Below are 288,358 nucleotides of genomic sequence, written 5' to 3' on the forward strand. Positions count from 1 at the left end.
CTCTGTCCCTACAACAAATCTGGCTAAGTGCCTGTCTCAAGATGTGCTCATTAAATATGTTGACAATGTAGTAGACAGTCAGTCATGAGCAGAGTAGGAACAATAGGGCAGGTACAGAAGGTCACCAGGGCAGAAAGCCCCAGGTACCTAGCAATGGGCAGAACTGAGAAAACAAGGACCTCACGCCCAGGGTGCCCTTTCTTCCCCTGGCATGTTGCTGGTCATGCAGTTTGGACTCTCCCCTGACCTATCCTACACTGGCGTGTTGCTAGTCATGTGGAATATCCCCTTCAGAGGAACAAGGGGGCCAAGGAATAGCCTCATGTGACTCCAATACAAGCCCTTTGAGAACCAGTCCCTTAAGCAATAGGCCCTCAGGTCAGTGCGGTTCTGACCCACATCAAATAATCTTAGGAATGAACAACACCTAGTGTTCATTGACCACAGAAACAGAGTTTTGGACAAAATAGAGGTAACATCATGTGTTTCAGCTCAAGGCCCAGAAAAGCATCAAAACCAGATGAAGCAATGCCATAGCTGACATCAGCACCAGCTTTGGAGACTAATGACCCCTCTAGCCTACTCCTGACCAATCAGTAGAGACCATAACCCTGAAAGGAGCCACCTGAAAATCTGATGAATATTCCATTGAGACCTTCTCCTAGGGCCTTCCTTATGATACCTGCCATTAGAGAGCAAACAAAAACCCTCAGGAGGAGGACCCAGCTGGCATTCTTACTGTGTTGGGAGTGTCTCTTGACTCCTGAAACTTCCTCCAACCCCCTCTTTCACAGGCATGCTCTCTCTCTCTGGAGCATGTACACACTCTTCCATGGGCTTGCCTTTACTCTCCTTTTCCTAAACTCCAAGCTTCTTTTGCCTCTGTGACTTGTTTCCTGAGCCCACACAGCCCAGCTGGCTCACTTCTCCTACCTCTGTGACTTTCTAAATAAACTTTTGCTTGTATTTGAGTCTTGGCTATGAATTCTTTCTCAGTCAACATTCAAGTACTGAGGTTGCTGGACTGAAGTGCAGTAACATTCTGGTGCTGTTTTGCCACCAATGACAGCAAAAATAATCCTATTAAGAGCTTCTTTTTTACCTCCTAAGAAGAATTTTATTTTATTAGAGAATGTTTAAAATTTCACAAAACATTTGAAGTTTGAGAACAATTATGTAAATATCAGCCTCTCTGCAATTTTAGTTAAATTACATTTCTATTTTTCTAGGCTATTAAGATCCTATGTTAAGATGTCTAGATTAATTCTGCTACTTGAATTCAACTGGGTTCAGTTGAATTTCTAAAAATAGCTCAATTGATATTATACTTGTATTACAGCTAAATAAGAGCATAAAGACTACAACCAGTGGGTAAAGGTTAAGGGGTTCAATAAAAGGAAAAACTATACAATACTCAGAGCTTTCCAAAACCAAAATCAACATCCTTATACAATAATAAGCAATTGCCATTGTAATTTTTCAAAGATAGTTTGGATGGCTAATTCAATTTGAATTCTCTAAAGAGAATTTAAGTATTGAGTCTATAAAAATGTTTAGAGCTTTTTTTTTTAACTTTAAAATTTTTATTTATTTATTTATTTCTAGAGAGAAGGGAAGGGAAGGAGAGAGGGAGAGAAACATCAATGTGTGGTTGTGTCTCATGTGCCCCCTGCTGGTGACCTGGCCCACAATTCCAGGCATGTGCCCTGACCAGGAATTGAACCAGCAACCTTTTGGTTCGCAGGCCTATACTCAATCCACTGAGCCACACCAGTCAGGGCTGTTTTTACTTTTTATTAAATGTATTGGGGTGACATTGGTTAATGAAATTATATACGTTTCAAGTCTACAATTCTGTGCTACATTTAAATCGGCTCAAGGTTCTTAACCCCCCATTCAGGAGCAAGGCCAAGCAGGCTCTGTAAAACATCCCTCTGATCCTGCCCCCGTATTTCAGGGTGCTGCCACTAGGTCCCAGAATTCCACCCTCTCATGCAAACCCATTCACCCTGTCTTGGAATCCTCAGTCTCTTACGTGCCTTATATCTAGTTGGTATTTCTCTGTTTGGCATTTTCTTTCTTTCCTTTTTTCCCCCTTCAGTTTGACTACTTGACTTACTTCTCAGAGTCATCTCTGAACATTGTCTCCTTGCTGTTGATGCCATGCTTTAAAGACAGAATTATCCAATCCAGGCTCCCAGAAACCTGCCTGGGTCTGGCACCTGAAGCTCTACGTCTCTGGGAGTATATATAAGATGAAACACACTGACCTGTATGGTACTTTCAACTGAAGTTTTCTACAATTCCTGTAAAGTGTGAAGTATAGTGTTCAGATTACTTGTAAATGCATTTGAAAAGGAATTTACTAAAGAAATCAGCTCTTGAATATGCCTTCATCTAGAAAAGACTGGCCTAAAATACAGATGTCATAATATTATATGGTTACATTTCACAGAGTCCCAGTTTGGATTCCAAAGAAAAGCAAAAATCACCCTATTACACACATATGATTTTGGCTAATTCTCATCTAGAGCAAATAGAAATTTATAAACATTGGCGAAGAAATGTCAGACTCTAGAAAGTACTAGTAGTTTATAAACAGTTATAGAGCAGTTGTCTTCTAACTCTGGTTAGTTGTCAGACTTACCATCTGCTAGCTTGTCTAATTTCTAATTCCTTGCGGAGGGAAGTCAGACAAGGGATGAGGGGCAGCAACCTTACTGGTGGACACAGCAGGGATCTGTGGGACTAGAGGGCAAATACTGGGAATTATATCCTCAACTTGGTGAGTGACCAGAAAAAAAAAAGATTTGAAATAAATTAGCAATGGCATCTGAGGAGTGTGTTAAATATAGTCAGAAACTGGAAAAAAATAAAACCAAGAACCAAGAGTGGGAAAAGAAATCAGCCTCACAGTCTGCAGAAGATTCTGGAGAAGCAGTCGCCATCACCATGGTGGCCTTCAGTCTGATCTCAGAGCACAGCTACTCAGCTAGGTCTGATGGGAAGGCAAACTTTTAGTTCTGGGGGAATTTTTAATTCTTTTTTTTTTTTTTTTAATAAAACCTCTTGCATAAAATGCACGTAAGGAAGTTTGACTGTCACTGAGAAGGATCTGCGTAAAGTCATTCTTTTTTACTGTCACTGACAGGGATCCACATAAAGTCATTCTTTTCTGCATCACAAGGCAGTCCCCTCCTTTACCACTCACTGCCCTTCAGCAGAGAATATTGTTCCGTTTCTCTGCGGGAGCAAGGTGACTACTTGTATAGCAGCAACATTTGTGACAAAACCCCCACCACAGTGATTCCATGGTTTTTTCCTCAAGGTAACAAAGCATGACTGATATTTCAAGACACCTGGAAGTTTTATTAAATTCTAGTTAACATTATATTCTGTGGCATTGTTTTATAACATGGCTTTTATAAATAGATCCCTTTTTGGCTCTGCTCTTTTCCACTGCCACATTATATTGTCTTATAGAATGAAATAAGCAGCTGCTGCATTTTTATTCTTTTTGTGTTTTATATAAAAAAGAGTATTTTTAGTAGCCAACCTTTCCAACAGGTCAAATACATAATTCTCCATCTGTAGAAATAAATTATGTGATGGGTACAAGTCATTTTAGCCAGTGTTTCTCACAGGCTGACAATTGACATTGATTGTGAGTGCTTTAAAATAGCCTTTGCTGTGTGTCTATGGGTTTTCATTTGTAGGAACAGTTTTCTTTGTTACCATAAAAAGGTCCTCACTGGGGCCACCACTTGTGAGCCTGTGCTGTTTTGGAAGGCGTGTCAGTAGGACAAAGTTCCACACCCTTTCTGATTAGACTCTTCTAATCAGAGGGTGCTAAAATACAAGCAAAAAAAGGTGTTTTCCCCAACTTTGTGTTGTTTGTTTTCAAAATCATTTGCTAGTTTGTACACCATCAGGAAGATTGCTTATAGCATCCATTAGAGACTGACTTCCAAATCTTCCACCTATTTAAAATTTAAATGGGAATGATTCAAGTATCTTTTTTAAAAAAAAATAAAAACCTTATTAAAACTCTGTATAATTCAGGTTTACCTAATTGTTTTGTGAGTTCCTTTCTTAATAGTAATGTAAGAAATTTTCTGATAACTTCATGTTAATCTACAAATTCTTGCATGTTTCACAATCATAATCATACAGATTTCCAATTTTGTATTTACAAATAAATAACAAAGATATCACGATAAAGTGAGTAGTTATGATGTTCCAAGAACCGTACTAAGTACACACACACACACATATATATATATAAACTTATTCCATCTTCATATTATTGATATGAGAATATTATTTGTGCATTCAAAGGAGGAGACTGTGGCTTTCATAGCACAGGCATCTTACCCAGGTTTATACATCTGTTCAGTCGCTTTGGTGATTTAGGTGGGATTTGAATCCAGTTCCTCCTAGACGGATTGTCATTATAAATTTCACTGTTGTTTGTATTCAATTATGTTGATGTGTCATAACTTACCAGTTTCTTGCTATTAGATATTTAGGTTTTATCAAGATTTTAAATTATGTTTAGTGCTATAAGGAATACCTTGGTACATTTAGCATCTGGTTTTTCTCAAATTATTAATTATCCAATGGTATGATCTTTGGGTCAAAGCATATACATAATTTTATGGTTTTTCTAATGAATTGCCACAGTGCTTTTGAAAAAAGTTGCATGGACTTAAAAATGCAAAGAGGAGTCAAAAATAAGAGATCAAAAGGAATAAAGGAGAAAATGAAAAGACGAAGAAGAGTTGCAATTCTCTTTGAAACAAGCTGAAGACCATAACTGGCACTTGAAATATTGCTTTCTTTCATAAATATATCTTTTTCAAATTATAACATCTATTTAATGGGCACTGTTCCCTTACTAAAATTAGAGGAACATTCAGATTGAAGCCATCTTAGAGAGACAGGGAATAACATAAATGTAAATGGTCCCAAAATAAGATATTTTCAGAAATGTGTTGCCACTTGGCTAGGTGGAGAAGTGAATGTGCCTCAAGAATAACACAGAAATAACAACAGCAAAACCAGAAATTCGCCCTTGGAAGAATAAGCTCGGGCATCAAAACAGTCGGAATCCAAGCCGAGTCGGGCTCAGCTGGCGGGATACGCAGGTGGTCTGGAAGGCTGGGAGGGCCCGGGCCACGAAGCCCAGGTCAACAAGGTTGAGCACTTTCTTTTTACTGCTCTTTGAGCAGCTACTACAAGCTTCTTGAGATTCGGTCAGACTTTCTTACCAGATCATGTCATCTTTAAATGCTCTTACCAGAGTCATTGTAAAGGATAGATGTGTTTGTGGGGGTGTGTATGTGTTTGGACAGAAAGAAAATTTAGAAAGACTAAACTGTTTTTACATTCTCCACTATCAAAGAGAACTCTGTTACTTTTTATTGCTACTGCAGTAAATTACCACACACACAGTGGCACAAGCAACAGGGGCTTGTCTTGTAATTCAGTAAAGCAGAAGCCCAATATAGGTCTCACCGGGCTAACATCACGGTGGCACTGAGGCTGTGGTTTTTGTGGAGGTGCTAGAGAAGAATTAATTTCCTTACCTTTTCTAGTTTCTGGAAGCCACATACAGTAGGTCCTGGCATAACATCATTTCATTCCATCTTGTTTCATTATAACGTTGATGAGGAAAACTGACTGACTCCCAGCCAGGTCCCTGTCTACATGGGCTTTCTTCATGCCCCTCTGGTTTCCTCCAACGTCCCAAAGATGTGCACACTTGTCCCCCCCGTCTGAGTGAGTGCGATGTCTGCGTGAGTGGCCCTGAGACGGAGGGGCGTCCTCTCACGGGTGGGCTCCTGCCTGTCGCCCTGAGCTACGGGGAGAGGGTCCGGCTACTCATGTGACCCGGAACTGGAATAAGCAGGATGGGAAATAATTATCTTGTTTTTATAAATCTTTCTCCAATGCATGTATAGCTCACTTTTATTTCAATGTTTGATATTAGAAGTGTTTTAGGTTATTACTTAAAAATTTGGTAATGCATTTGTGACCAGAAATACGCCATAGAAACAGCTGTTTATATCAATTAGCCTAGGGTTAAACTAGGTTCATATACATTTCTCTTAAAGTGGCAGTTTCCAAGAACCTATTGAAGATGTTAAGCAAGGACTTTTGATGTGGATTCCTTGACTTGTGCCTCTCTCCATCTTCAGAGCTGGCTTTGTTTATTGGTCTGGTCATTCTTTGTAGCAACATCTGTTTGTGACTGACTATAGGCAGGAAAATTGCCAGCTTTTACATATTCATGTGATTAGTTTGGGCTCACCTGGGACTCCTGAAGGCTCTGTCTCAAAGTCCTTGCCTTTAATCACATCCCAAAGCTCCTTTGCCATGTAAGAAAATACATTCACAGGTTCTGGGATTTTGGACAGGGACATTTTAGGGAGAGAGGTGTGGAGGGCTTACTCTGTTTATAATATGAACTTAAAAACTAACGAGGAAATTGTCCACGTGATAAATTACTCTTAATTTGAGGTTAACATGGTACAGACTGTGATATTAAGTATGTTAGAGATATGCAAAAACCTTTAACATATGTGAGATCTGAAGTCAGACTTTATGAATTTGATTCATAGCTCAGTCTCTCATTAGCTGTATGACCTTGTATGAATTATTTTACCTGCATGTTCCTTGGTTTTCTCATTTTTTAAATATAAGTAAAATGAGTACTTTCCTCAAGATATTTTGAATAAATGCAATAGTGCATAACAAGTGTTCAGTAGGTGTGAGTTTAAAATTTTTCATAGAACAGATTAAGTTACCATAAGTTAACTGCTAAAAAAAAGAGGGAGATGAAAATATAACCATATGTATTGTTTCTGCTAAATCATTTTGCATAATTTTGAATATTAATATAATACACCTATTTAATGAAATATTATAGTAAATGTAAGTGTGTGACTTTAAGACAGAGCAACACTTGGGACACAGAAATCTTAATCATGCTAGTAACAGGCTTACAGTTCATAAACAAAGGCAGCTGTTAAACTGCCTTTAATAATGTGATACTGGGCGTTAAACTGACGGACATCCTGGGCCGACTGTCCTCAGCAGGGCAAACTCCTCTTTGAGTTGGAGAGTAACGACTTATTTTTAATCATTTTATTAATTTAAGGAATGAGTATTTATAGGACATCCACTCTACATTGGAGACCTAAAACTGGTGACAATAGTGACCTTGAGAAGAAGGAAGTGCTCACAGAAAACTTTGCAGCAGGAATTGAAAGCACAAGGACGTGATGTGTCCTCTGGTGACACTAGACACACTGTTCTTCGAGGCAGATGGTCGACATCCCCACTGGAGCTCCCGTGCACGATAAACCTGATGAAAAGTCCATTCATGACAGACAATAGTGCAATAATTTATAGAAATAGTTTTATTCAGAATAATTCTTTATAGAAAGCATTGGATGCAAACAAAAACTGAAATTACGAGGTACACCCAGGATACAGAAGTGAATAAACAGAATTTCTGCCCCTAAGTTGCAGCGTCAGGGAGAAAAGTAACAAATACTTACATGCACAAATGATAAAAAATAAGCTATTTGGCTTAGGTCTTTGGAGAAAAATTATAAAAGTGGAAAGATTTGATAGATTTAATATTCAGGGAGGCTTTTATTATATGTCGTGTCAGGATCTGGGCATTTTTCACACTGGATCTTATTTCATTATCACAAAGTTATTTGAGTTTAGAATTATCCTCACTTGAAAGATAAGAAAAATAGAATGCCAGGAGGTTAAGTAGCATGGCCAAGGTCATTTGCAAATATGGGGCTGGGCTCCAAACCTCCACCTGACTCCATAGTTCATGGGTTTTCTATATCCCATGTGGGTGTGGCTTATTGTGACATGTATGTGATCAGGGGTGTGTGTGTATGTGTATGCATGTGGTGGTAGTGTTACCAAACAGGGCCTAGGGGAGTGTACAATATACTATTATCAAAAGGACCCCCCACTAGGTTCTCTGTGCCCACCACCAGAGGAAAGAGGTCTCTCGATCCCAGATATTTGTGAAAAGGAAATAGTGATTTAAAGCTATACAGACTTAGAGTAGTGACTTAATGTCTTCACTAAAATATTGAAGTCCTTCAGGATACCCACAGACACACACAGTCCTTCCTTCTCCCTCTGCCCTAATCTGGGGACTGTATCTCAGGAGAAGATGTAGAAGTCTGTGATTCAGGCTACCGGCATCATCAGCTGTGTCACCACCAGGATCTCCAGTTAATCCCAAGGAATGCGGCACCTTCTCATGGTCCACCAGCAAGAGTCCATTCACCCCTTTTCTTCCAGGAAAAGTCTCTCCTGCTTCCCTAGCCATGTGGTAAAAGAGGGCACCTCAAAGCCATGTGGTTTTTACTCTCACCAAAGCTGCGGGTCCCCACTCTGCCAAAGCCACTTGGTTCTCTCCTCACATGGCTGCCGAGTCTGGGTTTAAATCCCCACACCAATCTTCCTCTGTACCCCCATTTCCGACTTCTCCTACAATCAGTGACACCTGCCAGCATTCTTGTATTGTTCCAAGTTTACTGAGCTGCCATTGTAAGTCTGGGCAGATGTGGCCACATGGCATGGAGCCAGTCATTCCAAGCTCTCATGCAGGTGCTGTAACTAGGAGGAGTTGCCTCCCGGTTACATCTTGGGTGGAAGTCACTTTCATCCTTCTGGATCAAGGCATGGCTACAGCTGCTTAACATATCTATGCAACCAGTTAAAGGTTATAGATATGTTAAATGGCCATGCCAGAGGTTAGCCGCAAAGCTGTGGCTGTACAGAACAGCTCTGCATGTTCCTGCTCCATGTGTCCCTTTCCCCAACTCATACCTGTGGTGGTGGTGGGGAAATCCTATATATCTTTTTAATATTTCCTGGACACCTTGAGTTCTGGACCCCATTCCAGATCCCTATTTGGGGTCCCCCTCTGGGCTGTACCCTGTTATAGTAGCAGCAAGAACCGTTTGAGGGAAAAAGTGACATTTAAGCTAATCTTTCTGGTTATTCAGATGACTGGTGTGTCTTCAATCAAGGTTTGAAGGCAAGACAGACAAGAGAGTGCTGGAGAATTTTGACTTTGTTTTCTTTGATAACAAAAGAGCTTTTCCACCAAAGCAAAAGAAAACCCAGCTCTCCTGCTCCTCTGGTGGCGTTAGGTTACTGGGCTGAGCATTCTGTGGAGCTTTTCATTGAGATGCATCCTGAGTTGATGCCTGAATTTTGAGTGGAGTCATTAAGCAAATAAAGAAGGCTAAGAACTCTGGATATTAATTTTTTATAAAAGCATTTCAAATGCATATGGAAAAGTCATTGCTATTATGTAGTGTGAGTAGTCTTGAATTGAATGCTACTCTACATTTAGGCCAATAAGTTAACAAACTGGTGTTCAGGTTGTATCTACAACTGAGGTAGAGGCCACTGGAAGACACAGGATATGATGCAAGAAACTTCAAAAAACATTGAGACTGGTGAAAATAGTGTCCCTGAGAAGAAAGAGGGGCTCACAGAAAAATTCTCTTAAAATATAAATAAAGCTAGTACTTTCCTCAACATACTTTGAATAAGCATTTACTATAGTGTATAACAAGGGCTCAGTAAGCCTGAGTTAATGCATTTTCATAGAACAGGTTGTTACCATAAGTTACCTGTGTTAAAAAAAAGAGGGAGCTGGAAATATAACCATACACAAATGACAAAAAAGAAGAATCAATATTAATATTCAAGTTTTAAAGTCTGATACTATATATTTTCCTTAACTAGTCAAATAACTCGTGTAAGTGCTGAAAATGATCTGTTCATCACAGAAATTATTCACTGATTCCTTTTTGTTTCTCTTTATTTTTTTCTGTCTTGAGGACAACTATTTTAAGATTCTCCCTATGCTTGTAAATGTGTGCCTCTAACAATACCCAATATTTCCTTTTAGTTATGCTCCTTAGTTATAGCCACACAATGCAAATTAGATTTAAGTTAGCAGTTACTGACACCTAATGAGAATGAGATATCTTGCTAGGAACCAGAATACAAAGACTGTTAAGACCCCAACATGCACTTCACTGAAGAAATGAACAGTTACTGGAGGTAGCAGGCAAACAAACAAATAACGATGGAATCGTGCTGGAAATACAATGACCTCAGAGCAACATTTTAAACACACTTTCATAAATAAGATCATAATACAGAAAAAGTAATGAATTATTCATAGCCTCCTATCTGATTTCTTTAGGTCAGCCTAATTCCTTCTATAATCATTGTAATAGTTACCTTTTTATCTATTCATGGTACACATAATTCATAGCACTATTATTCTATAATTGCTAGTTCTCATATAAAACCTGAAAGTGCATTTTTATCTTAACTTTACTAAGGAAGAAATTGGAAAACCAGAAACCTGTCCAAAAGGTATAAACTGGTAAAGTGTAGGACAAGGACTTTAAATTCACAGCTGCTGCTGTACATATCTCACTGCTTCCAGACTTGGATACACATCTTTCTCTGCTTATTACAATTATCCTTGTTATTAATAGTTTTGAGTACTTAGTGTCCCTAAATACTTCGCATGTATTAACCCATGGCACCCCCATTGATAGGTAACAAAACTAAAGCTGAGAAAAAAATTTTTTTAATTGCCTAAGATAACAGAGTTCACCGGAGTGGAGGCAGGATTTTAGCTTCAGCAGTATGACTCTAAAATTTAGGGAGTTTGTCTCAGAAGGAATTGTCACTGTTACAGTACATGATGAATTCTGAAATTCTGCAGGTCTAGGGAGACACCGGTCACAGGTCAGTTTCAGCACCAGCCTCCACCCTGACGGGGACCCAGAGGCTCCTTGATAAAGTGTAACACTGAAAATATGATATCTGACCATCAGTCAGCATCACTCCGTCATGTACTGACTCTCAAACTGCTGTTTTAGGTCTAGCGATTCTTCTGTAGTGAAATAAACCAAATGTTGGTGGGAAAACTGGGCAACGGTAGTTTTCAGAAGTGGAATAATGCTTTGCTGATGGCACAAAGGTTGCTTTTCTATGGAGTATGACCTGCTCTGTAGATTGCATTCGGAATTATGAGATTTGATGAAAAGAGATGGTGTGGAGAATGCAGGAAAGATAACAAAGAGAAAACAGAATATCTCAGAATGGCTAATCCTACCAAAGTAGACCATGACCACCACAATCTGCTTAAGGAGAAGGTGAGAACAGACAAGGTGAAGATGAGACTGAGAAGGAAAAAAGAAACAGATGAAGAGTATTAGGAATTTGGGTGGTTTTTAAAATTTCATTGAACAAAAGAGATCAAAGCATGTTTGAATTCTGCCAGTTACCTCTGTGTTGTGCCTGGTACCCTTTCCTATTCATGGGCCAAGTGTTCTGTGAGATGTAAATATAATAAACAACTTATACGGAAGGCACAAAGTGGTGTTGGCACCCAGGCCAGGATCTAACCCCAACCTGGGGTTCTTTGGTAAAACTAGTTCTGTGAATGAAGTTCAAACAATAGGCCAACTGTTCACTTATTGAACCATTAACTGTTAGGAAAGAATGACTCCAAATCTTGGGCAGTTACTGGTCTGGCTCTGTCAGAGGGGAAAAAACAAACAAACAGAGAAAAGAGATGTAACAAAGAAGACAGTAACCTGCTTTAAGGGCCCAGCCACCAACACGAAATAAAAAAATGGAAGTGAGGGCAGAGAGCATGGGATGAGGTCCTGCACCCATGTTCCTCCCAGGCCCACAAGAGAACAGTGAGAGAACAAGGTACTAAGGGGCACACAGCCTGTTCAGGGGCGCCCAATGTGATGCAGGTTTGTTGAGTCTCCAGGAGTCATAAAACTGAGCCTATAGTTGTACTTGGGGCTAAGCTTTATTACAGCAAAAAATAAAAAGCAAAATCAGCAAAAGGAAGAGGAACATGGGGTGAAGTCCAGAGGAAACCAGGCCCAAGCTTCCAAGAGTCTTCTTCCAGCAAAGTTATACGAGATACACATACTTCCTCCAGCAATGGTCTGACGGTCTTCGTGAAATGTGGCCTACGCATTAGAGACTCAGTGTCCTAGGTTTTTACTGGGGTTTGGTCACATTCCTCACTAGCACTTGTCAAAGTTCCAGATTCCCGGAAGAAACAAAAGCAGTACTCTGTATAAAGCTTTGTTGTTTGCATAAAAGTTCAGTCACTATGAGCTGGTTAGGGTGGTGGGAAGCCTGAAATCTAAGTTCCCAAGTGTCAGTTAATGGCCAACACTTTGCAAGCAGCCCTAATACCAACAGCAGTCTGAGACTTCTTCTCTAAACACATCTATATCCTCAATCTTGTACATATAATAACCACATCTACTAATAAATTTGGGCTAAGAAGTATATTATACCCTACTTAATCAAATTAAAAGTACTGTTAAGGTGAAAGAAGAAAAGGAATGAGAAGAGAAGCAGACCAAGACGGAGAAGCACCTCCCCTACGGAAAACCTACTCTGTTAGTTTGAAACTAGTGACAAGTGAGGAATAACTAAAACTACAAGAAAAAAAAAGGCACAGAATCTTCCCTTCCAGTCACCATTCCAAGGACAGTCAAGCCTTGTAAATTCATGGATTCCTTATTTGCAAATCACCTACCAATTTTTTTTTGTAACCCCCCAAATCAATACTTGCTGAATGTTCAGCCATTTGTAGGTGTGCACAGAGCAATGAGAAACTTGTTTTGCATGATGCCCACGTTCCCAGCAGATGTCAAACAAGGAGTAGCTCTACCTTACTGTTTCAACTCATAGTATACTCAAATATTCTTTTTGTGGTCTACCTAGTACCATGTTTTTTGCATGTTTCTGCTTTTTCTTGGGGGATTCACCATTTACAATGGCCCCCCAGGATCAGAAGGCTGTGATTTGCCTTATAGAAAACATATGTGTGTTAAATGAGCTTCAACAGAAATAGATCAGAGACTCACAATGACCTAATTGGGAACAATGGCTCAATATTTACTAATTCAGTGCATGTGTGGCATCTTTATAGAACAAAACCACTGGAAAAAAAGACTCAACCGTTATGTGTGATGGACAGCTATAGTGACCTGCAGGGAGGGCTACGTACCTGGATGACTCCCCTAAACCCTGAGACAAAGGAAAACTCAGAACCAAAGGTAATAGGTTAAGTCAGGGGCTGAATGGGAAATAGAAGCAGAGCCTCTGTTAATCCAAAGACCCAAACAAATAGGCCATGCTAAGTGTGGCACAGGACCTGGGGGCTCTCAGGTCTATGGCTGGGCTAGAAAACAACAGGAAAATCACAAAACAAAACCAAACCATGCCCGAGAGTCCTGATGAAGTTTCCAGGTCATAGCTGTTTTACTAGTCACATAATACGTCCTCGGAGAATGTGGCTCCCTGTTGCCTGCTGACCTAATTCAGAGCACTCTCCAAGTTACAAACAAATAGAAGTTAAAGGGTAGGGGCAACGACTACCAAAAAAAAATAAATAAATAAATAAATAAAGCCTACACAGCTGTAACACATTACTGCACATATTGTTTCCATCTGCTTTGGAAAACCACATTCACCCCGCCCCTGAAATATCCCCATCAGAGATTTAAAATAAGTAATTAATTGCTTTCTCACCACCACCATAAAAGAAACAAGACAAAAAGACAGCTATTTAAAACACTTGAAGTCTGAATTTGTTTACTAATCAAAATACAAAAAAAGTAGCAACAGAAGAAAAAGGGGGGGGAAAAAAAAGGGAAAAAAAAAAAAAAAAGGGGGGGGAAAAAAAAAAAAAAAAAAAAAAAAACCTCTGGACAAAAGCATTTGTCAAAACCAACCTGAAACTGAATTTCAGAAATCACCTTGTCAAAAGGCATAGAAGATGGCTTTGAAAAACCTGTCACAATTAACATCACTCCAAGTGAAGCAATACCTTGGGTTTGGATGTTTGCATCTCCCAGTTTTGACACAGTTATCGGCAAGCTGCAGAAAGGACCTCAGCAGCACAAGCTACTCACGAGGACTTCTTGTACATTTTATTGCCTAATAAAATGTCTGATGAGAACATTTTACTGTCACACATTTTCATATTTGAGCTGTGGCAAACACATTCCTGACGGCAGGATAATTGATATGAATAAGGGAAAGCATTTTAGAGGAACTTTTAATGTTCAGATTGAGATTTGCATCTGTCCTTGATTTGGGCATCCCCCGCCCCAAACTTTTTCTCCTAATTATCTTTTGTGGTCTTCACTCACTGACTACTGTCCATGAGTATCTTTACAATAGTAGCATTATTAAAGCATGTAATGACCCTGCCATGACACAAAACAAATAATGCACATGGGAGATAAATGCAAGCACGTGTAACTGCTAATCTTGCCTTTTAAATGCATTTGAACTTGACTTATTAAAATGCCCCTTACAGAATGCCTGGCAGCTTTGCAAAATATAGGAGGCAAGACACCATCTCAGGAAAGCAGATTCTTTGACAATAAATCACTTGAAGGACTGCAATGTGGTAGGAACTGATTAATAACAATGCAGAACCACATAGTGAAGTAACTTCTTAAACCCTATAAACAAGTCACCACTTCTAAAAACTCTGTAAATCAGAGCACGGTGGCATCTGATCTGACCCACGAGAGATTTTTAGATTAGATAAAAACAATAAATAATAATTTAATATAAAGAACATAGATTTGGAAACACAGTAGTATGATGTCTTCCACTCTGAAGCAACTATCTTTTCATCCTGCTGATGCAAGAAGGCTTTTCAGTTTCATATACCTTCAGAGACATATCTTAGGAACTAAATGTCACCACTGCCTTGTACACTGAAGCATTTTTACTCATCCTGTCCACTGTCAAATGATAGGTTCCCAGCCAACACAGAACACACAAAACAGAATGATCTCAGACCAGAAGCTGCTTCCACCCTTCTCTGATGGGGAAACCACACAGCTACTTTTCAGGTGTGACCTCAGAAACACAGGTCTCTAAGATAATATATGGAAAACCACTCAAGTCCCATCTATGTTAATGTCAGACAAACTGTTAGTTACTGTGTGACTGACTAATCTTTATGTTGTATAATTCATAGATCTCAAAAAAGGGAGATAGGGATACATTGAAAAAAATAAACAAATTTCTTTAAGCAAGGGTTACTATATGTATATAAATATTTTCAATATGTTGAATGTTTAGGTAAAACTGAAAGCTACAATGATCAAGTATAAAAACTCAACATTTGGGCTTCATATTGTATTTTATTAATTTTCTGTGCAGAAAATATGTATAATTTGACATCTTACAATTGTATAAATATTTCAATGTTTTAATGAACACAATTATAAAATTTGACAATACCAAAGAAACAAAAGAACAAAAATAAAAATGAAATCCCAAATTCAGTGTATTAAATTTGGCGATTAGAATTCTATAATTTTAATTGTAAATCCTGTTAAAATGAAAGTTATGAGTGTGTTGACATGCTTGGGATTAGACCACTTTCAAAGTTTTTCAAAGTAACATTTTAAAAAATACTTGCTTAATATCTTCACATGAAAGACTAGCGTGATCACTTGATTTTCCATTAGAATAAAAATAATACAAATTCATTCTCAAAATTCTGGAGAAAATTCTTGATTATTACTGCCAAAGAAGCACAATTAGTTTATAGTAAAAGAAATTTGCATCATATTTGTCTCATCTTTATTTGTTTGACTTTTCAACACTATCCATGTTCCCAAAAGAATGGTTTTCTACAAATGTACTATGACTTCACAGCAATAGAATTACATAAGGAAACAAATGTACTTATTCTCTCTACTAGCACTGGGGCTGAGTCAGCACTTCTTCAGCACTGTTCCGTGAGCCAGATGATAACCAAATGCCACCCCCGGATCCCTGAGCGTCTCACGTGTTGATGGAGGACTGCACTTCCCCCAATGGCAAAGCCACCACAGTGGAATGCTTATTATGAAAGTTGGAGAGTGTCTTTACACATTATTGAAGAATGTCTTTTTCATTCAGGCAATTTTTCTTCCAACCCACTGTAAACCTGCTTTCTCTCTATATCTCTCTCTTGTTCTCCTACACATACATACATGATTTAAACATAAATATCTACAAAACAATGTGAATTTTGATGAAAATACATAGTGTAAAGTATCTTTGGTAAGAGTAATAAAAAGATACATTTATTTTTTTCCGCCTAGGAAATAAATAGCTATGATGCAGTGCTTTTGTCTTTTCTAGAATTATTTCTAGTTCTACAATACAGGCCTTAGTTTGTAACTCAGTAGGATGTCTCATAAACAGCTGCTTTTCACTCCAACAAATCTAAAACAAGCAGGGTGAGTTGTATTGCTTTCCAGCAATCCCTAGCTCGATTGTCATAGATCAATACCGCTATTTCTAGACACCTTGGGCCTGACCAAAATTAGTTTAAGAGGCATTCAGAAAGCAGTTACATTGGACGTAACAGGTAATGTTGTTTATCAGAATCTCAGAACGAATTAGTGGTGTTGATTTGTTTGTGGGTACTTCTGTACTCGCCCAGGAAACACAATTAAACACTAACTCTTTTGGTTACAATAGACTGTGACTTAAATGCCTTTGTTTTTACTTTTTTTCAAAAATGTTTTATTTTTACGACGTTTGCAAAAACCTACTTAAGATTTTCCCAGGAAATTTTTCTTTCTTTATCACTCTTTTCCTCCTCTCCCTACATTCTTGCTCTACCACATCTGTGTAAGTTGGGCACAGGTTGATCACATTTCCATTTTTATGTGTGTGGTCTAATGCTTTGCAGGGGTAAAGGCTGGCAATCTGATTCCTACCCCAGGGTCCTGTTCTCTCCACACACTGGAGGCAGCTGGACGAGACCATGACACTTGCACAACCGCCAGCAACTGTTTCCACTTTTCAAAGCAATTTCTACTTTTCCCAAATCTAAATTTTAATCAAATTTTGTGGAACAGAGAAGAAAATGTAGTTTCCTGCTCTAGCCACTTGGTAAGCAGAAGATTGTCACTTTTAAGTAAACATGTAATTACACCTGGTGGGCACCTAGTTATGGAGTTAAAGATGCCAAGCTGACTCGAGAGCTGACATTCCCTGAACCAGAGAGTCCCTGGGAGCATGCAGAGTAAACTGCACAGCACATCTGCCACCCAGGTCCCATTCCAGCACGTGTGGGGTGAGGTATTTGACATTGCTTTAGGGCTCAGCTGGAGACAAAAACCTGGAAGATTTAACTGCTTTCTCCCCAGCCAATGTGTGGGCTGCCATATATTTTTTAGTAGGCAAGTAAGGCTCCCGTTTGATGCACTGAAGACTTCTCACCAGTAAAATAAAAGACACAATCATCCTAAATTGATAACTAGGCTCAAATGAATGTGCTGGTACAGGTGCGCAGATACCCTGTTAGGATGCAACTGAGGGTACCTCTTTCCCAGTATCTGCATTGTTAAGAAGCTTTCATTCCCTGAGTGGAAGGATCCGAGCTGAAAAATATGTCCTTGCAATGACAAAATGTTAATGGGTGGTGTGCGAGGCTGAATCAGTGCGTGGTGACTTCCCCCTTTTTATTGCTATATATATCAGAGCATTTACGGAGCACTGGTTTCATCCAAAGGTCGCTTGTCTCTGGCTCAACCAGCAGCTCATCGAAGCTCTAATTCTCAAAGATTAGCATTCCAACCAAAGCTTCTGCTATAATTCTGGTGGCAAAATCAGGAGAGGTTCTCTAAGAAACAAACCAAACCCCATACTGTTTTACATTTCCCCAAACCAGGCAATAGCCAGTTTTGCCACATATTTGAGCATCTATTAAGTTTTGAAAAGAAAAGCATTATCATGTCCTAACGTTTTAAGTCATTTTTCTTTCTTTGACTTCCCTTTTTTCTCTTAGTTTTGCTCCCTTGATGCAGGCATTCCTTGGCCTTACTAATTCTTAAATTGTAGTTTAACTCTCTGCATTAAGATTGCTAGTGATTTTGCTACAATGTAAAATAAATGAAGAAATCTATTTCTAGATTCTGTATGCAAAAATGTAAAGTTTTGTATAAGGAAAAATTAAAATTCTGTGTATTTATGTTAAAAATTATTAGTCTCTATTCTACAGCAACATTTATTAATTCGCTACTAATTTCATTATTATTCACATAGCCTTTTTTCTCTTCTCTCTTAATGGACCCTTCTTTGCTAAGTATCAGAAGTCTGTTGTTTCTTTTCGCTGGAGAACTAGCTAGCTAGCTTTTGCAACTCTGTCCTTTGAGAACTGCAGAATGGAATAGAGTAGCTAGGACAATGGAGGGGAGATTCAGACAGAAGGAAACAGTCAGTTCTCATTGTCTATAGTGGCTGAAGTAAATGGAGATCTCATTATGCTTGATTTCACTTATTTCCTGTCTTGCTAGCTTACAAAAAGAAGACTCTTTTCTCCTGAACAAGAGGCCTGTTATGGTCATGTAAGTAAGAAACAACAGTCATTTGTTTAAATATCAACAGATTCCTCAGTTGTCAGAAAGCTGATGAAGCATTAAAAGTTATGACTTTGTCTATGAAGCTAAATTTAAAAATACAATATTAGTATTTCCTAGAAACTATATATTGTTACAAATTTCTAATACAGAGTCCTAGAGAACAAAATCTCTTTAGCACAACTGTCGTGTTTTAAAACTGATACAAGAAAATGGATTTTAGTAGGGAAAATATGTGACTGACAAATTTAGAATCAGAAGATATACATATAGGGAAGATATACCTATAAGGAAGAGTGTGATTTTCTGCTATGAATCTAGAATTAACATTCAGTACCTATTTCCCACCTAGCACTACAGTTTATATGGAGATCAAATGAATGGTACTAGACATGTTTTATTAGATGTGTATTTCATGGGGAAGTGGAAAGAGCCTTTCAGTAGCAAAGACTGGAAAGCTGAGCTTGTTTTTACTCTGTGACAAACTCAGTGGATGAATTGAAGCAAGTTGCCATCTTCCTTTGGATCTCAGTTTCCTCACCTGCAAAGTAACAGTACTCCCAACTTTGGCATTATATGAGAGTGTTCTCCATAGCATAAGAAAAGGGACTGTTTGTCATGAGAAGCAGGTGAGAATGAATCTTATCGGTTTCGTTAGAAAGCTCGCTGTTCAGCTGAGTTAACCATCCTTATGGGAACACAATTATCTATTTTTTTCTCTCTAATATAAAGAATATCCTTTAACACTGGCATTAACTATTGATGACAACGCCTAGCCTTTGCCTCTAGCAAGCCTCTTTAACAATGCCTTATAATTTAAATCAAGAACCTGCTGTGCCAGCTCCAGGAAAACACTAATTTGGGGGGGGGGTGGTGGTATAAATAGCATGGATATATGGAGTAGAACAATTCAGACTATGCTTTTGTATTTCTTTTATTTCTTTATTTTAAGAACCTATACTATCAAAATCACCCAAGTGGAATTTAAAGTCACAGAATGAAAAATCATCAATCACATCATTTTTAAATCAAAAGAAAAACCTCACAAAAACTAAGGCCCAAATTTATGTACGTGGGGTATATGTGTGTGTGTGTGTGTGTGTGTGCATGAAACTGTTTTTTATTATTACTGCTATGTAAAATCACAGCCTTGCTCTGCATAAATCAAAAGACCCAAGAAGATTAAAAACTGATGAAAGAGTCTATCAGATTCTTTGGGGGGATACAAAGAAAATTTCCTTTTCTTTGTCCACTGAGTTAATTTCTCAGTATAATCTAGAAAAATTGATAGTTTATTCCAAAAATGAAAGAAAAGAAAGGTAGACTTTAAAAATACTTATAATGATGATCATTTTGTTCAGAGGTCCTTAAAAATTTTTGAGATTGTTTGTGGGACCCCCAAGATTGTCTGTGTATTTTGTATGTATGCCATAAATTTCTTTTTAATCATGTCCTCAAAAAGATTTTCTAAAAATGACTAATTGAGCACTGATCTCATCCAAATGAGAAATCCCAGAGTGAGGAGCAATTTGCCGCAGTCACATCCTTAACCAGTGACACTGACAACCCCAGAACACAAACCGCCAGGGCTGTCCACACCTGTACACACTCAAATAAATGGTGTTTCTGCAACTTGCATTATCCGGTGAAGAAACTCTGCCTGCTTTATTTTTTTTTTGTGAAGGGAAAGTAAACTTACAGAGATTTAGAGGACAGCATTTCAATTCTAACATTTATTGCCACTAAAATTAGTGTTTTAAGATCTGTGTGACAAGAATTAGCTAGAGAGACAGGATCTCTCAAAACAAAACAAAACTCTCATATACATGCACGATGAAGCCCTATTTACAGAAGCACAAATTACTCGTGTTGACACAGTGTTTGAATATCAGCTGGAATTTAAGATAGGCAGAGTCTCATCTAGAGACTTTGATGAGTAAAGTCTGCTCATCTAGAATGGCAGAGACCTACTTACTTGGAAAGATTACTCTTCTTCTGAGAAATCTTCCACTTGGTTTACTGAAATTAGCTGTATTAATATAATCACTTAAATAAATTATGATCAAAAGAGTCAGTATTGCACATCGAGCCTTGGCTAAGTTTCTTGTTAGTAGTTCTTCCTGCTATGTGTTAATATGAAAACTATTTGGAATTGAGAAAGTGTTACCAAGATGTGCTGTCTATTAAATATGTCTTCAGAGCTAAATCTTCAGGAACATTGCACATTTCCCATGTCTTTTTCTGATTATCCTCCTTCAGAAGGGAGAAGAATTCCAAAGAGAGAAAGAAGTATCTGTAAGTAATATATTTATGGGCATTCAATGCCGGATGCTTTAATAAGCTCGATTGCTATTGGTAAATCCCTGCAAAAGATGACAGGAGCATCTAATATGGTATCATGCAGATTTAAACAAAGGCCACGCCAATCATGCTGCTGATTTCAGCAATGTGTTGTATTTGATAGCCACTGGTAGACGTCTACAAAGCAAAATCACTAAGCTGTAAAAAATGCCTTAATTCTTAAGGTAATAAAGTGAATTAATTTTTTCCTGTGAGCCAGGACTATAATGGCCAGGGAACATGATAGGTTAACATTGAGAAATGCCAACAATGACTTGAAACTCAGTAACTTCTCTATTAAGAACCTGATCACAAGGTAGTGCAGTAATAATATGCTTGATTCTGAACTTAGAAATGAATAGCTAATGAAGTACTTCATCTTGGGTAGAAAGTAAAATACAGATTTTCTGTTAGACATGTGAGTAAGTACACTTTCAATGTCTCCAACATCTTCTTTCTGTCTGAGTGACCACAGACAGACACTGAGCTTTGGTCTCCAAGTACAAATTAAACTAAGTACCTTAAGAAGCTAAAAACTAAGACAAAGTATGCTGGATAAAAACATAAATAAAAATAATAGAGATCACAATGCTGAAGAGTCTATATATCCCTTTATAATTTACGGTAATGATATTTCTTCATTACTATGCAACAATAATTGATTAAATAAATTGAGGGTGAACATGATTGATTAAATCATTGTGCTTAATGCATGCCAAGGGAGGAAAGACTTCCCTAGACAAAGGGGGGAAGAAAGAGAGAAATATATAAAAATAGATACTATATCAAGGACTGTAAAAGATTCATTCAACATGAAGTCTACAGACATCAAATAGAGGTATTAGTATCAGTAGTGAGCAAGATTAGATATTGACACAAAGTACCCGTATCAATACAGAGTCCTGTGCTGTATCTTCAAACATCTAATACAGTTGCCTGGAGCTTTTCTAAATCAACTCTGTTTATACTTAGGTAGAAAATGTAACCTCAGTTTCAATGAATTTTTAATTTTGTTCAATCTTGCATTTGTTCAACCAAAAACAATTTACAGAGGACCAGGGCTATCAGCCTCACGGTGAGCAAGTGTAGCTCCTCACTGGGGAGTTCCTGAATCTGCCATAAAAATCAACAGTGCACATCTAATGGTTTTAATTCTAGTGCTGAAAAGTGAATAATCACATCAAAGGGCCTCTTTGGTTTCCAGATTAAACATGTAATGTGACCTGTCATCTGGCCACTTTTCTGCATTTCCACTTTAAATAATCATAAATAAGGAAGCCTTGCTACTCTTTGGAATGACACGGCTGTTTGAACTTCAAAGTCTTAGAAATTGCACTCATTCCTTCTTTCGAGTCCTGGTTTACGGCGAAAATTCTCAGCTGAAAGATTCTTTATTGTATTCAAATCTTGTCCCATATGAGTTGCTTTGGTTACTCAGTTTATGAAGAGTCTTAGAAATGGATCTGGGTCCACAGCAAAAAACACCAACTGTTTTCCTGGGAAGGAGAGGAAGAAAATGGAAAATCAGGTGGAAAATTTGGCAGAACATGACAAGAAGTATGCTTTATGAGCATGTGTAAGGTACTTAAGAAAATTAATTTCTTGCTACTTAAATAATTTAAAATAATTTTGTCCTATTGAAAATAATTGTTCAATTCCTTCCAAGTGTAAATGATCACCCAAAAGATATTTTATTCACCTCTTCCTTTTCATACTAGAATTCAGGATAATTCAAAGAATGTAACTATGAGCACACAGTTGCTTATTACCAGACGAAGAGAGAAGAGTCTGCCTTAGCCTTTTCATTACGTCACATTAGTGACACCAGAGACTAAACCCAGAGCAACAGTTGACAGATGACTGTCCACACGGGATCACGTCAATATTCTCCTATTGCTGTTTTATAAACACTTTCCCCTGAAGAGACCATGAATTTGCTTGAGTCATGATGAACATAAGAAGAGAAAGAGAAGCTATTACCAACTTGAAAGCATAATTTTAAGTGACTAATTTACATCCATATTGAGATAAAAAGCTTATTAATCTGGATACATGTTCTTTTCCATTTATACATGGCAATAATTGTAACAAATGCCGAGCAGGTTTTATTATTTGCTAACATAAAATTTTAGTAGGTAAATTATACACATAGACTAAATAAATAGATTAAATCCCAGGAAATGACAAATATTTTATAATAATCTTCCTCCAAGTTTGTTGATTTGTTGGAATTCTTCCTAGGATATCAAAATGATTAACAATTCATATATCTTAGACAAATTACAGTTATGTCCCCACTGTCTGAAAATAATTGGTGCTGAAAAAAAGATAGGGAATCCATTTAAATTTATAACAAATACTGAAAAACGGTTTATTAAAACATTTCATCTTGAAAAATAAATCAAAGAACTATGAAAATAAAACACCCCTTGGCAGTTATGATTGAGTAATGAGGACTAGGTTTACCCTCTGGCATTAAAAAACTAGAAAAAATATATAAGACAAGTATTTTCAGACACTGGACAATAGGCAGAAGAGAACAGTGATCCCAAAGAAAGAGGAAAAACCAGGTGAGCTGGCAACTGTCTCTGCTTACTGCCTGGAGACAAGCAACTGGCTGCCGCACTGATTAGTGGTCTCACTGAGTTGAGAAGACAAAGAATAAAATTTGTGGGGCCCAAAGCAGCTAGAATTTGCAGAGAAAATTATAGTAGGGGAGAGACATCTATAGAAAGAAGCCCTGGAGAGCTAGAGAGGAGTGACCTTAAGTCTTGGGCTGAGTCCTGATTTGCTCATGTGAGAAAAAAGTCACATGAATCTCAGTGAGGAACTATCAGGGAGCAATAAGTCAAACAAAGTGCAGAGTTTACACGAGGTTGTGAATAAGTCATATTCCCACAAGCCAGAATGATAAGAGTTATATATAATCCATGGGCAATGGGTAGTGTTCCAGAAAGGTACCACCTCACTTGTGAAAGGTAGAGCAGATATTGGTATAATCAGCTCAAGACTGAAGGCTGCTTTAGACCTGTACTAACAAAGCTTAAAAGCAGGCCTTGAAAAAAATCAAACTAAATCCAAGTAACAAAACATGCCAGGAACAAATCCAACAATATTGAAAAGAATAAATCAAAATCTGGCATTTTACATTTAAACTTCATAGTGTACAGCATTCAATAAAAAATTACTGGGAATGTATAAAGCAAGAAGCTGTGAACTATAACTAGGAGTGTTATGGGCTGAATTGTATCCACACCCCACACCCTGCAATTCAAAGGTTGAATCTCTAACCCCCAGTACCTCAGAATGTAGCTGTATTTAGAGATAGGACCTTTATCCATGTGATTAAGTTAAACAAGGCTGTCCAAGATGACTAGTGTCTTTGTAAGAAGAGGAAATGTGGATATACAAACAGACATGAGAGGCACACATGCACAGAAAAAAGACCGTATAAAGAGGCAATAAGAGGGTGGTCATCCAAAAGCTGAGAAGCAAGGTCTCAGGGGAAATCAACCCTGCTGGCATCTTGATCTTAAACTCCCAGCCTCCAGAACATGAGAAAATACATTTTTACTATTGAATCTACTCAGTCTGTGGGATACTGTTATAGAAGTCCTAGCAAACTAATAAAAGGAGAAAGATTGGTCAATAGAAAAAGGCCCAAAATGACAGAAATGAAAGAATTATCAGACATGGTCATTGAAACAATGAGAAACATGCTTCATATGTTCTAAGATAAGCATCCACATGATGAAAAGAGAAAGATTTTTAAAGGTTTACATAGAAATTCTAATGATTAAATGCAATATTTAAAATGAGAAATATACTGTGAGTTAACAGATTAGGTACTGAAAAAGAAAACATAAGTAAATAAATATGAAGACAGCACTAGAACCTATCAAAATGAAAGTATACAGAAAAAAATTAAAAAACAATAAAATAAAAAAGTAAAGCCCCAGTAACCTAGGGGGCAATATCAACTGGTCTAAAATATATGTAATGGTATTCTCAATGATGACAGATGACAGAAGGGAAAAAGAAAAAAAATTAGATATAATTGACAAAATTTCCCCCCAAATTTAATGAAAATAAACACATGTATCCAAGACCCCACTGAACTCCAAGGGCAATACACACAAAAAAACCCACATAAGGCAACTAATAGTAGGACTCAAAGCCAGTGACAAACAGAAAGACATAAAAGCAGCCAGAGGGGAAAAAGACACATTACAAAAAATTAGCAGAAGGCGAAAGATGGACCTGTCACAATTATCCCACTCAGAAGGTAATGAAGTGATATCTTCAAAGTGCTGAAAAACAAAAGGAATTATCACCAATTCTATACCAAGCAAAGTTTTTTAAAAAAATGAATTTGAAGATGTTTGCATTCTATTTTTGGTGGACAAAACACATAGCATACATTTATTTAGCACAACCTTGTGGAGTACACAGGGTGAGGCCGTGGAAGAAACCTTTTCTCCTCCTGGTTCACATCTGAGGACTGATTCATCAGCTGCTCTCATGTCTTTATCTCCATATTAGTTGGGTACCACATTTAACATTTATTAATTTTCTCCTTCAGTGGAGGCATCAATTCTCCAGGTTCTTTCTGTTCCTTAACAATGCCCAGCCCTTCAAAAAGCTCCCCTATCCCGTACAGCTGAAGGTAACTTGGCCTGGCAATTGGGGTATGTTTTCAACCCTTGTGGAACTTCTTCATCCTCCAATATATCAAATGTCTCATTTTCCACACCAGTACTATTCAGTATTTCCAGAATTTGCTTGCCGAATCCATATTTAGCTTCCTGTTTGTTTTCTTTCATAAAGAGCATCACAGAAGCTTTATCTGTCAGTACTTTGAGACTTTCCCCTAATTTGGGAACTTTGTGACAAATTGCATCTAGTGCTTCAGAGGCTTCCAGCTCCTTCACTATGTCAAGTGAAGTCCTATGAGCTGTCAGAAACATAGAGCTGTGGATAGGTGGGCCATCGGGCTAGGTTTTGAGGCCCTGACAAACTTCTTCATTGGAGGAGATATTGAAACTGCTAAACTGAACATTCCGTTCATCAAAAATTTCTATCACCTGCTTGCTGAAACCACAGCGAGGCTTCTGTGGAGTCCCTTTGCTAAGTAAACGTTGTGCAGGGGCAGCGTGAGTGAATTTTGTTTAGTGAAGGTTGAGGTCTTCTTTGGGGTGCTCATTACCACTGCATGGGAAGGAGCCCACGGATGCTGAAATCTTTTGGTCAACTCTGGGGCATGTGCACATGTAAATGATCATTTTTTGAGAATTCTTGAAAACCAGAAAGGTGGGGACAGAACTAATTTAATATTTTTCATATATTTTGGGAAGACTTTCAGCTTCTGACTTCACAAATTAAACTTGGAGTGGCCATCATGCCATTCAATGGATCACACTGTGGAGCCCGTGGTACCGGACAATGGACCACGTGGGCACTTGGCTCTGAGGCACAGCAGTTCCTCCAACTGCTGGGGCTGAGCCGACCTCCACCATCACTGCCGACACCACCACCACCACCGCCGCCGCCCCCCAAACCCCCACAGCCCAGATAGCTCTATATAGCAAAGCAAAATCACATCAAACAAAAATAACTTTCCAAAGTGAAGATGGAATACAAACTTTTTGAAGAAAAGGTGAGAAAATTAATTGCCAGCAAACTGGCACTATAAAATATATTGAAGGAAGTTCTTTAGGAAGGAAAAGGAAATTAGAGAGAAATTTGAATCTACCCTAAAAGAATAAAAAGTATCAAAATAGTGAATCTGTAAATAAATAGTAATGTATATGTTGTCTCATTTTAATCTCTTAAAAATAATTTATGCTTAAAGCAAAAGCAATAACAATATACTAGGAGGTGTATAGTATATTGGGAAGCAAGATGAGTAATAACAAAAGCCAAGGAAATGCAGGGATACTGAAAGTACATGAAGTGGTACCTTCCAGTGGTAATATTTCACTGTGGTTCTGATTAGCATTTCTCTGATTAGTAATGTTGAGCACATTCATGGAACTGTTGGCATGTCTATATGGAAAAATATATTTGCAAATGATACCTTGGGCAAGGGTTTGATCTACAAAATATATAAATAACTCACACAACTCCAATCCAGGACAACAAACAATCCAATTAAAAAAAATGGGCAATAGACCTCAACAGACATTTCTCCAAGGACATACAGAAGGCCCATAGACATATGAAAAGATGCTCAACATCACTAGCCATCAGAGATACCCAAATTAAAACCACAATGAGATATTACCTCAGACTTGTCAGAATAGCCATCATTAATAAATCAACAAACAACAAGTGCCGTAAAGGTTGTAGAGAAAAGGGAACCCTAGTGCACTGTTGGTGGGCATGCAGACTGGTGCAGCCACTGTGGAAAACAGTACAGAATTTCCTCAGAAAGCTAAATATGGAACTACCTTTTAACACAGTATTCCACTGCTGGGAATATACCCTAAGAATCTTGAAACACCAATTCAAAATAACCTATGCACCCCAATGTTCATAGCAGCGCAATTTACAATAGCCAACTGCTGGAAACAGCCTAAGTGCCCATCAGTAAATGAATCAAAAACTGTTGTACATTTACGCAATGGAATACTATGCAGCGGAAAGAAAGAAGGAACTCCTGCCTTTCCTGACAGCATAGATGGAACTGGAAACTATTACGCTCAGTGAAATAAGCCAATTGGTAAAATACAAATACCATATGGGCTCACTTAGAAGAGGAATCTAACGAACAAAATAAAGTAACAGACAAAATAGAACCACAGGCATAGAAACATGGAAGAGATTGACAGTGACCAGAGAGGAGGAGAGGAGGAGAGGAGGAGAGGAGGAGAGGAGTGGGGAGGGGGATAACGGTGGAAAGTAGGGCAAGAGACTAGTCAAAGAACATGTAGGAATATGACCCATGCACATGGACAACAGTGTGGGAATTAACTGTGGAAGCAGGAGTAGGATGGGCGGTAAAGGGCAAAGAGGAAAAAAATGGGACAACTGTAACAGAATAAGAATAAAAAGTGAAAAAAAAATAAAGCAACTGAATTTATGTCTTCTCTATTTCTATCTCCATATATTCTTTATTAATAGTTCATTTTTATTGTATCTTTCCATTGCCCTTTAACCCCCCTATACCCTCTTCTACCTACCGTCTTCCCCCCTCAATCATCACATTGTATATTTATATATAAGAGGTTAACCAAAATAATACATCTGAAATGAACCCTTCTATTTTAATGGCACCTTTTTCTAGTTAATGAAGTCGAAAAATGAAACTAGATCACCTTCTTGCACCACATACAAGAATAAATTCAAAATGGATTAAAGACAAATACTAGACCCTAAACCAGAAAAATTCTAGAAGAAAACAAAGCTGCAAATCTCGGGCATTTCTCATAGCAGTATTTAATAGGATAAATCTCTCCAGTCAAGGGAAACAAGAAAAAGTAAACAAATGTGACTACATCAAACAAAAGTTTCTGCACAACAAAGGAAAACATTAACAAAATGAAAAGACAACCCACAGAATGGGAAAACATATTTGCTGATACATCTGGTAAGGAGTTCATATCCACGATTTATAAAGAACTTAACAAAACTCAATACCAAAAAAAAAAAAACCACAACCCAGTTTAAAAAGTAGGCAAAGGACTACTTCTCTAAACAGATACTTCTCTAAAGAGGACATACAGATGGCCAACAGACATATGAAAAGATGCTCCACATCACTAATCATCAGAGAGATGCAAATTCAAATCATAATGAGATATCATCTTGTGCCTGTCAGAATGGCTATCATCAATAAATCAACGAACAATAAATGCTGGAGAAAGGAGAACCCTTTTGCACTGTTGGTGGGAATGCAGATTGGGGAAGCCACAATGGAGAGCAGTATGGAAATACCTCAAAAGTTAAAAAAGAATCTGCCTTTTGTCCCAGCAATCCCACTTCTGGGAATATACCTGAGGGAACTCAAAACACTAATTGAAAAAAATTTGTGTGTCCCCATGTTCATAGCAGTGTTATATACAAACAATAAGATTCGGAAGCAGCCCAAGTGTCCATCAATATATGAGTGATAAAACAACTATGGGATATTTACACAGTGAAATACTACTCAGCTGTAAAAAAAATTTGCAACAGTATGAATGAACCTGGAGAACATTATGCTAAGTGTAATAAACCAGTCAGAAAAAGACAAATAGCATATGATTTCACTCATATGTGGAGTCTAATGAATAAACTGAACTCACAAGCAACATAGAGACAGGCCCATAGGGAGAGAGCAGGATGACAGCTAAGGGGACAGGGAATTTAGGGAGTGGAGGGATTGAGCAAAAAGGAAAAAGGATGTATGGACCTGGACACCAGTGTGGTGATTCTTGGGTGGTAGGGGGTGTAAAGGGGGTAAATAGTAATGAAAAAAATTCAGAAATAAAACAAAATAAACAAAAAATGTCGATTGCTTCTTTTCCAAACTATGCTACATAAAAATCCTTCTAAAATAATGCATTTCAGGTGACAGAGCAGAACAAATACAGAAAGTGAAAGGGTTGTACACAATGTGAGCAGTAGGTGGTGCACATTTGCTCATCTTTAACCAGCTTGCTGTTTCAGGAAAATGAAAAACCAGATAAACAGACAAAATCCTTCTCAATCAGGAACAGTACAACAAATGAGAATTCTTAATAAGTAACTAAACAGGCCAATTAATCCAGTCTAATTAATTTCCTGTAAATGATCCTTTACTGTTTTGAGACTTGATTTCACAATGAAGAGGGGGGTGGGGAAGGAGGAAGAAACCAAAACTTTCAAAGTTTTCGCCAGTATATTACAAAAACTAATAAGAGAATGCTTGTCAGAGGTCAGTTAAATGTCTCTAACAAGGAATGAATTGTCTGTGGTGCACAGCAAGACCCAGGTGAGCATGACAAGATGCTCACACAGAAGGTGGATGATATCGGGAAAAGATGGGAAAGCAGACATGCAAACTGGGTTGACTTTTTTTTCGTTCCACAGGTCTGCTTCCACTGGGGCCCTGTATGTTACAAAGGACCTCTACTTTCTAAGTAGTGCTTCCCTCTTCAACCCCAAACTACGTTCTCAAGGGAAGGGGATACCAAAATAGTTTCACACATGGCTGAAATCTGAATTACTTGAGTACATATTCCTGTTTAAATTTTGTTTCTGGGGCTCCACACCATGCTTCCCAAAACAAAACCTCTGAAGGTGGAGCCAAGGGCCGTGAAGTATCAGTGATTCTTTCGAGACATCTGGATCCATGAATTCATGAATGGAGATTAAAAAAGTCACTTCATCTCAGAAGCTCTCTCATTCATTTACAATCAGACATCATTTTTATATTTATCAAATATAGTTTTTAAATTATGAATCAATCAAGTATATACTAATAATTATAATGATAACTCAATCCAGAAGAAAAGTTAACAGTAGCACTTTAGGGTAACAGGAAATTTAAAAAATTAAATAATCAATTTATGTACATTCTTACTGGAAAAATGTTTAGGTCAGAAACAAAAATATAGTTAGTTCAAATATAAAAATATATTGAACACTGATGAAATTTTGCAGATTAATCAGGATAGAAATGAAAGTTCAAGTAGAACAAAATAATTGTATATAATTCCAACTGCTAATGAAAGCTTATTTGTGTATTTATAATATATGAGGTTGATACCAAGAAACTGATGTTCAGATTCCAGTAGACACATTTTAAATAATACGTTAATTTTAAAATGCCAACATCTGCAACTATTTAACCTCATGATGAACCTATTTCAATGTCAAATTTGAAATGTGAGAGTGGGTATATAGTTTTCAAAATGCTTTTACATTTTTGTATACTATTGCCTTGCACTATAATAAGTTTATAGAAGGCAAGTGGGTTGTCTGTTTTATGCCCTGAAGTGAACTTTCTTTCAGTAGTAATCTCTTCAGATAGTAGACACATAGTCCATAATGTTAAATTACTTTAGAATTACCGCTTTCATGAAAAAAAAAGGAGAAAAATATTCCTGACTAGAGAAGACAAAAAACTTCAAGTTTCAAAAAATTGTATTCATTCTGGTACACCAGAAAAAAAGTACAAAAACCAATTTTTAAGGGCATGTAATGTTAAAATTATTTGTAGAGCTCCCGTTTGCCAATGGGATTTTGAAAACTTTTCTAGTGATCACCTGATACATGCTGTGAGGATGAAAAACACTCATTTTTATATGGGCCTATGCAAACTTAAAAGGAGGAAGAAGAGTCTTGTTCGTAGATAATTATACACTACTGCTGAGCCAAATTTTAATAACTTGGCACTGCACACCAGTAAAGTAGTCTCTGACTCGCTTCCTCCTTTAATAGTGATAATTGGCTGTTGAAGTAGCTTTCTAATTTGTAAACCAATTACTAATTTATCTTTAAAAACTTCACATAATAACTTGGTAATATTTCCATTTGGTCATTCACCACATGTCAAATTTTCTGAAGGGTACTTACCCTCTGTTAAATTTTGCTATTTCATCAAACAGAAGCTTCCACTGAGGGCGTCCAATATAAAGTCTTGAATTCAGTGCTTGATATTTTTCTCCAATTATTTTCTGCCACAAAGAAAGCATTATATTTTATATGACATGAAGTTGGCAAATTCTTTATTTGTCTAACATCATTTTTGCTGGTGCTGTGGCTTCCTACCAAATTGCTGTGATATACAGAATATAAGTATCAAATGGCAACCTATTAAGTATAGTCAGAACATCATTTCCTTCCTCTTTTCCTTTGAAATCCATTCTCTTCTTAAATGCCATTATTACAAATGGCTGATTTGCCTCATTTTAAAGCAACTGCAGTGTTGAGGAGTGCAGTCTAATTACTTGCTCTCAAAAAGGCCTCGGTACATAAACTTCACTGCATTGTTTCTGCATTGCAATTACAGTTGTCACATTTGACACATTATATGGATAAGTTACTACAAATTGTAATCATAAATTTGGGGAAATAATCTCAGACAAGAACACCTAACACAGAAGAGCTACAAATCTTGGTTCTACAAGCAAATAACTCTAAAGAACTGTTGTTTGTGAGGAACAGAACATGAGACCTGGAGATGGAGTGAAGTGAGAAAAGAGAAAGTGTCTGAGTCTCGGGCAGACACACTGAGGACCAAATACAATCAATCTGCGCCCTGAACCTTAATTACAGCAATACCATGAGGCACAATGACACTGACTTGCTTCATTAGAGTAGTAAAATAAAATATATTTATATCCCAAGTAGGGAAGAATTCTAACTAGGAAAAATAGGGTTAGATTATTTTTAAAGTAACTGACAAGCACTCATATTTTGTATTCAAAGTTATTACAGAAAATGATGGTAGAAAATATGAAAATAAAACTTGTGAAAACATTCATGCCCAGCTTCATACACTTAGGCAGCTCTTCAATGTTGTCTAAAATATCAGTTTCTTCAGCTATAATTTGGCAATAGGAATATCCTCTAACTCTTGAATCTGTTGGAATTACATGCTTATGTATATGCTTGCTTAGTGCAGTGCCTAGCACGGTGAATTCCTAATGCATGATAGCTATTACTATTTTTTTGTTTCCCTTGGAGATAAACAAGGTTTACTGTGGATGACCTTAATTTTTCTTTCATATAAAACCTCCTCTCAGTGTTCATAGTCACAAGACTGTTCACTTATGGTCTGATCTCTCTAGGTAAAGAACTTGAGACAACAGTGAAGAGGATGATAAAAGTGATAATATGGTCAAATTCAAGGACAAGCCCTGAGTTTTCTGGACATGTTCCAAGAAGCCTTGCTGTGGGAAACCTCTTCAAACCACCTGCAGAAATTTTCTTCCAGCACGGCCCTTACAGTAAATTTCCTATTACCCAGAGGCTTGTCTAATTTACAGTAACACCCAGCCACATACCTGTATTCCATCTGTTTGACTGAGGTACAGCTGGATGTTGACATAGTCTGGTCTGTTCTCCTGCCAAAACTGAGAGGACATAAAAGTAAACAGACATTAAAGTTATTTCTGTATACTCAGACTTCCTCCTATTCTAACACGTGATTCTAGAATTTGTTAAGATGCATGTTGCCTAATCACAGTCATTATCTACAAGCAAATATGTATATATATATATATATATATATATATGTATATGTATGTATGTTTGTATGTATAGTGTGAAAGTAATGCTTTAAAAAAATTTATATATAGGATTCAAGTAGATGTTTTAGGAATGCAAAGGAAATCATTTTGCAGACAGGGAGTGATCAGTGATTCATCGCCATCTGTCACCCTTTTCCATGGAAAGGGAACTTGGGAACTAACTGAAAGACCTCTGTCTATTGCCATGACTGCCTGGGCCAGAGATTTCTAGCAAGTTACTCAATTTCTTTTGGCTTCAGTTTCTTCACCAAGACAACAATATGGTTGAATATTATCTTGCAGGTCTCTTCCAGATCTAAAATTATACATTTTCCGACAGGTGGCAACCATGAATATTAAAATCCTCATGAAATATAGTTTACCTTAAAAGTGGTGAGATGATTATCAGTACCCATAATATTCTTAAAATATCATCGCTAATCATATCCCATCTAATAAATGCCTCAGGTCATATCCAAATACTAAATTCATTTTAAGGCCCTTTCTGAACTGAATGAGGATGCACAGATTTTAACTGGGGAGAACTGAGGGACTTCTAGGTCCAGCAATGGGTGACATCTCATGGAATACACACTCTGTGTTGATTCTTTTCTTAAAAGCCTCCCAGGATGCTGTTCTATGACTCCTACCTCGATAACTGATGTTCGGTTACCCAAACAGTCCCCAGAAAGAACTATACACATTCAAATAATGTTCTTAATAATTTCAATGTCTCCATCTCAACTTATCTCTCACAGGAGATAAGTAATAAAACATCCTAAAGGGACAATTTTCTTCAAGTCCAGGCAGCAAATACATGAATCAACAGTCTTGCAAAGAGATAGGACTACAGTGTCATGCACAAAGATTATGTATTTCATTTTTATTTCTCCTGCCTGTCATTCTTTTTTTTGTTTTCCTCGCAAATTGAAAATAATAGAATGTAACTCTTGAAAGGAATTTTACAGATCACTTACAGAAATTATAGCAATCATTTATTATGTACTTTCAATATGACAGATTCTTTATTTTTTAAAAGATTTTATTTCTTTATTTTTAGAGAGGGGAAGGGAGGAAGAAACAGAGGGAGAGAAACAGCAATGTGTGGTTGCCCCTCATACCACCCCCCACACCGGGGACCTGGTCCACAACCCAGGCATGTACCCCAGACTGGGAATTGAACTGGTGACCCTGTGATTCACGGGCTAGCACTCGATCTATTGAGCCACACTAGCCAGGGCCAATATGATAGATCCTTTAGCTATGTTAAAGATAAATCTCACATCAGGCTTAAGTGCTGTTATCTTCGTTTACACATTAGAAGTGTAAACAGGGTTTACAAAGGTTAAGTGATTTTATCCAAGGTCTTAGAGTCAGTATGAGGTAGAAACTACAAATGCCTGATGTAGACCTGGTTCCTCTTTTGATTTTCTCAATGTGATTTCTAAAGGTGAAGTGACTTGAAGCAAGTCACAGTTATTAGCAGAGGTACCAGATTGTCACCTGACACCTAGTGCTGTACTCTTTTCTTAACTCACCAGATTGGACAATATACCTGGCCAAGAAAGACCACTCAGGGTGTGACTTTTGTAACCATTTCAGAAAGTATGACTGGAAGACTGAGTGGCTAGGGCAGCTAGACAGTTAGGTTTTAGATTCTACAATGATATGAAAAAGCTCACTTTTGGAAGATGAAAAGATGTATATTTTCTTACTTTTAGGTTAAAATATCTAATTTAATTTTTGAGTTAAAATAATCTTCTAAATAACTGAGAATAAAAACTCTAAATATTGATATTGCAATTATATTTAGTAATTAATCACATAAGCAAAATACAGAATGCCATCCAATATGTCTCAAAGGTATCTGGATTAGCAATTCATCTCAGAAAGTATGGGCTAGTTTATTCAAAATACTAAATTTTTTATTTTTCAATTAAAGTTGACATTCAATATTATTTTATATACATTTCAGGTATACAGCATGATAGTCAGACACGAGCTTAAAAACATATGCACACCCACACTAATTTCAACATTATTTACACTAGCCAAGAAACAGAAGCGTCCTAAGTGTTCATAGGTAGACAACTGGATAAAAAAGACGTGACAGACATATGCAATAGGAATATTAATCGGCCATGAAAATGAAATCTTACTACTTCTGACAACATTTATAACTCTAGATGGTATTATGTTAAGTGAAATAGGTAAGACAAAGAAAGACAAGTATCATGTGATTTCATTTATGTGTGGAATCTAAAGAACAAAATAGATGAACAAAACAGAAAGAGACTCATAGATACTGAGATCAGTCTAATGGAATAAATTTCTCTCACATTCTTTGATACAAATGCAAGCCGTTTTAGTCTCTTGTGGGAGAGTTTTGTCAGTATAATTTAAAATTTTAAGTTTAGTCACAACCTCCAACTCAGAAAGTCTAGTCTCTGGCACTGGCCCAGAAAAAAATACTCACAAATTGGAGAGTGGTGATTTTGCACTTCCTGACAATTTTTTCTCCCTTAGCTTCAAAGACAGAACTCTCTTTCTGTTTTGCTACTATCTCACTCATCGCCTTGACCAGTCTCTTTTTTTTAGCCATTACTCATCTTTTGCTCTTCTAGCAACCGCAGTATCCCAGGGCTTGGTATTTTCACACACCAAGTATCCCAGGGCATGGCATTTTCATCTTTCCCAAGATGATCTATAGTCAGATCAGTCTTGTTCGCATCCTTTCAGTAGCTACTCATTCCTCTATTTTCCCTCCTGATTCAGCAGGTCCCTGGAGGGTTCCAGGAAACTAATTTTTTTTTGTTGTGGTAAAAAATACATAATATAAACCTACCATTTTAACCATGTTTAAGTATACAATTCAGTGGCATTGAATACATTCATATGGATGGGCAACCATTAACACCATCCAACTCCAGAACTTTTTATCTTCTCAAACTGAAACTCTATCCATTAACCAGTAAGTCCCAATTTTCTCTCCCTCTCAGACTGGGGCAACCGGCCTTTTATGAAATTGACTGCTCTAGGTATCTCATTATTAAGTAGAATCAGGTAATAATTGCCCTTCTATGTGTGAACGAATTCACTCAGCACAATGTTTTCAAGGGTCACCCATGTTGCAACATGCCACAGAGTATCATTCTTTTAAGCTGAATAATATTCCATTGTATGTATATGCTGCATTTTCTTTACCCATTCATCCATCCACAGACATCTGCATTGTTTCCATCTTCTGGCTATTGTGAAAAACACTGTGACCATTGGAGTACAAACATCTGTTCAAGCCACTGCTTTCAATTATTACGGGGGCATTTCCAGAACTCATCTCTTTTTGCACAAAATCCAAAGGCCTTATGTAATCTGCCCTCCCCCCACCTTCCAAAACACACACACACACAACCTCTCTGATTGTTTTTCCCACAATTTCCCCCCTTGCTTACCCTGATTTGCCCAACAGCTCTCTTTTATCTTCCTCCAATCTAGTACTATTGCATCAGAGCACTTGCCTGTAAAGTCGGGTCTCTCTGCCTTAAAAAATTTCCCTCAAGATATTTGCCTTGTTCACTTTACTGGGGGTCTCTGCTCAGATACCACTTTTGGCGGGCATTTCCAAATACACAATATACATTAGTATGTCCTCCATCACTTACTATTTGCTGCTTCTCCCCACTTTCTATTTCTTCTTTGTTCTAATCAGAACCAGACATCCCATTTATTCATTGGTTTAGTGTCTATTTTCTCTACTTAGAATGTAAATCACATGAAATCAGAAACTTGTTTTTTTTTTTAATCTCCAATTTAGCTCTATGTCCTAGAACAGTTTCTAATGTATAGAAGGTAGCAACTATTTGGTGAGTGATAGAATGCCTGACTAAATATCTGAACAAAATGGCAGGTATGATACTCACTGTAGTACTCTTTGTAATAAAAATGTAATTATCCATCATGAGGGAATGGTTCAGTAAACTAGATACATTCATACTATGAAATACTCTATAGAGGTAAAAAGAATGAGGTAACTCTGTATGTACCATTACCAACAATGTTCAAGACATAGCTTTAAGAAAGCAACTTTCAGAACAATACAAGCAGTATGCAAGAATCTATAGAACACTCCTGGTTACCTCTTATTATGTGGATTGGGTGGGGAAAGTAGTAAGGGAAGATTTTGCTTTATTTGAATTATTTAAAAAGTTTACATCAAAGATGAAAAAAAGACATGTATGACTTGTACAACTTAAAAATATATAGACATATTCATAGAGAAATAAATGGTTGCAAGTAGGGCAGATGAAGAATGCCTGCTTTCATCTTTATAAGAAATAAAACAGAATTTGGGCTTTTTGAAATTCTGCATAGTGTGCCAAAGGTCTTATGATAGTCCATTTGGAATATTAAAGGTGGGCGTAAGAGAGAAGAGCTATTAGAACAAAAGATGGAAAGCGTAGTATCAATTGTCTGCTGATGTTTCCCTTTATCTGCCTTCCCTCACCACCCCAAATGCATGCATTTGCAAACATCATGTTCATGTATATGTATACATCATTAGAACATGCGTGCATTTCTATGTTAAAATATTCTGTTAGAACATATAAATCAGCATTTCCATGTTAAAACACATAATCACAGATAATCACAGACTTATAAAGATGTGTACCAATTAACAAATGTTATCTCCATTTTTTGAAATTTAAAGGATCTTTCCTCCTTACTATTTATCTGTATAATTTTGGATTCGTTTTTCTATAGAAAACATTAGTACTTTAGTAATTTGAAAGACTATAATTGTTCTTAAATTTATAAACTGTCAAGTTGAAAACAAACCTAATTTTACCTTATTATGCAACACACAGAGTAAGTCTGCAAACCAGCGGAAGGACCGGATATCTCTACACACCCAGACAAAATGCAGTCTTCTGAGCTTGTACGGTCTCCAGTCATCCCTTTAAAATTAAAATAACATGATAATGATGAGGATGAAATAAAATGTTAAGAGTTCCTGTACCTTTGAAAATCTGCTTTTCATGACTAAGGAACCAATAGAAAAACCAGTCATTTACATTCAAGCATCTGACATAGCCCTTACTATAACTCTCGAATGCATTTAAAACATAATGCTCTCCATGAATTCAGTGTTCATACTTGCAAATATTATCTGCATGTCACTAATTTCCAGTCGAAAGCAATAAACCAAAGTCCTGGATAAGAATAATCTGAGCCCTGCATCTCAGAGAAAAGTCCTCTCCTTTCAATGAATTCTGCCCCTCGGCAGGGATCCAGTCGTCATCATTCTCGCCTTGGCTTCCAGGCAAAACAAGCCAAGACCATTCCAGAAATTGGTTGTTTATCCCCTTCTTAACATCATTAAAGAAGGGGATTTCACAACCACCTACTATGTAATATATTCCAGTAAATCATGATTCCAAGTCGGATTCCTATTTATAATTAGGAAGTAAGCTTGCGGTCAAGAAAATATTCTTTCTTTTTCTGAACTTTAGGTGCCCAAATAACGCAATATGTTCTCCAGAAACATAATTTCTGGCATGCAATATGGTTATTTTTCTAAGAACCTACCAAAATTCCCAAATTTATATCAAGTATCTAAAACCGAAATAAAATATCATTCAAACACATTGCTTCACTATGATTTCTTTTTTTGGTTTTCCATAAAACAGTCTTTTAATAAAAATTGTATCTTGAAAAGTGAATGTAATAAGTTTGAGAATAATTTCCTACTGTCATTTTGCTTGTGTGTTCATGGCAATTAATATTAATCAATTAATTTTAGCTTCTATTCCTAGGACAAAAATAACTGAAGAAGTATTTCCTGGTTAAGCAGTCTTACCTCTGAAATTTCTATTCTCCTGTCTGTTGCAATTTGCTGAGTAATAGAACAAAGAAGGAGTGAAGGGCTCATTTGTCATTTCCTCAGAAAAGCTCTCCCTGACTGTACTTTACCTTTATTTACTTTACTGCTCTGTACCTTTATTTCTATAGCCCATGAATACCTCTTCTCATCATAGTTCTAATATTTTCTGAAGTAATGTTGCTTATGAGTTTTTTCACTGGTTTACTTTTACCTCCCCCATTTGAATGTAAGGTTTTAAGGGCAGGGGTTCAATTTCATTCATTGTTGGATTAGCAGTGTTTACCTATGAAATAGATCGACACACAGTTGCTCACGAATACTTGTTGACTGGTAGATAAGTAATGCACTTAACACTGATGAAGAAGTAGAGAAATGAGAGCTGGTGAACAACTTGAACAGAGGACAGAGGCAGAGGAGCACATAAGTGTGATACTGACATGTTTTACGAGAGCACGCTGAAAGCCAAAGACCATGTATTGAGAATCACTGAATTATCCCCTTCATCAATCAGTAAATGAAGTTCCTTCAATAGCAAGTAGAAGAATTTTACAAGGAATTACTTCATGCTAAAAAGGAGAAGTCCCAAATATTGGCAGTTCTTTATTTGGACTAATAAAATGGATCAAAATGACATACAGCAGGGTGTTGAGTATTGATGCAAACGGAGTTACTCCAATGCCTCCGGCCACACAGAGGCTAACCTCGTAGTTCAGTGACTCCTCAAATGGACTTCCGAACGGACCATCAACATACAGCCTGTAGAAAGGAAGACAAATGTGGGAAAGATGACAATAAATTAGAGTGATTTTCTGTAATATGCAGTGTGGGGGCAACTTTGCCCACAAAGTTCCCCCCGTCCGCCATGGATGGAAGTGAAACTATCAAGACATGATCTGCTTGGAGAGGAAAGGTGGCCAACCCTCAAAAGGGACTGGCCAACAGCCCCCTCCTCAAAGGGATTTTATTGGGTTCATTTGCACAAAAATACAGGTAAGGATCAAACAATAGATAGCATTCAAAGAACTATGAGGGCTTATTCTCAGTCAGGGTCAGATAGCTAAAGAGCCACAAAACTTTGAGGAATAAAGTTCTTGCTTGGACCCTTATCATTTAAATGACAGCATTCTAAACAAAGCAGGTTTCACAGGATTTTACATATTCTTTCTTAGGCCTGATCACCCTGGGGAACCCACCCTTTCCAGCACAGGGCTGTACCACCTTCCCCATCATAGGTTTTCAGGCTTAAGTAGATTAGAGCCAGGAAGTGCTTCTCCCAGAGGACATGGGGCCTTGGGCTGTGTCAGAATAGCCCAGGGGTGAGGGTCCATCACTCCCTCTTTGTTTCAACCCCCCAAGTCCTTCCATGATGGCCTCCCAAGTGATCGTGTCTGGTTTAGGTTGCCCCTCCTCTGAGGAGTCATACCCGTCATAGACTAACCGACCAAGCACTGGGGGCAGGGGACAAGCTTTGTCTCCTTAGTGGCTCACATTCCAGAGGTCGCTCACTCAACCTTAGCCATAGGGGGCAGTTACAACTCCTGAAACCAGGCAGAGTGTTTCCCAACAATGCAGCAGACATACTGCATCCAATTACTAGGTTTTGTGATAGTTCTGGTCTTACTTTACTGTTTTCATTGTGACAAGCCTAAAAAAATAAGAAAGTGTTGTTTATGAACTGTCAACATTAAAACAATACATCTGTTTCTAAGCATGCCTTTTTGAGAGAAACATTAATTATATAAGAAAATGCATATAGGACTGTGACAGCTGACAAGTTAAAGCCCTGATAATATTATATTACTATATTTAACTAAATTAAAATACCAACTGCTTTATTGTGTCTATATTCAATAACTAATATTATCTTTAATGGCAAAGTCAGTAGCAGAAATAGTTACCAAACTATTTACTATGTGAACAAAAAAGTACTAGGAAGAAAGAAGTTTCTCCTCTTGCCCCAGTTAGCTTTTTTTTTTTTTAAAAAATATTTTATTTATTTATTTTTAGAGAGAGGGAAAGAGAAGAAGAAAGAGTGGGAGAGAAACATCAATGTGTGGTTGCCTCTCATGTGTCCCCCACTGAGGACCTGGCCTGCAACCCAGGTATATGCCCTGACTGGGAATCAAACCAGTGACCCTTTGCTTTATAGGCCGGTGCTCAATCCACTGAGCTATGCCAGCCAGGGTTTCCAGTTAGCTTTTATTAGTATATAAACAGATGAAGAACAATCTAAAGGAATCTGAGTTACTCTACTTGTGATTATATATTCGATTTGTGTTTATATATTCAACTGTGTGTATTATGAGTGTGTGTGAGTGAATCCTTTTTAACTGCAAAACAACTTACCAATTGTTCACTCAGCACACATCCTCCCATTCTTTCCTAGTGACAAAACATTAATTCCATTTTTGGGAGGCAAAATACCCAGAAAAACACTACATTTCCCAAGGTTAACTGTTTTGGCTGCATGACTGTTTTGGTTAAAGTGGTATATGTATAAGCACAATTGGAAAAACTGGAAGGCTCCTTGAAAGAAGTGGTTTTAGTTGAAAGTTGCATCTCTTTATGCCTCTCCCTTTCTTTCCTTTGTGGTGGTGCTTAAAATGTTGACTTGATGGTCTAAATACTTATCTTTTATGATTATTAATTATCATAACTGTCAATTACCATAGCCTCCAGGCTACCTACTTTTAGATACTTTTATGTTAAAAAATTAACACGTGTGTATAAGGCACTGGAATTTTAAAGCTTTTTTCTACTGTAAAAAACATAACTTTGCTGCCCTGGTCAGTGTGGCTCAGTTGTTTGGAGTGTTGTCCTATAAACAGAAAGGTTACGGGTTCAATTCCCAGTCAGGGCACATGCCTAAGTGGTGGGTTTGGTCCCACTTGGGGCATGTATGAGAGGCAACTGATCAATGTTTCTCTCACATCAATGTTTCCCTCTCTGAAATCAATAAGCATGTCCTCAGTTAAGGATAAAAAAATTTACTGAAAAAAACAGTAACAGTCTTAAAAAGTACATTTATGTTGTCAGTCTTATGATATGCCTGTCTTTTATTGTCTAGAGTGACTGCAACAGATCACTTAAGATTAGGCATTTGTGGGCTTACCAGTTAAGTGTTTGGTATATGTCTGCTAAATGAATTAATGAATAGATAGTCTTTTGACCTCTGAGGTCTATGGCACGTAGTCTGTGTTATATACTATTAATCATTGCTAAAATCTGATTTCCTTTCCTCCTGGGTCCACAGTAGACTACACTTCCTGAGCTTTTTGTAAGTTATACTGAACCTTATGTCTAATTCTGACCAGTGAGCTGGGCTGTGTGAGTGGCAGCGATACCTGTTACTACTGGAATGAGGCAAGGAAAACTCTTCCCCTCCCATGGGAACTAAAGCCATGAGTTGAACCAGAAGACAAAGCCAATTAAATCCTTGACTTAACACTTGAAGGAAGCTTCCTAGAGGGTGACTAGACTCACAGAAGATACTTTATGAGTAAGAAATGTGTTTTGTCACATTTTCAGCAATATTTCAAGGTTAACTAGTCACTGTGGCAGAGCTCAGACACTCGTGACTACTACATGTTCAGCACCTTCTTAAGTCCTGGAAACTTGCAAGAATAGTGCTTTGAAAAATACCGTATATATTAAAAAAGCTACTTTTTGCACCTCAAGAAAAAATAATCAAAGTTTAGATGCTTAAGGTAGTATTATAAACATCAAAATTCAGAAAAAACAGAGATCACATATTCACATATTCATATTAGCGTATTAAGCTAATACGTTTAATTCTTATTACATCTATTCCATGCACACTTTAAAGCTTATTTACTCAACGAACAAAAAATATATTTAAAAGTTAATGATACAATATATTGGATTCTTGATAGAAATCTCAAAGTACCAGTGGCTCAAAAACAACAGATGTAAATAGATTCTACCACTTCTCACTATATAAGCAAATTTGGAACATGAACATTCAGCAACAAGATCAGGATTAAAAATAAGTACTTCCAATTGCAAAAATAAGATTATTGTAAATGAAACTATTTTGAATCCACTAGACTTAGTGCAATCTTCTTTTAATTAGGCACTCATTTCTTCATTCAACAAATGACTTTCTGTACTTGCAATGTGCCTGATACTATTCAAAGTGTCTGGGATATAGAAGTGAACAAGACAGAAAAAGAGTCCCTGATCTCATGGATTTTTTATTTTAATGGGAAAGGGACTAGCCCATACATAAAGATATAAAAGGACAAATGCTATAATTCCACATAGTGATAAATGTTTTTTTTTAAATAGGTAAAATAATTATTGAAGCTGGGTGATTTAGTACATAAAAATTCGTTATACTATTCTGTTTACTTTTGAATATGCTTGAAATGTTGCATAGGCAGTTTAAAGGGATAGTCAGAGCAGGCCTCTCTGTGTATGTGCCATTTGAACAGAGATCTAAATCAAGTGAAAGAGCTAGGTATGAAAGCATCTGAGAGAAGAATCATCCCAGCAAGATATAAAAGCATCTGAGAAAGGTAACCGGAAGTACAAATACACAAAACATTTTGGCTTAAGTATATATGTACGCAAGCTAAACCCTTCCCAGGAACTTTCAACTCATTTTCTCTGTTCAATCTCTTATAACTGTGTTTATGAATTTTTCTTTGTAAGGACTGATGCTCTTTGGACCATTGCATGCAGGTTCCTGTTCGTTAACAAATATTTTAGCACCTGTCCTGCAAAAGGCACTCTTCAGGTGCCGGATATTATAGCACTGGACAAAGACAAAAATCCCTGTGCTCGTAGAGGACTTCTCTTTGATTATCTAACACATCACCCACTTGCATATACCCATCGAGTGCCTTCTATATGTGAAGTTTTGGAGATAGAAAAGCACAACTCCTGTCCTCAGCAATTTTGGTGCTGCTCACTTCTCTACTCATGCCTGCTTCCAAAAAAAGGAAACACTGACACATGACATTGTAGCAAAGGATAAGAGAGAGGAGCCATTCATCAATTACCTTTCCTACTTGTCTGTTTTCCAGCCTGCATGCCCACACGCACAGCCTCCTGATACCCCTCCATCTACTCTTTGGAGGTGCAGAATAACTTTGGGCAAGACAAGAACTCAGGGTTCTAGCCACTTACTGGGGTTAGGATTATTAGCATGTTACTTGTCCTCTACAAATCTGATTTCCTACATATCTAAAAGGAACAATACAATATAACACAGAAAAAAGGTTTCAAGAATTGTAGAGGGCCACAATGACGGAAATGTTTGTTTCTTAATGGCATCAATGAGCACCGACCGTCCACTGTTGAGCCATTGGAGAGGTCCAGCAGTAAGATAAGAAATGGGCTAATTTTGGCATGAGATGAAAAATATAGATAAGAATGTGATATAAAGAACCTTAGAGAATCAGCTGTTTTTTCACTGGAAATGCTTTTTGTACAATGTGAAATAGAATTCAATTTTTTTTGAAAGAAGGGATAGAAAAATGAAACTACTGATGATTGATTATTTGGCAACACCTGGGTTTTTGAGGGAAGCAGAAAGAGGAACTACTTAAATCATTTTTTACATATTTAACTTGATTAATGTGCAGAGTCCATTGCCTTTAATTTATGAGCAGTGATTTTTCTTCCTATCTTAATACTTTGTCTTTAAAGGAATGCTCTAGCACTACTATTGTTGTAGCTGTGACAAGATCACAGAAGTTAAAGGCAACTACTCAAAGTCTTTCAGCAACATAGTGGAGGTAAGATTAACCTGACATATTTTTAAAGTTTAGTTAATGACTAATGAAAAGTTAAGTGTGTGTGTGTGTGTGTGTGTGTGTGTGTGTGTTTTGGTACACAAATGTCTCTGATTGCATTTTTTCATTACTATCCACCCCCCTCATACCCTCTTCTACCTCCACCCACCGACCTTCTTCCTGCAATCACCTCACCGTTGTCACTGTCCATGAGCTCTTTTTCTATTTTATCTCTTCACCCCCACCTTCCTCCCCCAGGGCTGTCAGCCTGCTCTCTGTGAGTCAGTTTGTTCATTAGATTCCACACATGAGTGAAAACATATGGTACTTGACTTCTCTGAATGGCTTATTTCACTTGGCATAATGTTCTCCAGGTATATCCATGCTATTATAAAGGGTAAAATTTTCTTCTTTTTTTATAGCCATACACACAAGAATAAACTCAAAATGGATTAAAGACTTAAATGTGAGACATGAAACATAAAAATCCTAGAAGAAAACATAGGCAGTCATACTCAGACATTTCTTGTAGGAAGATTTCTTTTTGATATATCTTCTCAAGCAAGGGAAACACAAGAAAACAATAAACGAATGGGACTTCATCAAACAAAACTGTTTTACGAAGCAAAGGAAACCATCAACAAAATGAAAAGACAACCTACAGAATGGTTGTCTTTTCACCGGTACAGAACATACTCACCAAAACATCTGAAAAGGGGTTACTGTCTAAAACATAAAGAACTTACAAAACTCAACACCAAAAAAATCAAACAACCCAACTTCAAAATGGACAAAGGACCTGAATAAACACATCTCCAAAGAGGATGTACAGATGGCCAATGGACATATTAAAATATGCTCAACATCACTAATTGCCAAAGAAATGCAAATTAAAACCACAACGTGATATCTCCTCACGCCTGTCAGAAGGCTCTCATCAATAATTAATGCAGAAGTGCTGGCTAGGACGTGGAGAGAGGGGAACCTTGTGCACTGTGGGTGGGAGTGCAGACTGGTCAGCCACTGTGGAAAGCAGTGTGGAGATGCCTCAAAACATTAAAAACAGAACTGCATTATGATATGGCACTTCCACTTCTGGGAATTCATCTGAGGAAATCTAAAACATGAATTCAAAAGAGCATGTACACTCCTAGGTTCACTGCAGTGTTATTTACAATAGCCAAGATATGGAAGCAGCTCAAGTGTCCACCAGTAGATGAGTGAGTAAAACAGGTATGGAACAGTGACCTAATGGAACATTGCTCAGCCATAACAAAAAGTTTCTTTATGAAGATTGTAGAACTAAGAAAATTCAAAGAAAAGGAGGAATGCTATTCCCTGGCCTGTTCAGAAATATATAAACTTATAGGTGAGATCACATGGCATTTGCCTTTCACTACCTGGCTTATTTCACCTAGCATATGATCTCACCTATAAGTGGAAACTAATCAACAAAACAAAGAAGCAAGCAAAATATAACTAGACACAATGAAATAAAGAACAAAATGACAGTAACCAGAGGGAAGGGGGAAGGGAGATAATGGGGAAAAAATGGGGAAGGGTCATCAAGGAGCACGTATAAAGGATCCATGGACAAAGCCAAAGAGGGGGTAGGGTGGGAGGTGGGGGGAGGTGGGGCAGGGGGGAGTGGTAGTGGGAAAACAGGGACAACTGTACTTGAACATCAATAACAAAAATTAAAAATAAATTTAAAAAAATATATATATAAACATTTTTTGAAATATTGGTTTTTCTTTGAAATTAGAATCTATTAAGTGTTAGTAGATTTAGTGAGTAACATTGATCAGCTGATACGACAGTTATATCAGATCTTTTCTCAGTGGAGCAATTTATCGGCTATAAAATAATTCCACTATATTAAAAGATAAAAAGTACAACCAAAACTTCTCAAAATCTTATTTCCCAACACTTCCAACCACATCCCCCAAACACACTGATATCATAATAAATTAAAATAGAACTTATGTAGATAATCTGAGGCGAGAACTAGTCAGAATTCATAAATATTTAAAAGAAAAACATTTTAATTAAAAAATAGGTATTCTTTTAGTAGTATTTCCCAAAAGGGATTTCAAAGAACAATAATATAAGGGGGAGAAAGAATATTTCATGATCAACTAAATTTGGAAAATGTGTTAAGAAAAGGCTTATTTTATTCGTTTCTTTTTGGAAAATATCTTTAATTCAAAACTCTAAGTCTGTAGCATGCCGAAGTGCCTTAATAATCTCCAAGCAGGGGATACACTTTGTAAATATATTTCATCACGAATTTCTTTCCTCCACAAAATGTCCTTTAAGGTTGTAGAGAATAGAGAACAATTTAGGAAATGGAGACCTAGAATCAAGAAAAAGAAAAGGTATTCTTTAACGGACTATTTCTTTTGTGAGGTTTCACAAAGGATCACTTCACTTACAGCAGATGTTGCAAAAATTATTTTAAAGATAAAATAAATGGAGGAAATTAACATATAATAGCAGGAGATCTTCTATGAGTAAGGCCCACTACCACCTACTGCAGAAAAAAAAACAACAGTGATGAATAATTGCAATGTTTGTACTCAAGTAGGTTATAAAGATGAAAGTTGCTTAGTATATTTTCAAGATCCATCTACATTGTCACAAACCTTGAGAAAATCATGCTAAGTGAAACAAGTCAGAGAAGGTAAAAAACCGTATGACTTAACTCATAAGTGGGATATAAAACTGAAAGCAACAAATGAACAAATAAGACAAATAGGCAAACAAAAAACTCATAGACAGACAGCAGTGTGGTGGTTACCAGATGGAAAGAGGGGTTGGGTGGGTAGGTAGTAAAGGGTAAACGGGGGTCAAATATACGGTGATGGAAGGAGATTTCACTCTAGGTGGCAAACACACAATGCATAGTGATACATTATAGAATTGTACATTTGAAACTTCCATAATTTTATTAACAAATGTCACTCAAACAAATTTAATAAAAAAGAGGAAAAATAATAAAGAATATATTTTAAGTCATCTCAAAAATGTATATTTAACCTTGAACTTTAAGTTTCTCAAGGAGAAGAGGATTGTTTCTTACTAATCTCTATATCCCTGCAGCCCATCCATGTGCTTATCAATTAAAAAGGTTACTTAATCAAGAGAACATTAAGGGTTAAAAGAACAAGAAGAGAGTGGCAAGGATAAACACACACAGTATAAAATAGAGGGCAATTTGAGAAATAAGTTAGGTGTATTATATATCCACTTTACATATACACAATGCTTTGCACTTTTCACACCTGTCATAAGCTTAACACTTTATAAGGTAGGTATAGTATTATTGCCCCCATTTAACAAATGAGGAACCTAATGTCCCAAGAGGTGCCATGATCCATCTGAAGCTCCACCCCTCTTAGATGGAATAATATGTGCTCTTCTGACAGACTCTGGTTTATAGGTGAGAATTACCAGAAAGTAGCTGCTTGCACACAAGCAGGAAAAGAAGAGCTTCTTGCTGCACAGCTGTTCTGCGTGGCAACCTTGTGCTCAATCATGCAGGTGATAAAAGAGAAAAGGATGTACACAGACACCTTGCTGAAGACGGTCTTTGCAGGGATGGGGAAAAAAGAACCCATCATTCTTAGCAAAAGCTACATGGGGTCGAGTGCTAGAATTGTTCAGTGGTGTCTAGGTGTTATAGCTACACACTTACAACTTTTTAAAAAGCTACTTTTATTATGGAGAATCCAGCAGGGGCAGGGCTTAGGAGGTAGCTTTGTTGTTACGGTTCTGAAATTCTCTATCCCCAACTTCTCTGTGACCACGAAAATATCATTTAATCACATACTTTGATAAATGCAAGTTTCTTAGAAATTAATATTCACATTGTAAAGGAATAGAATTTACTCAATAAATATACTTAAAAAATAAAAGAAAAATGTGCTAGCCTAAGATATAAAAGATAAAGATCTTGTGATTATTAGCCATATCCAATGAAGTTTTAAATTATGACAAGTCTCTGGAGAAGTGAAGTTTCTATAGGGAATAGCTACATTTGAACTAGACAGCCGAAGGATTATTTTTTGGACCAAAATACATTTATAGGATAAATCTTTTTGTTTCTAGAAAGATAACTACCACGTAAAACCATTTTCCTGACCTCTCCTGACCACATTAGTGCTATGTGATTGGCACAGTGCTGCATGCTCCATTTATAATGGAGGGCGAGGTGCTGCTATTCCACTCTGTTGATGGAGAAGCTGAGGTGCTAGAAGTTTGAATGTTTGCTCGAGGCCACATATCTAATAGGTGGCTTATGCCACCACCAGAATAAACTCTGTTTTTGTTTATACTGAAACACACCAAAACTGTCTTCCCCAAACAGGGGTTTGTTTTAATTCTTTCATTCAGAGAAATGATCAATTGAAACTTCTATCAGTGATCAGTAACTCTATGCCTACAAATATTTTTACCCTAAAGTCCACTTTACCGGAAACAATTATTCTTCAGCTAGATTATCTCTTTTATACGCTTTACCTTCTTTAACTTTCAGCCTTTCTGGATCTTCACTTTGTGTGACTCTTGAAAACAGCTTATCATTCTATTTTCTCATTCCAGTCTGCAAGTCGTTTCCTCTGAACGGAAGGATTTAGTTCAATTACATTGCATCACTTACCAAAATACCATCTTGTACTATCCGTCCACCTTTTCTTATTTCTTACCCTCCCCATCCCTCTCTTGACTACTCTGGCTTTAGTCTTGGTCTCCGTTTTAGTTTTCTATAAAGAAACTCTGGTGTTTCCTATGGCGAGTTTATTTTATTATGTTGCTTGGGACTTACTGGTAACCCAGAATTTGGACTATTATTTCTTTAAATATTCTATCTTCTACATATACTTTCTCCTTTTTCCCTTCCTTTTGGATCTTTAATGTAAAGAAATGCAGAAATTTCTCGCTCCATCTACCATCTCTCTCAGCCTTTCCTCCATATTTTTCATATCTTAGTCCCTCTGTGCTGCATTCTGGATAACTAATTCAGTTCTACTTGACCATTCATAAATTCTCTCTACAGCTGTGTTAATCTGCTAAATTTATGATATCATATCTTTTATTCTTAGAATCTTACTGGTTCTTCTTTTCAAAAATGCTTTGAGAAATTTGATTGTCCCATGTGTCCTAATCATCTTAACGCTTTTATTTCTTCAGATGTATTAAACATTTATTTTATAATATTTGAATATATGATTTCTACTACCATGTGCTCATGGTGTTTTTGTTTCCACATTTTAAAAAAATATGAGCTCATGTTCCTTGGTGCGTTGTGTACAGGAATCCTTTGAGAATTAAAATGTGTTCTCCAAAAGAGGATTTTCATCTTCTTCCAGGCAAAACGGGAGAACACCATAAATCTGAAATCACTTTGAACTAAATTACAGACTCTGGGTTTATTGGGCTACATACATATTATCAATTCACTGTTCCAACCCAAGTGAGATTGAGCTTTTGTTTACTAAATATCAGGGGAGATTTTTAAAAAAAAATCTCAGAGCCAAGGGCAAAATAAGTCAATTACCCCTACTATCTCCTCCTGCAGAGCAAACTGTTTAATCTCTCCTTTATCCAGTGGTGACGTTTCACGTAGGCAACTAGCAGGGGTCTCTGACCTGCTCTCTGGCTGTCCTCAGAGTCCAGGACTTATCTCTGTCAAACACACGTGTGACCCATTGAGACCAGCCTTATTATTTGGGGGGAAAACTAGATTTGTTGTTAAGAGAAAACATATACTCAGACGCTCACTTCATTCACTCATCTAGGTAGAAAATTCCTTATGCTTTATGACTCCAAGTAATTTCCTTCACATCCTACCTAACATTCCAAACATGCATTAAGAATTACAAATGTGTGTTTGTTTCTGTTCTGTTTGTTGGTTGCCAGATGGGAGGGGAGTGGGGAGCTAGATGAAAAAGGTGAAGGAATTAAGAACTACAAATTGTCGGTTACAAAGTATTCATGGGAGGTGAAGTACAGCATAAGGAATATAGTCAATAACACTGTAATAACTATTTATAGTGCCAGATGGACACTAAGCTTATTTGGAGGATCGCTTTGTAAGTTATATAAAAGTCTCAGCACTACGCCGTACCTCTAAAAGTAATATAATATTGCATGTAAACTGTAATTAAATGATAAAAATTAAATTTTTAATGTGTGTTAGGGAAAATTTTTAGATTTTCCGTACCAATAAGGTGATTACTGAGCACATAGTATAGTATATTGTATTTATTTTTCACTCTTAAACACACACACACATGTTGTAGATGGATATCCGGTGCTGTACTTAGTAATGGCAAAAATGGCAAAATGTTTTTGCCTTTTGTTTTTTTTGTGCTGACTAATGTAGGCTTGATCTGCTAACATGCAACTTGAAACTTTCGTTGATATGCACTATTTCAACAAATATAAAAGAAAAGCTATTGAACTCTTCAAAGTGTTCCAACACTAGGTGGTTAACTGGATACATGAATTATAAACTGACCAACCCCTAGTGAATTTTTAAGTGTAACATCTAGCCAAAGTTCACACCCCACTCCAACATATATTTAAACACAGCTGCAAACCTTACTGAAATAGCTCTCTGAAAGTCTGTCGAGAACACACAGTATTCGGTTAAGCACACTTTAAGACTGAATTTAGATCTACAGACTTCTGCACTACAATAAGCCTTTCCAACAGAAAGTGCTATTTTAATAATTGTATTTAATTTAAACTATTGTTTATTTAGATGGTAGTGAATCCTTTTATTCTCTGTGACTTATTATATGCCTTTAGGCTCAAATATTTTACTTTTTTCCCCTCAAACAAATCATTCCATCCTTTTCCTAGCTCTCCTGCTTTTTCTAAATGGAAACTTATCCTCCTACTGGAAGGTGAACAGGAAGTCTTTATCTTCATTGCTGGCTAACCTTAGCTTTCATAAACTTTCTTTTAAAAAAATTTTATTTATTTATTTTTTAGAAAGAGGAAAAGAAGGGAGAGGGTGAGAAACATCAATGTGTGCTTGCCTCTTGAGCGCCCCCTGCTGGGGACCTGGCCCATAACTCAGGCATGTACCCTGATTGGGAATTGAACCAGCAAACTTTGGTTCACAGGCCAGCACTCAATCCAGTGTGCCACACCAGCCAGGGAAACTTTCACAAACTTTCAAGCCCCAAATTTCTTTGCACTATATTTTGTTTCTGCCATTTTCCCCCATTAGTCTAGAGAGTTCAACTTAATTAAGAAATAGTCCATGGCCTCTATCATCATTACACATCTTATAATCACAGACAAAAAGAGAAAGAGAAGAGGAAGAAACTGAAAAAGTAGAACGGAACAAACAAAAATACAAAAGAATGTCACAGGATGTACCTTAATGTAAACAAACTAAAATTTTCAGTTCATAGGAAAGGTGTTTGTTCAAGATGTTCCTTTGTAATCAAAGATGAGTGGCTAGGAGAAGAGACACTTCTTTATTCTACTCTCCTGTTTTCTGCTTGGCACACTACGTACTTCTCTCTTCCCCGGTGACAGATGAGGTAAAATTTGACCATGAAGAGAATAAAAAGCCCTTCTTTAGCCTTTGACTGATGTGTTATACCCTCATCAAAGTGTGGTTCTCGGACCAACATCATCAATTTTATCTGAGAACTTGTGAGGAAGTCAGAATTGTCGGTCCAGCCTCAGACCTACTGAATTAGTCTGTGTTTTATGAAGATTTCTAGGTGAGTCATATGCACATCAAATTCCGAGAAGCGGTGCTCTTGTGAATCTTTCCAGATAACTCCACTATTGTCAGTAATAAAATCAGAATTCCTCTCTGTTTTCATTTTGTATTCTGTGAATATTATTTTTGTTGAGACTCTATTAAAAAATAATGATTTAGTGGTTTTGAGAGCTGGAGAATGTTTGCTACCTGAACATGAATCTTCTCCCATATTGTATGAACAACAAAAACTGCAAATAAAATCCCACATAATATATGCCCTCAGCATTACTAGGAGATAAAGAATAGCTACTGTAGAAAAGTGATCAGTAAATACCAACAGGAAAAAAAGTGGTTAAAGGAATGTCCAAAATAAAACACAGTTTAGACTAATTAAATGTAAGCAGATGTTTGGGTTGGGACTCTGAAAAGTTTCTTGAAAGGGAGGCCAACTCAGCTTGCATGGACCTTTTAGGGTTTTGCTTTTCTTCCTTCTGCCTAGAATAAGGACATGATGCTGAAGCTGAAGGTGTCATCTTGAGATCATGGGAATGAAAGGAGACCTGCAGACACCTCGGATATAACATCTTGACCCTGCACCGATACCAGTGCCACTTACTTAGGTACGTTTTGTTACAGGAGAAAAATAAGCCCCATCATTTTTAGCTATGTTTCTGTTTCACGCAGCGGAATGCCACTACACTTGATAAGCTTTTAACATAATACCTAGACACAGGAAGCATTTGATGCTTGATATTACTAATAATAAAGTGTTGCAATGTGCATCCAATTAGTACTGATTTAAATGTATATTTTCGGAAAAATTATATGTCTTTATCTGATTAGCTTTGACTTTTAGAAAAGTTCTAATTGTGTGTGTGTGTGTGTGTGTGTGTGTGTTTTATCTTCAATCCAGGATATTTCTTCATCGATTTTAGAGACTGGAACATCAATGCGGGAGAGAAGCACTGATTGGTTGCCTCTCATATGTGCCTGGACTAGGGACCAGACCTGCAGCCTAGGTATTGCCCTGACCAGGAATCAAACCTGAAACCTTTCAGCTGCAAGGCAATGCTCTATCTACCTGAGCCACACTGGCTAGGGCAAAAGTTCTAATTTTTTAAAATCAAAACTGTATTAGACGAAATTCAAGGAGTTCATCATCACCAAGCCCTTATTATATGAAATGTTAAAGGGACTTACCTAAGAAAAAGAAGATAAAAAAGATGAACAGTGAAAGGACAGCAAACTCACAGTAACAACCACACCTAAAACAAAAGCAAACTAAGAGGACAGCTAGATCAGGAGCGGAACCATAGAAATGAAGATCACATGGAGGGTTAGCAACAGGGGAGTGGGAGAAGGAGAAGGGGGGAGAAGGTACAGAAAATAAGTAGCATAGACAGTAGATAGAAAATAGATGGGGGGAGGGTAGGAATAGTAGGGGAAATACAGAATCTAAAGAATTTGAGACATGTGTTCATGAACTAAAGCGGGAAATGGTGGGGGAGGGGTGTGCAGGGTGGAGGGGAATGGAGGGGGGAATAGAACAAATGTAATGGCATAATCAATAAAAAAGTTAAAAAAAAAAACTGTATTAGACCATGACCTTTAAAACCTAAAAGGCTGTGTAGTACCAACAGAAACTCTTCACTGAACATTTAATTTAATCCAGGGCCTACACTAAATGTTCTATATACATTTTCACTTCTAATCCACTCAACTATCACAGAAAGATAAAACCTCCCTTCTACTGAAGTGTGAACTAAAAATCAAATATGTTAAGTAATTTTCTCAAAGCCACCCTTCTATTAAGGGGACAGACTATTATTAAATTTCTGGTACATTCAACTCCAGAGCTCATGTCCTTAATGATCACATATTAATCATTACAGTCAATTATACACTATTTTGGTTAGAAATAACACATCTAAGTAAAAAAAAAATTCGAGACGGGCACATTGTGTCAAGAAACTCCTGGAAAATTCTGCTTTGGAGGCTGGAAGGGTTAAAGATCATCCTTCACAATAATTCTTTCTTCATCTTGGGGAAAGATGAATGTAATTAACTGTTTCAACAGAGAAGATGGCATTTCAGTTTTAAACTATTCCATTCCCAGAAGATAGTCATAACAGTAAACACAGTCAGAAAAGGTGAGGGTAGTTCACAAGTCTGAGATAGACTTAAAAATGTTTCTATCCTTCACTAATGGTCCTCAAATGTTAGTATGTAGCAGAATGTCCTGGAAGGCTTGTTAAAACACAGAGTGCCAGGTTCCAACCTAGAATTTTCTGACAGTTTGTCTGATGTGAGTCTAAGCATCTGTATTTCTAAAAATACCCCATGTGCCACTGACGTTTTTGATAGAGCAGATAAGGAGGACAGGGAGAGAGCTGGTAGAGGTGGTGATTTTAAATATGGTGATCAGAATAAGCCCTTAACATCTGAGTTAAGACTTGGTGGGAGGTGGTAATAGTCCACATTATTTGGACTCTAGGAACAAGCTACAAAAAAAAAAAAAAACTTCCACCAGCAGAAGGCTAAGAAATCTCTGTAATTAATGTGTGATTATGCAGTCTCATAAATAAAAGCAACATTGTTTGAAATAAAACACTTTAATTGGTGTTTGTTTCTTGGAGTCATTAAATCAAGGTCTTACACACAGAAGCCCTTAATTAAGGTCTGCTGGGAGAAAAACTCTTTAGTGAGGAATTACTACAAAACAGGCATATTATCAAAATTGTACTATCGTAACCATTATAAATTTATACATTTAATATAAGACTGGCTTGTAACTGCTACTTGAATATTCACTTAAGCTACAGAGTAAATAAACTGTTTCTGAAATCATAGTTTAACTCTGATAGTATCTTACTCTTCTAGAGTTCAGAATATTGTTGAGGAGCTATAAATCACTTTATGCAAAAAGGAGGTTGTTTCTTTCCGAGAATATTAAAATGGGGTTTTATGATTTTTCACAAAGGAAAAACTTGAGGCTACTTTCTCCCACAAGTCATAGACAGTCCTTGAGTCCAAACAAAGAGACAAACAATAAAACTAAAAAAACTAGAAACAACTGGTACCTGAGAAAATGTATGACAGCTGAGAATGTAGGAGGGACAGAACAAGGAAAGCAAAGAGTTCTCAGAGGCACTACTAGGCGGAATATCACATGTGCTTAACTTATCTCTTAGAAAGTGTTTACTTCTTCAGCTGCCTGACCTTGGTGCTACAGGCTCATCGTGGCTTTAGCCTTGAACCAGTTCTCACCTGAGGCCACAATGAGTTATTCTGCCACTTAGCACAGAGGCATCTTTACTGTATGCCTACCAGCCTTGCACTAAGCATGTCTTCACTTATCATAATCTAAGCCAGAGTCTTCAGTTTCCGCAGTGTTTCAGTTTTGAAGTGTTTTTTTTTTCTTTTTGGCAGTTCACCTTGTTTTTGCCATTCTGTTTTTTAATTCAACAGTTGTTTATTTTCATAGCTGTAATCTAATAATTACATGATAAAAATACCCCCCAAACCAAATTATGTAGCAATGAACGAAAATATGCGAGACAATTTCTACATTCAGCATATATGGCAGAAAAAGTAAAGTTAAAATGCTACGTAAAAAATGTCTTTAAAATACTAATTCCTTGTCTTTAAAAAAATTACTGGGTCCACCATGAAGATAGAAGAATGTAAGGCTGTAAGTAAATAATAGTTGTGTTTAGGCTATTGAAGCACAGGTTTTCCTCAAGGTGACATATGTCCGTCCTGCTGCACGGCTGCTTGCACTCTGCTGGGTTTTGACCCTTCTTTAAGTCATGGTCTGGATCATGTTCCTTGTTTTCTTCTCCTTCCTTATTGGGAACTGCCCTGCCTGCTTTCAGGAGCTGTACCCCCCCTCCATGACTAAGGCTGAGTGAATGACCTTTGGACCATAAGCCACCAAGTAGACAAAGCTTATCTCACTGGCAGGAGCACCGCTTCTGCTCCTTTTTCCACAACTGGCCCCCCAATGCTTGATCAGTTAGCCAATGACGGGTAAGATTCCCCAAGGAGGGAATGACCTAAGCCAGGCATGATCATGTGGAGGCCCCAGGGAAGGACTTGGGGGGCTATGGAGAAAGGGGGTGATAGACTCTTGCTCCCCAGCTTTGACAAAGCCTGATTCCCCTGAGTTCGAGGAGTCTCTGAAAATTCCTTGACTATCTTGCCTCCTCTGCCTGAATTAAGCCTGAAACAATGACAGAGGGTGGTGCAGCCCTGTGCTGGAAAGGGTGGGCTCCCCAGGTGATCAGGCCTGAGAAAGAATATGTAAAATCCTGTGAAGCCTGCTTTGCTAAGAATGCTTAGTTAAATGATACAGGCACAAGCAGGAAATGAGTTTGTTTCCCAAAGTTTTGTAGCCTTTTAGCTGATAGATCCTGACTCAGAAGAAGCCCTAGTAGTTCTTTGTATGCTATCTACTGTTTGATCCTTACTGCCTGACAGTGATTAATGAGCTGCACCTGTATTCCTGGGCAAATTAAACCCAATAAAAACCTGTCTGGGCAAGGGTCAGCATGCTCTCCCCTTGAGAGAGTGGCCAGGCTGCTCCGAGGTGCTCTCCCCTTGAGGGAGTAGCTGTGCCGTCCCTTTTCCTCCACAGGACTCAGTAGTCTGTGTGAATTTGTCTCATGTCTCATCCATGACGCTGTGGGCACTGCAGCCTGGTGAACGGGTCACTTCCTCATTTATCATAATCATCATCTTCTTCAATCGCTTCTCCAGCAAAATACAATACTTATCTTGGGATTATACGCATCAAAAGTGATCAATTGCAGAGTCGGCACCAAGGGGAGCAGCATCACCCAGATCTGCACTCTTAGGAACTTCAGAAGGGGCAAAAATATATATTTTTAAAAAAGAATCGCTGCCAACTATTTGGGTCACAGTATGAACTGTCCCACTTTCCTTGTGTTTCTGTTTCTCTTTAACAATTTCAAAGAGACGTTTTACTCTTTCTTCCAATCTATCTGGTACTGATCCCAAGCCCTAATTTCTAGTCCATCAAGAGCGATCAGAACCATCTGGTTCTGACTTCATCCTATATTTCTTTGTCAACACTTCATTTGTGAATGTTCATTGGTTCAAAATGAAGTTCTAAAACAAAACTCACAGGCTGGCCAGCATCTCAGAACTTCATTTGAATATGTTTCAAGTGTTTCAGCATAGGGTCATCATGTTCCTCACCATATCATCGAGCAAGTCAACACTCTTAAGAAAAAGTCAACCAAACTTTAAGAATCCTCTCGGGATCTTATTTTCCTTCATCCTTTTTCTCATCTTCAATCATTTTCAGCTTCTCCAAAATTTCATCTCCCTCACTGGGTTTCCACTGACATTCTTCTTCCGCAGGTTCATAAATTGTATTAATGATCTCAAATAGCTTGTCGAATAAAGGCTGATAGAAACAGCATACTTTCTTTCAAGATCGTGAACTTCCTCATAGAACTTAGCTTCTATCTGTGCACCTGAAACTTGAAGATTCTTGAGAGCACTCACTCATCTGTTAAGTACTCCAGGCAAGCTTTCATTGTATCCTGTCAGTGTTTCTACCAGACCACCAAGTCATTCTTGGAGGGCTGAAAGAATCTGAGGGTTTTGTGCCATCTAAACAGTCAATCAGCTGATGCACTTGGAATTTTGTTTCTTCACTAGTTTCTTCTACTTCCTCAACATCAACCAAATCTTGACCAAGTTCAGACTGTTCTTTGCTGTCAGTGCCTGCCATGTTGTAAGAACTCCAAACACCGATGGCTAGCACAGGGAGCCAGGAGACCAGAGCTGCACAGTCAGTGACTCAGGGCAGAGGCAGAAGCAGGAGGCACTTTTGCAATTCTGATGGTAGGGATTTTACTTGGGAACCCAAGCCCAGAGACTGGGACCTACTACCTAATGACAGATCAGCTTCATTCTGACACCTTGCTTTCCTAGATTTACAAATATCAAAAGAATTGGGAGTCCTTGTTACTGTACTCCACATGTATATACGCATACACACAGAGTTTTTCAGCCATGGCATGTGAAGGCGATCTCTCAATGAACCACCCGCTTCCATGGTTCCTTAGGCTGTTATATCTTTTGTTCCATCTACACAGTGTCTTCCTCTGGTGTCATACATAGCACTTGCCAAGATTTTACTCAAGGGAAAATTCAACTTTATATAAATAAGCCACACAGGAAGGTACTATTCTTTCCTCCCATTGATTTTAATGCATTTCTTAAGAATTTCTACTGTGTCCATCTTATCACACTGCTATAATTGATTTCTTCATTTAATTTGGATTCTGCTTTTCTCCCACTTGACTTTAGACCCCTCAAACCATACAATATGCCCTAATCATTTTTATATTCTCAGTAATCCTAATTGATTCTGGTGCACCGTAATTATTCAGTAAATATTCAAAGAATAAATGAATAAATGAATGAGAGGCAGTACAGACAATGAAGTACACTTCCAGGGCCAAAGAGACCTCATTATGAGACCCAGTTCTTCCCTGTGATTTTAGGTAAGGCACTTAAACCCCTTCTATTCCAGCTCCCTAATCTGAAAAATTTGAGAATTTGAGCAATAGTACTACCTACCTCCTAGGGAGATGGTGAAGACTAAATGAAATAATGCATATAAAGGACTTAACTGAATTCCTGGCATGTAAAAGCATTCTTTAAGTGTTATTATTTTTTATTATAAGTGGAAATAATTTAGCTCCAATATATTGTAGACATGCAGACTGAACAAAAATTATTGAAGAGAGGTGGTTATTTAGAAAAAGAGGAACTCAAAATTCGCACTGAGAATGGAAAAAAAGATAAGCTGGAGAGTAAATGACATCTGGAAGGTTATCTGAGGCTTTGCAGTATAAGTATATTGCCCAATATCACTGTTTGAAGCCTATTTTAAGCAGACTGTTGGAAATGAGATTGAGTTGAGACACTGCTTTATTGCCTGAATGATCCAGGTCTGGTACCAAACCAAGCCAAACAAGAACAGTTCTGAATTTGTCTTAAATAATATTCCCTTCTCTAACCAGTTCTGTCATTAAGCATACAGACAACTTGATCTTTATGAAAACCAAACAGATATATGAGCATTTTATTCTTGTATTTTCACAATATTTTTATACACATTGTGGTTAAACTTTCCAGAGTGATTATTCCATCATGTTTTGCTGGCCTAATTGCAAAAATGGTCTCAAGTTATTTGTGAGTAAAATTATGCCAAATGTCTTAAATCATTTTACATCTCCAAGCTGTACCTACAAGGATAGCATTATTTATAGCCACCCTCTAGTCTAAATCCATTTTAGCCCTAAATTCTTCAAAGTTACTAACAATGACACCAACCAAGGAATGGGTGGCAAACACAAGGCCTGTGGGCTGAATCTGGCCCACCACCTTGTTTTATCCAGCCCATCAATTTGTTTCTACCTGGCGGCACTGATGAGCTCCTTGCCCCTAGTTAAGGAGTAGTTACATTTATACAGTCCTAAAATTACATTCGGCAATCTGGAGGCAACCTGGAGGCTGATGCGGCCCCCGGTGAAAATGAGTTTGACACCCTTGACAAGGAATCAACAACAAAACTTTCATTATCTCTATTTCTTCCCTCTGGTTTATGAATCAACATTTACTTTGTATTAAGTATACATTTACTTTCTTCTTTGTACACATCTGCCTCTTTCTGTCTCTCATGAATAGTCACACCTATTCATGCTCTGAGAATTTGCATGGCACAATGTCTTCGATTGCATTCTGATTAGAATGGATGCGCCTGGTTTTTGCAATGGGTTAAGTGCAAGTTCACAGATGTAAGAAAGTAATCAGTGAACGACATTATGTTTTAGAACAGTGTTTCCCAGCACATGGCAAACAGCATTTTTAAAAGTGGCTTTCCCTTAAAATGCACATGTGTGCATATGCACACACACATTTCAAGAAGTAGTCAGTGCTTGAAGAATCTCTCCTTTTTTAAATAAAGAATACCTTTTACCTTTTCTCACGTGTCACTACTATTAGGTATCTCTTGACAACAAGATACTTAAGATCGTAAAGATGGTATGTGGACTGGAGAGCCCACCCCCAGTCCAACTTACCACTGTTCATTAATCAGCCTACATTAACCAGTGTAGAGTGAATCTCCCTTAAAGGTCGGCTACATTATGCTCAGGGAATATCACTCAGTGACACTACATAACGTAGGGCAAATGAGTTGCGTCTGATCCATGTTTTAGCTCTTAAAACATCTCTCACTAATACAGTCTATATTCAGTGAGTCAGGAAAACAACCGTTAAAGTGAGGGAAAACGCCTCAGTATAAATAAGTATACTGTGTTGGAAATAAAAGCACCAAATTACAATGGTTTGATTAATTTTCCGCTTTCCAGAAATGTTTGTGTCACAAAATTTTAAATTCTTGGCTTTTAGTTATCTTCAATAATGAACAAATGAGAATATATTTGAGAGTGCACATAAAGGAGAAAATAAAGAAGAATATTTAAAACACTAACTAATCCAAAATTGGTTTAAATTGGGTCTAGACATACATAAATCCCAGCATATGCATACTTAGTAACTGGCCCTCCCACAATTCTCTCTTCTCCTCCCCCAACAACTTCCACACAGGCATGTGTACGTTCAGATTTAACTCCCAGGCCCTTCCCTGGGCCAGTCAACACTCCTCAGGCACAGCACAAATGGAAGTCTATGAGCAGTACCCCACCTCCACCAACACCTGCTAAAATGCTACTGCCAAACCAGACATTAAATAGGCAAGGGGAAGATGCAAAGACTCAACATTCTGTCACTTAAATGGGCAAATTATATTTAATTCAGAGTTTTTACAGGAATATAATTCGGACCCAGAAGCTTTTAATTAGCATACTTTCGTTTGATAGTTTAGAAAACTAAACCTCATAAAAATGTTAGGCGGTCAGCAAAGCAGCACGTCACATTGGCATCTAGCAACAGTTTAGAAATAGTGAATAAATATACTTCCTTAAGTACTAATGAGGGCAGGCTGAGAAAAGCTTTACTGATATAAGAGCTATCCTCCAAGATTGATCAGTAATCTATTCCCCTGACATTCTGGAATTAGGGGAATTAGTTAATTCCATATGTAATTTTAGATGAGTAATGATAAAACTTCAGTTAGAATGAAGTCTTAGCTAAGCTGAGGTCTGAATATTTTTTGTTTACTTCATTTAATATTTATAACACCCCGAGTGTGAGTATTATTACCTCCTCCTTGCACACCAGTGGGACTCAGAAACAGAAAGTTAGGTGTCCCTTGCCAAACAGCAGCCGGTGAGGCAACCTGCTCCAGAGTCCACACTCTTAACCATCCTCATATGGTGTGTGTGTGGCAGTAACGGATGCTATTTACTCTTTAAATCCACAGATACCGAAAGGAGTAGTTACCCCAAGGGTCAGACACTGACAAAAGATTATCACGTGGTGTCTCACTTAAATATTAGAATGGATCATATCACTATCAGAAAAGTAATCTAAGAACACGAAGAATACATGTAAGACCACGTAGCAAAGAAAACCCAGGGAAATAGCTGTGAACAGTTTATCAGCTGTGATTCCCCTCTTTAAGCAAAGGTATCAGGTAGACAGGAGCCTAAGAGGCAGAAAAGCAGGCATCAATGGCTTGTGCAAATAGCAGCTGTGGGAAAAGAAATACTGAGAGACATGCATCAGTCACTCGAGGCACCTCTATCCTCCCGGTCAATATATACATGCGAGAATAATGTATGCATGCCAGGCTGTCCAGCACATAGGTGTCCCCATGTGTGTTGTGAGGCACTGGAAGAATACTGCTAGATTAAATTGGGATTAATATTTAAAACAGTGAACAGATCATTTGGATTCAATATTTATTTTTGTTTTGGGAGTTAAGTAAATATTATTTTTAAAATTTTGAAAAATTCTCACCCATGGACATTTAAAAAAAAATTCCTTTTAGAGGGGAAGGAAGAGAAAAAAAAAACTTTGATGGAAGACAGAAGCATTGACTGGTGCCATCCGTACGTGCCCAGACTGGGGATCATGCGAGCCTGGAATGGGGATCAAATTGGCAACCTAGGTAGGTGACATGGCCAGAATTGAACCCACAACCTTTTGGTTAAGGGACAATGCTCTAACCCACTGAGCCACACCAGCCAAGGCAAGAGAGTTAAGTAAATATTATTAAAGCTAACTATTGGGGGGGGGGAGGATTATACCAGAAATACTTGAACAAACTGCTAAACCAATCAAAGAATGAATCATTTAACATTGTAATTAGTTTTGATAAAAAATGTTAAACCAAGCTTTAATTCTTTAACTTGGTGAACTTTCTTTTTTATTTATTAGTTCATTAATTCTTTAGCCTGTTGCACACTAGCTAGAAAAGAGAGTCAGACATTCATAGAGTAGAGGATGCTCCAAGTTTCCACAGGAAGGATCAAGATACCAACCTTCAGCAGCCTTTAGAAAGAGGATGCTCAAAAAAAAAAAAAGTGGTAATTCTTTATTCTCTAGAAAGATGAAGGCATATTCCTTCAACCAATAAGTACATTTGTGGCATTGAAGAGAGGAGATACCACTTTTCATAAAGAGTACAAAGACAGTAAAGGGGACTATACAGAAATTGCTAAAATCATATCTGGCATGGGTGATTTGAAAGCTACTTATTATGCTGTGAATGAATCCTTGCATTTAAAGAATAGAAACAGGAAACCAGACAAGGGATCACTCAAAAAGTATCTATCCCGGCTGATACAGTATCAAGCAAAAAGAACAGACAGACAGGGTCTGTGCTTTGCAACAGTTCCCAGCCATAGCTGGTTGCACTTGCAGGCAAGTCTTTTTTCCTCTGGCCCAGCTGTGCAGAGCCTGAGACATTACATTGCAGGAGATTCCCAAGCTAATTAAGTTATGTTATCCTGGCTTTTCTACAGAAATCTTAAGAAAGAAAATGTTTTGTCTTTGTTCTCCCAAACCTTTCCCATTACTTACTTTCCCATTCCCTTTTCAATACCCAGTGAACTTCTATTGCTTACTTGGGGTATTTTCTAGTCTGAACAAAGGGCAGAATCTCAGAGTCTTGACTAGATGAAGGAAGTAGTAATTCCCGAAATCGTTCTGTCAAAAGAAAAATAAACATTAAGCTGTAAAGACAGTCATGAAAATAATTTCAAAATAGAATTCATTCCTATTCTTTCAAACTTGATAACTATTTGACTGTGTATCCTTCATTAGACATTACCCACCATTTTGTATACTACTAAAATATATTTAGTTCATTTCAATGGCTGTATATCTTATAATGATTAGTATATCACCACAACTCAAATGTAAAAATAACAAGGATTTACTAGTATAGACTAATAAAGTCTTATAATTGAAAGATTAGAAGAAACACATCTGAACAATAAATATACCAAGAGATGCACAATCTCATTGGTAACCTGGGAAATGCAAACCAAAATCACACACCACTAGATGGGATTCATGTGCCATGGCAAGCAGTTGACAGAAATCAATCTCACAAGACCAATGTAAGCTTTCTATACTTTTGGTAGGGGTGAAGGCAATTTGGCATGATCTTTTAAGTCTAACCTTTGCATGCCCTATAAGCCAATATTTCCATCCCTGGATAAATACTCTGAAGAAAACTCCCCATATGTCTTGGGCAGCAGAGGACAGGGTCACAGCAGCACAGTTCATGACCACACAATATAAACAACTCCACTACCCATCGACAGGAGACTGCACAATTGTGGTATATCCACAATGGAAAATTAATTATAAATTCAGTTACAAATACCAACATAGTGAATCATATTAGTATGATGTTGAGTAGAAAAAAATACTGACCAGATTACATATAGAAGAGTATTTTTTGTTGTTGTTGAGTTAAAAAAACAACAACTGAGCAATGTATTGTTTAGGTATGTTATATATGAAAAAACAATGAAAAAAAGGAATTATACACACAACTCAGGATCATAGCTATCTTTTAGGAGGAGTGAGGGGATTATATAAAAAAGTAAAAATATAGGTGTAAGTAATTGTTAATATTACACAGGTATTAACTACAGCATCATAAATGGGTGAACAAATAAGTGCATTAGGGCCGGGAACTGTCCAATGATAATATTAGCCCACGAACCATGCATTTAATTAATAAACTTCTGTCCATATGCAGTTGGTTAGGAAGGAAGGAGGAAAGAAGAAAGGAGGCAGAGAGAGAAAAGGGCCTGGAGGGAGGGAGGAAGAGAAGGATGAAGTGAGATAAGGAAGAAGGGAGGGAGGGAAAAAGAGAATGGTAAAAACAAGAGAAGGACGAGCAGAGGAAGAGAATTCTCGGTTCTCCCTCAGACACAGCTGTACTCCACAGCTGTCTGCCTTGCACTCTCTATCACTCTAACACGGATCCCATATTTCTAGGACTAGATATCTGTTACCTCTGGAGTCACCCCTTGTGGAAGGCTTCCCCGATCCCTGCTTTCTTTCCTTCCTCTGACAAATCTGGAACAGACGGCCCCACTCTGCACTTCCAGTATACTCTGAGCTTACGTTCTCATAGAATTTATCATGCTACCTTTGTATGGTTATATGGTAGATATACAATCTAGTAGGTAGGTATAGTGTCACCAGAATATGGAACATTATCTGATACATACATACTGAGATGCTAGATAAATATTATCTGAAAAAATATTTCCAATTTCCAGTTTTGCTGAAATAGAAAACTGTTTGCCAAGCTTAATCATGATGGCTCAGAAGACCCCAGATGCTATCAACCCCTGGAAGCAAGCAAGGGGAGCTGTACTTCAGCTTTGACAGAGTAACATCATTGGACTGAGACACAGTGCAGAGCTGAAAATCCAGGCTTCAGTAAGCCTGTCACTAACGGGAAGGTGAGCAATTTCCACAAAATACTAAAAACCTACACTTGAGGACATTCACCATGTCCCAGTCACCAAATAGTTAGACGTCAAACTTCCATGAGCACTGTGGCTACAAACTATGGCTGACAGGCAGGATGTAGACTTTCACCTTCATGTGTATTAAAACATACTGAATCAAACATTTAACTGACTTCTACTCTTCTTTGTGCTTTCACTGCTTTGACAGTTCTTATAATACATCCAGGGAAGAACTAAAAAAACACAAGTGGCTGTGCTTTACAGTCCACATGAAAGCACAATTTATTCTCTTTTAAGGATGCTTACTCTTTCATTTGAGTTCATATTTTAAAATTTTAAGTTACATGATTGACTGATACACTGCAATTTTTAATCAACAGAGTAAAATACATTTCGATGAGATGTCTGGTAATTCTTCTGATGATATGACCCCTGGTCTCCGGTCTCCTTTCCCATTTATGTAGCACACGATTAACTGAGTTATTCGTAGTGTTTCTCCTTTTCCTTTCTTGCCCTCCATTTATCCTTTTCTTAAAAAGTCATGAAACATAAAGCCCAAGACCCAGCAGCAAACATAATGAACTGTACACATCAAGTAAAGAACTGTTTAAGCAAACAACTATATTGAATGTGTTACATGCTTGGGTGCTAAAAATAGATATGAATTAAAGTATTTCTGCATGATTCCCCAACTGATTTAAATGCAAAGACAAATCAGAATTCTTAACGCAAACAACTATAAATATAATACAGCTATAAGATTTCCCCAATTATATAATCACAAAGTACATTTGATTATAAATCTGGAAGAAAATCTCTGAAAATTACATTTTATTGATAGGCCTAAAACAAAATGAAACAAGACCAAAAAAAAAAGGAAAAACCTCCCCCAACACACACAGAGAACAAAAGTAGCATACAAGAGTTCACTTATAAAGCTACTTAAACTATGCAACCTATAGGTAATATTCCTACATTTGGAACATCCTTTAATCTAATACCGTAAAAACAAGGAACACCAAGAGAACATGAAGACACCTGAGTAGCTGTCATGATTGTCAAAAAATAGTTCACACATATACAACATAAAATATAAACAGTACCTTAAAATTATATCCTTTTATTTATTTTTAATGAAATGTATTGGGGTTACATTGGCTAATAAGATTACACAGGTTTCACATCCACATTTCTATGGTATATCATCTCTAGGTTATATTGTATGTGCAGCACCCAAAGTCAAATCATCTTCTGTCCTCATACCTTTGGTCCCCTTTACCCTTTACTATCCCTCCCACCCTCCTGCCCTCCGATCTGTGTCTATGAGTTTCATTTTATATCCCACAGATAAGTGAAATCACATGGCTCCTAGCTTTTTCTGATTACTTATTTTGCTTAGCATAATTTTCTCTAGGTTCATCCATGTTGTTGCAAATGGCAGTTTATCTTTTGTTATAGTTGAGTAATATTCCATTGTATATATGTACCATGTCTTTATCTAATCATCCATCGAAACCCACTTGGGCTGTCTCTGTGTCCTCTCCACCATGATTACCGCAGTGAACGCAGGGGTGCCCATTCCTCTGTGAATAAAGTTTTCAAATTTTTCTACCTGAAAATTATGTCCTTTTAAATTGTTTGTTTTTTATTATTCTATTCATAAATTCTTAAATATAGATAATTTTATCCCATAAACATGATTGTTTATTTTTCTTTCTGAGAATAAAAATAAGTGCTTATATTTATGCTTAGAAAAATTCAAGTGAATGAAAGTGGTTTATAATTCTTACACAGCGTTTCTTTAGTTTCCCAGATCCTGTCACCTATTCAATTAGCATCCCATTCTTTATATGATACCAGAAAAAAGGAGCCAAGTAAAGTGATGTTTCCTTCACTAAGTAGCAAAAATTATAAAGTAATACTGTTCTCTTGCAGCAAAATGTCACATCAGATGATTTGCTTTCTTGGTGGGCCCAAAGTCTATTTCTTAAGAAAATGGTAATTATCTAAATACTAGGGCTCAGTCCATTCACAGGGCTTTTTAAAACAATTTCATAAAAGCCACTGAAAAGAATGAGAGGATTTTCCATAAACTGATACTCCCATGAGCTAACAATGTGATAACATCTGAACATGGTTTTCTAGGAGTAGGGGATGTATCATAATTAACACAAGCTTTTGTAGATTTTTATCCACTCTTCCTTTCTCCCGTTCAATTAACAGAAAAGATTCTGAGGCTACCAGACCTGGTTAACATACTACACATAGTTATATTAATTTGGATTTGCTGAACAATCAATTTTAAGAAAATATACTTAATTATTGAAAAATGAAAGCAAAAAAAAAATAAAATACTTTCCAATTCAAATTCAACTTTTTTGTACAGTTTTGTACAAAAAGTTGACAAGTTCTTTATTTTCCCCTTTGGAAAATGGCCAATTTATAATCCGCAATATTCAGAATGTAACAAATTGGGTAAGAATTTGCATCCTACAACGAAAAAGTATGCAAATATATTCCTGGGATGGGAATAAATTAATATCTTCTCTCTATCACTATAAAAAAAAGGGAAAAAAGAAGAATTAAAGACAGAATAAAAATATAAAGGCGTTGCTGATTATGCTATTTTTTTGAAATCTAAAAGTCCTTTATGTCTGGAGATGTGATCACAGCCACCTAATTAGCACCTGTAACAAGAACTTAATAAACTGTTTGCTGGAGGGACTCTGTCAAGGTTTTATTAATTCCAAATCATTGTTTCCCCCAAGGTAAATCCTTCTACCTCTCCACAGTCTCCAATATGGAACTGAGTATTTCAATTTCTTAAATGCTAGATTATTATGGGCAAGAAAAAAAAATAGAGAAAACATCTCTAAAGAGTGACAATGTTACTTTAAAAAAAGAACCTGAGAAGAAATTCTTGGCATTTTTATTAATAGATACGAACTTTTTCCTCTTTCTTTTAATGTTCATATTATACCCAATTTGCAAGTTTTAATTTTTTTCCCAAAAAGCACTGAAACAAAATCCTTAGTAAGGGATCTGAAGCAGACCCATTAAAGACCTAACTTTAGTTTTTACAATAGCTAGTACAATGCAATATACTATAGGGAGCTTCAGAATAAATGTTGCAAAGAAACAGGCATTACTTCCACACTCAAATTTAAAACTAAAACAAGATCAGTAAATGATTACCTCATACTATTTATGATTTACAAGAAGCACTGAGAATGATCTCATAATACAGGCGGTGTCGGAAGTGGCTGGCTACACGTAAGAAAGGGGACACCAAAAAACAAGTCTTTTTTTACTCACTGCAGTGCATAGAAGCAACAGTTTATAATAGAAGATAGCAAATTGGTTGTCAGAAAGGGAGCCCTCTACCAACTTGCCTCTGTTCTTAATTCCTTTTTTCAATTGAGAAATGAGTCAGAAGAGCTCAGTGATCTTTCAGTCATCCTTCAACCTGGAATCCCTTTAAGAACATATGCTTAAGGACAGGAAGGGAATCTTGCCAAAATCACTGCTAAGGAGGGTGGTCATATGTCAATTTTCCTGGAATGTTTCTGGTTTATGCTTTTTAGCAAGCTGCTTAATTTAGTATTTACCCCAATTTTATTTTTATTAAATTAAATATTACTAATAAAATGTGCTAGGTGTGCTGTGATGGATATAGAGGAGCGCCTCCCCCAAATTCTGCTTCAGCGAAGTACTTGTCCAGCTGTGGGGAGTGCAATAAGCAGGTGGGTTCTCGCTGTCATCTACATCAGGGCCTGCCTCAGGTGCAGGGGAAATGCCTTTCCAAGAAAAGCTCATATCCAGTGACTGAACAAGGCAGAGATACTGTGCCCCTACACAAGCAACTCTGGCAGGCAACATTTGCTCCAGAGTGTCCTACCAGTATGGCCCAGGCTTTGTAGAGCCTGCCTGGTTGTCCAACTCCTTCCTCTACCACACCCCACGCCCTTCCTTTTCCATTTATAGGTGTTGATCCCTAATAAGCATCCTACATTCACTTACCACTGAATTACTTCTCAGAATCAGTCTTTGAAGAACCCAGCCTGCAAGGGGTGGGCTTGAAAGACCTCCACTTTGTGCACAGAGCTTCTATCATGCTCTCAGCTATTCTTGGGTGAGATTCACGTGCATGTGGTTCTATCACAATAAATCATTTTTTCCATCCCTTTTCAGAGATAATGTAACTAACACTTTGTTGAAAATTCGGGTGCTCACTGTTAAAATGAAATACTCTTAGACACACATTCTTTCAGACAAGTAATGACATCTAGTGTGGGCCAATACGGGGGGAGTGTGCAGAAATAAGCAAGTGCCCCTGCAGGTCCATGAGACACACCTGCCAGCTGCACCGTGCCCTGGGAGGCAGTCCACCAGATGCACAAAGCCATTATGCCTTTACACGAAGGTCTCAGTGGAAAATGTGGAAGACTGTCATTTAGGTTGATATGACAAATATATATAGCAAATAGAGGTTAAACACTCTACCCTAATGTATATAGAGTAGCCTGAATACTCTTACTATAGTGCTTTTATCCTTTTTATAAAGTATAATATATTGTTTCAAAAGTAATAGGCTAAAAAAAAAAAAATAATAATAATAATAATAATAAAGAAGTAAACATTACATTAATTTTTCTCTTTCAAGAAAGTTGGTGATGAGCATGTAACTTGAATAAAATGTTTTTCAGTATTTGCCACCCACGCTGGAGGTTATAATGATTTCACTGAACACGTGAAAGAAAAAGATACAAATCTGTTGATGTTGGATCAGCACCTACTTCAAAAGTTCTTCATTATCTTATAAAAACTATGTCCAATAAGGACAATTTAACACATAAATATTTAAAAGATGTAATAGGTAACCAATGTCAATAATAAAAGAAGTAACCTGACAACAACTGGAATCTAGGCAGCTGGTCTTTGTAGATAATGCCAATCAAGTTGAAGCTTCATTGAAAGATAAGAAGATAATGAAGCAATTCTAATTTTATAGCATTGCACAAAGACAAATCATCAAGGCATGGAAAGGTGGGTGGGAGTGATGAATTAGTACATGCTACGTGTTCACAAACATCTTAAACTCTTACACTTTTTCTACTAATTGTGTATCTCAACATTCTCTAATGAAGCGCAGCTTTGACTCTCCAAGGGTCTCTAGCTTGTATTCTCAAGTTACGTAGAATTGGTACTTGTTTTATTTCTCCTTTTCTTTTTCCTAAGTCAGTTCCCTGTCTTCCTTCCCTGTTTCTTCCTTCCTTCCTCCCTTCCTTCCTTCCTTCCTTCCTTCCTTCCTTCCTTCCTTCCTTCCTTCCTTTCCCCCCTTCATTCTTTCCTTTCTTCCTTCCTTCCTTCTTTGAATTAAATGGAGTCCCTTCCAATGAAAATTTCTCTTTCTCACTTCTCTGTTCAGCCATTTCATACCCATTCCCAACTATCACAAAATAGTTCCAAAAAATGCTTGTTTGTTTTTTTCATTTCCTTTAAGAAAGTTAATTTCAAGGAAGAAAGGAAGCTGGTAAAGACCATGTTCTGATTAGTGAGGTACAAGCTAGGGGGTGATGTCTCTGAACACATACACTTTAACAATTTTTAAATAAATATAAAAGAATGAGGTACAACTGCTGGAGTTAAAAAAGAAACAAGGGCATGGATGAAGAAATCAATTTAAAACTAACAATAAAATATGCAAAATGTTCCTTTCACCTAAAAGTACAAAATGACAAATGTAAATTTAGAAAAAAAATAATATAAAAAAGAGGGACAGAAAGGAGATTCTATAAATAAGGGATTCTGACAATGGCTAAGTATGTTTATTCCAACTAACCATTATAGAATTGGGGTGCACTCAGGGAACCACTGGGACTACAGTGTCACAGACTGAAGCCAAAACTCTATTAAGCCCTTACTGTTACAGGTCTGTTATTGTAATGTTCTGGTTCTTCAGGAAATAGTGTTGCTTTAGAGTCAAGGTTTAGGTCCCCAAAAGGTGAATTATTTCCATTCCACCAATGCAGGGTCACTCTACCAACAGCTGCAGAATAAGAAGATTATTTTACATTTTAATTTTTGACATGCACAAGAGTCCTTTCTCAAAGGAATGGGACCATCCCTTCATTAAAGGGGTCAGATCTATGAACTGACTCAAGTATGGGAAATGGGTGAAGGCTGTGACTCCCTAGTGAGATGATTCAGGTCATGCCTCTCTTTGCCAACCTTAGAGTTTTCCTTTCATTTGTACACATAAAGTTAGAATTTATTAGGTAATCCACCTATTTGAGTCCTAAGGACACCGTGGTCAGTTAGTCACTATCAAAGATCTCTACAGATCAATCCTTTCTGATTACTGTTCCAGCTATGCTGCCCATTACGGTACCCACAACTATCTTGGCTTTATTAAGTGCTGCCTATTAGCCAAGCCTATCAGAAGCCTCATCATGTCCACTGAGTTCAAGGAGCCCTTTTTAGTGGTGGCCTCTTTCACTTGTCATCCTCAGCCTCCCATCAGGCAGTACAGAACCTCTCAAGGGTCCTAGAATGCTTGTCATAACTAATTTCTCAGAGCTGTGATGAAAGAATTATTCAGGAGAATTTAACTAAAGGGTTGACAAGCTACCATACATAATACATTTTCTGCAGCATTCTGATCTCTGTATGGTGTTGAATAACATCATCTACAATTATCTAACAAGTCCATAGCACATACGCCAAAGAGACAAGAATGAATATGTCTAAGAAAGATGAAGAAAGAAAAAAAGGCATTAACTTTTATTTTATTGATATCTTGTTTGTATTTTTAGTAGTACTTATCTAAGAGTAATTATTTTTCAAAAGATAGATGTGTATACTATTACAAACACAAAAATGTCTTCAAGGGTACCGGTCATTAAGACCTTCATGGGTACAATCTCTACATTATAGTGTTTGTAACCCTGTCTGCTTCTCCACCTGCTGAGGAAGACACACACACACACACACACACACACACACACACACACACCCCTTAAAAGGGAAGATACAGATTATTTTTCTTCATAACATTCAGTAAATCTTATTGAAATACATAAACAAAATACACATCTAAATTTATTTTTTCAGCAAATATTTATTGATATTTGCTGAAAATATTTATGAGGTACCAAGTTAGGTCTTTAATCTGCCAAAAGTCCAGTAAAGAACACATATATGCTATCAGAAGATATATATATACTTAAAATAAATAAGTGCTAAATGCATACTGCTTAGAGTACAGAAGAACAGGACAACCAACTTTGCCTGCATATGTTGGTAATAAAAAGCAAAAGAAACAGCAAAGTTTTGTTTAAAAAAATGGAAAGAAACAAACAAAAAAAGAAGTTCTGATCCATGGTGCTAGACAAAGTGAATAATTTTGCTCATATTTTTGCTCTTTTCTATATATTAATATCTAACATCAGAGAACTTTAAATTAGTAGTAAGACTAAATTTTTTAGAAGGAAATTTTATCGATTAAATCATACTTCATTTATCTACTCTGTCAACAAACTTTTGTTAATTACCTGTTATTCACCACAAATGTATGCTCAAGGGCAGCCCTGTTTACCACGAAAAAATGTCAGGATGAGAAAGGAATAGCAATGCCATTACAGCTATTTGAAAAAAAATTAGAATGTAATTATAAAATTACTCAAAAAGGAAAAGAAGAGCTGTTCTCCTGGGGATTCAAAGAAATTAATGGTTTGTCAAAATGTGATGTTTTATTTTCCTTAGGAAAAGAAAATATGCACGCTAATCTTAGAAAAACAAATTACTTCAAAAAATAAAAAGCAAAAAAAAAAAAAAAAGGCAGACTTGGTATTGTACATCTAAACCAACTAGAAAGATACAGAGTATAATTTTCCTTTTCTGAAAAGTTTAAATCAAGTGAATGTCCTATATTACCATGGCAATTCGCTATTGAATAACAATAGTTGCTATTTAAAATATTGCTTTCAAAGCAACATCAAAGGTATTCAAATTAATACTATTTTAAATGAATCAGGAAATCTAGTTTCAAAGCAAAAACATTTCCCCTTAAAGATATAGACAAATCTTCTGCTGATAAAATTAAAATGGAAATGGATAGCAATTCTAGGAGATAAAAACAAGCCATTGCATGCTCTGGTTATATAAAAGCACCTTCTTCACAGATACTGAAGTCAGTGTTAAAGGAATATAAAATGTAGAATCTCATAGCTGTCTTATGCAAGAGAAAAACAAAACAAAGAAAGTCACACAACACAGAAGATGAGAACCTGATAAGCACAATGTATACATAAATGAATACATTTATGAGCTAATAAATGAATAAGGATCTTAATAGGAGGTAATAACATAAACATAAAAATCTTATACTTGACATATAACCTCAACCATATTCCCTGTGAGATCCTCTCAACTTTACCAAAATTAATCTATTATAATTCCTAATGTATGGAGAATTAGATTGTGCGTATTCTAGAATTATTTCTCTGAAAAGCATTATACAGTTTTACATAGCAATAAACAGAAAAAGGAGAAAAGAACTCCCTCAATGTAAATATTGTAGGTGAAGAAACTAAAAGCCAGGCAGAATGGCTGACTGGCCCACAGTCACATGGCTAGCAAGAAGCAAAAAGATCAAAACAAAAACAAATCCCTCAAAACTCACAGTCCAGTGTTCTTTCCACTGCATCCAAGTGCCTTATTCTTGGGAGGGAAAATAGTGTACTCCCTGTTCCCCCCTCCTCCCTCCCTTACTTTCTTCTGGCCTAAGGAATACACGGTAATGGAAAACACAGCAGGGTCATACACAGTCTGTATGCCTCCACATGGTACTGTTGACGTTGTAAGGTCTGAAGGTAGGCAATGCAGTGAAACACAAAGGAAAATTCTTTCATGGAGCCTTTTACTTTCAGAGGAAGTACATTGATAAAACTCTGGTCCTTTAATACTCATTATTCTGGTTTGTATTTGTTAAACATACTTTTTTTAAAAATCAAAAGCAGCTTTTAAAAGAACTGCAAACAGACTTCTTGGCCTCTAAATGCATTGGTGAATTAATGTCTATCATCGGCTTTCTTACAAAAATATAAATTCTCTTCTGTTGCCACTGAGGCTAAGCTACAACAGAAATTGACAAGTGGGAAAGAAAAGAACAGAGTTCAAGGAAAACGAAAGCAATTAACAGGCACTTTGGGGTAGACAATTATTGCTACTAAGCTTTCCACAATCCACCTCTTAAGGAAAATATTATATTTTCATTTGTCACAGCAAATACACATTTTAACAATGTAGGCATTCAACAAAAGAAACACTTCCAAGTGATCAAGGCTCAGCTTGATTCTAATTCAGTTTCTGCTTTCTACATAAATTCTGAATACCCCCTGGGTACACATATTCAAGAAGGAACAGGCAATTTTATCCAAGATCCAAAGAAACAGGAGGCCTTCTTTCACGTTTTTATGATGTTCTAACCTAAAACCTTGGACAAACAAATTAACAGCCAAGTGATGCCTGGTCCTTTGAAGCCTATCAAAAGCTTCTCTTAAATACAGGGCCTCCTTGGTCAAAGACCAAACCCGTGAAATGGCGGATTAGGGAAGAGTAACAAGCAAATATATAAATTCACTTCTATTGTTAAGTTGTTTTACTAGACAAAATTGGGTTTTCTTTGTTTTGACCCCTCTGGTGTTTTTGAATAGGCATTCCCAATGCCAAAACTGCTTGTCCTTCCTTTAACTGAAACCTGTCCAAGATTGAAGGGATCAGATTCCCAATCCTTGAAGAGGCCTTCACAGACTGTGCCTGCTAGTGATGAGCATCATTTCCTTTTTTTTTTTTTTTTTCAGCATAGTAAGGTTAGCTACTGGAATAGAGATTCTTAATCTCCTGCAGAATATAGAATAAAGTCTAATTTATTTAGCTTCATGTTCAACGCTCTTAAAAAACTGGCTCTTGCATTTCTCTGCAGCCTGTCTCCCAACAACTCTCACTGTGAACTCAGCTGCATTAACCTCAGATTGTTTCCTAATGACATCACCCTTTTCATTGGGATCAGTGTTCTCTCTTCCTGCAGTGCCCCTCCCTGCCTAGACAGCTCCCACTTCCACATTTTCCAGCTCCAGTGAACCTTACAATGCTTATATAAATTTTATGATTTTTTTTTACAACAGAGTAAGTTGCATCCTCTTAAAGAACCCTAACCATATATCCTTGAGAATAAAATGTCAGTATTTTGCATCTTTACCAGCAATGGACATTATCAACATAGAAAACCTCTGTTAACTGATAGGTGCAATATAGTATACAGTTATTCTAATTGACACTTATATGAATACTAGTACAATTCATTCTGTTAACATAGTTTATCCATTTCTTTTCTCAGCTTATTTCTTTTTGAATTGAAGTAGCTCTTTATATATTGAAGACATTAATAGATAAGTTCTATATATTTATTTTTGTTCAATTCCCTTTTTATTTTTGGCATTAATTAAAAATGTTTATTTAGCTAAATGTACTTACTTTTCTCTGTAAATTCTTACCAAATATAGTGGCCTTTTACTTCAGAGATTGGTGACTATCAATTTTCATTTTCTTCAGGTTCCTTTGCAAATTTTTTATGTTAAAGTATTTAACCTATCTGGAAGTACTCTTTGTCATTAAAGATTTAAATTTTTAATAGATGCCAATTGCTTTAGCTATTTACAAACTAATAGTTCATATTAATTATGGAACTTACTTTTCATATGATATATATTTTCATATATTAAAGGTTATTTCTAGGCTACCTATTTTCTTTATTAATTTATTCCTTGTCATTTTTGCTCTAGTACCACAGTATTTAAACTATGTGTAGTTTATAGAAGGCAGTGCAGTAAATTAGCACATGCTTTAGCGTAAATGAGCCTGAGTTCAAATCTCAATTCATTCACTTAATAGCTTTATGTTCCTTAGCACATTATTTAGCCTTGTAAATTCTTAGCTTGTTTGTAAATTTCATTTCACTTTATAATCCATTTTAACAGAACCGGTTCTATCTAGTTATTTGAGATTTTCTTGTTATTTATTTTAATTATTTTCTTCTGTTCTTAAATAAGCATTAATATTTTTATTGAGTTTTATTTTGATTGAAATTACATTAAGCCTATAACTTATATTTAGAAGAATTAATAGTGTTACCACATCTAGACGTTAAATATAGAAACAAAGCATGTCACTCTAAACTATCCTATTCTTTTAAAAAGTTGTTAATTTTTTTATATTGCTTCACTCTCAGTACTCAGTTAAGTTATATCAATTTTTTCTGTGACTTATTTTTAATATGGAAATGATAATAAACATCAAATGAATATCTTTGATAGGCTTAGGACAATTTTGCTAGAGGTATACATTGCAAAAGCCAACCTCTCTAGTTAAATAAACAAATATAATGTGTAATAAATACAGTTAAAAACTTCTCTTTAAAAAGATAATTTGGGAAAACACTGAAGGAATAGGAATATTTATTCACGTAAATAAATTCCAAAACCTGGGAAAAAAGGGAAAGAAAGAAAGAGAAAAGGTAAATTCCCACTTCCACTGGGTTTGGATCTTGACTCTGGTTCTCTTTTCCCCTCCCCTTACTGCCAACTTAGAAAGCTTGTGGTGAAAATTGTATCGCAACCAGGGAAGACCCAATACTCAAAATCACCACTGAACAGTCTACCACTCCAGCAACAACAAAAGATTTGCGCTGTTCTGGTGAAAGTGGAAAGTTAGAGGACAACGTCACAAATAAGAAGATGGGGAAGAAAGGATGACAAATCACTTGACTATTTCTTAAGAATGCTCCCACATTCAGAACATATTTTCTTATTTGCTCCAATTGGAGACAGCTTCCTGTTATGCATTGTCACTGAAAAACAATGGAGTATGCAAAGTTTTATGTGTGAATTTTCTCTCCTTTTTCTTCCCTCATAATTATTTGACTTATGGGTATAATAATAGCACCCTGACATTTTACTAGTTTCCCAATACAGTGCCAACAACAATCAAAACACCTTCTATGCTCAAGTTCTTCCTCACACTGCCACAACCCATTTCAGCTCTTCTTCACTAACTTTACTAACTACTCTACTCAATCTAGGTGCATTTCTTGGATTTCCTGGCATGCCATGTCCATTATTTAATTGCTATCTCCAAATTTTCTCAAAATCTCATTTTATAGAAGAGTTTGTTTTCCCATTCTAGTTATATATGTTTATAAAATCCTACCCTCCTTGTTAAAATTCACAAATCATACTAAGAATAGTAGTATTTTTGCTAGATAATATTCCCCAAGTTCCCTTACTCAATTGCTTTGGAATCCACAGACGATAAGTATATTCCTTTGGTATTAAGATATGTGTTTGGTGTGTTCATTTGGATGACAGTAAATAAAACCTTCTCTGCTTCAATATAATCCGCCAAGTCACAATTTTGCTTTAAAAATTACAATTTGTTTAGAAAACAGGAACTCTATTAATTTTGCTTCCTTTAAAAAGTACTTAGCAAGTGCATCAAACAAATGAGTACTTCAAAATGATCCTCGGGATAATAATAATGACACAGAACCCTTGCCTTCCTGGCTTCTTTGAAACCATTTAGCCCGTTACCACTGGAATGACTTGGCAGAATGACGTATACCTTCTTGGCCACGTACTTCATTACTGTCATACTTTTCACATTGCCTAAGAAATATGGTACCAAGAAAATGCCTCACTATTCTTAGTTTCCTTCATATTGTATGCAGTAAAATAAGACAAAATAATAGATAATAGAGAATCCAAACTTATCTTGGGGACATAACAAATCTTAATGAAAACAAAACAATCTGTGCAAAAAAACTACTTTGCTATAATAACTCTACTTCCAGGTCCAGAAATTATATAATCTGCTTGTTTTCAAAAATAAGAAGTAACAAATTTTTTGGCCAGAAAACAAAAATTTTGTATTTTCCCTTTTGGGGGACTTGTAAAATGACTGACCTAAAATAAAACTTTATGAGCAGTGAATTCCAATAATTTGCTAAGCAGTCTCTACATTTTCAGTGGGATTTTAAATGAGCTGTCATCTTCTAAAAAATGATAGCATAGATTTCATGTTCATTAACTGAGAAACCAAGGAGAAAACAGTTTATTCTCCTTCATGAGAACAGATGGCCTTTAAAATGTAAGATAAATTTCTAATTTCCCTGATAGAAAAATTTCCTTGATTTTTGAGGCTACTAAATATGGCATTTAACACCAGCTCATATTTATTGAGTGATTTATTGTTAGTAAGTTATGTTAAATTCCATCAAATTAATGAATTAATTGTCTGCAATGGTTTTCACATGCATGAAAGGCTAAAATTTTATATAGTGTTTCATTATATAAATAGAATATACTTGAAGATCTAATATATTAATTCTCATTCTGAACAGATCTACCTAAATGGTTATGCAAGTAATTAATTATGTGTGTATTTGTTAACTCATCTCCCACTGCTAATCACAGGCCAGATCAGTATGAATTCAATCCCTCTCAGAGTTCTGGGGGAATTTAGTGTTTCAGGATGGCTGAAATGGGCCTATTTCTAATGTTTCTTTTTATTAACTCTCTCTACTTACTGGTCTCCAATTTAGTCAGTAATTCAAAGCAGTCTATACTATGCCAAACTTCTCCTCTGTATCTTCCTAATAAGATGGTCTTTCTGAGGTCAGCAGTGATTCCCTTCTCCAAATTATTGTGTGTTCCTAGTCCATTGGACACCATTCCCTCCACAGAACATTTTTCTCCTCAGCTTCCTTGACACTATGAAAAATCTTTAATTTGGGCTCTCAGCCTTTAACCTGGTCTTTTCCTTTCCAATCTGTGTAATACCATCAGAGTGACTGGAATATAGGTGTGGGCCAAAGTAGGTTTACAGTTGTTCATATGAATGTCACAGTGGTACTGTGAACTTAGGAACAATCTCATAAGTGCTTCGTGACATTCTTTTGAGTTAATAAAGCTATAGTAATAATCATAACCTGTGTGTCTTTTTTCCATACGAACAAATGTAAATCTGCTCTGGCCCACCCCTGTAAAGTACAAATTTAATTGCATTTTTGGTTTAAAACCCTTCCATTTTTCACCAGTATCTTTAGGAGAAAAGACCAAGCTTCTTAGCAACTCCTACAAGTTCCTCCGTGACATGACCTCTGGATACCACCACGGCCTGGCCTTCTAACACCATGACGTTTTCCTGGCATTTTATGACAGTTCACCCTCTGAGACACTCTCCCTGGAATAATTCCTTCCTCTGAACAAATCTTATTTATCACTAAAACATAGTTTGACCTAGAAAGTCTCCCAAATCTCCCTCACAGAAGCAATGGCATCTTCCATTTTGGTGGGCACAGTACTACATTTGCTTCTGTATCTGACCACTGCCCCTCTAACTTGTAAGTGTTCCTGAAGCAGACAGATGTGTCTGCTTCCTCTCTCTCTCTCCCTCCCGTCCGTCCTTCCTTCCTTCCTTGCTCCCTCCCCCTGCTGCTTTACTCCTTTCCTTAATAAATATTTACATTTACTATGAACAACCCTTTTCAATCCTTTTCATAGGCCCTTGAGTACAATGGTAAGCAAGAGAATCAGGTTCCTACAATGATAATGTGTATAGCCTATTGAGGAAATTTGTCATACCAATGTTCACACTTTGAATGTATAGTTACCAATGGAGATGAGTGCTTTTAAGGAAAGAAATATAGTGATGGCAGCGCATATAAAAAAACACCACCAAAAACTGAGGTGTCAGAGAGGCTTCTCAGATGAAGTAACTGCTGAGCTGGGCTTTAAAGATACTTGGTACATATTGAGGGTAGGGGTGGGCAGGGGTGATGGAGAAGAATTTGAACACATGGATCATGTTGCAAACAGGATGGGAGGAAGCAAGCAAAACAAAAGGAATCTAAAGGCCAGTGGCGCTGCTGCGCAGACAAGAAGTGGGACAGAGTTAGAGCAGGAACGCCCCTGCCCCAGGCTATGGAAGGACTTTTTTGTCTTTACTCTAAGAGAAACGGGAAGCTATTAAAGTGTTTGAAGCAGAGAGAGAGAGAGAGAGATTTAATTTGATTTATTCTTTGAAGTTTCTATGGCTACAGTGCAGAGAATAGATTGGAGATGACAACTATAGTGAATTTAACCAGGAGTAGACCAATGTTGATTAAATCCAACTCCCCACCTGCTTAATTGCTAATCTAAAGAACTGGACCATGCCTGGGGAGAAAAAAATCACCATTATTTTGGTTTGTCTCACTTTAAATTTTGAACCGCTTATCTCAGTAGACCTCTAGGCACAGCTCAGGAGGGCCACCTCGCTCCAGTCATCGATTTACTACTTCACATGGTACATTATACCTATTTTCTTCTCCTCAAAATTCAATATACCTTCCCCCATCCTCGATCTCAGTGATGACCTTAGTATTTATATAATCCAGAAACAAGAAAAGAAACCCCATTCCTCTCAGTCAGGGTCTGTCGACCAATCTGTAGCCATGCTCTGTGTCCATCTTCTCTGTCTTCCCTGCTTTCCGCAGCATGGACTGCCCAGCCGCCTTACCTGAAGTCAGGCCCTCCAACCGTACACTGGAGTCCAGCCCTTACGGAACCTACTAGGAGGCACTTGTGGACTGTGCTCCTGTAATTATACCTTTTATCCCTTCAGCAATATCAATGTTCTCCTTTCCACTTCAGTCTATTATTCATATTATTCCCCAAAGTGTGTAAAGCTATTATAATAGCTCACATTAAATATATATGTGGATATAATAAATATATATAAATACACAGACATACATTTATGTTATATGTGCTCTGAACTTATATCTATCTGCCTTGTCCCTATATCTTCCTCCCTTCAGCAACTGCCCTATTTCTTTATGTAATTTTACAAAGAAACTCCTTAGAATTTGTCCATTGGTGTTTGGGTGAATATTTAATAGCCAGGTCTTCAAAAAATGTTTAACCCCGACTTTATGGTGTTCTTCAATTTCTATAGGATAAATGCTCATATGATAAATGATTTAAAGCTATCAAACTTGACTTCACTGGACATGCAGCTGGAAGAGAAGCCCCCAGTGACCCAGTAAGTTCATAGAAGCTGATCCCAACACACCACTGGATCTGTCTATACTGACCATCTCCACTTCTCTTACTATTATTATTTCTCAAACCTACTTCGGTCAAGTTTTGTTCTCAACACTCCATTAAAAACACAACTCCTAAGGTCTTCATTCAGCCTTCATTTTCCTTTGCTTCTCAGCAGTATTTGTTTCAACAGCTCAATCCCCCTTTTGTGAAGCACTGTCCTGTGGTGTCCAGGACTCAAACTTTTCTGGTCCTTCTCTTACCCCAGTGACCACTCCTTGTAAGTCACCTTTGCTGAACTCCAGATGGCAAAGTGTCTCAGGGCTTAGTCCTCTGTTCTATTCTGTCTACACACATTTCTTAAATTGGTTGCTCTTGGTGAGACAATACCACTTCCTAGGGCCAGTTTTGAGAACTTGTAGAGAAAATTTGGTTCTCCAATTATAACCAGAAGTTACGAAAGTTTAGAGAGAAGGAGTCAGAGACATTATATATCCTAAAATGTTGTGGAGAATACTGTGTGACAGGACTCGTCTCATTTCTTGCATTCTTCTCAAATGACTTGCTGGACATTAATGTAAATAAAAATAATTATTAAAAACTGGAAAGTGTTTCCATGATTTAAGCATGCACTGAAATTTCAAGGATTGCAAATACCCTGTAAATGGCAGTAATATTTTACTCTATTGTGTCTAGAATTTAACCAAAAAATGTTCACCATTTTGGAACATCGCATCATAAAGAATATAGTGCTCATAGTATTTCAATTACATTGGGAGTCTGTATTTACAACGATCTTATTCATGATCAGTCTGTATGTGGGTACAAGTCACACATTTCTTTATGACTTCTAGGGTAGTCATACTTGAAAATTTAAATATTGAATGTAAATTATTTACTATAAATTATGTTCATAGCTCCCTTATAAAAAGGTTAGCATAATATATTTATTTTTATAACATATTTGTGTATATAATAATATCTGCAAATTATATTTTAAGAATGTAAAGTGTGCATATAAAATGTTATGGAGCAAGGTGTTAGAACTCACATGGTTGAGAATTACTGTCCTTGATGATCATATCCAGCTTCAAGGCTTTAAATCCATGAAAATACTAATTCCAGGTGTAGATCTCTAATAGAGACCTCTCCTTGACCTCTGAAGTCACATATGCAAATGCCTATTCAATTTCACTTCTAGAAAGTCTAAGAAGCATCTCAAATTCAATGTGTGCAAGACTGAACGCTGAGTGTTAACTTTTGCCCTCTTTCCCAATGTCACAATGTTCATCTCATATTTATCTTTGATTCCTAATTTTTCTTATATTCAACCTCCAATGTGTCAAAAAAAATGCAGTCAGATACACCTTTAAAAAATCCTTTCACTGCTCATAACCCAATGATTATCATTCTTTGTATAACCAGAATTTTTTTGTTTAGACACCAGTGAGAAGTTCTCTCTTTACTCATCTCTTAATTCCTACTCTTTCCCACTTCCCTTGTATTCTCTACATAGTAGCCAGACCCTAATCAAATGCGGTTAAGACCCTCATTGAAGTCTTCCAGTGGTTTTTCATAACATTTAATAATAAAACTGGGGTCTGCAAGTACGTACCATATCTGGCCCATGAGTAGTCCTCAGACTTCATTCCCTACAACATTTCTACTTACTCAGTTCTGACTGCTTTTATTACTAGTCCTTGAACATAAACATTTGGCTGCTTCAGGGCGCTTATATTCCCCCTATATTCCCTGTATATGACTTCTGTTCAGTGCTCTGTTCTGCTCACCTCCTGTAATAGTCTCGATGCAGCAAAACCAGTAATGAACCTACATATTTTAAATGGAAGGAATTTAATACAGGGAACTAATGACCCTAGTGTGGGAAGAACTGAGAAGCCAAGTCAAAGATGGTGGTGAAGAAATCCAGAGTAGCAACAAGCTACTACCCTCAAAGGGACTGGCAGGACATAGGGTGCAGGTGAAGCTACCAGACTCATTAATAGAACCACCTCTGAAGCATCTCCAAAATGATGGTACATCTCTCCCACCGACTCAAGCAAAAAAGTTTGACCTATTTTCTACAATGTTCAGATTTCTCACCTTGTCTGCCTTCTTCCTAAATTCAGGCTTAAAAAAAAAAAAAAAAAACCTCAACCTGTTAACCACCAGGAAGTACATATTAAAGCAAAATGAATAATCATTCAGATGTATATTTCAACACTACCCCTTTTATATTCATCAGATTAAAAACCCAAGTCCTCCATGAGCACCCAATACCATACTTGCCTCTCTGATCTCATGTCCTACCACTATTTCCCTCAATGCCTGTATTCCAGCTTAATTGGCCTCCTTGCTGTCCCTGGAATATCCAAAGTAAAAGTAAAAATGAAAAAGTAAAATAAAAATAATAAATTTTAAATAAAAAATTTAATTTTAAATAAAAAAGTAAAAAAAAAAATAATCGGAACTTTGCACTTATTATGTCCTTAGTCTAAGCACACTTCTTTCTGAAATCCACCTGATTCATCTCAGCTACTTACAGGGCTACTCCGAAAGTCTGTAACTGGACACCCCATCTAAAATAGCACCGCCGCCCTTCCTCACTCTTACTCCCTTACCTTTCTCTCTTGTTCTTCATACTACTTATCACTGTCTAATATGCTACTTGTTTATCTGTTCTTTTTGTTTATTGGAGGTCTCTACTGACTAAAATATAGTCTCTAAGAGAGCAAAGACCTTTTTGATTTTAGTTAATCTCCAGAGTCTAGTGTAGAATCTGGCACATGGTAGGTATATTAAATATTTGATTATCAGGCAAAATAAAAAAAACAGTTTGTGTTATCTTCCACAAATGTCTAATCATTATAATTTGCTAATCATAGGGAAAAACAAGGAAAACATATTTTTAGCCAAACTTTTTTGTAGATGTGGCAATGATAATTTGTGTTTATTATGGATTTAAAATTATACTGTATGAACACGAATTATTTAAAACCTATGATGTTTCATATATCAAAACACAATTTTGTGTTCTTCAAAAGAGTCAGTATGCTCAAACTCAATTTGGATCTCATCTTTTGGCATGTACTTGAAAAAAAAAAAAGCAAGCCCAGTATTTAATAGGAGTACCTTTAGGTTTTTGCTTTTTTGCAGCATTAAAAATGTAGCCACAGACATAAACAGTATAAAAGCAGATGCCATAACTTTTCCAAAATATGCTGTCATTATAAAACAATGATATTATTATTATATAGTGTGGTCATTATTTGACTTACAAAAAATTCCCTAAAATAGGGGAAAAACCCACTTTAAATACATCACATATTCTCTTTTAATCTTTTCATAAACAATTAGATAAAGTAATGAAACATGCCTGACTAATAGAATATTGAATTAAATAGAGCTACAAAAAGTTATCACCTCGTTTTTGTTCTACTTTTTAACTAATTCTCTATCTAAAATTCTTTTTCCTATAAATATAAATGTATTATGTGATCAAGGCAAATCCATGTACTCCTACTTTGAATCATCAAAGTTAACCACATATTTCTGATTGTAGCAAGATTTTCCAATAGACAATATGGAAATTGATACCCAGGATTCAAGAAAAAGCTGTTATAAGCCCTTTGTTGCATTTTTGTCCATGTATTGATAATACACTAATTATTGAATGGAAAAATGACAAAAAAATTAAATTAATTACATAGGTTATTCAGTATATTATGCTTTTATAGTACAACTCAAACCTCTCTAGAGTAAGCTGATATTTACACCACTAAAGTAATCAATGATATAACATTATTTCAGACATTATTCAAAAATAATGGTATCTAATAAAGAAAGTAACAAGATATTTTGAATAGTTAGATCAAACCAATAGGCCATCTGTGCACATGTGTTTGAAACTGGAAAGCTCAACTTTTTCTAGAACAACAAAATATTAATTCAATTCAAAGAGAAATCCACTCCATCCCTTCTACCACCATGATTTCAATGAAAAACCTGAACTGTTTAAGACAGTGGCCCTCCAAACTTTTTGCCACCAGGGACTGGTTTCATGGGAAACAATTTTTCCACAGACAGAGAGGAAGGGAGGGCCCCGAGGGGTGGTTTGGGATGACTCAAGCATATTACATTCATTGTGTACTTTATTTCTGTTATCATTACATTGTAATAGATAATGAAATAATTATACAACTGACCATAATGCAGGAGCAGTGGAAGCCCTGAGCTTGTTTTCCCACAACCAGAGGGTCCCATCTAGGGGTGAAGGGACACAGGAGCAACTGAAGTGTGCTGCTTATCTGAGCATAAGGAACGCACTTCACATTTATCTTCATGCTCACATTTTTTTTTCTTTTGAAAAACTCCAAAGGCTTGCCTTTTAATGCAGGGTGGTTGGTCTCCATGGGAAAAAGCAGTTTGGCAGGTTTCATGGCTTTGTTGGCTAGCCAGTCCCCACTTATACAAAGCAGGCTGGGAGAATATGAATCACCTATTGCAGTGAACCTGTAATTTAAGTAGAACCCTTGGAATTTTCTTTTAAATGCAGCTTTCTTTTTGTCGGCAGTCTTAGAGTCTTCTGTGGTCTCATCAGTGGGTCTTCCCCACTTTTCAAAGAAGCTCTCCAGTAGTATTTGTTTTCCAATGATTTTGCCTAGGATTAGCATGTGGGTTTACCAAAACTGTGACTGAGACAAGTGCACATTGCAGGAAAGAGGCACAGACAGAAGTGGTACATAAACTAATGGGCAGGCCATGCACCAACCCATTAGGTGTTGGATTCTGACTTAAAGCCACCAGCTGCAGCTGTACAATTAAAGTGTATCAACTCACTTGCCACTATAAAGCCTGTTGCCAGATGCAGCTTAATTGTCACTTGCCACTCACTGATAGGGTTTTGATATGAGTCTGCAAGCGATTGATTTATTATGGTCTCTGTGCAGTCACACCTTTCTGCTAAGGATAATCTGTATTTGCAGCTGCTGCACTGGGTCCATGGCCTTGGGGTTGGGGACCCCTGGTTTAAGAGGTTTGAAGAGTCTTCTAATCTGTAGTAAGTCTTTCTCACAGTTAAGAGATGCTGGTAGAAGCCTGGGTAAAATAAAAGCTAGACAACAAATACAAAACTTTGATGCCATGATATATAGCTGCTTCATGGACATTCTATAGCTGGATGTAGTTGATAAGTCTAAGAAAAACTATGCATGTTCTTAAATTTGTTCTGCCGAGGCAGAACATACTTCAGGGAAGAAAAAGTCACTATTAACTATCTCAAAGTTTTAAAAAGTAAAACTCTGACATTAAAATTTAAGTAGTTCTTTGGTATTTTCTATAACCACTGCTCTTAATACTGAGTTTTAATAAATTCTTTCAGAATAAAAACCAGTGATTCTTGATCTCAGAAGTAATGTTCCCATTTTTCCTTCCACAGTGGTAATTCCATTGTTCTAAGACAGCTAAACAATTTTTTGTATCTTCCTCAATTTCTTTCTTCATTGTCCTATAGTTGTCCTAGTACAGGTCTTTTACATCCTTGGTTAAATTTATTCCTAGGTATGTCTTATTGTTGTTGTTGCAGTATAAATGGGTTTGTTTTCTTAGTTTCCCTTTCTGATAGTTCACTATGGGCATACATAAATGCCATCGATTTCTCAATATTGACATTTCATCTTGCTACTTTGCTGAATTCACTTATGAGGTTGAGCAGTTTTTTGGCAGCGCCTATAGGGTTTTTTATGTACAATATCATGTCATCTGAGAATGACAGTTTTATTTCCTCTTTTCCACTTTAGGCATCTTTTATTTCTTCTTCTTGTCTGATCACTGTGGCTAGGACTTTCAGTACTATGTTAAGACAGACTGGTGAAAGTGGACACCCATCTTGTTTCTGATCTTAAGGGAAACATTTTTACTCTTTGCCCATTGAGTATAGCGTTGGCAGTAGGTTTGTCATATATGGCCTTTATTAGGTTGAGGTATACTCCCTCTGTTCCCACTTTGCTGAGTGTTTTTATCATAAATGGGTGTTGAATTTTATTAAATGCTTTTTTCTGTATCTATTGATAAGATCATGTGACTTTTGTCCTTCATTTTGTTTATGTGGTATATCATGTTTATTGATTTATAGATATTGCACCATTCTTGCATCCCTGGAATAAATCTCACTAGACTTATGATCTTTTTAAAGTATTGCTGGATTCAATTTGCTAATCATTTGTTGAGGATTTTAGCATCTATGGCCTGCATTTTTTCTTTGTTTTTTTAATAAAGAGAGATATATTTTTTTAAGATTTTATTTATTTATCTTTAGAGGGAAAGGGGGGAAGGAGAGAGGGAGAGAAACATCAATGTATGGTTGCCTTTCATGTATCCCCTGCTGAGAACTGGCCTGCAGGGAACCGGCCTGCAACCCAGGCAAGTGCCCTGACTGGGAATCGAACCGGGAGCGTGTAGTTTGCAGACTGGCACTCAATCCACTGAGCTACACCAGCCAGGGCATGCAATTTTTTCTTTGTTGTGTCTTTACCTGGTTTTGAAATTAGGATGATACTGGCTTCATGAAATAAGTTTTGAAGTCTTCCCTCTTCTTGAATTTTTTGGAATAGTTTGAGAAGGATGGATGTCAGTTCCTCTTGAATGATTGGTAAAATTCTCTTATGACATCATCTGACCCAGGGCTTTTGTGTGCTGGGAGATTTTTTGATTACTGTTTCAATTTCACTAGTTGTTTTTGGTCTATTCAAGTTTTCTAATTCTTCCTGACTCAGTTTTGGAAGATTGTAAGTTTCTAGAACTTTATCCATTTTGCCTAGGTTGCCCAATTTCTTAGAATATTTGTTCACAGTAATTTCTTATAATCCTTTGTAATTCTGGGGTATCTATTGTTACTTCTCCTCTTTCATCTCTGATTGTATTTATCTGGGTCCTCTCTCTTTTCTTCTGAACTAAATTACCAGAGAATGGCACACACGAATGCCTGATATTTTTTCCAAATCAACAAATATTTAAAGTTAACAACCAATTTCTGTTAATTGAAAAGCATCTGACTGGAACTGAGTTTGAACATAATCATCTTGTTTCTCACCCAATGGCATAGTACATGAAATTGAAATTATTAAGTAATCCTAATAGAGATTAAAATAAATGATGAGAATTTATTTTAATGAGTTACTGACACTAAAAAATAAGTATGAAGAAACTCAGTAACAACAGTAATAAACCATCATGAAGTTTCTGCTTACACTGATGAATTAAGTTTTATCTTTATTGTGCTTGTTTTCCTTCAGATGTAGAAGTCTATCAATTATCATTCATTACTGAAGTTAAGCCTTACTATATTGAAATATAGAACCAGAGAAGAACTTCACTCACTCTTATTTGTCAAAGGGTGCAGAACATTTTGTGATTGCATCAGGTAGTTGTCATGCGCACTACTGTTCCCATACTGCACCAGTGTTTTTCTAACAATGGACTACCGTGAGCTCTTTTGAATGCTATTAAATGAACAATACCTATTTAACCCTGTTTCTTCATGAGTCCAAACAGGTCATTACAGCTTAAAGATCATCTGATTAATTTCATTGTTTGCCCACGTAATCCTATGTTGCATATTTTCTCCAAATCTCCAATTCTAAGCCAGTTACCTTTTCTATATACAACAGATTTTATACTACAATTTTTTTAAATGAATGATATAAGTGAGCTCTTTCAACTGTTCTTCTTTTTAAAATGTTTTTATTATGCAATATTTTGTCCTTTCTTATTTTTATAAAAAACTATGTCTTTCTTTACAATGCTAACTTTTTTTATTGTTGTTCAAGTACAGTTGAACAACAATAAAATGGAGATTTTACCCCCACCCCCTACCGCCCCACCCATCCAGCCTCCACCTTCCATCCTACCCCCTTTGGTTTTGCCCAAGTGTCCTTTATTCAGGTGCCTTGATGCCTTAACTTTTCAGCCTGTGCTTACAAACCCACTGCTTCTGCTTCCAGTTTCCATCCCCTCTCTTCCAATGACTTCCCTATGACTTTCAGCATCAGGTCTTCCCTTGTTTCTAATTGATCCAACCAGCAAGTTACTAATGCTATTTTCATCACAATGCTCCAAATTCTTTAAAGGTTCCCTAGCATCTCTAAGTTAGTTTAATATCTTGTCTAGGCATTCAAGATTTTCACCAAGCTGACCCTAAATGGCTTTTCTATAATGTTCCCTAGAACAAAATCTGCTTCTGAAAGGCTGATTGACTTACCCTTCTTAACTATGGTTTAATTATTATCTTCCCTGATATTTAACAGTGCTGTGAATGTCACTGAAATACCTACTTCTTCCTTCATTTCTCTGGTTTTCAAGCTTCAGCTCAATTTCTTTCTTCTCTGTGAAGTTGTCTCATAGCTCTAGACTACATTTTCTTATTCCCTGTAGTTTTAACAAACCAACTCCTGGTTTAGCTCTCAGTTACAATGTATCTTTATTTACATCTGCATTCATGCTTATGCCCACATCCTTTCCTTTGAGTAACCGACCCGAACAGTTGAGGGAATATAAGAATGAATAATGTTCTTTTATTTACTCAGTATTCTTAATATAACCTCTCAGATAATAAAAACACATTTATTAAATAAATGAGTAAAACCTCTTAATATTATTAATATAACCTCTCAGATAATAAAAAAAATATGTGTTGAATAAATGAGTAAAACATCATTGCCAATAGACCTGCTATAAACAGTGACCACTATTCCAGAGATGTAACAGAGTAGATAACACTGCAGGAAAGGTCATGCAAGAACTGGAAGATCTGCGTGATATCAATCCCAAGTGTCAATTATTTAAGAGTAAAACCAACCACTAATTTTAAAATCATGTTGTTTAAAAACAAAATAGTTCAGTGTCCCCACTATTGCCAGTATATTTGTTCATTTGTATTATTTCGTTGTATGAATATACTACAATTGCTTTTTATCCACTCAGCTGTTAGGAGATATTTGGATTGTATCCAGTTTTTGGCTATTACAAATATAGCTGCTGTAAAGATTTGAAAAAAAAAAGGCACTAATATACAACATGTTCCAATTCTAAAGTTGGAATGAGAATTCCATCTTATAAGAAGAAAACAGAAACGTCAAAACTGTACAAGTAAAGAAAGAAAACAATGGTTTGAGAACATATATACATTTGCATATATGCTGGAAATTCCATTGTTTAAACACATTATTGTATGGCCCATTATTTTCAAAGCATGAATCTTAAAACTCTATGTTCTACATACCTGTCCAATCTCCTACTATTTTAAGGTGGACCCCAAATGTTGCTTTGGTTTCAGTAGGACACTGAAAAAATAAATAAACACTAGCATCACTTCTGAACAATAATTATTATTACCAAGTATTACTGAATTATAATATTTATTCTCACAGTAAATCCCCCAAATGTAAAAGAGAAAGCAGTGGACTAAAACTTTTTATATAGATCCTCATTAGTAGAAGAAAAAAAGCAACATCAACTAGTCAATAGGGCAATACACATTTCTCTAAAAGCTCATAAGTACTTATATAAAACAATATAACAGTCTAGAACTGGTAGTATATTACATCCAACTATAAATCTTGCTTAAATATCTTTTGAGTTAAAATATTTAAGAGGCTGAAGATTTTAACTAAAAGGCAGACATGTACACTAATAATTTCAGTGTCTTATTCTCTCCAGATATTATATACTTCGTATCCTAACAAATTCTAAGAAACAGAAAAATAAAGACAGAAAGTGAAAACTCACTTTATACACATCTATTTAAAGAGATTTATTATTAGCTTTTGTAATGTTTATCATTTTAAATGTTAAATTTGAAAGTAAACATGGAAACATTGCTGAGTCTTTTTCTGGTCTCACGTAAGTTTCCTAGATGAAGAGAATGGAGTTTGGCTCATGCTGACCTTAACATAAGTACCAGAATACACAACATCTAGTTTAAGGATAAGAAAATAAAGTGACAGAATTTGTAAAAACAGATCTGAGGGAATGTGTACTTTGCTATCGTGGACAAAATATAATGTTTCCTTCAAATTCGTTGTTCAGTATGGTGTTGAGATCTTAATGTGCTTAAAAGACTAATGAATTTGGAACAGTTCCATAAAAATATAAACAGATATTATGTAATTATCTTACATTTGGGAACTAAATGTGAAAATGATGTCAGTGTACAAGGATTTACTCAACATGGAAAAGAAATTTAAAAGCCACAAAGTGTTTGTTTTTAAACTTATTAAACCAGAGAAAATGATCAAATAACATTATGTTCTTTAATCATTATTGTCAGGACTTTATTTTTAGCTTCTTTTTCCAAAGATCTACTTTCACATTTTCTATTCCAGCTAGACATTTCCATCAGAAATTCACTCTAAATGTAATATAGCTAAAACTGCTGTTATCTTAGTTCCTAAGTTACAGTCTCCTTCTCATTCTCTTACATCTGCACATGAAACCTATGGAACTTCTATATCCTATCAGAACAGAGGCTCAAATCTCAGAGTAATATCTGGTATTTTTCTTTCTACCAGCATTCAATTGACTTTCAAGTCCTTTTAAATAATCTTATCAAAGAAAGTGTCTGATCACAGTAGTATCCCATGAATCAATCTTTTGTGCCCCACCTGTGGAAGAACACCCACATACTTTCTTTCCTATAGTCTATGGCCGACCACATCTGTTCTGAATTCTTTCCAACTTAGTATTCCAAGTTTCTCTTTGACTCACTCTCATAATCCAAACCAACATGGATCAACTATAAATCTTCCTGTCCCTTCCCTTCACTACTTACTAGTCTACCTGTAAAAAGATCATCTTGAGAAGCTAGCCCATCTTTCCCTCAAAACAATGAGAAATCTTAGGTCTCAGGGATAAAAGAAAGAAGCTGGGTTTGGGCTCATGATTTAAAAAAGAAGAAATGCTCATGTCTGTATATGGAATAATTTGACCTCCCAGGTTCATCTCACTCCAAGCATAAACCTGGCTATTACTCCTCCACAAACCCAAAGATAAGCAGAGGTGAGACAAAGATAAACATCTTACTAGATGCAGAAATAACCAGTACAGTAGGAACTAGAGCGAAGATGCCATTCATTAGCTCAGTAAATATATTTAAAGCACGCTAAGTGCCATCTCACATTTACCCACCCAAAAGCAAGCTCTAAATACCCTCATCAGAACCTGCTCTGCCATAATGAGCCTTCCCAATCTCAGGTAATGTGATTCCAGTTGCTCACACAAAAAACTTTGACAATAAACTGGACCCTTCTATTTCTTTCATATTCCATACCTAGACTATCAAGGAATCCTGGTTAACACTAACTTTAAAATATGTCAAGAATCTGACACTTCCTACCAGCTCCACTCGGGGGCAAGCCATCATCATACTTCAACTGGATGAGCTTCCTAACTGTTCTCCCTGCTTCTCTTCATCTAATATTAACATAGCAGTCAGACTGATCTTATGAAAAAAGCAAGCTGGGCATGTCATTCCTCTACTTAAAACCCTCCTAAGGCTCCACCTCACTCAAAGTAGAAGCCAAAGCCCCAGAATCTGACTGCTCAGATCTTCCCTGACGTTATTTCCTATCATCTTTTCTTTTTCTTAGTGTACTCAAGCTGCACTGACCTCTGACATCTTCTTTTCCTTACCCACATACACTCACACAGATGCAAGTCAAAATATACCAAGCATAAATAAGGGCGGAAACTACCAGGTTTTTAAACAGAGAAATGATGTGATCTGATTTGCATCTTAAAACAATCATCCTGACGGCTTCTTGAGATTAACTGCTAGGTGAGTAAAGGCAGACAGAGGGAGACCAATTAGGAGACTATCCAGATGGTAGTGGATCAGACCAGGGTAGGCGCTGTGAAAATTTTGGACATATTTTGAAGGGAGAGCCAAGAATTTTTGTGAACAGATTGTCGACTGTATTTTTTTAAGGATACAAGTCAAGTTTGATGTCCAGGTTTTCAGCCTGAGTAAACTGGATAATGGAGTTGGCACTACCTTAAAAGAGGAAAGACTATGGGTGGAATAGGTTTGGAAGGCTGAAGATTAAGAGCTCAATTTTAGCCATGTTAACTTACAATTTATTTTAGACATCCAAGTGGAAGTTTCTGACAGATAATAGAATATACAACCTTGAATTTCAGAGTTGGGGGCTGAGCTGGAAATATAAATTTGGGAGATAATAGCACACAGATACATCGATAAGATTGACTAGGATCACCAGACAAATGAGTTTAGTTAGAGAAAAATATCAGAACATCCAGTACCAAGAAGTGGACACCGGGGTGTTCTGATATTTAGAGGCTATGGGGATGACAAGGAACAGCAAAATATTTTAAAAGAGCCAGAAAATTAGGAGAAAAGCCAGGTGAGTGGAAGTCCTGGAAGCAAAATGAACAACACATGTTAATAAAGCAAGTGGTCATCAGCTGGGCTAGACGCGCCTGAGATATGAAACCCACTAAGGACTGAGAAAGGAACACTGGACTTAGCAACAACATGGTCATGTTGACCTTGGAAATGTTTTCGCTGTGGGCGAAAGTTGGTAGATTTAAGAGAGAACAAGAGGAAACAAACTGAAGAACTGAAAAATAGGGGAGAGGCTGGAAGGAGATGTGAGTCAAGAAAGGGCTTTCATCCATCATTTTCTCTTTGATACCTAGTGAAAAAGAGGCATCCAAAAATACCAATTGAATAAGTCAAGTTTAATATTAAACAGCAGGTTCACTCTGAAAACACTGACTGATTTCAGTTCCTATTTATTATGCAGGTCCCCCTTATGCACTGAAGAAATATTTTCTTTTTCCCTGGAAGGAAGCCAAGCTAGAGCCATTAGATGATGTTTAACTTTCAGAGAATTCAGACGTCCTGTTATATTTCATGAACATTAGTGACCTTCTGTGTCAATTTCCACCACTGTGCCTGGTCTATAGTTAAGACATTTATTGCCTTGCTAATCTGTCATCTATCCCAGCTGAGTTTCTGAGCTAAGCAAAAGATTTGTGAAACTCTAGAGAAAAGCAATTTTCAGAAATTAGAGAGATGAGAGCAAGGCCCAAGATCCAAACCACTGATGCAGATTTCCTGCTTATATTTAAACCCATGAAATTAAATCAATAATAACAAAAAATGTTTCCAGTCTTGAAGAGATTCACGGCCATTCTAGTCTGGTTTTCATTGAAAACTGGAAAGCCTATTCCCAAAGTGACTGGTTGAGAGATTAAAAACACAAAGCAGAAAAATGATGGCAAGTAAAGGCATGCTATGTAAAAGTACGGACAATAATAAACTAACAGCTAGACTTGCCTCTGACTCATGGAAAAATATGTGAAATTGGGTTATCCAAGCTTAAAAATAATGAATCACACAACTCAGAACACAGATGTCAGGAAAGCACATGTGTACTTCTGAATTAAAATAATAAGGGAAGGATATAGAAATATTTGTGTAAACTTCAACCAATCACTACCATTTAAAAAGTAGGTTCTGCATGATTTCTTTAATTGAGAACCCATGAAAAATACTAATGAGCATAATTTCATGTCTACCTCAGTTAAATACTAAGAGAAGCTACAGTTTGTAATAAGCAGTAGGTTTCATGCTTTCTTAAGTTTGGCTTTTAAAAATCATATCAGATGTGTACATCTAAATTAGTTGGGGCATGCTTTAATAGAAGATTTGTTTTGGTAGAAAAATCCAAACTTTGTTAATACAGAGCATAGCTGCAAAACACTTCTAAAGATCCACTAAAAGCTGAAGAACGACATGTAAAATTCTACCCAGGTTTTCAGCCAATAGAGGTCCATCGTTCATCCTAATGGCTAGTAAACCACAAAAGGCAAATAAATCATCTGTCCTTAAATGGCTGTTTCTAAACAAGTCTGTGGCCAGAGCGTAGTCAGTTACTGCATGCAGCAGAATGAGGCCAAAAAATTCAGTTTAATCCTGTCTTGAGTCTACATTCATTATCTGAAACAACAACCATAACAAATAAAAATAGATAGCACAATAGCTATGGTAACACAGGAAGTGATAACAATAATGAAGAGATGTCAACGAATTTTGAAAGGTGAAATGTGGATGAGGTGGTGGATAACAACTTCTAACCCACTGAGAACTTACTATATGCCATGCACCATGATTAGCACTTGACTAATACATCTTTTTAACTCATATTAGCACTTGACTAATATACCTTTTCAACTCATATTCACAGTAACTTCATAAAGAAGTTATTATTATTTATGCACATTTTATAAAGAAGCAAACCAAAAATATATTACTTATCTTGTCCAAGGACATGGGACTAGTAAGTGGAAGATCCAGACCTCCAATCCAGGTTGGATAGGGTTCCAAAATCCGTGGTATAATACTATCTCCTATCTCCCTTCTACCTCCCTCAGTCTTGTCGAACATATGTCTGCGGGTTCGGCCCTAGGAGAATGCAGGTGCAATAGCAGAAAACAATCACAGCTTTCTAGTAAAACCAACCTAATTAGTATGTTGTCCTTTTTCTGGAAAATCAATGTCAAGTAGAAAAATGCTGAAGCACCTTAAGTAATTAAAAACCTGCAACCTGCAACCTTTGGGTATCTAATTAAATCAGTACTCAAAACTTAGCTTTACCTGGATTGAAATTGTGAAAATTACCACAATGCTTCTGTTCTTTATCTTTTGTGCTTATTTTTTCATATTCTCAGTTTTAAAAGCTTAATCTCCATAAACAAATGAGCTAAAGTTCAAACTACTAAATGTGTAATTATTGCATATTTTATAGATTTGATATCTCCTTAGCCTGTCACAGTACATGAAAATAAGTATTAGACTTTTTCTACCAGGGAAATTTATCTGACTTTTTAACTCTCCACAGTATTTGAAGAGCTTAGTTGTGTAAACAATCCAAAACTTTCAAGTGCATATTCCTCTTGAAACCACCTTTTTATAGTTTTAGTAAAGTTCTCTCTAAAATGGTCATTCTTTTTTGTTGTTTGATTCCAACAACAAGTATGTCCAAAACAATAGGAGTTTTAGAAATATGAATGCTCTGAACATCAATAAATAGTGAGGCAAGAGAGACACAGTACAGGACAGCTAATGATACCCCTTTCAGCCAGGCAGATCTGTGTAAGTATGTCACTTGTGCCACTAACAGTGTAACTTTATTTAATGTCTTACAGACACATTCTTTTCTATGCAATATAGCGATAATAATACATGTCTCATAAGAATATAAGTATAGTAAGAATTAAACAATATAATATTTTCAAAGTTTATGAAGGAACCTCTCAGGCACTTAATTAGTAGGGATTAGTATCTTTGACAAAAATGGGGCATGTGCACAATTTTTAGTGGGAATAGCATGTGGAAAATTACTTTGTTTTTATTTAAAAGGAACCCTTAAGGGAACCACTCTTATTCAACACAGTACTGGAAGTCCTAGCTACAGTAATTACACAAGAAAAATAAATAAAAGCCACTCAAATTGGAAAGGAGGAAACAAAACTGTCTTTATTCACAGATGACATGATAGCATACACAGAAAAACCTTATAGCCCCTTCCACACAGTCTTGCTGAGTAAGCAAATTTAGCCATGCCTGCCACCTCCCGCCACTTACTGGCCATGGTTCCCTGCAAAATGAGCAAGTTTCTGACCTTCAGGAAAATGTATAAGAAGGATCTGAAGAAATGCACTTCCTGAAAGAGTGCATAGAAGGAAAAGAAGGTAAAATACCACCTGCTAAAAATAAAACCAAATCACAAGAAAATAAGGAAGAAAAAACAGATATTAGGAAGGTGGAGGAAGACATGAAGACTGATATAGTCTGTCACATGAAGAAAGTGAAGAAAGATATAGAAATTGACAATGAGGGTATGACTGAAGCAGACACTGGTGCCCCTCAAAAAATGGGAGATGAAAATATAGAGATAACTGAGAAGATGATATATCAGGCAAATGATAAAAAAAGTGAGAGCCACTGATGCCCTAAATGATGGTGAACTACAGAAAGCCACTGACTTGTTCACAGATGCCATCAAACTGAATCCTCCCTTGGTCATTTGTAATGCCAAGAAAGCCAACGTCTTCATCAAATTACAGAAGCCAAATGCTGCCATCTGGGACTGTGACAGAACTATTGAAATAAATCCTGATTCAGTTCAGTTTCATAAATGGTGAGGGAGAGCACATGGACTTCTGGACCATTGGAAAGAAGCAGCCCATGATCTTGCCCTTGCATGTACATTAGGTTATGATGAAATGCTAATGCAATGCTGAAAGAAGTTCCACCAAGGGCATAGAAAATTGCAGAACACCAACCAGAGAACATATGAGCAGAAATGTGAAGAGCAAGAGAACAAAGAAAGAATGGAAAGGGTTAAGAAGGCTTGGGAAGAACATAGGAGATTCTAGAGGGAAGAAGAGAGCAGACAGCAGTCTGGATCTCAGTATGGCTCTTTTCCAGATGGCTTTCCTGGAGGAACGCCTGGAATGGCAGGAATGCCTGGGTTCAATGACATCTCGGTGATCCAGAGGTTCTTGTAACCAAGCAGGATCCAGAAATTATGGTGGCCTTCCAGGATGTGGCTCAGAACCCAGCAAATATGTCACAATATCAGAACAACCCAAAAGTTATGAATCTAGTAAGTAAATTGTCAGCCAAATTTGGAGGTAAATCATAATATTCTCCTGACAGATAAAGCCCTTGCTGAAGGAAGAACAACTTGGGTCACCCAATGGATGTCACAATAATACAAACCAGTGTACCTCTGACCTTCTCATGAAGAAAGCCTGGGCCATTGAAGAGAATTCCCTCCCCGCTGCCCCAAATGCAGCTGTAACATTTCACAGCACTTTGCCATTAGAGTATTCTTTCAGATAATGTCTTCCTACTAGGAATTATAAAGTTTAAATACTTTTAAATCTTAAAAATATTTTAAAATAAATTAAAAGGGTGTTCTAAACCCTACATTTTTATTTACTAATCATCTGGGTGTTTTCCTTTGAATTATTTGAGCAAAAAAAATTTCAGTAGGGGAGATTTATTGCTCAGTTTGAATGAAATAAAGAGTTATTAGTGAAAAGTTAATAACATTTAAATAGATAGTTTGAGTTGGATATATGGTTACTGAGGCATTTTGATCTCTCTTTTCAAATGCTTTATATTTTAAAAAAAAGATTTATTTCAATAAAACTACTAGGACCACCAGTTTTGTAGCAGGGCCTGGGAAGACACCTGGTAATGCAGCAGCAATCCTACTACACTTTAAGTAACACATACCCTTGTGCAGGTGCATTTCAACCCTCCACAGTAGTGCAGGGATGATTTTTATAATGCTGCGACAGAATTATAATCCTTAGCTCTGTTCTTGTCTGATATATGAAATAAGTCATAAATGCTTCATATTATGTCCACATAGGGGGAATGATAAGAAAACCCTATAGTCTCCACCAAAAACTACTTGACCTAATAAGTGAAGGAGGTAAAGTAGCAGGATACAAAGTCAATATTCAGAAATTGATGGCACTTTTGTTTATCAACAATGAATTATCAGACCGAGAAACTAAGAAAAAAATCTCATTTACTGTAGCAACAAGAAAAAAAAATACTTAGGAATAAATTTAACCAAGGATGTAAAAGACCTGTACCTGAGAAATTTTAGGATACTGAAGAAAGAAATTTAGGAATATACAAATAAATGGAACTATATACCGTATCCATGGATTGGAAGAATTAACATAATTAAAATGTCTGTACTGCCCAAAGCAATCTACAGATTCAATACAACCCCTGTTAAAATACCAATGATATATTTCATGGATCTAGAAAAAATACTCCAAAATTTTATATGGAACCAAAAAAGACCCTGAACAGCCACAGCAATCCCGAGAAACAAGAACAAAGTTGGAAGAATCACTATACCTGATACCAAACAATACTACAAGGCCACTGTAATCAAAGCAGTCTGGTACTGGGATAAGAACAGACACATAGATCAATGGAACATAATAGAGAGCCCAGAAATAAACCTATGTCTCTATGGTCAATTAACATTTGACAAAGGGGGCACGATCATACAATGGAGTAAAGACAGTCTCTTCGATAAACGGTGTTGGGGGAAGTGGACTGTTACATCCAAAAAAATGAAACTAGACCACCAACTTATACCATATACCAGAATAAACTCAAAATGAATAAAGAACTTAAATATAACTCATGATACCATAAAAGTCCTAGAGGAAAACATGGGCGCCAAAATTTCAGACATCCCATGTTGCAATACTTTTGCCAATATTAGGGTGAGGTAAATAAAAGGAAAAAAAAACAAATAGGACTTCAGCAAATTAAAAAGTTTCTGCACGGTGAAAGAAACCATCATTAAAATGAAAAGGGAACCACCCATATGGGAGAACATATTTGCCAATCATACACTGGACAAGGGTTTAATCTCCAAAATATATGAAGAACTCATAAGACTCAATACCAAAAAGAAAATACCCCATTAAAAAAAGGGCAAAGGACCTGAATAGACACTTCTCCAAGGAGGACATAGAGATGGCCCACAGACACATGAAAAAATGTTCAACATCACTAGCCATAAGAGATACCCAAATTAAAACCACAATGAGATATCACCTCATGCCTGCCAAAATGGTTATCATTAATAAATCAACAAGCAAGTACTAGTGAGGCTGTGGAGAAAAGGAAACTTGAGAGCACTGTTGGTGGGAATGCAGACTGGTGCAGCCACTGTGGAAAACAGTATGGAATGTCCTCAGAAAACTAAAAATAGAACTGCCTTTTGACCCAGCAATTCCACTGTTGGGATTATATCCTAAGAATTCTGAAACACCAATCCAAAAGAACCCATGCACCCCCATGTTCATGGCAGTGCTATTTACAATAGACAAGTGTTCAAATGCTGGAAACAGCCCACGTGTCCCTCAGAGGATGAGTAGATTTAAAAAACTATGGTCCATTCACACAGTAAAATACTATGCAGCAGAAAGAAAGAATTCCTACCTTTTGCATGACAGCATGGATGGAACTAGAGACTACTATAGAGTGAAATAAGCCAGTAGGTGAAAGGCAAATACCATATGACCTCAGTTATAACTGGAACCTGGTTAACAAAAAAAACAAATGAGAAAAATAGAACCAGCAACATGTAGACATGGAACAGATAGTTATAGAAAGAGAGGAGGGAGGTGGGAAATGGAGAAAGGAAGTGGAAAGGATTAGTCAAAGAACATCTATGAATGACTCATGGACAAGGACAATGGAAAGGGGATCAAATGTGGGAGAGAAGGGTGAGCTGGGAGGAGGAAGGCAAAAGGGAAAAACTGGGACAACAGTAATAGAATAAACAATTTTTTAAAGGAACCCTTAAGGGAACTAGCCAGTGAAAATGTTTAAAAAACATGCATTTTACATGTAATGATCAAACAGAACTAAAGACAGAATGAAGGGACAGGCAGGAAAAGTTCGTGTGATTAATAAACAAAAACCTTATTTAAATTTGAATTGTGAGGGCCGTTAGGGGGAGCGCTCACTCATCACTCATAGTGAATCACCCCAACAGGAAGAGACACAGTTTCCATCTCCAAAAGGAAGCTATTTTTTTGCTTACCTACTCCTGTGTGAAGAAGTAGGATCTTCTCCTTGTCCAGCAACCACTCAGCCAATGAAAGACTGTTACAACTCAACCAATGAAAAGCCACTACACTTCACACATTCAGTCCCCTCCAATGGACTCTATTTACAACAACCCTTCTGAACTCTCCTTTTCCTCTATAAAACAAAGATTCTCCTTTGTTCTTTGGAGTTGCGAGAGGTTCGCCATTAGACTACATGTCCCAAATTGCAGTTCTTTGTTGTTCCCGAATAAACCCAATTTCCTGGACAAACATTTGACTCTCTGATTAAGATCAGCAATAGTCAATTAATCAAACAGCACCATGTAAAATTTAGCTTAAAAATGTTTTCTCTACTCAAACGTATTTCTAGACAGCAGGAAGATTTGCCTTTTTTCCCCCTCGTATAAAAACAGAAACTTCCTTGGGGGATAGTATTAGTGAGCTGATTCTCATACTATCTGGGAAGGCTACAAACCATTTCCTAGACCCATACACAGTACATGGCACACAGATGGTCAGATAAAATGAAAAACTCATGAACTCCAAGCATCAAATTTCTTTGCTTCCATACAACTCACTCCTGAACTTAAATCTTGATATAATAGAATGTTATTATTTCTCTAGATGCCAAACTATATTTTCTTTTTTTCAAATTAAGTTTACTGAGTGACACTGGTTAATAGAGTTATATAGGTTTCAAGTGTACATGTCTATGATATATCAGCTGTATACTGCATTGTTTGCCCACCACTCAAAGTCCAATCTTCTATCACTGTATTTTTGACCCCCTTTACCCTTTATTACCGCCTCATACCCCTTCCCTCTCAGAACTACCATACCGTTTTCTTAGTCATTAATAAATAAATTTACTACATACAGACAGAGTGCTAAATCTGGAGCAATGAAGCAATTTTTTTTCCTTTAAAGAACTGCAATTATCTATTCAAATAACTTTTATTTTTTCTCTAATCATTTGACACTCCCTTTTTATTTATTTTATTCTTTAAATATAGATTCTTCTGGCCCAGCTCTCTTCACAAGTACATGTTCTCAAGGGCACATCAAATTTGATAGCAGTTCCAATTCTAGTGAACTTCAATCTTACACTTCAGCACTGAGGTAAAACCAGTTACTTATCTACCTCCCACCCCATAATTTCTTTAATGTTATTTGCATATATTAAGCATATATTTAAACATGTGGTTCCTATTCACAGCTAACTTTGTTTGAAACTGAATAAAATCTTAATCCCTATGATCGATGGGTAATATTAAATAAATTGTAAAATATTATGCAGTTATTTAAAAAATGAGACATATAAAAATATAGTAACATGAAAAGCTGCCCATAATATATTGTTGAGTGAAGGAGAAAATTATAAAGCAAATGATTCAGCAAACATACCAAACACCTGTGTATGCCAAATTGTATAGAAAAATGTCTCGAATAACGTATGTCAAATTCTAAAGAAAATAACTGAAAAGGGGAAAATGAGGAAAAGTTCCTATTTTGTTTTATTTACTTGTAAATGGTTTACTTTTTTATAACGGCTGTGCCATTTTTATGATGCGTAAAATAATGTGAACAATGTGCAAAATTGTTTGATGATTTTTCATTATTTAGCTGGGTGTCCCCCCTCCATTATCTTATTCCATTTCTTTTTCTGACTTTATTTTCTTTTTTCTCCTCCATATACAGCATGAGTGCCAACTATACTGGACTTTTTCTTATCTAAACACTGCCTGGATTTTCTTATGCGTCCACCTTAACTCAGAGTACCCTCTTTTCCCTTGAGTTCACTCTCTTTAAAGAAAATCATGCACATAGCATATTTTGGTGCATACTTCATAAAAGGAAAAGAGCAAATATCAAGGAAAAGTTCTATATTTTGAATCATAAAGATTTAATAAATTTTAAATAAGTTAGTTTTGGAATCTTAAAATGGTAGAAAATAATAAATAACAGTTACAAGGCTTCTGTACAGATAATTATATTTCTTTGTAAAAAAGATGGCTAACTTAAATATTACGGATACTGTGATAGCCTTGAATGACTTTTAGAATGAGGTGGAATATATACTCAACAAAGAAAGACATGCATTTCATTCTAAAAAAATCTAAAAATCAAATCTCTTACCATTGTGAGGGTAAATGGATGGTTTTCTAATGCAGACACACTGGGACAATGTAGAATAATGTACTAAAAAGCAACAAAAAATTGTTAAATGACTAAGAAAGAAGTTCAAATATTTCAAAGATAGCACTAATTTGTTAATTTTCAAATGTTACATGAGAATAAAGGGTATTTTAAAAGTTGCTGGACAATGACTCACCTGGCCAGGTCTGGCTTTAAAATTTTCTTTGACCATTCGAATTTCCATGACATCTGAGGGATGACTTATGACCGAGGTGATGGTGACTGGCTTATTACTCCGGATGCACCTGTAAAGTCTTTCAGCACAATACAGGCACAAAGGTCCAGAAATCCAAAGCCAAGTCTAACAGAGAATTTTTAAAATGCACTTTAAGAAATACTTGTATTGTAGGACTCTTTAGATCCTGTCTACTTGTTTATTTGACACATTAAAAATATTGTAATCTGCATTCTAAATAATAAAATCTAAAGGAAAATAACAGATTTTCACTGTAACTTATTCAAATAACAGGAATGTATAAAATAAAAAGTACAGTGATATCAAGACCCTCCTCTCAAACCGCTGCCCCAGGCATAGCTCCCATTAACAGTTAATCATGCATATACTGTTTCATACATCCTCTGTGCATTACGGATACATAATGCATGTACGCAATACTTTTCTCTAAAGAGAGATCAAAGGGAACTTAAGAGCCCCAGTAAATCTGAAGATGATTTTTAGCAACCATGCACCGGTCCAATGTTTGTTAGAGAACCCTAGGTATTTTAATGCCTTGTGTACATGCCTAGAACACACATACAAACTGTGGAATACATGCCCATGCATATTTTAAAATATGGTATAGACTAGGCATGCTGTGCATAACTTACATTTACATAATAAATGGAATGCAAATACATAAAAAGAGAATATTTAGAATCTGGAAAGCATAACCATGCTGTGTGTGCCGGAGCGATGGCCCTGACAGCCTGGGAGTGCGGACGCCTGTGCAGCCAACCTTCTCCTCCAACTGCACACCCTACCTCCCAAGGCCCTCGGAGGCCTCCAGCCCAAACATATTTTAATGGTCTCTTTTTAAAACCTTTCTTACACAATTATTGCAGACCTTCCTCCTTCCCTGCAGACAAATTATAGCTCTTCCTGACATTTACTTTGACACTGTGTGTAAGAATCACAGGACAAGCTCTACAATGTGACAGCAGTTTTGCAACTTTGGGACGGTCCCTTAACCCTTGAGAATCAGGCTGCATCTAAGTAAAATGGGAGTCACAATACTTGCTCTGCCCAACATACAGCAGAAAAGTTTGGAAATTTATAAAGCTTAATATAAATCTAAGGGGTTATTATTGATAATATACACAACGATATCAAACTCATGCCAGTCATCAACAACGCTACCTTTCAACTTCCCTTTCTTCTTTTTTAAATTAAATTGACTGGGGCAGCATTTGATTATAATATTATATAGCTTTCAGGTGTGCAACTTTATAACACGACATCTGCATACTCTGTTACGGGCTTACCACCTGAAGTCTAGTGTCCTTTATCGCCTTGTATCTGACTGCTTTTACTCTTTCTAATTTCCTCTTTCTCCTTCTTAAAACAGACACTCTGCATCACTCTTTCCCCTGCTTCTAGTTGGTACAAAGACCACAGAGTATAATTCCACATGTACACCTACTATACCCACAAGGAAAAATTATGGTTCTTATCAAACTACTCACTGGGTATTTTGGGGAAGTTCTCTAAAACCAAGCATCTTATTCCAACATCTATTTTAGTGTTCTACTTCTGCCACATATTACTTTGGTACAGTTGCTCAGGGTATTTTATGTATTCAAGCAATAATTTCTTCATCAGAAAACAGAGGATGACAGAAATTGCTTCAAGTAGTTATTGTGACTATTAAAAAATATTCACACATTGCATATTAGCACATTACCTAGCAGATAATAAACAGTGAATAAGTTAATTTCACAATTTATTTTTATATTATACATATTTTATGATAATTATACTATACTCCAATAAATATTATTAGCTCTTTCACTACTGTTTTTATTATCCAACCTATTTTTCTCAACGGACGGGGAGAATATCTTTGTTACCTCTCTTGGGGAAAAACCAGTGCCATAGTAGGCAAAGATCATATGGTCAGTTATATTCTGTAATGTCACAGGTCTTTCCCCTTGAACTGTCAGCTGCCTATAATGGAACAATAAGTAGTAACTCGCCATTGAAACATCCTAAAATGTTCTATTCTGTAAAAATGGTTGCTTTACTACCTTCAAAAACATGTATTTAAAGCAACGTTGATTAGTTTCTATGGGAATATCAATTTTGCAGAGATCATCAAACACATAAAATTATCTGACCTGTGGAAAATTAGCTTGGAATCTGGGCTCTTCCATACAAATCTTCACAGATGTGTTCCGGGTAACCTCATCTGGATTTGAAAATCCTCCAGGGAAAGATTCATGAAAATGTTCTGAGAGATATTCGGGTAAGTCAATACTCCGGTTGCGGGTTCTATTAAGATTGATGCAGCCAGGAGGGTGGGTATCTAAATTAGTTTGATACTTCAGCAATCCTCTAAAATTAAATTAAGAAAAAAATAAAAACAGGAAGATGAAAAAGAAGGTTGAAATCAGGGGACACAGCATAAGAAAATAACCTCTCTTTCTTGCTAACTTTACATAGTATTTATCCAAAAAGTATTTCTCATATATATTACTTAAGAGCAACTGATCTCACTAATATGTGGAATCTAATGAACAAAATTAACTCATAAACAAAATAGAAACAGAGGCACAGATACATGGAAGAGACTGACAGCTGTCAGAGGGAAGCAGGGACTGAATAAAAGGTGAAAGGATTAGCCAGATTATAGACACATATGACATAACCCATAGACACAGACAACAGCGTGGTGATGGCCAGAGAGAGGGGGGAAGGGAGGGGAAGGCAGACATCTGTAATAGTGTAAACAATAAAATTTTTTAAAAAGCAATTAAGAAATTACACATTTTTAAATAAATTCTTCACTACTGGACTAAACAGAAAATTTTGCTTACCCTCCCAACCCCCCAAATCCACAAATGCATGGAAGAAAAAAACCACATATGATCTTTCCAAGTATTTTTTTAATTTGACAGGCTTTATTTCAAATCTATTAGGCAATCATACAATCATACACAAGTTTTCATTTCAATAAACACTACAGTGATGGGTACTTTTGCTCTATCTTCAAACAGAAATGAAAAGGTACAGAAATCATATTTGATTCAGCTAAGGCAATAAAACAGGCCTTGACGGCTTACAGAGAAATGTTAAACAAATATAATAACAGAAGCTGCGTCTCTTATGGTCTGAAAACAATACAAGCAATCAGACCATAAATCCGTTTGCTTTTCAATTTCTCCATAAACAAGGTCACATAAAAAGCTCAAGATAATACATTAGGCAGGGGAGCCTAAAACCCTAAAATCCCGTTCTGACTGTTCCATATTATCTGACATTTTAAGATAAGCCATTCAACTTTCTGTGTTCTATATTTCCTGTCAATAAGGAATAAAGATCTACCTCCCAGAGACAGTGCCTTAAAAGATAGATTATACAAAACATTTTCCTGCATAAGAAGAAAAAAGTAAGATTTTGAAAAGCACTGACAGTTTTTCAGTATGTTTCATTTTTTTACTTCTAAAAAATTAAAATTAAAAATTTTATTTCTAAAATTATTTTTCCTGGTTGACAAGTACATACTTTTTAATTACCCCTCCTGCTTCCAAGTAATTAATTTTAGTGCATTAACAAAGAGTATTTTAAATACATCACAGTTATAATGATTTTACAAAGACAATATTTTAAAACAACAAAACTACAACATGAAAACTATAATACTAAGTAGATCCACACATGAAAGTCAGAAAAGCAGAGCCAGGACAGTCATGGTCAAAGGCGCCATCTATTCAACCTGATTATTCTCCTTCTCTTCTTTTTTACTTACTTATATATTCAATTCCCTCTCTCTCTTCTTTTTATTTTACTTTTTTCCTTATAACTGACTAGTCACGATGAAGTCATTTGCAAACAGTACATGTCAGGAGCATCTGTGTAGTGGGCTATATTTCACAATACCCATGAGAAGACACACACACAATTTTTAAAGTAACACAGCAGACATAACCTAGGTACAGAATAAATTAATGTATATTATACAAAAGTGAGGCAAATACATAATCTTTCACAGAGTTCTAGTCCTATAATACAATTGTCGAGGCATTATACTTGGAACCCATTAATCTGATTCAGCTTCCATTGCAAGTAACAGTTTACCCAAGCCTGTTGCGCCCATTGATCATCCTGAGGGTGGTGGCTGACAGGTGGGGAGGCCAAAAATCTCTGGCACTTATTCTACTGGGCAGAAGTTGAACAAACATTGGCGTAATGTTCTTGGCACTATTCTGTGTGGTTTTACAAAGTTCAAAAAGGAGTCAAATCTGGCTCCTAACCTTCCACAAACTTACAATCTAGCGCAAGATATCTCAAGAGACACTGAATATAAGTTAGACCACAGATAGTAATTGGAATAGAGTGTTTCAGTAATAGCTTATTAGTGTATGGTAGATGCTAGCTAGGCTAATACAGAGTGGTTTACATTCCACATTTCACATTGTCCTTACAACTCCATGAAGTAGGAGCCATTATTCCCACCTTAAAAATTAGTATACTATTTTAATAAGTAATACCCTAGGGTCACACAGCTGATAAAGTGGCAGACCCAAGATCTGAACCCAGGTCTGACTCAAATTCTGTTCTTCACTTCTCATTATAGAGCATGTTAGTTCATTAGACCTTAACAACATACCTATTAAAAAAGTAAAGATGGGAAATATTAATATGTATTAAGCATGTCAGGATTTTTAAAAAAACATCTCGTTCTCACTTAAACTTCAAAAGAAAATAATCATACAAGGCAAATGCATTTATTCCCATCACACAGATGAAATACCAGAGGCTTTGTTTGGGTAGGAGATTAACTAAGTAGCAGTCAAAACACAGAATTCGGAAAGCTCATGTCCCTGAATCCAAAAACGTATATAATTCAAAGCAAATTCGTTGGTTAAAGAAGTATTAAAAATCAAGGAAAAGGGTTCAAATGAACAAAACCCTGGAAATAAGATCTGACTCTGTGTGTGTGTGTGTGTGTGTGTGTGTGTGTGTGTGTGTGTGTCTGTGTGCTGGAAGGGGGCTAATTAACACTGTGCAAAGGAATGTTATTTATTCCGTCTCCGAAGTCATAACAGTGCTCAGGTGAACACAACCCCATGTGCTAGCAGTCCTTAGAATGCTCAGTGTTGTCACTGTCTGCTACAAATCTTCAGGCCAGCTCAGTCAAATAAACTGTTGCTGTTCTTGGCATAGAAAATGGCATATAATATTCTAGAATCCCTTTTAATTTTGAAAGGCATGTTATTTTAAGCTACACTCAGACCAAACTGCATAGACCACCTCTGTCTTAAAGCCCTATTAAAGTGTCCTTTTCTTTATCTCAGTTTGTCACAATAGCCACCAAAGAAACTTGTAAGGGAGAACAGGTCTATAGAGAGACAATGACACCAAACAAAAATCTCATTCATGAAAAAGAGAACTCAGGTAGAAATCTCAGGTTATTGGGCTAAGTGAAGCAGTGAAGATGGGTTCACAAGGAGGACCCTGGCAGATTTTGAACTCAGTATTGAGAGGCAGGTATTGGGTGGGCCAAACAGGTGCTTGATGCTTCAATGCCTGTTTTCATAAACGACAACAAATCTGGGTGGTAAAAATCAGCGCCTCCATCCTTGACTGAGTGAAAATTTTTGGAACCCTTGCCTTCAAGAAGCTTACAACTTTTTAGACATATTTCTTGCACATAGGAAACCTTCAATGCATTACTGGTGAATAGACTTTAAAAGTAAATGATAACCACATAATTTGTTTAAACATATCAGTATATCTAACAGTTAAAATGCAGGGAACATTTTTGCATATGTGTATTATAGCTTTCGAAATTAACTGACACATAATCTGAAAGCAGAAAACAGAAAAAAGAGATGTTACTGGATGGTGAACTGAGTCTTGCCAAGTAAAGGCAGCGATAGGATTGGCGATAGGTAAAAGAGGCTCCTAGAGCATGTGAGAATAGAAATGCTTATCGCTCATTTTTTTGGTTATAGCATATTATGTTCCCAAAAAGAGATTTTAAAGTCTCTTTGGAATGTCCACTGTTCTAACATGAGAAATCAAAGATTTTATGGTGTATCAAAATAGAAGGTTGTAGATACCACTGTTTTTGAATCCACAAAGCTTTCAAGATGTGTTTTCAACACTCAATAGTGTTTCAAAAAATAGGTCTTTCTTTTTGCCTTGAAGAGACATTATAGTTATACTATTATTTTTTTAATGACTGGCTGTAACAAAGCCATAAAAATACAGTACACAGAATATAAAAAAATTTTTTGGCAGAGGTTAAATATTATTATAAAAAATACCAACCCTGTTAAGAGTAACAAAATCATCCCTCCTTTAATGGCACATGTACATTTCTTACAAACGTAGTATCACTCATACCACTTTTATGTTTGTGGTGATTTTAATCATTCCATAAAGTGAAGGAAAAACTCCTTGTCCCACGAGGAACCTACTTTTTTCCTAGTATTCTAAAACGCACTAAATGTTTCTACTCTTTACAGAAAAAAGATAACAACTTGTTTCTCAAAGTTCTTTTTACTTTGTTTCAAGTACAAAAAAAGATCTTAAGAACATACACTCAAATTCAATATTTCAAAACCCAGTGGAATTCACTGGATTCTGTACTCCACTAGAATATACACTATTTACAGTGAAAAATATGTCCTGTGCCTCTGCTAATTTTCTCGTGTCTAGAACTGTGCTATAGTGGTTCAGTGAATATCCATTGAGTGAATTAGTGAATGACTGGAAGTGTATATAAACTTTTTGTGGTAGTTGTTGATGAAACACATGATTGAGGAGTCCCTGATTTTAACAAAGAAAAAAGTTTGAATCATATTCTAACTTCACACAAGATGTCTAGATTTTGCAAATGGTATTTAGAAAAATAAATCATGTATGTACATTCACCATTGTAGGAAACAGCATTAAATCAGTCTGCAACTTACATCATCTGTCTTCACCTTCCAATACTGCCAAATTCAATCTGAGATCTTAGCCCTGACCTTGACCCTGAGCCAATTCTAACTTAAGACAAGTTTTCAAGAGAGGCAGTGCTTCCTATTAGCAGTGCTGGAAGGAGAGTGCTTCTGTAAGCTAGGGATTCAGTGTTCCTCGAAAAAGCCCAAATCATCTGGGCACCCATCAAAACAAAGTCCTTACTCTCATCCCCACTTTGTCTGCTTTAGCCAGTTCTGGCTGCAGCATTCTTTCCTGGGCTCCTGCTGCTCACACCTGAGTTCACTTGCATCCTGCAGCTTGATCTGAGCACTGTGTCCAGCTCTTAGTGCTGGCACTGCCCAAGGGATGGGACTGGGCAGCAGACAAGGCCCGCAACATGGGTGTGTGACCTGTGCAGTCTCACGAGACCCTGCTCTTAGAAAGGCCCTGTGATGGGTTCATTGTTTTGTTGCCACTACCTTAAAATACTTAATCATTTTTGATCAAGGGATCCCATATTTTTATTTGGCAGTGACCTTTGCAAGTTAAACAGCCTGCTACAGACACTATACAGCCAGCAAAACTACACCCTGGAGTATCAGAGCATAGGCTCAAGACATGAGAACCTTCCTCAAATGTGTGAATTAAAACAAACCATTTCACTAAGTTTCCTCAGCTGAAAAAGAGAGTTAGTACCTGTTACCCTCTAATTTATCGTTCCATAAAAATAAGGGTTTTGTTCTCTTGAAAAGAAAAAAGTATGTAAGCATCACTATTTCTTAGCATTTCCCCTGCTTTCAGGCTTTATTAAAATGGCAGTGAGAGATAAAACACTAATGTATTAAAAGCATTTCTTAAAATAAATGTAGCCCCTGTCCCTTCTCCTTCCTGCATAACTTTCTCATCCTGTACTTCCAGCCAGAACCACTTGTTATTATAAATAAGATCCCAAGAGAAAACCTGAGGTTTAAATTATGTAAAAAAATATTTGGTCTAAGGCTATTGCTATCTAAAATGGGAACAAAGTATAAACTCACAGTTCAGAAAATTAAAATTCATTTGAAAATGTAGCTTACAGTATAAAAGAAGAACTTATGTGCATGGAAATGTTCTGTACTCCTCTCTCTATCTATACAGTGTCCTTAAAAGAGAAACTACCCTACAAGCTCAATTCCCACCCCCACCTAGCTTTCAGAATTAACTGTCAGCAAAAATAAATCATTTTTACATAAAAATAAACCCCACAAATGGGAAATTATAAGAGGAAAATGCATATGTCTTATAGCTCATAGTTTTAGAACATTATATTTATTAACATATGGGAAATATGTAAATACTATTATGTGAGGGGATTTGGATTATATAAGAAGATAATTCCCCAGGAATTTTATTCATTCTAGATATCTAAGTGAAATATTTTAAAAACCAAAAAGTGAAGGAAAACAAATAAAGAGAAACGATTTTTTTCCTTCCGTGCCCCAAAGAACTTTTTCCCATACAGGTACACAAAAATCCCCCACCACAATGTGCCAGTCTGTCCTACGGCCCAAACAGCCGAGACACTGACAGCTACCTCCTGCAGCAGTGTTTTACACCAGTTCCCATAATGACCTATTACCTAGATAACACCAAGTGCAAGTAAGTGACTCCCATTAAAATGGGAATCTGAGTTACATTGAAACAAATATACAAATTAATTTTTATCACTACCTGCAATAAAAATGGGAGGAAAATGGAAGGGCGTAAAAGGACAACACATTTCCAGCTAAAAGCAAATTAATACAACTGCACTCAGTGCAGCAAATACTGAGTGATGATTTGTGAAAGGGATTCCGTTGCTAAAGACAGGTGAAACATTTCTACCCTCAAAAACACTTTAGTTCACGCTGCTGTATTTTCTCTTTCATGCTGGAACTCACAGACACGGAGTGGAGGTAGGCAGAAGAGAACACTGGAATTTTCCACGATTCAAGTACAACTTCACTTATGACCTGACTTTTTCCCTTTTACCTAATGTTTTATATGGTGTAGTATATTCTGTACTTCTGGATATATGGTGTGAGTTTATCTTCCTCCTGGACATTTTTCAAGAAGTATAAATGTAGGTTCTTTTTCTCTCTTTTTTTCCTATGCAATTCCTATTCTTATTCCTATTTTATGTTGGTAGCAATGGCAAGCACCCCTCTGAGGTTGGTAACAGACTTTAAAAGGTGTGGAATTCTGTTCTCTAAATGAGGAGCAATAAAGATACAGCATGGAAATAAAGAATCCTGACAAGTGTCTTTTCCACTGTATTTTTGTTGGCTCGAGTCTAGAACCTAGTTTTTTTTTAATTAATGAGTAAGGAAGTGCTATTTTTAAATATTTTATTTCTTTATTTTTAGAGAGAGGGGACGGGAAGGAGAAAGAGTGGGAGAGAAACATCAGTGTGCGGTTGCCTCTTACGTGGCCCCCACTGGGGACCTGGCCGGCAACCCAGGCATGTGCCCTGACTGGGAATTGAACCGGCAACCCTTTGCTTCACAGGCCTGTGCTCAATCCACTGAGCTACACCAGCCAGGGCTAGAACCTAGCTTTTTAATTGTTATTTCCAAATTATGAGGACAAATTTTGGAGATTAAAAATACCACATTTGAACAATAATTAAATACATTTAAAAAATTAAAATAACAAACATTCTTTCCAATATGAGAAATACAGTGCATTTTTCCTAACTTTGAATTGTTTTCTTCCCACAGTAGAAATACTGTGCTCACGTTTTCTTACTTGAAGTGATATATTCCCAAAATAAGTGTACACTGGAGGATAAGTACAGAATAAGTACTTTTATCAGAGAGATAAATAATACATTTAAAATAGATATTATACTTTATACATAATATACAATTATATATATCATTATATAACATAATGATGTGTTATGTAAATAATATGCATGAAATAAAATATATAATTATATTTTTTTAAATACCACATAAATATAATTTTACTATTAGGTTTATTAATAAATTTTTATAACTTATTAGATTATTATAAAGATATTTATTATGTGCCATAATGAGGTTGCACATTATACAAAACAGTTATAAAGCAGCGTCAAAAAGAGAGCATTTTCTTCTGTTTTCTTGGAGAACAAAATCTCAGAATCTATATAACTTGGAACAAAATTGAATTACTTATTCACAACACACAAGCACTCACACAGACATACTCACTAATGTATACAGATGAATTGGAATAATATCCTAGATCTTCACATGACATCAATATATTTCATTTGTAAACAGGGGTACCTTCTGAACCATGAGTAATTTAGTAATTCAAGAAAACGGTAGAATTACATGCTAGATTTCGAGGTCAGACTGTGGGTTCAATCCCAAACCCTATCAGCTACTAACCAAGTGGTCTTGGGCAGTCATATTTTTTTAATTATTTTTTAAATTTTTTCAATCACAGTTCACATTGGATACCATTCTGCATCAGTTTCAGATGTACTGCAAAGTTTCCAGAAAACCATGCACTTCACAGCGTGGTCCCCCCACTGCCTCAAGCACCCACCTGGCTCCATACATATTTATCCTGGTATTATTGACTGTATGCCTTATACTACTTATACTACAATCCGCACGTCTGTGGCTCATCTGTAACTACCTATGTGTACTGCTCAATCCCTTCGCCTTTTTCACCCATCCCCAGAAACCCCCTCCCTCCTGACAGCTGTCAGTCTGTTCCTTGTGTCTAATTTAATCTCCTGTGCTTCATATTCTCATCTCTAAAATGAGAACAACAGTACTTACATCATAGTGCTGTATTTAACTTTTTAAAAAGTGTGTGTGTACATAAAGCGCCAAGAAAAGTACCTGTAACATATTAAGTATTATGTAAACTTTGGAAATTATTATAAATAGTATCATTATTATCCTCTAAAATGGTGGTGCAGTGCGATTTCTAAATCCATATCTGTATTTGTCCACTACGTTCTCCTTACAGTTTCCTTCATGTGAGGATAAAATTGCCTCTGTAGATCTGATTTTTCCCACAAATCCATTGTTTTTAACTCTGAATAAAACTTCAGCAGGAGAGAGATGTAAATGTACTATTTTAACAGTCTAGTGAAAAACCCAGCTTTAAGAGGCTTCATTCACTTCCATTATTTTTAATTTCTTTTGAGCCATACACAGCTTTGGGAATCATTGAGATTATATATCCTGGTCACTCACATACATACACTTCAGAAATCCATGAAACCTAGAGGTTATGAATCCAAACTGAGTACAGTCTATTGAAAAAGTGGGACTTTGTGGAAGAAATAATGGGCATAAAATTTACAATAATTATGTCATACCCAACAGAAATTAAGCATCTACAAAATATTTGAAACCAATCATCTTTAAGTGATGGAAAATATACAAAAGATTTAGCTATAGTCACGGGCACACAAATCCTCAACCTCCCGCCCACCACGCAGAGCACACACGATCACAATCTCTAAAGCCGGACACAGCTAGGCGAATCTACTGTGGTTATTATTTTAAGGTTCTGGGATCCCATACAGCCATGGAGAATATTTGAGGTAAGGTCTGCCGTTGTGAATCTGGCTCTAGGCCTACTTCAAAGCAGGCCATCAGCCTCCCTAGGACTTTCCTGTGTGCCTAGGAATAGGTAGAATAACCACGGACACAGGTTTACCCACACTCACAGCTCAATTACTAATGGCACACCTTTTCATTTTCAGAAGTGTCTGCTTTGCACAACAAATTATATAGCCACTTAAAATCAAGAGGCAAGGGAAAGAAAACGGAAAATAAACTTTTCTCTCTCAGTGCTAAAACAGAATTTGCTTAACATACAACCTCTAGGCCTTCCTTTCCCTGGGCTTCATTCATCAAGTTTCCACCTGACATTCTAGTAAGAGCCGGTGCCTCTCCCTACCGGGAAGATCACACAAGCCTTTCCTCATCAGTGTGGGTAAAAAGAGCCCTCGATGCAAATGGCTTCTAAAAGAGAAGATACTTGGGAATCAGCAACTTCTAACAATTATATTTCATAAACACCTCTGTCCTCCAATAGCATATTCTTAATTTCCTCCTCCTAGGCACAAAGTAGAGAGAGGATAAGCCAGTATAATAAGCCTACCCTCATAAATATTGATCTAACCCTGGTTAACTCTTGAGGCCAAATTCTTATGAAGCTGGCAGTGACTCTGGTTCATTAATGTGGACAAAGGCTGCCCATTTTGTTCGCCTGGCTTTATGAATAAGCTTTTAGGAACGTGCACATAGAAAACCGTTTCTTTAAAATTCCCTAGACAAAGTGATTCAAGTAGAATATAAATCATGCTCTAAAACAAACTCTTGCCAGCAAGTAGTCCCAAACGTCAGAGAGTTCCGTTTAAAAGAATAACCCAAGCGATCGTTTACAGAATAAAGTATAGTCTGAGAAGTCCAGCAGAGCTGGCACAAAAAATTATTTACACTATTCATTGGCTCTTCTTGCCATTCATGCATCTGAGAAGGACCTTCCTTTTCTCCTTCTCAGAATTATCACATTGTAATTCCTCCTCTGTGAAAATATAAAGATCAAATGCAATCACTACCCACACAACACTGCAGAGCTAAAATCAGTGGGAGTGGTGACTATGGCAAGACTGAGAGGTAAGGGAGCCAAATCTACTACACTGCATTACTCCCACTGCCTCCGAAGGAAGCAGGGTGGGGCTCTGGAAGCTGAGGCCCTGTGACCTTCCTAATTGCTTTTCCCTCCAAAACCCTTTTTACCAGAAAGTGAAAATAGTGATGTAACTCCTCCTGATGAGATTTTCAAATGAAGATGAAGAAAGAAACATTCAGTTACATTCATCTCTGGAAAGAGGAAGCAATGTTGGCCCCTCTCCCCAGTCCAGATATCTTATGAATTGAAATATATTTAATACAGAAGAACACAAATAGCAACCTCCCAGAAAGATGCATTCAAAGTTAGGAGAAAAATGTCCTAGGGAGACGGCTGCCTCACAAGTCTCAAACCTTTATTGTCAAAATCAACTGAATTTGAGACCTAAGAATGTTATATAAAAATTGTTGCTCTTTCAAATAATATTGTTTTTTTTTCTTTTTTAAGTTGAATATATTGGAATGACATTGGTAAATAACACTATATAGGTTTCAGGTGTAGAACTCTATCGTACATCATCTGTATATTGTATTCTGTGTTCACCACGCCAAGTCAAATCTCCTTCCATCAACATTTATCCGCCCTGTATCCTCTACTACCCCCCCAACCCTTCCCTTATGGTTATAGCCATATAGTTGTCTATGTCTAAGAGGGGATTTTTAGTGGGGAGAGAGGTTTCTGCTTAATCACTTCAACTTTTTCGCCCAGCCACGCAACAAGCCCCACTCTCTGATAGCTGTCAGTCCATTCTCTGTACCTCTGAGTCTTTTTCTATTTTGTTTATTAGATTCCACACATGAGTGAAATAATATATTTGTTTTACTCTGCCTGTTTTATTTCACTTAGCAAAATACTCTCCAGGTCCATGCTTCACGAAGGTTAAGACTTCCTTCTTTTTATGGCTGAGTTGTATTCCATTGTGTAAATGTACCATAGCTTTTTTATCCACTCATCTACCGATGGGTGCTTGGGCTGCTTCCAAATCTTGGCTATTGTAAATGATGCTGCAGTGAACATAGGGGCACTTATATTCTTTCAAATCAGTATTTTGGGTTTCTTTGCATACATTCCCACAAGTGGAATCACAGGGTCATAAGGCAGTTACAGTTTTAATTTTTTGCAGGAATTCCATACTGCCTTCCACAACGACTATACCAATCTGCATTCCCAGCAACAGTACATTAAGGTTCCCTTCTCTCCTTGCCATCACTTGTTGTTTGTTGATTTACTGATGAGATCCATTATGAGAGGTGGGAGGTGATATCTCATTGTGGTTTTAATTTGCATTTTCTAATGATTAGTGATGTTGAGCATCTTTTCATATATCTATTGGGATCTGTATGCCCTCTTTAAAAAAGTGTCTATTCTGGTCATTTGCTCATTTTTTTAATTTCATTGTTTATTTTCTTGGTGTTGAGTCATGCAAGTTCTTTTAAAAAATTTAGAAATTAACTCCTTATCATATGTATCATTGGTGAATATGGTCTCCCATCTAATGGCTTTTTTTATATCTTTGGTTTCCTGTTATGCGAATTTTTAGTTTGATGCATTTCATTTATTTTTTATTTTGTTTTTCTTGCCCAAGGCAATATATCAGAAAAAAACATTGCTACAAGAAATGTCTGAGATTGTACTGCCTATCTTTTCTTCCAGAAGTTTTATGGTTTTGAATTTAACATTTATGTCTTTAATCTCATAGAATATTCTATTGATCTGCTAAGCAGTCTTCATTATATATTCATCAAATTACTTAACTGACAGGAAAATTTGGGCTCTTCAAAAGTGCTGTGTCTTTCTACTCTCAGCACCAAACTGGACTGACAGCTAAATTACAGAACAATCAACCTGAATAACCAACTGAAGGACAGCTGACAGGAGTACTATAACCAAGGATTTATAAAACAAGCCACATGGAGACTGACAAGAATAGGCCAGAGACACAGAGAGGGCTGGCACTGTACCTATGTGCAGCAGCTGAGAAGCCAGAGGGATGTCCAGATGCGAATGTCCCCCATGAGGAGCATGGTGTCTCACCCCACACCAGGACACCCAATCCAGAGAACCAGGAATGGGAAGAAAAGCATGAATAGCATTTGGTAGTGAAAATTAGCAGGGACTTTGTCCACTTGGAAAAAGAGGGAGTCTGTGAGAATCCCAGGTGCTCTCTTAAAGGGCCAATGCACAGGATCTTGCTCTCAGACACTCGCCTGTGGCTTGGGTAGATGGAAGGTGACTCAGAGCATACAAAGTCATGAAGAAAAGATTGGGTGCATCACCCCAAGGAGAGATCTGGAGGGTCAGTCACTGAGGTCCCTGTCCTGAGTCCTTATCCCACACTATCCTCAGGTGCCATTTTCCCAAGGTCAAGCAATTCTATTCTTACAGCGACAGCCTTGGGAGTGCACTAACCTGGACCTCCAGCTATTGGCGACACAACCCTGCCATGCTTGAGTCCTATAGAAAGGTCTGTCAGCTGCATCGACCAGGGACCTTTGATGGGCTCTTTTTCTGGAGAGGCTCTAGGCAGACACTCAGACAGTGTTTGAGCTGTGGCTTTGGAACAAAAGCCAATCTTGCTCTCCTCCTCTAGACTTGGCCAGCACAACCCTCATGGGAGACTGTTTTGGTCTGTCCTCTCAAGTCCCTGTCACCCTGCCCTGCTGAGCTCAGCCCTGAAAAGGGATTGAAGTGCTTGCTGTACAAAGCTGGGACCTTTGGAGCTTTTCTTCCTAAGAGCCTCTTGCTGGGAACTCAGACAGGTGCTGGGTTGTGGAGTGCTGGTGTAGGGGGACCCTTCTTCTCCACCCTAAGAGCACAGCCAGCACTACTCCCCCCCAACAGGAGACTCACCTGACCTATCTTTCCAACTTTCAGTGTCTCCAAACCGCTGAGCTCACTCCTGCAGAAGGTCCAGATGGCTGCACTCAACCTGAACCTGCAGTGAGATTCTTCTGGAGGAGTTAAGGTCAGAGACTAGGAGAAAGGCTGAGTGGTATGGCTCTGGAGTAGAAGCCACTTATTCCCCACTGAGTGCCTGACCACCCTGCCCTCAAGACAGAGACCCACTAGCTCTGTACTTCCAACCTCGATCAGCCCACCCTATTGAGCTTTTGCCTTGTGGAAGAGACTGTGGGTTGTGTCCAGCTTGGGCCCACTCTACAGTCTCCCCTTGGAAGGCTCTGGAGGAAGACCAGGCAACATCAGGGGTGGCAAAGCAGCTGACAGGTGGAGGTGGACCTCTGGGAGCCTTGGATCTTTTATTAATCTGCCTCCAGTTCAGAGTGTCAGAAAGCCAACCCCTGTGCAGCTTTCCCTGTCCTACACACACCCAGGCTGAGCAGACACAGTCACAAATAGTGAATAGATAGATACCAAGGTAGCTCCAGACAGGTAGCCCAAAGCTGATTACACAAAATGTCTGATTTTGATCTGCTTGTGAACTCCACTCAAATGTACCCAGAACCAGCATAACCAGTGGTGGGCTTCAGACCATACCAGAGCTCAACCCAACTAGCAACACAAATAGCACAACTAAAGGGGGACTCTGGTAGGCACTAGACACTGCCAGGAACAAAGCCACTGCAGGAGGCAGCCCCTGAACAGTGACTCATATATGGTGATCAAGGTTTGTCCTTACAGTTAGTGCCAGCCTGAGAATTAACTCCACCCATGAATGGCCCAACAGCATTCAAGGCTCCACTCCAATAGGAGGGTATATGTAACACACAAGAAACATACCTGGAACACTAAGCTCAGGTGATCTGGAAGATTGCTCCACTGAGCCCTACAAGATACCTATGACATAAATCCATCATAATAGTTTGGGAGTCATAGCAGTTCTATATAATACACAGAGACCAACAAAAAAGGCAGAAAAAATGAGAAGACAAAGAAATATGCCCCAGATGAAAGATCAAGAGAAATCCCAAGATAAAGAATTAAGTGAAATGGAAACAACCAAGATGCCAGATGCAGAGTTTAAAAGAATACAGGTAAGGATGCCCCAGGACTTTAAAGGTAGAATGGATGATCACAGTGAAAACATAGAGACAGCAAGCATTGAAAAGGACATAGAAACCACAAAAATGTAAGAAATGAAGAATATAATATTTAAAATGAAGAACAGATTAGAAGGAATCAATAATAGGTTAGATGAAACAGAGGACTGAATCAGCAGTTTAGAAGACCAGATAACAGAAAACACCCAAGCAGAGCAACAGAAAAAGACAAATTTCAAAAAAATGTGTAAAGTCTAAGGGGCTTCTGGGACAACATCAGCATCATAGTGGTACCAGAAGGAGAAGAGAGTAAGCAAGGAATTAAAAACATGTTTGAAGAAATAATGGTTGAAAACGTCCCTAACCTGGTAAAGGAAAAAAGACACCAAGTCCAGAAAACACAGAGAGTCCCCAACAAGATGAACCCAAAGAAGTGCACACCAAGAAACATCTTAATTAAAATGACAAAGCTTAAAGATAAAGAGAGTCTTTAGAGCAGCAAGAGAAAGACAGTTACCAACAACAGAGCTCCAATAAGGTTGTCAGCTGACTTCTCAATGGATACACTTCAGGCCAGAAGAAAATGGCATGAAATACTCAAAGGGATGAAAAGCAAGGACCTACAACCAAGACTAATTTACCCAGAAAGGCCATCTTTTAAAATTGAAGAAGAAATAAAAAGCTTCCAGACCAAAAACAAACAATAAGCTAAAGGGGTTCCTTAACAACAAATCAGTATTGCAAGAAATATTAAAGGTCCTTCTTAAAGAAAAAGAAACAAGTAGAAAGAGAAAAATAGGTATGAAAAATAAAACAGCAATAACAAGTACCTATCAATAATAACTTTAAATGTAAATGGATTAAATGCTCCAATCAAAAGATGCAGAGTAACTGAATGGAAAAGAAAACTTGCCCACATACATGCTGTCTACAAGAGACCCACCTCAGAATAAAAGATACATACAGAGTAAAAGTTAAGAGGTAGAAAAATATATTCCAAGCAAATGTAAACAAAGTAAAATCTCAGTAGCATGCTTGCATCTGAAAAAACAGAGTTCAAAATGAAGGCCATAACAAGAGACAAAGAAGGACATTGCATAATGCTAAAGGGGTAGATCCAACAAGAGGATATAACTGTTGTAAACATATATGAAGCAAACATAGGAGCACCTAAATAATCCAATATATACAGAAAAACTTGGTGAACATTAAGAGAGAGACCAGCAGTAACACAGTCAAAATAGGGGATTTTAGCAATCCACTGACATCAAAGGATAGATCTTCAAGTCCGAGAAAAAAAAAATCAACAAGGCAAAGCAACTTTAAATGACACACTGGACCAGATAAAACTGGACCAGATAAATATAATTGATATTTACAGAACATTTCATCCCACAGCAGCAGAATATACATTCTTTTCAAGTGCACACAGAACTTCCTATAGGATAAACCACATCAGGAAATAAAACAAGTCTTAATAAATTCAAGTAGACTAAAATCATATCAAGCCTCTTCTCTGATCACAATGATATAAAACTAGAAATCAATTACTTAGAAAAAACTGAGAAACACTCAAGCATATGGAGGCTAAATAATATGTTATTAAACAATTAATAGACTGATAACAACTGATGAAATTAAAGATGTAATCAAATAACTCCCAGCAAACAAATGTTCTGGACCAGGTGGCTTCACAGATGTATTGTACCAGTAATTCAAAGAACTAAGACCTATCCTTTTCAAAGTATTTCAAAACATTCAAGAGGAGGAAGACTTCTAAGCTCATTCTGTGAAGTCAGTATTATCTTAATTCCAAAAGAAGATAGAGACACTACAAAGAAATAAATCTTATTGCCCAATATCCCTGATAAACATAGTTGCTAAAATCCTCAAAAAAAACTAGCAACTGGATCCAGCACTACTTTAAAAAGATCAAAGACCATAATCAAGTGGGATTTATTCTGGGGATGCAAGGTTGGTACATTATCTGCAAATCAATAAACATGATACACCACATACAGGTAGTGAATGATAAAAAAGGAAAAAGGTATTTCATAAAATCCAGCCCCCATTTATGATAAAAATAGTAAGCAAAGTGGGAATAGAGGAAACATATCTTAACCTAATAAAGGTCATATATGACAAACCCACAGCTAACAGCATATCCAAAGGGAAAAATCTAAAAGTACTTCCCTTAAGATCAGGAACAAGACAGGGCTGTCCACTTTCACCACTCTTATTCAGCATAGTACTGGAAGTCCTAGCCACATCAACCAGACAAGAGGTAATAAAAAGGCATCCAAATTGGAATGAAAAAAGTAAAACTGTCATTTTTGGCAGATGACATGATATTGTACATAGAAAACACTAAAGACTTCATCAAGAAAACTGCTAGAACTAATTATTGAATTCAGTAACATAGCAGGATATACAATTAATATTCAGAAATCAGTGGCAATTTGTACACCATAATGAACTATCAGAAAGAGAAACTAAGAAAATCCCATTTACAATTACAAGACTAACAAAAAATAAGGTACTAGGAATAAATTTAACCAAGGAACCAAAATACTCAGAAAATGATAGAATACAGAAGAAAAAAATCAAGGGAGACACAAATAAATGGAAGCATATACTATGTTCATGGATTGGAAGAATTCACATCTTTAAAATGTGCATACTACCTAAAGCAATCTATAGATTCAATACAATCCCTGTTAAAATAACAAAGGCATATATTATAGAACTAGAAAAAATATTCCAAAAACTTATATGGAAACACTGGAGACCTTAAATACCCTCAGCAATTTTGAGAAAGAACAACAAACTTAGAGGTATCATGCTACCTGATAACAAACTATACAACAAGGCCATAGTATCAAAACAGCATGGTACTGGCATAAAAACAAGCATAAAGATCAATAGGCCAGAATAGAGAGCCCAGAAATAAATCCACACCTTTATGGTCAATTAATGTTTGACAAAGGAAGCAAGAACATGTAATGGAGTAAAGACAGTATATTCAATAAATGGTGTTGGTTAAATTGGACAGATATATACAAAAAATGAAACTAGATCACCTTCTTACACCATACACAAAAATAAACTCAAAATGGATTAAAAACTTAAATGTAATTTATAAAACCATAAAAATTCTAGAAAAAAATAGGCAGTAAAAATCAGACATTTCTCATAGCCATATTTTTGTCAATATATCTTCTCAGGCAAGGGTTACAAAGAAAAAAAATAAACAAATGGGACTATATCAAATTAAAAACATTTTGCAAATCAAAGGAAACCATTAACAAAATGAAAAGACAATCCACTGAAGGAGAGAACATACCTGCCAATAATACATCTGATAAGGAGTTAATTTCCAAAATGTATAAATACCTTACACAACTCTACATTAAGGATACAAACAATACAACTAAAAAATGGGCAAATGACCTGAGTAGACACTTCTTTAAGGAGGACATACAGATGGTCAATAGACATAAAAAAAGATGCTCAACATCACTGATTATCAGAGAGATGCATATTAAAACTACCCTGAGATATCACCTTACACCTGTCAGAAGGGCTATTGCCAATAAATTACGAAACAAATGCTGGTGAGGATGTGGAGGAAAGGGAATCCTTTTGTACTGTTGGTGGGAATGCAGACTGATACATCCATTGTGGAAAGCAGTATGGAATTTCCACAAAAATATAAAAAAGTGTAACTGCCTTATGACCCAGTGATTCCACTTCTGGGAATTTATCCAAGAAACACAAAACACTAATTTGAAAGAATAAATACACCCCTATGTTCATTGAAGCATTATTTACAACAGATAATATTTGGAAGCAAGCCAAGTGCCCATCCCTACATGAGCAGATAAAAAAGCTATAGTACATTTACACAATGGAATAGGACTTAGCCATAAAAGGCAAAGAAATCCTAACCTTTGTGAAGCATGAATGGACCTGGAGAGTATTATTCTGAATGAAATGAGCCAGTCAGAAAAAGACAAATACCATATGATTTTACTTACTTGTGGAATCTAATGACAAAATAAACTAACAAGCAAAATAGAAAAAGACTCATAGATACAGGGAACACTGTATAGCTGTCTGATAGCTGTCAAAGGGGTGAGGGTTGGGGTGGGGGCTGGGTGAAAAAAGTGAAGGATTAAGAGGAAAAACATACACAGGCAAGAGTACAGTGATCGCCAGAGGAAAGGGAGGTGGTGACATGTGAAGAGGGTAAACTGAGGATAAATGGTCAGAAGGAGACCTGACTTTTGGTAGCAAGTACCCGATGCACTATGCAGACGATGTGTTATAGAGTCGTACACTTTCTTTTGCAAATGTACAGCACCAAGTTTTGTGTTTTCCTCTCTTACACATATCTCTGCAGATGGTGGAGCTTATTGAGCACTGGGAAGGAGGTACCCCAGGCAGTGTTGGGGTGCTCTGAATTCAGATATCAGGCAAAGTGGCAAGTTGGAGTAATGACAATTTTTGTTTGATGATCTGTCCTCATTTATAAAATGCACTGACATAAAATGCATAGCTCTTGATGTAGTGTCCTGGGTATTGAAGTTTCCAGGGGCCAAAGGGATGCTTGGCATCTTCTGATGTCCTGGTGGATGTGATAATGTTATTGAACAATGTCACCCCAGTTAATTTAAAAAGTAATGAAAAGTGCTGTCTCATTTACAAGAATTGAAAAAAACTGATTTTTCAGTTAACTGTGGAATTTCTTCCTTATATAGCTATTAGCATTGGTACACATATAATTTTTGCCTACTGATATTTATCGACTTTGTGTATGTTCTGCCTATAATAGTACTGAATATATTTACTTATATAAACCTGAGATAACCCTATGATGATTTTATTAATCCGATCTAGTAGATAAGAAAAAATGACGGATTATCTGGCAAGGTCCTACAGCTTTTAAGAATTGTAGTTGTTTAATGGCCATGATCTCTTGAGAAGGAAAATTAAATTTTAAGGATCCATTTAAACCCTGAAAAGAACCCTGAGTTTAGGGTAAATGCAATGTGTTTGTTTAGGGTGTCATGCAATAAGTTTGCTTATAAGTAATGAAAAAAATTAAAACATTGGTAACAGGAATGCAGACCAGGTGAATCTAAGGGCACTAATAATCATGGAACAAGGTAACTGCATCTTAAATATATTGAGTACAATATTTGGAGTGAAGAAGGTAAGACTTCTACTTTGCCAGCATCAGATCACATACCCCAGAAGCCTGCATTTAGTTTGGTTTCCAGTTTTAGAAGCAATACTGGGAAGCCATGCCAAACTGCAGCCAGCATAATGTCGTGGTTAGAAATGTGGGCTCAGGAGTCTGACACCTGGGTTCAAACCCGAGTTCCTCTTAATCACCTTGACTTTCAGCAAGTTACTTCACCTCTCCCTGACCCTGTTCTCTCACAGGAGTAACAAGAGCAGCAGCAGCAGATTTTACCAGCGTCGTTGGCAGGATTTAATGATATCAAATGTCAGTGGGATACATGGTAAGCACTGAATGAATTTTAACTATTGGAAGAAGTTTATAATAATGATGAGATCTGAAATATCACTGAAGAAACAAATGAACAGAATTTAGAGGAGAGTGACTCAGTTTCTATGGCTTCTACAGCCATAGATTTTTTCATGGGAAATACAAAGTTTATTTTTGTATTATTATTTATGATTATGCTTTTTTTAAGTATATTTTATTGATTATGCTCTTACAGTTGCCCCAATTTTTTTCTCCCCTTCATTCCCCTCCCCCTTTTCCTTCCCCTACCACCTACCCTCTAGCGTTCCCCGCCTCTTAGTTCATGTCCATGTCATGTCCATATAAGTTCTTTGGTTTCTCCATTTCCTATATTATTCTTAACCCACCCCTGACTATTTTGTGCCTACCTATTACAGTCATAGATTTTTTAATCTACTCAGAGATTAATGTAAAATAAATTCTGATTCTGAAGATAAAGAACTCTGTGGAAATTACAGCTTAGCAAAGATAGAATGGGCTCTTCAGATTTAAATATTTACTTAGACATATTATAGGGGACATTTACAGAGTCTTGGTCAAGATAACTTTTAAGCTTCCTTCAAAGTTCAAGATTCTATGAAAATAAAAGCAACCTTAGAAAATTGTATGAGGCAACTATTCTTCTTACTGCGAATGTGTGCTTATGTAGAGAAATCAGCGATTTCTAATCATTTCAACCTCGAAGCCTAAAATTTTCTAAAATTTCTAGTGCACGTTGATCCTTCAATTCCCTAAATTACTAGAATTATTGAAAATAAGAACTTAAAGCACACCGTTTAACAGGAATCTCAATGTAAATCCACAAAACCTGTTTTGAACAACTATACTCATGTAAAGAAAACCTAGAGAATGAAATTATCAAAGCGTTTCATAGGTAAAGATATGCCTAAATCCCCAGTGTTGGCACAAAAGATAATAACTTCAACAGATTTACTTATAGACAGATGCTTTAGCAATTAAACTAAAAAAGTTTGAGAAATGTTCTATTTTGAGAAAGCTGCAAGATTTATCAGTAGTAATTCTTCCCATACCATAAGCATAATTGATGTAGCCTTATTCAAAATTAAGCTTTATAGTGTTGTAAACTTCAAGTTGTGAGATGATTAAGTTCTAAGGATCTCATGTACAGCATGGTGACCACAGTTAATAATACTGAATTTTATATCTGAAATTTGCTAATAGAGTAGATAGGAAATGTTCTCACAAGAAAAAAAGTAAAAAAAAACCAACAAATTATATGATGTGATAAATGCGTTAATTTGTTTTCTTATGATAATTTCACAACATATATGTATATCATTAAATTGTATACTTTAAATAATACAATTTTATTAGCCAATTATATAAAAAATTAAACGTCATTTAAAAATGTGCACTCTAGAATGCCTATAGAATTGTGTTTTTGTTGCATAACACTTATTTCAGCATTAGGATAACTTTTTTCATTTCTACTGATAATATGTAAAGAACTACTACTTCAATTGGAATAATATCATATATAATACAGCCTGTAGATTCCTTTTCTTATTTCTTTGTATAAAGGCACTTCCTGTTTAAGACTTGTACAAAAAATAAAATAAAAAATTAACTATGCCTTCTTTTACTTCCAAAAACAGAGAGAAAGGACCTTCTATATAATCCTTTTAAACATAAGTATATATGAACTTCTAAACCTTAAAAAAATGACTCCATTTTGAATGGCAAAGAAACACATTTTTAGAGTTTTAACTTAGTATAACATAAAGGCCAAAGAATTCATAATTAATTATATAAACAAATAATTACATTCTTCTCTCATTTGTTATAGATGAGAAATCATAACCCTAGATAAATCAAGATATTAACCCTTTTAAAGAAATCTTAAGACAAATTCTCAGAAGTACAGCGCTCTCCTAGTAGTAAAAATCATGAGTTTTTAAGTCGGAATGTCTGCATTTAAATCCAGAATCTATCATTAAGTAAACTTTACCAAGTTACTTACTCTCTTTAAACCTCAGTTTTCTACTTGTAAAGGGGGTTTTACATTATGATGTATCCTTATAAAATTATGATCCTTTAATGAAATAACACATCCAAATAATTTTGAATTTTCTACTTGGCATATAGTAAGTATTATGTAATTGTTTTAAATTACTGTTACCATTAGTAGCATCTGCTTACTCATAGTCCATTTTACAATAATAGCTCTGGGAAGGCAAACAAACATTTAAAGAACGGAATGTAAAGCAGATTTTCTCTATCACAGGTTCTCTTAGTGCCCTAATTCTCCACAGAATGTGGTGTCCTTACAAAGGGAAAAGAAGGACCCCTGAGTCTTCATTAACCACAGCTTTTCCTAGGTGGCATGCCGGGCTAGCCGGGAGTTGAGATTATGATGTGCGGCCATGTTTCTGATGTTCTACATACAGGGGTGTCCAACCTTTTGGCGTCTCCGGGCTACACTAGAAAAAGAAGAGTTGTCCCGGGCCACACATTAAATACATTGCAACATGTAATCACAAAGAGATCTCATAAGTAAATTTATAATTTTGTGTTGGGCCGCATTCATAGCCATCCTGGGACGCATGCTGCCTGCGGGCTGTGGGTGGGACACCCCTGCTACAAGTTGGTACAGAACATATCAAACCAGGACCGATCAGAGGGAGATCAATATACTACTGCTTTGTAAGCTAGTGGTCTCCAAAGTCATGGGGGAAAAAATGGAGCAGGCATCCTGATAATAATATATAATTATGTATATGACCTAATGTACTGACAAAGTACATTACAAAACATTCTAAAGAAAGGATTAACAGAAATCCTGAACCATTCTCCACTTTCCCTGGGAACATGTGGGGTTAAGATAAATGAGGGATGCCAGCTGTCAACATTATTTATTATTGGTATTTATTACTGGTGAAACGCATCTGGACCAGAAGGGCGCTGATTGAACTATAAAATCATTTTAGGACTCACAGACTTTGTCTTCCCATGTGCAATGCATTCTTGCAACTGAGGTCATCCCCTGAAGAGACCTGGGGCTGTAACCAAGATACTGGTTCCTGTGGGGTATGAGCCTTATCCATGGTAAATAGTCCATGCCTAGCCATGTGGTCTGGTCATCTTAAAACCGAGTTACTACTTCAGGGACAAGGGAGAAGAAAAGGAAATCGGTTCCTGAACAATAATGGGGGCTCCCATTAATGTTATCCTGTTGACCTTCCATGTTTCCTTTACTCTATCCTTCTGTTGAATGACATGGATCTGCAGATCTGGTACCTACTGTGTCATAGTAGTGTGAGTGTCAAGACAAAACCACAAGTCCACTCTAGTGATCATGCAGACACATGCATATGCAAAAATATATGTTTCTTCCTCTGACCTAATGGACTACTTCAAGCATCATGCTTTTGAGAACACTGCTTGGATTCACGTACTTTTCAAAATATTGGGTTATAGTCTTTGCAACAAGCTTAGAATACATTATTTCCTTTGTGATTCTCAGTGTTTTTGACAACTTTGTCTTTCATCATTGTAAATCTTTGGCCTTCTCTACAACTAGTATTGCCTCTAGGCCTTTCTAAACTAAAACCTGATAATTCCATCACTACAAATTCTACAGCAGAGAGTCATAAGAAATTCCTGAAAACAGAAATACTACAATATCTTCTAGAAGTTATTCACTTCTTACTTTCTCATAGAAGTTATTAGGATATAGCTATAGGGAGCTTGAAAAATTATAACATTGTGGGAGAAGTAACTCTTTCAATTTTAATATACTTTTATACTAGTTCCATTAAACATGCTATGCTGAAAACAAAATTATTTCTTCCATTCTTGACACTACTCTCAATTCCAAGTAACCAAATAATTTCACCACTCTATATGAAAATTCCTGCAGATGTATCTTTTATTACTCCATTTTTGAGCACACATTTTTAAGAATATATTTTTATAACTTACCCTGAAACATGCAACATCAGCAGCATGTAGAAGACAAAGAAGAGATTATGAGTGTACCAGAAGATGTCATACTGAGAAACTCTGGAAAAACAAATAACTTAGTTTCAATGTCACTTTACATTCCATTTCACTAAAAAGATTGTGCATTTCAAACATGTCACAATTGAAGAAAGTTCAATTATGGTTTCATTTGAGATCTATGTATTATACCAAAGTATTTCATACCATGCAGAGAGACGTGACAAAAATTATAAATAACCCTATCATTTTAAAGGCTTTCTTTCTATTTGAAATAAAGACACATGGAGATCATTGAAATAAGTTGTTTAAAGTTATTATGATGTGGTACTGAGAAGCAGTTATAGTTTGCTTATGTGTATTTTTGCTGCCTTTTTATCAATAGTTTCAATGTTTAAATGTTTTAAAACAACTAAGGTTCCTATTCCAATAAATATTTTGAAAGTAGTTTAAAGAGAACTCAAATTGAATGAAATTAAAGAAATGCTCATTAAAGTTTTACATTCATTTTCTGGATAGCATATAACTTAAAAACATCTCTTTGTAGCTACTGCCCTGCAGAACAATGAAACTGAAAATGAAGAAGTATGATAAACACAATCTATAGAATAGAATGTTTGAGAGAATTAAAAAGTGTAACAGTTCTTTTATATGTCTGGGTGGATGTTACCATATTAGAATCTTGGAGGTGGAAGGCAGGTATTTTTTTTTTAAACTTCTGAAAAATTCAGATACAATGCCTAGATCCTTTAAGAAGCCCTAATGTAAGCAACGATCAATTGACTCACATTTACTTCATTCAGTTTTTGCTATCATAAATGAAATCATTAACATCCTTGTAACATATGCCTTTTTGCACACATCTCTTTTTTTTAGTCTAAATTCCTACAAGTGGAGTTGCTAGATCACAGGGCACACATTTTTGATGCTTTTGATACGCACTGCCCATTGCTCTCTGAAAACAGGTTTATCAACTACAAATCCAACTTTAGAATAGGAATGCCTTTTTCCCCAAACCTAGGCTCTACTGTATAACTTTTTATTATTTTGTATAAGTGAAATTGGGTATTATTTCATTTGTGTGTTACACACTTTAAATTCTTCTATTACATAACTATGCTTATTTCTATGCGAAATTTTCTTTAATTGTTGTAAGCTATTCAAATTAAGAATGTACAAGTTTGACATAATCGTAATAAAATTTGTCAAATAACACAATCACTTTGTTAAATTCAAGAAAGAAAACAAACAAAACAAGCTATCTTGGATTTTGATTGGAATTGTAAGAAACATAAAATAATTGAGGAAGAACTTCCTCTTTTCATTATAGTCTCTACTCAAATCTCTACTCATTTCTCTCTCAGTGAAGTGTTGTTTTTCTATATAGCTTTCATTTAGTTCTTTATAAATTTATTTGTAGATATTATATATTTTTGTTGCAATGAATAATGGCATCTTTTTATTCAATTTTAAAACTGATAATAGCTATTATATAAAAAAGCAATTTGTAATAGTTGTTTTGTACTCATTTACTTATCTCAACTATTTTATTTGATATAACACTTTTTTCCCCACAATTCTCTTGGATTTTCTGGCTAGACAATTGTACCTACCTTTCTGGAAGTAATGATAGCTTGTTGCTGGATTCCTTTTAATAATTCTAAATGTTTAATTTCTTACCATATGTAAATAATGTCATGCTTTAATGGAATTAAACTTTCACTTTGGCTTTATCATGATTTTCTTACAATGTATCTCATAATTCACTGGTAAGTATAATCTCAGTTCTGGTTTTTATATTTTTAATTCTATAAAACAAATTAATTTTTAGTTAACTCTGGTTATTTTAATTCAGAATTAGAGTTCAGATTTAACAACTGTCATTTCAAAGTCTACTGAGCTGAGGAAATATATTAGTATTTTTTTTATTTAGTTATTTTTCAAGTACATTTTTTGTCTATTTCTCCCATATATTAGTATTATTGTCAGTTGTTAGTAGAATATATTACTTAGCTTAATAACTGACTCATATTGAACCATTGGCAAATTATTAGACAACATTCAATGTCAGAAATCAAATACTGAAGCCATGTTTATTCACCTGTTTTCTCTAATGTTTTACTTCCTTAAAGTAAAGAGAAAAGTAGAAGAAAAATATCTTCATGATCCATTTAAGAATTTCATGATTCTTACAGTGATGCTTGGAAAAAAGCAGTTAGTTTTATAATCTCTTTTAAACAGATGAAAACACTAACAAGACACAGTTACCAAATTATTTATGTAATGGCTCAGTTGAGAAAAGAAACTGACATTATATTCCATTTTATAACACTATCGCTCAATTAAGGATTCTTTTTTCTAGATACAGCATATTTATATATCTTCAATCTTATAAATAAATGTCAGATATCCTAATTTTTCTTCAAGAACTCCTAAAATTAAAAAAGTAAGCTTTTTAATGAATTATTAACCTAAGTAAAATAAAAGTCCTCCCACACAATTGTCACCCTGATGCACTAGAGATTTGCCTTTCTGTAGGTGATTTTTAATACTTATGAAAAGTTATGATAATGGGCTCACCATCTGACCCAGCCATTATCCATCTAAGTATTTTTCCATAGGATATAATTGAAAAAGTATGCAAAGACATATGAACAGGGTGTTTGTTTCACAAGTGAAATTCTGAAAAAAAAAAAAAAGAAATGGAATCACCTAAAACTTCCAACAGGAGACTGGGAGGGTAACGTACGGGTATGGCATGGCTGCATGGTAATATGTGGTGCCATCAGGAGAGTAAAACATGTTCTAAATAGATGACTCAAAATAGCATATATAACATGGTCCAATTTTGGTAAAATCCATGTATATGAAGAGACAGAAATCAGGAGTGTGAAAGGAAAAGAGTGATTTTGGTAGAGGTAAGACATGGGGAATGAATGAGGAAAAAAAAAACAAGAAGAATGAAGTGTATGAACATAACACCAGGAAGTTTACAGTATTAGTATCTGAGTTGTCAGTTTCCTTGAGATTTCTGTGGTTTGTGTTTGTGTGCATAGAGGTTCTGAAGTGCAAGGACAGACTCCTTTGAGCATGATGTAGAGCAATTATTTTCAAAGTATGTGTGTGTGTGTTTCCGCTATATTTCACATCTCAACAAATAAAATGACTATTTCTAAAGATTATATGGTTTCTTATCTTTGCTTTCTTAACCAAGAAGTTTGACCAGTAACATAAAACACTGTAAGATACTGTGAAAAACAGCTGTATCCAGAAAGAACACGTGACTGTTCACAGAAATGTGGATCTGCAACTGCTCAAAATCTCTTAACTAGAAGAATAATCTGAATGCTGATATCTTTTTTATTATTTTAGCAGATGTCAACTAACCATGTTTCCAAAGCTTTGCTTAGAATACATTAAAGTATAGCAAATCCGTATCAGGAAATGAGTTTTAAAATAATTTTAAGTGATATGTTCCTGTGCATGCGAATTGAATTCAATCCCAGGCCTCATAGATACACTATCCTCCAGAAGAATGCTCCCGAAGAACTCAAATTTCCTTCATTTAAAAAGTCTCCCAACACAGTTGCTTACCAACCTAGAATATTTGAGCAAAACAAAGAGATTTTTCAGAAACAGGAAATGATATATACAGAAATGTCTGTACTTCACCCTTAGTTACCCAGAATTGTTGATTCATCAGAATACTACATTGGCTAAGCATTCTGTTCAATCCAGTGTGTTTCTCCACACAAAAATGAGGGTAATCTGAAGAAAATCTAAACAATCAGACTAGTAGATATGGAAATCATGACTCTGACACTCACCGCATCGCATACGTGGAAGCTGTGACCATCAGGAAGAGCACCAGTACCATGCACACTCCTGTCAGGCCTGGAACTATAAAAATGTACATTTTAACTTAAGTCATACTGAGAAAAAAGTACAAAAATCATTGCCTTAAAGTCCAAAGTATGACGCTGCTCTCTGGGAAGCCCACTTCAAATCCCATATCTCCTGTATGCTGTCCCACAAAAAAGCTTTTTCAAAAATTAGTACAATTTTAAGATATTTAAGGCAAAGCACTCTTTTCTACCTCTAACAGAAGAGTTTCTTTTTATACTTGCAAATATTCCACTCAGAATGGTGAATATGTACATATTTCTACAGGTGCCTATTATACCAAATGTCAGTAATTAATACATGGCACAGGTTTGACAATGAACACTATGGCCTTGGTTTTCCACACCATGGTACTAACCTCCCTTGTTCTCCTCTCTCCCCTCTTATGGAACTAGTAGCTCTTTCAGTTTTAATTTCAAATAACTTCTAATGGGCTGACTTATCTAGAATAACATCTGAAACATAAACAAAACCTAAAGCTTCCTGAAACCGGAACTCCAACTGCAGAACAAAAAAGTGTTAACTTCAAGAAAAAAATGAGTGCTGTTTTCAGAACACTTGCAGAAATATTTCCAGTAGTATGGAAAATATGCTGACATCAGCCTTTCTGATATGATATAACATTTATTTTTTAAAAACTAAAATGTGCAAATATGTTAGCTTTTAAAACTAATATTGATGTGATTGATTGCTACAAATCTGGTGTTAGCTTGTACAGCATGTCAAAATGAGTAGCTCATATGCCATATCAAAAAGAGCTAAAATCGAAATAGTCTCATTTCTTATTATCTTTTTACTACCAAATAAAATATCTTGTGTATAAGTTACTTTTTTTACTCTTAAAATCACAAGCAACAGTAACTCCCAAATGTTCTAGCTGAGAGCGTCCATCTTAAATTTTCTTGGAAAAACTAATGAAACAATTCTGTCTCCAAAGAATAAGCATCACCCCACTTCTCTTCTTGCCAAGGAACCAGCTATGAAACAGAAGGGCCATCGTGGACTGTAAGCTACTAGCAGAAGCAGACAAGCTGGGTACAATATTAGAGCAATACAAGTGGGCATTATTAGGACTCCAGAGAGTTTAGAATCATTGAAAAAATTAGAAATCTCAGCACAGCTGGTTGCAAGAGGCCATCAGAGTAGGAGGATCTTTCTTGCATCTCCTCCCAGAACCAAGTTAGAAATAAAAAGAAAGAGGGGAACAGCACCTGAAATAAACAACCAAAGACTGCATAATGAAGAGACTTTTAACCAAAGTGGATAGAAGCCACCTCTAGACCAGGGTGAAAGCACAGATTTTTTTTTTGTGCATAGCCACTCACCTGGGGCTGTAATAAAGGGAGGGTGGCATGGACTGGAATCACCAGAGGAAAAATGGAGTGGGAGTCAATGGGGAAAGATGTGGGGAAGTGGTTGCTGTCATTCCTATGCCAGGACATACCTATATACAGCAGCAACCATTTTTCTTGAGAAGAGCAAGCCCGTCCCAGAGGAAAAGCAAGTATGCCACCCTGTAGGATAGGGCTTGCCTCAACCTCTGAAATCCTGCTTGCCCAACACTGCATCTTTTATTCCCCCCACAGAGCATCTTAACCCCTGCTGAGGAAACAGCAACATAGGCAGCTTCGGGGTGTCAGGGACTGGCTTTAGGGCATGGCCACCCCTTACTCTTTCCTGGGGAACCAGACTGGAGCTTACCCCTTACAGGAGAGCCACAGAAACATCCTCCTGGTTTCTGGCAGACCCACAGTCTGGGCTCTGGAGGCCCCACCCACTTTCCTCCTACAAGCTTCAACTTGTTGAGTTCAGGGAAATAATCTGGGACAGGATGAGACACTGTGCTCAAGGGTAGGGGAATATACCTACCCTCTTCCCTGAAGTCTAATCAGCACCTCCAAGAGATCCCATCTTCCCAACTCCACCAGAAGCCCTCTCAGAAACAGATGGGTCAGGGATCCCATTAAGACTGACAGAAAGAAGGGCAGAGGCAGAGGCAGAGGCAGGTGGAGGCGGATCACGCAGTGCCTTAGGACATATTCTGATACACCCCTAGGCCTTGTGCTGTTAAAAACCAGTCGTGCAGAGCAGCATGGCCCATTCCATGCACAGACAAGCCCAGAGGACACAGCCACAGACTGTGGATCACTTGTACCTTCAAACAAGTGGACAGCATCTGACATTGGCTTACACCAGCTTCAGAAAACATCAGAGCCATATCCAAAAAGGAGAACCCAACAGGCAGGCAGTAAATTCCACTGAGGCAAACTCCACCTTGTATTTCTCGTTATTTTTGTTTTTTTTTCTTTTTCAAAGTCTTTTTCCTATTTTCTTGCTTTTTTAAATTTCTTCTTTTATATGTCTTATTTTACTCTTCCTTTTCCTTACTCCATTATCCTTCTTTCCATTTATTTTTATTCTTTCTTTCTTTGTTCTTTTTTGCCATTTTCCTTTTTCTATTCCTTACTCAATGTTTCTCTTCTCACACATTCATTTTTCTTTCCTTTGATCTTATCATATCATTTTTTCTTTTGCTTTTCCATTTCTCTTTTGCTTTTATTATTCTTTGCTCTTTTGTCATTGTTTTTGCTGCTGTTTTTTTGGGGGGTATGCTTATTTTGGCTTTGTTTTTGTGTTGTTTTATTTTGTTCTGTCAGTACCTGTACAACAGCACACAAGATGTGCTGAGGATTGCGTCTCTCTGTCAGCTAGCTGGAGGGGAGATCTCACCAACAAACAGGCCAACACCAATCAAGACACTAATATAACAGGAGAGCCCGCATAACCCATGCAAGAAACATTCCTAGAGCTTCCACCTCAGGAGATCAAGGAGACTATATCACTGGGTCCCAGAGGACTCCTACCACAGAAACCCACACCAGAAAGACAGGGGAGCAAAGCAGATCAATCCAATACATAGAAATGAACCAAAGGGAACAGCTACAAAGAAGCAACCCCAAACAAAAGAAAAGGAAGAATCCCCCAAAAAAGAACTAAATGAAATTGAGGCAAGCAATTTATCAAACATAGAGTTTAAAATAATGGTTATAAGGATGATCAAGAAACTTAGTGAGAACTACAAGGATCTTAGGAGAAATGACATCAGCTTGAAAAAAAAACATAGAAACTATGAATAAGACCCAGGTGGAAATGAAGAATGCAATATATGAAATGAAGAATACACTAGAGGAAATTAAAAGTAGGCAGATGAAGCAGAGGATCAAGTCAGCAATTTGAAAGACAAGGTAGAAAAAAAAAACAATTATACAAACAAAAAGAAAAAAGATTAAAAAATGAGGATAGTTTAAGGGAACTTTGGGACAACATGAAGCATAACAACATCGGCATCATAAGGACACCAGAAGGAGAAGAAAGTGAATGAGGGGTAAAAAAAAATACCTGTTTGAAATAATGATGATAGAAATCTTCCCTAATCTGGTAGAGGAAAAAGTCACACAAATTCAGTAAGTATTGAGTCCCAATCAAGATGAACACAAAGAGACCCACACCAAGATACATCGTAATTAAAATGGAAAATTTAAAGGCAAGAAGAAACTTAAAAGGCAACAAAAGAGAAAAGGTTAGTTACATGCAAGGGAGTTCCAATGAAGCTGTCAGTTGATTTCCCAACAGAAACACTTCAGGCCAGAAGAGACTGGCATAAAGTACTCAAAGAAATTAAAAGCAAGGACCTGCAGCCAACAGTATTCTATCCAGCAAGGCTGTCATTTAAAAATGAAAGACAAATACCATATGATCTCACCTTTAACAGGAACCTAAACAACAGAACAAACAAACAAATAAAATATAACCAAAGACACTGAAATAGAGAACAGGCTGACAGTGACCAGAGGGGAGAGGGGAGGGAAATTCAGGGGAATTTCAGGGGAATTTCAGGGGAAAAGGGGAAGGGTTTACAGGAACTAGTATAAAGGACACATGGACAAAAACTAGGGAGGGTGGAAATGGGAGGGAGGTGGGGAGGGATGGGTAGGTAGGTGGATGGGCTGGGATGGGAGTAAAAGAAAACTGTACTTGAACAACAATTAAAATAAAATTTTAAAAAATGAAGGCAAAATAGACAGCTTCTCAGACAAAAACCAAAAAAGCTAAAGGAGCTCATTACAATAAAACCAGCATTAGAAGAGATGTTAAAGAGACTGCTTTAAGGAGAAGAAATAGAGAGAAGAACATAGGTATAAAACAATGGCAATGAATAAGTACCTATCAATAATAATGTTAAATAGAAATGGACTAAATGTTCCAATTAAAGACATAGGGTAGTTGAGTGGATAAGAAAACATAACCCACCCTTGTTGGTGTAGCTCATTGGATTGAGCATGGACCTGTGAACCAAAGGATCACTGGTTTGATTCCCAGTCAGGGCACATGCCTGGGTTGTAGGCGAGGTCCACAGTATGGGGTGCACAAGAGGCAACCACACACTGATGTTTCTCTCCCTCTCTTTCTCCTTCCCTTAACCTCTGTCTACAAATAAAATCTTTAAAAAAATAACCTATATACACATATATGCTGTTTAGGAGAGATCCACATCAGAACAAACAATTCATACAAGCTGAAAGTGAAAGGATAAAAAAGATATCCATCCAACTGGAGACCAAAAAAAAGATGGGGTACCAATACTTATATCTGACAAAACAGACTTAAAGCCCATAACAAGAGACAAAGACGATCACTATGTAATACTAAAGGAATCAATCCAACAAGAGGATATAAATAACCCTTGCAAACACATATGCACCCAATATAGGAGTATCTAAATATATAAAGGAAATCTCGGAGAACTTTAAGAAAGAGATTGACAGTAATACAGTCATTGTAGGGAATTTTAACACCCTTCTGTCACCAACGGGTCAAAAAAATTAACAAGGAAACAGTGACCTTAAATAACACGCTGAATCAATTGGAATTAACTGATATTTACAGAACATTTAATCCCAAAGCAACAGAATATACATTCTTCTCATGTGCACATGGATCATTCTCAATGGCAGACCACATGGTATGACACAAAATAAATATAACAAATTCCATAAGATTAAAATCATATGAAGCATTTTCTCAGATCACAATGGCATGAATCTAGAAATCAACAGCAATTGAAAAACTCAAAAACATTCAAATATATGGAGGCTAAATAGCATGTTATTAAATAAGGAATGGGTTATCAATGAAATCAAGGAAAAAATAAAAACATACAAGGAAACAAGTGAAAATGAACACACAACAACCCAAAACATATGGGACACAGCAAAAGCAGCCAGAGAGAGATGCTTATAGCATTAAAGACCTTCATAAAGACGATATAAAAATCCCAAATAAACAATGTAAACTTACACCTAAAAAACCTAAAAACACAACAAGCAAAGTCTTGGGTGAAAGAAGGAAGGAAATAATCAATAACAAAGAGAAATTAAATAACAGACAGATTAAAATAAAATTCAAAAGATCAATGAATCCAGGAGCTGGTTCTTTGAAAAAATAAACAATATTGATGAAGCTTTAACCAGACTCATCAAGATGAAAATAGAGAGGACCCAAATTAATAAAATCAGAAATGAAAAAGAAGTAACTGATACCACAGAGGATTGTAAGAAAATACCATGAGCAACTGCATAGGAATAGGATAACCTGAGTGAAATGGAACAACCTGGGTGAAATGCATATATTTCTAGAAACATACAATCTTCTAAAACTGATTCAGGAAGAAGAGAGAAAACATGAATAGACCAATAGCAACTAGAAAAATTGAAGCAGTAATCAAAAAACCCCGCAAACAAAAGTCCTGCACCAGATGGCTTCTCAGGCAAATTTTACCAGTCATTCAAAGAACTAAGGCCTTTCTCAAACTATTCCAAAAAATTCCAGAAGAGGGAAGACTTCCAGCTCTTTTTAAAGGCCAGTATTATCCTAATTCTAAAACCAGGCAGAGATACAAGAAAGAAAGAAAATTATAAGCCAATATCTCTGATGAACATAGAGGCTAAAATTCTCTACAAAATATTAGGATCCAGCATACATTAAAAAGATCGTACAACATGAACAAGTGGGATTTATCCCAGGAATGCAAAGTTGGTATGTATTTTCCAGTCAATAAATGTGACTCACCACATAAACAAAACAAAGGATAAAAATCACATGATCATATCAATAGATGTAGAAAAAAGCATCTGATAAAATCCAGCAAACTTTTATGATAAAAACTCTCAGCAAAGTAGAATAGAGGAATGATACCTCAACATAATAAAGGCTATATATGAAAAAATCTACAGCTATCACTATATACTCAATAGGTAAAAACTAAAAGTGTTTCCTTTATGATCAGGAAAAAGGCAGGGATGTCCACTTTCACTGCTTTTATTCCACATAATAATGGAAGTCCTAGCCACAGTGATCAGACAAGAAGAAGAAATAAAAGGCATCTAAATTGGAAAGGAGGGAGTAAAACTGTCATTATTTACAGATGGCATGATACTGTACATAGGAAACCCTATAGGCTCCACCAAAAACTACTTGACCCAATTAATGAATTTGCCAAAGTAGTGGGATACAAAATCAATACCCAGGAATCTGTGGCATTTTTATACACCAATGTGAACTATCAGAAAGAGAAACTAAAAAAAAATCTAGTTTACTATTGCAACAAACAACAAGGTACCTAGAAAAAAATTTAACCAAGAAGATAGAAGACTATACTCAGAAAACCATAGGACACTGAAGAAAAAAACTGAGAGATATAAATAAGTAGAAGCATATATTGTGTCCCTGGATTGGAAAAATTAACATAATAAAAATGTCCACACTACCCAAAGCAACCTATAGATTCAATGCAATTCCTGTCAAGATACATAAATCATAGAACTAGAAAAAATATTCCAAAAATTTATATGGATCCAAAAACAATCCCTAAAGCCTCAGCAAGCTTGAGAAAGAAAAATGAAGTTGGAGGGATCATAATACCTGATATCAAACTATACTACATGGCCATTGTAATCAAAACGGTCTGGTACTAGCATAAAAATACACACATAGATCAATGGAATACAATAGAGAGCCCAGAAATAAACCTATATGTTTATGGTCAATTAATGTGTGACAAAGGAGACAAAAGAATACAATGGAATAAAGACAGTCTCTTCAATAAATGGTGTTAGGAGAACTGGACTGGTAAATATGCAAAAAAAAAAAAAAAAGATGAAACTAGATGACCAGCTTACAACATACAACAGAATAAACTCAAAATAGATAAAAGGCTTATAAATATAAGTTGTGATACCATAGGAATCCTAGAGGAAAATATAGGCAGTGAAATTTCAGATCTCTTGTGTAGCAATATTTTTGTTGATATATCTCCTAGGGCAAGGTAAACAAAGTCCCATACAAATGGGACTACATCAAATTAAAAAGCTTATGTACAGCTAATGAAACCATCATCAAAATGAAAAGAGAACCCACTGTGTGGGAGTACATATTTGCCAAAGATACATAGGACAAGGATTTAATGAGAAAAATACATAAAGAACTTATATGACTTAACACCAGGAAAACAAACAATTCAATTTAAAAACGGGTTAAGGACATGAATAGACACTTCTCCAAGGAGGATACACAGATGGTCCATAGACATGAGAAAGTGCTCAGCATCACTAGCCATCAGGTACACACAAATCAAAACCACAATGAGATGCCACCTTACACCTGCCAAAATGACTATCATTAATAAATCAGCAAACAGCGAGGGCTGGCAAGGATGTGGAGAAGAGGGAACCCTAGTGTGCTGTTTGTGGGCATGCATGCTGGTGCAGTGACTGTGGAAAACTGTATGAAGTTTCCTTAAAAAATTACAAATAAAACTGCCTTTTGACCCAGAGGGATTCTTTTGGGAATATATCCTAAGAATTCTGAAATACCAATTCAAAAGAATATATGCACCCCTTTGTTCATAGAAGCATTATTTTTAGTAGCCAAAATTTGCAAACAGCCTACATGTCTGTGAGTAGATGAATGCATAAAAAAGGTGCAGTACACTTACACAATGGAATACTACACAGCAGTAAAGAGGAAGGAATTCTTACCTTTAGTTAACAGCATGGATGGAACTGGAAACTATTATGCTAAGTGAAATAAGCCAGTCAGTAAAAGACAAATACCCTATGATCTCAATTACAAGTGGAATCTAGTGAACAAAATAAACTAATGAGCAAAAATAGATCAAAGGCATAGAAACATGGATCAGACTGACAGCTATAAGACGGCAGGGGGTGGCGACTGGTTGAAAGCAAGTGAAGGGACTAGTCACAGAGCATTTATGCATGAGTCCTGGACATGGACAATGGTGTGGGGACTGATTGTGGGAGTCTGAGGGTGGGCTGGGTGAAGATGGGCAAAGGGGAAAACATTAGGACATCTGTAATAGCATAAACAATAGAATATTAAGAAAGAAAGAAATCTCAGTACAATAGAAACAATTTTGCACATGTAAAGGACCAAATGAGAAATAAAGGAATTAGTCTTTGGGTGCTTAATAAGAGTACCCAAAGAGTACTTTCTCCTCTTCACTCTTCCCAATACACGGATTTGTAAGCCTAACAACACTTGACTTCCCTGATCTCCCACTTCTCTCCCATGGGAGGACTTAACTTCTTAGGCATAAGAAAAGAGCATGATAACTATAGTAGTTCACTCTAAAAGAGTAATAGTACAGAAAAATACTACTTCAAAAGAACAGCATGCCTACAAAATGACCCAGCCTTCCACTCCCAAGATATTTACCTAAGAGAAAGAAACATTCACACAAAGGCATGTTCAAAAATGTTCATAGCCACTTTACATTTTAAAAGTTAATGTCTGTAAACAACTCAAATCTTCATCAACAGGTGAATGGATAAACAATTTTACTTGGAATTGAATAGTGCATTCAATAAATAATTGAATGGCACTAATATTTGTACCTGGAAAAGTAATCAGTGGTAAAATAAACAAACCATGAACTTTGATATATATATGCAACAGCATAGATGAATGTCAAAACTATTAATATTATGCTGAGTGAAAAAAGCCAGACCCCCTAAAAGAAAACCCAATGAGTATAAGCTTTATGGTTCCTTTTATATAACATTCTAAAAAATTCACACCATTCTTTAGTGATAAAAAGCAGCTTAGTTGCTAGGAGTGGCAGAGGGCAGTAGTAGACATTATAATAGGGTACAAAAAACCTTTTTAGGATGATGTGTATATTTGTTATCTTGATTTTTGGTCACAGTTTTACATTATAAACATATGTCAAAAACAATAAAGTAGCACAATTTACATATGTGTAATTTATTGTTCTTTATTTATAACTTAATACGTTTGAAAAAAAAAAGAGTTCTCCCAAACTTCAAGTAATTTTTTAAATCTGTATTTGACTAAATAAATAAAAATGATAGAATCCCAATTGGCTCTATAATGTAATATTCATGGTTTCTATAATTTTATTGGAGCACCATTAAAATCTGCTGTATCTACATATGAGGCTTCCTATGTGGTTCTAAACATGCCAAGATTAGTTACTGAATGTTTGCCAATCACTTCATCAGGGGAATATCTGAAAAAAACTATGTTTAGAATAGGGGCATAATTTCCAAAGTGTATTACTTGAACATTAAATCTTTGGGACATTCATTTGTACTCCTTCAAGATGTTGTAACCATTGCTTGAAAAGTCACAGGGCACATTAGTGTATGAAAGTCTTTGAGAAGTCCAAAAGGCAAAAAAAAACCAGTTTAAATCTGAACAGATATTTCCTCGAATATTTAACCAGAGAACTCGTTTTAGAGAGGAACATGAAAAAAATATTCAAAGACTTGGATGGGACAGTGAGTGAAACAGGTGAGGTCAGTCACTTGAAGATGAATCAGAAATCCCAGACAGCTTGACCAACGGCGCGTTTATCCTGGCATTGCGATCCGGTCGCCGCCCCTCAGGCCAAACCGGGATCTCAGGGAATCTCATCTGTAAACTAAGGTGAATCAATTCTATGTTTTTTTAATGTTCTTTCAGATTTATGAAGTTATCTTTTTATGCAAAGAATTTATTTTTTTCTCTTCTATCTCCCAGAAGTATAAATAGACTAGAGTTTATGGTTTACAAACTAACAGACTTCAGGGTCAGTGAGGTAGGAAACTTACTTATAATTCACAATAAAAAATATGGCAATTAGAGTGGTCCAAAAGAATGGGTGGGGCGATACGTTAAGAAGTTAGGATTTTTTGTCACTGGAATTAAACAAATAAGGTCTGGCCCACAAATTATCTAGGATGTTGTAGACAAGGTATCAAGTAGCAGAGTTGAACAAGTGGCATCAAGTAGCAGAGTTGAACAAGTGGCTTTTACCCATTTAGCGAATATTTTCTGGGCACCTACAGTGCCAGAGAAAAATGAATTCTGCCCTACAGGAGATCCCAATCTGGTCTGGGAGACAGGACACAGGTTAGTACAACACAGGGCATCTGCTAGAAGCCGGCTAAGTATTAAGTGTTTTTGGACGTATATCAAAGGGTACCCTAACCTACCCTGAAATGACAGCTTAGCTAAATCCCAGTATATTAACCTCCACTCCTACATATTTCACCAGTCAGAAAGCACAGGTTAAAAACTGTTAGGCTAGTCTAGCCTGGCTGGGCAAAGTTACTTGCCAGAGTGAAGTTCAAGTGTGAACTCTTTGAATCTTTCAAGTTATAAAGCAAAACCTATACTTGTTTCCTTAGTAAAAGACATGTGCGAATGTTTACTCTTACTGTTTTTACCTATGCATATTATATTGAATAATAAGTAGCCTTTAAAATGAATGATTTTACTGTACTGCCATTTCTAGATGAAACTGAGACCACTTCCCTCCACACTTAGATATGGCCAGAAATACACCATCTTGTAGTCCTTATCCTGTTTTCTTCTCACATAACTGGAAACATAAATGTATTTGTTTATGACTAAAAGAAATATTGTGCATTTTATTCTCATCATATGAGGCACTAGCAAATTAGGCAATATGTAGTAAATATTTTCAAATGAATGCTTGAATAATCCCACCTTTTAAACTTATTTTATTTTCTAAATTCTTAATTGGATTTTTTTAATATTTCTTATTTACTGAGACTAACTACCATATTTTATGTCACTTGTACTACCAAAAGCTTTATTTTCTGTAAGACAATCTTAATTTCTCAGACATAGGTTACACTGAAAAACATTTAAAGACAGAGAGAGAAGACTATGTAACACTAAATAAATTAAAATCCAAGAACCAAGTCAACTAAGAAAAAAACATTCTTTCTCACAAGAAAAGCTGAGAGCACGTATGCAAGCTGCACTCCTTCATCAGGAACTTAGCTTTCCCAAGGCGCTGTGTCTGATAACACTCAGTGACAGCAATAAGAGTTTTAGCCAGAGATGTGTTAGTCTTTGATTAAGCCTGATTAAGCTAGATTAAGTCTTTGTAGAAAGCTATGTCACTCATCCCATTACTGTCCTTAGATTTTGCCTTTTTTCTCACCTGCTACTGTTCAGTGGGGTCAATCAGATGCCCAAGGAGTTCTAGACTCATACTTAGGGGGTCCCACAGGTACTTTAAGTTGAAGACCTGAGAAGTAGATGGCTTTTGCTTTCATAGAAGGACGTAGACTGGGCCACTAAGGTGATGCTGACATGCTGATTCGGGCAGATGCAAGTGGTTCTGTACTGACAGAACAAAAATATTTGCCAGGGGCCTTGAATGTCCCAGGGGCAGTCCTGCTCCACCCTGGAAAAGCTCATATTCAGGTGGAAAAGATAGTATATGCAAGGAAATAAATTATTGGGCTACAAAGCATTTTTACTCTGTACCTTTAGGAATCCAGACAAAGAAAGGGCAAGCTCTGCTTAGTGGAATAGGGGGCAGAGGGTGGGAGAAAGCTCGATTTGTGAAAGTCAGCTGAAGATAAAAGGTTGAGCAGGAGCTGACCAGGTGATAAAAAGACAGTAAGCCAAGAGGGTAGGCGAAATGCAGGTGGTAGTGAGAAGTTATGCTCAAGAGTATGATGAGATGCCCTGAAAGAGTAAGACAGGAGCTCCCAAGGTAAATGGGAAGGCTAATAAGCACATTGCCGGTTCCTACCACAAGGCTCTCTAGGATAAATGGGAGAGAGGTGGGGAGCACTTGGGGGTGGGCTGGGATGGGAGTTAAAGACAGAAAACTGTACTTGAACAACAATTAAATAATTTTTTAAAAAAACTAAAAAGAAACAAACAAACAAAAGTCTCTCTAGGATGGATCCGGGAAATTTGTGTTTTTAAGTATCATCTCTACTTAGTCCAACATCAGTCATGGGAATCTCTGGGAAAGAGCAAAGGTGGTGGCGTGTTATGCTTAGGTGGAGAGATCACCTGTTTATGGAAGTATTAATCACACTAAGTTTCTTAATGCAATACCTTTGTCGTATGAGAAATTCTTTGTATCTTTGTAAACTAAACTTTTACAAACAGTTCAAATGTTCCATGGCTTCAACTATCCTGTGTGCTGTAGAAAATAACACCAGAACAAATTTCTTATTTTTTCTCTTAAATTAATTCATATGAACCAAAAAATATATTGATCCATACATAAGGTTTTATTTTTCTGCTTTTTCTCCTTTCTATTTCTCATCCAATTCTTGAGATTTCAGTAAAAGCCTGTTTTCAATGAGCAAAGTTGTAAACAAAACTAAGCTACATTCCTAAAGAGAAAACTGTGAAATGCTTTGCAAGTGGCAAATGTCCTAAGACAGAGACACAATGTATTTTACAAATCTAAACGTACAGTTGAGACATGGACGGAGAAAACACCTGATTTCTTGTTACTTTTAATCATAAAATTAATTGAAAAGAAAAACAATGCATTTGACAGGCCACAGTTCAGTCCCATACGCAATTCTGATCCCTACAGCCAGGCCTTTAGAGACCTCTCCAACTGCCCACTTGTCCTAATCCCTGAAATATGTGCTAAAGAGCCTCCAAAACAGAAGAAAGTTTTCTTCTTTCATTAGTATAAGGTTAAAAAAAAGAAGAATTTTGGTACAAATCTTACTAACATCAGGGCAAAATCTGGGGATATTCCAAGGTACTTTGAATAACAAATTAACTGTCTAGACCAAGATTTCATGGACAATACACTTGAGAAGGAAAAGTAAATTACAAATAACAAAGGAGACGTATTTCAAGAAAAAATAATTGATTTTAATGATTGATTCATCTCTTGCATGTAAGTTTAAAAATCACAAAATATCCTTCTAAGTTACTGAGCTGTAAGAACTGCACTGATGCTCAGAGTGCTTGGTGTTCCTTTCCAGCCCTGGAGGGCAGGACCCTACCGCCTATGCATCATCTCCAACAGCACGTGCACCGCAGTGTGCACCAAGCAGGCCCTCGGTAAGCGTGTGCCGCTGTGCTGCTTTCATTGGGAGAATGTATAAAAGACAAATGCACTTACTTACTTTTACTCATCCGAACCCCAACTGTTTGCCTTGCCTCTCTGTTTTCATTGCAACTTTACAGTTGCACTACACTTCTGATAGGCAAATATTTTATATTTTAATATATATCTAATGGCTATACAATTTGATGAGGCCTATTTTCAAAGATTTTCCTGAATCTTAAGGAAAGAGCAATGAATAACAACTTACCACTTGTGAAGAGAAGAATTCTGGGATCCTGAAAAAAAAAGGGGGTTGGAAATATTTGACTGAAAGATAAAAACATTGATGATATAAAATTCTACCAAAAATTTGGTTGGGTATAAGATCTATGTAGTCTCCCAATGGAAATAAGACTCAAGTCTTATAATGACTGCATGATGCTAAGGGACTACAAATATAAAAAGTACGAGTCCAACCCAGAGAAGTCCATCCATGTGAGGAAGAAAGAGCACTAGATGTGGAGTCAGAGGGTGTAGGCTTTCATCGGAATGGCTAATTAAAAGCTAGGGGAAGTGGCCTGAAGACCACCCTTTGACCAAACTGAAACTCAATATTTTGGCTATAATGTGGAAATATTAATACCACAATTACCAAATTGCACCTACAATGTGTTAAAACAGTGGGAATCAAAAGTCATAAAATATATAGGAGGAGTTATACACTGTACACTCAGTGCAAAGAATACTAATTGAGAACCTATGTTTCAAATATTATAAAAAGTGGTGAAGACAAATAAGGAGAGGTTCCTATTACTCAGAAACGCAAAACATTAGTACTGTTAGTGTTTTATTTTTACTACATCTTTCATGGTGTAATAGACCTTAGTCAAATGCTTTTCTACCTTCTGGAAACTTAGATTAATCCCCAGGACATTTGTGAGTTTATTTTTCATCCTAATGATGCTTAATAATGCAACTTTTGAATTTCTTTCCCATGCCTCCATTGAGTCTAGGACCAGGTCAGGTATATACAAAGTAAGAAGTTATTTATATGATACAATTTCAGGGGCCTTGCATGAAGACCCCTTGCCTAGGAATAGCTTTTCATTTGACTTAGCCCAAATGACTTCTATACCTGGCTAAAGGATACGGTAGAATAATCTAGCATACAAACAACTACGAAAAATAGAACACAAGCTGAACAGAATGGAATAAATAGCTACGGAAACTCAGAGATGTAACAATGACTATTGTCATAGAATAAAGATGGAATGTATAAGACACGGTTTCACAGATGACATGATAAGGCAGATTCAGCGAGGCCATGAAGAATGTTCCACCATCGCACGTTGGAAGATGGATCACTGAAGATATGGAGGAGGCAGAGTGAAAGCACCAAGTAATAATGAGGTGAGTGGCACAAACCCATCATTTTCAAATATCTGTTTATGCCTGAAGTTTGTGTATATTTTTTCATCTTTACACAGCACATTGCCAGAGACGGAGAAGAAAAAAGAGAAAGGAAGGAAGAAAATAAAGAAAAGGGGAAATATAATAATTAGTTACCTTTTTCATCCATCAGGATTGACATTTTTTAAGTGAGATATAGAAATAAGCACTCTGATAAACTTAATAGTTAAGTGTGTCAACTGGTGAAGCCTTTGTGAAAGTTAACAAAATTCATTAAAACTAAAAATGAGTATAACTTTGAAACCAAAATTCTACCTCTATGAATTTGCCTAGCAGTAGTATACAAAAAAAATTCATTTATTGGTGTATGGGTCATACCAAAAACTAGAAATCAACCTATACATCTGTGAAAAATAAACTATAGCCTACTAATATAATGGGAATAGGATTCATTTATACTTTCTGATATAGCAAGCCATGTGCATATATTTAAGGAAACAAGCAAATTGCTAAGAAATAATTACCATAGAATATCACTTAAAACATCTGAAGAGAAAACAGAAAATTACTAACTGTGGCTATTTTTGGAGGAAAAGATTTCGCTTTTTATACACTTGGGAGTTTTAAACTATTTTATACTGAGCATAACCCCCTCTTAAAAGGAAATAAATTTAATGACTAATAGTTCTGAAATAGTAAGCAAAAGCATGTTACAATAAAATAATATAAACATCATAGTTATTAAAGAGATGAATTATAAAACAGAAGAAGCAGAGAAGGAAAAGTTTAGAACAGGAAACTGCAGAGGATTGGGTGCGGGCAGTGGTAAGCTCTGGGCTGAGATGGTTACATGCGAAGAGCTCCCACTGGTGTGCTAAGAAGCTGGACTTCCCAGTGCTTCCTCATGCTGCGCACACACTAAACTCACTGGGTGAGTCCTTTAAAAACAACCACGCCTGACCCCAATCCAGATCAATTAAATCATATCGGTGTTTTTAGTGAAAAAAATAAATAGAAAACAGCATAGTCAAAGGATTTATGAAAGGTTGCTTGCTCTTTGGGATTTTATCATTTGTTTCTGTCTGTCGTTATTTTGTTTTGTTTCAGGAGGCAAGACAAACACATAAACAGTATTAATCTAGACAAGTCTGGTGATGTATGGAGGAGACAGCGGAGTGGGAGAAAATGAGGAATAATCTTATTAAGTCACTACCAGACTCAGCAGAACAGGACAGGGTTCTGAACAAACAGCAAACAGAGCAGCTGGGTGTTAATGCAGTCTCATCCTGAAGCAAGGGCAGCCTGAGGACAGGCTGAAGCACTGAGCGACACAGACCTAACCAGGTTTGTGCATGTGCTGTTTCTCAGGCTCTGGCCTGGCAGCTTACACATAGAATTTCACTTCATGGGCAGCTCCACGTGGAGAAAAGCAACCTTATGTCAGATATTGCTTGCTACAAAATTCAGCTCAAGATCATTGACTTCAAGGATCAAAAAAAGTATGAATGAACCATTAAAATTCAATAATATTTTTTAAGTCAAATAAAATGATTATCCAGGGTCCTCAAACTGTCAGCTGGCTCTTCGGTCCTGTTTCCCCCAAGCACAGTATCTGGGTTACTGCTGGGTTTGCACCCTGGAATGGGTGCAAACCGTCTCCACAACACGAAAGGAATTAGACCAGAGCTGCTGGCAGGCAGAAGGCAAGTCTGAGTGGCAGCCATCTGAACAAGGCAGAATAAAAAGTAGATACTCTCTGAACCCCCAATTTTCCGCAGAAGAGACTGTGAAACAGTAATTACCTATATTTCCAGTTGAAAAGGAATAAAACTCTACTTGACAACTGCATTTAAGAGCACTCAAAAGAAGCAGCAAGGTACAAACCTTCCGTGACAATCACAGGCCCTCATTAGTCATCTCACAATTAGTTAAAGAAAAACAAGACAGAGACCACCCACCTCATCTCGGTATGCTGCTGCATTCAGTTCAACAAAGTCCTCTCTGTAGTTCACTGAGAAATTGAGGGCATTCACCAGGTGGGCAGCTGCGTGCACCCCTACAGAATCGCACAAAGTGCAAGTCAGAAGGATTTTCAGAGACGTTCTAGGAAGAGGAGTCAGTTGCTCTCTCTAAGTAAACACAGGGCCAAACTTTGACAGTTATGTCAGCAATAAAATATTACATTTAAAAGGGGAATTTTAAAGATACAAACAATCCTGAGTATACAGTTTCAGGCTTAAAATCATGTAAAAAAAAACTGAATTTTCAAAGGCTAGAATAAAATAACCCTAGTAAGTCAAGGTTAGAAAAAAATACACATGTGCACACACACATACACTTACAAAAGCAGCAATATAATAATACGGGCATTGCTTATTTACTGAAGCAGCTCTGGGATATTTCAGATGCTCCACACCTCCCCCCCTCCCATAACTCCAAGTCCATTGTGTATCTTGTATACTTTACTGCCACTCCACCTAATATATAGGCTGACTGAAAGGCTTTTAACTAGTGAAAATTTTTCACAATCTATACATTAAAATCATAATGTCCTAAACCCAATAGCAAAAGTGTTGGTAACCTTGTGATGAACACTCAGGAAAATAATAAATACCATTTAATTATCTGTCTACAGTGGCACAATAAACAGAGTGCTCAACTGACTCAGAGCTCATTCAAGATAAAGAAGTTTTAGAAGATTACTAAAGAGTAGAAGACAAGTTCATGCTGGCATGTCAAGGAATGAAGACAATTATCTTGAGGAGGTTGGACAAGGAAGAAGCAAATGACCTTGTGTATTGAATTATAATGCCCTCCTCCTTTCCAGCCTTTTCTGGTAGGTGAAATACGGTTTGAATTAACAGCATATTATAATGTATGGGAAAGAACAACAGATAATTAGTTGGGAACCTGTTTTCTTGGCTTGTTTTGCTTGCCTATCAGCACCTCAAGTTACTTCTCTATAAAATGACAAAAATAAGAGGCTTAAAGATAAGTGATCCAAAATTGCTTAGTAAATCATTAGAGTTTACACAAATGTATAGAGGGACTGATTCAAAAGAAGACATGGCTTAGAAATTAGAAAGCTCTATAATCCCCTCAAACCTAGCATATGAGATATAGAGACACCAAGAGTTCTGAATTACTCAGAAAGACAAATCAAAGTGAGAGAGGACTAGAATTCTAAATAACCTAAAATTATTTAAAAGCTCCTGCCAGTGATGTAGTGGGAAGAGGGTCTCATAAAAGGTAAATAGGAAACTAATTAACAAGCAAGAAGAAGGTTTCAAAGAAATGAAACAAAGGATATGTTAGGTGAGACTCAACTTTGGCACAGGTGTAAAACACCATTTAAGCAAACCTGTCTGTGTCTTATACCTTCACCGCTTCAGAAATAACTAGTAAAAAAATGTTTATTTAAAATTAAAGGTTTGTATATTAACTACATACTTTATGACTCAAAAGTGTAAAGGCTCCTCAGTGGAATTGTCATTCTCTCTGAGTTCTAAATAAAAGTCCTAGGAAGTAGCTGTATGAAATGCATGCTTAAGAAGTACATTCACCCTCTTTAAAAGGTCTTTTAGGTCTAAAGAATCGAGGGACTCTAACTTTGGTGAGCAAGGAGAAAGCTATGCCAGGCTCTTTGTATCGATTTTCTCATTTAATTCTTACAATAAAACAATGAGGTAGATAAACTCATACCTATTTTACAGATATGCAAACTAAGGTTAGAAAGGTAATTTAGCCGAGGTCAGAGCACTAGCCAGTGGCAGAATGCAGACCCCCTGGAAAATATGCTCATTCAAGGCAATATGCTACACTGTCTCAGGCTCTTGGTTGTTCTCCAACTGAACTAGAATATTTGGACTCAAAAGAAAAAAAAATTAGAGCAGCTAACATTTTATGATCCCCCGCCATTCCTGACCTTTCACCTTTCCTGGCTCCGATCCATCCCTAACTCTTATCACACCCTTGGGCCTCACCTCTTCCTAGACTCTTACTCCATCCCTGGACTCAAGCTGCACTGGAGTTCTAATCCCATCCCTAAGCCTCTCTCCATCTCTCACCTCCATAGGTGGGAACTACCAATAGGAAGACAGATGTTCAGAAATAGAACAGTAAAGAAATACTTAGCAATTTTTAAAAAGCTGAACTTTTAAAATTGCTTGGTAGTAGCTATATTAAAACACTCCTGATTAAAATGGTCTTACATAAATATCCAAACCAAATGTCTAACAAGTAACAACCAGATAAAAATGTCTGGGGCTATGCCACTGCGATAATTAATCCCTAGGATTGCAAATTATAATAACAAATTCTGCCCTAAGGACTTCATATGCACGTTCTCCTCTGCCTGTCACATAGTAAGGCGGAAGAGCGCTGGCGATAAAGACATTCCATCTCCAGAGTCTGCATACGTAATATACTTATTGCTTTTTGTTCTAAAAATTTTTAAGTATTATATAAACACTCAGGATAACAATTTATTTTAAACTGACTTTTTTCTTTCTTTTTTTTGTTAAATTTTATTGGGGTGACATTGGTTAATAAAACCACATAGGTTTCAAGGGCACAACTCTATGATACATGATCTGTATATTGCACAATAATATTGTGCAATATGATTCTTAAAAACCAAAAGATTCTCACTTTATCATTTTAATTGCAATTGAACAGGATAAATTTCCACAAATTTTTGAAATATGTGCTCCACTAGCCAAGTATTCAATATTATTATCAAAGAAGCATTTATCACATAAAGTTTCAAGTGGCATCATATTCAACAAATCTACATTTTGCATTCTAATTCTGATGCATTTAAACCCCTGTCATATTATTAGAGCTTAAAAACTTTTAGTCTGTTTCTTCCAATTTCTTAAATGAAATTATTTACTTTTGGGAAATAATCCTTATCAGCTTGGACGCCAATGTTTTATAAGAAACATTGTATAAGACACCTTTTTTCTGTAGCACGACTAGGCAACTCTTTTGAAAAACATGAAAGAGAAAACTAAGCTACATCAGGAAATCACAAGTTGGTGGTAATGATAATTTAGAGAATAATAAAAAAAAGCATTTATAAAATGTATTATTATAAAATACTATTCCACATCTTTTGGTTTTCTCACCTGAGAAAATACAGATGGTAACACCGCAAGTTATATGGAATGTTCTGCTTTTATCCAACAATCTTCTGGTTCTCCTGCTTGCAACCTAAATAAAAATCACTTAATCTTGTAAAAAATGGCACAGCAAAAAAGATATATGCACAAAGCTTTTCACTGTAACACTGTTTATAATATTAATGTTTTAGAAATATGGCAGAAGTCTACCAATTAAATAGTAGTGAGATGAATTACGATATAGCTAACCAATGGCACACTCAAACCATTACACAGAATCTAAGAAGATTTATTAATGTGGAAAATGTACAACATATATTGTTAGGTAAAAAAAGTTATAAAACAAATCCTATATCATTTAATTTATATGTTAACATATCAGTAGGCCTTTACCCCAAATTGTAATCACCAGTTGCACTGGCAGAGTAATTTTAAAGGAAACCTTCACTAATTACTTCACATATTTCTGGAATGTTTAAATTGTACTATATATATATAGGGTCCAGCAGAAGTAACACCTGCTTGAGTGTGGTTGGTGGGGTAATAATGTGGGTGTAATAATTTATAGCTTTAATTTGAACATTTCACTTGAAATGTCATATGGTGTGTTTGAGTGTGGTATTGTTCTGTTACAGAATTACATGCTTATGATTTGGTAATAAAAGACTCAGTAGTAAAAAGGAGGCATTATTTGTGCCAGACTCTATATGATTTCTTTTCCTAGTAAAAAAACATAAGACTTTAAAAAAATAAAGCAATTTCATTTATGGTTTTAAATGCCTGCTTGATTTTAAGAAAAATAAAATGTCAAGCATCTTTGAATACCTATGTTTCACACTAGGGGAAAATCCTTTAAGACATTAACTACTGAGAAACTCAGATGGGTCCTTTTCTTTTACTGCTGTTTATCTTTTCTCTCTTTACTTCAAGTCAATGGCCAACCACAGGGATCAAAACCCAGCATTTTAAAATGGCTGGCAACCAAGAGTTCTTTCCACAAATTACCACATTAAAGATAAAGACTTTCCAAATACAATTACATAAAAAGGGATTGAAAAGTTTTGCTGTAGTAATTCCAGGTCTATAAACTTCACAGGACATCAAAGGGACCTCACATTAACAACTCCTCATAAAATATCAATATCAAAATAAAATAAGTATCAGTACCTATCCAACAATGCCTTACTATTTAGCAAAGAAAGGAATGACAACATGCATATAACACACACACACACACACAGAGGAGGGTAACTGAAGACAAAAGAAATCCAGTTGAGTTTTAACTTTCAAAGTGCTGCTGTTTTTTAATTTTTTATTTATTTTTTTTATTTTATTTAGTTATTTTTCAAGTACAGTTTTTTGTCTATTTTTCCCATCCCAGCCTCCCCCGCCCCTTGCTCCCCACCTCCCTCCCATTTCTACCCCCTTATTCGTCCCTGTGTCCTTCCTATTTGTTCCTCCAAATCCCTCCCCCATTTTCCCCTTAACTTCCCTTCCTTCTCCCCTCTGGTCACTATCCCCTTATTCTCTATTTCAGTGTCTTTGTTTTTTGTTGTTTTTTTTTTCTGCTTGTTTGTTTGTTTTTGCTGTTTTCTTATATACTTTATTTTACACCACTGAATAGCCACACATGACATCACTATTTAATCAAGACACCTTCTCTAAGCCTACATGGCTCAAAACAAGTTATTCACCTTAAGAGATAAATTGCCACAAACACTGGCACTCAATCTATTGTTCAATAGCCTTAGGGCTTATGTTTGCTCACCTGGGTTTAACTGAGTGAGATTTAACTAATCTCAGTGTGGCATGGTGCAGTGAAGGGAGCCCAGAACTGCGACTGCCTTAGTTCTGACATTCACCAGTCTCACGACCCTCAAGTTACTCAAACTCCGTATGCCTCAGGTTCTTCATCTGTAATACCCGACTGCAGAGTCATTGTGAGGATTCACAATTACATATGTGAAGTGCTTAGCACAGTGCTTGATACCACTGTTAATACCTTTTTTTATTAACCTCTGCCTTTAATGTTACTTATCTAAAATAGCTCAGTGATCCTCCTGAAAGGTGACATGGTCTCTACTGTCATCTTTGAAGTAACCATTCTAGCAGAAAGGCAGACCATGAAAACTATGTAGGACTAACATGCCACAGTTACACTTGATTTCTATGTTGCAATCTATGACTATAATTTTATTGTTCTTACCTTCTGGGATCCTCGAAGGTAGGCCAGCAGTGTCCGGCACATGGGTAAAAGGATAAGGCTGCAGTTGAGGTTAAGGACAGATGCAGAGGCTCTGCTTAGACACAATCCTAGCTGAACAAATAAGGCAAGGGTCAAAACAGAGTCAGAGACAAATGCAAGCTGCAAACATGCACAGACCCCACGCTGCTCCTCCTCTGAGGATCATGGTCATGGCGACTCCTTCAAGAGTCTTGAATAACCTTCCACTTTCCTCTCACCAAAAACTCCCAAGAGAAACTGGTCTCTTTCTGCTCTGTGCTGCCACAAAAGCTAGTCGCCTCTCATTTCTACAAGTGTTATAATAATCTGAGTACATCCTTCCACCACAAGGTCAATTTCTTATTCTGCCCCCACCATGCTGTTCTAGGTTTCAAAGCCCTAGAAAGCCTCAGTATATTCTCCACTTCCACACTGGTGCACTGTTGAATGCTTTGTCGATAAGGTGTCAAAAATTTCAAACAAAGCTTTCTATTTATGTTCTATTTAATTTTTGTATTATAGTTGATATTCTCTCTCTGGAACACTGTGTGCCTCCACACAGCCCTCTTCCACACCAGCACCTGCCTTTAAACTCTTCACCTTACCATGGTAACTCTACCCATCTTTCAGCCTTAAGCACAACTCTAGAGTTCGACTCTGACCCAAAATTAGGAGTGGTCCCAGATCAGCCGTGCCCTGTGCAAAGCTAATCAAAACCACATCACACAACATATTTTTCAAAACATCAGTCCCCGTTGGTATTGATGCAACACTTTTTGGCAATTAACTCTTGCCAGACTGTCATCTGTTATTGGCAGGTGCTAATCACAGACTTCACACGAGTAGTTATCACATGAAAACAAGAGACAGGGTCATGTCTCTACACTTTTCCAAAAATAAACATAAAACTACTATTTTAAGGACATTGGCTAAGAAATATGTGTAAGTCAGATGCTTTTCTTTTGAAATAGTGCATGCCCCTGAGATTTCCAGCTTAACATTTGGCAAAACAGCAACTTTGTTACACATTATTTATTGTCAACATATGAAATACTGTCCCTGAAGGGGAGAGAGGTAATAAATAGTGTCAGGAAAGCAATAATTTCCATTGACTTGTATAAAAAGTAATTAATATTTCCAATTAGGCCACTTCTACACTATGAGTTCAGCACTTTAAGGAGACAGGTCTCTGGACTACCTGAAAAAATGTTAAATATAACTTTCTCACCTCAACCAGCAAAATTATTATCCTTTGAAAGTGACAGATTTCTGTTGTTTAGGCCTCCAGAGAAATAAAATAACATTTCTTTCTTTTGATCTGACATCTGTACATAAAAAAATTTTTAACTCAAGAGATTTTAGATATTTTTTACCTGCAATTTTAATGTATCAGGATAATAATTTATTTAAAATAGATCAGCTAAAATCTATCATATTTAAATTTAGGACTTAAGAGGACATATTTAAATTTAGGACTTACAAATAAGTTATCCAAATTTCCATTGTGGTTCAATGACTAAAGAAAATTCTTATACTTCATTTTCTAAATATTTTTGTGTCTGGAAGTGTTTTATTGTTGTGTTTACATTAAACTACACAGTAATTTAATTCAAAGTGACATTAAGTGTCCCCTTGGGATAGATGGGGTTTATTTTGGCATTCCACTTCTTCCTTCAGATGCTGCAAAACATAACCGGAAATTTTACCAAGAACTCATTTCCACATGTATGTTTTTTCCAGAAAATACTTTGTTCTTTAAACTGAGATGAAAATTTTTCATTAGGTTACCAGAGTACAAATCCCCTCATTCAGAAACAGTGGAGGGAGTGAGGAAAACAGAGGCAGACCCCAGCCAGGTGGCACAGTCACCTACTGACTTACGGGGGGACGCCCTGCAGACCACAGCATTTGTCTCATGTGGTCATCATTCATTCGTGACCTTGTTAAGAATAAGTTGCCTCAAATGTTCACTAAAAAGAAATGACAGCCTTAAGTTTTTTGCCCTGCCCACTCTGTGTGAATAATGCGTTTCACCATTCCAAGGGGCACTAACCTGCTAGTCCAGTTTCTGCGTTTCATTCAGGTTTGCTGTCACTAAATAGCAGTGACACTTTCATGGTTAAAATCCTGCCTGTCAAAGTTTCTGAAACTTAATTGCCCATTCCATATGTAATTTTTAAAACTAAAAATAGATTTTATATATTAATAAAACATAGCTTAGTCCTTGCTGTAGATATAATGTTTGTGTCCCCACCAAATCTGTACATTGAATTCTAATGTGACGGTATTTGGAGGTGGAGGCTTTAGGGGGTAATCAGGCCGTGTTATGATTCGTGCCCATACAGAGGAGGGAGAGACATCGCTGCCTCTTCTCCATGTGAGGAGACGGCAGGAAGAGGGCTGTGCAAACCAGGAAAAGGGCCCCACCCAACATGAATCTGCTGGTACCTTGATTTTCAATTTCCCAGTCACCAGAACCATGAAAAATTAATGTTTCTTTAAGCCGCCCAAGTCTATGCTATTTCATTATAGCAGCACAAACCAAGGCAGTCCCATAGACAATTGTAAGAAAATAATTCCATTTGAAGCAAATTATAAAAGAACATACCATCCAGGCATATCAAGTGGATGGTCATTTTTCCCAAATCTCAAACTCATTGTTTCTTATCTCAAGTCTGCCCCTTAATAAAAACACAAGCACTATATAAAATTAACTTACTGCCTTAGGGTCACTGTATCCTATCCCTTGTCTAAATGTTCTCTTCTGTGCTTCACAGTAAGTGTGTCGTTTGCATTTTTCATTCAACTCACTTACTGTGATGTGCACATACTCCAAGGCACCAGTTCAACAGCAAACCAAAGACAGAAAATGACTTTTGCCTTAGGATGGTTGTATTGTAATAGGGGAAGCAGATATTGAATCAAATAGTTACACAATCAAAGGTAAATTGTAACAGTGATCGATGCTGTGAGTGAGAAATACAGAGTATGAGCATGTATAACACGACATGAGATCTCAACAGGAAGGTTCAAAACACTTCCTTGCTTAAGTTAAAAGTGAACTGAGGCATAGAGGGTAACAGCAGGCCTTATCAAGGAACGAGAAGGCCATCCATGCAGAAAAGATAAAAAAACAAAACAGACACGGACAACAGTATGGTCTTTAGCAGAGGGAAAAGGAGTTTGGGGGAGGTAGAGGAGGACACAGGGAGGACAAATGGTGAAGGAAGGAAACCTGACTTGGGGCGGTGAACGTGCAATACAATATACAGATGACGTGTTATAGAATTGGACACCTGAATGTAACCCCAATAAGTTCAATAAAAAGGAAAAAAATTGAGTTGAATGACTTTGAAATACTTAACGTAAGATACTTATGCCATTGAATTAGGTATAGGAAAGAAATAATTGAAAAAACAGCATGAGAACTGATGTGTAGCAAATGGGGACATGGTTTAGCCTATGTATGAGAAATTACTAGTAATCCAGTGTGGTTGGGCTGAACATGGAGAGTGATAACAACATACACCTGAAGGGAAGCAGGTGGGGGTAGACTTTGCTGGCCTTGGGAGGCCACGTTAAGAATGTGTACCTTTATCCTAAAATTAGTGCAGAGTGATTGTGTTTGAAGCAGGGAAGTGGTATGAGGACATAAGTATCAAGTAATGATCACACTGAATAAAGTATGGAGAACAAATTGAAAGTAATTTGGGCAGTTACATTACTTTGCATTGTTAATCATCACAAAAGTGAAATTTTGTTTGAGACAAGGACTATGTTTTATGGCAAATATATCTGAGTCTTTTAAAAAAGGATTTAGTTCTGAATAAATACTTTGCTAAATTTATTTTGCTAAATGATTCACTAAAACATACTTTGAAAACTGGAAAATTAAAACAGCCTACCCCACATCCCCCCATCCACCCAGTGTCTACCCACAACCCTGACCACAGCTTGAATTTTCTCAGAGACAGCAGCTTATTCCACTGTCAAAGCTTCTATTTTGTTTTCTTACATTTAGATGAAATCTGTGTCTCTATAACTTCCACTTACTGGGCAGGGTACTCTAGATATACCTAAGACAGACATTCAAACACTGAAGATAAAAGTGGAATGACTTCCTAGACCAATTTTGTTTTCTTCATGCTAAACACAAGTAGGTGCCTATAAAATCCCTTATATGGTTTTCATGTCATCTCAGTGACCTTTCCCAATTCACCAGAATTCACCACATGCTCTGTGCAGACTAACGGGAGAGAGCAGTACTGAAGACCATCATTTCCCTCACTGAAGACATGACGTGCTTATTCCATCTGTGTTACGTTGTGGGGTGACTATGTCACATAATGGCTCATCCTGAGTTTACAACATACAGATCTTCTCACATGAAATGCTATTATATTACAATACCCTCTGTCCTATAGGAAAAAAATGGAGTTGTGAGAGAGCAGATACACAGTGGAAGAACCTAATAGCTTTAGCTTATTATATTGAGTGTGGACCCTGTATTCTGATGTATTATTTCCTTATTAATTTGCCTACACTGAAAATTTTATGTTCATGTTTTCTACATCTTTATCAACTTCTTAACAAAGCTATTAAAATATAACAAAATCCTACTGAAATAATTTACTCTAGAGAGAATTTGCAAACTATCTTTTCTGGTCAATTAACTTTTAAATAAACATTTTTCTTTCAACTGGGAATTTCCTCAACAATTTGGGGGAAACATAACATTCTACCTCTATACATAACTATTGTTCAAAGAAATCTTAAAAGGCCAGTGAACTATTAATAATAAGCTTTAATAATTGGTCATTTTCTAGCTACCTCTTGGTGAGTCAACAACTAGTCACTTCTAGGCAAAAATAAAAATTACCATAGAGGTTTATAAAATATTTTTTATGTTCTGATTTGGTATTTTATGTTTGTCTAAAATTATGTAAATTTGTACTAATTAAGTTCAATTTTTTTAGATTCTTTTCCCCCAAGAAAAAGTGTTTAATCAAACCAGATGAAGCCTACACAATACCTAATTCTCACATGTTTTATAATCACAGCATTGTAGCTCTTTCACAAGGCCATTTCCCTAACAGCACTCCACTCCCCAGAACAGAGATGTGAATTCAGGCGCCTTGTCTAGGGTTCTTTCCAAACCATAACATTTTCTTACTCTTTTGGTGTTTGTACTTTTATCCAACCAGCAACTTTCCTTGTCATTTTGAGTAAATCTTTACACAAGAGTTCCTAATCTGACTGCACCCTGACATCACTTGATGGACTACTTAAAAATAAATACATGGCCCTGACTGGTGTGGCACAGTGGGTTGGGTGTCATCCTGCAAATCAAAATGTCACTGGTTCAATTCCCAGTCAGGGTCATACCGGTGGCTGGGTTGCGGCCAGGTCCCCGCTTGGGGGCATGCAAAAAGCAAACCAATCAATGATTCGCACTTTAATGTTTCTTTCCTTCTCTTTCTCCCTCCCTCTCCTTTCTCTAAAAATAAATAAATAAAATATTTTTTAAAATAAGAAATAATTAAATAAAAATAAATGTATGTCTGCTGTACTTCCTGAAATTCTGATTGCTGCCATATGGAACAGAGCCCTTAAGAGGTACAACCAGACTTGGTACTACTTGCTAATCACTGTTTTAGACTATACTTTGAAGTCATACAAACTCGAATTTGAAATCCCTTTCCTAGCTATGTGTCCTTAGGTGACTTTCTTACCCTTTCATTTTTCTCATTTATAAAATTTTTGAAAAATAACAAAGATTTATTATATTAAATGAGCTTGTAGAGTACTTAGTGCAGTGCCTGGCATACAAGAAGAAATCAATGGGAGCTATTATCATCATCCTCATCCCTCGCCATCCAGAAGCCAAACCTGGTTTCAGAATTTAAAGGCTCTTACAGCACGGCTTCCTGCAATGGCTCCTTCGAAGACTGTTTCCATCCTCAGCTCTATGGATGATGCCATAGCTGAGGCTCTGGAAGCTGGGCTTTATTCCACTCAACTGTATATAAAAAATTAAAAGAAAGTTCTAGTAACTAGTAGGTGTTCAATGAATATATGGTAGATAAATATGAATTAATGAGTCTACCAGGTGATCCTTCAATGTTCTCATTTTGAAAATTAAGAAAAAAAAGAATCAGAAGCCAGAGATTACCATCTAGAGATCTCTCTAGCTCATATCTAGTATCATGACTCAGGACCTTCTCTTTCCATCATACCATATTGCCCAGGACAGCAACTCTACCTCCACTTCCCTAACCCTCGCCATTCTGGAGGCTGGGATTTTCTCTATGGAACTGAGTGACACCCAATTTGAAGAAAACCCTCAGAGCCACTGTGACTCTTTCATGAGACTCCATAAGTCATCTAGTCCAACCTTTGTTTTGATTCAACTTATATTAAAAATAAGCCATATTCGTAATACCATCAGGCCACTCTGCTGTACTTTTATGCTACATGGCTCAGTTCAGCTCCTAGATGCATTACCCAGATTAGCTATTCCAAGTTTCTACTGTATACGTTACTGCCATTCCTTCCATTTGTGATAGCACTCCCTCCTCTCCCAACTTCCCTGCTATTGGATGAACTCTATGATTCTGCAAGTCTCAGCCCAAGAAACATTTTCTTAGGCTTTGCTAGGGCTGACATCCCTACCTATAGCCTCTTTTATACTTCCAAATTTCCCCATTCTTCAAATATTCTGAAATCGAGCATCTTTCTCAATGCTTCCTTTCTGCCTTCCACCATAACCCCTTTCGAGCATTTAACCCACACATAGTAACATTTTAGCTACATATCTCCTCCTCATCTCCCTCCCAAAGTTAGCAGTGGCAGCACTGGAAAGCAGCAAAGTCCAAACTGCCTCTTATCTTCGGGCACCTCAAAAATGCAAGGTCATTAAGAAAGAAAATAATTTCAAAAAATATCCCTTGGAGAAAGCATACTTGTAGCAATGAAAACCAAAAGAAAACTCGTCATGAAACAGAAGCATGAATAAAAAGAGACAACCACATACAGTAGTCTACATTTCTAAAAGCAATGGTAGGCATTTTTTATAGTCTTAACAGTAACCAAAAGGCTCCAGGCAGAAAATCAGAACTTATTTTCCCTGTATACTTATAAATCAGACCTGTGGTTCTAATTTAAATATTTAGTTTGAACCATTAATATATTATAAATGGTACACAGTATATTATATAACATATAATTATATTATATAAAATATATACTATATAAATATATAATATTTTAATTTAGAATATGATGGACATTCCATGGGAGTGAGATTGCACATAAGAGTTCACAAATGACATTTCAATGAAGGGCTATTTCAAAAGTGGATTACCTAAATATTTTGATAAGATTTTGGGTAGAAATAATTAATATCCTGCCATGAGCAACCAGAAAGCAGTTAATAATAACTGCAGTAATTATTTTTCTTTTTTAAAACAATCCCCAAATAAACTTCCAATTCAGCCCTTGGGGTATATCCAAAAGCTCATGATGTCCCTTCATGATATAATGAACTGTAATTCATTCCAAATGATGCTCACCGGTTTCTGTCAACTAACAGCCCTGGAGACTTGTAACTGGGATGAAATTTTTGACTCGAGTTGATCTGTCTTCCCATCTATAAACTGCTTTTTAATTTTTTTAAATAATGTCTCTAAAAGAAGCTATCGACTCTAAAGAAAGAAACTAGGGGAAATTTTTTCCCGTACAACTCAAGCAAACACCAAAAGTATAGTGTGCTTCCCTGGTTTACATCTGGATTTCCTTATGCTCAACTCAAATCTTGCCTTTTATATGTCATCACCCTTCAGTCTACCCTCTCTGAAAAAGAACACTGTTCCATTTGCAGTAGAAATATGGTCTTTCCTTAGAAGACAATTCTGAACCAGAAGAAAATACAGCTATTACAAAAGAAGAAATCAAGATAATAACATGGTATTTCTATCATTGTGTCTCCCTTTTCTTTCCTGTGCTAAAAGCCAAGAGACAGAAAATATTCGCTTCTAGAATGTGTACCTGTCTAGAAAAGTAAAAATTCAACACAAATGGGATTCAGAATGCTTATAAATAAACTCACAGGTTTTAAAGGCAATGTTGTCTCGTGAACATGTCGCCAGATTAAAAAGGTATGATATTTTTATCACAAGTAACAAACACCATGACCTCTACCAAGGTCATTTGTCTACAAAACCTAGAAGTGCAAAATTTAACAAAACAATAATAAAAACTTCTTCCACTTTTCCTCAGAGAATTACTCTGAAAAAGTAAAGCATAAATATAAATATATCTCAAGTAAAAGTTTGACTGTTCTAGCTGACAAGCATTATTAAAGTGGAATTTATTTTAATTCACATATTAAGTTTCTGTGGATATTCATGCCTTTCCCTTATGCTTTCCCCCTTTTTAAGGTATAACAAGGGTCTCAAGATTTACAGAGCATCTGATTTAATGTCATTGTTATATTTTCCTCCTCCTACAGAAAGGATCCACGCACAGGGAAGGCCATCAAGGAACAGAATGGACTTTGCAGAGCACTGTGGTCTAGAACACTAAGCCAGGTCTTGTTTCTCCTCCGTCACAGGACCAGCACATCTGATCACCATTGCTGCACATTCAGGCACCTCCTCTCAGTTCCTCTTCATCAGGAACAATCATTCCAAATCCTTGCATCATTCCTAACAATCATTCCAAATCCTTGAATCATTCCTCCTCATCTTTAAACCATTTTAATTTCTCAACATTCCCCCTAAAATTTAGATGACAAATCCGTTATACCAGAGGCCTGAACATAGGAAATACTTTCTGAGAGGAAACAATACACATAGCAATGGCACCCTCTCACTTGGTCAGAATTTTAATCAGACTATTCATAATGATATATATTAAAACTCATGTATTATATCTAAGATACTGAATATTAAAATTGTTCTTTCATGTCAGTCAATCATACCCTATTTAAACATGTCTATTTGACTCCTCTTGAACTCAGTCCTATTTAATAACTTGTCTTATTTGAATCTATAAAATTGTATTTAAGTTCTCTCTTTGTCATCAAAATACTAGCAATCTTAGCTAAGTCAGCATGTCCTCTAACTATAATTTTCACCTTTGAATCAAGTTGACTTTCTTCGTTTTTCTTTGGGGAAAAATAAAACACTGTCTCGAACAACCTATTGAAAGAGAAAGAACTCTTGATGCATTAAAATGGCCAAGATGCCTAAGGGTAGGAATTCAGTAAAGATGGACTAAATAAGTTGATCACTTGGTACAGACTACTTACCTAAACTTTGCCATGCACACACACAGTAGTCCCCCATCATTCACAAAAGAAATGTTCCAAGACCCCCAGTGGATGCCTAAAGCAGCAGGCAGTACTGAATCTATTATGTACACTAAGTTTTCCCCTGTTCAGCGGGTTTTCTGTACCTGGATGCTGCATCCACAGAGATGAAAGGCTAACCAAGGGACTCAAGTACCCACAGATATTAGTATATGTGGTCTTCCTGCACCCAAACCCCACAGATACCAAGGGACAATTGCCAAGGGACTTTATAATAAAGTTTAATTTATAAATTAGGTGTAGTAAGAGATAAACAAAAATAATTAATAGTAATATAGAAAATTGTAACAAGATAGTGTAATAAAAGTTACACGAACACAGCATTATTAAGTAAAATAAGGGTTACTTGGCCACAAGCACTGCGATGACACCATTGACCTGATAACCTCGACAGCCTTACAGACGGGAACCATAAACCATGCGGATACAATGGACAAAGGGATGATCCACATTCCAAGCAAGACGAAGCAGAACAGGAGATTTTTATCATGCCACTCAAAGGATGCACAATTTAAACCTTATGAATTATTTCTGGAATTTTTCATTTAATATTTTCAGACCTCAGTTGACCACAGTTAACTGAAATAAACCATGGAAAGTACAACCATGGGAAAGGAAGGAGAAGTCACTATATAGACATGAGACTCTTCTGACAAACTCCTCAGCACAGTTGAGTTGGTCAGCACACAGTGGCTCACACTAGTTCATCTCCTGATAAAACAACACACTAAATCAAATGTAAGGTGACCAGTTGGTACAACAGAAGGAGTGTATATCAAAGTCATTTCCTTTCTTAAAAAAACTAACACTGAATAAGACCAAAGTAGCACACCTTGGCCTTTCGTTTAAAAATGAAATAACATACAGACATACTTTATTCAAATGTACACATACATTTCTATAAGGATAATCACTACAGTGTGATATTTAATACAAAAACAAAAGAGAATAAGACTAAAATGGTCAGCAGTACAGAAACATAAAATGAATTATGGTATACATTATGGGATACCACGTACCCACTGAAAATGAGTTACAGTTGTATAAGAAAAGTGAAATAGCGTGTGATATGTTACCGAGTTAATAATGCCACGCACACGCGTGCACCTAGATGCACAGGCAGAGACACAGATGTAGACGCTGACACCAGTCACACAGAGGCAGATGCTCACTTCTCGGAAGGAAAGGGGATTCTTTCACTTTTTCTCCTGTATCATCAGTATGAGCACATCGGGAAGCATGTTTTTTGAGATGTCATATATTTTAACAATTAAGCATACAAAACTAACTGGACAAATAACTATAAAAATACAAAATAAAAGAAATCAATGGGTTAATATATTTTGAGATTCTAATAATATTCCCAGCAGACAGAATACTAAAAACAGTGGGGATATTCTGCATAATGATGTATTTTGCAGCATTTTTAGGTAAGTGAAGTAACAGAAGCCAATTGATTGTTCAAAAATATAAGGATGTTGAAGTTAGGTATGTTTTTATTCATTCAGTAAAATATTAAAAATAAATAATATATGTTTAACGATAAGTATACAATAATACCAAGAAATATAATATAATATTTAATTCTATATTTTTAAAAAGATTATAAACTATTTATTCTGAATGATCATATTTTAACAACAACTTGTTGTTAGGAAAACAACTAAAATGTTAACTGTGGTTATAAGCAGGTGCTGAGATATAAATAATTTTCTGTGGCATTTTCCCCTTATTCTCTATGATGAATAAGGAAAAGAATGAACAAATATAAACATCATACAGAAAATTATTTTCGGGAAAGTCTTAAAAGTACAACTTAAAGGGTAATATTATCTTTAAATAATGAAAATATGAGTGGCCAATTTGCTTTTATTTCTACTTTTGTGCTTTTTTTCCATTTTATCCCCTTAATCTTATGTATTATTTCATGTTGGAAAATATATGATAAATTTTATGAAGTTGTCTTGACAATATGCTCATAGCTTAAGGAGGAAGCTTTCAAGAGAAGGACATAAACTGCTGGACTCTAGCCTTCTGATAAATGAGAAGGTATCCATTTAAAGCACAGGATGAATAAGACAGGATAAGATGCAATAGGTATGGAAACAAAGAGAGAACACTGGAAGTTACAGTGAGTGACATTGCAGCTATAGAAGAAAAAGGGCGGTTCCAAGTCATGTAAAACACAACTACTGGGGTAAGGGGAAGGCACAAGAGACCAAGTTACTAATTCTTTAAGAGAGGCCCAAACATTAAATATCATTCAAACTATGGTTCCTTTGTGATAGGTACCATACCATATTTCTTACATCATGGATAACTTATGCGCTGCTAAAATACTAGCAAACAGATTGAAAAAAGAAGGGGGGTATATTCCAACATATATTAAAATGTTAATAAAGAAAAGCTAATATACTGTCATGCGCAAAAATAAAACATAAAACAAATTAATAATAAACCCTCCATTCACATACATTCTCACAAGTACCCGAACCTTGCTCAGTATTTTGGCTTGGTACAAGCTATCTATTATAGTTTACAGTTCAGAAAGATGGGGTGAATTGTTACTGTTGTAATGTTTTTTTTAATAATGCATTCTATTGTATCCACCTAGATTTTTTACGTTCTCTCTATATTTATTCCATTTCATAATATTTCCAAATTTGATATTATATTTGTTGTTGCTTTTATTTTAATTGATTATCATTGGTTTTAATATATTTTGATTAGTCTAATATGGTTGTCTCATTTTTTTCTTTCCTTTATTCTCCTCAACCCTTCACACCTCCTTCCCACCAGCATCTCCCCCCCAACTTAGTTCATGGTCCATGGGTCGTACATGTAAGTTCTTTGGCTTCTACATTTCCTATACTATTCTTAACCTTCCCCTGTCTATTTTGTACCTACCAATTATGCTTCATATTCCCTGTACCTTTTCCCCCAATCTCATCCTGCCCCCTCCCTGCTGCTAATTCTCAATGTAATCTCCATTTCTGTGAATCTGCTCTTGTTCTACTTGTTCACCTAAGTTTGTTTTTGTTTTTGTTTTAGGTTCAGTTGTTGATAGTTGTGAATTTGTTGTCCTTTCACTGTTTATAGTTTTGATCATCTTCTTTTTCTTACATTAAGTCCCTTTAACATTCATATAATAAAAGCTTGGTGCTGATCAACTCCTTTAACTTCACCTTGTCTGGGAAGCACTTTATCTGTCCTTGGATGTAGCTCCTTGACTTTCATGACTTTGAATATTACTTTCCAGCCACTTCTTATGTTCAAGGTTTCTTTTGAGTAATCAGCTGATAGTCTTATGGGCACTCCTTTATAAGTAACTGTCTCTTTTTCTCTTGCTGCTTTTAAGATTCTCTACTTATCTTTAATCTTGGATAACTTAATTATGATGTGTCTTGGTGTGTGCTCCCTTGGGTCCAACTTGTTTGGGACTCTGTGAGCTTCCTGGACTTCCTAGAAGTCTATTTCTTTTGCCAGATTGAGAAAGTTCTCCTTCATTATTTTTTCCAATAAGTTTTCAATTTCTGGTTCTTCCTCTTCTCCTTCTGGAACCCCTATAATTCAGATGTTGGAACATTTAAAATTGTCCCAGAGATTCCTAAGGCTTTCCTTATTTATTTGAATTCTTGTTTCTTCATTCTGTTCTGGTTCAATGTTTCTTTTTTCCTTCTGCTCCAAAATTTTTATTGGAATTCCAGTTTCCTTTTCACTGATGGTTCCCTGTATATTTTTCTTTATTTCACTTTGCATAGCCTTCACTTCTTCCTTTATTTTGTGACCCTACTTAATCGTTTCTGTGAGCTTCCTGATTACCAGAGTTTTGAACTCTGTATCTGATAGGTTGGCTATCTAAGTTCTTTTTTCGGAGTTTTTATCTGTTCTTTCATTTGGGCCATATTTCTTTGTTTCTGCATACCTGTTAACATTGTAAGGGGTGGAGCCTTAGGTGTTCACCAGGGTGGGGCAACTCTCATCACTTTGTTGTGGTGCTGTATGTGGGGGAGGGGTCCAAGAAGGATCGATGGGGCCTGCTAGGGTTTCACCCAGCTTTCAGGCATTTTTCCGGCAAATTGGGTCCTTCTGGTGCTGTTTCCTGGGTGGGTGGCTTTGTGTACGTTCTAGAACCCTGTGGGTTTTTTCAGTGAACTCTCCTGTGAGGCTGGGAGTTCCTCTTGCTGTCACAATTCCCACAGCTTTTTACAATCAGAGGTTTTGAGGCTTTATTTCTCTGCACTAGAACCCTAAGTTGCATTGTCTGTTTCACTCCCCAGTTGTTCCTCCCGGTTCATCTGCATGCAAATATGGGACCACCCAGTCCACCAGCCACCACTTCACCCTTCCAGTCCTCCAGGAGGAAGTGGTGGATTGCTGCCTTGCCACACTGTTCTCTCTGCTCCATCTGCCCATCTCCACCCCTCCTACCAGTCTGGATAAATGTTTCTTCTTTAACTCCTTGGTTGTCAGACTTCCATAACAGTTCGATTTTCTGGCAGTTCTGGTTATTTTTTGTTTTTCAATTTGTTGTTGTCCTTCTTTTGGTTGTGCAAGAAGGCAAATTGTATCTACCTACACCTCCATCTTGGCTGGAAGTGCTCTGTTTTTGTTTAAATAATTAATATTATGGTCAATACATAAGAAAGAGCCCTATAAATACAGAAATTACTACATAAAATACCTGATGTATTGGTGTTTTGATAGGGATTACAATGAATCTATAAATTGCTTTAGGTAGTATTAGCATTGTAATGATGTTAATTCTTCCTATCTATGAGCAAAGTATACCCTTTCATATACTTGTATCTTTTTCAACTACCTTCTTCAATGTGTTCTGGTTTTCCAAATCAAAGCAATTATGCTAAGTGAAATAAATCAGAGAAAGGTAAATAACATAGATTTCAGGTATATGTGGAATCCAAAACAAACAAACAAAACAGAAACTAACTTACAGGTACAGAAAAACTGATCCGTGACAGATTGGAGGGGTGAAAAAGAAGGAGGAATTAAGCAGCACAGATCGGCATTTACAAATCAGTCATGGGGATGTAAATTACAGCATACAGAACATAGTCAATAATATTGCAATAACAGTGTATGGTTCCAGGTGAGTATTAGATTTATCGAGGGGATCACTTTGTAAGTTATATAAATGCCTAATCACTAGGCTGTAGACTCACTAACAAGAAGACAGAAAGACTCAGATAAACAAAATTAGAAATAAAGGAGGAGTTAGAATGGATACTACAGAAATACCATGGGTCATATAAGGATACTACTAAAGACTCTATGCCAGCAAATTCAATAACCTAGAAGAAATGCCCAAGTCCTTAGAAATATATGATCTCCCTACTCTGAACCATGTAGAACTAGCAAAACTAAACAGACTAATCAACAGTGAGAAAATTGCAACAACCATCCAAAACCTCCCCCAAAGTAGAAGCTCAGGACCAGAAAGCTTCACTATCAATTTCTAACAAACCTTCGAAAATGTAATATCTATTTTTCTCAAACTCTTTTAAAAAATTGAAGAAGAGGCAGTGCTTCCTAACACAGTTTATGAGGCTAACATATGCTGATGACAAAACCTCACAAGGATGAGACACACACACACACACACACACACACACACACGACAACAACAATAACAGCTATAGACCAATCTCTCTGATAAATACCCATGAAAAAAGTTTAAAACACTAGCAAATTGAATACAACAATACATTAAAGGGGTAATACATCATGATCAAGTGGGGTTTCTTCCAGAGGCACAAAAATGGTTTAGCATTTGCAAATCAATACATCAATGTGATGCACCCCATTTAAAAACTAAAGGGCAATAATCATGTGACCGTGTCAATAAATGCAGAAGAGCATTTGACAAGATACAAAATCCATTTATGATTAAGATACTCAATAGAGTGGGCACACAAGTAAAGTACCTTAACATAATAAAGGCCATATTTACCAAACACTCAGCTAATAACAAACTCAATGACAAAACCTGAAAGCTTCTTCTCTAAGATCTGCAACAACACAAAGATGCCAGTTCCACCAGTGTCATTCAACATAGTACTAAAGTCCTAGCTAGAGCGATCAGGTAAGTGAAAGAAATAAAAGGCACCCAAACTAGGAATGAAGAAGTGAAATGGTTGCTTTTTGCAGATGACATGATTTTTTTATATATAAAACCCTAGAGATGCCACCAAAACAACGACAACAAAAAAAAAAACTTTTGGAAACAATAAACAGTGGAGTTGTAGGTTAAAAATCAATGTACAAAAATCCATTGCATTCCTATAACAATGAAATTTCAGAAAAAGAAGTAAAAAATGTCCTTTTGCAACTGCAACAAAAAGAATAAAATACCTAGGGATATACTTAACAAAGGATGTGGAGGACCTACACAATTAAAACTACAAAATGTTATTTAAAAAACTGAAAAAAAAAACCAAAAACAAAAACAAAAGGAAATTGAAAGATATTCCATGTTCAGGGATTGGAAGAATCAACATAGTTAAAATGGCCATATTACCCAAAACAATATATAGGTTTAATACAATCCCCATAAAAATCCCCATGTCATTGTTTAAAGATTTGTAAGGAACCACAAAAGACTCCCAGCAGACAAAGCAATCCTGAGAGTACTAGGGCGTGGGGGGAACAAAAAACAAAGCCAAAGGTATCAATCATACTTCCTGACTTCAAGTTATACAAAAAAAAAAACAACCAATAATTCAACCAGCATAGTATTGGCAGAAAAATAGACACAGACACCAATGAAACATAATTGAGAGCTCAGAAATAAACAACTGTGTATGAGAAGGGACCCAAAAAAACTATTTTATTTTTAAAATATTGTGTATTTATTCTGTTTAAACTTTAGTCACCTTCAAAGTACTCTCCATTTGATGCAATACATCTACTGAGATACTTTTTCTACTCCATTTAGTTTTTGAAACTGATTTTGATGCCTTTTATTGCCCCTGCCATTTTTGTTTCACCTCTTTTGCTTCAGCAAAATGTTCTGCCTTGAGAACTTTTTTTCATACTGGGGAAACAAAAATAAAGTCACTCAGTGTGAGACCAGGTGAATAGGGAGGGTGGGGTATGCGAGTCATACAATTATAGGATAAAAACTGCTGAACACTCAATACAGTGCGGGCAGGTGTGCTCACAAATCACCCACCATAAAATGGAAAACCTATCAAAAGAGTCTTCCAAAAAAAATTCACTGAAGCTTAATGCAGCCTCTCACAACACCACCACCTGGGACATTGTTACAGATGGATTCCTAGATCACTCGTGTAGTAGTGGAAGCCTGTACTACAAGGGGCCTATCCTCCAGAAGATAATTCTGGGGAATTTTGGGCCCCCCTCATATATAGGCAAAACATTTTCAACAAAGGAGCCAATAACATAAAATAGAGAAAAGAAACCCTCTTCAAATAAAGGTGTTGAAAAAACTGGACAGCCACTTGCAAAAGACTAAAACTAGACTATTTGGCACTTTACATAAAAAATAATTCAAAATGGATCAAAGACCTAAATATAAGAACTGAAAATATAAATTACATAGAAGAAAACATAGGTACTAAACTCATAAATCTTGGTCTTATGACCTTATAAAATTGACCTCAACGGCAAGGAAAGTAAAAGCAAAAATAAATGAGTGGAACTAATACATCAACCTAAAAAGTTTCTGCACAACATAAAAAAACCACCAACAAAACAAAAAGGCAGCCAACCAGATGGGAGAAGATATTTGCAAACAATGCCCCCACTAAGGTGTTAATGCCCCAAATATATAAAACCACATACAACTGAACACCAAACAAACAATCCAATTTTAAAAATGGGCAGAGTGCCTGCGAACCAGACAATCGCGGTTCGATTCCCAGTCAGGGCACATGCCAGGGTTGCAGGCAGGTTCCCTGCAGGCCAGTTCCCAGCAGGGGACGCACGAAAGGCAATCATACATTGATGTTTCTCTCCCTCTCTCCTTCCCTTCCCCTCTAAAGATAAATAAATAAAATCTTTTTAAAAATTAAAAAATAAATAAAATAAATAAAAATGGGCAGAGAACCAAAAGAGACATTTTTCCCAAGAAGACATACAAATGGCCAACAACTGTGATATATGAAAGATATGAAAAGATGCTCAACTTCACTAGCACTAGGGAAAGGCAAATCAAAACCACAATGAGATACACTTGTTAGAATGGCTATTATTAACAAGACAATTGTTAAGTGTTGGAAAGGCTCTGGAAAAAAAGGAATCCTTACTAACTGCTGGTGAGAGTATAAACTGGTACAGCCACTATGGAAGACAGGATGAAGGTTCCCCCCAAATTAAGAATAGACCTACCATATGATACAGCAACCTCTCTTCTGGGTATCTATCCAAAAATTTGAAAACATTTATTCATAAAGACATATGAGTTCAATCTGGAAATAGTCTAGCCAATGTTAATACAACAAGAACAGTTTGCACAACACAATCCAACCTGGCAGCCAAGGAGAGTGGACTGGAATGCATATGCATGAAGGATGATGACTTCACTCTCCTAGTCAGTGGGGGCAGTAAATGCCCTTGAGTGAGCTTGTGTATTGTGTGGCCATCAAATTCAAAATGACTGGGAGAGTAAGTGATGAATCTGCACCAAATTTTGATTCAACATTCCTCCACAGAAACTATTCAGATGATTCAGAAGGCTGCAGCTATGGGCAACTGGAGATTGGCAACTTCATCACGACAATGCATCTGCTCTCGCATCATGTCTCATGTAGTGTTTTGGTAAAACATCAAATCACCCAGATGACTCGCCCCCTATCTACAGCCCAGATTTGACACACTACGATTTCTGTTTTTGTTTTTTTTTTCCCCCAAAATAAAACTATCTTTGAAAGAAAGGGAAGAGATTTCAGACCATCGATGAGATTCAGGAAAATATGACAGGGCAGCTGATGGCAATTGGGAGAACTGTGTGAGGTCCCAAGGTGCCTACTTTGAAGGAGATTGGGGCATCACTGTCCTATGTACAATGTTGCTTGTATCTTATATCTTCTTCGATAAATAGCTCTAATTTTTCAGAGTACATGGATGGATACTTTGTGGACAGTCCTCATATGTATCCCTATATTCTTTGCAGCAGCATTATTCATGGTGGCCAAAATATGGAAATGATCAAAGTGTCCTTCCATAGATAATTGGCTAAAGATGATGTAATACATATATACAATGGAATTCTACTCAGCCATAAGAAAAGATGAAATACTGCCATTTTTGACAACATGGATGGATCTTAGGAATATCATGCAAAATGAAATAAGGAAGACAGAAAAGGCCAAGAACCACATAATTTCACTCATGTGAGACAAAACTGAAAGCAAAAACTGAACAATCAATACAAAAACTCATAGATACACAAGAGTGTGGTAGTTAGCATAGGAAAAAGGAAGGTGGGGGCAAGTTAAAGTACAAAGGCAGTCAAATATATGGTGACAGAGGGAGACTTAGCTTTGGAAGGCAAACACACAATGCAATACACAGATGGTATATCACAGAATTGTACACTTGAAAGCTATACAATTGTATTAACCATTGTCACCCCCAACAAATTAAATTAAATTTTTTTTAAAAAGAAGTGAAATAAGCCAGTTGGTAAAAGATAAATATACGATCTCACTTATAAGTAAAATCTAATGAACAAAATAAATTAATGAGCCAAAGAGAACCAGAGGCATAGAATCATGGAGTAGACTAATTAGTCTACAAAATCTATGTTATTCTCACTATAGTATAATGTCACTGATAAGCTGAAATTTTTATAGGTGTTGCTATATTTGAAATTCAAATTAGTAGTTTTTCCATGCTTAAGAAAAGGCAATAGCAGACACTTGGTTTTAACTATGATTAGAATGAATGTCATTAAAGACTTTAACAAATTTCATATATCTAAAATCTGTGGATTAAACAAAATGCATTTTCTTCTTTAAGCACGACATTCTCAAGTTTTAAAACCAGTACATGTCCAAGACATGTTTTCTTCAGGCAAACCAAAACTAAGGAAGCCTTGTAGATCCATTATGATCCAGGAAACTAAACTCTTCCAAGAATATTTGAATTACTCGTTCACTGTCTTATGTTTTAAATAATGTACAAGATCAAAATAGCTGAAAAGTTCAATGTTGGGTACCACATAGGACAAGCCAAAGCCCAACCCCCACAAAAATTCTGTGGTAGGTAACAAATGTAATACAGACAATGCCAAACAGCAAATGCCATTTCTCAAACAGAAGTTTTATATTGAAGTTTTACATTCTTGTGGTTTAATATGAGTCATTGTTTTCCAAATGGAATCCATTAGTATAGACCACTGCTGCTATTTGCTTGGTTTTCCCTTTAGATATTCTGAGCTATGAAAATAAAAAAGAAAATGTATTTTTCCTTTGTTCTAAAATCACTTTATAAGTGTGCTTTAGGGCCCCAGATTTTTAATCCAAGAGAATTAACAAAGCTTAAAGGCCCAAAGTAAATTATCAAAGTAACTTGGCCAACAAAAACTACCTTAGATCATCTGAGTTCTCAATAGGAGGTTCTTATTTTGTTTCGGAACTGTCTCTTCCTAGGGCACCTCACCACCCCCTTGAAATCCATGTTCTCATTGGAGATGGGGAGATACAGAGTTCACTAAGGAGAAGATACTAATTGGAAGGGATGTAAAAGAGAGTATGTTGGTGGAGGAGATGGAAGATAGCAGCACAGTAGGTAGAAGCCACACTAACCTCTTCCCAGAACCAAACTGGAATTACAACTAAATTATAGAAAAATCAACCTGAATAACCAACTGAATACCAGCTGTAGACAAACCTTATAACCAAGGACTTACAGAAGAAACTACAGCACCACAGCGTGACTGGTAGGGAATGCAGAGGCATGAGAGGATGGCAGCCCAAGTTATGGAGGGATATTTCAGCAGTCAGGGAGATTCCCCCTGAGGAGTGTGGAGTCTAAACCACAAATGGCAATCCCCAGCCTAGAGCACAAATTCCAGTAAAGGGACTCAAATAACATTCAGCTGTGAAAACCAGCCAGGTTTATTTCCACCAAGAAGAGACAGCTAGAGACACAGAGAAACCTTTGAAAGACCAACACACAAAATTTCATTTGTAGCCACTTACCCTGGACCCTGGAAGAGGGAGGGCAGAGCAGGCGAGAGCCATGTGAGGAGAGTCTGGCACTGGTGGCTCTTGGGAGAGAGCTGAAGGGTCACCTGCCAGGATCCCTGTGCTCACTCATTCCCCTTTACTGCAGAAGCCATTTTCTCAGGCAGAGCATTGCCCCTCGAAGTAGCATCAGCCCGAGGGGAAGAAATAGCCCCATCCACAGGAATCCCTCTGCCTAGGCCCCGTGGAACTAAAGCCAAGCTGCTGAGGCACACACCCAGAGGCACTCTCCATGATTAAGCCTAACAGAAAGCCTGCAGGCAGAGGCAGATCACTGGGAGTTCGACTTTAGCTGACGCTCCAACCAGGCCCAGTGCTGGTAAAAGCCAGCCTTGGTGCCCAGCTTGACCCTTTCACCACACACCAGGCCCAGCAGAGGGAGCCACAAGCTGCAGATCACTGATGGCTCCAAACAGGTTGCCCTCCGCCAGCCACAGGCAGCACCTGACATAAGTCCAACTGCACCAGTCTTTGAAGATCTACCTAATACAAAAAAATCATTTAGAGAAGCCAAAGAAATGGGCTCTAAACAAAAGAACAGGATAATTATACAGAAGAGCTAAATAAAATAGAGGCAATTTATCAAATATAGAGTTTAAAGTAATGATTATAAGCATACTCAACAGCATGAAAAAAGACATAGAAATTATAAAAACAGACCAATCAAAAATAAAGGATATAAATTCTGGAATAAATAATACCCTGGAAGGAATAAACAATATGTTAGATAAAGCAGAGGATCGAATCAGTGATTTTGAAGACGAGATAGAAAAAAAAAAAACCACCCAAGGAGAGCAGCAAAAAGAGAAAAGAATTAAAAGACATGAAGAGAGTTTTAAGGGGTGTTTGGGACATGGAGCATAGCAAATTCACATCATGAATATACCAGATGGAAAAAAGAGTGAGCAAGGGATCAAGAACATATTTAAAGAAATAATGATAAAAAAATTCCCTAACCTGGTGAACGAAAAAATAAAAAAAGACACACAAATCCAGGAACTGCAGAGAGCCCAAAAAAATGGACCCAAAGAACCCCACACCAAGACACATCATAATTAAATAGTAATAGCTTAAAGACAAGGAGAGAATCTTAAAAGCTGCAAGAGAAAAGCCATTAGTTACCTACAAGGGAGTTCCCATAAACTGCCATCCACTTTCAGAACAGAAACAATTCAGACCAAAACAAACTGTCATGAAATAGTCAAGGTGATGAAAAGCAAGGACATATAACCAAGGACACTTTACCCAGCAAGGCTGTCATTTAAAAATGAAGTTCGAGAAGTAAGGAGCTTCCCAGACAAGAAAAAGCTAAAGGAGTTTGTTAACACTAAACCAGCACTGCAACAAATTTTAAAGGACTTGCTTTAAGAAGAAGAAAAAGGGAAAAAAAGAAGAAAATAGTTAAAAACTAAAATGGCAATAGATATATAACTATCAATAATCACCTTAAATATAAATGCTTAAATGCTCCAATCAAAAGACACAGGGTAGCTGAATAGATAAGAAAACAAGACCCATATATATGCTGCCTCCAAGAGACCCACCTCAGAATGAAAGATACACACAGACTAAAAGTAAAGGGATAGAAAAATATATTTCATATAAATTTCATATGTTTCATATAAATATTTCATGAAATTTATATTTCATATAAATTCAAATATATTTCATGGAAAGGGAAATAAAGGGGTAGAATACTAGTAACTAACAAAATGAACTTTAAAACCAAGTCTCTATTAATAGACAAAAAAGAAATTATATAATGATAAAGGGAACAACTCAATAAGAGGATATAACCCTAGTAAACATTAATCAACTCAACACAGAAGCACCTAAATATGTAAAAGCAAATTTTGATAGACAAAAAGTGAGAGACTGAAACAAAGTCATAGTAGGAAATTTTAACACCCCTTGACCTCACTGGATGGATGTTCCAGACAGAAAACCAATGAGACAGCAGCCCTAAATGACACACTAGGTGAAAAGAATTTAATTGATGCTTCAGAGCATTTCATCCCAAAGCAGCACAATATACATTCTTTTCAAGTGCACAGGGAATGTTTTCTAGGATAGACCACATGTTAGGACACAAAACAAGCTGCAATAAATTTAAGAAGATTGAAATCATATCAAACATCTTATCTGACCACGACACTATTAAACTAGAAATTAATCACAAGAAGAAAACTAAAAAGCACATGCAGATAAGAAAGGTAAATAACATGTTATTAAACAATGAATGGGTCAACATGAGATCAAGGAAGAATTAAAAAGATACCTTGAAACAAATAAAAACCCAAACATGACAACCCAAAATTTGTAGGACAAAGCAAAAGAAGTCTTAAGAGGGAAATTCATACCATGCAGGGCTGTATCGAGAAACTAGAAAATGCTCAAATAAACAATTTAACTTCAAACTTAAAGAAGTTTGAAAAAGAACAACAAAGCCCAAAGTGAGTAGAAGGAAGTAAATGAGAAAGAACAAAGCAGAAATAAATGAAATAGAATCTTAAAAAATACAAAATATCGAGGACTTCCGCCAAGATGGAGGCATAGGTGGATGTGCCGTGCCTTCTCACACAACCAAGATTAGAGAAAACTAAATATTAGCAACAGAAAACACAGCCAGAACACAGAAAATTGAACTTTTCGGAAGTCCGTTAACAACAAATTCTTCAGCCTGACCGGTAAGGGGGCGAAACCAGCGGCTGGCGGAGCAGGGTTGCACAGGAAAACTCGGTCAGACGGGCTCAGGTGCGGAATCCAGGCGCAGGGTTGGACCCAGTGAGCAACCGCGCGAGCAACCAGGCGAGCGACCGCGGGGGAGACAGCCGGGCCCGGGGCTGCGTGTTGACTGAGGTCGCGCTTGTGCGCGGGTGGACAGGCGAGGGAGTGGGCGATTGGACCGGGCGGCAGGTCCCCACGGCAAGCGGCAGTGGAGGGCGCCGCCATTTCCCTGCTCTGACCCCACCTCCACATACAGCGTCATAACCCAGCGACTCTGAGCGGCCCGGCCCAGGTGAACCACCTAAGGCACTGCTCCTCTGCACCCAGCTGTGAGAAGCGGCAGAGGGGGTCGCCATTTCCCCGCTCGGGCCACGCCTCCACATACAGCGTCACAACCCAGCGACCTGGGAATCCAAGGCACCACTTCTTAAAGGGCCCGAACAGACCAAGAATGGCGCAGGAGGATCTCAGAGCCCCAGAAATAAATCTAAGCGATGAAGAAATAGCAAATCTCACAGACGCACAGTTTAAAACATTGGTTATCAAGATCCTCACAGAACTGGTTGATTATACGGACAAATTAGACAAATATATGAAGGCGAAACTAATTGAAATGAATGGAATTGCACAGGACACCAATAGCAATGAAAAGGAAACTGGGACTCAAATCAATGGAGTGGACCAGAAGAAAGCAAATAATGGCCAAACAGAAAAGAGTCAAGAAGCAAGAATTCAAAGAAATGAGGAGAGTCTTAGGAACCTCCAGGACATCTTTAAACGCTCCAACATCCGAATTATAGGGGTACCAGAAGGGGGGAAAGGCACAGCCACCAGTGGAAAACTTATTTGAACAAATAATAAAGGAGAATTTCCCCAATCTGGCAAAGGAAATAGACTTCCAGGAAATCCAGGAAGCTCAGAGAGTACCAAAGAAGTTGGACCCAAGAAGGAACACACCAAGGCACATCGTAATTACATTAGCCAAGATAAAAATGAAGGAGAGAATCCTAGAAGCAGCAAGAGCTAAGGGGACAGTCACCTACAAAGGAGTCCCCATCAGACTGTCAGCTGATTTCTCAAAAGAGACCTTACAGGCAAGAAGGGGCTGGAAAGAGGTATTCCAAGTCATGAAATCTAAAGACCTACAACCAAGATTGCTCTATCCAGCAAAACTTTCATTTAAAATGGAAGGACAGATAAGGTGCTTCTCAGATAAGATCAAATTCAAGGAGTTCATCATCACCAAGCCCTTATTATATGAAATGTTAAAGGGACTTACCTAAGAAAAAGAAGTTAAAGAAACATGAACAGTGAAAGGACAACAAACTCACAGTTATTAACAACCACACCTAAAACGAAAGCAAACTAAAAGGACAGCTAGATCAGGAGTGGAAACATAGAAATGAAGATCTCAAGAAGGGTTAGCAACAGGGGAGTGGGAGGAGGAGAAGGGGGAGAAGGTACAGAAAATAAGTAGCATAGACAGTAGATAGAAAATAGATGGGGGGCAAGAATAGCATGGGAAATATAGAATCTAAAGGACTTGAGACACATGGTCATAAACTAAAGGGGGGGATGGTGGGGATGGGGGTAGGGTGGAGGGGAATAAAGGGGGAATAGAACAACTGTAACAGCATAATCAATAAAAAAATTTAAAAAAAAATACAAAATATCAATGAATCCAAGAGCTAGTGCTTCAAAAAAAAAAGATTGATAGAACTTTAACCAGCATCAAAAAGAAAAAAGACAGAGGACCCAAAATAATGAACTCAGAAACAAAAGAGAGGAAAAACAACTGACACCAAAGAAATACAAATGATTGTAAGAAAATATTACAAACAACTATATGCCAACAAATTGGACAACTTGAACAAGATGGATAAATTCCTAGAAAGATACAATCTTCCAAAACTCAATCAGAAAGAATCAGAGGATCTGACTAGACAGATTACACTAACTAAAACGGAAGCACTAATCAAAATTCCAACAAAGAAAAGCCCTGGACTGGATGGCTTCACAGGTGAATTTACATTCCAAGAAGAACTAACACCTCTCCTTCTCAGACACTTCCAAAAATTTCAAGAGGAGAAAAGACTCCCAAGCTCATTTTACAATTATCTTAATATCCCTTATGAACATAGATGCTGAAGTCCTCAACAAACTATTAGCATATTTAATGGAGCAAAACATCATAAACATTATATACCATGATCAAGTGGGATTTAGTCCAGAGATTCAAGGTTAATACAACAGTTACAAATCAATAACTGTGCCTTGACTGGCATGGCTCAGTGGATTGAGTGCAAGACTGCAAAGCAAAGGGTTACCAGTTCAATTCCCAGTCAGGGCACATGCCTGGGTTTCGAGTTAGGTCTCCAGTAGGGAGTGTGTGAGAGGCAACCACAGATTCATGTTTCTCCCCATCTCTTTCTCCCTCCTTTCCCCTCTCTCTAAAAATAAATAAAGAAAATCTTTGAAAAAAATCAATAAATATGATACACCGTATAAACAAAATGAAAGATAAAAACTATAAGATCATGTCAATAAATGAAGAAAAAGCATTTGATAAAATCCAGCAACATTTATGATAAAATCTCTCAGCAGAGTGGGAATAAAATGAACAAACCTAAATATAATACAGATCATATATGACAAATCCACTACCAGCATCATGTTCAATGGGCAAAAACTACAAGCATTCCCCTTGAGATCAGGAATAAGATAGGAATGTCCACTTTCACTTCTTTTTCAATAAAGTACTGGAAGTCCTAACCGCAGCAATCAGACAAGAAGAAATAAAAGGTATCCAAATTGGAAAGGAAGAAGCAAAACTGTCCTTACTTAGAGATGACATGAAACTATCTATACATAGAAAACCCTAAAAATTTTACCAAGCAATAACTAGAACTGATAAACTAATTAATTAAACAGGATACAAAATTAATATCCAGAAATCAGTTGCATTTTATATCTCCATAATGAACTATCAGAAATGAAAATTAAGAAAAAAATCCCATTCACAATTTCTTCAAAAAAGAATAAAATACCTAGGAATAAATTTAAGCAAGGATATAAAAGATGTGTACTTGGAAAGCTGTAGCACACTGAAGAAATAAATTTAAAAAGATACAAATAAGTGGAAGCACATACCATGTTCATGGATAGAAAGAATTCACATAATAAAAATGTCCATACTACACAAGGCAATCTGTAGATTCAATGTAGTTCCTATTAGGATACAAATGATGTATTTCACAGAACAACAAATATTTCAAAATTTATATGAAACCAAAAAGACCCTGATCTTGAGAAGAACAAAGTTAGAGGAATCACCCTACCTAATATCAAACTATACTATAATTCCATAGTACTCAAAACAGAATGGTACTAGCATAAAAACAGACACATAGGTCAACAGAACAGAATCAATTGCCCTGAAATAAATCCACACCTTTAGAATCAATTAATATTCAACAGAGGAAGCAAGCACACACAAGGGGGTAAAGATAGTTTATTCAATAAATGGTGTTAGGAAAATTGGACAGATACATGCAGAAAAATGAAACTAGATCACCTTCTTATACCAAGCACAAGTATTATCTCAAAATGGACTGAGGAGTTAGTTGTTAGATTCAAAGCCATAAAAATCATAGAACAAAACATGTGGAGTAAAATCTTGAACATTAATCACTGCAATATTTTTCCTGATATATCTCCTCAGGCAAGTGAAACAAAAGAAAAAATAAACAAATGAGATTATATCAAACTAAAAAGTTTTTGCACAGCAAAGGAAACCATCAACAAAATGAAAAGACAATCCACGAAATGAAAGAACATATCCACCAATACATCTGATAAGAGGTTAATATCCAAAATTTATAAAGAACATAAAACTCAGCACCAAAAAACCTAAATGGTCCAATTAAAAATTTGGCAAAGGATCTGAACAGACACTTCTCCAAAGAGGACATACAGATGGCCAATAGATATATAAAAAAATGTTCAATGTCACTAACCATCAGAGAAATGCAAATTAAAACCACAATGAGATATTACCTATCACTTGTCAGAATGGCTATCATCAATAAGTCAACAAACAACAGCTGGTGAGAATGTGGAGAAAGGGGATCCCTTTTACAGTTCTGGTGGGAATGTAAGCTGGTACAGCCACTGTGGAAAGCAGTATGGAATTACCTGAAAAAATTAAAAGCAGAAGTGCCCTAAGACCCCAAAATTTCACTTATTGAATTTCATTTAAGAAACCAGAAACACTAATTTGAAAGAACATAAACACCCCTATGTTTATTGCAGCATTATTTACAATAGTCACAATACAGAAGCAGCCCAAGTGTTCCTTGGTAGATGTTGGGAACCACCCTGCCTGGTTTCAGGAATTGTAACTGCCTCCCATGGATAAGTAAGAGATCTCTGGAATGCAGGCCACAGGAGGCAAAGCTTGTCTCTGGCAGCAAGCGATGTTTCTGCTCCTTCCCCTGCCCCCAAAGCATGGTCAGTGTCCATGGCGGGTACGACCTCTCAGAGAGGGTCAACCTAGGCCAGACATGATCACTTGGGAGGCCATCATGGAAGGACTGTGGGGGGGGTGGCTGCAACAAAGAGCGATGGACCCTCATCCCCCTGGATACTGTGACATAGCCCAAGTCCCCATTTCCATCTGGGAGAAGCACTGCCTGGCTCTAACCCACTTAAGCCTAAAAACCTGATGGGGAAGGTGTTGCAGCCCTATACTGGAAAGGCTGGTATCCGGTAAATCAGGCCTAAGAAAGAATATGTAAAAATCCTGTAAAACCTGCTTTCTTCAGAATGCTCTCATTTAAATAATAAGGGTCTAAGCAAGAAGTTTGTTCCTCAAAGTTTTATGGCTCTTTAGCTATCTGATCCTGACTGAGAATAAGCCCTCATAGTTCTTTGAATGCTATCTATTGTTTGATCCTTACCTGTATTCTTGTGCAAATGAACCCAATAAAAGCCCCTTGAGGAAGGGCCTCTTGGCCCTTCCCCTCTGAGGGACTGGCCACTTTTCCTCCCCAAGCAGATCATGTCTTGGTAGTGTTTACTTTCATCTGTGGTGGACTGCGGGGGGGGGGGGGGGGGGGGGGGGCATGGATGGGGACACACACACACCCCAACACATGCAGGAAAAGTTGCCCTCACAGGTAGATGAATGGATAAAGTATGGGACATTTATATAATGAAATAGTACTTGGCCATAAAAAGAATATTTCACCCTTTGCAATAGCATTGATGAACCTGCAGAACATTATGCTAAGTGAAAGAAGCCAGTTGGAGAAAGATAAATACTATATAATTTCATTCATATGTAAAATTTTCTGAACTGAACTAACACGAAAAATAGAGACAGACTCATAGATGACATATCTGTGTGCGGGGGGTGGGGTGGGTAGAGGGATCAAATTTTTTAAAAAAGGACTCATGGACAGGAACAACAGTGTGGTAATTGAGGGGGGAAGAGGAGTAAGGGAGTGGGTGAAGGTGTGAGAGGGTCTAAGTAGGCTAAATGATATTGAAAAATACAATAAAAATAAACTATTAAAAGTAATCAATAAATAAAAGAGAGTATATTAGGGGAAAAAATTAAGTTAACCAAAAAAACCCCAAAAATACAGAATGAGGAAGAAAAAAACAAAAAACCTGTGTGGCTCACTTCCACTTCAGATCCTTTCAATGGACCTGAGTTTCCCAGATTATATTAAATAAAATTACCTGCAATTTGGAATCAGCTGTTATAAAATCCTATCATAGATAAAAGAATATAGCCAGAGAGGCTTTCTTCATAATTTCATTAATTTATCTTAGTGTTGTGCACCCACTTTAAAAACAAGACTCAGATATACAAAGCGCTTTCACATTGTGAACACCTCACCTCTTCTCACCTCAATATCTACGTTAGACCTCTAATATTCTTGATGTGTCTGAAGACCTTTAACAATTTCTAAACCCATGAAAACCATTAAACTATTCTTTCCTTTACCCTGTAGACTGTGTACTGAATTTATTTATGCATAGATAAGAGTCACTGTTAAATTCTACTTTCCCATTTCCAAAAATGTAAACAAATTCTACTGACCATGAGAAGTCATCTTCTCCTTAATCTGTCTACTTTTTCTTTGGTCCCATTACTACAATAGAATGCAACAAAAACTGCTTTTCACAGGAGTAACTTTTTATCACTTTTTTTACTTTTATCACTTTACAGTTGCATTAAAACAGGGAAACTAAGAGGTGACGTAAACTCACTCCCTGCCTAGGTAATTTATCTTTATATTAGGTTCACTTAGCTCATGCCTTAGCAAACTTATTAATCACTACAAATCACGGCCTTCAAAATCCCACTTAAGTAGACAACACTGTACACACAGTAAAGCATACTGGGTGTTCATGCCTATGTAACACTTTTCTATAATGAAGACAAAATTTTCCCATTCCTCTGTCCAAACCGTCTTTTCTGACTCCTAGATCTCTGATGTAGTACCAGGACTGGAGCCCTAAAGTCTGAGAGGAATGAACAGGAGACAGAAACAGTATGTGATAACTACCAATTGTTTTTTTAACACCTAGGATGCTTTCAGTCCTTAAAACTAGTCCTGCACCTGTTAAATCCTCTAAGCCCCAGAACAATACTCGGAGATAAAGAGAGTGTCATCGTGTTTTATCGGGCACAGAATAGCTAAGTGAAATGTTGTACATGGCTGGCTATAAAGGATGAGAAAAGAGGAAAGGAAAAAAGAAAAACTGGCACTTTTGGAACTTTTATTATATAATGAGCTTTATGCTAGGAACTTGAATCCGTGAGAAAGTTATTTATAATTTCTGTACTTTAGCTTCCTCTTATGTAATAGAACCTACCTTGTAGATTAGATAAGACACTGACACTGAATGCATATGAAAAATGTAACACAATCTGGCTCAAGAGAACATTTTAATGAATGTTGACTCTAGCTATTACTACTATTTGTTTTAATTTTAAGTTTCACAAATAATCTTATGAGATAGGCATTATTTCCCTGGTTTATCTGTTGAATACTCCAAGGTTTTATGAAGATTAATGCTCTTTTGAATGAAATGCATTATACCTAAAGCTGAAATTCCATTCAGCAATTATACCCAAGTTGCCATAAATTTTGTGCTGATTACACATATCAGATGGCCTTCCTTTGTCCAGAAAGATCCAGGAGGTGGCCAGAGATCAACCAAAGGAATGTTTCCCTGTCCTAATGCCATCTGCTATATGCTCATTAAATTCCTTTATCTTTATATTTATCCACATATATTTTAATATTTTTACTTATGAACATAAATACTTTATATTACTGTGTAGTACTATTAATAGTACTAATGCCATTGAAACTAAATAATACTATTTAGTATTCAGAACAATAGTTATCTTTTGCTGAGCGCATATGCACCAAGCGCTAAGCATTTCACATGCAATTTCTTTCATGTAATCTTCACAACTAACATAAGAGGAAGGTTTAAGCCTAACTTTATAGATGATTTAAACTTAGTCCCAGAGAAGTAATTTGTCACAATCATAAGGGAGATAAATGTGTGAGCCAAGATTGAAAACTCTCCTGTAGTTCCAAAGGCCATGATCTTGTCAAAAAGGAATTAGAATTGTTTGATTTTCCTCCCAGTTACCCAGGAACTTTAAAAATCAAATTTATGATCAATGCAATGCTTCACATGACGAACTAGAAACACTGACTAACGTTAGAAGACCTACCATCCACATCGAGCTTTCCGGTGAGTCTATAAAAAAGGTGTTTAACTATACCAAGTTGATCTGTCAAATTAGAATAATAAACTAGAACAATCCCCAAGGGCCTGATAACATTCCACAGCTCGGCAGGCTCCTCTCCCTTAGAATGGGTGTTCTCCAAGAGGAAGCAGACAATATACAGCCTCTGTGAGGAAATACATGTCTGTTATTTGAGTCACCCAGTCTGTAGTACTTTGTTAAGGAAGCCTAGGCACATGAATGCCATAGGTATCAGGGAACCTACTAACTGTACAAGTCTGCCTCAAGCTTAAGAATAAGAGAAGAGAATCCCTGTGCACTGTTGGTGGGACCGCAAATTGCTGCAGCCACTATAAAAAACAGTATGGAGATTCCTCAAAAAACTAAAAATTGAGATTATAAAAGGACAGAGTACATGATTAATAAATTGTAACAGTTCTTATTAGCTTGAACTACATGAAATGGCTGATACTTGATTATTTTTGTTCTATCAAATGGCAATTCCCTATGGCTTAGTGTAAAGAATGTTGGAGAGAGGCGGCATGCGCCATGGTTAAGAATATAAGCTCTAGGACCCAGATGTTTAAGCTAAAGTCCCACCTCTGTCACTCACCAGCAAGTTACGGAACTTCTCTAATTCAGTTTCGTAGCTGCAAAATAGAATGCCTACTCTATAGGATGAATGACAAGATTAAATAAATTAATCCAGGCAAAACTCTTAGATTAACAACTGATTCTCAGTCTTCAATGAATGTAATCGGCTATTGCTATTATTAATAATTAAATGAAGAAAGTACATTTAAATATCTCTGAAATTAATTGCAATACCTAATTCTACGCTGTTTTGATAAAAGAGAAATAAACAGTGGCTATTTAAATGTACAAAACAAAGAGGCTAAACGTTAAGTGCTAAAACATTGTGGAATCGAGACTTATTTAAATAAAAATGTCTCATAACACCTTAATGGTTTGTTTGAATCAAGTCCAAAACAACTGGAATGCTAAAAATATGTGATCTTAGGAATAAGTCAATATTCTTTTTAACTTCTTAAACTGCTAAACATCTTTAAATATTTCATATAGGAGAAAAGCTAGAGGTCTATTAAGTACAGAGTTTAATATGTTCTTGTGTAGATTCATTGAGTTCATTATTAACATTATTAACAATATTTAGGGCTAAATATTGGGCTGACGGGGTCAACAGACCAGAATGATTTGTTACCACAAACCCACAAATTCAGGGAGTGATAGGGCCCAAACCACTTCAACCTCATTTTTGTTTTTTGGTAAAATGTAGAAGAAATCTGAGCAAAGCCATCAAAGCTCTCTTCCAAATCTATAATTCTACAGTCTCTATCATAACCAGACTAAGAATATAATGATTACATCAAAGTAATATAACCCATTTTGTCTGTCAATAAATAGGAAGTAAATTGTTTTTAAATAGCAGAATATTAAAAAGAAAAAGCAACAAAAAACACACTTAGTCAAAAATATCTTATATTGAAACCACGGTATTTTGTGCAATAAAAGGAAAAAGTTCATGGTCAGTCCTTTTCTGAAATTGACAGGAGTCATACCTGCCTTCTCAGCAAAAGCAAAGCTGCCTAGGCCAGCAGTGAAACCAACATGGACTTGAAATCCTAGGTCCCTCGGGCAAGAGACTCCAATCTCTCACATTAAGAAGCTTACATAACATCAGTCTTCTTTCTCTGAAATATGTTCATTATAATAGAACTCTCAGGACTCTTGAGAGGGTAGTTAATGTTTCTAAACAATTTAAAGGATAATGATTGACCAAAGAAAGATCATCACTGTGAAATCAGGAAAAAAAAAAAAAAAAAAAAACCCACCCTCGATGCTTACAACATTCTTCTAATTACCACAGGTATCTCAGTAAGAGTTTAAAACAAAAACAAAAACTTCATGACCATCTAGCAGATCTAAAATATTAATTGTAAGACAGTAAAAAACAATTCTCATCATGGCATCAGAAGAATAACTGGGTTAAAACTGAAGTCCATACACATATGTTAGTTTCGGGAGAAAGATATAAAACCAAGACATTGAATCTGCTACCATAAGACTCCTTCTCTTCCCAAATTAAAATGTTTATATCAATTAAATTATACTCTTTAACCATTAAAATACCAGAAATACAACTCAAATAAGTGGACACAAATATGAAGGATTTTATAGATGGTATTCTCAAATTGCTCTGACATTTCAAAAAACTTAAGAAATTAAATTTTTCAGAGTTGGTCACAAAACATGAGTACTTTTCACTAAAGTACAAGAAACTACATTTTCTATTCTTTGAAAATAAATAAAAACAGATTTTTTTTTCTTTTCTTTTTTAACATCAGTGTGTGGTTGCCTTTTGAGCACCCCCTGCTGGAGACCTGGCCCCTAACCCAGGCATGTGCCTGACTGGGTGACTCTTTGGTTCACAGGCTGGCACTCAGTCCACTGAGTCACACCAGCCAGGGCCAGATTTTATCTTAAGTAATTAATCAAGTCCTCTATCTAAAAAGTAATGTTGTGGTAACACTACTTTTAATAAATAAAAATTAATAAATTTAATTTTTTTAAAGTTGTTATGGGAAGATAGAGTAAGTTGTTGGTTGGTTGATTGGTTGGTTTGGATGTTGTACTGGCTTCCCTCAAAAGACCTTTTATCCCCCGTGTATAATTTTAAGACTCCAGTAGTCACAGCATGGCCTAATGAGACATCTTCTAGGATGTACACAGTCTGATTAGCACATTATCTCAGGCATAAAGCAGCCCTAACCGTGTTGCCTCCAAGTCTGGATCAGATCAGTCCGGGAAAAAACAATCATAATGAAAACTGCTAAGACATACCAATCCTAACATTATGCTATCCCCTGTCATTTAAGATCTTCTTTTCCCTGTCAGTCCTTATGCAATTTTTTAAATATTTAATTTTGGTATGAGAACAGTCACCTAGCATACTAGTGATAAAAATGAATACTTCAGAGTTCTGAAAATTAAATAGCTTTACCTTTATTCTCAAAGGCTCCCACAATCAGATTAGAGAAAAGTCAGAGATATTTTTACAGTTACCTGCCAATAATTGGAGTCCACAACTCTCCCTTCCATATCAGTTCCTACTCTGGAGAGGGCGAGCAAGATGACTACCCATATTCTGATGTCTTTTCATTGTATGAATTGGTGGCTATTGTTTGCTTTAAACCAGAGTAAGTGGATATTCCCACTAAGGTGGGAATATCTTGCCCCAGTCTACACTCGTGCTACCCAAAATGGTGGCCACTAGCCACATGTGGCTAGCGAGCATGTAAATATGTGTGGGGCCACAGAGGAACTGAATTTTTAGTTTTATTAATTTAAAAAATTATAAATTAAAATTTAAAAGCTGATACCATTTGTTATTGGAAAAGCTTTAAATATGTTTGGAACAAGGTGAATATATGAATATACTATATCACCTATAAAACTTTATAAAATATAAACATAGGTGCCCATGAGCAAATGAGTGGATCCAAAAACTATGGTACATTTACACAGTGGAATACTATGCAGCAGAAAGAAAGAAGGAGCTCCTACCCTTTATGACAGCATGGATGAAACTGGAGAGTATTATGCTAAGTGAAATAAGCCAGGCAATGAAAGACAAAATCCATATGATCTCACCTATAAATGGAACCTAAACAATAAAACACATAAACAGGCACCATAGAATCAGAGACATGAAAATAAAGAACAAACTGACAGTTACGGGGGGGGGGGAATAACAGGACAAAGAAGATGAAGGGGCAAGTCAAAGAACATGTATAGAGGACCCATGGGCATGGACAGGGTGGGAGGGTACGATTAACTGGTGCGGGGAGAGGGCCAGGGGATGGGGAGGGGAGAGCAATGGGAAATATGTGGGACGACTCTAATTGAACAGCAATTAAAAAAAGAAAAAAATCTAAGCACAGGTCAGTATTTCTGATCAAAATTTACTGACTGAATTTTGATGTGCATAAGTATATAAAACACAAGGTATACTTCAAAAAATAGACAAAAATAATGAAAAAATGTCATTACTAATTTTTTAAAATATTGACCATATGTTGAATATTTCAATCCTTTATAATGCTTTGGATATGTTATTTTCAATAAAATGTGTTATTAAAGTTAATGTCACTGAATTTTTCTTTTTAATATACTTCTGGGAAATTTTAAATTGCTCATATTTCTTTGGGGCAGCACTAATAAAGAACAATAATACGAAACAGTGGCATAAATATATGAGACGGGCCAGTGAAGGTTTAGAAAATCTGTGTAGTGTGAGAAAAATGCAAAAGACCAGACAGCACTGCATTCAAATTCAGCTCTGACACTGACCATCCAATGGTCCCTGAGCAAGTCATTCAGCTTCCCTAGCCTGTATTCCCCCAAGTGTAAAATGGGAAGAATAGTTTCCTGGCTTCAACAAAATATTTGTCAAGTGCCCAGTGTATCATCAGTTTATATAAACCATTGACTAAATAGTTGTTTTGCAATAGAAAACAGAGATTTCAGACAGAATTCAGTAGTTATTTCTTAACTACTAAGAATTAACTGCTTCTCAATGTCAATTAATAAATACTGCATCAGACACATATATTGTGAGAAATGGCAATAAAAGGAAAGACTGCAGAAATCCTCTGGATAAGCTTATGGTCAGGCTGAAGTCTTGGTTAGTGAAAACGAAAAGCCTGCCATTAGCTCGTCCGCCTGGAGAAGCAGATCCTTCAGGGCAGTTTGCAGCTGACAAGAAGTAACCAATTTTCTCAGGCACCACCACTAGCCTGGTCTGACAGTTTGATCCACTTCACTCTAGCAGACAATATCTTCGGTTCTCAAAAGAGTAAATCATTTTAACCTGGACAAATATAAATGATAATTCAAGAAAACTTGACCACATGAGAGAATAACAAATATTTCATAGTGCACAACCTATGTTTCTTTAATGAATGGAAGAAATGACCAAAGATCGTAGCAATGTCTGCCCACATTAAATGAATTCCACCAGGTGACCCGACTTCCACTTACCCCCAACATCTGGTGGAGGTAGTGATACTGTGGCCCTTGATTATACAGCCGGAAGGATTTCCAGAAAAGCAAAACGTTCAGGGAGAGCCAGATAAGCTAAATCATACAAAAGGAGAAAACAAAAATTAACCATAAACATTACTTGATGAATGGAAACCTTAAGTACATTCCTTGGACACAATACTTTCAATGAAATTTCAATTAGTAAATGAAGGAAGCAATTTCAATTAACCAGCAAGGTGAAAACCACTCAAAGAAAAATAAACCTGACCTCACTCAGTCCCTGCACCTAAGAGTAAGCATTGGGGCTGAGAGCAGGTCCTTCTGCATGACCTGCAGACATCCCCGGCAAGGCAAAACAGGAGTAAGAAGTTAGTGACATCACCATATCCCAAGCGTTGGACATTGTTAAAATACAACATCAAGCAGAAGCAATCTAGGAAAAGAGCAAAGATGTTTAAAGGGTTAAGAACGAACAGTGTTCATTAAAGTCATCCCTTCTCCCTCCACATCCGCTCTCCCATCAGTGTGTAGGAAAGTTCTCATGCATTGGAGGAGGGGTGGGATCATTATTGTCTGCAGGTATTAACAGCGGAAAGTTTGAATAGTTGAGAATGTTCGAATTAGAGGCAAAACTTCCACGTCCAGCTTCCCACCCGCGCACGCTCAGAGAATGAATCAAAATTGCTGCACAAGAGACCCAGCGCGGGGCAGTGCGGCCCGCCGTCCTACCAGGCAGAGGTGTTTAACCCCTTCGTTGGCCAGCCAGCTCCTCCAGGACACAGCCATGCCGCCAGGCCCGCGCGCTGCGCTCGCCGCCCGCCCGAAAAGGTGCGGCGGCGGCCCAGGCGGTGGTTACAGCAGCGCCGGTGGGGGCGGGTCGGGACCGGGGAGGGGGCGGTGGTCAAAGACGGAATGGAAGCCCAGAGGCCGGCGCCGAGCCAGCCGGGCGGGGTCTGCGCCCCGGAGCCGGGTCTTCCGGGCGCGGCGGCTGCGGGCCGCGCCGGGGCTGCGCTGCCCACTGGGCGGCGGAGCGCACGCTCACCCGGCCCGGCAGCGCAGGCTGAGCGAGGCGGCACTGCCGTTCTGGTCCCTTTGTCTGGGGGCCAGTCTGCGGTGGCGGCTGCTGGTCAGGATGCGCTGGGCTGGGAAGCAGGAGGCGTCCCGTAGCCTCGCCAACTCCGAGAGACAAAGATGTGGAAATGGATACTCATACTTGTGGTGGAGACCCAGGACTCCCTTCTGTGTGTGTGTGTGTGTGTGAACGAACACACATACCTAGTTCGTCTGGATAGGTCGTCCATCCTACCCCGCAAAAAAGTTCAACTCCCGGGGACTTGGTAATGAAATTAAGACCGGAAATAGTCTGTTTCGTACTAGCGTCCCCGTCTCCCAGCCAAGCTTTCAGCCTCTCATCCCACCCCGAAACGCCCCCTTCTCAACCCGTACCTGGAGCCTTCCTCCGCCTCCCTCTTCCCAATACCCCCATTCTTATTCCGACCCACACTGATGCAAAGGTTTTAAGAAAATTCTGACTAAAGTGAACCCAGAGGATTAAGGGTTAAAGCTTACATAATTCTCAGGGGCTTTAGGAAAGCTCTCATTCACTCTATTTAGGAATTTGCATTTTACTACCTAGTGTCAGAGTCTGTTTAATAACCAGAATCCTCTCAAACCTGTATCAGAGGCCAGGTGAAGGGTGAGAAGAGTGTGGGATTCACACAAAGTACCTGCCTTACACTGCAAAATATCAGTGTTAGGAAAGAGAAAAAATGATTCATGCAGAAGAATATCTCATGAAAAGTGTCAATAAATGTTTATTAAATCGGGAACTTCCTAACATTGACAACTAACAAGTAGTGGGAAAAGTAAACAATTAGCAGTCTAATCTCATGGAATTCAAGCCCCCCCCCGCCGCTTTTTTTTAACACAATACATTTTACAACACATGCCATAATATATCATTGAAACTAATATTTCATAAAATCATACTTTCTTTACCAAATGCAATGTAGTTATATCAATTAATTTCATGAACTGATTAATAACTGATTTAATTTAAAGCTTGAATGCTCCATAGCAAATCCTAGTTATATTTCACCAAGTTATCTTTCTAATAGTCTGTCATATCTTTTTGATATATGACTTTCCTGTTTCATGCGTAATCAAATCCTGAAAACTGCCTAAAATTCTTCCTGGAGTACTCAGGGAACACATTATTTATAAATAACACCCTGTTTCACACCATGTGATACCTAAGGAGCCAGAAAAAGAGCAGAGAAACCAAGGAGTGTCACCACTGGAGAAGGTTTGGATTCTGGAACACACTGGTGCTCCTCAAATTACACCCCTTTGTAACCATGCCAGAGCCATAATCTCAATGGAGGGGAGGTGGGGAGGGTCTGAAAAGTGGTTTGGTTCTTGTCATGAGTTGAGAGGAGTGAAGCAATTGAAGAATAGTAGAATAAAACACATTGTTTTAAAAGTTCAGCTACTCTGGGCGGGGGGGGGGGGGGGGTGGAGTCTAGCTCCTACTGTGAACATAGGTGTCGGGCACTGTCCTTGTTACTTCCTACACAAAATGTCATTCAGTTCTTCCACAATAGCCACCATGTGGCTGTCAGTGCCACCACTTTAAAACAAGGAAACTGAAGCTAAAAGAGATTTAAAAACTTTCTTGAGGGGGTGGAGGAAATGGGGTGATGTTGGCCAAAGGGTACTAATTTTCAGTTATTCAGTGATAAATTCAGGAAATCTAATAGATAGCATGTTGCTTATAGTCAATGATAGTGTGTTATATACTTGAAAATTGGGAAGAAAATAGATCTTAAGTGTTCTCACCACACAAAGTGCTAACTATGTGAGGTGCCGGATGTGTTAGCTAAAGCTAGTGATGGCAATCATTTCACAGGGTGTGTGCATCAGATCAACACACAGTTACGTGCCACTTATATCTCAAATTGGAAAAATATGTTAATTAAAATAATAACATCGCAGTAAAGATGAAACATCATTAAAAAGACGCTTGCCTAAAATGTTAAAACAGTATTTGTTTAGGACTCAAACAACCCATAATCAGATGCCTTTGTGAAACCCTTTTGTATAATGAGGGAATGCTAAACAAATGTTGACTGTTATCACTATTTTCTTATAGGAGCTCTGTAAAAGGGGCCTGGGATCTGTCTGCTTCTGTTGTCTTACAAGGAAACGATACTGCTAGTTATCCCCAGGAGACAGAGCTATCGCCTCGTTGTGCAGAAACTCTCATTATTGAGTTTCTCTTCAATACAATTTTCTCTAGGCCAGATTATCTTCTTTCCCAAGATGGGAAGGTCCAGAAAGCAGTGAGGAGGGAGTTCTGTAGCTATATCAATATTCCAAAAATCATAATGAAAAAAATCACACCTTTGTTAAGAGAAGAATGCAAAAAAAAAAAATTAAACGACATACCTTTGCCATCAAAATAATGGTAAGAGAGTAGTAATCATCTGGTGCTGTTTGGCAGTTAGAAATGCTCTTGACCTACTGTTTATTGCTCAATAAACACAGAAGCTTTCTCTTTTTGTTAGACAATGTCCTCCCATACATGAAATCACTGGGGAAAAAATGATAAATGTTTGCCCCTTCTGCCTGCTTTTATTATTCTGCTCCTTTATTTGTTAACTCAGAGGCATATCTTTCTCATGAAGCTTTCCCTAACCCACCTCTCCTCCATTCTCACAAAGACTCTGTCATCTCTGCATTCTGCAACGTCTTCATACCACTTTGCACATTATTGTTATACAACAGAAAGAGCTCTTCCTACTGGAGCAGGCAGAGCCGAACACTGGGGCAAAAAGTCTGTATGCAAAACCTGACGCACTCAGGGGAGGCCTGCGTGGCAGCCTTACAAACTCAGAGACCTAAAGGAACCACATAGGATGGTCTGAAATAAAAACTTTTAACTAAAAGCCATGGCAGGTAGTTGTTGGGAACCACCCTACCTGGTTTCAGAAGCTGTAACCACCCCCCATGGCTAAGGCTGAGTGAGTGACCTTTGGACCATAAACCACTAATGAGACAAACCTTATCTCCCTGGCAGGAGCGCTGCCTCTGCTCCTGTTTCTTCACCCTGCCTGGCCCCTAGTAGTTGATCAGTTAGGCAATGACCGGTAAGATTCCCCAAAGGGGGAATGACCTAAGACAGGCACAATCATGGGGAGGCCCCAGGGAAGGACTTGGGGGCTGTAGCAAAAGGTGGTGATGGACCCTCACCCCTAGGCTTTGACAAAGTCTGAGTCCTCATTCTGTCTGCAGGAAGTCTCCTAATCTCTTGGCTGCCTTACTTCCCCTGCCTGACTAAGCCTGAAACAATGCCAGTGGTGGGTGCAGTCCTGTCCTGGAAAGGGTGGTTCCCTGGGTGGTCAGGCCTAAGAAAGAATATGTAAAATCCTGTGAAACTTGCTTTGTTTAGAATGCTCTCAGTTAAATGATAAGGGTCCAGGCAAGAAGTAAGTTTGTTCCTCAAAGTTTTATGGCTCTTTAGCTATCTGGCCCTCACTCAAAATAGGCCCTCAGAGTTCTTCATTTGTTAGCTATTGTTTGATCCTTACTGGCTGACAATGATTAATGAGCTTTATCTGTATTCTTATACAAAATGAACCCAATAAAAGCCCCCTGAGGAAAAAGCTCTTGACCCTTCTTTTTTTAGAGGTCAGCCACCTTTCCTCCCTAAGCAGATCGTGTCTTGGTAGACTTATTCTCATCCTCGGCAGCCAAGGGTGCTCTGTGGGCAGAGCCCCCCACCCCGCCCCACAGGTGGTCACATCCTAGGCTGCTCTTTTTGTCTAGCAAAGGTGAATCTTACGATAACCAAGTCTCTCATTTTTTTTGCATCTATGATAACACACCTTTGGAACGTCAAATTTCCTTTTTCTGCGCCCCTCAAAGCACAGGCACTGCACCAGGGAACTTCAAATCCCCTCGTTATTGTTATCATGTTAACTGTTGACCACTAACTATGCTGTTCCCACATGTGTAAAAGTGTCTATCATTTTACTTTTTATCCAATCCTAGAGGTCCCCTCCACTATTTAGCATCTCCCACACCCCCTATCCTATCAGCAATGGATTTCTTGTAACCCCCTTATGCCTCATCTTTTGATTTTAATGTATAAAATAAGGTGCTAAATCGCCATTCTCTGGAGCATTTCTCAATTCATTAACATTTAGCTACCCAACAATTATCAGTTTGACTCAAATAAACTCACAAATATCCACTGCAGATTTGAATGTTTCTTATGTTGACCACTGAAAACAGAGAATGGCAGTGGTAAAATACTGACTGTTTTATTATTAATGGTGCCACCCAGGAGAACTAGGTGCTCCCAAACCTAAACTCCCAGATGGATGGCCTGTAAATTACAGATTACATAAGGCGAAAACACAAGACACCATGAGCAAGAGGGCTCCAGGTCTTGCTGGGAGCTGATTAGTCAGAGATAAGGTAAAGGTAAGAATCTCATTTTCAGATCTTGAGAAAAAGTCTGAGGTTTTCTCCCAGTCCCTCTGTCCCATCTCTTGAGAAAACAGACAGAGAATCATTCTGAGACAGGATAGTGAGAAGCTAGGAAAATTCTTTGTCAGGCGGGATAGGGAAACAGACTGATTGAACACAAGGGCCACGCAATTTATCGCCAGGTTCAGCTTATCACCGGCCGGAAGGCTCCCGGTGCCTGGCAGAGGGGAAAACTGGGAAACGAGGACCTCACCCCCAGAGTAACCTCTCCTCCCCTGGCCTTTCCTCCCCGGAGATAACATCTAGGCCTCTGTTGTGTTTCAGCTCCAGGCCCAGAGAAGCAACAAAACCAGGTGGGCAACACCAGGACCAACTACAATGTTAGCCCCCTGCCCTGTCACTGTCCTATCAGTGCAGAGCATGACCCTGAAAGGGCACACCTGGAGAACTGATGAATATTTTACTGAAACCCTCCCCTGAAACCTCTCCTAAGGTTCCTGCCTGCAAGAAAGATAAAAACTCAAGACAAAGGACCCAGCCTGTGCACTCTCCCTCTGGAAAGAAGCCTGTGCCATTTCCTTTCCATTCGCCCACTTCTTTCCCTATAAACACATGTCTCCTAAAATCTGAGGCAATGGGCAGCTGTCAGCTTGTCCCAGGCTGATCCCTCTAACTCTCCCCAAAGCCCCATTTTCTTTGACTTCCCTGTGAGCTAAGGCAGCCCAGCCAGGCTGTCCTGTTGCTCCTTCTATACTAAGTGCTTCCTTGTTTCATGGTCCCCAGCTGTAATCAGCAGATCCTCATAGTCACCTGGACTCCTCTTAGGAACTTTTACCTACATGAGTCAAGAATCCACACACTACAGCTGGCCCCAGGCAGACCCACTCAGGGCCAGGCCCGTGTCCAGGAGCAATTCTGCATTAAGGCTCAGGAGTTACAGCATAACTTAGGTCAAGATGTTATCATCAGTTTGCCAATGGTCTGGACCTGATGACCATTAGTCAGGTACAGGATATTGTCTTCTGCCAAGGATAAGGTCAGTAGGAGAAGAAGTTGCTCATTATCCAGGGAAAGGCTATGCTTTGAGGGGCATATTTATAGAGAGAGATGATAACTAGACCCAAGATTTAAAGTTAAATTTATTCAAAGTTGTAAGGACTCTCCCCAGCTTTACGATTATTATTGCATTTTTCACCTAATTGAATTGTATGTATATGTGCATCTCCTTCCGCTCATCAACTGACTGTTTTAAGGGCAAGAATCCCATCTTATTCAGTTTTAATCCAGGACTTAGAGCAAAGATCAATACATAGCAGAAACTTACAGAATGTTTATTAAATGGATGAAGAGTAGTTAAGTGTGTTGTCCTTCTTTCTGTGCCTCTCAAACTCGTTTCTCAAGTATAACTTCCAATAATGAAATAAAAGTTTATGCTCAGCTTGATAATTAAATAGCAGAAGAGAACAAATATGGCAAGGCCCCCTTGATATGGTGTCACCTACAGCACAGGTCATAGGATATGCATTTCAGACAAGTGAGCTCCTATATTAGTTCCCTGAGGCTGTGGTAACTAGGTATCACAAGAGGATTGACTTAAGGCAACAGAAATATATTCTCCCACAGTTCCAGAGTACAGAAACCTGAAATCAGATGACTGAGTCAAAATCAAGGTGTTGACAGGGCCACACTTTCCCCCAAGATTCTAAGGGAGAATCCGTGTCCTGATTACTTCTAGATCACGATGGCTGCTGGGGTACCTTGACTTGTGGCTGCACCATTCCACTAGCTGCTTCAGTGGTCATATTGCCTTCTCCTCATCTACCTGTATGTATGTCAAATCACCATCTACCTCTCTCTTATAAGGACTCTTGCGATTATATTTAGGATCCACCCGATAATCTAAGATGATCTCCCCAGGTTAAGAACTATAACTTAATCACATCTGCAAAGCCCCTGCAAATGTTACTTATAAGTAACATGTACAGGTTCCTGGGATTAGGAACTGAGACAGTTAAGTAGTGATTTTTTCAGCCTACTACAGCTTCTAAATTAACTTAATTGATGTTAATTTTCTTTCCCTGATTAGACATGCCAGCCTGAGAGTAGAATTTTTGATGAGATAAAAAATGGAATATTACCTTTTGGAACAATATGGATTTTATAATGTCCAGTTATGAAATAAACATGTCACAAGAATGTAATATGCAGCAAAGGGAATATAGTCAGTAATATTATAACAACTTTGTGTGATGACAGATGGTTGGTAGACATATCGTGCTGATCGCATCTAAGGAATAAACATGTAGAGTCACTATGCTGTACACCTGAAACTAATATAATATTTTGCATCAACTGCACTTTAATAAAAAGTAAAGAAATAAAAATTAGGACTTCTAGTTAACATTTCTGTTAAGAAGTCAAGTATAGGCCAGGAACCACGCCTGTTAGAACTCCTCAAGATTTCTTAACCTTTCTGATTTCATTGAGTTTATTATCTTTGTTATCCCATATCTGATTATCAGAAGTGATTAGTATTAAACCCAAAATAAAAATGATCTGAATGTTTTTCTTACAAACAGAAAAGAAAAAAGTAGGAAGACTACTCTGTCTCAGTATGCAGCAAACTGGTGGAGTAAGCAGAGAATCCTAGAGACTGAGCAACTAATAGCCACATTGAAGAGAACAGGAAACTATTGCAAAGGTTCCTGAGACTCTTCCATGCAAGAGGGGTTAGTCCCCCCAGGGAAGAGGTGAGAAATGGCCCAACAGCTAGTTCCAGATAGTGACTCGTTGTCATTTCTATACAAAAACAAGTGTAGACTGTCATCTGATTTAATCATTCAGGAATGTCTACTGTGTACTCAGTTAGATCAGCTCCTTGAGAAATACTGAAGAAGCTGGAGAGGTTCTACACCCCCAAGTGTCAGATACTTTGTTAGAAAATAATACTTACAAATGTGAAGGCAATTTAAGAATGCCAAACAAAAGACTCTGAATAATGTGTACTCAAACAGTTAGATCAGCTCCTTGAGAAATATTGAAGAAGCTGAAGAGGTTCTATGCCTCCAACTATCAGATACTTTGTTGGAAAATAACACTCAGAAATGTGAAGGCAATTAAAGCATACAAACCTAACGCCTCTGGATAAAAGTTTCTTGAATAAAACTAAATAATAATTAACTTTTATGTTTAGAATTTTCTTGCAGAACACTTTTCTAAACTTCTGGATTTAATAGACCAATAAAACTTCAAAAAGAAAAAAATGGAAACCAACACAGACAATCTTATCTAAATTTTTGCTGCAATAAGGATAATTTTAATATAAAAATATCACACACTGCATGTTTATGAAATAAAATTCATTTTTACAAAAAGGGTACAGACTTACAGATGGAGAGTAGGAGGGCAGCTGGGTGTGGGGTGAGTTTAGAGGATGGAGGGATTGAGCAAAAAGGAAAAAGGACTCATGGACATGGACAACAGTGTTGTGATTGCTGGGGGTGGGAGGGCATAAGGGGACTAAATGATAATGGATAAAGTACAATAAAACATGAAATACAAAAAATGTAAGAGGTACTACCTTTGGTTTCTGTTGAAACCAGAAAAATAGAGAATAAAATAGGGACTGCCTTAAAGAGATTTGGCCTGGAGGCAGAAAGCACAAGGAAATTAAGAAAGAACATAGGGAGTGGAGAAGGCAGAACTATAAAACCAATGGGGCTGAACAAGTAGAGGACCACCTGTTCAAGTGTCTAGATTAAAATTTTTCCATTACTCAAAACCCAGAAAGCTTAGATCATGCTCGCACCACCCAAGTAGCCAGTAGCTAACAGCCACATTTGCTTCTATACAATGCTTGCTTGCTCGCGTCTATAAAAAGACTTAGCTGTAAGCGCTTAGGGCGGCTCTCGTTTGCAGCTCTTATGAGCACCGTGTCTCTGGACACTCTGAGGGTCCGCCCTTGCGCAGGTTAAAACTTTGGCCAATAAAATAACATCTCTGAATCCTGAAAGTTTCTGACAATTTGTCTCTCGCGTTTGTGGATGCAACAGTTTCCATAGGAATTCATTTCTCTATTTTTCCTCAGATCATTTTTCATCTTTCAATTCTTAAATCTCTCCTATAAGGACCATTCTTATATTTTTCCAAACTTTATACATGAGGAAACTGGGGCACATAGATAGTAATTAACTTGCCCAAAGTCACCAAGGCATTAAGCAGTCAATGCCCAGAAGCCAATACTCCTGCTCCTCCCTCTGCCCTTGCAGTCATTTCTGAACAAGGATTGCCATGTGTTCAGAGCTGTAATTCCTTAGACCTCAAATGGAGCTGTGTATTTGACTTTCCCCAATGACCTGAAGTCTGTAGGGATCTGCCAGTGGCCTTGGGAACTGACAAGACAGTGTATATTCTCCAAAAACTATCTTGTCTGTTGTTGATCATTTTATTTGTTGCTTTTACTGTATGGCATTTCCATTAACAGAATAATTCCAAGATGTTTGTGTTATTTTATTGTTATTAAAATTTTAAATAGAAGCATTCCAAGAGATAAAAATACAAGGTAAGACAAAAAGCAGGTTTACAGTTGTAAATACACAGGATACAGATTTTATTCCCATATCATTATTTGTTAATTATTGTATTGTTTTTTCATATGAACAACTGTAAACCTATTTTTGCCTCCTCCTCATATGTTCTTAACACTTACTTCCATGTTTCTGGTTGTATCCTCAAATGGCTTTGAAATATTGAGGAAATAAGTTTGGAATTTTACCCTAGTTTCATTTCATGATCTGGGCATAAAAAAAATCTTAAGCCATGACTATTAAAATTTATGTTCAATGATAATAAAGTTTAGAATCATTAAAACAGCAGAATAGAAAAAAAGCCTTGGAAAGATTATAATTTTTACTTAACTGACTAGAGAGAAGGGAAGCTAGAATCCTTTTCTCAGCCCCTTTTCACCAAGCTCCCCCCTCACGCCATACCATTAGGTCTTCACACAGCCTGATAACTTGTATTTGTACATATGAATTCATGATCTTACTTGATTGTCTTTCTCTGTCATAAAATGTGAACCCCCCAAAGGCAAAGTAGATGTCTGAATTTGCTTAGTATTATTGCCCCAGAGATAAGCATAGGGCTTAGAACATGAGTAGGAGCTCAGTAATTATTTTGAATTAAAGAAATGAAAGCCAGGAGGATAACAAACTTCCCAATTTCTATTCCAATAATATTTACACACTGATATTTCCTCCTGTACACTGACATGGTATTCTGTACTTTAATTATTTTTCTTCCCCAAATATATCCTGTTTTATCCCATCTTCATCCATGTGTGCATGCTATTCTTGCTTCCAGGCACATTCTACTGAGGGATACTCACTCAGTCTCCAAACTCAAGACAAGTGTTCTTGTCTTTTAGAGGCCCGCATGGGTCCTTCCCAGGTTGATCAGTGGCCTCTGACTTGCGAGTCTGTGTCCATGGTGCAGTCCTCTCTCAGAACAGTTACCAGGCTGTATTTGTTGGTGTACTTTCTAGGTTGTTTCTCCAACTAGCCTGTGAGCCCTTTGAAGACAAGAAACTTTTCTTCATTACCTAAATCCTGGAACACAGTTAGAGCTCAAAATATACTGAATAGATGAATGAATGAATGAATGAATGAATGAATGAATGAAAGTCTAGCATGCAATAACAGTTCAGGTTATCTTTAAAATGAAAAATCAAAACTCATCTAATCTTACTCTGATTACTCTGATTGTTCAGAGTGTAACAAAGGTTTAAGTTAGATTTGATAGAAAATAAGTTCAGAAACATAAAAAGAATAGAAGAAATTGACTTTTGTCTTGTCTACCTTGTTCTCCACACCTTTCCATGTAATTTAACCTTCATACAAATTTTTTGCTTACTCTCAAAGAATTTGAGACTGGACATATCAAAAATATTTATTCTCACATATTGACTCACTCTTATTTATATTGACAAAGCAACCTAAATGTCTGTTTGTATATTTACAGTTATGTATTGCCTAGCTGATTCAAAGTAGTCAATACCTTAGAAAAATATGGTGAATTATCAAATGTTATCAAACACAATGATCTTATATCTTGGAGTTCCATATTTGTGTTTTATAAATGAAACTTTTGTTTAAGAGGAAATTTTTCATCCTAGTTACTCTTTGCTTGTTCTCCAAGTTCAGTCAATTTTTTTTTCCTGGAGCCCCCTTTGAAACCAGAGCCCAACACTATGCCTCCTCTGATCTTTCATAGTCCTCAGTTCAAATTTACATATGCCAAAGCGTTATACTGTGATGCAGTCACTTGCTACACACATGTCTCCATATCAATGGGATTTCTTTGGAGTGACAGAGTCTGCAAATTTTACTCTTCTCCTCTTCTTTGTTTTAGTAATAAATCATCCTGAGTTTCTGCCAGATCATAGGTGCCCAGCTAGTGATTACATATCCTGACCTCTCCTGCATCCAGGAATAGGCATGAGTATGTTGCTACAAAAGCCATGTGAGCAGAAGGGATAGGTACATCCTTATTACAAAGGAAGTTGCTTGCATTCCAGGTTCTTTTTTCCCCTTTTCCACATTCTGCAAATATGCTTAAACCATGAAAGGAAGGACAACATTTTAAGTGAATCAAAAAAATAAGATCCAAATTTTGTGGGTAAATCACAGCTAACCACCCTTCTCCACAATATGGCTCACTTCTTTATTGTTGTGAGGAAAATAAATAAAAATTCTGCTTTATTTGAGGCACTATAGATTAGGTTACATGTGCTTAGCTTGTACTGTATTATCATAGAAATTGGCTCCTTGAAGTGGAGACAGTCATCATGAAAATCAAAATTTGTGACATTGGTTTAGCAAGTTGTGGAGCAGGTAGTCAGGATCATACTCAGGCTAGAAAGAGGTACATGCCTTTGTTACGGGGCGTGAAAATGCATACTAACTTGGAAATAGGCCAGTTTACTACCAAGCTTGTAGGTCTAAGGGAATACACACACACACACACACAAAAAAACACCAAATGAGATTTGGTCTATGTTGGCTGCTTCTTGAAATTTTTTTTATCAAAGTGCTTTATAGACATGAGATAAAGTTAAACAAAAAGTGGCCCTTTTGCAAAAAGTGATAAAAGGGAATATAGCTCTACTAATGGAGAATCTCTGTGCCTATGAAATGCAATTCAATGGATTAAAATGCTTCCCTGGCTGGTGTGGCTCAGTGAATCAATGGTTTGATTCCCAGTCAGGGCACATGGTTGGGTTGCTGGCCAGGCCCCCAGTAGGGGATGCTCTAGGGGTAACCACATGTTGATGTTTCTCTCCCTCACTTTCTCCCTTCCTTTCCCTCTGTCTAAAAATAAATAATCTTAAAAAAAATAAAATGCTATTATTTGAGGCCCTTAGATGGTTGCAAGTCAACTTCTTGTATTTCTTAAAGAGCATGACATAAAATTGTCATCAGAACCAGCCCAGGGGCAAAGATCAGTTTAAGATTATTGGCTTTCCAACCAAGGTCCCAAGACTTCCATTCCATGTAGTTTTAAGTTAGCTGACATTAAGGTAAGAGAAAGAAAGATGAAAGAGTACAGAGGATAATAAATTAAAGATGAGAGTTTATGGGCTGTAAGGAAATTTGTCCAAAAGAGGTCTTTGAGTGCGGCTACTCTACATACTACTGACTAGAATAAAATAGACAAAAAGGCTGCTAAAGTTTTGAAGACAGGAATTTTATTACCAAAGAAATCGCAAGTCTGCTATATAAGAATCTATGATTGTTAAATCTCTAACATAATACTCAGTCCCTTAAAGTTGCCCCAAGTAAATGCACTTTCTTGCCCCTATTGATGTGGATGGTAGACAGAGAAAATATTTCCAAACACACAAAATCAAAGCTACAAGTTACCATAAACAAAGGAGATATATTAAAACTAAGAGATGAATTTACCAAACTCATCTGAATTTGCCAACAGGAGGATTTCTCAGTTCCTGCCCAGAGGAACTGAACATTTGCTAGGGACCAAAATCTACCTTGAACTTTCCATTCTTTACACTCATGAAAAAGTGTTTTTTTTAATTAAAAAATATTGTGGTAATATATATATATATATAAAACTTAAAATCTATCATTTAACCATTTTAAGTGTGTAAGTTCAGTAGCAATAAGTGCATCTACATTATTGTGCAACCTCACCATAACCTAGCCAGAACTTGTTCATCTTCCCAAACTGAAATTCTGGACCTACCAAACTATAACTTCCCATTTCCTCCTCTCTCTAGACCCTGGTAACCACCATTCTATTTTCTTTTCCTATGAGTTTGAGATTCTAGGGACCTCATATAAGCAGAATTATATAATACTTATTTTTGTGTATCTGGCTTATTTTGCTTACCATAATGTCTTTAAGGTTCATCCATGTTGTAGTATGTTAGCATCTTCTTCTTTTTTATGGCTTAATGATATTCCATCATATCTATCCTTGACCAAAATCTTCCATAGATGATGCTGTGTCTTTCTCAGGGTATCACGACTGGGATGTTTTAAATTCAGTTATCCTTTTCTTACTCTACCCTTGTACATTAGGGTAGGGGAAGACATATAACTTGGATTTAGTTGATTGGTTGCCATATCACAAGGAGCTGTTTCCAGACCTGATATAGATGACTGTATTATACTCTGGTCCTGGATTTTCAGCTGCATAGGATAAGATTACTGAATAGGATTTTAGGTGTACTCCCTTTTAAAAGGTCTGAGTGTATTTGTGAGGAAAGATGAGGATGCATAGGTGGCTAAAAAGGAAAACTATGACAGAGACTACTAATTGTCCATGTATATTCATTCTCTTAATGTACTTAAAAATAGAAGTCCCAGAGTTTTAACTAGGCATAGAATTACTCAGAAAGAGACTCCATTTCCTAGCCTACCTTTAAGATAGAAGAGAAGTGACTAAATTCTAGACAAATAGACATTAGTAGACATGATGGTTAAACTTTATAGTCTTATCCATTGAAAACTGTTTACATTTCATTTTCTCTCTCTTCCCCCTTCACAGAACTTAAACAAAGATGAGTCAATCAACTGTCTTATAGCGGGGAATTAGGACCATAATCTAGGGTATAGCTGAGCATTATAATAGGAGTAACTGTATCCCTAAATGATCTGAAGCTAAATCCCTGCTAAGATTGGATGGATTCCTATATAAGAGAGAAAAAAATCTACCACCTTGAAGAATTCACTGTAGTTTTGAAGTTTTTATGTTACAGTATCTTTGTCTATACCCTAAGTATTATAATTGGCTTATAAAATTTTGAATGTATAATGAGGAAATATTTTTGATATTAAGTTTTTATTACATCTTAAATTGTTGATAAGCCAATAGTCATTGGCTTAATGAGCATCTTAATCATTATCCTATCCTGTTAACATTTATCCTATTGCCTGAGATGGTAATTAATAAATATTTCTTTCATAAGTTGGTCAAATAATTCACATAATGACAAAGGCAAAATAAGAATGCTTATATGATGCCAATTGCTTTATAATGAATGTTAATTAAGACTACATTACCTATTACTTATTAATTACCTAATAATTACCAAATATGTTATATTGTTTCCCTTAGTGTCTATGTCTGTGCTTTCTCTTCAAGATTTGAATTGAATTAATATTTATATTTGTCCTATCTGAATGAACAGTGCCCTTGATCTCTATTTATCTGTCTTAGAAAATTCTAATCATTTATTTTAGCAATCAATTTAGAGCAAAATAGACTAAGTGTTTAGTAAGTGTGAAGATGTGCTTGTTTCTAAAAGATTTAAAACTTCCTTTTCATATTTTTATGAACCCATAGCCAAATTTTTAGTGGCAAATTCCATACCGCAGTGCAGGATTACAAAATATTATGAGGTCACACAGAAACAAATCCTCAAATAACCTCTTCCACAGAAATTTAATCTAAACAAGAAAGGTGTTCAATTTCATTTTTGATAATCATCTGAGTGGCAATATTCATTAATATGGTTAATAGAATAACATGGCTAACAGAATAGAAATAAAAAATATGCGTGGAGAACACAGGAATGATATAACTGGGCCACAATACTCAACACAATGGAAGGAAAAGCTGGCACTCATTTTCCTGTTGATCGTCACAACACGGTTCTTCCTTCAAGCTCATTAGTACTGGATATGGTATTGTTTTACTCAGTAAGTGAAAAACCAGATTGTAAAACTGAAAATGCTGTGTCAGGAGTCTGTTTGATATATTAGAGCAATGAATATGGAGTTAGAAGATGAATTCCACTGCATCCTGACCCTGCCACTAAATTTTATTTTTTACTTTAGACAAGTCATTGAACCATTCTAAGCTTCAAATTCTCAATTTACAGCATTAGCAGCATGGGCTAGATGATTACAAAGGCAATTTCTGGTTGTAGAGTTTTGTGATTCTATAAATTTTTCAATCCATCCTATGGCATTAAAAAGTCATCCAACATACATTAATTGAGCCATATATTTTCTGTTAGGCAGCATGTTATATCAAAGTTAAAGATTAATGACCAAGACAGACAAATCCCTATTCTTTTGGAACTTAAGTGGAAAGACAGAGACTATATTAATAAACATAACACTAAATAAGTAATAGCATTTGCAGAAAGCACTCCCAAGAAAGGTAAACAATGATATAAGGCATAAAATAAACAAACCTATTCTAGTGTAGAGTGCTAGGGAATCTTCCCTGATTAGGAAATGTTTAAGCTGAGACCTGAAAAACAATAGCCAGGCAAAGAGGTGTGGTAGCCCAGGGGAAGTCCAGATAGAGGAAAAAGCATGAGCAAATTCCCTGTGACGACATAGAGTTCTTGGTCCAATTAAGTCCTTGAAACCAAGCCAGTGGTGTTGGAGCACACAGAGTGAGGGAGAAAATGGTACAAAATGAGACTGGAGAGATAGGCAAATTCAGTTCATTTAAATCCTTAAAGACAAACATATTGTAAATTTTGGACTCTGTACAAAGATATACTGGAAGAGATATATGGGTTTTAAATAAGGGTGCAATGTGATCAGTTTTGCTTTTAAAACATTACTCTGTCATTGATTAATTTGTTAGTGGCTATTATGGATATAAGGAGCCCAGATCAGAGTATCGTAGCAGATAAATAAAGGATGACAGTGATTTTAACAAGGATTTTAATAGTTAAAATGGAAATAACTTGATATATTTTTGATACATTTAGAAGCTAGGTTCAACCAAAATTGTGATTCATTTGGATGTTGGTGTTGAAAAAGTGTGAGATTTTAAAGGTTACTCCTTATTCTCAGGCTTCGGCAACCAGTAGATATAGAGGATGTACACTAAGCTGGATTATACTAGAGGAGTAATCACTTTGGAGAAGGGGGGGATAATTATTTCAATCTAGAGTAATGAGTTTGTGTTTCCTATGCAACACCCTTGGAAAATGTTGAATAGTATTTGGATACAGAAGTCTAAATTTTAATAGAGATATTTTGGATATATAATACATATTGCCTTATAAACCTTATAAAGTTAGGAGTTGTTCGCATGCATATTAAATTAAAATGACTAGAGCAGATTAAGTCGCCAAGATAGGAACTACAGAAAAAAAAGAGAGTAGAGAGGGGAGAAAAAGAGAACAGGAAAAGGCCCAGGACAAAGCACTGAAGATATTCCACATATACCACATAAGAGGAAAAAAAACAAGGGAACTTAGGAGTAATCAGAGGTAGCAGAGGTTGGTGGGAGTACAAGTGGCACAGAGGCACTTAGTGACAAGAAGCCAAGGTAAGGTGGTACTCTAGAAATAAAATAGCATCAACTATATGGACAGCAACTGAAAAGTCAGATAAAGTGCAGATTGAAAACATCTACTGGTATAATCGGCACAGGGGTCACTGCAGTAGTTTTCAGTGAGTGGTAGAAGTCAGAAGTGAGTAAACTAAGAAATCAATAGAGAGTAAAAAATAAAGATGGGTATTTTTTTGATGTTTCACTATAAAAAGATGGAGAGAGTTTGAATAATATCTGACAGGACTGAGAAAATCTAGGGATTCTTTTTTTTTTTAAATTGATGGGAGGATATGTTTAAATGTTGTTATAAAGGATCCTATAGCCCTGGCTGGCATAGCTCAATGGATTGAGCGTGGGCCTGCGAACCACACGATCGCCATTAGATTCCCAGTCAGGGCACATGCCTGGGTTGCAGGCCGGTTCCCTGCAGGTCAGTTTCCAGCAGGGGATGCACAAAAGGCAACCACACATTGATGTTTCTCTCCATCTCTCCTTCCCTTCCTCTCTCAAAGATAAATAAATAAAATCTTTAAAAAAAAAAAAAGGATCCTATAGAAAGGTAAATAATCCAAAGCAAAAAGAAGATATAAATAGAGGAAATTTGCCTAAAAACATAGAAAAGAATGAGATTTCGTAACACGGGGAACGTTCGCTGGAGGAGGGACATATCTATCAACAGAAGGGAAGGAGAAAAGGATGGTGGGAATGTGGGAAAATTAATAAATTGAAAAAGAGAAAGTTGGGTACCATTATGATGGCTTCCACTTTTTCTGCAAAGCAGAAAAAAGTTTCACCTGATGCAATTGCTGGAAGCTAGCCAAGAGATCAGAAATTTAAAAAGAATGGAGAAGGTTTAAAATAATAGTTTTAGAAAGTAGGAAAGACAGCTAATTAGAGAAACACGGGAATACTGCCAGCCTCTGTTGAGACACTTAAAACAGGTAGTCATGAATCATAGAACAAGTTCTCTGCCTTATGCAGTTTTACTTAGTGAATTTTAGGAGAGTGGAGCCAGACACCCAGGGAGAGAGTTGTATTTACTCAAGAGTGATGCTTTCCTGGGTAAAGAGTCAAGGGAGCACAGAGATGAAAAAAGTACTTGACACAGTGGACTACAGAATGTATGCTAGATATATTTAAGAAGGGAAGAACAGGATCCTGGTGGGTAAAGAGAAAGCAGTTGGCATAGTAACTGGATGCTGTAGAATTCTAGATGACAGAAGAGGTTTAATGTAAACAGTTCAAAAGCTGATCTCCCAAACAATGGAGGTTGTGGTCAGGTGCCTACAAAATTAGAGTTTTTTATATTGGAGCAATAAAGTAGGGGTCGGTGGCAATGAAAGTGAGAAGAGTGTCATTGGACATGAGAAGGGTCATACATCTTTATCCTAGCCTCAGTTTCTCCTATTTGCAAATAAAAGTTTAACAAATATTTAAAGCCCTCTCGGGGGTCACTCAGTGGATTGAGTGCCGGCCTGTGAACCAAAGGGTCACTGGTACAATTCCCAGTCAGGTCACATTCCTGGGTTGCAGGTCAGGTCCCCGGTAGAAGGCATGCAAAAGGCAACTGCATATTGATGTTTACCTCTCTCTTTTCTCCCTCCCTTCCCCTCGCTATAAAAGTAAACAAATAATAAATTTAAAATTTTATAGAGTTTACTTGGAAATGATGCCAGATCACGTTTCCCAGGATGACCATTATCAGCACTGGCCGAGGAAGAAATACTAAACTACTAGGAGTATCAGCACTTGTGCAGGGAACATTTTCTAAAAGAGGTGACACCTGAGCTGACTCGTACAGGATCAGTACGAGTTAGCAAGGTAAAAGCAGGAGGTATAAGAAAAAAATTCAGACAAAATAGCATGCATGTGAGAAATATTTAAATCTAGTGTTCATTCAAAAACTATTTCTATCATTCAAAAAGAGCTTAGTACTGCAAGCCAACTTGAGGAAAACAAAAATGTTTCAGAATAGTTCTCAAGTGAGAAATATTTAATGTGAAGATTGGCTGCTACATCTAGACTGATAATTCCTAGGTTTTAAGCTTAAAGATAGAGACCAGGACTATTTTTGAATACCTCTGTTCACTTAGTACCTGGAACAATGACTTGGTGTGTGGTAGGTATTCATTACAACATCATTGAATAGATGGTCATACAACCTTTATTTGAGTATCTTCAATTTCAGAAAATTTGCTGTGTTTAGAGACAATTGGTTTTTGGACAGTTCCAGATGTTAGAAAGATATTCCTGATATCGTGTCAAAATCCCTGGATGTTAATTACCACCTTAATTCCTCTTTTTACCTTTAAAGTTCAAAGCAACAGACATTATGATTTTTCCTTGACATGGCAATAGTTCAAGCATATCAAAGTGGCTCTATCACTCATCACCTTTCATTCTAGCCCCACCTTGCTTTTTACATCAAATCTCTTTTCCCCAGGCTCAGTGTAGGAATTCCTTCTTTCTTTTTTTAATCCTCTTTGCTAGCTGTTACTCATCCTTTACCTCTCCGATTAACTACTTCCTTAATCTCAGAAAAGCCTAAAACCGGAAAATTAGATTTCCTCATTATAAACTCCAACATAATCTTATTTTTGTTCCTTCATGTACTTTTAAAATTAGATATTATTAAAATCTGCCTTCCCTACCAGACATCGAGAAATTACAATAATTGGGCCTACAGGGGGATAAGACAAACTAAACTACTGGCTATAGATAAACTAGAATAGCCCAGATAGCTGTTAAATGAGTAACAAACAAATAAACATAAAATTTAAAATGACATAAATCATAATAAAAAGGAAATTAATTAATTTGGAAATAATGGGAAAGCAAGGATCAGGAAAGGCCTTTCTGAGAAGCTGATAATTAAGCTGAGATTCAGAGGAGTGAACTTAATTAGGTAAAAAATTGGGTTCAGAATGTTCCAGATAGAAAGGGCAGTGTGGAAGAGGACTCAGGTTTAGCATGCTAATACAGCCAGAGTATAACTAGTGAGGAAACAGTCAGAAGGAATGTTTAGTGGAGAGAGTGAGCATATTGTACAATACTTCTTGATGGAAGTATAATGTTAGGGAGACAAGGATCTTAAAAGTGGATGATTTACTACTACAACAAAAATTTAATTGATATCAATTCCACAAATAGGGAAATTATTTGTAATCAACATAAAAATATTATAATAGAATTTAATGAAATTTTTTATTCAGCCAAAAAAGTGAAACAGGGAATAGATTTAGCCTTCCTTCAAAATCAAGTAAAAACCAGAAAATATGTATGAAACAATGGCTTTCAAGACATTGGACATGAGGAGATAAAGGATAGTGAGTTCTGAATATGGGAATAATGAAAGATGAGTCCTGCAGTTGCCCCAGCTCCTTCTTTCAGAGAGTTTCTAGGTTGAGGTGTGTGTTGTGGGGACACAGATAAAGCCCAGTGGTCCTCCTCAACTGACAGGATGGAACTGAGAATCTGGAAGACCAAGGAGTTTCACATAGAAAAGAAGATGCACAGGGAGAATTACAGTGATCTTCAGAAGTTTCCTGGGTATTCATCAGTGAATGCATACAAAGAAACTACCTGAGAATGGAGAATTACCCAATAAGATAAGACTGAACAATACCCAGTGGTCGAAGAGGCCCAGGAATAGTGCCTCCTTCCTATGAAACCTGAAAAATATGTAATTTACAAGAGATTGGGTAACGTACTCATAAGGACCTTATGTCAGTTGTGGAGAAAAATTAGCTTTAGATTAAATGCTACATTGGACTTCAAAACAAAACTTAAAATCAATATACAAAAAGACTGCTGTTCACATGTAACTCAACTCTTGTATCATCTTAACTAATTTTAATCGTAACCCAGAAAAGAAATCCTCAAGTACATATAGGGGCATAAAACTATCCAATATCAAATAAGGTAAAACACAATGTCTATCATCTAATATAAAATATTTATAGGAATATAAAACTATCCAACAATAAATAAGGTAAAATACAATGTCTAACATCTAATGTAAAATATCCAGACATGCAAGCCTGTATCTCATGAAATTTTACTATTTGTGACAACATAGATGGGCCTAGAGAGTATTGTGCTAAATGAAACAAGTCAGACAGAGAAAGACAAAAACTGTATGATTTCACTTATATGTGGAATCTAAAAAGCAAAATAAATGGGCACACAAAGTAGAAACAGCTTTATCTAGTGTGGCTCAGTTGATTGGGTGGCATCCCAGAAAGTAAAAGTTCACTCGTTCTATTCACAGTTGGGCACATGTCTGGGTTGCAGGTTCAGTTGCCAGTCTTGGCACATACGAGGGGCAACAAAAGAAAATTGATGTTTCCCTCTCACATCAGTGTTTCTCTCCATCTTTTTCTCCCTTGCTTCCTCTCTCTCTAAAACTCACTAACTAAATAAATAAAATATTAAAAACAAACTAAAAAGAAAACCCAGAAACAAACTCATAAAAACAGAGAACAAACCCATGCTTTCCATATTGGGGGCTGGAAGTTAGAAGACTGGGTGAACAAGGTGAAGTGGTTAAGAAGTACAGTTAAAAAACAACAACCATAATAGAACAATAAAAAATGAAAAAAGAAAGAAAACATTCACAGGGATGTAAAGCACAGCCTAAGGAATACAGTCAATAACATTGCAATAACTGTGTACAGTACCAGATGAATAGTAGATTCATTGGCAGTGGGGAGGTGGATCATTTTGTCAGTTACATAAATTTCTAACTATGCTGTTCATCTGAAACTAATACAATGATGAATGTCAAGTGTAATAAAATAAAAAAAAATATTTAAAAACCCACATCCAAAAACAAGAACCAACTACACAAACCACTTAAAAGAAACACAATTTAAATACAAAGACATGACTAATTTGAAAGTAAAATAATTTTAAAATGTACAAATATATAAAATTCTAATTTTTAAATATAGTAAGCTGAAGTGGCTATTTGATGTCAGACAAAGTAGATTTCATAGCAAATCATATTTCCAGAGTGACTTTGGAGTATATCCTTTAGTTTCTAATATTTGGGGGTTTTCTAAAGACCTTCTACTTTTAATTTCTAATTTAATTCCTTTAAGGTTAGAGAAATTTTTTTATGACTCAATCCATAAATTCTCTTAAATTTATTCATTGTTTTCTGGCCATAAATATTATCTATTTTATTAAATTCCCATGTGCACTTGAAAAGAATACATATTCTGTTGCTGGGTAAATTCTTCAGTGAAGGTCAATTAGGTCAAGTTGATTGAAAGTGTTGGTTAAATATTCTACATCCTCATATATAATTTTCTGTCTAGATATTCTATCAATTATTGAGAGAGGGATATTGAACTCTCTGACAATAATAGTGGATTTGCCTTTTATCCTTGTCAGTTTTTCTTCATGTATTTTAAAAACTCCATTATTAGGAGTAAAATATGTAGGATTTTTGTGTCTTCTTGATGAATTAACTTCTTTATATTATTAGATGACCTTTTTTATCAATGTAATGCAAAGTTTGTTTAACATTTTAAAATCTTTATATATGTATATAAATATATTTGCCATAATAGAAAACCAGAACAAAAACTATAATAATCTCAATATCAAATACCAATCAATTAATATTGATAATCTCAATATTAAATGCACAAAAGCATTTAGCAGAATCATACCTACATATCTAATAAAAAGCCTCCAAAAACTAGGAGGGTAACTTCTTAAACTGGATAAAGAACATTGACAAAAAAACCTATGACAAACATCACACTTAAGGGTAAAAGATTGCTTTCATCCCAAGATCAGGAATCTTGGTTATAGGTCCTTGCTTTTTATCTCTTTTAATACTTATTGTCAGTCCCTTCTTGCCTGCAAGGTTTCTTTTGAGAAATCAGCTGACAGTCTTATGGGAAACTCCTTTGTAGGTAACTGTCCCCTTTTCTTTTGCTGCTTTTAAGATTCTCTTTTTATCTTTAACTTTTGGCCTTTCATTATGATGTGTCTTGCTGTGGTCCTCTTTGGATCTAACTTGTTTGGGATACTCTGTGCTTCCGCTTCCTGGACTTGTATGTCTATTTCTTTTCTTCCTTTTTTTTTTTTTTTGCAGTCCCATATATGTCTATTTCTTTTGCCCAATTGTGTAAGTTTTCTTTCATTATTTTTTCAAATAAGCTCACAGTTTCTGTTTTTTTCCTCTTTTCCTTCTGGCACCCCTGGTATGTTTAAAGTTGTGGAGGCTCCTATTTTTTTGAATTTGTGTTTCTTATTTCTGTTCTAGTTGAATGCTTAGTTCTTCCTTTTGTTCCAAATCATTGATTTGAATCCTGGCTTCCTTCCTTTCACTGTTGGTTCCCTGTATGTCTTTATTTCACTTTGTATAGCCTTCACTTCTTCCATTATTCTGTGGCTGAACAATTTCTCTGAGTAACCTTATCACCAGTGTTTTGAACTCTGTACCTGATAGGTTGGCTATCTCTGTTTTGCTTAGTTTTTTTTTTCTGGGGTTTTGTTCTATTCTTTCAATTGGGCCATATTTGTCTCCTCAATTTGGCAGCCTTCTTGTGTTTCTGTGTATCAGGTAGAACTGCTTTAACTGACTATCTTATCACACCCATTGAGTTGTCTGAGGTGGAGACTAATGTATTCGCCAGTGTGGGGCAACTGCTTCACCACTTTGTGGCACTGTATGTGGGTGCGGGCTCACAGAGGGAACAATGCTGCTTAATAGGCTCTCATTTCATTTTCAGTCTCTTCCACCACTTCCTGTAAGAAACTGGAGTGCTTCTCGCTGCTGCTATGGTGCTGATTCCTAGAGTGAGTGTGTTTGAGTATGCTCTAAGACCCTGTGCATCCTTAATGGACTCTCTAGAGACACAAGCAGTGTCTTCTTCTGCCACAACCCCCATTGGATATTGGAGCAAGAGGTTATGAGGCTTTATTTTCCTGGCATAGGAACCCTAGACTGCACAATATGGCCTGGACCTGGGATCACTAGCTCTGCAGTTGTTCCTCCCAGTTTTTATCTGCCATATGTGAATGTGGGGCTGCCTGTTCCACAGCCTGCCCCAACCGCTGCCTCACCGTGCCATACCACGTCTTCTCTGCCCCTCCTACCCGTCTGGATGAATGTTTCTTCTCTAAATCCTTGATTGTTGGACTTCCATACAGTTTGATTTCCTGGTAGTTCTGGTTGTTTTTTGTTCTGACATGGATTGTTGTCCTCCTTACGGATGTATGAGGAGGCAAAGTGAGTGCACGTATACCTCCATCTTAGCCAGAAGTACGCATAACATTCTTAAAGGTTGCTATCACTAACCCCATCTTTCAGACTGAAAAACCATAAAAGGTTATAGACTGAGGCTATAAAAGGTCAAGCCCACTTGTCAAAGGAACATAGAATTGAGTTGTTTTTTAAATTAATAATTGTATGACTTCATAGGGGTTCCAGAAAAAAGATCCAGCACAGTGGACAAATTAGTGTTTTCCTATTATTCAGAAAGCATAATTCAGGTACAAATTCACATCATGATGTCATTCAGGACTTTATAAAATATGTCTCTTATACCACTTTTATTTTTTAAATGATGAGTGTCATCCTTCTTTTCCTCTAGGACAAGAAATAATAGAATCAGAAACAATAAGTAGAATATATTTGTAATGAATAAATCATTCTGAGCAAAACTAATTGCTTTCTTTCCTCCCAACAGAATTACAGCTCAAAAGATAATGGAAAGTACAAGACACAATATATCTTGATTACTAATATAACTGATAGTGTCTCTTAAACATTAACTAGCACAATTAATTGAAAATAGTGTCATTCTGGAATGAAATTTGACTTTATAGGAATAAAAGGGCAATGTTGTGAACTGTCAGGGGCCTGTCTGGGCTGCCTGCCTTGCCCAGGCCCAACTGCCATTTTTAATGGCATTTCTAGGGGCAGCAATTATCTGGGATTACAAGGCAGACAAATCCTTCTGTCTATTACTAGGTCTGCCTGTCTCGGAGACCCAGCTTGCACTAAATGGAGGTAAAAGTGGGGCACCACAGAGAAGTTACAAACCAGGGAAATGAATAGCAATTGTAAAACAAATACATAGTGATTCAGGAAAGAAGTGTGCACAACTACCTGAAGGGAATCTTCATGGCCTCAAAAACTTAGTTACTGAATTTAAACTGAATTTTTACAGCTGATCTAAATAACCTATCAGTAGGAGTCAGCTTTCAAAACACAGAAAAGGGAAATGATTCTGACAGAAAGTGAATCATTTTAGACTTAATAAAATTTAGTAACCTGCCCCATGGCACATAGTCTTGCAGGGGTTGAAGGGAGAATTAAACCGCTGGTGTGTCACTGTCTCCCAGTTTTAATCAAATAAAATTTTCTGATGTCATTCTGTATAAAGGTGTACAATATTGACTCAAACTCCCTACCTCATTTACGTCAGACCTTGCTAAGCCTCAACAGTCAAAGAGATGACCTGGGGTGGTTGGTAGTAGAAACATGCACAACCTCTTGTAACAGAAAATCAGAACCCACAAAGTGGTAAATAAAGAGACAGCTTCCTGTTTTCTTCCCAAGAGCCTGTGTGGTTCTTGGGAAGAAAGTAGATGTTGATATAATCAGAGGGCACGAAGAGGGTACATTGCAATGTACCCTCTTGCGCCTTCAGCCAGGAAAAAGATGGCCAGGATTGCCAAAGTAACCACACCCTAGGAGACACCTTCATCCAGATTTTACACAGACTAACAACTTGAGCTACTTATTAGGAAGAAGAAAAATAAAACTCCTCATAAGTCAGGTAGAGCAAAGAAGCTTATGTGAGCTGTTTAGAGATATAAAAATATGCCAGGACATAGCTTTTATTTGCCTAAGCTGAAGATAGGAACCTCACCTTAGACAATAATATGAAGTCCAAAAAAGTTTTTCCATGGCTCTGGGACCCTGTTCTGCCTGATAGTGAATGTGACAGACTGAGATGACTCAGCTCTAGATCAATAGTTCTCAAAACTGGGCACATTGTCGATTGCCCCAAAGTCACAGCACTTCTTACAAAACAACATGAAAGATTATATTTTAATTACTAGCAAACCCTGTAATTTGTACTGAATCTGATGCCATTTTAAACTTGAGTATAGTATTGGTAAATAATAGAAGACACCAATGGTTTAAGTAAAAAGTCATAGAAAATGAAAAAGCAATGGCCTCCTTTAGGGTTTGCAGTCCACACTCTTCAGTACTAAGGGAGGATTAAGTCTCTTAATTTTAACACAATCCTGTTGCTACTGCCTCAAAGGTGCCAGATAAACATTTTAAAATTATTTGGCATTGTGTCGTTTTTTTCTAAAAATATGTTTGTGTTATGTCAGTATGCAGTGATGTTACCATTGCTCTTTTGTTAGAGTTTCCATGCTTTTTAATGTTCAAGTTTCATGATGGACAAGGAAAGAACTTGCTCAATCTCTCTCATAGGACTTTAACAAGAAAATTATCCCTAGCATGTGTGGCTCAGTGGATTGAGTGCTGGCCTGAGAATCAAAGTGTCCCTGGTTTGATTCCCAGTCAAGGGACATGCCTGGGTTTCAGGCCAGATCACTGGTAGGGGATGCATAAGGGGCAACCAAACATTGATGTTTCTTTCCCTCTCTTTCTCTCTCCTTTCCCTGCTCTAAAATAAATAAATAAAATCTTCTTTAAAAATATATTTAAAATGAAGAAATGAAATATAGCTCTAACTAGTGTGGGCTATATCAGTGCATAGGGTGTCATCCCACAAGCCAAAAAGTCATTGGTTCCACTGGTCAAGGCACATGCCTGGGTTGTGGGCCAGATTCCCAGTTGGATGTTTGCAATAGGCAAACAACCATTCAAAGTTTCTGTCTCACATCTCTATCTCTCTGTCTGTCTTTCTCTCCATTTCCCTCTTTCTAAAAATAAATAAATAAAATCTTAAAAAATATATAATGCAGTATAGTATAATATAGCATAACATCATATAATACAAATGTCTATACATTTCATAACACTTGAATTGAAAATATATGGGTTCTTCTTGTGATCTTATTCTAGTTTCATAGCACTGTGGCCAAAGAAGATGCTTGATATGGTTTCAATATTCTTAAATTTATTGAGAGCTGTTTTATTTCTTAACATGTGGGCTATCCTAGAAAATGTTCCACATGCACTGGAAAAGTACGGATATTCTGCTTCTTTGTGGTGAAATGCTCTGAAGACACTCATAAAATCCATTGGATCTAGTGTGCTGTTTGAGGCTCACTGGTTCCTTGCTGATTTTCTCTCTGAAAGATCTACCCATTGAAGTCAATGAGGTGGTAAAATTCCCCACTATCACTGCACACAAAAACATGGAAACTAAATAACATGTTATTAAACAATGAATGGGTCAACAACAGTAAGATCAAGGGAGAAATCAAAAGATACTCTGAAACAAATGAAAATGAGAACACAACAATCCAAAATCCATGGGACATATGGAAAACAATTTTAAGAGGGAAATTCATAACATTACAGGCCCACCTCAAACAAACAAACAAACAAACAAAGCTCAAATAAATAATCTAACTGGACACTAAGAGAAAATTGAAAAATCAGCAAACAAAACTCAAAGTGAGTAGAAGGAAAACATGGGAAAAGGATTTGAATGGACACTTCTCCAAAGAGGACATACAGATGGCCAATAGACATATGAAAAGATGCTCAGTGTCATTTACAAGCAGTAAAAGAGAGCCGGTCATGTGCACACAAGCAGTAAAATGTAATTAGAAGCACAATGAGATATCATCCCACACTTGTCAGAAAGGCTACCATCAATAAATCAGCAAACATCAAGTGCCGGAGAGAATGTAGGGAAAAGGGAACCCTTCTGCACTGTTGGTGTGAATGAAGGTTGGTACAGCTGCTGTGGAAAACAGTATGGAAATACCTCAAAAAACGAAAAATGGATACTTCTGGTCAACATGGAGGCATAGGTAGATGACCTTCACCTCCTTGCACAACCATAAGAAGGATCACAACTAACTTCAAAACAAAAAACACCAGAACTGCCAGAAAATCAAACTGCATGGAAATCTGATGACCAAGGATTTAAAGAAGACCTATTCATCTAGATGGGTACACTAAGACAGAGAGTAAAAACAGCTCTACCTAATATGCAGAAACAAACACAGGGAGGCTTCCAAATTCAAGGAACAAAGAAATATGCCCCAAATGACAGAATAGAAAAAAAAAAAGAAGAATTAAACAAAATGGAGATAACCAACCTATCAAATGCAGAGTTCAAAACACTGGTGAGAAGGATGCTCAGAGAACTCATTGAGTGAGGCAAAAGCATAAGGGACAAAATGAAGGCTACACTAAGTGAAATAAAGAAAAATCCACAGGGAACCAAGAATGAAGGGAAGGAAGCCAGGATTCAAATCAATGATTTGGAACAAAAGGAAGAAATAAACCTTGAACTGGAACAAATGAAGAAAAATAAATTCAAAATGAAAGGAGCCTCTACAACTTTAAACATACTAGAGATACCAGAAGGAGAAGAGAAAAAACCAGAAATTGTAAACTTATTTGAAAAAATAATGAAGGAAAACATCCCCAACTGGGAAAAAAATAGACATAGAGGGAACTGCAGAGAGAGAGAGAGAGAGAGAGAGAGAGACATAGAAGTCCAGGACGCACAGAATGTCCCAAACAAGATGGATCCAAAGAGGACCACGGCAAGATACATCATAATGAAATGCCAAAGGCTAAAGATAGAATCTAAAAACAGCAAGAGAAAAGGAGATAGTAGCCTACAAAGGAGTTTCTCATAAGACTGTCAGCTGATTTCTCAAAAGAAATCTTGCAGGCAAGAAGGAACTGGCAAAAAATATTCAAAGGCATGAAAGGCAAGGACCTGCATCCAAGATTACTCTATCGAGCAAAGCTATCATTTAGAATGGAAGAGTGGAAAAAGTGCTTCCCAGACAAGGCAAAACTGAAGGAATTCATCCTTACCAAGCCCTTATTATATGAAATGTTAAAGGGACTTTTATTTAAGAGAAAGATCAAAACTATGAACATTAAAATGACAACAAACTCACAACTATCAACGACTGAATCTAAACAACAAAAACAAAAGCAAACTAAGCAGAAACCAGAACAGAAATAGAATCATAGATATGAAGATAATTTGGAGGGTTGTCAGTGGGGAGGGGGAAGAGGGAGAATGGGGGAAAAGGTAAAGGGATTAAGAAGCGTAATTAGTAGCTACAAAATAGTCAGGGTGATGTTAAAGATAGCATAGGAGATGGAGAAGCCACAGAACTTATATGCATGATCCATGAACATCAACTAAGGGGGAGGTTTCTGGAGCAAAGAGATGTACTGAGTGGAGGGAGGCAAAGGGGGAAAAATTAGGACAACTGTAATAGCAAAGTCAATAAAGTATACTTTAAAAAATTAAAAATAGATCTGTTTTTTGATGCAGCAATCTCAATTTTGGGAATATATCCAAAGGAACCCAAAACAATAATTCAAAAGAGCATAAACACTCCTTTGTTCATGGAAGCATTTACAATCACCAAGATATGGAAGGAGTTCAAGTGTCCATCAGTAGATGAGTGGATAAAAATACTATGGGACATTTACACAAGGGAATACTAGTTGGCCATAAAAAAAATTTACCCTTTGGGACAGTATAGATGGACCTGGAGAACATTATACTAAGTGAAATAAACCAGTCAGGGAAAGACAATTAACCATTTGATATGGCTCATATGTAGAATCTAATGAACAAACTGAACTAACAAGCAAAATAGAGACAGACTCATAGATAGAAAGCAGGATGACAGCTAAGGGGAGTGGGTGGTTAGGAGGTGGAGGCACTGAGCAAAAATGGAAAAGGACTCATGGACATGGACAAGTGTGGTGGTTGTATGGGGGTGGAGGATATCAAGGACTAAATGGTAATGGGAAAAACACAGTAAATTTTTTTAAAGAAATGAATGTGAAATATAAAAAAAAAGAATATATGGGGAATGAGGACATTGATCAAATAGGACTCAAACATTATAATCATAAAGCAAATTTACTTTTCTTTATCTCACTAAACCAAATTAGTTCTTTCCCTTGTCCATTGTGAGTCCTGAGCAGGCTTTGCAACTTTTTTTCCTCATTTATACATAAAAGAAAGTGTTATGGTCACTATAAGGCCATGGGCACAAGATAATTTAATAAATTGTAGTCAAGAAATTTGTAGGTAGGACAAGCAATAATTAAGATGAAATTTCTTTGATTCTGAATATAAAAATTCTTCCTACACACTTTTCTAAAAATATGTAGCACTGAGAGTAAATTTGAAAACATGAGCAACAAGTGAAGGTGGTGATCACTAGCTTCTGGAGACGGTTCACCACCGAGGGGAAGGTTTGAAGAGTTTCTTCATTTTATTGCTGCATAAAATCTCATGGAATATACGTACCATGGCTTAACCATTATTTCTGAATAATTAATTATTGTGTTCTTTCAAGTATTTTGCCATATCAAGTATTGTGGCAGCAAACATATTTATATATAAGTCTTGTGCCTACGTGCACGAGTTTCTCTAGACCGTTTACCACAGAGTAATATTCTGAGTCGCAGGGAATGGAAAATTTCAACATTGGAAGACAGGCCAAACTGCTATTTAGGAGTTTGCATTGTTACTGACTTTATGAAAACCTTCTAATGTTTATTAATCTGATGGACATGAAATTTTACTTCATTATTATTTTAACTTGTATCTCACTGATTATGAATGGTATATTAGTTAGCTGTGGATGCCATAACAAAATACAATAGACGGTGTGGCTTAAACAACAGAAATTTATTTCTCGCAGTTTTGGAGGCCAGAGGTCTGGGATGAGAGTGCCAGCATGGCCAGCGCTGGTGCGGGCTTGCAGATGTCCTCACATGGGGGAGAATGAGAGGAGAGGCCAAGCAAACTCTGGTGTCTTTTTATTAGGGCATTAATCTTGTCATGGGGCCTCTAGCCTCATGACCACATCTAATTCTAATTCGATGACACTTCCCAAAAGTGTCATCTCTGAAAGCCATCATATTGGGGGTAGGGCTTCCACATGAGGTAATTTGATAAGTTTTAATCAATGTATACACCCGTGAAATCACTTCCACAATAAATTTAGAGAATATTTATAGTGTCCTAGGGCCCATGCAGTCTCTCCCTCCACCCCTGTTCCCACAACTATGATCTTTCTGCCTCTATGGATTAGTTTGCCTTTCCTAGAATTTCATATGAATGAAATGATGCAGCATGTACAATTTTGTGTCTGGCTTCTTTCACTCAGCAGAATGATTGTGAAGTATATTCATATTATGCTTATCAATAACTTGTTCCCTTTTGCTGCGGAGCAGTGTTTCATTGTATAGATATTTGACAATTTGTTTATCCATTCACTTGTTGGTGGACATTCAACTTTGTTTTCAGTTTGAGGCAATCACAAATAAAACTGGTATGAACATTCCTGTACAGTTTAAACAAACAAACAAACACCTCACCAGGGCTACCAATCTTCTCTGTCCAGAAATGATAAATGTAGTTATTAGGTGTTTGTACTGCTGAGCTTACCTTGAGCTCAACAGAGCACTTAAAAAAATGTTCCTGTCGATATGTTACAGGATTGCCTTATGTGTTGTGTTGTTTGCTCTTGATTAAACCAAATTGTTCTTAACCTCAGGTTAAACACCCCCTAGCTGGTGAATCCTTTCCTCACCTGCCACGCACTTCTACATCATCCTGCGGTTTCCTCCCACTCCTCCCACTTGCAGTCAATGGCAGGTGTGTAAACAAGCACGGAGAGTGTGCCAGCACCATCAGAGCAGAGTTCTGTCCAGGCCTGTGCACCACACGTGACCAGCCTCTAGCGGAGTGCCGACACAGAACCAAAAATATGTTGGAAAAAAATCATTTTTATTTTAATCTTTGGAGAAATCTTTGTGACATTCTTTTATGATATCAACACGCTCATGAAAGGAATTCCGACAGAACTTTGTCTTCACTCCCTGGATCCCAGAGAAACCTTTTTATTTATTTATTTATTATTTTAACTTTTTCATTGAGTTCACTGGGGTGACATTGATTATTAAAATTACATAGGTTTCAGATATACGATTCCATAACACATTAACTGTACATTGTATTGAGTGTTCACCACTCCAAGTCAAGTCTCCCTCCATCACCATTCACTTCACCTGAGCCCCCTTCCCTTCTGGTAATCATCATACTGTTGTCAGTGTCTATGAGTTTTGTTTAGTTAGTTTTCTTTTTTTTGCTTAATCCCTCCATTTTTGTTTACCCAGCCACATAACGCCCTACCCCTCTGACAGCTGTGAGTCTACTCTTTATCTAAAGGTCTGTTTCTATTTTGTTTGTTAGTCTTTTTTGCTCATTACATTTCACATATGAGTGAAATCATATGGTACTTGTCTTTCTCTGACTGACTTATGTCACTTAGCATACCAGTATGGATGGACTTAGCTCTCCAGGTCCATCCATACTGTTGCAAAGGATAAGATTTCCTTATTTTTTATGACTGAGTAGTATTCCATTGTATAAATGTCCCACAGCTTTTTATCCACTCATCTACTGATGAACGGTTAGACCACTTCCAAATCTTGTCTATTGTAAATAACACTACAATGAACATAGGGGTGCATATATTCTTTTCAATTAGTGGGAAACTTAGTTTTTAAGTCTCAGTGAAAAACAAACACAAAACAAAAATTCAAAAGTATGAAAAATTTCCAGCTAGTGAGGCTGGGTAAGCAGTTACTCTCCATCTCCACTCATTTCCTTTAGATTCCCTAATTCCTGGTTTTGACAAAGACTAGTTCTTATTTTTCCTTTTGTTTTGTTTTGTTTTGCCTACTCTGCCCATTTCATCCAAATGGAATTATAAACTATATGGTCTTTTGGGATAGGTTTCTTTCACTTAGCATTAATAAAAATCCATCCAGGTTATCGTACGTACCAGCACTTCATTCTTTTTTATTGCCAAATATTCCACCCTATAGATATATTAGACTTTATTTATCCATTCATTATTTGATAAACATTGAACCTATCAAATAGTTAGACTATTATTAACAATGTTGCTGTGAACATACATGTATTGTAACAAAATAAAATGCTTGTTCACTGACTCTCCCCTCACCACATTCTTCCTGTGGCCTTCAGGCTAACAGCTCCTGCCATAGATATGCTAATTATCTGAGGAATTCTTGAGGCGGGCCCTCTTGCCAAGGCATGCCTTTCCTAGCGAGGTGGGGAAATATGTACAAAATAATGATTGTTTATTAAAGATTTGCAGGAGTTTCTGTTTGTCTTGAGGTATATACGTAGAGTGGGACTTGTGGTTTCCAGTCCACATGTAAAGAATTTGGAATCATCACTTCTTCCTACATAACAAGGAAAAAGTTGAACAAACTGAAAATCAACAACTCTTCCTTTGGATTCATTGGAGAACTGAGGTCACAGGGTAAACTGCTGCCTCTAAAATTGAAGAGACAGACAGGGAAATACAGAGAAATCACAACTTAGCGGAACAGAAAACAATGAACTGAATTCTCTGGGAAGCAGTTCTAGGGTAGGTAATTAATGAATTGCTACAGACTCAGTGTGGGCAAGTTCAAGGGTTAAAAATTCCAGAAAAGCCTACACATATTAGCAACCTTTACATTTTTATAAATTTTACCTTCAGAAGCCCTGGCAGGTTCTCACAATAAAAATCAGAGGGAAACCCCTCATGCTTCCAGCAGAGAGGTGGGGAAATACAACCTTTTAAAAATACTTCCAGAGGATTCTGTTTTTAACAAGACTTGACCTCAAAAACAAACAAAGAAACAAAACTGTTTTATCAGAGCCTAACAAACTGGGATTTTTTGGAAGCTTGACCTAACTGGGGAAAGAAATACCAGCAGCAGCAACCCACCCACTCTGCCCTTTCACATGAGGAAGGCAAATACCCAACGACGGTCATCTACAGCCTTCTTGTAGATGAACAAAGGTGAAGGGCACTGCAAATCACTTATGAAAGTCACAACTTAGGAGCACAGGCTCACTGAAAGGCTGACACCAAACTACAGGCTACAGAACGCTTACTTTCTTTCTCCTTGTACCATACCACGACATCAATACAGCCTCTATAATAAAAGGCTAATACAATGGAAAGAACCATATGTCTCAGATTTTATTTCTAGGGAATCCCAAAGACAATAGGGAGACAATAACCAAGGTCACCGGTGGAAATTTTAGCTTCTGATACCTACAGTTGCAGAAAACAGTAAATACAGTCAAATACTTAGCCAGGTGAGCATAAAATCTTGTGTTAAAGGTTATTAAATTCACTTTCTTAGCCAATGCAAAATGTCTGGCTTTCAACAAATAAATTCCAAGGCATGTTAACAAACAAAAAACACAGTTTGAAGAGACAAAGTATTAAAGCCACACTCAGATAAGGCAGAAAAATTGGAATTATTAGATCAAAAATTTAAAAGAATTATAATTAAGCCCAGGGTGTTGTGATTTAGCAGACTGAGTGCCAGCCTGCTAACCCAAAGTTCACCAGTTTGATTCCCAGTCAGGGTCCGTGTGGGGGTTGTGGGCCAGCTCCCTATTTGGGGGCATGTGAGAGGCAACCAATCGATGTATTTCTCGCATATCATCCATGTATCTCTAGCATATCAGTGCCTCTCTCCCTCTCTTCCTTCCTTACTTTCTTCCTAAAAATAAATCAAATCTTTAAAAGAATTATAATTAAATTCTAAGAGCTCTCATGAATAAAGTAGACAGCACACAATAACAGTTGGGAATGTAAGCAGAGAACTAGAAAGAATCAAAAAGGAATGCTGGAAACCTAAAACACTACAGCAAAAATGAAGTATGCCTTTGAAGAGCTCTTTAATACATTGGACATGGTCAAAGAAAGAATCAACGAGCTTGAAAAAATGTCAGTAGAGACTTACAAAACTGAATCACGCAGAGTAAAAAGACGGAAAAGACAGAACAGAATATTCTGTCTTTTTTCTGTCCCAGACCTCAGGGACAAACACAAATCTGTAACATATACATAATGGAAAATACAAGACATCTCTCTGAGAAGACTTTTATCCATAATACTAAAGATGTCATATAAGACAATAAGACAAAAAAACCAATAAAAATGAGAAAAAATCATTGCAGTGATACTTTACAAAAGAAGATTGAAAATGACCAATGAACAGGTAAAAAGTACTGAACTTCAGGGAAATGCAAATTAGGGTCAGAATGATGTAACTTATACATTCATTTTCTGGACAGCTATAGAAAATCTGGATTGGAAGGGAGGAGGAGGCAAAAATGCTACTTGCTCGTGATGAAAAGTAAAATCACAAGAAAACCTAATCATAACTAGTAACTATTCAAACTAAAGTGATATGATTATTTTGAGATTCTATCTTGGTAATTCATATATATATACATATATATATATATAAATTATGAGTCTACAGCAACTCCCCCTTCACCTATACTTTTGCCATATTGAATAATCTGATACTAAATAAGAAGTTGTATGGTATAATAGAGAGAGTAATAGAAAAGTTAATGAGGTACTCTGTCCTTAACAAACTGTAACATGAAGTATTTCATTAAATTGCAGGGCTTTAGTGCTCTCATTGACTACAGAAGACTGAACAAGTTGACATCTAATGTATATTCTATTTTGTATGATTTCCCAATTTGTCATTCAAATAGTTTTCCACTAAAAAATTCACCTGTGTTTCTAAAGCTTTACCTAAAAGTGAGTATTGCAATTAATTTTTTAAATGATCAGATTGTAAAGAGTATTTTGTTGTCCTTACATAGCATTAATTGTATTGCATTTATTCATTGATTTAATAAATATTTATTAAGTATCTTTTATGTTAGCTATGGGTATAAAATAGTAACCAATACATTTCAAGTCCTCAATTAAATTATAAAGAAGTGAGGGAGACAAGCCAACAGAAAAGTTCTGAACCATGTGAGAAGTGCTGTGATTTAAATAAATGCAAAGTACTAAAAAAGAAAATCACTTCAACTGGTTTTCAGGAAGTTAAGGAAACATTTGCTAGGTAGATGATATCTTCTGTGTGAAATGGTGCTATGTAAAATAGGGAGACTAGCGGATGTAATCAAACAAGCCCTAGCTTCAAGGTGATAATGGTTTTAAACAGCAGATAAAATGCAGGTAAAGGACATATTGAAAAAAAAGAAAAAGTGAGAAGTTTACAGTTGCATTGTGACAAGAGACTTTTGTATTTTCTGTGATTGATTTTGCTACAACAACAGTAGCAATTCTAAAGTTCCTTGCCTGGGATCCAACAGCTTTAGCATCTTTCTGTGAGTAAACAGTTTAATTTGATAACTGTGTTATACTTGAGATACATTGTAATATTGAACAAGAAAAAGTTTAATTTAATTTAATTTTTAAAAGATTTTATTTTATTTATTTTTTGATGGAGGGGAGGGGAGAAAGAAAGAGAGGGAGAGAAACATCAATATGTACTCCCCTCTCATGCACCCCCTACTGGAGACCTGGCCCACAACCAAGGCATGTGCCCTGACTGGGAATTGAACCAGCGCCTCTTAGGTTTACATGCTGACACTCGATCCACTGTGTCACATCAGCCAGGGCTAATTTTATTTTTAAAAAGACTGTGTGTTATTGCTGCCTATAAAGGTTACTTATAGATGTTCAGTAGAATTTGTATTTTAAAAAATATGGTAAATACAAAATCTCTTGTCACAGTGCAACTGTAAACTTCTTACAAAACTGTATTCTCTTGACTATAGGTGTTTTCTAATGTTAGTACATTTATTGTCTCTTACCAAGCCTTACGTAGCTACAGTTTATTTGGAAATCAGGTCTTCACAGTTATGATCAAGTTAAGATGAGGCCAGTAAAACGGACCATAATCCAACATGGCTGATGTCCTTATAAGAGAAGAGACACATTGCCCTGACTGGGCAGCTCAGTTGATTGGAGAATTGTCCCACACACCAAAAGGCTGTAGGTTCAATTCCAGGTCAGGGCCCATACCTGTGTTGCAGGTTTGATCCCCGGTCAGGGTATATATGGGAGGCAACGAACTGATGTTCCTCTTTCTTTCTCTCAGCCTTCCTCTTTCTCTAAAATTAATAAAAAACATATCCTCAGATGAAAATTAGAAAGAGAGAAAGAGAAGAGGCCCAGACACAAAGATACACAGGGAAGACTGCCCTGTAACAACAGAGGCAGAGATTGGAATGACACATGTACTAGGTAAGGAACACCAAGGATGGCCAGTAACCGCTGGAAGCTTGGAGAGATGCATAGAGTAGACTCGGAGCACTCCGTAATGCAACCGACCTTGCGGACACCTTGGTGTTAGACTTCTAGCCTGCAGTTATGAGAGCATACATTGCTATTGTTTTAACCACAAAAAAGCCCCTAAAAATGACATAAAAACTAATCATTACAAGTTATTATCATTTAAAAAGTGTGGCAATTTCCTTAAACCAAAGAAATGGAGAGCATCATGAAGGAAGCTGTCATACATCAGCTGGTATTCAAAGGACGAAGGAATGCATTTCAGAAAAAAAGAGAGTTTAATTAAGCCAAAACTTCCAGAGCTAGCAAGTGGCCAACAATGTGACTTACCTAAGCCTGCATTAGGGAACAGGGCTACCATGGTTTTCATATATGAGGAGTTCAATGGTGTGTCTTTCGAGTATCAGATACATCTACAAGTGACAAGCCCCCCAAATGGAATCATCCTGCCCTACTGAGACTTCCCTGAATAGGTGAGTGTTCTAGGAATCGAGCTGTCTCACTGTACCCGCTGCTGCTGTGAGAGGCTGTGATATGCTTCAGTTAAGTTTTTTGAAGACTCTTGCAAAGCATTAGACCATTTCGTGATGAGTGATTTATGAGCACACCTGCCCACACCATGTCGAGTGTTCAGCAGTTTTAAACAAAAACGGCATAATCCTCACGCCTCCCCCTCCCTACTTACCCTATCTTGCCCCAAGCAATGCTTTTCCCCCCTTACATGGAAAAATGTCCTCAAAGGGAAACATTTTGCAGATGTGGATGAGGTGGGGGAAAAGCACTAAAAGGCATCAAAATTGGTAAGTTTAAAACCTTTCTGAGCTGTGCAAAAAAATGTCTCGATAGGCGGATTGCATCACATGGAGAGTACTTTGAAGGTACTGAAGTTTAAACATGTAAGGATAAGTACACAATCTTTTATAAATCACTTCCGCGCCTTGTGTTCCCTTTCTGTATACTCCGAGATAAATGATATCATCAAGGCTCTCTATTCCTTGACTCTCATTATCTCTGCTCCTTTATGAGTGGGGATTTAATTTTTTTCTGCTACAGATATCTCTAAGCCAACATCTTTAAACCTTAGCAATTGCAGATACAAGATCATCCTCCTCTTTCTTCATCTCTCTGGGTCCCTTAACATACATAAACCAGAAATAACGAAGGACTCCACCATTTCTTCGTACATCACTTACAACAATCACTGTGAAGTGAAAAGTGGGTTGTGATCCTTGGCCAGGCCTGAGTCTGTGCTGTAGTGGTCAGAGAGGGATCGGTGCACTGTGGCTCATGCTCCCTTTAGACCTGGGAAGTAGGGGGAGAGGTAGCTCTCTGGTAGGAGGCCGATTCTGGGTGGACAAAAAAGACTTATACACTACAGTTGTTGCCCTGGGGAGTTGAGAAAAAATGGTAAAAAAAAAACACAAAACCTTAAAGCGTTTTTCCCCTTGTTACATGTGAAAGTACATACTGTCATGAAAGTGCTTGACAAATATGTACTGACTTTAAAAGAAACATCCTAATGATTCCTCAAATGTCAGGCCTTCAAAAACATTTCATTACGTAGCCCCATTAAAACAAAATATTTAGGAATTATATTTCCAAACATGTATCCCTCACCCCAACAGCAAACGCAAACATGCACTTCAGAAGTAAAAGGTCAGTTTGAACTCAATGTGAGATAAAGATATTGAAAATACTAAAAAATGATAAGACAATTACAAGAGCTTTTGAATATGGGCTAGTAAAACATGTAAGAAATTGATTCAAGATCTGTAAAAGAGTGTCCATGAATTAAAAGTAAACTTTAACAATTTTTTCTTGAATATAAACATGATATCTATGAGGAAAGTAAAATCGGTCTATTGTAGTTTATCCAGTTTATCACGGGGTGCTTCTCAGCAGCCACAGTATCCAGAATGAAGAAAGAAAACAAAGTCCTTCCAGAGATTAAGCCAGATATCCCTAGAACTTATGTTCTTTGGCAACAGGAAGGCCTTATCATAGTTTCATGATTTATATTAATGTCACTCACAAGTTTAACTAAGCTAGTTATATGGGTTCCTGGAAGAATAGATTAGACGCAGCAGATGAGAAAGCAAACTCTCAAGTGACAGGTTTAATGATAAGTGAAAAGAAAAACAAAAAACCCAACGATGCAAGAAGGGACTTACATGAGAATATAAAAAAGGTAAAGTGGTCTGAGGGAGAAAGGACGGCACCCAAACGTGTGGGTGAAAAGACACCCTGTAAATGACCATGTTTCGTTTGTATAAAAGGTACGTACCAAGGCTCTGGTATTTAACTGTTCGTTGTTTGAGCATCCTTCTCTGTTGTTTTCCCTCTACAGAGGTTTAAATTAAAAGAGGTTCTTAGGAGATATTCCACTTCTAGATATTTAACTGAAGGAAATAAAAACATCTGTTCACACCAAAGACTTGCAAATGAATGCTTATAGCACCTTTATTCACAATAGCCCCAAATTAGAAACAACCTCGGTGCCCATCAATGGGTGAATGGGTAAGTAAAACATGGCATATCAATATAAGAAAAACCTATTCATTGATAAAAAAGGAACAAATTGCCAGTACATCTAAAAACATAGATGAATCTCAAAATCATTGTACTGGACAAAAGAAGGTAGACACAAATGTATATATATAGTGTGATTTCATTGACATGAAAATTGAGAAAACACAAGCTGATCCAGTGTTAAGAAATCAGTGGTTGTCTGAGGCCAGAGTAGAGGAATGAGGGGCTGCAAAAGAGCCAAGTTTATATTTCAGATTTCACATTTATGTGCTTAATCCATTTCAGTGTAATCTTTGTGTACAGTATATGGTAAAGATTGATGTTCATTTCCCCCCATCTAAATATTCAGTTATTTTAGCCACGTTTGTTTAAGAGTCTCTTTTGCCATTCAATTATATTGGCATCTTTGTCCAGAATTTACCATTTCTGAGCCCATTATACATACTCTGTGCTCTTTTCCATCAATCCTTCTGCTAGGATCACATTGACTGGCCTGATTTAGTTTTATGAGAAGGCTTTTTTTAAAACATTAAGTCCTAAAATTAAGTTGTATGAGTCTTCATATTTGCTTCTCCTTTTTTAGATTCTTTAACTAATATAATAAGGATCATTTGAATTTGTATATATATATTTTAGAATCTGCTTGTCAATGTCTTTACTAAAAAAGCTTGCTACAGTTTTTATTGTGATTTAGCTAAATTTTCAGGTCGATTTGGGAAAAGCCATTTTAATAAACTCTAACCTTCCAATAACCAAACATGGCATATCTCTCCATTTGCTTAGAAATTTTGTTAAATTTCTTTCAGCAATGTTTTGCAGATTTTATTATTTATGTCTTTCACATATTGTGTTCAATTTATTCTTATTTCATGTTCTCGATGCTATTGGAATAAATTTTATATTTTTCTTTTGTTTTCCAATTGTTATTTTATAGAAAGGATAGTGAATTTTGTACATGGACCTTACATTCTGACCTTATTAAATTCATTTATTAGTTTTAGTTGCCTTTTTGTAAATGCCTTATAATCTCCTACATGTATAATTATGTCATCTGAAAATAAAACCATTTTATTTGCTTTTCACTTGGTGTGCCTTCATTTCTTTTTCTTGCCGTGTTCATCTGGTCAAAACCTGGTAAAATGTCAAACAGAAGTTGTGAGAGAGAACATCTGCTTCATCTCTGATCTTAGAATAAGACATTCTTTTCTAATCAGTAAGTATGGTGATAATACTGGGGGGGGTTAGATGCCTTTTATTCAAGTAAATAAGTTGTTTTTTAGTTATAATTATCTAAAGTGTTTTTATACTATGTATAAAATGTTACAGAATGTTACATTTTATCAAATGCTCTTTCTGTATCTATTGAGGTGATCACACAATTCTTCTTCATTTTGTTAATTTGGTAAATTACATTGATTGATATTGAATATTAAACCAATCTTGCAATTCTAATATAACCCACACTTGCTCATGATATGTTAGAATTTTTACATATTGTTTGACTCAACTTTATAATATTTCGTTAAGGATTCATATGAGCTTTTAAAACTTATGCAATATCAAAGTATACTAGCAATCATATGAGACAACCTATTATATTCTTCATTGTGATCTAGTTGTGGTGTTGTGTTTTTGATGTGACGAAAGCAACACTGAGTTAAAGATTCATTTGGTTTAAGTTTAGTGGCAAATACTTTTGTAGCTTTCTTTCTTTTATAGTTACAGTATTGTAAACTCTCCTAATGGAGGGATATTCCTCCATCCACTGTATCGATGTACCCAACTTTGTGACCTGAAGGTACAGGGCCAAAACCCTATCACGATGCGATCTTACTCTGACTTTGGTAAGAGGGCACAGTGAAGGAGAAGGGGTTTGAAATGCATGCATATAGAAATAATGTGTGGAAATTTTTCCAAAGAAAAATCTTTAGCTAATATTTTTTTTTCTTCTCCCCTTTCCCCTCCTCCTTCCCTGCCCCTCCTCCTCCCCCTCTTCCTCTTTGCAGCCAACTGAGTAGTTTGGCCCTCCTGATACCTCCAGAGCTTATCAGGGTGTTTTGTGAAAAACAGTTTCCTTCTAGAGAGTAAATTTTTAGAAAATTTTAAAAACAATAAATAGAAACTATGTGGATAAATAATTTGTTTCTATGTATCGTTTTTAAGCTTCCTTCTAAGCTAACACTGGAAACTGCAGAAGAAGAAACCTTTGCATATCGGAATGATCCGTGGGGAGGCGGGCACTGCTTCGGGCGGATCCCGTAGGAGACATGCAAGCCAGGGTGGTCATGACAAGCCAGGAGTCCAGAAATGCTGTAACTTACAAACGGCTCATTACCTTCAAAGACAGGATAAATGAGAACGGCATTTCAAGGATGTTAAAAAGTTGTATGTGTCTGTGTTTTAATTGTTTACCCTTGGTCCACTAACTCTACTCAGGAATTTTTCTTGTGAAAATAACCAGTCAAGTCCAAGATGTTTTTTTTTGCAGCATTGCTTATAACACCAAAGAAAAAATTGGCAAAAACAAAGATTATGTTGATTAAATAAATAATGATATTTTAATACAATGAATAAAATAAAGACAATATGTAGTTTCTATACCTTTTGCATTTGAATTTGAGTATGAAAACAAATGTACATGAAGCTTACAAAGTGATAAACTATATATAGTGGTTTAAAAATCTAGTTTTTGAATCATACAGATCTGAGTGGAAATCATATTTGTACATCCGAATTATGTGGCATTGAGCATGTTTCCATGAACTTTGGTCTTCTCTATAAAATGAAGGTAAAATATTAATCTCTGAAATTTTATTTAAGGAATATAAATTTCATTTATCACTGCACTTTGAAATATGCTAGCTATATTAAATTATAATTATCAAAATCCCCTTTTTCCTCCCTTTTCATGAAGTGTTTTCTGATATAGATAACTTGTTTTGCAAACAGGTAGAAGATGAGAATACATATGAAGAAGACAAATTCCAGAAAGTGTGGAAAGAGTAAAAAAAAAAAGGAGGAAAAAAAGTGCCTGTAATAAGGTTCATTTGTAAGAGATAGGAATGACAGACAAGCAGGGTTCTTAGAAAGTTTTGTGTTTAATGTACTATCTGATCTCTTTCTTCATTCCTTTCTTCAAGGAATCCTTACCAAAGATTTATATTTCTTTTCAATGATTTTTTGAAGATTTGTGTTTCTGTTTAACGTGACTTTGTCATAAGACACATTAAGGCAGAAACAAGAAAGTGTAAACTTTTTAAATTTACAACCATAATCAAGTTAACTAAAACCAAAATATCAGGGTAGAGCAGGAGAAGAAAAAAGCATATTGGGGAAATCAGAGAAAAGTGGCCCGAATATATGGACCTTCGATATATCAAAGAACTAATAATATTAAAAAACATTTAATCAGGTAAAATAATATCTGGGGACAGATCCTAGACAGTTCTAAAGCCAAAGGCTGGTCGTTAAAAAGCCACAGCTATCGTGTATGGATACTTTATTTCATGTTAATTCCAGAGTGTCTCTTGAGATGTTTAGAAACTCAAGATTCTTTAGGAAGCTATCAAAAGAACAGAAAACAACATACCAACCACCAATTATTTTTTTAAAAGATAAACTGTGTCCAGAGGAAATAGACAAACTCTATAATCCTGTCTCCAGAGAGTTTAGTGCTTTCATGTGTTTCAGCGACACACTGGAAAGCTTTCATTGGTAAGTGCATGCAAGTCTGTAAGATAAATCAGGGCTGTTTACAAACTCAGACCCAGTGTTCAAATATCGGACACGCTGAACTTGTGGGCAGTAGTCACAGCACCATGGCTCCCATTTCACTGGATTTTGATGTTATTATAAAACCTACATGTTATTTTGGGGGTTGGGGAGTAAGCTTACTTTCATATAGACAGAACATGCGATAAAGAAATGAAGATACATGAGAACTAATAATGACAAATATCAGTTTTTAGCATCCAGTGTATGGTAGTTACTTTATATACTCTATTGTCGAGAGTCACAGTAATGATGAGGAACATGAATTATAATTTCAATATTATCAGTAAAAATCAAGCCCAGTTTATGTTAAATAGTGCAAAAACAATCCATGTGAGGTTACATGGGTGGGCAAGATAATACTGAAATCTGGATTTGCTTGGCTCCAAATCCCATGCCTTTCTCAGTTACCGGCTATCGGTGTTGTTAGTGTAGTGGACTCTTCAGAGGGTCTAGCTCACCAAGACCCTGTAATTGCTTTCCCCTCATTCCTTTCACACACATGCACTTTCTTAGCTGATCTCGGCTGGTTCTCCCAGAAGTTAGCTTTTTCAGACCATGATTTATTTCACTACTTCATGTGTACCACTTTTCTCCTTCCTGGCCCGAGTTTATTGGTTCAAGGGTAGGCTAGACTAATTGGAGTCCCTTCTCTGGCCATCTGAAATTAGTAAAAAATGAGTAAAATGAAGAGGAATGTATGTGGTTCTGTAGACTAGAAAGCAGAGGATCAGAGGATGACAAACTGTAGAGAAAGAGAAAAAACATCTGTTCAGAAAAGTAGATGTGAGAAACAGAGATTTCCACCTGGGCTCTGCAGTAGCTTCTGTACCAGAACTCACTCTCAGCCCTTCCTGTAGCTCAGCTATGTTTTTCTGGAGAGTTCCATGGTATTCCTTCATTCCACTATAATTTGTTGTTCTGTTTAGCTTCAGTTAGTTCCAGCTACTTTTCTCTGCATGCAATCCAACAGTTCTAATAGCGAATATACTAGAGTTGATTTTCATGAAGAGGATATATAGGCAAAACCTCACTGGCCTAAAAGATCAAGTTGACTCTATGGGTTAATGTCTTTTTTTTTTTTTTTTTTAACTAGATTTGAGTGGATCTCTTACTCTGCAAGCCTCACCCACATGCTGAAGACTAAACCTCTTTCTAGATAATGGTGCTTTTAGGACACCTAGATTAATAATTCAAACATGTTAGCATTAAGACCCATGCAGACTTTGGGTAAAACAGACCTGAATTTGAATCCCAGATGCTAGCTGCCTGAGTGATCTTGATAAGATCATTTTAGTTTCACTAAACCTTAGATATTAAAAAATGGAGATAACACTATATATCTCAAATCATGGTATTATGAGTTAGAAGCACTATATAAAATGCCTGATGCTAGTTGGACATATAATAGTGTAATAGCCAATGAAAATTTTACACCACTCTGACTTACCATGAAATAGAATTAAAATATAATGTATAAACAAACTGATAAAAAGAACTCACATAATGACAGTGTCTTTGTAAGCATATTGCAAGCACCAGCAGGTCCAGTCCTGACTGTATAAGAAACAGACTTGACCACAGTTTTGGGTGATGCAGATCAGCATGCTTCAGGAATTTGGCTGGAACCAACCCCTCCCAGGATGTTGACATTAAAGATCCATATCAGGACCAGCAAGGATACTCTTACATGTCCATAGACTCTACCCATGATCTCTTTGTTTTCCTTGCCCCTCTCCCTCTTTATAAAAGCCCCTGCCTGCACTGAGATGTTAAGATGGGCTTTGAAATGAGAGTCCCTCATCTTCCAGGTTGCTGGCATGTAAATAAAACCCCTTTCCTTTACATCAGCACCTGTCTCCTGAGAATTGGCTTACAAAGCCGTGGGCAGCCAGACCTGCATTTGGTTACAGAAGACACTCAATAAAAGATATTTTTATTACTTTCCACCATTCTGGTATTCTTGTTCTTTTGCTAATAAGTCACATTGCCGTGTATGTAAATTCCTTAAGTTGATTTTCTATATGCTCTTTCTTTATAACAGAGTCTTCCCTCTTTCCTTGATTTATTGTCTCATTTTCCCTTTCTTTTTTTTTTTAAGATTTTATTTATTTATCTTTAGAGGGGAAGTGAAGGAGAGAAGGAGAGAAATATCAATGTATGGTTGCCTCTTGTGAATTCCCTGCTGGGAACTGGCCTGCAAACCAGGCATGTGCCCTGACTGGGAATCAGCCGCGATCCTGTGGTTCGCAGGCCCGCACTCAATCCACCGAGCTATGCCAGTCAGGGCTCCCTTTCTTTTTTTTGCCTCAAACATTTTTGACTAACTGAGACACAAACTAAAAATATAGCTGCTATCATTAAGGGTTCACAGTCTAGTAAGGGAAATTCCACAGCAATTCAACAGCACAGCCTGGGCAAACACTAGCGGAAGCCCCTGTGCTAAATTGAAACAACATGGAAATATCTAACTCAAACTAGAGGTTCAGAAGAAATTACTTTCGTACCCATTTCCTGAGTTCACTGTGAAGAGAAAGCCACTCAGAAGAGCTTGTTTGATCCTCTTCCATACCATTGTGACTGAGAAATAAAATTCTTTTCTGCTGAAGGGTTACAATTTAGGAGTTCTTTGTTATGACAACCAATATTAGTATATTGACTAATTTAGTTCTCAAGAACTATAGCCTCATATCTTAACACAAGGCCAAGCATATGGATGCCTGTGAATAGACTCAGGAACCACTTTCCTGTACAGACTCATGGTTATTGTTTGTTCTAAAGGCTGTTGAGTCAAAACAGCTTGTCCTGATTCCTTCCTTTGATCCATCTCAGGCTGCTTTTCCTGTCCACTGTCCCTTTCCTTCCCCCAACACAGGTCTCCACGGTGACATCTTGTTATGTCACCTGACTCACCACACAGCGTCTGTCTTGTCTGCAGGTGCTCAACTATGTTGGGAGGAAAAATAGAAAAGAGCCCTTATTAGCAAAACGACAATTTTCATTCCACTTATTTCATGTACTCCAAGTGTCAACTTCTGTTTTTATACTTTTAATGCTCAAGGACTCCTTGGTCATGTTCACTCTGTGACACTGCTCTGTGGTTAGATTAGACAGGAAGACTCTTTCCTAGGAATTCTGAAGGATGGCTTTTGTTGTAGGCATAAACATTGACCTTGGGGTTCTGATTCAGTGTTTGTTTTTAATTTCCTCTCTACCTCTATTGGCACAATCTACGTCTTAATCCTTCTTTTACTCTCCTGATGGTCCCTGTCCGCCTTCCCTCCTCCTCAGCAACCACACTATCTCCACACCACACACAACACATCTGATGTGGTTCCTCCTCATAATATTCAAATTTCCCGAGGAAACTTGTTTTGTTCTCTGTCCCATCCCACAGGACTTGGTTTAGATCTCTCTGTACAGCTCTTTCCTAAGAACTTCTCCCTGGGGCTAGATCCCAGTTCTTGAGTAACTAAAGAGTACTGTCAGGAGAAAAAGTAGCTTAGAATGGTCTCAGAGTCCTCCCAGATTCTACTCTTTTGAATGCTTTTACTCATTAGATTGGACTGCCAAGAATGTTGCCTGGAAACATGCCTGAGTTAGAGGAACATTTGGGACTTGGTGTTTTTGCAAGTTTGCCTGTACTTACTGACTTTTTTTTTTTTTTTTGCACGATTCTTCTATCCTTTTTGATTTTACTGTTCGGTTCCATTAATTCTTTACATGGAGCTGTTTGCCTTGTGATGGCTTATACATAGCAGTATATGATAACTCAATTCTGAGAGAAAGTCTCTAAGTAATTCTGGAGTTTTAAATCCTTCCCTACTCCAGTGCTTTAAATTTGAAGTCTAATTTTATAAAGCAGAAAAGTCCGTTAAAATCGAGCTTTTATACAAAAGCATAATCTCTATAGTTCTAAAATGTTTTTTTAAATTTTTATTACATTTATTGGGATGACTAGTTAATAAAATTAAATAGGTTTCAAGTGCACAATTTTGTATGATACATTATCTCTATATTGTGTTGTGGGATTACAACTCAAAGTCAGTCTCCTTCCATCACCATATGTTTCACCCTCTTTATCCTTCACTCTGTCTGCTCCCCCACTTACCCTTTGGTAACCACCATACCATTGTCTGTGCCCATGGGGTTTGTTTGTTTGTTTGTTCATTTGCTACTTTCGGTTTTATATCCCACATGTGGTTCTTGATTTTTTGCATCTGATTTATTTTACTTAGGATCCATTCATGTTTTTGTAAATGGCAGTATTTCATCTTTTCTTATGTCTGAGTAGTATTCCATTGAATATGTGTACCACATCTTCTTTATCTAATCATCTGTCAAAGGACACTTTCATTGTTTCCATGTTTTGGCCACCATAAATAATACTGCAATGAACATAGGTCTATGTATATCTTTACAAACAAATGTTTTCAAATTTTGGGAGTAGATACTCAGAAGAAGGAATACTGAATCATATGGTACTTTCACTTTAATTTTTTGAGGAAGCTCCATACTGTTGTCTGTAGTGGCTGTATCAATTTGCATTTCCGCCAACAATGAATAGGGTTCTTTTTTCTCCACAACCTCTCCAACACTTCTTATTACTTGTCTTCCTGATAATCACCATTCTAGCAGGTATGAGATGGCATCTTATTGTATTTTTGATTTTCATTTCCATAATAGCTAGTGAAGTTGAGCATTTTTTCATTTATCTGTTAGTCATTTGTATGTCTTTTTGGGAGAAGTGTCTGTTCAGGTTTTCTATTTTTTAATTGGATTGTTTTGTTGTGGTTGAGCTGTATGAGTTCTTCATTTATTTTAAATATTAACCCTCTATTGGAGGTGTTGTTTGCAAATATCTTCTCCCATTTAGTCGGTTGTTTTTTTTTTTTTTCTAGTTGATGGTTTCTTTTGCTGTGAAGCTTTTTAGTTTGATATAATGCCATTCATTTATTTTTGCTTTTACTTCCCCTGCCTTTGAGGTAAAATTTATAAAATCCTCTCTAAGGCTAAGGTTTATGAATTTAGTACCTATGTTTTTTCTACTTTATTGTTTCAGGTCTTATATTTAGGTCTCTGGTACATTTTGAGTTAGTTTTGGTATATGGTGACAAATAGCAGTCTAGTCTCATTTGCTTGCATGTGGCTTTCCAGTTTTATCAGCATCATTTATCTGAAAAGCCTTTCTTTTTCCATTGTATGATATGTTTTTGGCTCCATTGTTGAAAATTATTTGCCCATGTACATGTGGGTTTATTCCTGGGCTCTAAGCTCAGTTTCATTTGTGTGTCTATTATTCTGCCAATACTATGCTGTTTGGCTGATTGTCTTTTTGTAATATATTATTTGGGACTCTGTGCTTCCTGGACTTGCATGTCTATTTCTTTCACCAAATTAGGAAGTTCTCTTTCATTATTTTTTTCAAACAGATTTCCAATTTCTTGCTCTTTCTCTTCCTTTTCTGGCATGCTAGTGATGTGACTGTTGGATCTCTTGAAGTTGTCCCAGAGGCTACTTATACTAACCCTATTTTTTTGGATTCTTTTTACTTCTTGTTGTTGTGATTGGTTGTTTTTAGTTCTTTATGTTCCAAATCATTGATTGGATTCTTGGCTTAGTCCATTCTACTGTCATTTCCATGTGAATTGTTCTTTATCTCAATTAGCGTATCCCTTAATTCTGACTGGATGTTTTTTATGTTGTTGAGGTCCTCATTATGTTCCTTGGGCATCCTTATAACCAGTGTTTCAGACTCTACATCTGACAAATTGCTTATCTCCTTTTTGTTTCATTCTTTTTCTGGAGTTTTATTCTGTTCTTTCATGTGGGCCATATTTCTTTGTCTCCTCATTTTGGCAGCCTCCCTGTGTTTGTCTCTGTATATTATGTAGGGCTGCTATGACTCCATGTCTTGGTAGTATGTATCTAATGTAGTAGGTGTCTTATAGGGTCTAGTGGCATATCCTCCCTTATCGCCCAAGCTGGGTACTCAAAGTGCACCCTTCCTGTGGGCTGAGTATACCCTCCTCTTGCAGTTGATCCTTGATTGTTCTCGGCAGCTCAATGGTGGGATGTACCCAGGCCAGTCAACTGCCAGGACTGGCTGTGACCACTGACCACCAACCTCAACGCTCTGTGGAGTATCAGCTATGCTGGGACCCACTCCGCAAAGCAGGACTTACTTCAACAGAGCTCTGGCGCCACCTGTATCTACTCCTTGAGTGTGTGTCGCTTGTGGAGGTGGTTGGGTAGTGGTGCTTTGACGTGGTCTGTAACTGTCCACTGGGTATATAGGCTCTGGGTTTTCCTGGTGGTGCAGGCCAAGGTCATCCACTGCCTGTGTTCTATCTGGGGCCACTTGGCATAAGCTATAAAGTTGTCTACAGGTGGCTACTATTTGTGTTTGGCTTGGAGATGCCCAAACATGGGCAGTCTGTGAACCATGGCCAGCTGCCGCTAGTGCTGGGGTTAAGGCCACTTAACAAGAGGCACAGGGGCTGGCTGAGGCCAGCTGCTACTTGTCTGAGAGGATTTAGGAAGATGAAGCATGAAAAAAGACAAGCCATTCATATGGAAAAGCCACTGTTACCAGCTTGGTTGTGCCAATAAGTTTAGTGGGACAGAGCCTCAGGAATCCTAGTGCCAGACAAACAGTGCAAGCCAAGTTGAAGGAGTCTCAGCTATGGTGCTTGCTGCCTTGTGTCTCTTTAGGAAAGAACTCAGAAAAGAAACAATGGCCTCTGCCAGCAGTTCTCTCTGGGAGAAAGCTGTCCCACAGCTCTGGGCCAATGCCAGAAACTTCAGTTCCTTCCCATGTGTCATTGGTGCCTTTCAGGCTGCTGCCCCAGTGCTAGAGCTCAGAGGGAGTGAGTCTGAGTAGTTCTGTACATGGGCTCTTTAAGAGGAACTGCTTTGGAATACAGCAGTTTCTTCCACTGACTCACTCCCTACTGTTTTTTACAGCCAGAAGTTATGGGGACTTATCTTCTTGGCACTGAAACCCTGGAACGGGGCACCCGATGTGGAGCTGGGACCCCTTACTCTCAAGATATCCCTCCCAATATTTATCCAACACATGTGGGTGTGGGACCACCCCATTTAATGACTCTGCATCTCTATGTCTCCACCACTTCTACCAGTCTAGATGGATGTGGTCTCTTCTTTACTTCCTTAGTTGTAGGAATTCCATCAAGCTAAATTTCTGATGGTTCTGAATATGTTTTTTCTATAGCTTAGTTGTAATTTTCATATGGTTGTATGAGGAGGCAAGGCATGTTTACCTAGGCACCATCTTAAGACCCTATTTTCTTGCACCCCAATATTTTGTTATGTTGCATTGTCATCCTAATTTTGTCTCTATGTATCTTTTGATCTCTCCTTTTATTTCTTCTTTGACCAAGTTATTCTTTAGTAGCATGTTGTTTAATCTCCACATACTTGCGGTTTGTCCTGCCTTCTTTTTCCAGATGATTTCCAATTTCAAAGCATCATAGTTGGAGAAAATGCTTGGTATGATTTCAATCTTCTTAGGTTTGTTGAGGCTAGTTTTGTGTCCCTTGTATAATGTTCCATGTGCATTAAAGAAGAATATATAATCTTGTTTTCTGGATAAAAACCTCTGTGAATGTCAATTATGTCATTTTCTTTTTAAGTGTCAAGACAAATACTTCTTTACTGATTTTCTGTTTGAGTGATCTATTCATAGCTGTCAAGTGTGTATGTCGGTCACCTACTATAATTGTGTTTTGTCAGTTTGTCCCTTTAGTTCTATTAGTAGTTGTTCCCTGATTGAGTGTGTGTGTGTGTGCAAGATGTATATATTTTAAGATTTAACTTATTTAGCTCTAGAGAGGGGGAAAAGAGGGAGAAAGAGAGGGGGAGAAACATGGATGTGCAAAAGAAATATCCCTCAGTTGCCTGTTCTATGCCTCCAACCAGGGACCTGGCCTGTAACCCAGGCATGTGCCCTCACTGGGAATCGAACCTGTGAACTTTTGGTTTGTGGGATGACACCCAAACCACTGAAACATACTAGTCAGGGCAAGGTATTGTGTCTTCTTGATGTATTGCCCCCTTTATCATGATAAAATATCATCTTTGTCTCTTGTTACCTTTTTCATCTTAAAGTTTATTTTGCCTGATACTTTGTACAGCTACACTGGCTTTTCTTGCACTTTCTTACAGAATTATTTTGTCCACTTTCACTTTAAGCCTATATTTTTTCTTGCACCTGAGATGTGTCTCATGAAGGCAGCATATGGTTGTTTTTTTTTTAATCCAATTTGCTACTCTATGCCTTTTCATTTTTGAGTTCAGCCCATTTACATTTAGGGTGATTATTGATATATGAGAATTTTCTGCAGCTATTTAATGTTTTGTTTTCTGGTACCTCTGTGTCTCCACTGTTCCTTTCCTGTTGTGTTTGTCTGTTGTTTTAACTTGGTGGTGTGATATGTTTTCCTCTTTTGTATGTTATATGTCTTGGTTATGGATTTTTGTGTAGTTATCGTGGGGTTTATGCAAAAGGAAATTTCATACAAACAGTAGCCCTTTTCCTTCTGAATGTATCTTATCTCCATTTTTCTTTGCAAATTGAGACCTTACTCCCTCTCTTTTTATGTTTTTCTTGTCATAAAGTATTCCTATTTATCTGTGAGTTTATTTCTGAAATATAGTAAGCTATTGTTTTTGCTCTTTTTAATGTTGTTACCTCTTATTTAAAAAACCTTTATGTTATATTTATGTGAATAATATTCTATTTTTAAAATATTCTGCAATATTCTGCTTCCGTCTGTTTGTTACTCATCTTATTCACAGTGTTGTGAATCCTTTTGTCTTTTTGTTTCAGGATGGAATAACCCTTGAGTATTTCCTGTAATGGAGGTCTTGGGTGATAAATTCCCTCAGTTTTTTGTATGTCTGGAGAAGTCTTTATTTCTTTTTCACATCTAACATATAATTTTTTTAGATATATTATTCTTGGCTGGTAATTTCTCTGTTTCAATAGTTTGAATAGTTTATTCCAATCTTTCCTCATCTATAAAGTTTCTGCTTAAAACTCAAGGATAAGGTAATGGGATTTTCTTATATGCCACCATCTTTTCTCTGGCTGCCTTGGGAATTCTTTGCCATTAATTTGTGGCAGTTTTCAAACAATGTGCCTTGGAGAAGGCTTTTTTTGATTGAGATAATTAACTGTTCTGTTTGCCTCTTGGATTTGAGGATGTAGCTCTTTCCATAGGTTTTGGAAGGTGTGGGCAACTCTTTGTTCGAATAAGCTCTCTTCTTTCTTCACCCTCTCTTCTCATTCTGGTATATCCATTATTTCTTTACTGTTCTTTCTGATGGAGTCAGACAATTCTCATACAGTTCTTTTATTATTTTTACTCTTAAGTCTCTCTTTTCTTCCATCTTTGTTACTTTAAAATTTCTTTCTTCAGTATCACTAATTCTTTCCTCCATCTTGTTAGCTCCATTTCCTAAGCTCAGTAGTTCATTTTTCTTCTCTTTCATTGAGTTGTTCAGCTCCAGAATTATTTTTAAGTTTCAATATCTTTAGTAGAGTATGCCTTTTGTTCATTCATTTCATTTCTGAGTTCATTAAACTGCCTATATTTTCCTGTATCTCACTGAATTTTTTCAGAACTGTAATCTTAAATTTTTGGTCATTTAAATCATATATTTCCTGTCTACAGGTTTATTTTCTGGAGATTTTTAGTTTTCTTTCTGAGCTGCCACATAACTTTGCTTATTCACAGTATGTGATAGATTCCTTCTCTCTCTAGGCATCTGTGGGAATAAAATCTTTTTTTTAATTGTTGTTCAAGTACAGTTTTCTGTCTTTTCTCCCATCCCACCCCACCCATCCAACCATCCTCCCTCCCATTTTCACCCCCCCTCCCCAGTTTTTGTCCATGTATCTTTTATGCTTGTCCCTGTAAACCTTTCCCCTTTTCCCCTGAAATTTCCTCCCCTTTTCCTTCTGGAAACTGTCAGCATATTCTCTATTTCAGTATCTTTGGTTATATTTTGCTTGTTTGATTGTTTTGTTCTTTAGGTTCCTGTTAAAGGTGACATCATGTGGAATTTGTCTTTCACCACCTGGCTTATTTCGCTAAGTATGTTTTCCAGTTCCATCCATGCTGTTGAAAAGGATAGGAGGTCCTGCTTTCTTTCTGCTGCACAGAATTCCATTGTGTAAATGTACCATATATTTTTGATCCATTCACTTACTGATGGGCACCTAGGTTGCTTCCAACTCTTGGCTATTGTAAATTGTGCTGCTATGAACATTGGGGTGCATAGGTTCTTTTGGATTGGTGTTTCAGAGTTCTTAGTGTATAATCCTAGCAGTGGAATCGCTGGGTCAAAAGGAAGATAAGTTTTTAGTTTTCTTGGAAAATTCCATACTGTTTTCCATAGTGGTTGTACCAGTCTGCAATCCCACCCACAGTGAAGTAGGGTCCCCTTTTCTCCACAACCTCTCCAATACTTGTTTGTCAGAATGATGGCCATTCTGACCGGTGTAAAGTGGTATCTCATTGTGGTTTTAATTTGCATCTCTCTGATAGCTAGCGATATTGAGCATCTTTTCATGCATCTCTGGATGCTCTCTATGTCCTCCTTGGAGAAGTGTCCAAGTCCTTTGCCCATTTTTTAATTGGGTTGCTTTTCTTCTCAGAGTGAAGTTGTATAAGTCCTTTGTATATATTGGAGATTAACCCCTTGTCTGAGGTATCATTGGCAAATATGTTTTTCCATACAGTTGGTTCCCTTGTCATTTTAATGCTGTTTTCTTTAGCTGTGCAGAAACTTTTAATTTTGATGAGATCCTATTTGTTTATTCTTTCCTTTATGTCCCTTGCTGTAGGGGACATATCAGTAAAAATGTTGCTGCATGAAAAATCTGAGATTTTCCTGCCAATGTTCTCCTCTAAGATTTTAATGGTGTCACAGCTTATATTTAAGTCTTTTATCCACATTGAATTTATGGTGGTGTATGGTGTAAGTTGACTTTCGAGTTTCATTTTTTTTGCACGTAGTTGTCTAGTTCTCCCAATACCATTTGTTGAAGAGGCTATCTTTACTCCATTTTATGTTGCTACCCCCTTTGTCACATACTAACTGACTGTAGAGAGTTGGGTTTATTTCTGAGCTGTCTGTTCTGTTTCATTGGTCTATGTGCCTGTTTTTATGCCAATACCAGGCTGTTTTGACTACAGTGACCTTGTAATACAAGTTGTTATCAGGTATTGTGATCCTTCCTACTTTGTTCTTCTTTCTCAAAATCACAGCTGCTATTCAGGGTTGTTTATGGTTCCATATAAATTTTTGAAGTATTTGTTCTATGTCTGTGAAATATGCCATTGGTACTTTAATAGGTATTGCATTGAATCTGTAAATTGCTTTGGGTAGTGTGGACATTTTGATCATGTTAATTCTTCCAATTTATGAACATGGTATATGTTTCCATTTGTTTGTGTCTTCCTTGATTTCTTTCTTCAGTGTTGTGTAGTTTTCTACATACTGTCTTTTATCTCCTTGGTTAGGTTTTTTTCCTAGGTATTTTATTTTTCTTTTTGCTATACTGAATGGGATTTTTTTCTTGATTTCTGCTTCTGCTGTTTCATTGTTGGTACACAAAAATGCCCTCGATTTCTGGATATTGACTTTGTATCCCACTGTTTTGCCAAATCCATTTATTAGGTTGAACAGTTTTGGGGTACAGTCTATAGGATTTTCCATGCACACTACCATGTCATCTGCAAACAGTGACAGTTTTGTATCCACCTTTCTGATTTGGGTGCCTTTTATTTCCTTTTCTTGTCTGGTTGCTGTGGCTAAATCTTCCAATACTACATTAAATAGAAGTGGTGAAAGTGGACAACCTTGTCTTGTTCCTGATTCTAATGGGAAAGATTTTAGGTTTGCCCACTAAGTATAATGTTGGCTGTAGGTCTTTCATATATGGCCTTTATTATGTTAGGAATGCTTCCTCTATTCCCACTTTGCTGAGTTTTTATTATAAATGAGTGTTGTATCTTATCAAAAGCCTTTGCAGCATCTGTTGATATGATCATGTGATTTTTGTCTTTGCTTTTGTTTATGTGATGTATTACATTTATTTTTGTGAATATTGAACCATCTTTGCATCCCTGGGATAAATCCCACTTGGTCATGGTGTATGATCTATTTAATGTATTGTTGGATGCGGTTTGCCAATATTTTGTTGAGGATTTTAGCATCTATGTTCATCAGTGATATTGGCCGGAAGTTTTCTTTCATTTCTGGTTTTGTGATTAGGATGATGCTGGCTTCATAAAAAGAGTTTGGGAGCCTTCCATCATTTTGGATTTTTTGGAATTATCTGTAAAGAATAGGGGTTAGCTCTTCCTTAAATGCTTTGTAAAATTCTCCTGTGAAACAATTTGGTCAAGGGCTTTTGTGTGTCAGGATTTTTTTGATTACTGCTTCAATTTCATTTTCTGTTATTGGTCTATTCAGTCTTTCTGCTTCTTCTTCATTGAGTTTTGGAAGATTATATTTTTCTAGAAATTTGTCTATTTCACCTAGGTTTTCAAATTTCTTGGCATACAGTTCTTCATGGTAATTTCTTACAATAATTTGTATTTCTGTGGTGTCAGTTGTAATCTCTCCTCTTTCATTTATGATTGTGTTTATTTGGGCCCTCTCTCTTTTTTTCTTGATGAGCTTGCTTAAAGTCTTGTTTATCTTTTCAAAGAACCAGCTCCTGGATTCATTGATCCTTAGAATTGTGCTTTTAGTCTCTATGTCATTTAATTCTGCTCTGATCTTGGTTATTTTCTTCCTTCTACTAGCTCTGGGCTGCCTTTGTTGTTGTTCCTCAAGTTCTTGCAGGCATAGGGTTAGCTTGTTTGTTTAAAATGTTTCTATCTTCTTTAAGTAAGCCTGTATCACTATAACTTTTCTCTCAGGACTTCCTTCACTGTGTCCCATAAGTTTTGGGTTGTCATGAGTTCATTTTCATTTGTTTCCAGAAAGTTTTTGATTTCTTCCCTAATTTCATTCTTGACCTATTCATTGTTTAATAGCATGCTTTTCAATCTTCATTATTTTGAGTGTTTTGGGTTTTTTCCCTTGGGGTTGGTTTCTTGTTTCAGTCCCTTGTGGTCGGAGAAAATGCTTGGTGTGATTTCAATTTTCTTGAATTTTTTGAGGCTTGTTTTGTGTCCTATCATGTGGTCTATCTTTGAAAGTGTTCCATGTACATTTGAAAAAAAATGTGTATTCAGCTTCTTTTGGATGAAGGGCTCTATAAAAATTAGTTAAGTCCATTTAATCTAGGGCATTGTTCAATGCCACGATATCTTTGTTGATATTTTGTTTGGAAGATCTGTCTATTTTTGACAGTGGGGTGTTAAAATTCCCAACTATAATTGTGTTGCTGTCAATATCTTTCTTGAAGTCCTGTAAGATTTTGTTTATGTATTTGGGTACTCACATGTTGGGTGCATATATATTAACAATGCATACATCTTCTTGATGCATTCTTCCCTTGAGTATTATGAAGCGACCTTCTGGGTCTCTATGGCCCTTTTTTTGAAGTCTAATTTGTCTGATATGAGTACTGCCACCCCGGCTTTTTTTTTCCTGTCTCTTTGCTTAGAAAATTTGTTTCCAGCCCCTTCACTTTTAGTCTGTGTAGGTCTTTTGTCCTGAGGTGGTCTGTTGTAAGCAGCATATGTGTGGGTCATGCTTTCTTATCCATTCAGCTATTCTATGTCTTGTGATTGGAGCATTTAATCCATTTACATTTAAGGTTATTATTGATAGGTACTTACTTATTCATTGCCATTTTTGTACCCTTGTTCCTCTCTGTCTCTCTTTTCCTTCCTTGCCTTAGAGCAGTCCCTTTAGCATCTCTTGAAGAGCTGGTTTGGTGGAGATGTATTCTTTTGACTTCTTTTGTCTTGGAAGCTCTTTATTCGGCCTTCTATCTTGATTAAGAGCCTTGCTGGGTACAGCAGCCTTGGTTGCAGGCCTCTGGTTCTCATCACTTGGAATATTTATTGCCATTCTCTTCTGGTTTGGAGTTTTTCCATTGAGAGTCAGTTGCTAACCTTATCGGGGCTCCCTTGTATGTTATTTCCTTTTTCTCCCTTGCTGCTTTTAAGATTCTCCTTTTGTCTTGGAATTTTGCCATTTTAATTATGATGTTTCTTGAAGTGGGCTTATTTGGGTTCCTCTTGATTGGGACTCTGGGTTTTCTGGATTTGCGTGACTTTTTCTCTTATCAAATTAGGGATATTTTCCATTATTACTTTTTCAAATAGGTTTTCTATCCCTTTGTCTCCTTCTTCTCCTTCTGGCAGCCCTATTATTTGGATATTATTATGTTTTATATTGTGTTATATTTCTCTTAATCTCTCTTTATTCTTTTTGAGCCTCTTTTCCTTTTCTTGCTCCTTCTAGGTATTTTTTTCTACTTTGTCCTCCAGCTTGCTGATCTGATTTTCTGCTACATCTATCCTGCTTTTGATTCCTTCCACTGTGTTCTTCAGTTCAGATATTGTATTCTTCATTTCCTCTTGGCCCTTGTTGATCATTTTTATTTTCTTTTTCATGTTGATATAATTTGCGGTGAGATCATTATAGCTCCCCTGTAGTTTCTGGTAGCTCATTGTGAGCTCTTTGAACTTCCCGATAACCAGTGCTTTGAATCCAATATCTGATAGTTGACTTGCCTCTATTTCATCTAACATTCTTTCTGAAGCTTCTGCTTTTTCTTTCATTTGGGGATTGGTTCTTTGTCTTCCCATTGTTTGTGAGACTCTTCTTGTTAGCCTATGGTCCTTAAATTGATCTGTTCTGACTCCCTGGGTTTATGGTATAAACTTCTGTGGTAGAATACCTGTGAGATTTAGTGGTGCAGTCTCCTTCAGGTATCCTGGTGTTCACTGCTTCCACCTACTCTTTTTTGTGATCAGTTGGAGGGGAAGGCAAAATGGTTTAAGACAGCAAGATAGTATTCTATGCTATTTACAGTAGCAGCTGGTAAGGAAGAGATAGGAGATCCTTTGGCTATGTATAGTGTTAACTGTTATATTCCACCCAACTAGCCACTTTTAAGAAAGGATGGAAAGAAAAGACTCTTGTTGTGGAGGGAAGAATTGTGAGTTGGATCTAGAAAGCAGTGAGGTTGTGGGAGGTCAGATTCTGAGGTAAGGTGAGAGTAAAGGATAGTAAATAGGTGTAGTGTGTGAGAGAATAGAGTTAACCACTATGGTAATAGAGTTCAGGAAACCATGAAGTGGGCTGAGATCTGGGAGGCGTGTGGTGTAGTACTTACAATAGTATTGAACAGCTATTATTTACATTAATGATAGAGCAACAATCATAAGACAGAATCTATGAGATCTAGATACCAAGAATAGGGAGTATTGGACATTCAGTAGTGTGCTAATAGAACACAGATGAAGGAAGGACAGTAAATTAGCAATACACTATGAATGAGAGGACAGGGGAAACCTCTCCTATGATACAATATAACCAGCTAAGCAAAGAAGACTAAACAGAAAGAAGAGGAATACAAAAATATTATTCCAATAAAAGATGTAAGAATAATGAAAAAATAATAGTACAAATATACAATATCTTGCAGGTTCTCTGTAATAGCAAAGTAAAATCTCTCTCTCTCTCTCTCTCAGCTGTTGGGATGCCCCTCTTTGGGTCCAACTCTGGTCTTTCCACAGTACCAGGCTTTTTTTGCCTCATTTGTGGGTATTTCACACACACACAAAAACAGACTGAGGAAGTTAGAAGAGATAAAATTGAAAAGAAAAGAAGAAATAAAATAAGAAAGAAAGAAAGAGAAGCAAAAGGAATTGAGAGATAAAAAATAATAAAAATTTAAAAATAAAAAATTACTTTAAAAAATCAAACAAACAACACACACACACACACACACACACACACACACACACACACACAAACCTCTTGCTGGTTTCAAACTGGCCAAACTGGTTTTTCTGTTCTTGCTGGCTGCAGCAGGCTGAGGGGTAGGTTTACAGGTGTGGGCTCTGGGTCTTCAGGTCATGTGCTCACTCTGAGTTTACTGGTGTGGTGTCTGAGACTCTGGAGGTGCACATGCTCTCTCCGGGTCCACCAGTGTGGTCCCTGGCTGTTCCACAAAGCTCTCTCTCCCTAGGTTGTGGGCACGGCCACCTCCAGTCACACAGGCTCCAGGGCACACTCTTCCCAGGGCTATACATGGGTGCTCACAGTCCCCGTGTGCTTGCCACTTAGTCCTTACTCCCCTCTCTGCTAGTTCAAACAACCAGGTCTCTCCCAGTGCTGTTCAAACCCTGCTTGGCCAGGGAGGGACCCTCGACCCAGCTCTCTCCCAAGAGCCCTGTGGCCGGACCAGTGGGCCCCAGGCCCGCCCGAAGCTGCAGCTCCCTGGTCCCTGCCCTGATCCCTGGGCCATTATTGTCCTGAAGCACTCTCCTTACCATTTTTAAAAAGATTTTATTTATTTATCTTTAGAGGGGAAGGGAAGGAGAGAAGGAGAGAAATATCACTGTATGGTTGCCTCCCGTGTGTCCCCTGCTGGGAACTGGCCTGCAACCCAGGCATGTGTCCTGACTGGGAATCGAACCACAATCATGTGGTTCACAGGCTCGTGCCCAATCCACTGAGCTACACCAGCCAGGGCAAATGTCTGCTATGATTTTTGATCTCCTATTTTCATATATGCTGTGGTAGTGGTGGCTGTCTGCTCTGTTCCTCCGTAGATTGGCCAGGTTTCTCTCCCCTGTGTAGGGAGAAGTGGAATCTGCTCCCTCCTACCTAGCCACCATCTTCTCTCTCCTAAAATCTTTTTTTGAGTGGCACTTCTCTAATTTAGTAAGTTGATCAGAAGTCTTTCTTTTGTTTTCCAGTAGGTGGTACTGAGGCACATGTTTTTCAGTTACTCTTGCACTGCTATGTCTTCTCAGCTCTCCGCTTGGTGGTAGAAAATGCCTTGTATTCCCCGGGGAAGTTGGGTGTCTCCTCTGTGACTAGGTTGCTCAGTCTCACGGCACCACCCCTGCTGGGAAATATAATGGGCAATGGAATTCCAAGTTCATGAAATCCCAGTACTGCTGCTTGCAAACAGTGCAGCTGTGATGGGTGGGCATGGGATGAACTGGGAGAGGCTGAGTTGTGCATCTGTGGCTTTGCTGCCCTCCCAGTAATGGTCACAGTTAGATCTCTGCTGCCTCTCTTCTGTATCTGCATCCTTGTCACTGGGATTAGCCACAGAATGCACCTCCCACTCAGGGAAAAATGCTTCTGTCTCACCAGTTTTCAGGGCTGCCAGAAATGTGCCCTGTAGCCTAACACTCACTGCTACAGCTCCTGAGCCCTGCTGCTAGCTCTGGAAAGGTGAGGGGAGGCAGGCATGTTTCCTGGCATTGTTTTTCTATCTGGCAGTTGTGGCTGCCCGACATCATGGCAGTACCTCTGAGTTCCATTTCTGCCCAGGTATCTCTCTGCTCTTCTAGTCTCCAGGGACTGCAGGTCACTACCTGATTCCTACCCTTTGCAAGGCCCACAGTGAACTCCAGGCTGGATCTGTGGCACCCATCTTTATTATTCTCCCTTCTCTCCTCCCCAGCTCATGCTGACACACCCACCTTCGGGTGTTTCAATTGCTGAATTTCTCAGACATGTTTGTGTGTTGAGTAAGGAATCCTTTGTTGAATTATAGCTATTCAAATTCTTGGAACTTCAAGGGGAGAGACCAGAAGAACCTCTCATGCCACCATCCCTCTGACATCACCACAAAATATTTTTTTAATTTTTATTTTTTGTTAAATTTTTTTAAATCAAAGTATTAGTTAACACATTGCAGGGTAGAAAAAAGCAAATGAAAGAATTATTCAGTCTTGGCACATTATAATAAATGTTAGCATTTTTTTACTCTCATAGCCATTTTTAATTTTTATTTTTAAAAAATTTTAATTTTTGAGTTACAGTTGATATTCAATATAACATTAGCTTCAAGCACACAACCCAGTGATCAGACATTTATATAACTTATGAAGTGATCATCCCAATAAATCTAGTATCTATCTGACACCAACATGATTATTACAATAGTATTGACTATATTCCCTATACTATCCTTTACGTCCCCATGACTATTTTCTAACTAGCAATTTGTACCCATTTTTTGTAGCTATTTTTATAAATTTAGATGTTACAAACAAACTTATGATTATAGTATTTTTTAAGTTTGTTGTAACTTATTCTACCCCACTTGGGATTTTAATTATTCGACTATTTGCTTTTCAACTGCCTCTCACCTAAGTGCTGAATCAAGACATACATAAGTGAATTCTCCAAAGTGGATCTTATTAATTATTCAGTAACACCTAAGATGAAATAATTGTCAATAAAACAGCACTAGTTTATCAACCAAGGGAGTGAAAGGTGATCTTTTCTACCCTCTTCAGAAAGGACCTGAGTAACAATGACCCATCAGATGCTATTGCACAAGGCTTCATCAGATCCTTAATGTAATTTATTATCATAGTCAGCCTTTTTCTTCCTTTCCTTTCTACTCTTCACTTTCCTCTCTCTCTCTATCTCTGTCTCTCACTTATACTTTCTCCCTCTTTCCTCCTACCTCTCTTTCATCTTCTAGGAGTAGGCATTGTACTAACGACATCTGAAGATACAAGATGATTGAGGTAGAATTCACACAAATGTTTAAAAAGGACAGTATTTAAATGAATCTATATGAACAAGTTTAACAAATTTATTTGAAAAACTAACTACTTAGCAGGGATATAAAAAATTAATTATAGCCACAGTATATCACAATATATTTCTAAAAACCACCATTGAATAATAGACAAAAGAAGATCATATTTATTCCAGTAGCAGAAGATAAATTTTCAAAGGTAGAAGTACTGAGGGAGAAGGAACACTTCACTGTCTCTTAGTTTATAATTAAACTTTCTCTGACCTGGAAAACTTGACTAAATCCTTCCTTGAAGCTGTACCTGGGGTTATCATCCTAATCATGTTTCCCTCCTGTTTAATCACCTTTGCAGGGCCCTGTCACTCACTCAGTAAAGTCCTATAATGTCAGCAGTCTTTTTCTAACCTGGCCCTTCTCTGCCATTTCATAATAATATGTGATGTCTCTTCCTTTCCTCCATTTCCCACATGCATGTCAGTACCTAAATATCTAGAATTATAGGGTTGCTGCAAGAATTACATCTATTTAGACAGTCTAGTACTTCAAATAATGCCTTGTACATTGAAAGCAATTCAGTAAATGTTATTGTAAATACTATTAACATTACTTCTAGTCTTACCAGCACTGTTACTATTAGTAATCCTCCTTCTACAACAGCTACTACTTTTTGGCTCCTTATCATCAGTTAAGACTGTGCTTATGGTTATGATTATGATTAGCTAGGTCTTATGACTAGTGTAACATGGATATTACATCCCATTTTTTACTCAGTTGCACTCATTGAATTTATAGCTCAATTCAGTTTTCTAAGATTTAAAAGCTATGAAGCCAGAACTCAAAACCAACTATCTGACTTAATACTTTGTTTTTTCTTTTATACCATAATCATTTCCAATTAGAAATATTTGTTGGTGAATCCTCATTTTGAAAATAATGACATAGTTTTGGAGAATTTAGAGATGTACATTTAAACTACAAAAAGGGGATTATGCCCACTTTTGAAATTAACAATATAAAAGTAAGCTGAACTGGTATCAAATATTTGACTGGAACTCAAAAAGGCAAGGCATATCCAAAGCCAACAAGAGCAGCTTGGTTCTTCATATTTTGAATTTTTGCCATTGTTTAAAAATATAAAGACAGAATGTGACATGTTGGAAGTGAAAATGTCAGCCAACGTCCTTATTCAAAACTGGAAACTGCTTTATTTTTGTAGTGTTCTAAAACGATGTTATGCAAACATTATGACCTACAGGATATATTATTCAATTTTTTAATATTGAGCCTTAAAACTATATAATAGGTTTCAATTTAAAAAGCATGCTCAGCCCTGACTGTGTGGCTCAGTTGGTTAGAACATCATCCAGAACACCAAAATGTTGTGGATTCAGTCCCAGATCAGAGCGCATACAGAAAGCAAATGATAGATGTTTCTCTCTCATATCTATGTCTCCCTCTCTCTCCTTCTCTCTCTCTGGCCCCCTTCCTCTGTCACTAAAATTAATAAACATATCCTTAGGTGAGGATTTAAAAAGCATACTCATATTTACAGAGAAAAAAATATATCCTTTGAATTGTTATTATATAGTGTATATAAACATTCTTACATATGTTCTACATAAGGAATTAAACTAAAAACATAAATATTAGCTTTTCTCCTCTGGCTTATTATAAGTGAGTTTATCATTGAATTGTAAGTTTACAGAGAAAGCATCAATTTCTTCTTCAAGACCAAACTGCCCACTTTTGGATCCAGTGAAGTTACATACAGACATTCACTTACACTATCAAACGTTCTTTAAAAGCCTATTACCCAGAATGATTTTTTAACTCTAGGGTCAGTTCTTGGTCTGACCTCTGAGTCTGTGTCCGGGCACGCATGACAGAGAGGAGGCCAGCAGCATGCGTGTCTTCACCCCTAGGTCCGATTCAAATTTGTCTGCCATCTTTTCCCCCGGTAGCTTCTCTGGACCAACTACCTAATTTAAGAATATCTGTTGTCTTTTCCTCATTTAGTACAGAACCAGAACATGGTTTGAGCAGTTTGAATGTTTTTGCTCTTTTTTCCTAGGCCATCGAATTTCAATGGGTGGGCCACAAGAATTTCGAAGACATACAACACCTGACTATCTAGTCAGGGACCCTGAACTTTCTTTCCTTAGGCTGTCAAATTTAAAAAGTGACAACAGGCAACATAACAATAGCCGTTTGTTGTGAATACCCTTTCTTGAACCAGAAATATATAGGTCATATGATAGATTTTGCATGTTATTGGTTATGCCTCATAAAAAGATTGCACCTGGTTGAATAATTCTTGGTATCAAAAATTCTTATATATAACTATAGGCACCTTATATTTTAAAAAGTCACTTTGGAGTAAAAAAGTAGGTAATTATTATAATCTTTTGGTAAATCAATCAAAATTATACCTCTTTTTTGTCAGATTAACAAAAAATGCATTTGTTGGCATGCTGCAGAATTTTAGTAATTAGTTTATGTGTGCCATAAGATAAAAAGTTTGAAAATTGCTGCTGTAGGCCCTCTGTGATTTCTTTACAAGTTTACACTTTACTTGGCATAAAACAGAGCCTGCTCTCCCATTAAAAGCCATCAACATGGGAAAACTCATCTGCATGCAGTTTCCTTCATCCATGTGCTGGACAGCTTCTAAAACCTGCTTGTATTTGGGTGCTCTCCATAGGCTTCATGTAGTGTTTATTATATTTTGTCCAAAGTTTATAACTTTCATTTATAGACAGGTTAATCCAACAAAATCCATTGTTCTTATCCTGAACAGAAAACTCGATGTTGTTTTATAACTTTTACTTCTGTTTTCATTAAGTTTATGACAATCATCTTCAAAATGTCAAACCACTAATTAAGTTGTTTAATCATTATCTTTAGAAGCATCTGATGACATTGACATAAAAGAGTTTCTGAAATTCTGCCTTCAATAATGGAGCCAACCCATTAATAGCTAAGGCTTCACTTTGCAAACATACCAAAAATAAACAACTATGGAATTGAAAATAAAATAACTTGAAACAGTCATTTTTTTTATGAATAAGCCTACTTCACATAGTGATATATAAGTAAATGCCCTTCTGACCTTCTATTTTGGTTCTGATTCTATATTACTGTTGTAACAAATTACTCCAAAACTCTGTGCTTAGTGACTTAAAATGGCAACTTCATTTCTTAATTTTACAATTTTCTAGACCAGGAATCAAGAACCAGGCACCACAAGGATAGCCTGTTTCTGCTCCATGATCTCTTGGGGCCATGTGTCATGGATTCTATGTTTTCGTCCTCCCCAAATTCACATTTTGAAGCTCTACCACCCCACAGTATGATGGCATAAGAAGATGGGGTCCTTGGGAGTTCGTTAGGATTAGATGAAGGGATGAGATAGAGTCTTCATAATGGGATTAGTGCCCTTATAAGAAGAATCCTGAGAGTCTGCTCTCTGTCTGCCTTTGTGAGGACACAGCAAGACAATGGCTATCTGCGAGCAAGAAAGAGAGCTCTCTCATTAGGAACCGAAGTGGCTGGTACCTTGGTCTTGAACTTCCCAGCCTCCAGATGTATGAGAAATAACTGTCATTTAAGCCACCCAGTATACAATATTTTGTTATGGCAACCCTAACTGACTGAGGTCTCTCCACACATTCCCCTCCTTTCCCCTCTATCTTTCTTCCTTGTTTCCCACTTTTTCTTTCTTTCTTTTCTTTTTCTTTTCCTTCTTTCCTTTTCTTTCCTTTTCTTTTTCTTTCTTTCTTTCTTTCTTTCTTTCTTTCTTTCTTTCTTTCTTTCTTTCTTTCTTTCTTTCTTTCTTTCTTTCTTTCTTTCTTTCTTTCTTTCTTTCTTTCTTTCTTTCTTTCTTTCTTTCTTTCTTTCTTTCTTTCTTTCTCTTCTTTCGCGTCCTCAAAGCATAGAAGCCTCAAGTTGGATTTTTTACATGATCACTTAGGGCTTGAAGAAAGAGTATTTTAAGATATAGGAGGTAAAAGCTGATAGATTCCTTGGGCCTGAGACCAGAAACTGGCACAACTTCAGTTTTGCTCTATAATGTTGGTCAAAGCAGTCACAGATCCCATGCAGCACAAGGGAAGCCCCCCAAAAGGGATAGTTATGTATTAGCACCATGTAATAAATGACAAGACCACTGAATTATTAAGAGCCTTCAAACTACTCTTTACATACCCTATGGAAGAATTTTTTTCATCTTCTATGAGAAGGTGAATATTTCTTTTTCTACTGGAGACAGTGTAATTGAAACATAAGAAATTTGTGCTCAATAGGTCATTGCTTGTGCTTCCCAAGAATGACTCAAAGTAAATAATTTTAAAATGGAAATAATTATTTCTGACAGATGTCATCTAATAATTATTTGGCTTATAGCCCACAGTTCTGTACAATTGGTCAATTATTCAGAACACTCAAAGCATTCTTTTTAACCAATTTATTTAGAACACTTTATTTAGTACTTAACCTGCTTAAAGTTAGACATTAAATAGGTGTTTTATTGAATAAGATTATGGCAGAGATTGTTTATTGTCACCAATATTTATACTTTTCTTATTCCAAAGTAGTATAATTAAGTAGTATTAAGCCAGGCACATATTGTTCAGGATAAAGACTATGCCCCAGCTTTCCTTGAAGCTGGGTATAGCCATGAGAAGATCTACCCAAGGAAACGTAAGATGAAGTGGAAAGGACAGCTTTGAAAAGTACTCTGTTCTTTTCTTTGTATTCCTTTCCTTTATCCTACTGCCTGAAACAAAGATGTTGTCATGTTGCCTATGCACCAAGGATAACAATTTAAGCAGAAACCCAGATATTCCACTATTAAAATTTTAAAGAGTTAAAGAAAATAAACAAAAAATAAATCCAAAGAAAATAGGAGTTACAAAAAATCCTTAAAGAGAAGCAGATCTTGCCCTGGCCAGCATAACTCAGTTGGTTGGGCATCAACCTACACCAGAGAAGTGTCTGGTTTTATTCCTAGTCAGGGCACATACCTGGGTTGTGGGCTCTGTGCCCTGTTCCCCATCAGGGTGCTTGTAGAAGGCAACCGACTGATGTTTCTCTCTCTCTCTTTTTCCCTCCTTTTCCCTCTCTCTAAAATAAAAAAAAGACAAGCAGATCTTCCTGAACGAGAACTCAAAGGGCTCTATAGGGAATGCTATTAAGTAGAAGATAGATTGCATTTAAAGGTATGAAATTTCTTACTTTCCATTCCATACTTTTTTATAATTAGTGTATTTTTAAGCTTTTTTATTCATTTATCTTTAGAAAAGAAGGGAAGGAGAGAGTGAGAGAAATATCAATGAATGGTTGCCTCTCGTGTGTCCCCCGCTGGGAACTGGCCTGCAACCCAGGCATGTACCCTGACTGGGAATCAAACCGTGATCTTCTGGTTCTCAGGCCCACGCTCAATCCACTGAGCTATGCCAGCCAGGGCCCAGTCCATACTTTTGATAATATACTAGTAAATAGGAAGATAAAAAAGCTAAATGATGGGTGAAAGGATTTACAACAAATCATTCAATCTATCAGTCAATGATTTTCAAGAACTGATAAAATATAAGAAAGAGGATTCTATGTGATATTGGCATTTAGAATATTATTGTTTAAATGGTAACAATGTACTGATATAGGATTATATAATTTTCTCTATGGTCTACACACTACTTGGCTCTGCAATAAGCAATATTTTTACTGGTCTTCAATTTTCAAAATTAACATAGAAATTATTATAGTCTTACAAATTTCACAAGACCTAATTTAGTTACAGAAAAAAACAAATATTTTAACCACTCCCACAAATGGGAAAAGTAATAGGTATTTCTGACATAAGTTTTGAAATCAGAAGAAGGAAGAAAAATGACAGAATTATAGGAAAAAATATCTTCATCTTACATAATAGGAAGTTGAGAAATACTGACTAAAATTGGTAGAACTAGAAAGATAGTTTAATAAAATCTGAGAAAACAAAATTCAACAGCACAGTAAAAGGATCATATATCATGGTTGCATCAATTAGTTCTGCAAAGAAACAGAGCCAATAGGATATATATTTGAATGTGAGGAGATTTATTATAGAAGTCAGCACACATGAATGCAGAGGCCAAGAAGTCCCATAATCTGCCACCTGCAAACTAGAAAACCAGGAGAGCTGGTTATTTAACTCAGTCCAAGTCCACAGGCCTGAACACCAGGGGATGTTGGTCCTAATCCAAGTCCAGAGGTCTGAAAACTATAAGGGGTAGTGTCCAAGGAGAGAAGAAAATAATGTTCTAGTCCAGGCAGTGAGAACAAATTCACCCTTTCGAATCCACCTTTTTATTCTACAAAGGCCCTCAATGAATTGGATGATGCCAGCACACGTTGGTGAGGGAGATCTTTACTCAGTTTATTTATTCAAATGTTATTCTCTTCCAGAAATATCCTTACAGACACACCCCCAAAAATGTTCTATGGGATAGCTATGCATCTCTTAGCCCAGTCAAGTTGACATAAAAATTACCATAACAATGACCAAGTGGGATTTATTCCTGGGACACAAGAACAGTTTAGCATATACAAATGAATCATTGTGATATATCACATTACCAAAATGGAAGATATAACACATGATTATCTATAAGTGTAGGAAAAGTATTTGAAAACATTCAACATCTTTTTATGACAAAAATTCTCAATAAAATATCAAAGAAAATTACCTCAACACAGGAAAAGCTGTAAATGAAAAGGTCACAGCTAATATACCCTACAGTGAAAAACTGAAAGCTTTTCATCTAAGATCTTGTACAAGGCAAGAATACCTACTCTTGCCACTTCTGTTCAACATAATACTAGAAGTATTAGCCAGATCAATTAGACAAGAAAAAGAAATAAAAATTATCCAACTCAGAATGAAGTAAAATGATTGCTGTTTGCAGATTACATAATCATATATGTAGAAAACCCTAAAGACTTAACAAAAAAACTTAGAAGTAATAAACTAATTCAATAAAGTTATAAAATACAAAATCAACATATTAAACTCAGCCATGTTTCTATGCACAAACAACAAACTATCCAAAAAGAAAATTAAGAAACTATCCCATTCACAATAACAATAAAAAGCATAAATACTTAGGAGTAAACCAATGAGGTAAAAACTGTACACTGAAAATTATAACACTGATGAAGGAAATTATAGAAGACACAGATAAACTGAGAGATATCCTATTTTCATGGAATAAAAAATTAATATTATTAAAATACTCACACTACCCAAAACAATCTACGCTCAGTCCAATCCCTACCAAAATTCCAATGGCATTCTTCACAGAGGTAGAAAAATCAACTCTAAAATTTATATGGAACCACCACATTGGCAAGTAGCCAGTACAGCCTCCCACCTGCCCCCTCATTTTAAACAAGAATGCCTGACTTGGAGGAAAAACTATCTAGAAATTTTTTAAAGTAATTTATTCCTACTAACATACAGATTGCCCTGCATGTAACAGCTACATACAAAAATATTATTAAATTGTCCTTGATTTTATAATAATGAATAAAAACCATTAAAATTCTCTAATCAAATAAGGTTTACAAAGACTTTTAAAAAAGATTTATTTATTTGTAGACTGAAGGAAAGGAAGAATGAGAGGGAGAGAAACATCAATGTGTAGTTGCCTCTCTTGGGCCTCCTACTAGGGACCTGGCTCACAACCCAGGCACGTGTCCTGACTGGGAATAGAACCAGCAACCCTTTGGTTTGATGCACTGAGCCACACCAGCCAGGGCTACTATACAAAAAAATTTATGTTGATATTTTTTGTTATTGTTGTTAAACAGTGAGAATAAAATAACTTACTGGAAATTAAAGATAAGAGCTGAATGAGCATGCCACTAACAGAGAAATGGGGTATTTTCACAGAACCATTGTTTTTCTTCATCTCATCTTCATTTGATATTGATCAAAGCACACCCTTGGCCATTTAGTTTTTTTGTAAAAATACAAATGCTTGTACACATACATCAGTTACTTTATGTAAAATAAAGGAACAGAGAAGAGAAAATAATAGAATAAAGGAAACTACACTGTAGTAGACAAGATGTGTTAGAATCAAATTGTGGTTTTTCAATTGAGAATGTCTTCTTGATCTGGAGGAACAGAATTCCAAAGTAAAGTAGCAAGTTCCCTTTTTGGGAGACACCTCTCTGCTGCAGAAACACATCAATTGTATTGTACCTTAATCCTCCACTTACAGCTGTGTAGGTGTGTCTGTTTCATTGACTGGCTGTCCTTCAAATTGGAATCTGACCTGCTTCTTTGACAATGTTGTTCACAATGGGCTTTCATTAGTTTGCTAAGTGATGCATGCCTCTTAGTCTTAAACTGCACTGCAGAACCATCCTGTCCCACCACTTTCAAATTAATATAATCTTTGTTCTTAGTATTGACTCCTCCTTGAACTTTTCTTTGGCCAAGGAAAGTGGTGGGAGTATTTACCAATATAGTCTTAAAGAAGAACGAAGCTGGGGACATCACACATCACAATTTCAAAATATATTATAAAGCTACACTAATCAAAACAGTATGATCCTGGAATAAAAATGCACTTATAGACCAATAAAATAGAATAGATGACCTAGAAATAAGTTCACTAATATATGGTCAACTTGTCTTTTACAGTGGTGCCAAGAACACACGGTGGAGAAAGGACAGTCTCTTCAGTAAATGATGTTAGGAAGAACAGATATATACATGCAGAAGAATAAATTAGACTCTTACATCAAACTGCACAAAAATGAACTGAGATGAAAGACTTAAAGTTAAAACCCGAAACCATAAAATTCCTAGGGGAAAAAAAAAAAGAAGAAGAAAGTTCTTGACATTGGCCTGGTGGGAGTAAATTGGTACAGCCATTCTAAATATAGTATGACATTTCCTCAAAAATTTTTAAATAAAACTATCTAATGATTAAGAAATCTCACTTCTAGATCCATATCCAAAGTAAAGTATATCAGTATCTCAAAGAGATATCTATGCAGTGAAAACTCCCATATTCACTGCAGTACTTATAATAGCCAAAATATGGAAACTACCTAAATATTCACTGAGGGGCAAATGAATAAAATGTATTTGTTATAATAATAATATGTGTATACATATATATATATACAGCATTATATATAATATATAGCATTGTGTATCACACGAATGCCCATAAAATATATTCAATATACATACGCATACCCACTATATAATAATATATATTAACAATAATATATATTTTATAGAATACAAAGTATATACAAATATATTGTATAATAATATACTTATATACAACATGTACATATTGTGAAGTTAGTCCAGAAAGTATCCATCGATGTAATATAGAAAATAGAGACATTTACCAAAGAAGACACATGATACAAGAAATATTATACATAGGACAATGATGCCTCAGTCCCCTTCAAAGTAGGTACCTTGGGACCTTACTTTTGGGTTCTCCCAGTCGCCATCAGCAGCCCCATTATATTTTTCTGAATCATCGACAGTCTGAAATCTCTTCTCTTTCAAAGATGATTTTAGCTTTCAGAAAAAACAGAAGTTGCAGGGCATCAAATCTGGGCTATAGTGGGGCTGTGTCACTTCAGCGATTTGATGTTCTGCCAAAAAACTGCACAAGACATGATGCATGAGTGGGTGCATTGTCATCATGAAGCTGCCAACCACAATTTGCCCATAGCTGCAGCCTTCTGAATCATCCAAATAGTTTCTGCAGAGGAATGTTCAAGCTTAATGCAAAATCTGATTCAGATCCATTGCTCTATTCACTCAGTCATTTTGAATGTGTTGGCCACACAGTACACATGCTCACTCAACAGCATCTACCACTCCCACAGACTAGTACAGTGAAGTAATCATTGTTCTTGCATGTGAATTCCAGTCTCTCCTTGTCTGCCAGGTTACACTGGTGTTACTCAAACCATTCTTCTTATATTAACAGTGGCTGGACTTTTTCTGGACAGATTATTCTTACAATGGTATATTATCAGCCTTAAAAAAGAAGGAAATTCTGCCATTTGTATCGACATGGATAAACTTAGAGGACCTTGTGTTAAGTGAAATAAACCAGACATGCAAAGAGAAATATATTATCTTACTTGTATGTGAAATATAAAATAGTCAAACACATACAAGCAGAGAGTAGAATGGTGGTTGCCAGGAACTGCGGGAAGAGGAAATGAGGAGGTGCTGGTCAAGGGGTACAAGTCAGTTGTGCAAGATAAATATGTTTTGGAGTTCTAATATACAGTAATATGGCTATTCTTAACAATACTGTATTGCATACTTGAAATTTGCTAATTGGGTAGCTCTTGACTTCTCATTACAAAGAGAAAAAAGGCAAGAAAAAGATAGCTATGAGAGGTGATAATATGTTAATTAGCTTGATCATGGCAATCATCTCACAATGTATATGTATACCAAAACTCAGCCTATACATTTAAATATATATAGTTTTACTTGTCAGTTTTACCTTAATAAAGCTGGAACAAACTGAAAGAAGGCAGGATTTACTACATTTTATAAATTTATGTAAGTAAGAAATAATAATACGTGGTAATATAACTATCAAAAACTGGCAAATGTAACATGACAAATAGTGCAAGTCGATTTTTTTCCTCACTTTTCATTGTGTAAAGTAAGTAGATACTATCTAAATTGAATACATCAAGCAATAGAATTATAAACACTTTGTTAATAACAATGGAGCTGGCAACTAGGAGAAATACAATTAGAAATGCTTAAATGTAATTGTCTCCAGAGGTAAAGCTGAAGATTTAAAAAAACAAACAAACAAAAAACCCCAGAGAACCTATTCTTTTCTATTTTGTGTTACCCTGTGCCCCCATTTAAAAAAATATATAGAGCTATTATTTTGAAAAAAAATCATAACAGCCACTTTCTTATTACAGTAGACTCTTTCATAATATTAGGACTATGTTTCTACAATTTCAGGCACAGGCTTAGACAATGATTTAGTTGGCTTTATCAAAATGCAGTTCAACAAATAGTTAAGATTCTATTGTGCGAGAACTATTCCATTCTTCCTTAGGATTCGGATTAAATGTTCATTTCTTTAAGAGGTTATTCAGAACTCCCCAGCTTAGAGTTACTTATCTTCCTGATCTCTGTTCCCATGTTCTGCCTTTATTTATTATATGGCCTTCTTGCCTAGACTAGAAATTTTGTGAGGGGAGGGGTCAATACTTTTTAGGTTTTTTTCTCCTCCAAAATAGAATAAAAACAATCTCTTAAATGCAAAATCAGGCAAATGCAGAATAAAAGTGACTGGGTGGGTCAGAGGTTCAGAGAACTTTAACAAAATGACCAAAGAGGAATCTTCAAATAAAGGAAGTTTTTAAAAATGGAACAGGAAGTTTTGCATAGCAGCATATTCAAAATATTCAAATAGAGTCTAGATGGCCATCAGTCTGGGACTCTTGCATTGAGGATATGTGTGTTAAACACCTAAGAAGTGTTAGAATAGATGATTCTTTATTTACACAGTTTTTCTTAACCTTTACAACAATACTGTTAAGTATGTACAGCTACCCCCAATTTTGCAGGAAATGCAACAAGAGGCTAAGAGGGTTTCAGTGATTTGTCTTAGGTCATTTGTCTAGGAAGATTTAGTGCCTGCATTGGAATTTATATCTATCTTATTTCAATGCTACATTGCCCTTAGATTCTCTTTTAACTCATCATCATCCGATGGTCTGAAATTTGCCAAAAAAAGAAAATATGCATTCTATGATTCCACCCAATTACTGAATTTACTAAAAATCCCAAACTTGGTAGCAGCATCACCTCATCCAGATGCTTAGTGTGTTATGACTAACAAGATATCTATTTAGCAAAGTCTCATTAATTTTTATATTTAAGTTAGCTGGTAACTTGTGCTTTTGCCAATGTGGTCTTGAAGTTGAATAGAAGGAAACTAAAATAAGTTTTATTTTTGTCCTGTTTCTGTCTGTACATAACATGACTGTTACTGCAGAACCAATGCTGTTCCAAATGATTTTTCAGCAGAAGGTCATATCTCAGATGCTGTGTACTCAGTTCTGTGTATATTTTCCTGCTTGGACTACCATTGTGGAAGTGAGGCTGCTTCTCCCGTCAAAATCTTTAAAAAAAATGTGTTTGGAGTCTATATTTGGCAATCTACCAACTAAATCAATAAAAATTACTTTTATTTTTAATTTATAAACCTCTTTTATGCCCTAATTCCTATAAAAATCATTGGCAAATATAATTTCAAAGACGTCAAGAACAATGATTCCAGCTCTCTGTAGACTATAAAAATAATATGTACTCATTAGAGAAAAATTTAAATCCACGAAATTTCCAGTGGCTTTTATAATATACTTATATTCAGTTTTAAGAATCTCCAACATCAGTATTAATATTGTCACAACAGGAAAATTTATAGATAACAATAAGTCACCAAACTTAACTTGTTAAAACTCAATTATAAATATGATTGAGGCATTGTAGTCCCTGCACTAGAAATGGTCTAATTCACACTCCAATTTTATTAGCAAAAATACTATTTTAAAAGGACTATTATTATTTTATCCCTTTCCCACAACACTAATCCATTGTCATAATGAGAAATCAGAGTCTTCTCTTTAATGGATGTCATATACCTACTCCTACAGAAAAGAGACTTGAAACCAATCTTTTGACTTGAGAATCAGAGCTTTACACCCCGATCCCTAATCTCTATCCTACCTGGCTGGTCTGGAGCATGAGGCTGCCTACATGTAACAATGTAAGAAGCTTATGTACCCCCATTACTTCCTTTTTGGCCTTTCAGTGGTTTGTGATATATCTACCACTGGAGTTTGTACTTTGAATTAAAAATGTTAGAAAAGTCCTATGAATTTCAAATATTTTGGCTGTCAAAAGTAACATCAATTTATTAGCTTGTCAGAAATTTATTCAACTGGTTCTTTAATCCATTCCAACCTCTAACCCCACTGAGTGAGTTTATGCATTCATAATGTTTCTTCTACATAATTATAATAACAATCACTTGTTCATTCAGTAAATAATTATGCCTACTAAATTCAGGTGCCATATTAGCTGAAGGTACTAAGAACAATAAGACAAACTGTCAGTTCTCATATGATATTGATAATCCCATGAAATTATAGCAACTCGAGGAGGAATCCTAATTGGTCTCCAGGCCTTTGTTTTTGTCCTATGCAATCCATCCTGCACAAAGCTGGAATAGCCTTTCTGATGAAAAATTTTGATCACTTTTTTTCTGCTTAAAAACCTATCTTTGGATCTCCATTCAAGCAGGTAGCATGAATTTGCGCATGAATTGAAGAGAGAGAGACTTGACTCTACCTTGTATTAACTATAAGACCTAGTCAAGATACATAATCTCTTCAGATCCTTATAGTTTCTAAGTCATCCATCATTTTTTTCAGTGCCTACCTCTTTTGGAGTTTGTGTGAGAATTAAATGAAATGCATATAAAGTACGCAGCAAAATGTCCAACCCAGTAAGTATGTAATGGATGTTACAGACAAATGATATTTGGGACACATGCTCAGAGGCTCTAATTCAATTGGTTTGAGATGGGCTTCCACAAGGGTATTGTTTAAAGCTTGCAGGGTTGAGAATCACAGCTGGGAGTGTACAACTATGTAATATAGCAAAAGCTCCTCAGCATTTCTCTGCACACTTCATGTATGAGACCTCTTGGCAAGAACATATGGACCTTTTTGGTCTCCCTCCATCCCCATAGGACAAGGGTAGGAATATAATGGACAAAGGAACATGGCAAAAACCTCACAGAGAAAAAGCAACCAAACAAAGAAAAAGCCTTGGCAATTTAACCTCTAAAATGAATAATGTTATAAGACATTAGATGAGACAGAAGGAAACTAAGTATATATAGTTGTTGTAGAAAATTATTGATTTTCTAGGTTGTAGAAAATAGAAAAGGTGAGATTTGGTAGAGAAAAAGACCAAAAGGGTAGAGGGAGTGTAGAAAAGGTCAGTGAAGTCAGAGCGCAGGAAGGCACACCGGCTCCCTCACAGCGAGTCCTTCTCTGCACCCCGTGGAAAGAGGTGAGGTATTCAACTTCCTCGCTGGCCACCTGTTCCAATTCTCCCGCTTTCACCTTCCATGACACCCCCTTCAGACACCTGGGGATAACTGTTTGTACACTTTAACAACCTTAACTGAAATCTGGTATTTTTATGAAAAGGTGGGTGGAATGGTGTCTGCATGAGAGAATATTTTTCATGTGTTTGCAGCCTGCAGACACCAATTGGAGAAGCTGTAAAGCTTATCTCCAGACTCACCTGCCCTCCTGGAAATTCAACCAAAGTATTTTTTTTATCTGACAGTTAAAAAAAAAGAGAAGAGTCTCATGAAGGTTTCATGTATCTTAATCCTTAAACCTGTTTCTTTTTTAAATTAAAGATTTTTCAAGAACAAGAAAAATATATGCATATCATCTGTAACAATATACACCGTGTAAAGATTTTATCTCCTTCTAAGAAACAAACTTAAAAGGATGGAGCTACTAGTTATTCTTTAATGTAATCCCTGGGTGAAATTAATCTTGTTTATTCTTTCCATCATAGCTTTGCTTTTTAACCTTTACTGTTACTTAACATTATAAAGCAATGTTACTGTGTAGCTATTAACAATAAATATCTGCAGACTTAGTCCATGTTTTGTAGACCACTTTGATTTTCTACAAGTTAATTATTTCCAAAACAATAACCTTCTCTCCATTTTCATCCTTTGTTCTCTGCTGTGTTTTGCACCATTAGTCAGATTGTCCTTGAAACTCTGCTGTCTTAATTTCTGCAGCAAATGTTGTTCTTCCTTTGTGGTAGTATCATATGAAATGCTTCACCTGTATTACATGTGGACTGCATTTTCAAACTTGTTTTTAACAAAATCTGTGACAATAAATATACTTTTTACTCCAATGCATCCCTTACATGCACACACACAAAATGCATGCACACATATATGTGTATGTTGTGTGTGTATCAGTGGCACAAAGTGTTATGAAAGACTTACTCTTACTCTGTGTGAGTCATTCTACTTTTTTATTCCAAATCATTTTTGTAAAAATGCTGATTGCTTCTTACTAAATTGTAAAACTAATTTCCCAATTAACAAGTAACAACGCATAGTTTGTAAAACAGTTACTAATAATACATATCTAAAGCAAATGCTATTAGTTCCATTTTACACATAATGTAACTGAGAGAATTCTTATAACTTTTAAGTCTAGAAAATAGCAGATCTTGGGCTTGAATTCAGTTCTCACAGGCACTAAAATGCATAATCTTATTTATTGTATTATCTTGTGATCACTGATAATTGATCTCTTTTCATTTGTCTTTTGAAGAGTAAAGAATTAAGTTCCTTTAATTCTTTCTTTAGTTTGTTAGCTTTGCCTTCCTACCTCTTTTCATTTTTATGGTGATGACCCTTCATTGTCTCAGATTATTACTGTAGCTCTCTAACTATTCTTCCTGCCTTCAGATCTGCCCACTCACATTCATCCTAGGTGAGTTACCAACTGGATCAAAGAGAAAGAAGAATGCTTCAATTACATTTATTTGTGTTTCCAAAGTTGCAAGCACAGAGCTGGGCATGGAATAAGTATTTAATATATAACTACTTAAAGATTGTCTCATGGAGTTTCTATGATTCAGTTCCAACTTTGGATTAAAGGCTGAAGAATCTAGACACTATCAAATTTATTGGGAATAAGATGATGGGAATTCATTCTCTGACCCACATAACAAACTTTATCAAGTGCTCAATGCTGAGTCCAAATCACTGAGGCAGTGCAATTGTCAAGACTTACACATTTTCATTATATATTATAGTACTAATCCAATACCAGTTAAGAAAAAGACCATGCTCCATATCACCATTAGTACACTATTTTATGTCATTCCCAAATGATATTAAGAAATTCTAGAATCAACCTGATTGCTTTTAATCCCAACTAACATATTTCTGTACCTATTTATGCCCCCCAAATTATACCAATTACTTTGTCCCATTGCACACAGTCAAAATTTCGACTTAGACAAGAGAAATAGTATCAGAACAGGGCTACCTACAGTAGAAGAATTCTGTGCTAACAATGTTGGGGGAATGTAATGAAAACCAAATTGTCCTCCAGTTCACAAATCCTCTGTACAACGGCTGTAGAGAAACAAAAATGTTTTGTTATTGAACAAGTTTTAAAGCAGAATGTGACATGTATCTCAGGCAATTCATTAGGAAATTTCAAAGACAAAATGTAATTTGAGAGATTTCCAGTCAAGCTGGCAGCATAGGTAAACATGGCTCGCCTCCTTGTAAAATCACATCCATATCACAACTAAATTGTAGAACAACCATTACTCAAAAACATTGGAAATCGAGTTGAATAGAAATCTGACAACTACAGAATTAAAGAAATGACATCCATTAAGACTGATGGGATGGGTACAGGTGTGGAACAGGTTGGTTTTACATCCACAAATGATGGATAAAAATCGAGGAGGTATATCTCAGGAGCAAAGTGCTGCAACCCCACATCAGGCCTCCCAACCCAGGGTTCCAGTAAGAGGAAGAACATTTCCCACAACTTCTGGTTGCAAAAACTAGTGTGATTGAATTGGTAGAAGAAACATGTTTGGTCCCAAGCAGTTCCTCTTAAAGAACCCACACACAGACTTATTCAGACTCACTCCCTCTGTCCTCCAGCATGGGGTTAGCAGCTTGAAAGGCACCAGTGCCATACAGTGGGGAACTGAAGTGCCTGGCATTGAGGCAGAAGCTGGGAAACAGCTTTCTTCCAGACAGAAATGTAGGCAGAAGCCATTGTCCTTTTTATGAATGTTCCCCCCATACAGCCACAGAGCCAGCAGGCCAGTGCTATAGCTGAGACTCTAATCAAACCAGCTAAAACCGTTTGCCCTGCCCTGGAGATCCGCTGAGACTCAATCCCACCCAATTTACATGCCCACCCAAGCAGTTAACAGTGCCTTTTCCAAATGAATGGCTGGTGTTGACTTATGCTTATCAACTTCCTAAATCCTTTTAAACAAGCAATAGCCAGCCTCAATGAACTTCCAGTCCCCCCATGTAACTCATGCCAAGTGGTCCCAGCTTGGCACTAGCATCAGCCACCCTATATTTACACATGGCTTCACCTGGGAATTTTCAAGCCCAGCACAACCAGTAATAATCTCAGATTACTTTATACCACAGGCAGGGTGGCTCCAAGCAAAACACAGGTAGGGGCTGATCTTGGCCTGCACCACCCAGGAAACTCCACAACTTGCAACCCAATGGACAGCTACAGAGTACACCAGAGTACCACAACCCTGCCCCTGCACAGATGATATTTCACAGAGGATGGAAGTTGGTGGTCAGTGGACACAGTGAGTTCTTCCAATGGGAGGCCTGGGTACATCCCTCCCACTGACTTGCAAAGAGCAATCGAGGCTCAACTACAAGAGGATGGTATACTCAGCCCACAGGAAGGGTGCACCTTGAGTACCCAGCTTGGGTGATAAGGGGACTGTGGTACTGGACCCTACAGGACACCTACTACATTAGGCCACACTACCAAGACATGGAGTCATAACAACTCTACCTAATATATAGAAAATAACACACAGAAGCTGCCAAAATGATGAGACAAAGAAACATAGCCCAAATGGAATAACACTCAAAAGTCCAGAAAGAGAAGTAAACAAAATGGAGATAAGCAATCTATCAAATGCAGTTCAAAACACTTGTTACAAAGATACTCAAGGAACTTATTGAGGACCTTAATAGCATAAAAAGATCCAATCAGAAATGAAGAACACACTAATGAAAATAAGAAAACAATTTTCCCTGGCTGGTGTGGCTCAGTAGATTGAGCACTAAACTGTGAACTGAGGGTCTCTGATTTGATTCCTACTCAGGGCAAATGTCTGGGCTGTGGGCCAGGTCCCCAGTGGGGGTGCTCAAGAGGCAACCACACATTGATATTTCTCTCCCTCTCTCTCTCCCTCCCTTCTCCTCTGTCTAGAAATGGATATATAACATCTTTAAAAATATAAAATAAAGACTACTTCTGGCCAAGATGGAAGCATAGGTACACACACCATGCCTCCTCACACAACCAAAAGGAGGACAACAACAATTTAGAAATAAAAAATAACCAGTACCAACAGAAAACTGAACTGTACAGAAATCCGGCAACCAAGGAGTTAAAGTAGACACATTCATCCAGACCAGCAGGAGGGGCAGAGTTGGGAGGCCAGAAGGAAAGGGGATAGGGCAAAGTGGTGGCTGGCAAACCCAGGCTCATGGGACAGCAGCAGGCAGACCCAGTGAGGCAGCAGATTGTGGAGGGGTGTGGTATGGAAGGTGGCTGACCGGGTGGTCCCACATTTACATGTAGATAAACCAGGCGAAACTGGGGAGTGAGACAGACCACAAAAACCAGGGTCCCAGCACGGGGAAATAAAGCCTCAAAACACCAATTGAAAACACCTGAGGGGGTTGAAGTGCCAGGAGAAGCTCCCAGCCTCACAAGAGAGTTTGTTGGAGAGACCCACAGGGTTCTAGAGTGTACACAAGCCCACCTACCCAAAAATAAGCACCAAAAGGGCCCAGTTTGCTTGGGGAGAGTGACTGAAATTTGGCAGAGAGCAGAGAAAGTGCCATTGTTTTCTCTCAGACCCCTCCACCACATACAGCATCACAACCAAGCGACTGGTTTGGCCCACCCTGGTAAACACCTAAGGCTCTGCCCCTCACTATGTATGTAATAGGTGAATCAAGAAAAAAAATGGTCCAAATGAAAGAACAGATCAAAGTTCCAGAAAAGATACAAGTAAGCAATGAAGAGATAGCCAACCTGTCAGATGCATAGTTCAAAAAAAAAAAAAAGGTAGTCGGGATGCCACAGAATTGGTTGAATTTGGTCACAAATTAGATGAAAAAATGAAGGTTATGCTAAATAAAATAAAGAAAAATGTACAGGGAACCAATAGTGATAGGAAGAAAACTGGGATTCAAATCAATGAAGTGAACCAGAAGGAAAGAAGAAACATCCAATCAGGAAAGAATGAAGAAACAAGAGTTCAAAAAAGTGAGGAGAGGCTTAGGAACGTCCAAGACATCTTTAAACATTCCAACATCTGAATTACAGGGGTGCCAGTAGGAGAAGAGGAAGAACAACAATTGAAAAAGTTCTTTGAACAAATAATAAAGGAGAACTTCCTCATTCTGGCAAAGTAAATAGACTTCCAGAAAGTCCAGGAAGCTTAGAAAGTCCCAAAGAAGTTGAACGCAAGGAGGAACACATGAAGGCACAACATAATTACCTTACCCAAGATTAAAATGAAGGAAAGAATCTTAAAAGCAGCAAGACAAAAGGAGAGAGTTACCTACAATTGAGTGCCATAAGACTGTCAGCTGATTTCTCAAGAGTCCTTACAGGCAAGAAGGGACTGGAAAGAAGTATCCAAGTCATGAAAGGCAAGGACCTACATCCAAGATTGCTGTATCCAGCAAAGCTTTCATTTAGAATGGAAGGGCAGATAAAGTACTTTTCAGATAAGGTCAAGTTAAAGGAGTTCATCATCACCAAGCCCTTATTATAGGAAATGTTATAGAGACTTATCTAAGAAAAAGAAGATAAAAGACATGTACAGTAAAATGACAGCAAACTCACAATTATTAACAACCACACCTAAAAAAAACCTAAGCAAACAACTAGAACAGGAACAGAACCACAGAAATGGAGATCACATGGAGGGTTAGTGACAGGGGAGTGGGAGGAGGAGAGGGGGGAAAAGGCACAGAGAATAAGTGGCATAGATCGTACATAGAAAATAGACAGGGGAGGATAAGAGTAGCGTGGGAAATGTGGAAGCTAAAGAACTTATAAGTATGACACATGGACATGAACTAAAGGTGGAGGAAAGTAAAGGGGGGAAATGGGACAACTGTAATAGCATAATCAATAAAACGTACTAAAAAGTTAAAATAAAATTTTATATATATATTTTAAAAATAAAATAAAATAAAGAACAATTTACAGGGAAACAATAGTAGAGTGGATAAAGCTGAGAATCAAATCTATGATTTGAAACATAAGGAAGAAAAAACAAATCAGAATAACAAGAAGAAAAAAGAATCCCCCAAAATGAGTATATGTAAGGAGCCTCTGGGACAATTTTAAGAGGTCCAGCATCTGCATCATATGAGTGCCAGAAGGAGAAGAGAAAGAAATTGGAAACCCATTTAAAGAAATAATGAAAGAAAACTTTAATATTTTGGTGAAGGAAATAGACATGCCAGTACAGAGAAGCCCAAACAAGATGGATGCAAATAGGCCCACTCCAAGACACAGCATAATTAAAATGCCAAAGGTTAAAGATTAAGAGAGACTCTTAAATGCAGCAAGGGAAAAGCAGATAATTACCTACAAAGAAGTTTCCATAAGACCGTTAGTTGATTTCTCAAAAGAAACTTTGCAGGCTAGAAAGGATTGGCGAGAAACATTCAAAGCCATGAAAAGCAGGGACCTACAGCCAAGATTGCTCTACTCAGCAAAGCTATCATTTAGAATTAAAGGGCAAATAACAAGCTTCCCAGACAAGAAAAATCTAAAAGAGTTCAACATCACCAAACCATTATTATATGAAATGTTAAAGAGACTTACTTAAGAAAAAGATCAAAACTAGAAACAATAAAGTGGCAAAAAATAAAAACAACCCCAGAAAACCAACCCCAAAACAAACCATATCTATTAACAATTGAATCTTAAAAACAAGCTAAGCAAACAAGAAGAATGGAAACAGAATCATGGCTACTAAGAGTATTTTGATGGTTTCCGGGTATGAGGGGAGTGTGGGGGAATGGGTCAAGAAGTGAAGGGATTAAGAAGCACAATGGTAGTTACAGAATAACCATAGGGATGTACAGTAGAGTATAAAGTATGGAGTAGCCAAAGAACCTATATGCATGATCCATGAACATGAACAATGGTAAGGGAATTGCCTGAGGAGTGGGAGTGCTGGGTGGAGGCGTCAATGGGAGAAAATTTGGGACAACTGTAATAACATAATCAATAAAATATAATTAAAAAATCTGATACTTCTTTATGCCAAGGAGAAACAATTTATATATACATGTCTTCCAAGATAAATATTATCTTGTACTCCAGTGAGAGGTTATCACAATACCTCTTTAAATTTACCCAGCAGTTTGAGGTCACCATTTGTATTAGCTATTTGACTTTGTCTAGAAGAGAAGCAAACTTTTAATATCTTTTTGATAGGAAGTAGATTTGCAACTTGGAGCCAGGCACCTACTCAAATTAGACTCCTACCTTTTCACAGTAACTTGGAGATAGGGATGTTATCTCCCTGGATGTTTACCTTTAAAAAAAAGAAGACTCCAGGTCTTTGAGAAAGGCTTTTCTGATTCACCAAGCTAACAAAAGGCCTTATCTAGTTTTCAAAAGAATTTATATATGTTGCAAAGAGACAGATTTTCTAACATAAAGGCTATAAGTAAAAAAATGGATTGGGGTTCTCTTCCCTATTTTCAACAGGTAGATTTAAGCCTCATATTTAGAATTTTTATATGTCCTTATAACAACAAGTACTTTAAAAATATGAAAGAACTACCTTAGTGAGATAATTGGAAATAAACAGCAGCAAGAAAAAGAAAAAACAATTTATTTTCCTATAAGCCATGATTATAAATCTTCTAGGTTTTCTTAAAAAGAAGTTCTATTTATTTTCCAAATAAAAAACACTATTAAAATTTTTGATATGATTTGAAATTCTACATTTACAAATGGTCTTCACATATTTTTGAGTTTTCTATTCCTTGAAAGTTATCTATTTAATTTATTAATAAACCAATTGAATTTTAAAATTATTATATTGCACAATATGCTTTAATATCTGATAACTCTATTCCCTCCCATTACTCTTTTTTACTGGTGATTCCTTTATATTTCTAGTTTTTTTTAATTTAAAAGTTTGCTTAAAAGCAGATCGTCCAAATTTTTAAGCATTGTTTTTAGACATCTATTTTTATATTTATATACATATTTTATGTAGATAAGGAGAGATGTAGATATAGACAAAAATATAAATTTTTGGAAGGAGGCATGCAAGAAATTTCTTTATACCACTTAATTCAATATCCTATTGTTAGAGTGGATAATATCTTTTTAAAACAATGCTTCTCATATTCTTGAGGAATCTAAGAGTACATGGTAGACCTTGACATTTATCTAGCATTAAGTAGAAAGCATTTTACAGAATTGCATTTTAAAAACACGGGTCTTATATCTTTTTAGCAGATTGTAATTAGAGGGCATATACACAGAAATGACAGAATTTTTCAAGTGACTGTTCAAGATGCTAAAATCAAATTATATGCTCTATTGTTATCTGATTCTCTTGTTCATTTAAATTTAGTGGAAAAATAATCCAAATAAGAAAAAGATAACTTAATATGAAATATTAGAGAATAACTGATATGTTTTTATATAAGCATGTAGAACATTTTAAATTTATATTTTAAAATTCAAAATTACACATATAATTTAAAAAACTGAAAAGTAGGCTACAAGGTCTACACTGAGAAACAATGATCTCCTGTCTCACTTCTTACCCCAAGGCTCTTCTCTCTCCGGAGGTAATCAATTCCATTCTCCTTTGCTATTTCTGCTTAATATACATCCAGAATTCTAAAAAAATGATTTCAGTATATATTATCACTTATTTTTTTATTTCCTGTTATTGTAGTGAAGTATTTCAAAGAAGAAGTGACACTTTAATACATTTTAAAAGATGAATTATTCTCTAGGTTTTCAGTGGAAACCTGAGATGGGAAAAACATACCAAGTATTTTACATAGTGATCCCACTTCTGAGACTGTATCCTAAGAATGCTCGAACACTAATTTGAAAGAATACATGCACCCCTATGTTCACTGAAGCATTGTTATTTACAATAGCCAAGATCTGGAAATAGCCAAAGTGCTCATTGGTAGATGAGTGGATAAAATTGCTGTGGTAAATTTACACAATGGAATACTATGTGGCCATATAAAAGAAGGAACTCTTATCTCTTGTGACAGCATGGATGGACCTGGAGATTATTATGCTAAATGAAGTAAGCCTGTCCGAGAAAGACCAATACCATATGATCTCACATATATATGGAATCTGATGAAAAAAATAAACTGATGAACATGATAGAAACAGAGGGATGTTTCTGTACATGGAACAGATTAAGAGCTGTCAGAGGGGAGTGGGGAAGGTGGGACTGGATAAAAGAAGGTGTAGGGATTAGTGAAAGAATATACATGCATAACCCATGGACACAGACAAAGTATGGTGATGGTCAGAGAGAAGGGGTGGTGGGGGCTGAGTGGAGGTGGGCAAATGGTGGGAAAATAGGGACATCTGCAACAGTGTCAGTAAAAATAAAGTTTAAAAAAGGAGCAGGATAAACAGAGGTATGTACAGAAGTACAATGAGGCACCTTATGGAACTTCTGTAAGGTTCTCCGAAATGAAATTCTTTAATTATGGATCAGAAGACTTGTTTGTTAGTCTGTGTGTATGTAAGTACAGAAAGAATTAATATGTATTTATAACGTAATAACCATGTTAATTTGCAAATTAACATATTGATCCTGTTCTGACACTTCCAGTGGTTGGTTTTATATAAGCCTTTAAACGTTTAAACAATGACATGGAAACAAAAAGTAAATTCATATTATTTGGTAATCTGTGGGACTCAGTAAAAAGTTTGTGTGCTGCCATACCTGAAATACACAGACTGTTTGATCAAGAATAGGATAGTCAGCAAAAGCTTCTATCTCTTACCAACTAAAGGTTGACCTTGTGTACCTGGGACCCAGCACCTAGCCCACGTTATACAGTAAACATATACTAAATATTAATCAATGAATTAATAAATTGATCAAACAAGTAAATAAGTATAAGCATAGCCCTAAGTGAAATAAGTCTGGGAAGAAGGCATGGGGATGTGGGAAGTGTGTGTGTCAGAGGGGTAGGTGTGCAAGGGGTGGGAAACACAAAAGAAAATAAACCTACATATTCATGAGTAATAGCAACATTATCAATCAAGGGAAAGACATTTGAAGGAAGACACCTCAGTAGGGGAGGAAGCAAGATAAAGAAGCAAATTAAAAGTAGTCACCAGAAAAAATGGAGTTCAGGGAAAGAGTAATTGGCAAGATTAACAGTACGAATATATAGTCAGCTTTCCATTCATATCTGTTTAGCTTTGAATATAGCTCAACTTCCATGTGAGACAGAGCAATAATAAATGCAGTGAGCTCTAACAAGCTTGGCTTCGAAATGTGAAATCCCTCAGCACTATTACGGGACAGCGGGGGTGGGGAGGGGGAAAACCAAACCCAGTAATAATGCTCTGGGCAGAAGTTCATGCAAATGTGCCTGATATTTTAATGAAAATACGAGGTTGACAATGCTAACTTCACACATACAGTCACATTACCATGACAACTAGTGGTCTGTAGAGTTCAGATGTAGAGTAATGACTCGCTTATGCCTAAGCAGTTTTCACAGTTTTCCATGCCGCTAACAAAGATCAATTAAAAAAGAAACTTGAGCCAAATCTGACAGATGTGAGAAAAATTCATTTTTGAAAAGAAATGTTCAAAATAATCACTGGCTACATTTGTTTCCTAACTCCAAGGATAAATCCCAAATTGTGTGGTAATACAAAAGCCCAGCTTATAAATTTTGGGGCAGTGAATGCTAGAATTCTTAAGTAAAGTTGACTTTGCAGCATCAACTTCAATAACGATTACCGCCAGGGCAGTGTTGAAAGCACTTCCCTGACAACAACTTCTCTGCGAAAGGAGAGACCCAAGCCAGGTCAATTAATTACATCTCTAAAGAAACCTTTTCTCCTGGAAGACTTCTTGTTTTTGATTCATGCCACATCGCTGGCACATTGTTGAGTAGTAAATCACATCCTTTCAGTAATCATGTCCCCTGGATCCTTGCCTGCCTCCTGTTGACTCTAAACATAAACAAATGCCAGGTACTGACATAATTTTAGGGAAAAGAAAGAACAGATTTTACCTCTTTGTTTTTTAGAGTTGACAGTAACCAGGTTCACTGGCACATGCAGAAAGGAAGCTGCATTTCAGGCTCCTTGAACTTATTCTCCTTCAGCATCTACCCAGGATACCCCAGCGAGGAAAACACACTTTAAGAATAATCACTTGGGGTTGAGGGGACCTGCATGAGAGAAGGGCATGTGACTCTCAATTATCCATTTGAGGTTTTTGAAGAGGAAAAGGGCCCCTAGAGATAGCATTATGTCTAGAGATAGAATTAGAGACCTAATTCTGTCTCTAAGTCCAAGGAAATCCTACTGGATAATGGCTTGGGGATGGACAAAAAGGAGAAGGGACTTTTAAGAATGGAAATGGACATTTGTGACAGCTTTCTATTTTTCTGTTTCAGACAGAGCGTGGTGTTTTAATGTATGATCTTGTTTCATCTTTACCTCAACCCTGGGACTATAATGGATGTTTGGTGCAGTTTGCTTCCTGCATTTAGAGTTGAGTAGTCTTGTAGCCTGACTCTGACCACCAGAAAGAAGAGATACCTCTTTCTAGATACCTTTTTCAAGAAATCTAGAGATTCCTAGGCAATCTACTAGCTAGAGGAACTGCATCAGCTCAGAGTAGGTGCTCTTTACTATACTGATTCACACAAAAACTTCCTTAAAAGGTAGCAGTGGCTCTGCCACTCCATGAGGTTGTATTATTACCTCCCCCCTTTATGAGATAACAAACGGAACTGAAGAGAGATTCAGCAAAATGCTGAAGGTCACTTAGTAAATGGAGAGTTAATTTTAAGATCTTGGTGATTCTTCTTCCAAGACCCCTGCTCCTTCCATTCTACCATGCTTTCCTGGGTCTGGGACCTTTGGTAATTAAGTCTGGTGTTGAAATGAATTGCTCCCTAACTTCAAGTGTTACTGCCTACCTGAAGGTATTGAGTTGGAGCCTGGAAGCAAGCAATAATGCCTACCACCACTTCTGTCCAAGCATTACAGCCTAGCTTTACTAGTACCCCCCGAGAGTCTCAGTTTTATTGACCTGTTCTTTTAGGCTATGTACCTGTCTGTTATCCCAATGCCTATGGTAAGCCCACCTTTCTCACTATACAGATATAAATAGATTAAATGACCTAAAAATATATATATGGAGAATAGTCAAGAGTAATGAAATAATTAGGAGATTGTCAGTTTTGAGAATTTATTACCTCTATTTTAAATTTAATTAGTTACAAGTTTATATAATTTAAATTTTGATAATTGCTATTTTTGACAATTGGCTTCTGAAAATATAACAAATGGTTCTCGTGAGCTGTTGTGAGGCGGCTCCAGCAAACTACTAGAATGTAAGCACAGAGTGGGCACAAAAGTACTACAGACAACAGGGATGATACATGGGAAGTCTCTAAATTGAGAAAGAACTTGGTGTATTAAGTCCATTATTAACAATTCTACATGCCGATGCTGTCTACATGTTATGGGTTGAATTGTGTCCCCCCAAAAGATATGTTGAAGTCCCACCTTCTTGTGTCTATGAATAGGGGCTTATCTGGATATAAGGCATTTACATGTAATCAAACTAATATAATGGCAGTGTGAGTGGGCCCTAATCCAATATGACTGATGTTCTTATAAGACAAAAGAAATTTGGAAACAGACACAGACACACAGAGGGAAGATGATGGCCACATGAGGACAAAGGCACACAGAGTGTACACAGTGTGATAACAGAGATGAGACTGGAGTGACTCGTATGCAATCTAAGGAACTTTGAGGATTGACAACCAGCGTCAGCAGCGAGGAGAAGGCAAGGAGGGATTCTTTCCCACATTTTTCAAAGGGAGCATGGTCCTCCCAACATCTGGATTTTGGACCTCTGAGTCTGACACATTTAATTTCTTACTTCAGAACTCTGAGGCAATACATTTTTGTTGTTTGAAGCCACCCAGTTTTTGATACTTGGTTCCAGCTGCCTCATGAAAGTAATACCCTACTTAGCTCTCAAAGTTTGTTTCAGCCTACTCTCAATATTTCTTATGGTCATTTCATAAAGTTTCAAGATACATTGAATCAACAGGCAAAGACAATGATAATTCTGAACCTTCTTAGCGTGCATGCAGAAGAAAGTAAAGGAACACAGGCAGAAGTTCAACCCATGGGTAAATACCTAGGAAACATGGATTCTGTCACTATCTTGTCAGAAAACTATTTTTCCATCCATTAGACAGCTGACCTTGAGCGATCTATGTAACTTTTCAGGACATGTATCTTGTGTTGCTGTGACTGGAGCTAATGTAGCTATCTCAAACAATGACTGTCATAATAATAATTGCCAATGATAGTTGTGTTATATTCAGCAAATTGATTAATTTGTCTAGACTTCAGTTTCTTGTATGAACATTCTTATCTATAATATAGGAATTTTTTATTCACTCAGTAAATATTTATCAAGCATCTACACTGTACTGAACACTGTCCTTTGTGCTAAGGATATTCTAGTGGGAAAGAATGAGCATAAACAGATAAACAAGTAAATATATAGATAGTGACAAGTGCTATGGAAGAAAAAAATAAAGCTGGGCAAAGCAGGGCTGGGAGAGGAAAGAGGGTGAGTAGTAGCCTTTGCCATCTTATAGAGAGTAGTCAGAGATAAGGTGATTCTGGAGATCATGAAGGAATGATTCATGTAGCTGTTTGTAGGAAGAACATCGTGGGCAGAAAGAACAAGAAATACAAACACTTTGAACTAAGGAAGCACCTCTTTTGTTGAAGAAACAGCACAGGGTGAGTGTGATTCAAATTTAAAAAGCTTTTTCTAAAAGCCTCTAGGCATTAGGACATCTTCATCTGAGGCATTAGTTAGTAAGCACCAATGTATGCTTGACGCATGCTAAATACCATTAATGTTAGATTAATTATAAATATCCCTCTTTATAAAGTCTGATGAAAACCATAGCAATGCGGATGTAGGTACAATACATGTGAGAGAAATAACTGAAAATGAGAAAGCAATTGCAACTCAGAAGAAGTAAGAGTTAAAAAAATTGGGACCCTAAGAAACGCTTTCTTGTGCCTAAATTCTACATAAGCTTTCATGAAGGAAGCAGAATGTAAAATTCCGTTGTTTAAGGCAGAGAGCTTGGAAAGTTGTCTCCAGGAACAGTCCAAACAAGATCTGGAACAATGAAAGGCTGTGATAGGCAGTCCACGCCTCTTTCCCAGCGTTCTTCTTTCCTCCCTGCTGGAGCACTCACCAATATCAATCGATACATCTGAATAAATCTCTTATATCCCATCCATTCTTTCCTTTCAACTCCCCTCTTCTCTTTTCCTTGTCGTTATCACCAGCCCAGTTCAGTTGCTTATCACTTTACTGACCTCTAAATCATTACAATAGCCTCAGTATTTTAGCCTCTCCCCAAATTCATCGCTGTCTGCACTGTCCTAGGCAGCCGTCATTTGTAGACAAGAGTGACAGGAAGCAGCAGCATGCAGGACACAATCTTACGTGACATAAGCTGTGGTGGAGGGCAATCCGCTAGGGAAGTGTGGAGCTTCTGGAGCTTTTGGCAGGAGGAATGCTGAGTGAGAGTATCCATGGTGTTTTTGTTGAAAAAAACAGTCCCCCCTCAGTGGGACTGAGGATTGTTTCTCCCTCTTCCACCAATGGGCTCTGTATTTATTTCCATGTGTCATTTCTCAGTGAATTCCCATATGTGCAGAAGAGTAGGTAAAAAAAAAAATTCAGGCTAAGGGTCAATTCAAGTTCTTTTAGTCATTCAGAGATAATAAAAATCTTTCAGGACAGCCTTAGTTGGTATAGCTCAATTGGTCGGAGTGTCGTTCCATAAACTGAAAGGTCACAGTTTTGATTCCTGGTCAAGGCACAGGCCTAGGTCACAGGTTCGACCCCCCAGTCTGGGTGCATGCGGACGGCAACCTATCAATGCTTCTTTTTCACATAGATGGTTCTCCCTCTCCCTTCTTCTATTCTCTTCCTCTTTTTCTAAAAAAAATGAAAAAATGTCCTCCGGTGAGGATTAAAAATTTATATCTCAGGATAACAGGTAGAATAGAACACATCTCAAAATCCCTCCAGGAGTATGCTGGTTTTGGCACAAAATTTCTTAATATTTAATAAAGACTCTTAGAAAGTTTCTAATCTCAGTTGTTAGAATGGAGACTAGAGGAAAGAGTTATTTTTTTTTTCTTCTTTTTTTCTATGTCTGGACTAGGGAATCGAACATACAAAAGCCACTGCACCAGTAGTAGTAGTAACTGAAGTAAGACCATTTCAAGTGCCTTGTCCAGACTATCCAACCCACTGATGCGAACATGAATAGCCTGCCGTACTTCTCTCCTCTGTTTATTATTATTATTATTTTTTTTACTTTTAATTTTTAAAAAAGATTTTATTTATTTATCTTTAGAGGGGAAGGGAAGGAGAGAGGGAGAGAAATATCAATGTGTGGTTGCCTCTCGTGTGTCCCCTGCTGGGAACTGACCTGCAACCCAGGCATGTGCCCTGACTGGAAACAAACCTCAACACTTCTCTCCTCTGTTTAAATATCCATTGACTTTATTTCTCTCATCTCTAGCATAAAGGATAACATGGCTAATAAGATTCACAAAACTTGGTTTCAATTTCAGAACTCATTTTTACCCTTATGCAACTCAAGAGCTAAATACATGACACTATTACTTGCTCCTAATCACCTGTCATGGCCCAATTAAAAGATAAATTATTTTATGAATTAAAAGGCAGTGTTCCTTCCTGACAGTCCCTGAGGGACAGACCACTCCTTCATTCATAAACTCATGGCATTGGTACTACTGTGGAAATTTTCACCTATGTTTTACTTATTCGTTGACGTTCCTGTCTCTAACTCTAGATCATAATCTTCTCAGGAGAGTCCCTATGTTTCCGTCCCAACACTTCCCTGTCCATTACCATGACTCCTGAAACAAAGCTAAACCCTAAAATATACATTTTTTCCTCTGTGTAAGTTTATTTGGGTATAAAGGCACAGAAAAAAATTTGGGAAGTGCCACACTTAAAACAGATGTTATCTCGAGGAAAAAAGAATACTTATACTTTTAATTGCTATGTTTGTGTATTATGGTGTACTTTTTATTTTTATATTCTTATTGTATTTTCCATGCCATTTATCCCCTCTATATCTCCCTGTTCCATGCAATCGCCACACTGTTGTCCATGTCCATGAGTTCTTTGTCCTTTTTGCTCAGTCCTGCCGCCCCATAACCTCCCTTCCCACTGCCAGAACTGTCAGCCTGCTCTCCATCCATGAGTCTGTCTCTATTTTGCCCATTAGATCAGATTGTTCATTTGATTCCACATATGAGTGAAATCATATGCTATATATTTTTCTGGGATTGGCTTATTTCACTTAGCATAATGTTCTCTAGGTCCATCCATGCTGTCACAAAGGATAAAATTTTATTCTTTTTTTTATGGCCAGGTAGTATTCTTGTTTTATCCACTCATCTACTTAGAGATACCTACCTGGGCTGCTTCCAAATCTTGTTAATTGTAAATAACACTGCAATTAATATAAAGGTACCTATGTTCTTTTGAATTCGTGTTTCGGGTTTCTCTGGATATATTCCCAGAATTGGAGTCACTGGATCATAAGGCAGTTCAGTTTTTAATGTTTTGAGTTATCTCCACACTGCTTTCCACAGCGGCTGCAGCAGTCTGTACTCCCACCCACAATGCACAAGGTTCCCCTTTCTTAACCAGCACTTGTTTGTTGACTTATGGATGATAGCCATTCTGACACATATTGTTGAGGTAAAAAAAGACCAAAAAAAAAAAATAAAAAAAACCAGCAAAGGACCAAGACCAGCCCCAGAAAGAAGAAAAAGGAGAAAAAGGGAAAGACCCGAAATTACAGTTGTTAAAAAGAAATAACCAATAATAAACAAAACAGATTTCTTTTATTATTCTTCTAGGATTTTTATAGTGTTGGGTCTCACACTGAAGTCTTTAATCTATTTTGAATTCATTCTTGTATATGGCATAAGAAAGTGATCTAATTTCATTTTTCTGCACATATTTGTCCAATATTCTGAACAGAATTTATTGAGCAAACTATCTTTAGTCCATTGTATGTGCTTGCTTTCTCTGTCAAATATTGACTATAGAAGTGTGGGTTTATTTCTGGGTTCTCTCTTTGTTCCATTGGTCTATGTGTCTATTTTTATGCCAGAACCATGCTGTTTTGATTACTACGGCCATATAGTATAGTTTGATATTAGGTGACATGATTCCTCCAACTTTGTTCTTCTTTCTCAGGATCACTGTTGCTATGCAGGGCCTTATGTGGTTCCATAAACTTATAAAATTTGGTCTAGTTCTGTGGAATACGTCATTGGTATCTTAGTAGAAATTTGCATTGAGTCTATAGATTGCTTTGTGTAAAATGGACATTTTAATGATTTTACTGGTAAGTCTTCCTATCCATGAACACAGTATGTGCTTCCACTTATTTGTATCTTCTTCAATTTCTTTCGTCAGTGTCTCATAATTTTCTAATTACAGGTATTTTATATTCTTGGTTAGATTTATTCCTAGCTATTTTTTAAGCAATTTTAAATGGTATTGTTTCCTTAATTTGCATTTCTGATACTTCATTATTGGGATATAAAATGCAACTGATTTCTGGATATTAATTTAGTATCCTGCTATTGTACTGAATTCATTTATTAGTTCTAGTAGTTTCTTGGTGCTAACATATACATTTTAAATAAACTAGTGATCAGAGAAATTAGTCTGGGACAATCTAAGTAACATATCAAGTAGAAGTTTTCATCTTGAATCAGTCAAGCACAGATAGGAAGGCGCTAATGAGCTCTTGTCAGAGAAATGAGTGGTGAGTAAATATACCACTCAATTTTGAGGAAGAACTAGAAAAGGATAGTCTCGGAAATAGAGAAGAAACTATGCAAGTGAAATTAAGTAAAAAGCTAGAGATCATAAAATAATTATAATGAACAGATAAGTAGTTAGACCTCTGGTTTGTAACAAAGATCATTATGAAGAAACAAAGAAGGTAATTTTGAATTTTAGCATGCTTATAATAGCTACAGTTCCACTCCATCGGTTAGAGATATGAGATAAGCTCAGCAGACTTTAATGCATCTGGAACATTGGAGCTGAAACTCCAGAGCTGTAAAGATAGTCCCAAAGGAGAAATTAATTCCTGGAAAGACAATGATCTTACTCATTACAAAAATAATGCACTGAATTGAGTATTCATTCCCTGTTCTGATACAAAAGTACTGGTAATAAATTGACATCTTAGCTAATCTCTGATTTTATGCCTTTCCTGTGATATATTTTTGTATGCAGGAGGTGTAAATTTAATTAAGACCTCAATATAGTAATTCTCAGGTTTGCAATTAGTTGATCTCACCTTCATGTGATCATAGCCATTTTCATAGGGAGGGTTGCTGAGCTAGAAGCTGTGTGATTGCCTTGACAGAAGTTATAGTACTCCCATGCTGGGCTTTCCATCAATACAATCCAATAATCAACACGGATGTATACACCAGCACCCTGCCTTCCATTCCATTGCTATTCATGAGAATTAAGTATAGGAAGCCTTCTATTAAACTAACTTGTGAGCAAATACGACTGAGAAATGAAAATTTAATTTAATAGAAAGAATGCTGACTCAAAACCTAGCTTTTGATCTTGGATTGGCCACTATATGTAACTTGGAATGTTACTTGAATTCAGAGGTTCCTTGTCCTTCCTTGTAAACACTGGGATAGACTGTTAGAGTCAAGCTGAAATTTTTTTAGGGGTGGTGAGGAAAATGGCAAACAAGTAATGGACTTGAGGATAGATAGTAAGGATGTCATTCAAATAGGTAATTGTAGAGATACAATTAGGGTAAGGGAGAGAAAAGAGAAAAGCTATGAGGAGTTGATACTCTGGGAGGACAACGAGTGATTTAGGAACTAGGAGTCCTGGTGAAATCAAAGAAAAGTTTTTATGAAAATGAGAAAAATAAAGGAGACTTTTAGCACAAAGTGATATTGTGTGAAGTGAAATGCTTTCCCTTGGTATTGTCCAGCTTTTGATGTCTCTGCTAACAACCTACGAATGCCTTCTTGCTAAGTTACTGGAAGTTTCTACTCTGTAGGGAGATGGGAGGGGTACTTTGTAGGTGGTGCGTATACTCTATGCCACTTAGTCAGTTCCTCCTCCTGGAGATCCTATGGAAAGAGTGATGTGCATGGTGTCCTGTCCTCCATAGCCCTGTTCAGCTCCTGTAGACTCATGCCTGCGGCTTCTTATATGGAGCCAATTCATCTCATATTTGGTCTTCCTCTTTTTCTATTGCTTTCTATTTTTCCAAACAACCCCTTATCTTATGATGTGTCTGCAGTATGACAGCTCCAGTTTTGTCATTTTTTGCCTGTAGTGATGTTTCA

General features: G+C 36.8%; 1 protein-coding gene and 3 pseudogenes across 7 annotated transcripts; 1 reads left to right on the forward strand and 3 right to left on the reverse strand.

Moving 5' to 3' along the window:
- Positions 1 to 15,323: 15,323 nt before the first annotated feature.
- NOX4 (NADPH oxidase 4) lies at positions 15,324 to 193,242 on the reverse strand. 7 transcript variants are annotated; one of them, XM_053670823.1, is made up of 18 exons: positions 193,225 to 193,242; positions 191,947 to 192,042; positions 155,760 to 155,870; positions 153,560 to 153,644; positions 150,389 to 150,486; positions 147,289 to 147,316; positions 133,516 to 133,588; positions 129,671 to 129,751; positions 105,712 to 105,928; positions 103,514 to 103,678; positions 103,318 to 103,380; positions 90,776 to 90,836; positions 63,485 to 63,566; positions 39,558 to 39,677; positions 37,887 to 37,995; positions 32,816 to 32,884; positions 31,383 to 31,483; positions 15,324 to 22,339 (listed from the first exon to the last, which is right to left on the reverse strand). In XM_053670823.1, the coding sequence occupies exons 2-18, from the start codon at positions 191,953 to 191,955 to the stop codon at positions 22,219 to 22,221; spliced, it is 1,593 nt and encodes a 530-aa protein (XP_053526798.1). In that variant the 5' UTR covers positions 191,956 to 192,042; positions 193,225 to 193,242; the 3' UTR covers positions 15,324 to 22,218. The 7 variants fall into 7 exon arrangements, with proteins under 7 accessions (XP_053526798.1, XP_036993508.2, XP_036993507.2 ...); XM_037137613.2 differs by lacking the exon at positions 193,225 to 193,242 and adding an exon at positions 192,679 to 192,979; XM_037137612.2 differs by lacking the exon at positions 193,225 to 193,242 and adding an exon at positions 192,424 to 192,596.
- LOC119043589 (glutaredoxin-3-like) lies at positions 25,399 to 28,044 on the reverse strand (annotated as a pseudogene).
- LOC119043584 (nucleosome assembly protein 1-like 1) lies at positions 57,127 to 58,170 on the reverse strand (annotated as a pseudogene).
- Positions 97,168 to 98,225, forward strand: LOC119043582 (hsc70-interacting protein-like; annotated as a pseudogene).
- Positions 193,243 to 288,358: the final 95,116 nt, after the last annotated feature.

The sequence above is a fragment of the Artibeus jamaicensis genome, unplaced genomic scaffold (genome assembly GCF_021234435.1).
Source record: "Artibeus jamaicensis isolate MK-2021 breed Jamaican fruit bat unplaced genomic scaffold, CSHL_Jam_final contig_64, whole genome shotgun sequence".
NCBI classification, from domain to species: Eukaryota; Metazoa; Chordata; class Mammalia; order Chiroptera; family Phyllostomidae; genus Artibeus; species Artibeus jamaicensis.

Bases quoted from the DNA above. Each gene is read 5' to 3' on its own strand.
- NOX4 (XM_037137612.2), bottom strand. From the start codon at position 192,516: ATGATCCCACCCCTCCTCCAATGCATGAGAACTTTCCTACACACTGAT. The intron at 147,317-150,388 runs GTGGGTGGTCTC...TTTTTTTTTCAG, and splicing joins CAGCAGCATACCGAGATGAG to GATCCCAGAATTCTTCTCTT. The intron at 63,567-90,775 runs GTATGTAGAACA...TTCTTTTGACAG, and splicing joins AATAGTAGGAGATTGGACAG to AACGATTTCGGGAATTACTA.